Genomic DNA, 288,358 nt, shown 5'->3' with positions numbered 1-288,358 from the left:
CTACGCGAAATGATGTACTGGTACGTTGGGTTCATGCACTGACTTTTTGCGGGTGCGCCCCCGCTGCACAACACAGGCGCTCGCCCGTGGGTCCGGCGGCCTTGATCGTGGGACAGAGGCAGAATGGGGGGGGGGGGGGGGATCTGCCTTTGTAAACAAGGCAGATTCCCGTTCTGACAGATGAGACGAGAGATCAGCTGTTCCTAGTGATCAGGAACAGCGATCTCTCTACTCCCTGAGCCCACCCCCCTGAAACTTTGTAAAAACCTCCCTAGGGAACACTTAACCCTTTGATCACCACTAGTGTTAACCCTTTCCCTGCCAGTGCCATTTATACAGTGATTTTTTTTTTTCCTTTTAGCCCTGATCACTGTACTGGTGTCACTGGTCGCCAAAAATATGTAGTAGAAGTAGTATACCAAAAATATGTAGCAGAATACATATTGGCCTAAACTGATGAATAAAATTAGTTTTTTTTGGATATGTATTTATACAAGAAAGTAAAAAATACTGAGCCACCAGGGAACGGCCGAAAGCCGCAGAGAAGCTCACAATCGGCGGGGGATCGGCGTATAACACGCACTTACAATTTTCCCCTGATTTTAAGGGGAAAAAAGTGCACGTTATAAACCACCTACTCTGTGCAATGGGAACCTCCTCTTTCCAAATAACCCTGCCGCCGCTCCTGGCCCCTCCTCTCTGTCCAGCGCCCCCCCCCCCATTGGGAAGCCGCTCACGAGTGCTCACCGGCGTTTCTCTGCTGTGTCCATCGTCAAAGACAGTGGGACTCGGCTCCATCATCACTGGCTTTGATTGACAGCACTGGAAGCCAATGGCTCCCAGTTACCCCCAGCAAAGCCAGCGAGACCCGGAAGCGAGGGGAGAAATGATCTGCGGACGTGCACGGCGTTGGATCGAAAGGGGTCTCAGGTAAGTAAAGAGGGGCTGAGGAGGTGATGCAGACACCTAAACATTTTTTTACCTTAATGCAAGGAATGCATTAAGGTAAAAAAAAAAATGTTTAGATTTCACAATCCCTTCAACTATCAATTTTAAATGAGAACATACATTTAAAGGCTTTATAGTGGAACTGCACGTCATCTGAGCACCACAAACCCAAAACACATTTTAAAGCGGAGATCCACCCTAAAGTGGACCTTCCGCTCATTGGAATCCTCCCCCCCTCCGGCGCCATAATTGGCACCTTTCAGGGGGGAGGGGGGTGCAGGTACCTGTACAGTACAGGTATCTGCACCCACTTCCGGCATAGCTATCTGCGGAAAGGGGCGTAGATTACGCCCCTTTCCGAAAGTCCCCCGCTGCCTGCTGGGAAACACACAGATCCCAGAGGCAGCGGGACCATCCTTATTGCGCAGCGTGACTCGCGCATGCGCAGTAGGTAACCGGGAAATGAAGCCGAAAGGCTCCACTTCCTGATTCCCATACCCAAGATGGCGGCGGCAGCACCACAGAGACGATCGAGAGATCGGCTTCGGGTGCCGACATTTCTTCATCTTTCCATCTAATAAATCTTCTGTTCTTGTTGTTTTAACTTTGGATAGTAAAACATTTTTTTTGCCAGTAAATCCCTTATACAGCCCACTTCCTGTATTTTATCTGGTCACTAGTCTAGGCTTATAACCTTTCACAGCTTGCTCTGTCTCTTGTGAGAGTTTGCCAGGAAGGGGGGGGGGGGGGGAGTCTTAAGAGGGCCAATAAGAGCTGCAGAGCTGGAGGTGTGCGTCTGTAAATCCAGGAAGTGAACAAGCAGCAGCTTCAGCTGCCCACAGTTAAAATGGCTGCAGCCAGACTCAGTGGAGGGAGATTTCTGCAGCATATTTGGCAAGTACAGAATCACAGTATATATAAAATAATATGCAAAGTGGTTGGAGGGAAGCTTCAAAATGGCAAAGAAGTTTTTATTACAAATTATGTGAGCAGACTGCAGTTCCTCTTTAAAGGGGTTATGCCTCCGTGTGTCTGTGTAAATCCAGGAAGTAAACAGGCAGCAGCTTCAGCTGACTGCAGTTCCTCTTTAAAACACAAGTAAATATAATATACTTTTATAACCATTTCCTAATGCTAGCAGCATTATGATTACTAAGTCAGTGTTGATTGAGAGAGAGTGAAGTTCCACTTTAAAGCGGAGTTCCACCTGTTTTTTAGTTTATTAAAAGTCAGCAGCTACAAAAAAAAAAAAGCTGTTTTCCTAGGATATCTTCCAGGACGGCATAACCCAAGTAGGCCTGCTGTTCTGGAAGATTAGAGAAAATTGACAGTTACTTACCAATAACCGTTTTCCTAGGATATCTTCCAGGACGGCAGGCCTACTTAGGTTATGCTGTCCTGGAAGTAGACTAGAGAAAAAAAAAAAAAAAGTGTAGCTGCTGACTTTTAATAAACACACTCTCCAGTCCCACGGTCCAGCGATGTGGTCACACGGAGCCTCGCTACTATCTGCGGCGCCATCATAGCAACTGCGGCCACCCGACTGTGTCAGGGCTGGCTTAGCCCTTCCTCCTCTGGGCTGGCCGCTCAGCTGTTGGCCAATTGTCAGCTCTCTTCTCTTTCCACAGTTACCAGCTGTTCCCGATGATGCTCGTCTGACCTGCCTATTTAAAGCCTTCCATCTCACTTTTGCTTTGCCTTCACGTTGGTCACATCACAAGGAACCATCTCCTGCTGTTTGTTTCAAGACTGGCTTCTTATCCTGCTTGCAGTTGCTCTCCTTGGATCCCTGACTTCTGGCCTGGCTGATTTCCCGATCTGGTTAATGAACTTTAGACTGGCCGACTACCCGATCTGGCTACAGGACTCTGGCTATGCTTGACTATGCTTTTTTCTATTTACCTTTTTATTTTTATTAATAAATAAATGTGATTTGATTGTACTTCTGTCTCTGTCTGTTTCATGGTTTCTGACACCGTGACAGCTTAAGGCTTCATGACCGGGCGCACACTGCACTGCGCTCCGCTAGCGGCCAGGCAATTTTCTGGGACCTGTGACGTGTCTCAGAAGATTGCGGGGAGGGAGGGGTCGCCTAGGGGGAGAGGAGTCGCCGCCTAGAGAGGGAAGTGGGACAGGAAGTCCCTCTCAAAACAAGCCCCCCCCCAAACAAAAATTACATGCCAAATGTAGCATGTAAGGGGGCGAGGAGTGCTTAAAGCGGAAGTTCCACTTTTGGGTGGAAATACGCTTTAACTGTATTGTTATAATTAAAAAAAACAAAAAAAAACAAAAAACACATGACAATACCTTAGCTTCACCCAGGTTCCCCAGGCGGAAATGAAGAGCGCCCACATTGTTCAGAATTTCTGGAGGGACGTCGGCTTGCACCTTCTCCTGCAGAATCCTGGTAGCCGTCCCGTACGCAGACAAGGCATTCTACAAAAAACAAAAAATGGTTTCACATCCAAAAACTCCATACCGGAAGATCAAACAGGAACTTTAGAAAACCCATCTTCACCTGGATATCCGTCTGCTCCAAAATCTGTGCAAGCTCAATCCACGCCTCCACATCGTCTGGGTACTGCTCGGTGACCTTCTTCAGGTGGCTCTGTGACCACAAGAGAGAGGTCATTATTCATACAAAATTCTGCATTTCCCTCAATGTAGAGATTACAGAGCAAAGCTTTGCTCAGACAAACCTTTGCCGTGTCCCGTTTCTCCTGGTCATCGGAGCCGGCGTACAGGGAGCCCAGGATCTTCATGGTCTCGTAGTTATTGGGATAGGCCTTCAGGACTTTTTCAAAACATTGTGCCGCGTTCTCCTTATCCCCTCTGTAAATGTACATCTGTCCCAAGCCGAAGAACGGCAGCACAAAAGAGGCTGCTGCAAACTGCGTGGCCTGATAGTAGTACTGGAAGGCCTGGTCGTAGTCCTCCTAAATAAGAGAGACAACACAAGTGCTATTAGAAGAGATGAGGGCCGGAGCACAGGTGAAAAACGGGCGCTTCGATAGCAAGCTAAAATCTGCTGCTTTTTTAAATTATTTTCAACAAGCTTTATTGCAAGCAGTGCAAACTCACAAAGCCAGACTGATACAATGCTCACTGCCATGCCCTCTCCTACTCTTTTCCCTTAGGTCCGGTTCACACTGAGGCAGCGCGACTGCCTCAGGCGACCTGGACATGACCGCTGCGTACAGGAACCTTTTTCTAAGTCGGAGCTCGATCCGATTAGGGCCTGACAAGTCGTCCCAGTGTGAACCGACCCTTAGTCAAAAAGCCCTTATTGGGGAGAAATGTACATGTACGTTGGTCCGTGCATGTGGTATGTGGTCAGGCGGACTCAATGTCTGCCGGCCACCTGCGGTACAGAGAGGCAGAACAGGGATCTCTGTAAACAAGGCGGATCCCCGTTCTGACAAGGGCCAACTCAGCGATCTGCTGTCCCTAGTGATCAGGAACAGCGATCTCTATGTTGTCCCAGCAAGTTCACCCCCCCCACACAGAACACACCCAAGGAACAGTTAACCCCTTGATCGCCCCCTAGTGTTAACTCCTTGTGTTAACCCCTTCCCTGCCAGTGACATTTATACATTGATAGTTTACATAGCTAGTAAGCCAGTTCAACCCGAGTGAGTGTCTACAATTGTCCCTATCCATTGCACACTCACATCGGTCCCTACCCTCAAGGAGCCCACAATCCCCATTCATATACTAGGGTCAATTTTGGACAGAAGCCAATTAACCTACCTGCATGTCTTTGGAGCATGGGAGGAAACCGGAGTACCTGGAGGAAACCCACGCAGGCACAGGGAGAACATGCAAACTCCAGGCAGGTAGATGTTGTGGTTGGGATTCGAACCAGCAACCCTTTTTACTGCTAGGTGAGAGTGCTACCCACTACACCACTGTGCTACCCCAAAAAGTGTCACTTGGGGGTCAGATTTGTCCGCTGCAATGTTTCAGTTCAACACAAAAAAAAAAAAAAAAAAAAAAAATAGATCGCCGCCATTACTAGTAAAAGCAATTAAAAAAAAAATTGTTTTAAAAGTCTCGAAAATCTATCCACCTTTTTGTAGATGCTATAACTTTTGCGCAAACCAATCATATGCTTATTGCGATTTATTTTTTGTAGCAGAATACATATTGGCCTAAACTGATCAATAAATTTGTTTAGATTTTTTGGATATGTATTATAACAGAAAGTAAAAAATGTTTTTCTTTCAAAATTGTCAGTTTTTGTTTATACTTTATAGCGCAAAAAATAAAAAACTGCAGAGGCGATTAAATACCACCAGAAGAAAGCTCTATTTGTGGGGGGGGGGGGGGGGACATCAATTTCATTTGGGTACAGCGTCGCACGACTGTGCAATTGTCAGTTAAAATGATGCAGTGCCGTATCACAAAATTGGCCTGGTCATTAACCACTTGCCTACCAGGCTCTTTCACCCCCTTCCCGCCCAGGCCATTTTTCAGCTTTCAGCGCTGTCACACTTTGAATGACAATTGCGCGGTCATGCTATACTGTATCCACACAAAATTTTTTATCATTTTCTTCACACAAATAGAGCTTTCTTTTGGGGGTATTTAATCACTGCTGGGTTTTTTTATTTATTTTTTTCCCAAAAAAAAAAAAAGACCAAAAATTTTGAAAAAAAAATAAAAATGTTTTTTCACTTTTTTTCTGTCAGTAAATTTTGTAACTAAGTAATTTTTCGCCTTCACTGATGTGCACTGATGAGGCGGCACAGATAGGCTGAACTGGTGGGCATTGATGAGGTGGCACTTATGGGCACCAATATGCCGCATGCTGATAGGTGCCACTTGTGGGCATTAATAGGCGGTACTGATGGACACTGATGGGCGACACTGACGGGCATTGATTGACTGCAGTAATGGGCATTGATGGGCAGCACTGATAGGCGGCATTGATTGCCAGCATTGACTGGCATCGCTAAAAGGCACTTATTGGTGGAACTTTTGGGCAGTAGTGAACACCGATCTTTGGCATTGGTGGGCCTTTTTTTTTATTTTTTACTATTGTAATCAGGGCACTGATGATCAGTTCCCCTGATTACATTCCTAAATGGTCCCTTGTGAGGAGATGCCGCTGATTGGCTCTCCTCGCCACACACTCTGTCAGTGTGAGGCGAGGAGAGCAGATTACCAGCACTTCCTTGTTGACATGTGACCGACTGCGATTGGACACAGCCTATCACATGTTTAAAGAGCAGAGAACTCGGCTCTTTCCACAGATGGGGGGGGGGGGGGGAGGGAAGCGCACCGTGTCTTAGCAACATAGCGTGGCCACGATGCGCGCCCTCGCGGGAGCAGCCCTTCTGGGCTGCCATCATGTGGCGGTGGCCCAGAACAAGAGCTGCACCGCTCTGCCGTCATATGACGGTGGACGGGCGGCAAGTAGTTAAAGGGGTTGTAAATCATCTGCGTTTTTCACCTTAATGCATTCTATGCATCCAAGGTGTAAAAAAAACCTTCTGTACTGCAGCAGCAAAACCCCCCACAGCCCCATAATTTCCACGACGGGAATGAGCACATCAGCCCCGGTTGGTGTCTCGTGTCCTGATTGGATAGATTGATAGCAGTGCAGCCATTGGCTCCCGCTGCTGTCAATCAAATCCAATGACGCGGGCAAAAAAAATAAAATAAAGTAAAATTTTGAATACAAAAGCAATTTTTTACTTTCTGCTATAAAACATTCCCAAAGTTATATAGAGTCTACAACTATGGGATAGATTTAGGGACTTTTTAATTTTTTTCACTAGTATTGGGGTGATCATCCATTGTTTTGCGGGACTGCGGCAGACGAGTTGGACACCAAGTGACACTTTTTGGGGACCAGTGACACCAATACAGTGATCAGTGCAAAAAAAGTACTGTCGCAGTATAAATGACACATGGCAGGGAAGAGGTTAATACCAGGGGGTGATCAAGGGGTTAAGTGCGTCTTTGGGAGGATGGATACACTGGAGCAAAAAAATAAAAATAAAAAAACTGAACGATCGGCGGGTCGCGACAACCATCACGGCCACTGGAGCTGCCGATTAGCTCCTGCTGTGTCCAATCACAGCAGGAGTGGTGCTCCGGTGGCATGTGTCCGTGCATCCCCCTACACCGCATGCAGAAAAAAAATCACATACTGGTAAGTGATTTTGCACAGACGGGCCGCCCTGCCGCAGTAGATATGCAGAGGGCGGTCCGGAAGGTTAAAGGACATCCAAAAAAGGATTTCTCCCCTTCTCTACATTCATTCACTGGGGGGGGGGGGGGGTCAGGGGGGTCAGGACAGCAGAACTCTGTCTGGAGTCCAATGAGTTTCCAATAATATCCTAGTGCACACAATCTAAAACATTCTTCACACCATCTTACCTGTACATGGAATGACCTGGCCAGCTGGTAGCAGCTCTCAGCTTGCATAGCTTCAACTTCTGTGTTGTGAAACGCATGGAGGGCCAAGTGCTGCACTTTGCTGTAATCCTGCATGAAGAAACCAATTAGTAATGTGCCAACTCAACCAGTTCTCATAATTCAAGCTTAAAAGTGAGATATATATATATATATATATATATATATATATATATATATATATATATATTTTTTTTTTTTTTTTTTTTAACAAACACATCATACCTACCTTCTCCTTGTAATGGTTTTGCACAGAGCAGTCCAGATCCTCCTCTTCTCAGGTCCCAAGCCTCAAGCCGGCTCTCTTGGCCCCTCCGTCCTGTCGAGTATCACCACCACAGCAGCTTGCCATGGGGGGCACCCAAGCCGAGCCACAGCTCTGTGTGTCCATTCATGCCCCCACTCTCTCTCCTGATAAGCTAACTAACTTTGAGAGAAGCAGGGGCCAATGGCACTGCTGCTGTGTCTCGGGGGGGGGGGGCTGCACAGTTTTTTTTTTTATCTTAACGCATAAAATGCATTCTGCCTTTAGAATCACTTTAAAGCACCTTTCCTTCCCTGCTCAAACATGCACTGGTTACCCCCATACTCAAAAAAACCCTCACTAGACCCCACCTGTTTGAACAACTTAAGAGCCATCTCCCTGCTCCCGTTTGCCTCCAAGCTCATCGAACGCCTTGTCCATGACCAAATGAGTAGCTACCTTATGGACAACAACCTTCTCGACCCCCTACAATCTGGCTTCCGCCCACAACATTCTACTCAAAGTGCTCCAGTGAGCGAGGAGGGAGAAGAGTAGAGAGCTGGTGACTGACAGCCTGCATCTCTCTGCTCGCTGAAAAGTCAGAACTGAATGATCTGCGGTGTTCCATCGCTCGGTTCTCAGTGTGGAGGTGCCAGGAGACAGAAGCAGCATCCACCTAGGCAATTATGGTCGGGGAAAAAATTTTTTTTAAAAAACCTTTACTCCTCTTTTAATCTATCACACCTCTGAACAACGTAGGCAACCATAATCAGCCCACCCATTCAGGAAGAAGCTAAATGTCATCTATTGGGGTCCAAATGATTAATAACGTTCTCCAAAGCCTACCGATTGGTGACAGCTCACAGATAAAGAAAATACAACTTTTTAAAGAGATTGTAGTCTTTTTTTTTTTTTTTCCTTTCTTAAAAATAAAGGTTATATTTACCCGTGTTGTTGCAATGGTCTTGCACAGAGCAGCCCCAATCCTCCTCTTCTCGGGTCCCTCTTCTGCTCTCCTGGCCCCTCCCTCCTGACTAGTGCCCCCACAGCAAGCAGCTTGCTATGCTGAGTCCATTCAGACACACAGCCGTGGCTAGGCCCTGCCCCCATCTCTCTCTCTCCTCATTCGCTCACTGACTTTGATTGACAGGAGGGGCAGCCAATGGCTGTCTCAGCCAATGAGGAGGGCGACATCACTGGATAGAAATGGACTCAGGTGAGCATTAGGGAGGCTGCCGCACACAGGTTTTTTTTATCCGAATGCATCAAGATAAAAAAAAAAAAAAACCTTCAGCCTTTACAACCACATTAGGGCTGTTAGTAGGATTTTTGAGCAACATGATTTACCTGTAAAGATTAAGCAGCTCTAAACGTCTCACCTTTTTGAAGAAGAAATGGTTGGCAAGGTGGTTGAGCACCATAGGGTTACTTGGGTCGATGGTGTACGCTTTGGACAGTAATTGTACACCATTTTTAATAGAATCGGCCTGCGGGAACATAGAAGGTAAATAAACCACAAATTTTAGCACATAGAGTAACAACAGAAACATAAAAACACGGACTAGACAAGATGAGTTTGCTTTCTTACTGCCTCGTTATGTGCTCCTAATTAGATTAACCCTTTTGCTGCCAAAGCCATTGCTGCGTTTTTTTTGCACACGTTTAAAAAAAAAAAAAAATTTTTTTTTAGGCCTGCAGATTACACAAAACCCCCGAACATTATTTTCCGAAAGCAGACACCCTAGAAAATATAATAACGGTAGTTCCAATTTTCTGTGTCATACGTTATTAATGCAAAGCACACTAAAGTACCAAAAATAAAATGTAATAAACTACCCACATTTTCGCAAAATATAAAAGATGAGGTTCAACCGAGTAAATAGATACCCAATATGTCATAACTTAAAATTTGGGTGCGTCCGTGAAATGATGACAAACTTCAGTACCCTATATTTTCTATAGACGGAGGAGGTTTTGTGTTAGAATTATTTCTCTCATTCTGGCGTGCACAGCGATATGCAACATGTGTATCGCAATCTACGCTTTCGCGCGTAGGCACCCCGGCGCATGTGCTTACTTTCAAACGTGTGTATATGTTGGGGGGGGGGCCTTAAAGAAAATGTTTTGATGCGCTTGGGTGTAACTTTAAAGCGGGGTTGCACCCTAAAGTGGAACTTCCGCTCATCGGAACCCTCACCCCCTCCGGTGTCACAGTTAGCACCTTTCAGGGGGGAGGGGGGGTGCAGATACCTGTCTAAGACAGGTATTTGCACCCACTTCCAGGCAGACTCCCACGGAAGTCTATGCCGTTTCCTGTCTCAATGGGAATGGTCCGCGCTGTCTCTGGGACACAGGTCCCAGAGACAGCGCGGACCATTCCCATTGCGTTGCGCGACTCGTGCATGCGCAGTAGGGAATCGGGAAGTGAAGCCGCATCGCTTCACTTCCTGATTCCCTCACCGAGAATGGTGGCGGCAGCAGCCGAGAGATCGATTGGCCTCGGATGCCGACATCGCTGGACCCTGGGACAGGTGCGTGTCCATTTATTAAAAAAAGAGTTAGCAGCTGTAGTATTTATAGCTGCTGGCTTTTAATCATTTTTCTTCCGGTGGAATCCCTCTTTAAGTTACACCCAAGCACATTAATTTTTATTTTTTTTTATTTTTAGGCCCCCCACCCCAACATATACATACATTTGAACGTAAGCGCATGTGTCGGGGCACTTACATGTGAAAGCGTAGATTGCGACACACGTTACAAAGTGCATATAATTTTTAGGCGACAGGTTCTTTTTAGTCCCCTTTCCCACTTGTGTGACTTGTTCTGCGACTTGTCGTCCAGTCGCATGACAAGGGTCTACAGGACCCTCAATGTCTCCTCTAGGCTCCATTGAATGTTTTGCAATGCAGATCGCACTGCATAACACTACTTCCCGGCTGAGCTAGCCGGGGATACGGTGAGACTGACCCCGGAAGTGACGTCATAGATGTCGGTTTCCGTGTCATGACAAGAAGGGGAGGAGAGCGGACATGTGGGTTCTGCTCCTTCCCCTCCAGCCGTCGGCACCCGCAATGTAGCTCCTGGGCACCCAGATGGGTTAGCGGAGCCCGGAAAGCATGGCGGGGCATCAGTACCCGGGGCATGTGTGAGCAATCTGGCGGTAGCTTTTCCAGCCTGAATGCTTTCACCTGACAGGAAGGAGTCTGCCTGTCAGTTTCACACACAATCCCAATGGTGGCTGCCACCAGATTGTGTGTAATACCCCCCACTGTACGGACCTGGCAACAAAAGTGTTAAATATGGCACATATAAGGATTCTTATACTTTCGAAAAATAAACAAAGAAAGAAAGAAAAAAAACACAAAACAAAAACACCGAACATCCCCGCTTACCTCCTTGTTGTTCAGCTCAAGGACAGCTAAGCCCACGAGGGCTCCAACGCATTTCGGGTTGAGATCTAGAGCTCTGCCAAAGGCGAGACGAGCCTTGTCAAGCTTGTTCAGTTTTACAAAACAGTGGCCCATTCCTAAGCGGACTCCGGCTGCAGGACACAAAACGCCATATTCATATCAGACAAATACACTTTACACAAGGATGGGGAAAATCTGTAAAAAGATTTTAATTTTCAGTCTAAAACCTGAGAAACTACAAACCAATAACAAAAGATTGGCTGGGGGCCCTCAAAGCAAGCATGCAGCGGAAAGGGGCTGGAGGGGTCAGGGAGAGTACTCGGGCATTAAGCAGATACTGGAAGGTCAGAGGTGACACAGAAGGTAGATATTGGGGGGGGGCTCAGAGGCCACACAGTGCAGAGAGGTTGGTGTTGCGATGAATATTTTTCACCCATAGCACATTGTTATATAAAATGATACAATTGGAACAAAAAATGGTGGACAATAGAGAGAAAAGAGAAGCTAGAAGCTGTCAGCAGCAGGTAACATATAATACTCCTCTCACCTGGACACCCAGGGTTGGTGCGTAGGGCTTTCTTATAGTAGGCAAGGGCCCCTCGATAGTCTTTCTTGTTGAACGAAATACAAGCTTTTCCTGCAAGAATTTATACATTTTTTTTAATGAAGAACAACGAATTGCAGAACACACCGTCATGTACAAATACAACAGTCACCCTGATTACTTACCAAGCAAGGCCGGGATGTTGTTTGGAGATTGGTTAAGCACAAAGTGAAACTGGGCATCGGCCTGGTCCATCTTATCTCCCTCCAGGAGACAGAAGCAGGCTCTTCCCAGCAAGTGGTTCTGAGGGGAAAACAGATTCATAATAATGGGAAGAGGAGAACATTCCTAGTGTTACCGCTGCAGCTTCCTTCTTAAGTGACCAATGGAACAAGCTACTTCTCCATGTAGATAAATATACTGTCCACCCAATACATGGATTAACTACAGCCAAACCCCAATATAGATCTACCCAACGGGTTTTATTCAACCTTCTTTTATATCAAAACTGTGGGAGTTAAATTGAATATGTCACTTGGACAACTCAGGATAGAGAGAGAGAGGTCCTGGGGGGGGGGTTGGGGTTGAATTAGAGCGCAAGCTTCTCTGGTACAGAGACTGATGTGACTAGCTCAGTATTCTCTGTTCAGCACTGCGGTATATGTCAGCTATATAAACACGTATAATAGTTTTGACTGTGGGGGGGGGGGGGGGGGGGTACATTAGAGTGTAAGGCTCCTCCAACACTGATGTGACTGTCTTGATGATGTTTAGCATGCATGACTGTAGTATACATGTCAGAGCTATATAAATGTATGATAATACTAATGTGACTGTGGGTGGACATTAGAGTGTAAGCTCCTCTGGTACAGAGACTGATGTGAATGGCTCAGTGGTCTGGTGGGGTGTGTGTATAATATATATATATATACATACATATACATACACACACATATACACTTGCCTTCGCTATGGTGCCTTGCCAGTCTAATTGCCTGCAGAAACACCAAGCCCCAGCCCTGTGAAAACACTATGTCAGAGCTTACACAGGGATAATGACATCCCTTTCTTCCACTGTGACCATAAAACCCGCTGACTCTCCCCCCAACCACCACCTCTGAACCCCCCTGGGATAAATAATCATACAAATCTGAAAAGATATCGGAGACAAAGCCACTCACCTGGTCGTACATGATGATCTTGTCGGCCATCGTATATAGCAAGGTGGCCTGTGTGATCAGCTCCTTCTTGCCATCTTTGTTCTTCTCCTTGCGGGCCTGTTGGACATAGTAGGCCGCCAAAGTGTCCAGACAAGTCATCTGGTCTTTCTCGTGGTCCCTGTAGTCTAAGTTGCCATCTATGCGAGCCGCTTCCAGCAGCTTCACAAAGTCCTCCGTCTTTCCTTGCTTGTAATATTCCAACTGGAGGGAAAGAGAACCATTATTACAGAATACACTTAAACCAGTGGTGGGGTCATTAGAGTGCAAGCTTCTCTGGGACAGACACCGATATGACTGGCTCAGTGCTCTCTGTAAAGCACTGCGGTATACGTCAGAGCTATCTAAATGTATAACATTAGTGTGTGTGACGACGTTGGAGTGTAAGCTCCTCTGGTACAGAGACTGATGTGACTGGCTCAGTGATCTCTGTACAGCACCGTGGTATATATCAGAGCTATATAAATGTAAAACAAGTGTTTGACTGTATGTGGGGGGGGGGGGGGGGGCATTGGAGCATAAGCTCTGACATTAGTTTCAATGTGACTGGCTCGATTTTATTATACAGCACTGCAGTATAAGTCAGAGCTATATAAATGTATCATAATAATTGTGTGTGACTTTGGGGGGGGGGGTTGAATTAGAGTGCAAGCTTCTTTGGTACAGAGACTGATGTGACTAGCTCAGTAGTCTCTGTTCAGACCCTGTGGTATATGTCAGAGCTATATAACATGTATAATAGTTTTGCCTGTGGGGGGGGGGGGGATTAGAGTGTAAGCTCCTCTGACACTGATGTGACTGTCTTGATGTTTAGCATGCATGACTGAGGTATACATCAGAGCTATATATATGTATAAATAATAATAAATATAATAATGTGACTGTGGGGGGACATTAGAGTGTAAGCTCCTCTGGTACAGAGACTTATGTGAATAGCTCAGTGGTCTCTGTACGGCACTGCGTTATAAAAATCAGAGCTATATAAATGTATATCAATAACAGAGTGCGGTGGTGGTGGGCACATTAACCACTTCCTGACCGACTCATGTACATTTACAGCGGCAGGTTGGCTCCCCTGCACGAATCGCCATACCTGTACGTGGGCTCCTTTTAGAGGCATAGAGAAGGCGCATGCGTGTGCCCGCTGCGCATGGCCCATTGGCGCAATGACTGCTGGCCACCCACAGTCGTGGGCAGAAGAGCCAGAAAACACACAAATCCCTGTTCTGAGGGGAGAGACAGATCGTCTGTTCCAACTAATTAGGAGCAGTGATATGTCTCCTCCAGTCAGTCCCACCCCCCAAGTTAGAAACACACGAGGGAACACCTTTAACCCCTTGTTCCCCCCTAGTGTTAACCTCTTCCCTGCCAGTGACATTTACACAGTAATCGGTGCATTTTTATAGCACTGATCGCTGTATAAATGACAATGGTCCCAGAAAAGTGTCAAAGGTGTCTGGTCTTTCCGCTGCAGACCCACTAAAAATAGCAGATCAGAGAAAGGAGGAAGAAAGAGAAGAAGAAGAAGGAGAGAAGAAAGAGAAGGAGAGAAGAAAGAGAAGAAAGAGAAGAAAGAGAAGGAGAGAAGAAAAAGAAGGAGAGAAGAAAAAGAAGGAGAGAAGAAGAAGAAGAAGAAGGAGAGAAGAAGAAGAAGAAGAAGGAGAGAAGAAGAAGGAGAAGGAGAGAAGAAGAAGGAGAAGGAGAGAAGAAGAAGGAGAAGGAGAGAAGAAGAAGGAGAAGGAGAGAAGAAGAAGGAGAAGGAGAGAAGAAGAAGGAGAAGGAGAGAAGAAGAAGGAGAAGGAGAAGGAGAAGGAGAAGGAGAAGGAGAAAAGAAAGAAAGAGGGAGAGAAGAAAGAGGGAGAGAAGAAAGAGGGAGAGAAGAAAGAGGGAGAGAAGAAAGAGGGAGAGAAGAAAGAGGGAGAGAAGAAAGAGGGAGAGAAGAAAGAGGGAGAGAAGAAAGAGGGAGAGAAGAAAGAGGGAGAGAAGAAAGAGGGAGAGAAGAAAGAGGGAGAGAAGAAAGAGGGAGAGAAGAAAGAGGGAGAGAAGAAAGAGGGAGAGAAGAAAGAGGGAGAGAAGAAAGAGGGAGAGAAGAAAGAGAAGAAAGAGGGAGAGAAGAAAGAGAAGAAAGAGGGAGAGAAGAAAGAAAGAGAAGAAAGAGGGAGAGAAGAAAGAAAGAGAAGAAAGAGGGAGAGAAGAAAGAAAGAGAAGAAAGAGGGAGAGAAGAAAGAAAGAGAAGAAAGAGGGAGAGAAGAAAGAAAGAGAAGAAAGAGGGAGAGAAGAAAGAAAGAGAAGAAAGAGGGAGAGAAGAAAGAAAGAGAAGAAAGAGGGAGAGAAGAAAGAAAGAGAAGAAAGAGGGAGAGAAGAAAGAAAGAGAAGAAAGAGGGAGAGAAGAAAGAAAGAGAAGAAAGAGGGAGAGAAGAAAGAAAGAAGAGGAAGAAGAAAGAAAGAAGAGGAAGAAGAAAGAAAGAAGAGGAAGAAGAAAGAAAGAAGAGGAAGAAGAAAGAAAGAAGAGGAAGAAGAAAGAAAGAAGAGGAAGAAGAAAGAAGAGGAAGAAGAAAGAAGAGGAAGAAGAAAGAAGAAGAGGAAGAAAAAGAAGAAAGAAAAAAAGAGGAAGAAAGAAAGAAGAGGAAGAAGAAAGAAAGAAGAGGAAGAAGAAAGAAGGAGAGGAAGAAAAAGAAGAAAGAAAAAAGAGGAAGAAAAAGAAGAAAGAAAAAAGAGGAAGAAAAAGAAGAAAGAAAAAAGAGGAAGAAAAAGAAAGAAGAAGAGGAAGAGAAAGAAGAAGAGGAAGAAAAAGAAGAAAGAAGAAGAGGAAGAAAAAGAAGAAAGAAGAAGAGGAAGAAAAAGAAGAAAGAAGAAGAGGAAGAAAAAGAAGAAAGAAGAAGAGGAAGAAAAAAGAAAGAAGAAGAGGAAGAAAAAAGAAAGAAGAGGAAGAAAAAAGAAAGAAGAGGAAGAAAAAAGAAAGAAGAGGAAGAAAAAGAAAGAAGAGGAAGAAAAAGAAAGAAAGAAGAGGAAGAAAAAGAAGAAAGAAGAGGAAGAAAAAGAAGAAAGAAGAGGAAGAAAGAAATAGAAAGAAGAAATAGAAAGAAGAAAGAGTAGCAAGTGCCATAAATCCCTTATTTTGTAGACGCTATAATATTCGCTTGTTGTGATTTTTTTTTTTTACCAAATATATGTACAAGGATATATCGGCCTAAACTGATGAAGAATTTTTTTTTTAAATCTGGGGATATATATTATTGTAAAAAGTAAAAAAGAGGGTTTTTGTTTTTTTTCAATATTGTCAGTTTTTTTTGTTTAATAACGCAAAAAAAAAAACCCCCCAAAAAAACGCAGAGGTAATCAAATACCACCAAAAGAAAACTCCATTTGCGGGAAAGAAATGACAATTTTAATTGGGTACAATGTCGCACGACCATGCAATTGTCAGTTAAAGGGGGACGCAGTGCCGTATTGCAAAAAAATAAAAAATGGCCTGGTCATTGAGGGGGCAAATCCTTCCGGGTACTGAAGTGGTTAAAGTGTAAGCTCCTCGGGTGCAGAACAGAAGAGTGTCTGAAAATACTGACCGCCAAGGCAATCCATATGTGCAGCTGAGTGTGCTCCTGTTTCAGGATACTGATAACTTCATCTCCTTCTGGAAGCTGATCGAAGTCGAGCTCGATGACCTGGGAGAAAGACACAGAGAGAGACAAATGAAGGTCCAGCTTGCTGCCACCGCGGGTGGTCAGGGAAGGTCGGGTCGGCTTTGATGTGTAATGTTAGTGGCACATTTTAGTGTTGGGTTTAGAAGGATCTGAGGTCACACAGTGATGGTGATAAGACTCAAAGCCATGCAGTGAATAGGTACTGGGGTCAGAGGTTAAGCAGTGGGGAGGTATATGAAATCAGGATTTAGGCGAGGGGTAGGTATTGATCAGGGAGGTTGGTCAGTACATGGGTATTGGGGGGGTCAGACATCAGCAATGATTAAGGATGGGGGGGGGCAGTGATCTGACACCGGGTAGATAATGGAGGTACAGATCACCTAGTGGACGGGTATTAGGGGGGGGTCACTGGTCAGGCGGTGGTTATATGGGATCAGTGATATCACACTGAATGGAAAATGGAGGTCAGAGGTTAAGTGGATATCAGAGTGGATTGGTATTGGGGGGGGGGGGTCACCAATAAGATAGTCTGTAGAAGGCATCAGAGTTAAGGGAGTGAATGTGAATTTGTGGGTCATGTCACACAGGGGGTGGATACTGGAGGTCAAGGCAAAGAGAAAAAAAAAATCAGGGGTCAAAGGTTACACGGTGGAAAAGTATTGGGTCAGAGGTCACAGGCAGGGAGATACTGGGGGGGCAGAAGTCACACAGTGGATAGATATGGGGTGGTTGGGAGGGGGGTCCCCAATATGGCCAGGCACAGGAAGGGGGTCAGAGGTCACACAGTGGATAGATATGGGGGGTCAGAGGTCACACAGTGGATAGATATGGGGGGTCAGAGGTCACACAGTGGATAGATACGGGGGGTCAGAGGTCTCACAGTTGATAGATATGGGGGGGGTCAGAGGTCTCACAGTGGATAGATATGGGGGGTTGGGCGGGAGTCAGAGGTCACACAGTTGATAGACATAGGGGGGTCAGAGGTCACACAGTGGATAGATATGCGGGGGGTCCCCCGTATGGAGGGGTACAGGAAGGGGGTCAGGCAGTGGATGGCGCTCACCTCGTCCGTATCCCGCAGAGGGATCTCTATGGAGCCGCGCGACATCCTGCAGCCGACCGGAGCTCCGAGCACCCCGAAGACACTATCCGCTGGACCTGGAAGCCGACTGCTGTGAAGACCGGAAGTGATGTCAGGGAAGCGATGGGGACAGCACACTGGAGAAGACAATCCTCTTCCTGGATAAGCGCGTGACGTCATCCGGCGGGGCCAGAGCGGCGTGGGCGGAGAGTGTCGCCGCTTGCGGGAAGGGAGCCGCCATCTTCTTGGTTGAGGAGACCGCGGTGTTTGTCGTTTATAACGTTAATGTTTAATTAAAATAAACATTCATTAAGCAACTTTATGTAAAATGGACCTAAAACACCGCCTGTCCTCACAGGGGAGCTAAAACCCAGTCAGGGGAGAGAAACCATGCGAGGCCTGGTCTATTGGGGGGGGGGAACATTCTTCTTCAAGCCAAAAATGAACACTTTAGTGCAAACAATTAATATTTGCTACAACACAACTGGGTGGGCACAGGGGGCACTACTCTGCACCCCGAGACCACCCTTATTTGAAACCAATTAGAGCCTCAGTCCAGTGGTGTCTGGTACTCAAATTTTTTTTTGGGGTGGGCCCAAATTTAAAAATAAAATAAATGCTGCCACTGTGCCATTAATTGCAGCCACTGTGCCCAGTGATGCCAGTGTGCCCCATCAAATGATGCCAGTGTGCCCATCATATTATGCCAGTGTGCCCATCAAATGCTGCCAGTGTAAGGTGACCAGATGTCCTCGGTTTCAGGGGACAGTCCCCAGACTGAGGACACTGTCCCCGGACCAATTCTGTCCCCGGATTTGACTTGTGAACAGGAGCTGGGGTAATTTTCAAAGACAGTGCAGAATAAAAAAAATAAAATCTGAATTACACCCCCCCACCCTCCCCTCCTACTAGCTTAGGCGGGTGTATTTTTTCCATTATCTGTGTCCCTTTCTGATGATGATGTGCTGGTCGGAGCGGATGGACTATTTCTTCAGTTTCCGGCACATGCCCGTTCAGCTCCGCTCACATGTTCTTCTGCCTTGGCTCAAATTCCGGCAAACCGCCTGCCTGATTATCTCCTTTCCTTCCCCGGCAGAGTAATTTTCCTCCGCTCCCCACTCAGTAGTAGCCGGGGCCCGGAGAGTGAGACCTGAGAGGCTGTGAGGCCAGTGGCGGAGGCGACGGGCAGAGAGAGGCAGCTGAGCTCAGCGGAGGATGTCCAGCAGCAGCAATAGAGGGGAAGCAGATCCAATTGTGGGGCTGCCAGTGCCTTCAACACAGGTAAGCTTTGGGGGTGTCTGTGAATAGACTACATTGCACTGTGTCTGTCTCTGGATGGTATCAGAACTCACAGGCAGCGAGGGGCACTTATCGGTCAGAAGTTAAAGCGGAGGTCCACCCTAAAGTGGAGCTTCCGCTCATTGGAACCCTCCCCCCCTCCGGCGCCACAATTGGCACCTTTCAGCCCCTGTACACACGGTCGGAGAATCCGTTGGAATGTGTCCTATCGGACCGTGTCGTCGGATAATCCGACTGTGTGTGGTATGCATCGGACTGATTCCGTCTGAATATCCGTCCGACCCAATTTTCCAACATGTTGGAAATATTTCCCGACCAACTGGGCCGGTCGGACATACTCCGATCATGTGTAGCGAATTTTGATTGGACAAAGTGCCACGCATGCTCAGATCAAATTCCTACATCAAAGCTATTGGCTACTAGCCTGAATGTAGTCCCATCGTAACAAAATTACATCATCGCGTTCTGAAAGATCGGATTTTTCGCCAACTTTGTTCGACCGTGTGTATGCAACAGTTTCGGACAAGATCCGACGGACAAAATCTGACGGGCAAAATCCAACGGATTTGGTTGTGGAAATCTCCGACCGTGTGTACAGGGGGGAGGGGGGGAGGGGGGTGCAGGTACCTGTACAGTACAGGTATCTGCACCCACTTCTGGCGTAGATTTTGCAGAAGCTACGCCCCTTTCCGCAGAATCTACGCCCCTTTCCGAAGGTCCCCCGCTGCCTGCTGGGAAACACGGATCCCAGAGCAGGGCTCGAGTGCTGCGGGAACGCATGGGAACGGCGTTCCCGTACTATTTCCACAGCGGGAACGCCGTTCCCATTAGCTGTCTGAGCAGGGCCGGCTGAGGCTATGCAGCATGTAGTCCGCGCCGCTCCTCAGCCGCCGAGTGACTGGTTGCTAGGCAGAGGCCGCTCCGCATCTAGCAACCGGTCACATGACTTCGGCGTGGGCACGCACTGGCACGAGCCCGTCAGTGTGACACACGCTGCGCGCCGGACTGTCCTCCCGCTCCCCTCTACCCAGTGCCTCCTGGGGAAACAGCCGCTGCAGTGCACTTTGAGTTTACTTCTCCCCCCAGAACAGAAGGGAAGAAGAGAATACCAGGAGGTCAGTCACTAGTAGTGTCATGTGTAAGTAAGTTGCATTCTGCAATACCCTGCCAAATTGCCAATACTCATCCATACTCTGCAATACCCTGTCAATACTCATCAATACTCTGCAATACCCTGCCAATACTCATCAATACTCTGCAATACCCTGCCAATACTCATCAATACTCTGCAATACCCCGCCAATACTCTGCAATACCCCGCCAATACTCTGCAATACCCCGCCAATACTCTGCAATACATACCCTGCCAATACTCTGCAGTACCCTATCAATACTCTGCAATACCCCGCCAATACTCTGCAATACCCCGCCAATACTCTGCAATACCCCGCCAATACTCTGCAATACCCGCCAATACTCTGCAATACATACTCTGCAGTACCCTATCAATACTCTGCAATACCCTGCCAATACTCTGCAATACCCTATCAATACTCTGCAATACCCTGCCAATACTCTGCAATACCCTATCAATACTCTGCAATACCCTATCAGTATCAATACTCTGCAATACCCTGCCAATACTCTGCAATACCCTATTAATACTCTGCACTACCCTATCAATACTCTGCACTACCCCGCCAATACTCTGCAATACCCTGCCAATACTCTGCAGTACCCTATCAATACTCTGCAATACTCTGTCAATACTCTGCAATACCCTGCCAATACTCTGCAATACTCTGTCAATACATACCCTGCCAATACTCTGCAATACCCTGCCAATACTCTGCAATACCCTGCCAATACTCTTCAATACTCTGCCAATACTCTTCAATATCCTGCCAATACTCTGCAATACATACCCTGCCAATACTCTGCAACACCCTGCCAATACTCTGCAACACCCTGCCAATACTCTGCAATACCCTATCAATACTCTGCAATACTGTGCCAATACTCTGCAATACCCTGCCAATACTCTGCCAATAAATACCCTGCCAATACTCTGCAATACCCTATCAATACTCTGCAATACTGTGCCAATACTCTGCAATACCCTGCCAATACTCTGCCAATAAATACCCTGCCAATACTCTGCAATACCCTGTCAATACTCTTCAATACTCTGCCAATACTCTGCCAATACTCTTCAATACCCTGCCAATACTCTGCAATACCCTGCCAATACTCTGCAATACCCCATCAATACTCTGCAATACTGTGCCAATACTCTGCAATATCCTGCCAATACTCTGCCAATACACACCCTGCAATACCCTATCAATACTCTGCAATACCCTGCCAATACTCTGCCAATAAATACCCTGCCAATACTCTGCCAATAAATACCCTGCCAATACTCTGCAATACCCTGTCAATACTCCGCAATACTCTGCCAATACTCTGCCAATACATACCCTGCCAATACTCTTCAATACTCTGCCAATACTCTGCCAATACTCTTCAATACTCTGCCAATACTCTTCAATACTCTGCAATACCCTGCCAATACTCTGCAATACCCTGCCAATACTCTGCAAAACCCTGCCAATACTCTGCAATACCCTGCCAATACTCTGCAATACCCCATCAATACTCTGCAATACTGTGCCAATACTCTGCAATACCCTGCCAATACTCTGCCAATACTCTTCAATACCCTGCCAATACTCTTCAATACTCTGCCAATACTCTTCAATACCCTGCCAATACTCTTCAATACCCTGCCAATACTCTGCAATACCCCATCAATACTCTGCAATACTGTGCCAATACTCTGCAATACCCTGCCAATACTCTGCCAATACACACCCTGCAATACCCTATCAATACTCTTCAATATCCTGCCAATACTCTTCAATATCCTGCCAATACTCTGCAATACATACCCTGCCAATACTCTGCAACACCCTGCCAATACTCTGCAATACCCTATCAATACTCTGCAATACTGTGCCAATACTCTGCAATACTCTGCAATACCCTGCCAATACTCTGCCAATAAATACCCTGCCAATACTCTGCAATACTCTGCAATACTCTGCAATACATACCCTGCCAATACTCTGCAATACCCTGCCAATACTCTGCCAATACACACCCTGCAATACCCTATCAATGCTCTTCAATATTCTTCCAATACTCTTCAATATCCTGCCAATACTCTGCAATACATACCCCGCCAATACTCTGCAATACCCTGTCAATACTCAGCAATACATACCCTATCAATACTCTGCAATACCCTGCCAATACTCTGCAATTCATACCCTATCAATACTCTGCAATACCCTGCCAATACTCTGCAATAAATACCCTATCAATACTCTGCAATACCCTGCCAATACTCTGCAATACATACCCTGCCAATACTCTGCAATACCCTGCCAATACATACCCTGCCAATACTCTACAATACTCTGCCAATACTCTACAATACATACCCTGCCAATACTCTGCAATAACCTGCCAATACTCTGCAATAACCTGCCAATACTCTGCAATAACCTATCAATACTCTGCAATACCCTGCCAATACTCTGCAATACCCTATCAATACTCTGCAATACCCTGCCAATACATACCCTGCCAATACTCTGCAATACCCTGCCAATACTCTGCGATACCCTGCCAATACTCTGCAATACCCTATCAATACTCTACAATACATACCCTATCAATACTCTGCAATACCCTGCCAATACTCTGCAATACCCTATCAATACTCTGCAATACCCTGCCAATACATACCCTGCCGATGCTCTGCAATACTCTGCCAATACTCTTCAATACATACCCTGCCAATACTCTGCAATACCCTATCAATTCTCTGCAATACCCTGCCAATACTCTTCAATACTCTGCCAATACTTATTCCTGTTTGTGGGATATTTTCTAATGGGCTGTGTAACAGAATTTGGAACAGGGTGTATTTGTGGTAGAAATTCCCTGCGAGGGAAAGATCATCACCCATTGTGTTGATTGTTTTGTTTGACACGTTATTTTGTTTTTGTAAACTCGCACTTTACAATAAATGTTGTACTGTATTTTCTGTGCAGTATATATGCATATGAGCGTACCTTTTTTTTTTTTTTGGTGGGGGAATGGATCTTGGGTGGGAGTTCCCACACTTTTTTTTCCCAGGACTTGACCCCTGTCCCAGAGACAGCGGGGACCATCCTTATTGCGCAGCACGACTCGCGCATGCACAGTAGGGAACCGGGAAATGAAGCCGCAAGGCTCCACTTCCTGATTCCCATACCCAAGATGGTGGCGGCAGCACCCGAGAGACGATCGAGAGATCGGTTTCGGGTGCCGACATCGTGGGCGCGCTGGGCGGGTAAGTGTCATTATTTTAAAAGTCAGCAGCTGCAGTATTTGTAGTTGCTGGCTTTTAAAAAAAAAAAACGGCGGACTCCCGCTTTAACAAAATCAGCACCCAGCAGCCATGGTATGTGACACACTGTGACAGAGCCAGCCGGAGCCATGATAGAGCGCCCCCTGCCTGTGAGTTATCATAATGCTGATGATCTTAACCAGTTTCCAATCACCTGATAGCAGATTTACTGATATAGGGTGGTTACGCTGCGCAGGATCACTTATATGCATGTTCCTGCATTTCTGGGTATCAGAGCCAATCAGCGGATCCGGCGGACTCGCCTAGTGCTCTGCCTATGTAAACAAGGCAGTTTGCCATTCTGTCAGTGTGGAAGACATTGATCCTGTGTTCCTGGGATCTATGTCTTCCCTTAAAGGGATTGTAAAGTTAATTTTTTATTTATTTTTTAAATAACAAACATGTCACACTTACCTCCACTGTGCGGCTCGTTTTGCACAGAGTGGCCCCGATCCTGCTCTTCTGGGCTCCCTCGGCGGCTGTCTCGGCTTCCTCCCGCAGGTACTTCTCATGTTCATGCAAGCTCCCTCGCATGGTGAGAAGCACCTGCGGGCGCGCTCCTGTGATACAGCCGGCGGCTATAGCCGCTCGCTGTATCACACGGCCCTGCCCCCCGCATCAGTGGATGTGATTGACAGCAGCGCGGGTCAATGGCTGCGCTGCTTTCCATCCATCCACTCCAGCCAATCAGCGGCCAGGCTGAGTGGTGAAGAAGGACGGCGGGGGCGAGCACGGGATTTTCGAGGGGTGAGGTAAGTAAAACGGAGGGGGGGGGGGCGCCGGCACTGTCAGATGTTTTTTCACCTTAATGCATAGAATGTATTAAGGTGAAAAAACATTTACCTTTACAACCCCTTTAATAAAAGCACCTCCCCCACTGTGAGGAAACACTTGTTAGGCACACATTTAACCCATTGATTGCCCTAGATGTTATCCCCTTCCCAGCCAGTGTCATTAGTACAGTGACAGTGCATATTTTTAGCACTGATCACTGTATTAGTTTTACTGGTTCCCACAAAGTGTCAAAAGTGTCACTAATGCCGCGTACACACGAGCGGAATGTCCTACAGAAAAAGTATTTTTATCGGATATTCTGATCTATGTGGGCCTCACCGGACGTTTTTTTTTGGAAAATTTTGACGGACCTAGAAATAGAACATGTTTTAAATATTTCCGATGGAATCAATTTCTATCGGGAAAACCGCTCGTCTGTATGCTGTTCTGATGGACCAAAAACGGCGCATGCTCTGAAGTAAGTACGAGACGGAAGCTATTGGCTACTGAACTTCCTTTTTCTAGTCCCGTCATATGTGTTGTATGTCGCTGCGTTCTAGACGGTCAGACTTTGGTGTGATCGTGTGTAGGCAAGACAGTTTCAGCGGAACTCCGTCGGAAAAAACATAGATTAGAAGCACTTTGAGGGAAGGGACCTATGTGAACGAATGGGGTAGAGCTGTGTAAAAATTGCACGCACTACACTATATACAGACCTGTAATAAATAAAAATGAAATAAGGCAAATAAAAGCAATTCCTTATTTTAACTCTAGAGGGCAGTGTAACCTAACTGTTTAAAACTCAGGGAAAGAGAAATCTGATTTTGTCCTATGGATGATTGCACTCCGCACACAACTCCTCCTTTCTATTGATATTATTAGAATTATCCTGTATGTGCCCCGATAATTACCGTTTCTTTATTTTGTGTAGCAGTTGTCGCTGTAAAAATAAATAAATAAATATATATATATATATATATATATATATATATCTACCGTATATCTGTATACGTGCATGGAGTTTATAACAACCTCTTTGGTCGTAGATTTGTATTTCAGTCTAAACCAGCGGTTATCAACTTTTTTTTATATTGAGGAACCCTTAAAATAATTTTCAGGTCTAGGGGAACTCCTTCTAAGACCAATTCATTGGAAGTCAGTGAGAAGAATGTTCCTTACATTGGTGATCAGTGGGAAGAATGTTCCTTACATTGGTGATCAGTGGGAAGAATGTCCCTTACATTGGTGATCAGTGAGAAGAATGTCCCTTACATTGGTGATCAGTGGGAAGAATGTTCCTTACATTGGTGATCAGTGAGAAGAATGTCCCTTATATTGGTGATCAGTGGGAAGAATGTCCCTTACATTGGTGATCAGTGAGAAGAATGTTCCTTACATTGGTGATCAGTGAGAAGAATGTCCCTTACATTGGTGATCAGTGAGAAGAATGTTCCTTACATTGGTGATCAGTGGGAAGAATGTTCCTTACATTGGTGATCAGTGGGAAGAATGTTCCTTACATTGGTGATCAGTGGGAAGAATGTTCCTTACATTGGTGATCAGTGGGAAGAATGTTCCTTACATTGGTGATCAGTGGGAAGAATGTTCCTTACATTGGTGATCAGTGAGAAGAATGTTCCTTACATTGGTGATCAGTGGGAAGAATGTTCCTTACATTGGTGATCAGTGGGAAGAATGTTCCTTACATTGGTGATCAGTGGGAAGAATGTTCCTTACATTGGTGATCAGTGAGAAGAATGTTCCTTACATTGGTGATCAGTGAGAAGAATGTTCCTTACATTGGTGATCAGTGGGAAGAATGTTCCTTACATTGGTGATCAGTGGGAAGAATGTAGCAACAAAAATGGAAGAAAATGCACAGACACCAAACCATTTTATTTTTTATTTTTTTTATAATTCAAACTTTATTAAACATTTTCTCAATTATTACAATTTACATTTACATGATGTATTCACATTAAAAGGAGAGACAAAAGATAATATCAATTCTCCTTCCCCATATATCGGTTCTAGAGGTTGGCTCCTCCGAGGCTCCCTAACTGCCCTTTCCGGGAGTTATCAAAGATGGAAATTGGGAAGAGGGGAAAGGCGAGAGAGAGAAGAAAACAAAAAACAAAAAAAAAACCTTTTTTTTAATTATGTTATCTGTGCTTGTGTCTTACTTATAGTAAATATTCAAAAAAAAAAAATCCAGTTGGCGCAATTTCTAATAATAATTATTATATTATTTAATCTTTTATTACAAATCTATAACAAGAACAGTGTCAAAACAAAAACCAGTGCCACCACTGACCCCCCCCCCCCCCCAGAAACCACAATGGTGATCCAAAGATCAGGAAGTGGCCTGATCTTGAATCAGACTTAGGGTTGCCACCTGTCCAGGATTCACCCGGAACAGTTCGGGTTTGGAACCATGCGTCCAGGTTTCAGACTGCCTGAAACCCGGACACATTATTCAGACTGGACCATGGCTTCCCAGCAAGGTTACTGGCTGCAGTTATCCAAGCTGAGAGTGTCTGTTACACCCTCTTTCACACTGCCTAAAGCCAGCACTTCCCCACCCCCCCAAACACACAGGCAGGAAAGGAGAGAGGGCTTGATCTGTATCTCTTACTCTCTTAATTAGAAGTCCAGCAGCCTCAGATACATCTGGATGAGAGGTGCTGATGCCAAGGTGTGAGTGAGCTCACCATCCATCCCTGTCTGTGACTGAAGTCTCCCCCCTTCTCTCTCCTTCCTCTGAGAGAGTACACTTATGTAAATCAGGGTTCTCAGAGCACCCCTTACATCAGAGTTCCCCTTTCTACCAAAGGGCACACTGTTCCTTCTTACATCAAAGTCCTCTCCGTAAATCAGAGTTCTTAGTGTTCCCCCTTAACTCAGGGTTCCCAGAGAATCCCTTATGTTAGAGTCCCCAGAGTTCTCCCTTACATCAGAGTCTGCAGATTTTTTTTCCTGCTCTGAAGAAGAGCACCATGCCTCTTGAAACGTGGGGGTTTCTACGCAATGCTTTTCTTCCTTGGCTTTTGTGAGTATGCACTCAATAAATTTACCAAATGATTTTTCAAGGGTTGGGCTTGGCCTCCTAGTTCCAGTGAAGGGAACATTTAAGGCGTCAGCATACCAAGACATTTTGGACAATTTTATGCTCCCAACTTTGTGGGAACAGTTTGGGGACGGCCCCTTCCTGTTCCAACGTGACTGTGCACCAATGCAAAAAGCAAGGTCCATAAAGACATGGATGAGCAAGTTTGGGGTGGAGGAACTTGACTGGCCTGCACAGAGTCCTGACCTCACCCCCGATATTACACCTTTGGGATGAATTAGAGTGGATACTGCGAGCCAGGCCTTCTCATCCAACAACATACCGTCATATATTATGACGGTAATGCATTGGCCTTTGTGCCCTTTGTTTGTTCATTTACCTTCCTATGCAGACCACCATATGGACCACATCAGTAGACTTGCAACCATTTTTGTTTTCTGTAGTTTGAAAGTTTTTTTTTTCAGAACTACTTGGCAATAATGATTCAGGTGTAACGCCCGCCAGTCCAATGACACTTATTGCAATTATTATAAAATGAAATAATAGTATAATGCCGCGTACACACGACCGGACCTTTCAACAGCAAAGGTCGGAGGGAACGAATCCGTCGGACAATTCGATCATGTGTGGGCTCCATCGGACCTTTGCTGTCCAAAAATCTGACGGACTTTAGAAATAGAACCTGTTTCAAAATGTTTTCGCCGGAACTCCGCTGGACCCAGTTCCTATCGAGAAATCCGTTCGTCTGTATGCTAGTCCGACGGACAAAAACCGACGCTAGGACAGCTATTGGTTATGAACTTCCTTATTCTAGTCCGGTTGTACGTGATCGCGTTCGAATCTGTCGGACTTTGGTGTGATTGTGTGTGGCCAAGTCCGTTCATTTGGAAAGTCCGTCGGGAAGACCGCCGGACCTAGTCCGTCAGAAAGTCCGGTCGTGTGTACGCGGCATTAGAGTCACAGCTATAATGATATCACTGCCTGTACACACAGCGGCGGATACACAGAGCAGGCCTCACACTGATGCAGCACTTATCGGAAGAAGGACGCCATTCTGTCCTATGCAGCCCCGGCTTCTGACATACCAGACAGTAAAGAGCTGTGTTATGTATACAGCAGAAAACAAATGACATTTTCCAGGTCACTCCGGTCATATTCACAAATTTCATGAACATTTAGAAGACCTCTCAAGGTAAGAAGTCCGTGGACGCCATGATGATGGGCTCAGAACTCCCTTTACAATTTAAGGCCTCATTCAAACAAAAGTACAGTATATTGCCAAAAGTATTGGGACTTCTGCCTTTACACGCACATGAATGGCATCCCAGTCTTAGTCCATAGGGGTCAATATTGAGTTGGCCCACCCTTTGCAGCTATAACAGCTTCAACTCTTCTGGGAAGGCCGTCCACAAGGTTTAGGAGTGTGTCTATGGGAATGTTTGACCATTCTTCCAGAAGCGCATTTGTGAGGTCAGGCACTGATGCTGGACGAGAAGGCCTGGCTCGCAGTCTCCGCTGTAATTCATCCCAAAGGTGTTCTATTGGGTTGAGGTCAGGAGTTCCCTTCACTGGAACTAAGGGGCCAAACCCAACCCCTGAAAAACAACCCCCACACCATAATCTCCCCTCCACCAAATGATTTTTTAGGGGTTGGGCTTGGCCACCCCTGGGGAGGAGAAACTAGACTGGCCTGTACAGAGTCCTGACCTCAACCCGATAGCAAACCCGATAGCTCATCCATGTCTTTATGGATCTTGCTTTGTGCACTGGTCCAAATCATTTGGTGGAGGGTGGATTATGGTGTGGGGGTTGTTTTTCAGAGGTTGGGCTTGGCAACTTAGTTCCAGTGAAGGGAACTTTTAAAGCGTCAGCATACCAAGACATATTGGACAATTTCATGCTCCCAACTTTGTGGGAACAGTTTGGGGATGCCCCCTTCCTATTCCAACATGAGCTCTAACAGACCATCGCTGACTGACACCAGTGGCGGAACTACCAGGGTCGCAAAGGTAGGCACGTGACACTGGGCTCTGGTATTCCGCCACCATGGGAGGACCCCAAGACGGCAGGAAGGCATACCAATACAAACAAAAGAAATAAACAATCTCCCGGGGGGAAGTGGTGCATTATTTGACAGAAATGCAGGGGTGCCAATATTTTTGCCCATGACTGTATGCTTTGTTCACATTTCATGTCTGAGGTTTACAACCACTTGCTGACCACGCTATAGCTGAATGACGGCTAGAGCATGGACGGCTAGTTATGGCAGGCCGTTATATGATGGCCTTCCATGATTGTGCCCCCGCGGCGCGCTCTGTGATCACAGTGTCCAGAAAACCCTGCTGATCACAAAATTGAGGTAAAGAGCCAATCAGTGGCTCTTTAGCACTCGATCAGTGTCCAATCACAGCTGATCACGAATGTAAATATAAGCTGGTTATCAGCACTGCTGACAGCATAAGGAGAGGAGAAGAGAGCCAATAACCGCCTTCTCTAAAAAGGACATGTACACTGGAGTGTCCTGTTTATCAGTGCAGGCCAAACAGTGCCCATCAGTGCTGCCAATGTGTGCCCACCAGTGCCTCCTTATCACTGCCACCTATCAGTGATGCCTATCAGTGCTGCCAATCAGTGTCCACCAGTGATACCAATCATTGCCCACCAATGCTGCCAATCAGTGCCCATCAGTAACGCCTCTTCACTGCCACCTAATAGTGCCGCCTACCAGTGCTCACCAGTGCCTCCTCATCAGTGCCCACCAGTTCTGCCAATTTCAATCTATGCCCACCAGTGCTGCCAATCAGTGTTCATCAGTGCCTCCTCATCACTGTCACCCATCAGTGCCAGCTATCAGTGCAGCCTTATCAGTGCCCACCAGTGCCTCCTCATCAGTGCCCATCAGCGCAGCCCATCAGTGCCACCTCATCAGTGGCCACCAGTGTCTTCTCACCAGTGCTCACCGATGCCACCTCATCAGTGCCCATCCGCACAGCCCATCAGTGCCACCTCATCAGTATCCACCAGTGCCTCCTCATCGGTGCTCACCAGTGCCACCTCATCAGTGCCCATCAGCGCAGCCCATCAGTGCAGCCTCCTCAGCGCACATCAGTGAAGGAGAAAAATTACCTGTTTCCAAAATTTTATAACAAACTATGAAAAAGTTTTAGTTTTGTTTTAAAAAATGTGGGTCTTTTTTCATTTATTTAGCAAAAAATAAAAACCCCAGTGGTGATTAAACGGCACCAAAAGAAAGCTCTAGTTGTGTGAAAAAATTATAAGAAATGTCATATGAGTACAGTGTTGCAGGCCTTAGTAATTGTCATTCAAAGTGTGACAGCGCTGAAAGTTGGCCTGGGCAGGAAGGGGGTAAAAGTGCCCGGTATGGTTAAAGTGGTTGTAAACCCTTACAAACTATTCTGACCTACAGGTAAGTTGCCTAGATTAAGGCTTACCTGTAGGTCCAAGAAATATCTCCAAAAAATTCACGGTTTAGGAGATATTTACAAAAAGACAGGCACCGCTGTCTACGGCGCATGCGCTGCAGACAGCGGCGCTAGGGTTGCCACCTTTTCTTCAAGTCAAACCCGAACACTTGATCGGCGCATTTTTTTTTATAGTATAAACTATACATATATTTTGCTATTAAATAACATTTCTAATCATATGACATTAATAACAAGAGTTCGCCTTTACATCAGAGTCCACAGAGTTCTCCTTTTACATCTGAACTTGCAGAGTTCCCTTTCACTGTAAGGGGAGACTCTGCAGGCTTCGATGTAAGGGAGAACTCTGGGGACTCTGGAAACCCTGATTCAAGGGGGAACACTAAGAACTCTGATGTACGGAGAGGACTTTGATGTAAGAGGGAACACTGTGCCCTTTGGTGTAAAGGGGAACTCTGATTTACCTAAGTGTACTCTCTCAGAGGCAGGAGAGAGAAGGGGGGAGACTTCAGTCGCAGACAGGGATGGATGGTGAGTTCACTCACCCCTTGGCAGTCAGCACCTCTCATCCAGATGTATCTGAGGCTGCTGGACTTCTAATTAAGAGAATAAGAGGTACAGATCAAGCCCTCTCTCCTCCCCTGTCTGTGTGTGTGTTTGGGGGGGGGGGGGGGGGGTGCTGGCTTCAGGCAGTGTGAAAGAGGGTGTAAAGGACACTCTCAGCTTAGATAACTGCAGCCAGTAACCCTGCTGGGAAGCCATGGTCCAGTCTGAATAATGTGTCCGGGTTTCAGGCAGTCTGAAACCTGGACGCTTGGTTCCAAACCCGAACTGTCCGGGTGAATCCTGGACAGGTGGCAACCCTAAGCGGCGCGCAAGGCGCACTGGGCATGCCGCTGCTAATGGCAATGTGCCGTTAGTGGCGGCTCCCGTGCGCATGCGCGGGAGTGACGTTATTGCTGCTCCGGCGCTGTGAGTGGCCAGAGCAGTGATACCCGGAAGAAGATGGACGCTCCGTGCTACAGGGGACAGCGGTGACAGGTAAGTGACACATAATGGGCTACGATGCGATGCGATACGATGCAATGCTATGTGATGCGATGCTATGTGATGCGATGCGATGCATAGTAGCCCATTATGCTTTACCTTTGCAGGGAGACAAAGAGGAAGTAAACCCATCAGGGTTTACTTCCTCTTTAAGCTTCGGTCACTCTGCCCTCTCCTGCCCTCTACAAGCCTAAGACTCAAGCTTTGTCCTTATTGTATCTATTACTCTCTTGTCTGCATTTTTCACTTTATTTTTTCCTTTTTCAACAAGCGCTGCAACCGAGTCCTATGCCTGCGATGTGATTTGTGAGGATGTTGCAATGTGACTTTCCACTTCTCATTGCTGATGCATTGGAGAAAACACAAGTAGAATGTGAGGCCGTGCCGTATTTACATTAGCGCTGAGCCTGTACCCTCTCTCCGGATTCCAGGCTTATTCCCAGTGCCGGCTCTTTACCGTCAGCCAGATAAACAATCCCAGAGAAGAACCTTCCAAACCGTCTCTTCAGATTCCCGACTTCCCGACATCAACAGGACTCTCAACCCACCACCTCACTCAGGATAGACAAAGGGGGCGAGAATACAGATCATGGGGGGTCCCGTAGAATTATTTTTTTTTTTATTTTTTTTGATGGGGGGCCCCTTGGCTACCTCTACTGTTATTTATCTTAACCACTTCATCCCCGGAAGGATTTACCCCCCTTTCCTGACAAGAGCACCTTTTGTGATTCGGCACTGCGTCCCATTTAACTGACAATTGCGCGGTCGTGCGTCGTTGCAATCGAACAAAATTGACGTATTTTTTCCCCCCACAAATAGAGCTTTCTTTTGGTGGTATTTGATCACCCCTGCGGTTTTTATTTTTTGCGCTATAAACAAAAATAGAGCGACAATTTTGAAAATAACGCATTATTTTTTATTTTGCTATAATAAATATCCCCCAAAAATATATAAAAAAAATTTTTTCCCTCAGTTTAGGCCGATACGTATTCTTCTACATATTTTTTGGTAAAAAAAATCGCAATAAGCGATAATTGATTGGTTTGCGCAAAAGTTATAGCGTTTACAAAATAGGGGATAGTTTTATGGCATTTTTATTAATATTTTTTTTTTTACTAGTAATGGTGGCGATCAGCAATTTTTATTGTGACTGCGACATTACGGCGGACACATCGGACATTTTTGACACATTTTTGGGACCATTGTCATTTATACAGCAATCACTGCTATATAAATGCACTGATTCCTGTGTAAATGACACTGGCAGTGAAGGGGTTAACCAGGAAGTGGCAGTGTAGGGGTTAAGTGTTCCTAGGGGTGTGTAGCATCACTAGTTGCTAGGCAGAATGGGTAAATGCTGTTTACAACGGCATTTCTCCATTCAGCCGCCCCGTAAGACGATCGCGGGTATACCCGCGACGATCGAGTCCACAGGACCCGCGACCGGACTCACGGGGGTCCTGACAGGCACCGGCGGCGTGCTCGCGATGGCAGGGCAGCAAATTTAAAGGGACGTACAGGTACGCCCATTTGCCTGCGGTACCATTCTGCCGACAATTTTGAAAAAAAAAAAGCGATATTTTTTACTTTTTGCTATAATAAATATCCCCAAAAATATATTTTTAAAAAAAACAGCGTATATTGATTATAGCGTCTGCAAAATAGGGGATACATTTATGGCATTTTTATCATTAATTTATTAATAATGGCGGCGATCTGCGATTTTTTTTTTATTATCGTGACTGCGACATTACGGTGGACACATTGGACACTTTTGACACCATTTTGGGTCCATTGTCATTTATACAGCGATCAGTGTTATAAAAATGCACTGATTACAGTGTAAATGACCCTGGCAGGGAAGGGGTTAAACACTAGGGGGCAATTAAGGGGTTAAAGAGGGATTCCGCCAAAAAAAAAAATATTAAAAGCCAGCAGCTATAAATACTACAGCTGCTGACTTTTAATAAATGGACACTCACCTGTCCCGGGGTCCAGCGATTCCGGCAGCCGAGGCCGATCGACCGCTCGGGCCTCGGCTGCTGCCGCCACCATTCTAGGTGAGGGAATCAGGAAGTGAAGTGAATCGGCTTCACTTCCCGGTTCCCTACTGCGCATGCGCGAGCCGCGCCGCGCAATAGGAAATCTCCGCGCTGTCACTGGGACCCGTGTGTGTCCCAGCAGACAGCACGGCAGGGCAGGAAATGGGGGGGGGGTTCCGATCAGCGGAGGTTCCACTTTAGGGTGGAATCCCGCTTTAAGTGTGTCCTAGGGAGTGAATCTAACAGTGGGGACAGGGGCTACCACTGACATGACAGCGATTACTGCTCCCAATGACAGGAAGCAGTAGATCCCTGTCATGTCACTATGCCTCTTCACACCGCAATCGTGGGCTGCCGGCGGCAAACATCGAGTTCCCAGGACCCGAGGGCACGCTCCCGTGGCGTGCGGCATCATAGGATGCATTAAGGTGAAAAAACACGAGCGTTTACAACCCCTTTTAAATGATTCAGACATGAAATATGAACAAAGCATATCTCTCTATAGTGTGTACTTGTCTCAATCAACAAAGGGGGATTATGTTGTGGGGGGTTTTCAGGAGTTGGACTTGGCCCCTTAGTTCCAGTGAAGGGAACTCTTAAGGCGTCAGCATACCAAGACATTTTGGACAATTTCATTCTCCCAACTTTGTGAGAACAGTCGATGGCCCCTTCCTGTTCCAACATGACTGCCCCACCAATGCACAAAGCAAGGTCCATAAAGACATGGATGAGTGAGTTTGGGGTGGAGGAACAAGACTGGCCTGCACAGAGTCCTGACCTCATCCCAATAGAACACCTTTGGAATGAATTAGTTGAGACTGCGAGCCAGGCTTTCTCATCCAACATCAGTGGCTGACCTCAGAAATGCGCTTCTGGAAGAATGGTCACACTTCTAAACCTTGTGGATGGCCTTCCCAGAAGACTTGAAGCTGTTATAGCTGCAAAGGGCGGAGCCAACTCAATATTGAACCCTACGGACTAAGACTGGGATGCCATTAAAGTTCATGTGCGTGTAAAGGCAACTGCAGCTGTCCCAATACTTTTGACAATATCGGGGGTTGATTTACGAAAACGCAAATCCACTCTGCACTACAAGTGCAGATCATAGATCCGAGGGGTAGATCTAAAATGAGGGGAAGCTCTGCTGATTTTATCATCCAATCATGTGCAAGATAAAATGCTGTTTTTTATTTTCCTTGTATATCCGCCTCGGATCTACAGCGACTTTACACTTGCACTTGTAGTGCAAAGTGGATTTGCCTTTAGTAAATAACCCCCTGTAGTGTATAGATGGGTGCTTACTCACCCTTGACATCACTCACACCACCCAATGATATGAGATGGGAATGAGGGGCACCTACTAGCAAACGTATGTAGGTTTAAGACACGCCCCCTGCCACACCCCCTTAAAGGAGAATAAACCTCAAAAAGAGGTTAAATAAATCCACAAGTGCTTTTTTTTTACCACTACTATTCCTTTATATTGGCTTTTAAAATGTACAAATGCAGCAATTTAGAAATCAAAATCTAGAAATCAAAATCTTTTACCAAAGATATGTAGCAGTATAAATTGTGGCCAAAATTTATGAAGAAAAATTAATAATTTGCATAATTCTGTCACAGAAACAAAGAAATATGCGTTTTTTTTTCAAAATTTTCGGTCTTTTTTCATTTATAGCGCAAAAAAAATAAAAACCCCAGAGGTGATCAAATACCACCAAAAGAAAGCTCTATTTGTGGGAAAAAAAGGACAAAAAATTCATTTGGGTACAGTGTTGCATGACTGAGTAATTGTCATTCAAAGTGTGAGAGCACCGAAAGCTGAAAATTGGTCTGGGCAGGAAGGGGGTTTAACCACTTTCAGACCGGACCAATTTGCTGGTCAAAGACCTGACCCCTTTTTGCGATTCGGCACTGTGTCGGTTTAACTGACAATTGCGCGGTCGTGTGACGTGGCTCCCAAACAAAATCCTTTATTTCCCACAAATAGAGCTTTCTTTTGGTGGTATTTGATCACCTCTGCGGTTTTTATTTTTTGCGCTATAAACAAAAATAGAGCGACAATTTTGAAAAAAACGCATTATTTTTTACTTTTTGTTATAATAAATATCCCCCAAAAATATATAAAAAAACGTTTTTTTTCCTCAGTTTAGGCCGATATGTATTCTTCTACATATTTTTGGTAAAAAAAAATCGCAATAAGTCGCTCCGGGATCCATGGCAGCGGCGAAGAGGAAGACGGAGGACCGCTTCGGGGGCTTCGTTCTCAGGTAAGTTATTCATAATGAGCTAGTATGCTATGCATACTAGCTCGTTATGCCTTTGCCTTACAGGGTGTGTGTTTTTTTTATTTATTTATTTTATATTGCCTTTACTTCTTCTTTAACACTGCCTAGCACCTGATGACACTGTCTGCTGCAACCACCCACTATGCTGGTACAGAGCCACCTAGTGGCCAAGTAGCAAACTGCTATTATTATAATGCTTATTCCCAGTTCAGGCCTATAGAGATATGACATGGAGGAGGAGAGAATAGGAAGAGGAGTGGTGGCCACACACAGCACATAACAATGTCTGTTGACAACTTGGGGGCCCCCACTTCCCCTCCCCCCCTCCTTAAACATTATTTTATTTTAGGAAATCGCATTTACTGTATGTTGTCACATTGGATGCCAGTTTTAAAGATTGTTTAGATCTCCTGCTGTGCAGCGCCAAGAAATGTTCAAAAAAAAAAAAAGTACAAAAGCCAAAAAACATAACTCATCTTTTGCCTTTCAAGACATAAAAGAAAAAAAATGTTTGTATCCCGGCGCAGTGAATCATCTCTTCTCCGCGGATTCCTCCGATAACCTTCCACATGATTGATTTTCATTTAACACGATTTTAAGCATTTTCAAGTATCAAACTGGAATTTGTGCAAATACTTGTTTGTCCGGAACGGTTGGCAGATTCCGATCGTCACAGCCAAGATTCTCGTCCAATGGCAGAAGCCGCCATCTGCAGACAGACTTGTGGACGGGCTGGACTGGTAAACATCAGTAGCGCCACCCCCTGAAGGAGCCGCTTGATAAGTTTAGGTTCTCTGTTCTGTGTCCCTGACTCCCTCTGACACATCTGGTCGAATATTCACTCACCGGCCACTTTATTAGGTACACCTTGATAGTCCCGGGTTGGACCCCCTTTTGCCTTCACTCTTCATGGCATAGATACAACAAGGTGTTGGAAACGTTCCTCTGAGATTTTGCTCCATAGTGACATGATGGCATCACGGAGTTGCTGCAGATTTGTCGGCTGCACATCCATGGTGCCAATCTTCCGTTCCACTACATCCCAAAGGTCCTCTATTGGATGATACGTGGTGAGTGTGGAGGCCATTGGAGGACAGGGACCTCATTGTCCAGTGGTGAGATCTGGTGAGTGTGGAGGCCATTGGAGGACAGGGACCTCATTGTGCAGTGGTGAGATGTGGTGAGTGTGGAGGCCATTGGAGGACAGGGACCTCATTGTCCAGTGGTGAGATGATTGGAGCTTTGTGACATGGGGCATTATCCTGCTGGAAGGAGCCATCAGAAGATGTCAGTACCAATACTCGGGTAGGCCGTGGTGATTAACCACTTGCCTACTGGGCACCTAACCCCCCCCCCCCCCCTTCCTGCCCAGACCAATTTTCAGCTTTTCAGTGCTGATGCACTTTGAAGGAAAATTGGGTGGTTTTACAACGCTCTACCCAAATGACATTTTTATCATCCCCCCCCCCCCCCCCCCCCCACAAATAGAGCTTTATTTTGGTGGTATTTGATTACCTCTGGGTTTTTATTTTTTGTTAAAAAAAGTAAAAAAAGACCGAAATAAACATTTTTTTTAATATTTTGTTAATAAATTTTGCAAACAGGTAATTTTTCTCCTTCATTGATGTACACTGATGAGGCTACACTGATGGGCACCGATAGGCTGCATTGGTGTCATTGGGCCCTATTGTTAGTGTCATTGTTAGTGTCATTGGGAGGAATTGGACCCCAATCATTGTTGTCATTGGGCCCCATTGTTGGTGTAATTGGGAGGAATTATGCCCTATTGTTGGTTTCAACGGGAGGAATAGTACCCCATCATTGGTGTCAGTGGGCGGAATAGTGCCCCATCATTGGTGTCATTGGGCCCCATTGTTAGTGTCATTGGGAGGAACTGGACCGCAATCATTGGTGTCATTGGGCCCCATTGTTGGTGCCTTTCTGAGAAATAGTGCCCCAACATTGGTGTCATTGGGAGGAACTGTACCCCATCATTGGTGTCAGTGGGAGGAATAGTGCCCCATTGTTGGTGTCATTGGGTCCCATTGTTGTCGTCAGTGGGAGGAATTATTCCCTATTGTTGGTTTCAACGGGAGGAATAGTGCCCCATCATTGGTGTCATTTGGAGGAATCGTTTCCCTTCATTGGTGTCAGTGGGGGGGGGGGGGGGGGGGAATTATGCCTCATTGTTGGTATCAATGGATGAAACATTGGCCCAAGAGCCAGATAAAAAACAAGCAAAGGGCCGCAGTTTGGAGACCTCTGCTCTAGCTTATAGAAGAACCATTTCCGCTGCAAGCCCTGATTCGCACTCTTATTTGGAGTGTGGAAATACTCTATTGAGATGGATCTCAGGCAGATGATCTGAAAATAATTTCCTGGCTTTTGAAGGAAGACTCGTAAATGAACCAAAGGCTATTTTTACGATTTTTTTTTTATTTGAGTTGACATTCATGTTCCTCCTTCTATATAAAGCGGCAGTGTAAGCAATTGAGCAAATAAAAGCAGTCACAGGCTTTGGAAGGAAAAACAAAGAGAAGGGAGGCGCAGGAGGAGCGGGAAAAGGTACGCGGGCAACGGGGAGTGAAATGACGAGTCAAGAACCACCAATCAGAACTTTCGGTTGTCATTGTATATTTAGAACTGGCTGTCCCTTCGAAGGTAATGCATGAGAACCAACTTGTCATCAAGACAGATTGTCTCCTATATTTAGGTTTTGGCCAATGTGTTCCGAATACTCATTTATTTTATTTTTATTTTTTTATAATTTCATTTATCATCTTATCGCTAGAATCTTCTGTTTAGACAGTGGGATATTTAAATTCCTGCACAGTGGTAATCATATGCAAATGGTCTGCTAAACATCAAACCCTCTGAAAGTTTAACAGCTTCAGCCCCGGAAAATTTTACCCCCCCCACCCCCTTCCTGACCAGAGCACTTTTTCGCTGTTCGACACTGCGTCGCTTTAACTGACAACTGCGCGGTCGTGCGACCCAAACAAAATCTACGTTTTTTCCCCACAAATAGAGCTTTCTTTTGCTGGTATTTGATCACCTGTGCTGTTTTTATTTTTTTGCGCTATAAACAAAAAAAAGAGCGACAATTTCGAAAAAAAAATGTTTTTTTACTTGTTTGCTATAATAAATATCCCCAAAAATATATAAAAAAACAATTTTTTTCCTCAATTTAGGCCGATACGTCTTCTTCTTCGTATTTTTGGTAACAAAAATCGCAATGGGTGTGGTTTGCACAAAAGTTATAGCGTCTATAAAATAGGGGATCGTTTATGGAATTTTTATTATTATCAGTAATGGCGGCGAACTGCGATTTTTATCATGACTGCGATTTTTAATGGCGGAGACACATCGGACACTTTTGACACTATTTTGGGACCTTTGTCATTTATACAGCAATCAGTGCTATAAAAATGCACTGAATACTGTGTAAGTGACACTGGCAGCGAAGGGGGTTAAACTCTAGGGGGCGAGCAAGGGGTTAAGTGTGTCCTAGGGAGTGATGGCGCTCGCAGGTCACCCAGCTGTGTTAGAACAGCGATTGAATATACGCTTTCCTAACACTGAACCACTTCTCTGCCAATCAGGCGCTTGGGTCTGTCACCCGTCACCCGGCTGAAACGACAAGCAGTGTGATTGGATGCCTATCAGGAGGAAAGGACGATCACTGCTCCAGATGACCAGGAGCAGTGATCTCTGTCATGACACTAGGCAGAACGGGGAAATGCCTTGTTTACATGGGCATCTACCCGTTCTGCGTCTCCGTGACGCGACAGCCGGAACACTGGAAAACATTGAGTCCGCGGGTGCCACGGGCACGGTCACACTGTACGCGGCGGGCGCACGCCTGCTAGCCCCACCAATTAAAGGGGAGGTACAGGTACGCCCATTTGCCCACCGCTGCCATTGTGCCAACGTATATCGGCGTGCAGCGGTTGGCAACTAAAGTAGACCTCACCTAAAAATGTGAAGATATGCTATGCTCTTAAAGCGGTAGTAAACCCGCTGACACTTTTTGTTTTTTATACCCCTGTAAGGCAAAAGGCATGTACTGCGCTGATTTTTTCTGTTTTTACAAAAGGCATAATGAGCTAGTATGCACTGCATACTAGCTCATTATGAAATACTTAGCTTAGAAGGAGGCATCAGTAACTCACCTGGTGCACCCCGAGGGAGCTAAACATGTTGCCTCGGCGTGTCTTCCGGGTATCGCTGCTCCAGCGCTGTGAGTGGCTGGAGCCGTGATGTTGTCACTTCCACGGGCGGGAGACTCCTTTCCGGCAAGGCCCGGCGTCTGCCGGGCTTTCAGCCAAGAATCCCCAGAGCGCATGCGCCGCTGCAGTCAGTGGCTCATTGCAAGTGGAATATCTCCTAAACCATATTATAGGCTTACCTTTTCCCTTGAATTCCCCCTAAAAACTAGCAGCATACTTCATGTGCCTAGGCACTCCTAGGCCATCAGCCTCACTGAGGCACTGCTGCCTCTGACTTCTGGTCTCACCAGATTTGGAGTGAGATTTGATGATGTCACTACCTCGCTGCTTTGCTCGCTGTTCTCCTTGCTGGAGGCTCTGATATGAGGAAGCAAAGCCCTGCCTCCACCAAGATGGCCGTCTCCACACAGAGACAAAGCTTAGAACAAGGCATTCTAATCCCTAGTCCTATACCCTCTGCCCACCTATTTTTTTGGGCACAGCTTCCAGATTTAAATTTATTTTTATGGCGAAACTGTGCTTTACCCAGGCTGAGAGATACAACATGTTCTCTTTAAAGAGGTTCTTCAGGCTGTATGAAAAAGATTCAAAAAGATTCACAGTCAGCAGCTACAGTGACTTTAAATAAAAGGACTGCTGACTTTTAATAAAAGGACACTTACCTGTCTAAGGTTCCAACGTTTTCACCAACCAGGCCGGATCTTCACCAGTCTTCGGTTCCCTGGCATTTTTACTAAGGGAAGCCAACTGTAACCCCCTTGCAGCTTCACAGCCACTGCGCATTTGCGAGTCGCTCTGTGCTTTGTGAAGTGTCCCACAGCCTTCTGTGACCTGAGATGTGGCCCAGGAGGCTGCGGGCAAAGAGAGGGGGGACCAAACTTCCAACTCGGATTGCCTAGGCCACCTGTGCCAATCCAGCCCACTAGGCCATCTCATGCGAACCTTGCACCTCTCCTGCAGCTGTGGCACCCCTCTCTCGTCTCTGCCCCACCTTGTCTCTAATGCCCTGTACACACGATCGGAAATTCAGACGGAAAAGGTCCGATCAGATTATGTTGTCGGAAAATCCGATTGTGTGTGGGCTCTATCGGGGGCTCTATGTGGGCTCTATCAGACTTTTTTCCGTTGGAAATTCAGACGGAAAAAATTTGAGAGCAGGATCTAAAATTTTCCTGAAAAAAAAACAATCGGACTTTTTCCGATCATTTGTAAAGAATTCAGACGGACAAAGTGCCACGCATGCTCAGATCAAATTACGAGACCAAAGCTATTGGCTACTAGCCTCTACGTAGGTCCCGTCGTACGCAACGTACGTCATCACATTCTGAACGATCGGATTTCCCGACAACTTTGTCCAACCGTGTGTATGCAACACCAGTTTCGGACAAAATCCATCGGGAAAAAAGCCGATGGATTTTGTGGTCGGAATGTCTGACCGTGTGTACAGGGCATAACACTTTTTGGTTAAGTTCTATTGGCAGATAGCATGTCTAATTTTATTTGTTTTCTTTTTTTTAATGCAAAATAAAAAGAATAATATTTGGCTCTGTGTTTTACTTCAAATGACAGTTTGGGAGTAGGCAGTTACATTTAACCACTTGCTTACTGGGCACTTAAACCCCCCTCCTGCCCAGACCAATTTTTAGCTTTCAGCGCTGATGCACTTTGAATGACAATTGCGCTTCCATACAACACTGTACCCAAATGAAATTTTTATCATTTTTTTCCCACAAATATAAATTTCTTTTGGTGGTATTTAATTACAGCTCGGAGTTTTATTTTTTGCTAAACAAACAAAAAAAGATGCAAAAATTGTTTGTTATAAAATTTTGCAAACAGGTCATTTTTCTCCTTCATTGAAATGCGCTGATGAGGCGGCACTGGTGGGCACTGATAGGCTGCACTGGTGGGCACTGATAGGCTGCACTGGTGGGCACTGATAGGCATGGTTAAGGTGGCACCGATAGGCACAGATAAGGCAGTACTGATGGGCACAGATAAGGCGGCACGGATGGGTGGCACGGATAGGTACCACTGATAGATGGGACTGATGGGCACTGATAGGTGGCACTGATAAGTGGCTCTGATAGGTGGCACTGCTGGGCACTGATGGGCGGCACTGATGGGCACTGGTAGATGACACTGATGGGCACGGATATGTGGCATATGAGGTGCTGCACTGTTGTTGAGGCAGATTGTGGGCACTGATAGGTGGCACTGTGGGCACTGATGGGTGGCACTTTTACTATAATTAGGTGGCACTGGCAGGGGGCAGGTGGGCACTGATGACTTGGCCCCAGCTCGCCGTGATCGGGACTGAAGCTGCTCTCACTGCCGCCGGTGATCGGCTTTTTTTTTTCTCCTCGCACTATCAATGCGAGGAGGAAAAATAGCCGATCACCGGCTCTGTTGTGATCACATGATCAGCTGTCATTGGCTGACAGCTGATCACGTGGTAAGGGGTCGGGATCGACCCCGTGCTCCGATCTGTGATCAGACGAGTCTCATAGATTCGCCGATCACAGAGCGGGGCGCGTAGGCCGCTCGTGCACGGGACAACATCAATAGACGTTGTCCCGGCAAAGCAGATCCGCGCTGTAGCTGTCATTCGGCTATAGCGCGGATCTCAAGCGGTTAAAAAAAATACAATGTATTGTATATGGTGACAAGGGACACCAACATAGTTGTATTTTTGATCTTAAAAAACTTTGGGATAATTGTGTTGAGGTAACTTGCCCAAAAAAAAAAGAAAAAGAAAAAAGGCATAATAATATTATTCTTGATATCACTAGAAAAAAAAAGCCTTTGAAAATTAATTTGCAATAACTCCATCAGTATCACCAGCAAAGCAGCTTCATTATTATCCCATTAAAGAAGAAGAGAATTGTGCGCTGCATTACCAGATTTCATAATACGCCGCGTCACCAATGTTAATTCTCCATTACGAACGCTGGTTTAAAAGGCTCGTCCTTGCTTCCGAGCATGCGTGTTTGTACTTTGGACTTTTGTCCGACGGACTTGTGTACCCACGTTAGGAAAATCCGACAACGCACATTTGTTCCGCAGAAAATTTTAAAGCCTGCCATCCAACATTTGTCCGCGGAAAATCCGACAACAATTGTCCGATGGAGCGTACAAATGGTGGATGTACTCGGGGTGGTACTCGGGGCTCTTAATCTGCACCAATGCAGAGCACTGCGAAATCGCTCTGGGCGGCCATCTCCTGAATCCCGGATCTTCCTGTACTCACCCCCCCCGCGCCCGGCGAATACAATCACTTCTCCTCTCGGACAATCACGCTCCTCCCGCTTCCTGATTGTCTGGGAGGAGAAGCAGGAAGACAATAGCGAATATTAATTCGCTATTGTCACACAACTGGATGGACTCGGGGCGCAGTACTTTGCGCTCCAAACCCATCCCTTTTTTAAGCCAATTAAAGCCTAAGGCTCTAATCACATGCTTAAAAACAAAAACACCCCCATTGGAATCCAATGCGCCTGGTAGATTAGGGACCAGGCGCATGGATTAGGGGGGTGGCGCCCCTGCTCCCCGTATAGACAGGCCGCCACTGATCATCCATCTCTTAATGTGGCATAACCCCTTTAAAGAGGAACTGCAGTCTGCTCACATAATTTGTAATAAAAAACATCTTTGCCATTCTGAAGCTTCCCTCCCAACCACTCTGTGATTCTGTACTTGGAAAATATGCTGCACAAATCTCCCTCCCACTGAGTCTGGCTGCAGCCATTATAACTATGGGCAGCTGAAGCTGCCCTGTACACTTCCTGCATTTACACAGACTCACAGAGGCACACCTCCAGCTCTGAAGCTCTGATTGGCCCTCTTATGACTCATCCCCCCCCCCTCCTGGCAAACTTATAAGAGAGTGAGAGAGAGCTGTGCATAATGTCATAAACCTAGGCTAAAGACCAGACAAGAAACAGGAAGTGGGCTGTATAAGGGATTTGCTAGCAGAAAAAATGTGTTTTATTATCCAAAGTTAAAACAAAAATAAGGGCAGAAGATTTAATAGATGGAAAGATGAAAAAAATGACTGAAGTTTCACTTTAAGGTTTATTTTTGCCGTCTGTGTCCTGTTGAGGAGATTTTCCTTCACTTCCTGCCCCATAGCTAAAACAGGAAGTGGGAGGAAATTCCTGCTAATTAAGGGAATCTCTTGGGGGTCACCAGAACCAGTGTCCCCATTGGAAACATTTCCCCTCTATTACTTTTATGGTGACAACCCAACATTTGGGATTTTCTTTTTACTTTCAATGATAATGGCAAGCAGGGCAAATAGAGAGGGGGGAATCTATATATAAAATAATATGCAAAGTGGTTGGAGGGAAGCTTCAGAAACGGCAAAGATGTTTTTTTATTACAGATGATGCGAGTAGACTGCAGCTCCTCTTTAACCAGTTCCTGACCAGCGCACGCCAATGTACGTCGGCAGAATGGTACGGCAGGCAAATGGGCGTACCTGTACGTCCCTTTAAATTTGCTTCCCTGCCACCGCGATCGCACCGCCGGCCGGTCGGGACCCCCGTGAGTCCGGTGGCGGGTCCCGCAGACTCGATCGCCGCGGGCATACCCGCGATCGTCTTACGGGGTGGCTGAATGGAGAAATGCCGTTGTAAACAACATTTCCCCATTCTGCCTAGCAACTAGTGATGCTGATCTCTGCTCCATGTGATTGGAGCAGAGATCAGTGTTCACTAAATGAAAGCCCGACCCCCCCACAGTTAGTAACACACCCCTAGGAACACTTAACCCCTACACTGCCACCCACTGGTTAACCCCTTCACTGCCAGTGTCATTTACACAGGAATCAGTGCATTTATATAGCAGTGATTGCTGTATAAATGACAATTAGTGATGGCCGAACGGTTCGCCCGGCGGTCGTTTCGCGGCGAATTTCCGACTTTCGCCGTCCGCGGGTTCGAACGCCTTTTTCCGTCGTTCGCCCCGGCGGACTTACGTGTTTAATGTATACAAGAACTTTAACCTTTCGTGACACGTTTATCATGTGTTACAGGACAACCAATTGAGACATGACAGCTCATGGACACTTGGACATTCCCCCTAACCTATAAATACACCCGATCCGGTGGCCATTTTACATTCTTTCTTCTGTCACTGTAGGGAAAGGATCCTGTGTGGAGTAGGGACAGAGAAAACGCTAGCTATTTGGTACACAAAAGTTCTTTTCAGGACTGGTATAGGTGTTAGGTCAGCAGCCTGAGTTTCTTTTGTCAGTTTAGATAAAGGGACAGAGCGCTGTATGCTGCTATTTTAGGGACAGCTCAGCCAGATTAGTCTTTCTTCATCATCATCATCATCATCATCATTAGCTGTTACTATCAGGTCCACAAAAGAGCTGTTCCAGCTAATCGTTCCAGCCTACTCTTTTTTGCCAATTTGTATAGGGACAGGCAGGAAGCAGTGTGTCAGGCAGTGAGGATAATTTTAAAGACTTGCTGTTACTATTAGTTCCACAAAGGTTCTTTTCAGGACTGGTATCAGTGGTACGGTAATAGGCTTGTACACGTATAATATTCTTTCTTCCAAATATAGAAAGAATATTATACTTGACTGCTGCCCTTCTGCTGCAGTCTGCTAATCATTCACAACTCACTTGTTCCACAAAGCTCTTTATCAGGACTGGTAACTTGGTCTGTCTAGGGTGCTACGGTACATAGGCTTGGGTGCGGTACAGTCTGCTGTTCTGTAAGGACCGCTATCGGTCCACAATACATAGGGTTGCCGTGCACTACTGCTGACCGCTGCCCTATACTGCAGCAGTCCTTCAGCGGTATAGGGACTGACGCACAGTCTGCTAAACACTAATACACAACCTGCTTGGTCCACAAAAGTTCTTATAAGGACTGGTAACTTGGTATAGGGTGCTACGGTACATAGGCCTGAGTGCAGTACAGTCTGCTGTTCTGTAAGGACCGCTATCGGTCCACAATACATAGGGTTGCCGTGCACTACTGCTGACCGCTGCCCTATACTGCAGCAGTCCTTCATTGGTATAGGGACTGACGTACAGTCTGCTAATCACTAACACACAACCTGCTTGGTCCACAAAAGTTCTTATAAGGACTGGTAACTTGGTATAGGGTGCTACGGTACATAGGCCTGAGTGCAGTACAGTCTGCTGTTCTGTAAGGACCGCTATCGGTCCACAATACATAGGGTTGCCGTGCACTACTGCTGACCGCTGCCCTATACTGCAGCAGTCCTTCATTGGTATAGGGACTGACGTACAGTCTGCTAATCACTAACACACAACCTGCTTGGTCCACAAAAGTTCTTATAAGGACTGGTAACTTGGTATAGGGTGCTACGGTACATAGGCCTGAGTGCGTTACAGTCTGCTGTTCTGTAAGGACCGCTATCGGTCCACAATACATAGGGTTGCCGTGCACTACTGCTGACCGCTGCCCTATACTGCAGCAGTCCTTCAGCGGTATAGGGACTGACGCACAGTCTGCTAAACACTAACACACAACCTGCTTGGTCCACAAAAGTTTTTATAAGGACTGGTAACTTGGTATAGGGTGCTACGGTACATAGGCCTGAGTGCAGTACAGTCTGCTGTTCTGTAAGGACCGCTATCGGTCCACAATACATAGGGTTGCCGTGCACTACTGCTGACCGCTGCCCTATACTGCAGCAGTCCTTCATTGGTATAGGGACTGACGTACAGTCTGCTAATCACTAACACACAACCTGCTTGGTCCACAAAAGTTCTTATAAGGACTGGTAACTTGGTATAGGGTGCTACGGTACATAGGCCTGAGTGCGTTACAGTCTGCTGTTCTGTAAGGACCGCTATCGGTCCACAATACATAGGGTTGCCGTGCACTACTGCTGACCGCTGCCCTATACTGCAGCAGTCCTTCATTGGTATAGGGACTGACGCACAGTCTGCTAAACACTAACACACAACCTGCTTGTTCCACAAAAGTTCTTATAAGGACTGGTAACTTGGTATAGGGTGCTACGGTACATAGGCTTGAGTGCGGTACAGTCTGCTGTTCTGTAAGGACCGCTATCGGTCCACAATAGATAGGGTTGACGTGCACCACTGCTGACCGCTGCCCTATACTGCAGCAGTCCTTCAGCGGTATAGGGACTGACGTACAGTCTGCTAAACACTAATACACAACCTGCTTGGTCCACAAAAGTTCTTATAAGGACTGGTAACTTGGTATAGGGTGCTACGGTACATAGGCTTGAGTGCGGTACAGTCTGCTGTTCTGTAAGGACCGCTATCGGTCCACAATAGATAGGGTTGACGTGCACCACTGCTGACCGCTGCCCTATACTGCAGCAGTCCTTCAGCGGTATAGGGACTGACGTACAGTCTGCTAAACACTAATACACAACCTGCTTGGTCCACAAAAGTTCTTATAAGGACTGGTAACTTGGTATAGGGTGCTACGGTACATAGGCTTGAGTGCGGTACAGTCTGCTGTTCTGTAAGGACCGCTATCGGTCCACAATAGATAGGGTTGACGTGCACCACTGCTGACCGCTCACCTATACTGCAGCAGTCCTTCAGCGGTATAGGGACTAAGAGTTTTGTCACAGGGTCATTTAAAAAATGACATGCAGAGGAAGAGGCAGGCCCTTCCGCAGGGGTGGTAGGGGTAGGGCAGGAGCAACAGGCTTGAGCCAAAGTGGGAAGTTGCAGAAGGTGCGTTCAATTACTTTAAAGGATGCACCAGACTTGGTTGAGTGGCTCGCTCAGCCTTACTCTTCTGCACCCTCCTCATCCTCTCGATCTGCACCCTCTTCTTCACTCTCTGCTATGTGCACCCCCAAAGACACTACCACCAACAACACGACCACCACCACCACCACCACATACCTTCCGCTTGAGTCACTGGAATTATTTTCCGATCCATATCAAGAGGACATTTCTGATGCGCAGCCACTCTTGGTATTGGATCAGGAAGAGGAGGTAGCAACAAGCGCTACTCAGCAGTCTGACGCCAGTACCCAGATCAGCCCAAGGAGGAGGTTGGTCCCCGGTGTTGCTGCCTACTCTACTTATAGCGGTGGGGAAGGTGACGTTGATGATGACGTGTCTAGTGATGTCACGTGGGTGCCCACAAGAGAGGAAGAGGAGGGGAGTTCAGAGGGAGATATGGACCAGCAGATAGGGAGGAGAAGCAGCAATGACTTACATTGCACAGCAGGGACAAAGCAGACTGCAAATGTATCAGGAGCGAGTCATCGACCATGTACGGTCACATCTGGCGCTCCCAGGACACCGGCACATGGCTCCGCAGTGTGGGCTTTTTTTAACGTGTCCGCTGCTGACAATAGCGTTGCCATCTGCAATCTTTGCAGTCAACGCGTTAGTCGCGGTAAGCCCAATACTCACCTAGGGACGACCGCCTTAAGAAGGCACATGAGCAGCCATCACCGAGCCCAGTGGGAGCAACGGAACACACAAAGCCACACTGCAGGCTCTCACCGTCCAGCCTCGTCTTCTACTTCTCCTTCTCCTCTCTCCTCACAATTGTCCTCCACTCCACCTTCCATCACGCCAAGCTCACATTTTTCTGCAAAAAGGCAGGCTTCCGTGGGCCTAATGTTTGAGCGTAAAAAAATGATGACGCCGGATAACCCTCTTGCCCAACGGTTGGCGGCTGGCTTGTCAGAACTCATAGCCCGCCAACTACTGCCATATAAACTGGTGGACTCGGAGGCCTTTCGCAAATTTGTGGCCATTGGAACACCACAATGGAAGGTCCCAGGAAGGAAGTATTTCTCAGAGAAGGGCATCCCAGAGCTATATGGCCATGTTCAGCGGCAAGTGAATGTATCTCTGGCACACAGTGTCGGTGCCAAGATACATCTGACCACAGACACGTGGTCTAGCAAACACGGGCAGGGAAGGTATATCAGTTTTACTGCCCACTGGGTGAACCTTCTGACGGCCGTCAAGCATGTAACCCGTGGCACCCGTGTAGATTTGGTTTTACCGCCACGGATTGCATGCAGGCCTGACTCTTCTTCTCCTCCTCCTACTCCATCCTCCTCCCTCTCCTCCTCAGCTGCCTCCTCCTTTTCCGCTGCTAGCGTCTCTTCCACTGCACCGCCCAAGCTCCCCAGAACCTATTCCACATGCCAGGTGAGACGTTGCCATGCCGTGCTGCGTCTGTTGTGCCTGGAAGCAAAGAGCCACACTGGCCCGGCACTCCTTTCAGCTTTGCGTTCACAGGCAGATGAGTGGCTAACACCGCTCAATTTGACAGTTGGTAAAGTGGTGTGTGACAACGGTGCCAATCTGCTTAGCGCATTGAAACAGGGCAAAATCACGCACGTGCCGTGCATGGCACACGTCTTAAACTTGGTCGTGCAGCGATTCCTTGTCAAATACCCTGGGGTCCAGGACATCTTGCGGCAGGCAAGGAAAATCTCGGCCCATTTCAGAAGATCTTACACGGCCATGGCTCGCCTTGCTGACATTCAGCGGCGACACCATCTGCCGGTCAGACGTCTTATTTGCGATTGCCCGACGCGATGGAACTCAACCTTCTATATGCTTGATAGGCTGCTCCAGCAGAAACGTGCAGTTAACGTCTACCTGTATGAACTCTGCGAAAGAAACGGTTCTGGGGAGCTGGGTTTTTTTTCACCGCGCCAGTGGCTGCTCATGCGCGACACATGCAGACTTCTGCGGCCATTTGAGGAGATCACCAAACTGGTCAGTCGCAGCCATGGCGCCATCAGTGACATGGTACCTTATGCCTTCTTTCTGGAGCGTGCATTGCGTCGTGTCATTGATCAGGCTGTGGAGGAGCAGGAGCGGGAAGATGAGGAAGTCGCAATGCTGGATGAATTCCCAGGGGGGGCTACTCTATCTGAGACAAGTCAACAACAGGAGTCTGATGAGGAGTCAGAGGAGGATGGTGCCGGGGCGGATGAGCAGGAGCAAGAAGAGCATGCTTTAAACCTTTCTGGGATCCCTGTTGTGCGAGGATGGGGAGAGGAGAATGAAGAGGACGACATTATCCTGGATGATGAGCAGGAGCCAGGCCACCACACCGCTTCCACTTTAGTGCAAATGGGGGCCTTCATGCTCCAGTGTTTTAATAGGGACCCCCGTATAAAAAGCATGAGGGTCAAGGACCAGTACTGGGTGGCAACGTACTTAGACCCCCGGTACAAACACAAAATGGCGGAAATGTTACCGCCGTCGCAGAGGGCTGTCAGAATGCAGCACTTCCAGGCCTTGCTTCGAGAAATGCTGCATTCTGCTTTTGCGTGCGCTGGCAGAGGAGCAATTCCCACTCCCAGAGAAGGATTTGCGGGTACCAATCCAACAGCGCCTGCAAGAAGAGGCCGGTTTGAAGATGTGTTGGTGACTTCGGATATGAGGTCATTCTTTCAGCCGACCCATCGACAGGTGTCATCCGGATCCAGCATCAGGGAACGCCTAGACCGTCAGGTGTCCGACTACATTGGGTTAACGGCCGATGTGGACGCTCTGAGGAGTGATGAACCCCTAGACTACTGGGTGGGCAGGCTTGACCTCTGGCCAGAGCTTGCCCAATTTGCAATCGAACTGTTGGCTTGCCCCTCATCCAGTGTCCTGTCCGAAAGGACGTTCAGCGCAGCAGGGGGGATTGTGACCGATAAGCGTACTCGCCTAGCTCACCACAGTGTTAACTACCTCACATTTCTAAAAATGAATGAGGCATGGATCTCGGAGGAATTCAACACATGTGATCAGTAGACCATGTATATGTCTATAAACAATTTTTGGAATCAAGCACACAGACCTTCTTAATTCATTTGGCTCACTTCCCTGACCCAAAAAAGCACACCGTACTATATGCCCCTACCCTCCTCTTTGAAGAGGTTGAGCGGTGTCATATTTCTACTGGGGCTGCTTATTATGAGGGGTTCCCACCATCCCTGTGCTGTGCTGACTTCCTCCTGGGTGTTCTTATTATGAGGGGCTCCCACCATCCCTGTGCTGTGCTGACTTCCTCCTGGGGGTTCTTATTATGAGGGGATCACACCATCCCTGTGCTGTGCTGACTTCCTCCTGGGGCTGCTTACGGTGCTGCTGTCAGCGCTGTATGTCACGGAGCTGCTGTCAGCGCTGTATGTCACGGAGCTGCTGTCAGCGCTGTATGTCACGGAGCTGCTGTCAGCGCTGTATGTCACGGAGCTGCTGTCAGCGCTGTATGTCACGGAGCTGCTGTCAGCGCTGTATGTCACGGAGCTGCTGTCAGCGCTGTATGTCACGGAGCTGCTGTCAGCGCTGTATGTCACGGAGCTGCTGTCAGCGCTGTATGTCACGGAGCTGCTGTCAGCGCTGTATGTCACGGAGCTGCTGTCAGCGCTGTATGTCACGGTGCTGCTGTCAGCGCTGTATGTCACGGAGCTGCTGTCAGCGCTGTATGTCACGGAGCTGCTGTCAGTGCTGTATGTCACGGAGCTGCTGTCAGCGCTGTATGTCACGGAGCTGCTGTCAGCGCTGTATGTCACGGAGCTGCTGTCAGCGCTGTATGTCACGGTGCTGCTGTCAGCGCTGTATGTCACGGAGCTGCTGTCAGCGCTGTATGTCACGGAGCTGCTGTCAGCGCTGTATGTCACGGAGCTGCTGTCAGCGCTGTATGTCACGGAGCTGCTGTCAGCGCTGTATGTCACGGAGCTGCTGTCAGCGCTGTATGTCACGGTGCTGATGTCAGTGCTCTGTATTACGGTGCTGCTGTCAGTGCTCTGTATCTCCTGCACCCTCTTGTTTGCCTACCCTGGTCCCTGACCTTCCCTCTCCTCCATTGCCTTCATTAGCTCCATAGTCCTGAATTGTCAGAACAATTTCCCAAATAAAAAAAAAATGCTTGTAGTTATCGATCCCAAATTCACCTCATACATGTATTATGCTATTGTCCAGGTGGTGGGACTACGTGCTACCCCCTAATAATTACCCCGTGGCCGCAAATTCGACCTAAAGGTTTGCGAAATTCGCCTCCCATTGAAGTCAATGGAGCCCGCGGCGAACGGTCGTTTTCGCGAACGTTTGTGTCCGTTCGCGTTTCGCGTTCGCGAAACGTCCCGTCGGAAGTTCGTCCATCACTAATGACAATGGTCCCAAAAATGTGTCGAAAATGTCCGATGTGTCCACCATAATGTCGCAGTCACAATAAAAATCGCTGATCGCCGCCATTACTAGTAAAAAAAAAAAAATATTAATAAAAATGCCATAAAACTATCCCCTATTTTGTAAACGCTATACATTTTGCGCAAACAAATCAATTATCGCTTATTGCGATTTTTTTACAAAAAATATGTAGAAGAATACGTATCGGCCTAAACTGAGGGAAAAAAATGTTGTTTTATATATTTTTGGGGGATATTTATTATAACAAAATAAAAAATATTGCGTTTTTTTCAAAATTGTCACTCTATTTTTGTTTATAGCGCAAAAAATTAAAACCGCAGGGGTGATCAAATACCACCAAAAGAAAGCTCTATTTGTGGGGAAAAAAAGACGTCAATTTTGTTTGGGAGCCGCGTCGCACGACCGCGCAATTGTCAGTTAAAGCGTCGCAGTTGCGAATCGCAAAAAGTGGTCTGGTCATTGACCAGCAAAATGGTCCGAGGCTTAAGTGGTTAAGCTCCCAGGAAGTGACAAGGCTACAAAATGTTCTCAGCCTGAAATATGAAAAAAAAAAAATCTTTATAGATATATATATATACTGTATTTATGCTGATCCATTTCCCTGAAGAAGAGTTGAAATACTCAAAAATATATTACCTGCATTTTGCTCTCTGTGTTCATTGTTTACTGCATCCTTGTTTGTCTCTGTATTTATACCCTTTTATTAGGCTGGGCTGCCTTTTGCCCTACCACCGTTTTTTACACATAAGTAAATAAAACTTTTTTCAAGTAATATATTTGACCACTAAGTATTTGTCCTTTCCCTTAAAAGTCCCGCTGAGGCACCCCCAGCCTGAAAAATGAAAACCAATGCAGGCGATAAAAATCTGCAATATATATTACATTTTTTATTTCTTGTTTTTTTTTTAATACACTTTTTAAGATTTTTTTTTTATTATTATTATTTTTTTTTTCCATGGTTCTCTCTGAAACGACATCCAGAATGTCAGGCCACTTCGGGGCTTTTTTAAAACAAATTTAATTATGCTTCTCTAAATATGCATTCGCTGCCGAAGGATTAATTACAGGACAGATACAAGGTCGTTATCTCTTTGAACATGGAGATAGATTGTAACAACAAAACTCATTTCCAGGGGACTCGAGTTTCAGCACAATTCAAGGTTGTCACATGAATCTCGGCTCCTTCTGGGCACTAAACTCTTATAGTTGAATCCTTCCAGTATAAATAAAAAGAGTCATTTATTTTCTGCCGTTCACACAGAGGAATCCTATTTTGCAACATTTTTGAAATTTAAGCTGACATTTGATCACGTTTTTTTTTTTTTTTGTCTTTCCTGGTCCCTCACTTCCTCCCCCATTTATATGCTTATGATTAAAAAATAAATAAAATCAGTTTTCATTACATATCTTATCTCAGACCCAGAGTAAATATCACGGGGTCGCTGTAGGGCTGCCACCTTTTCTTCAAGTCAAACCCAAATGCTTTGGCGTCGCACAGCAATTTGTTGTCACAGTATGCATAGATAAACAATGCATAGAGGTTTCTATTAAATAACATTTCTGATCATATGAAGTTAAAGAGGAAGTAAACCCTGATGAGTTTGCTTCCTCTTTCATTCCCTGCAAAGGTAAAGCATAATGGACTACTATGCATCGCATCGCATCGTAGTCCATTATGTGTCACTTATCTGACACATGAGCCAGCGAAGTCACCGCTGTCCCCTGTAGTCCGCCGCATCCATCTTCTCGGTGGGTCTCGCCGCTCCGCCGCTGTCATTCGGCAAAGCCGCGATGACGTCACTCCCGTGCATGCGCACAGGAGCCGCCACTCGCGGCACATTGCCGTTGACGGTGCCGCGCTCAGTGCGCCTGTGTGCCGCTGTCTACGGCGCATGCGCCGTAGACAGCGGTGCCTGTCTTTCGGCAAATATCTCCTAAACCGTGTAGGTTTAGGAGATATTTCTTGGACCTACAGGTAAGCCTTAATCTAGACTTACCTGTAGGTCAAAGTGATTGACAGGTCTTGTCAATCACAAGAGTCCCCCTTTACATCAGAGTCCACAGAGTTCCCCTTTTACATCTGAATCTGCAGAGCTTCCCTTTTACATCTGAATCTGCAGAGCTTCTCTTTTACATCTGAATCTGCAGTGCTCCCCTTTTACATCTGAATCTTCAGAGCTTCCCTTTTACATCTGAATCTGCAGAGTTCCCCTTTTACATCTGAATCTGCAGAGCTCCCCTTTTACATCTGAATCTGCAGCGCTTCCCTTTTACATCTGAATCTGCAGAGTTCCCCTTTTACATCTGAATCTGCAGAGTTCCCCTTTTACATCTGAACTCGCAGAGTTCCCCTTTTACATCTGAATCTGCAGCGCTTCCCTTTTACATCTGAATCTGCAGTGCTCCCCTTTTACATCTGAATCTGCAGCGCTTCCCTTTTACATCTGAATCTGCAGAGCTCCCCTTTTACATCTGAATCTGCAGAGCTTCTCTTTTACATCTGAATCTGCAGTGCTCCCCTTTTACATCTGAATCTGCAGAGCTCCCCTTTTACATCTGAATCTTCAGAGCTTCCCTTTTACATCTGAATCTGCAGAGTTCCCCTTTTACATCTGAATCTGCAGAGCTCCCCTTTTACATCTGAATCTGCAGCGCTTCCCTTTTACATCTGAATCTGCAGAGTTCCCCTTTTACATCTGAACTCGCAGAGTTCCCCTTTTACATCTGAATCTGCAGCGCTTCCCTTTTACATCTGAATCTGCAGCGCTTCCCTTTTACATCTGAATCTGCAGAGCTCCCCTTTTACATCTGAATCTGCAGAGCTTCTCTTTTACATCTGAATCTGCAGCGCTTCCCTTTTACATCTGAATCTGCAGCGCTTCCCTTTTACATCTGAATCTGCAGTGCTCCCCTTTTACATCTGAATCTTCAGAGCTCCCCTTTTACATCTGAATCTGCAGCGCTTCCCTTTTACATCTGAATCTGCAGCGCTTCCCTTTTACATCTGAATCTGCAGCGCTTCCCTTTTACATCTGAATCTGCAGCGCTTCCCTTTTACATCTGAATCTGCAGCGCTTCCCTTTTACATCTGAATCTGCAGCGCTTCCCTTTTACATCTGAATCTTCAGAGCTTCCCTTTTACATCTGAATCTGCAGAGCTCCCCTTTTACATCTGAATCTTCAGAGCTCCCCTTTTACATCTGAATCTGCAGAGCTCCCCTTTTACATCTGAATCTGCAGAGTTCCCCTTTTATATCTGAATCTTCAGCGCTCCCCTTTTACATCTAAATCTTCAGCGCTTCCCTTTTACATCTGAATCTGCAGAGTTCCCCTTTTACATCTGAATCTGCAGAGCTCCCCTTTTATATCTGAATCTTCAGAGCTCCCCTTTTACATCTGAATCTGCAGCGCTCCCCTTTTACATCTAAATCTTCAGAGCTTCCCTTTTACATCTGAATCTGCAGAGCTCCCCTTTTACATCTGAATCTGGAGAGCTCCCCTTTTATATCTGAATCTTTCAGCGCTCCCCTTTTACATCTGAATCTGCAGCGCTCCCCTTTTACATCTGAATCTTCAGAGTTCCCCTTTTACATCTGAACTCGCAGAGTTCCTTTTCACTGTAAGGGGGGACTCTGCAGGCTCTGATGTAAGGGAGAACTCTGGAGACTCTTAACATAAGGGATGCTCTGGTGTACGAAAAGGACTCTGATGTAAAGGGGAGCTCTGATGTAATGAATGCTCTGAGATTCCTGATTTACCTTAGCGTACTCACTTAGAGGCAGGAGAGAGAAGGGGGAGTCCGATCTGAATAACGTGTTCAGGTCTCAGACAGTCCGAAACCCAGGCGCATGATTCCAAACCCAAACTGTCCAGGTGACTCCCGGACAGGTGGCAACCTTAGGCTCCACCCCTCCTATCCATGCATTTGGGCTCTTGCAGGACACCCAGCACATGGATTCCAATGGGGGGGGGGGTTCAAAATGCGCCTGATTAGAGTCAGAGGCTCTAATAGGCTTTAAAATAGGGTGGTCTTGGGCCGCAGGGGCACTGCAAACCAAGCCCACCCAGGTGTGTTACAATAGCGAATGAATGTTTGCTAATGTAACCAGGACCGTCTATAATATTGATTGGACCCTGTGCAAACATTTTCTTGGGCCCCTTCCAAATCGACTTATCAGCTATTTGCGGGCAGTGTGGGCTGAAAGCTGTCAGCGCAGGGCTCGGCCCTTCCTTCTCTGAGCCGACTGTCAGCTTATTGCCAGCTCCCATCTCTCTCCACAGTTACTCAGCTGTTGAAGATATCCTGCTTGTCAGTCCTGCCTGCTTAAGCCATCCAGTCCAGAAGATCTCTTCCTTCGCCTTGGTCAACATCACAGAGACTATCTCCTGTTTAAAGAATTGCTTTGCTGATATGCCTTCTGGCTCCAGATCCTGCTTGCTTTTTTGCCACGTTGATCCCTGACATCTGGCTTGGCTGACTATCTGTTCCGGTTAATGAACTTTGGTTATGTTTTTACTACGTTTGTTCTTTTTACTTTTATTATTAAACAAGTATGATTTAACTGTACTTCTGTCTCGGTCTGATTTCATGGTTTCTGACAAAAGGGGAGCTGCTTTGGCCCCACAACAATGACTGGGCCCAGGGCAGCTGCCCCATTTCGACCTGGCATAAAAACGACTCTGTTTGTAACACTGATCCTCCTCCCGGGCCGATCATAGCTACGACTAATAAGCACTACATTGAAGTGTGAAACGCGTTAGCTCATGTCTGTTCCTGCTGTGGCTTGTATTTTTGTTCACAAGAATTTTTGAATAAAAGACAAAAAAAATGTTTTTTGGGTGCGGCTGTCCAGATCTTCTTCCTGTTTTTGATTGCTATATGCATTGCCGCCACCTGGGCTTCCAAGCTGGATGAGAAGGTTTTCCACTGTCGCTTGACCTACCTGGAGTGGTGATATCTCTCTCTCCACCTAGATGGGGGTAAGTGCCCAACTGACCTGCAGACAGCGGAGCTGGCGGGGCCGGGGGAGTTGCCGCTGGCTGATCGGGGGGTAGGGGTGGTTGTTTGCCACCCCCCCAAAAAAAACACCAGCCTCTACTGGTCTACAGGGTGCAGATACAAACTGGGCCCCCCCTTTCTTAGGTTCTATTCACACCAATGCGTTTTTTCATGCTTTTTGCACAAACACAGGACTTTTTTTTTGCATTTTTGGTTCAATGGAGAAGCTGCAGAAAAGCATTAAAGGGGTTGTAAAGGCAGAAGGTACATTCTATGCATTGAGATAAAAAGCCTTCTGTGTGCGGCAGCCCCCCTCACCCCGCTAATACTTACCTGAGCCCCCCTCTCTATCCAGCGATGGGCCATCCGGCAATCTCCCTCCTGACTGGCTGAGACACAGCAGCTGCGCCATTGGCTCCTGCTGCTGTCAAAGTCAGTTAGTCAATCAGGAGAGAAAGGGGATGGGGCCAAACCGCAGCTCCGTTTTCCAAATGGACACAGGGAAATGCGGCTCGGCTCGGGTGCCCCCATAAGCAGGCTGCTTGCTGTGGGGGGCACTGAACAGGAGGGAGGGGCCAGGAGCACCGAAGAGGGACCCGAGAAGAGGAGGATCGGGGAGGTAAGTATAACATGATTGTTTTTTTTAAACAAGAAAAAAATTGATTTTAGTATCACTTTAAGTGCGTTTTTACCGTGTTTTTTGCCGCGATTTGAGTTTTGCATTTTTTTATCTGCCCAACAACAAATTTGCCCCCCAAAAAATAAAAATAAAGCATAAAAAACGCAAACCGCGGCACAATCGCGGTAAAATTGTGGCAAAATCATGGTAAAAAAAAAAAGCACTGCAGAAATTGTCAAAATTGAACTGCTTTAGGCTTGATTCACACCTGAGCGTTCGCGCCGCAATCGCGGCAAATCGCAACGCGCGACAGTTGTCGCTCAAAAAAGAACAGGAGCTTCTTTTGAGTGACAGCATCACGTGTTTTGCAATTTGACACAATTGCAGTGTGATTTATCGCGTGACAGTTGCGGCAAAATCGTGCCGTGATTGGGGTGCCATTAAGAAGCAATAGAATCACACATGCGTCCCGCGATTAGCTGCGATTTCAAATCGTGAGCAGATTCGTGGCGATTTAGCCCGCGATTCGGATCGCTGAGTTGTGAATGGTGCCTTAGGGTTAGCAGTGATGTTGCTGTCACTACTTCTGTCAGCCTTGTAACACATCACACCTGACACAGGGCGCCCCCGTCCCTGCAATAAACCATTGCACCCAGGGCAGTTGTCCCTCCTGCCCACCCCTTGTCCCGCCCATGGTTCATAGGCATACTGTATTTGCATCCACAGCCAAAAGCCCCTACAATGGGCACGTGAGCATCAAAACCGGACCACGGAGCAATGGGAGAAACTGGCCTGGTCTGATGAAGTCAAGAATGGTCTGAGTAACGCAGTGAGTTTGAGGTGCTGACTTGGCCTCCAAATTCTCTACATCTCTATCCAATCCAGCATCTCTGGAATGTGCTTGAAAAACAAGTCTGATCTAGACATGTGCACTGCCGAAAAATTTGTTAGTTTTCGTTTCATTCGTTTCTTTTATTTTTTCGGGTCATGATCGAAATTAGAAAATTCGTAAATTAGTAAATGCGAAAATCCTAAATTCCGTCAATTAGAAAATCCGAAAATTGGGAAATTTGAATATTCGAAAAAAGAGGAAAATTAAAAAATTTGAAAATTCGTAAAATTGGTAAATTTAAATATTCGGAAATTCGGAAATTTGAAAATCCGAAAAACAAATGGAACAAAAGGAATTAATAATAAATATTTTTTATTATTATTAATTTGGTACGTTTAATTCGTTTAGACGCGGCATTCGTTATTTCGGATAATTCGTAACTTTGCATAAATTAGTATTCGTTATGTTCACTAACAGCCAAATTTGAAAGGAAATTCCAATACCTATAAATTTAATAGTAATGGTTAAGTTATTATTAGTTAGTTATTATTTCAGATTTTAGAATTTTCAGGTTTTCAAGTTTTCGGATTTTCGTTTTTATTTTTCGGATTTTCGTTCTTTTGCATTTTCATTCTTATTTGCAAATTTTCGGATTTCCGATTTTCTGGATTTTCGATTGAAGAATATTTTCAAATTTACACATTTGAAAATTTTCGAATTTACAAATTTTAAAAATTTTCGAATTTACGAATTTTTGAATATTCAAATTTAGGAATATTCGGGGGAAAAAAAACAGGTTTTTGTTTAATTCGGATATTTCCGAATTAACAAATTTGGCGAAATTAGTTAAAAAACAAATTTGTAAAAAAACAAATGGTACATGTCTACCGGTAGTCTGATCCATGGAGGCTCAAACACGCAACTTACAGGACTTAGAGGATCTGCGACGCATGGCTTGGGGCCAGACACCACGACCTACCTTCAGAGGTCTCGTGTCCTCCATGCCTTTACAGGTCAGGGAAAAAGGGGGGAATCTAGTAAATTTTGGGTGGGTGGTCGCATTATGGTGGGTGGTCATAGTTATATACATACATAGAGTATGACATGAAAAGTTGGAGGTTGCGGAGCGGAGATCACCTTCTGTAGACCTCATTATCTCGGCTCATAAACCAGTTTTTAGCCCCTCCCCCTCAGCATATACAGACTATACATAACTCATCATTAAAGCTTCACATTGATCTGATTGGACTCAGGGATTTTATACCGATAGCTATCTGTAAAGAAGTACAAGAGGGGGCTTACTGTATCTGGGTTGAAATCTCTGGAGTTTTACTCTATGTATACAGACCACCCAGGTTCTGTGCCAACACAGGAGAGCAGAAGACAGACGACCACTAAGATTTACTGCACTTATCTTCTGCATTTAACCTGCTCAATGCCGGGGACAGCAGAGTCCAATCAAGGTGACGATTGTCAGTTAATGTGTATACACTATATTACCAAAAGTATTGGGACACCTGCCTTTACACGCACATGAAATTTAATGGCATCCCAGTCTTAGTCCGTAGGGTTCAATATTGAGTTGGCTCCACCCTTTGCAGCTATAACAGCTTCAACTCTTCTGGGGAGGCCGTCCACAAGGTTTAGGAGCGTGTCTTTGGGAATGTTTGACCATTCTTCCAGAACACCATTCGTGAGGTCAGGCACTGATGTTGGACGAGAAGGCCTTAACTCGCAGTCCCTGCTCTAATTCGTCCCAAAGGTGTTCTTTCGGGTTGAGGCCAGTCAAGTTCCTCCACCCCCAAACTCGTTCATCCATGTCTTTATGGACCTTGCTTTGTGCACTGGTGGGGCAGTCATGTTGGAACAGGAAGGGGCCGTTCCCCAAACTGTTCCCACAAAGTTGGGAGCATGAAATGGTCCAAAATGTCTTGTAATGCCACGTACACACGACCGGACTTTTCGAGGGACTAGGTCCGACAGACTTTCGACGGAGTTCTGACGGATTTTCCGAATGAACGGACTTGGCCACACACAATCACACCAAAGTCCGACGGATTCGAACGTGATGACGTACGACTGGACTAGAATAAGGAAGTTCATAGCCAGTAGCCAATAGCTGCCCTAGCGTCGGTTTTTGTCCGTCGGACTGGCACACACACGAGCGGATTTCTCCATAGGAAGGAACTGGGTCCAGCGGAGTTCCGGCGGAAAAATTTGAAACATGTTCCATTTCTAAAGTCTGTCAGACTTTTGCAAATCAAAAGTCCGCTGCAGCCCCCACACACGATCGAATAGTCTGCCGGAATCATTCCGTCAGACTTTTGAGAAGTCCGGTCGTGTGTACGCGGCATAAGGGTTGTAACCTTTGGGATGACTAATTACCGCGTACACACGATCAAACAATCCGGTGGAAAAGTCTGGCGGACTCAAGTCCGCGGGACAATCCCCCCCCCCCCCCGTGTGTGTGTGTGCTCCACTTTACCCAAAAGTCCGGCGGACTAAGAAAGTAGTTTTGCACCAAAATATGTCCGCCGGACTCGCATTCCGGCGGACAATACGGCTGTGTGCGTGCTAGTCCGCCATACTTTTGAAATGAAGGGACTTTTCCCGCACCAAATTACAGAAGTTTATTGTTATTTTTTAAAAAAAAATGCAATTAACAAAACCGCAAAGCTGTCACAATTTCCCGAGAGACCAGGAAGGGGTTAAAGAATAAAGAGAATCGTTTTATTCTGCACATATTTTTAGCAGCGCTGGAGCTATGGGAATAACGCATGGCTCTATATATAACCCCCTGCATTTCCTCCGAGAAGGCTTTTGCAATGAGCGTTTGATTTTTTTTTTTTTTTTGGGAAATACACAAGCGGGATTTTTTTTTTGATAGAAACCAGATTGCCTTTGCTAGGTGTCTTCCTTTAGCCTCGCTGTCTTGGAGGAGACGCGTATTATTTTTTTTTTTCTTTTTCGTTTTAAGAAGTACAAAAAAAAAACGAGACGCAGTTTTTCTCTCTCCTCTTCCCCTTTTTGAAGAGTTTATTTATCCTGCAGGCTGCAGACTTTGGTGGAAGACAAGTCTTGTGTGAGATTTGGAAGTTTGGAAAAAAGTCTTCGGCTTGGGTCTTGTTCAGCCAAATGAAGCTTTGACCTTAAATGGTAAAAGATCCCCAGTTGTGATTGAGAGGCCGGACTTGGGGGGAGAAGTGGCTTTTTTGGTTGGTGATCGGCATCGCTAAGAATAAACTGCAATTTCAGGCACCAGCCGGGACCAGAGGATCTCATGTAATCCCCGAGGAAAGATGCGGAGAGGCGGCAGCGCGGCGGATGGGAGACTTCGCTGTATCCTTCGGTGTTGATGCTTCGGGGATAGAGAGGTTCATCTGCAGCATTCAGCAAGCCTGGAGGATCTCAATGGGCCATGGCACACAAAACAGGTCAGAAAACTCTTTTGTATATATATTTATATATTTATTGTCACTATGGGGGGGGGGGGGGGGATTTATATTAAAATTGGAGAATGCAAAATCTGGTGCAGCTCTGCATAGTAACCAATCGGCTTTCAGTTTCTTTTTTTTTTTGGCAGGGCTTAATTGAACAAGCTGAAGTTAAAAGCTGATTGGCTACCACCAGATTTTGCAGTCTCCTGTTTAAAGCGGAGGTCCACCCTAAAATGGACCTCCGCTCATCGGAATCCCCCCCCCCCTCCGGCGCCACAATCGGCACCTTTCAGGGGGGAGGGGGGTGCAGTTACCTGGATAATCCAGGTAACTGCACCCACTTCCGGGCTAGCTCTCTGCGGAACGAGCGTAGGTTACGCCCCCGTTCCGCAAGCGCCCGCCCCCTTCAGCAAGTGCCCCGCTGCCTGCTGGGAAACACACAGCTCCCAGAGGCAGCGGGGACCGTCCGGATTGCGCCGCGCGGCTCGCGCATGCGCAGTAGGGAACCGGGAAATGAAGCCGAAAGGCTCCATTTCCTGATTCCCATACCCAAGATGGCGGCGGGACCCGGCAGCCGAGCGAGCGATCGGCTTCGGGTGCCGACATCGCGGGCGCGCTGGACAGGTAAGTGTCACTATTTAAAAGTCAGCAGCTGCAGTATTTGTAGCTGCTGGCTTTTAAAAAAAAAAAAAAAAAAAACGCGGAGTCCCGGTGGACTCCCGCTTTAAGTAAATCAATCCCCCCCCCCCCTCCCCATGGATATATTCACTCTTCTATTTATTGAAGGCTTCCTAGCTAATCACACATGATGCAAACTGATTGTACAATCTCCTTTAAATTTACCAGCAAGTGGGAGGGCCTAACTTTTCGCATGTTAATTAAAAGGCTTGGTAAAGAAGAAACACCGCTCCACACCTCTGGACCCCTTTACATTGCACAGCCCCTGCACCTTTGTACCCCTTTACATTACACAGCCCCGCACCTCTGGACCCCTTTACAATACAAAGCCCCCGCACCTCTGGACCCGTTTACATTACACAGCCCCCGCACCTCTGGACACCTTTACATTACACAGCCCCCGCACCTCTGGACCCCTTTACATTGAACATCCCCGCACCTCTGGACCCCTTTACATTGCACAGCCCCCGCACCTCTGGACCCCTTTACATTGCACAGCCCCTGCACCTTTGTACCCCTTTACATTACACAGCCCCGCACCTCTGGACCCCTTTACAATACAAAGCCCCCGCACCTCTGGACCCGTTTACATTACACAGCCCCCGCACCTCTGGACACCTTTACATTACACAGCCCCCGCACCTCTGGACCCCTTTACATTGAACATCCCCGCACCTCTGGACCCCTTTACATTGCACAGCCCCCGCACCTCTGGACCCCTTTACATTACACAGCCCCCGCACCTCTGGACCCCTTTACATTGAACATCCCCCGCACCTCTGGACCCCTTTACATTACACAGCCCCCGCACCTCTGGACCCCTTTACATTGAACATCCCCCGCACCTCTGGACCCCTTTACATTGCACAGCCCCCGCACCTCTGGACCCCTTTATATTACACAGCCCCTGCACCTCTGGATCCCTTTACATTGCACAGCCCCCGCACCTCTGGATCCCTTTACATTGCACAGCCCCCGCACCTCTGGACCCCTTTACATTGCACAGCCCCCGCACCTCTGGACCCCTTTACATTACACAGCCCCCGCACCTCTGGACCCCTTTACATTACACAGCGCCCGCACCTCTGGACCCCTTTACATTGCACAGCCCCCGCACCTCTGGACCCCTTTACATTACACAGCCCCCGCACCTCTGGACCCCTTTACATTACACAGCCCCCGCACCTCTGGACCCCTTTACAGTACACAGCCCCAACACCCCTGAACCCCTTTACATTACGCAGCCCCTGCACCTCTGGACCCCTTTACATTGCACAGCCCTGCACCTCTGGAGCTATTTACATTACACAGCCCCCGCACCTCTGGACCCCTTTACATTGCACAACCCTGCACCTCTGGACCCCTTTACATTACACAGCCCCCGCACCTCTGGACCCCTTTACATTACACAGCCCCCGCACCTCTGGACCCCTTTACATTACACAGCCCCCGCACCTCTGGACCCCTTTACATTGCACAGCCCCCGCACCTCTAGACCCCTTTACATTGCACAGCCCTGCACCTCTGGAGCCATTTACATTACACAGCCCCCGCACCTCTGGACCCCTTTACATTGCACAACCCTGCACCTCTGGACCCCTTTACATTACACAGCCCCCGCACCTCTGGACCCCTTTACATTACACAGCCCCCGCACCTCTGGACCCCTTTACAGTACACAGCCCCACCACCCCTGAACCCCTTTACATTACGCAGCCCCTGCACCTCTGGACCCCTTTACATTACACAGCCCCTGCACCTCTCGAGCCCTTTACATTACACAGCCCCCGCACCTCTGGACCCCTTTACATTACACAGCCCCTGCACCTCTGGCCCCTTTACATTGCACAGCCCTGCACCTCTGGACCCTTTTACATTACACAGCCCCTGCACCTCTGGACCCCTTAACATTGCACAGCCCTGCACCTCTGGACCCCTTTACATTACACAACCCCTGCACCTCTTGAGCCCTTTACATTACACAGCCCCCGCACCTCTGGACCCCTTTACATTACACAGCCCCCGCACCTCTGGACCCTTTTACATTACACAGCCCCCCTGAATATTAAGCTGAAGTAAGAAGCTGATTGGCTACCACCAGATTTTGCAGTCCCCTGTATTAGTAAATCAACCCCCCCCCCATGGATGTATTCACTCTTCTATTTTTTTTAAAGGCTTCCTAGCTAATCACACATGATGCAAACTGATTGTACAATCTCCTTTAAATTTACCAGCAAGTGGGAGGGCCTAACTTTTCGCATGTTAATTAAAAGGCTTGTTAAAGAAGAAACACCGCTCCACACCTCTGGACCCCTTTACATTGCACAGCCCTGCACCTCTGGAGCCATTTACATTACACAGCCCTCGCACCTCTGGACCCCTTTCCATTGCACAACCCCGCACCTCTGGACCCCTTTACATTACACAGCCCCCGCACCTCTGGACCCCTTTACATTACACAGCCCCCGCACCTCTGGACCCCTTTACATCACACAGCCCCCGCACCTCTGGACCCCTTTACATTGCACAGCCCCCGCACCTCTGGACCCCTTTACATTGCACAGCCCTGCACCTCTGGAGCCATTTACATTACACAGCCCCCGCACCTCTGGACCCCTTTACATTGCACAACCCTGCACCTCTGGACCCCTTTACATTACACAGCCCCCGCACCTCTGGACCCCTTTACATTACACAGCCCCCGCACCTCTGGACCCCTTTACATTACAAAGCCCCGCACCTCTGGACCCCTTTACATTACACAGCCCCCGCACCTCTGGACCCCTTTACATTACACAGCCCCTGCACCTCTGGACCTCTTTACATTACACAGCCCCCGCACCTCTGGACCCCTTTACATTACACAGCCCCTGCACCTCTGGACCCCTTTACATTGCACAGCCCTGCACCTCTGGACCCTTTTACATTACACAGCCCCCGCACCTCTGGACCCCTTTACATTACACAGCCCCCGCACCTCTGGACCCTTTTACATTACACCTCCCCCGCACCTCTGGACCCCTTTACAATACACAGCCCCCCTGAATATTAAGCTGAAGTAAGAAGCTGATTGGCTACCACCAGATTTTGCAGTCCCCTGCATTAGTAAATCAACCCCCCCCCCCATTGGATATATTCACTCTTCTATTTATTGAAGGCTTCCTAGCTAATCACACATGATGCAAACTGATTGTACAATCTCCTTTAAATTTACCAGCAAGTGGGAGGGCCTAACTTTTTGCATGTTAATTAAAAGGCTTGGTAAAGAAGAAACACCGCTCCACACCTCTGGACCCCTTTACATTGCACAGCCCTGCACCTCTGGACCCCTTTACATTACACAGCCCCCGCACCTCTGGACCCCTTTACATTGCACAGCCCCCGCACCTCTGGACCCCTTTACATTACACAGCCCCCGCACCTCTGGACCCCTTTACATTACACAGCCCCCGCACCTTTGGACCCCTTTACATTGCACAGCCCCCGCACCTCTGGACCCCTTTACATTACACAGCCCTGCACTTCTGGACCCCTTTACATTACGCAGCCCCCACACCTCTGGACCCCTTTAAATTACACGGCCCCCGCATTTCTGGTTACCCTTTATATTACACAGCCCCACACATCTGTACCCCTTTACATTACACAGCCCTGCACTTCTGGACCCCTTTACTTTACACAGCCTTGCACTTCTGGACCCCTTTACATTCCGAGCCCCCACACCTCTGGACCCCTTTAAATTACACAGCCCCCGCATTTCTGGTTACCCTTTATATTACACAGCCCTGCACTTCTGGACCCCTTTACATTACACAGCCCCTGCACCTCTGGACCCCTTTACATTACAAAGCCCCAGCACCTCTGGATCCCTTTACATTACACAGTCCTGCTCCTCTGGACCCCTTTACATTACACAACCCCGCACCTCTGGACCCCTTTACATTACACAGCCCCTGCACTTCTGGACCCCTTTACATTATGCAGCCCCCACACCTCTGGACCCCTTTAAATTATACAGCCCCGCATTTCTGGTTACCCTTTATATTACACAGCCCCCACACCTCTGGACCCCTTTACATTACACAGCCCCACACCTCTGGAATCCTTTACATTACACAGCCCCTGCCCCCATGTTACGCTTTAAAATTACCCACACTCGTGGAATAGCGACAAGCTATGATATTCAAAAATCTCCATAGGCGACGCTTTAGAAATTTGTACAGGTTACCAGTTTAGAGTTACAGAGCCGATCTAGTGCTAGGACTATTGCTCTCCCTCAAACTATTGTGGCAATACCTCACATTTGTGGTTTGAACGCTGTTTACATTTGCGGCCGTGACTTACGCGAGCACAGTGAGATGGGGCCCTTAAAAATATTTTTTTTTATTTTTATTTTTATTTTTTTTACACTGTCCCTTTAAAAAAAGAAATAAAAAATTCTGATCACATTATTGCTGTCAGAGAAGGAATGTAAACATCCCTTGTGACAGTAATAGGCAGTGACAGGTACTCTTTATGGAGAGATCGAGGGTCTATAAGACCCCAAATCCCTCCTTTGTACTTAAAGTTTGGTGGTTAAATCTTCTGTGAACCGGTCGTGATGTCATGACATCGCTTCCGGGTTACTAGATCCGAGACCCGATTGAAGCCGTTGGGAGAGGAGAGCCTGGGCGAGCCGCGGATAACAGCCGAGTGGCTTCTTAGCCAACCGGGGTTAAAATGTCCGCGGGGTTGAAATGCTGCACTCCATAAATAAAACATAACCCTGTTTAGCAACTAAGGTCCCTCAATCACAAACCCCCCTGAGCAGGGCCGGGACAAACGGGGGGGGCAGGAGGGGGCGGCTGCCCCTGGCGCAATGGTTTTTTGCAAGGGTAGGGGGCAGCCTGACCCCAACCCCAAGGGAAAGGGGGAGCAGCACCCTGACCCCAACCCCAAGGGAAAGGGGGGCGCAGCACCCTGACCCCAACCCCAAGGGAAAGGGGGGCGCAGCTTGGCATCTTTGCCCTGGGCACTGGATGACCTTGTCCCAGCACTGCCCCTGGGATGGGGGTACAACTTGATGAAGTCATATGAGGCGAGCTGTCTAAATGTGTCAGGGATCCTCTCTATGCATGTAACCCAAAGCCCCTTACTGTTGTTTTCTTTTATTCATTGTAACAGTTACATTGCACTCTGTTTTTCTGCTGACAAAAATAAAATAAGAAAGAGAAAAGATTACATTAAAAAAAAATGGCCGCGGTTCTGGTGCACGTGAATTCATCACGTGCACTGACGGGCTTAGGGTTGCCACTTTCTCTTCAAGCCAAACCCGAACACTTTAACAGCGCATGGCAAACACTTTTGTTAAGGGGTAATGCTGTGTACTCTGGTGTAGAGGGCAACTTAGATGTAAAGGGGTTTCTGCTCACCAAACCTCCCACTTACAGAGTTCCCAGCATCCCTCCTTAAATTAGGGTTCCTACATCAGAGTCCACAGGGCGCCCCTTACATCTGAGTCGCCCTTACCTTATTGTACTCACTTTCTTAGAAGCAGGAGAGAGAAGGGAGGGAAGGGGGAGACTTCAGACGCAGACATTGGATGGTGAACTCACTCACCAGAGGATGGAGGCTCAGGCATGGACACCTTTCATCCGCGATTTATCTGCCGGTTGCTGAGCTTCAAAATTCCAGCTTACCCATCCCTTCCCTGAGGCACAGACTGCCGGGGATCGAAGTGTGAATGGGCAGACAGAGGGGTAGGGGCGGGAGGAGGAGGGGCAGATCAAGCCCTCTCTCCTCTCCTGTCCGTGCATAGGGGTGGGGTACCTGTGCACACCTACAGTATGCACTCTGCAGTTGTTGTACTTGGTTACTTGGGGAGCCACAATCCATTCTGAATATTGTGCCTGGGTTCCAGGTGGTCTGAAAACCAGACACATGATTCAAAACCCAGACTGTCCGGGTGAGTCCCGGACGGGTGGCAGCCCTGGACGGGCCGGACATTAAGCGGCGGCGGGCCGTGTGCGGGCCGCAGGCTGTAGGTTGCCGACCCTGATTTAGGAGATATTTACTTTAGCAGCACTGGTGATGTCATGGGGCGCATGTGCACTGCACGGCGTGCAGCCCGTGAACCCGAAAGTAAGACCGGGTGAAGATGGAAGCCCTGTCATGGGCTTCTTTTTCTGGTAAGTCTTTCAGGGAGGTTTATTTACTAAAAGCAAATCCACTTTGCACTGCAAGTGCACTTGGAAGTGCAGTCTCTGTAGATCTGAGAGGGACGCGCAAGGAAAATAAAAAAAACAGCATTTTTGCTTGCACATGATTGGATGATAAATTCAGCAACTCAGATCTTCCCCTCAGATCTAAAGCGACTGCACTTCCAAGTAGACTTGTAGTGGAAAGCGGATTTGCCTTCAGTAAATCAACCCCCATTGTGTCTTATGTCCTGAAGAGCTCAGTCTATTTAATTCTAAGGCCCCTTTCACACTGGGGCGGTGCGGGTGTCGGCGGTAAAGCGGCCGCTAGCAGGGCAGTTTTAACCCCCTCTAGCGGCCGAAAAAGGGTTAAAACTGCCCGCAAAGTGGCCGCATACCGCCGCTAAAACAATGGTAAAGCAGTGCTAAAAATAGCGCTGCTTTACCGTCGACACCCGCACCGCAGCAGCAGAGAGAATTATTTGCATAGAAAGAATTGTGAAACACTTTAGTCAAGATCGCGATAACAATTCTTGACGATTAGTTGTGCAGTTCGATAACAATTCTTGACGATTAATTGTGCAGTTCGATAACAATTCTTGACGATTAATTGTGCAGCTCTACCTCTAGACTGGTTAATAAGTCTGAAGATTGAATTGTTTACCTGGCTGCAGGGCAATTACTGTAAAAAGGCCTTGGCATCTATATGTTTGTTTTTAGGCTATGGGATACACAGAGGAACCTTCACAAACCCGGCAAAACCATACAAACTCTGCAGAGGTTGTGGGAATTGAGCCTAGAATAGCTGCCATGGAAAGTACCAGTGCTATATCCACATCCACACGTATTTATAGGCATTTAAAGCAGAACCTCAACTGAACTCCTCTGCAGTGTTACAACATCCACAAGTTTCCTCGCCGATGCCAACATCTTCCCCCTAGCTTCTTCCTGGTTTGGGGTCTTCTGCCATCTTTATTGACCAGGTTGACAAAGCCTTCTTGCACGAGCAGCTCCGTGTACATTATAAAGCTGCCATTCTCAACCAGGGGGTTGAGGTTGGTAGGGGTTCCTTGAGTTGTAGGTGTTTTGACCTATGTATTGATGGTGCTTGCAGGGTTTTTCGGGGCCAATGCCACTTGGCAGATTCGGCAGCACAACACTGATGAGCTTTTTATTTGTTTTTAATGGTGGTATTCTAACCAATAATGTAAGGGGCATTTTCCACTGACCCCCAATTAATTAAATTTACCAGGGGGTTAACGCAAAGGGTTTCTCTTTTGTAAAAGGGCTGAGCAAGGCTGTTCTAAAGCATCTTGCAAGGAGGAAAATAAGAAGCCTAATTATATCTCTTTTGCAATAAAGATCCTTCCTACTGGCAAATGTCTAACTTCAATTTCAAGTTCTGTTAAAGAAGAGAAATGTATGCAAAAAATTAACCATTTGGTCCACCCAAATATGTTATTTCAGTTAGAAACACTCACTAGGACACACATTTAACATCGGGGGAATCTGTTGCTTAAGGTTCCTACTGGCTATTTATACTTCATGAAGACTCACACATAGGTGTGAAACCTCCAAGCTCTGTTCCCACACCTCACAATTTTAGGGTTTCCACTCACGTTGTTTTTTTTTTTTTTTTTGCATTTCCCATCAGGGAAAGTGGGGTCCTATCATAAAGGTAGGGGCAAGCGTGCATAAAGTACATGCAAAGAAATCCCACTAATGAGATCTCCCTGAGAGATATTATATGCCACCAGGTGGTGTCCTTTCTCAGGCATCAAAAAATAAGTGAATTGTTTTTTGTGAGGACCGTTACATTTTTTCAGCTGCTCCTAGGGGCGTCTAGGCTTTTTTTTTTCTGCCTCTAAATGTACCTGTATGTTTGACTATGTGCCATGTGCATATAGAGGAGTACCTAGAGAATTTGGCACCATATTTGGATCCTATACCCCCCCCCCCCAACCCATCTGGCATCACCACTTGGGAAGTGTGTGACCATACCTGGCAATACCCCTCCTGGGAAGAGTGTGACTATAGCAGGTATCACCACCTGAAAAGAATGTGCCCGTGCCAAGTACTCCCCTTCCTGGGAGTAGTGTGACAATAGCAGGTATCACCACCATGGCAAAAGTGTGCCAATGCCAGGTATCCCCGTTAATGGGAAGAGTGTGACCATAGCAGTTGTCACCCCTCCCCCTGAGAAGAATGTGCCCATGCCAGGTACCCCCCTTCCTGAGAAGAGTGTGACCATAGCAAGTGTCACTCCTCCCCCTGAGAAGAATGTGCCCATGCCAGGTACCCTCCTTCCTGGGAAGAGTGTGACCATAGCAGGTATCACCCCTCTCCCTGAGAAGAATGTGCCCATGCCAGGTATCCTCCTTCCTGGGAAGAGTGTGACCATAGCAGGTGTCACCCCTCCCCCTGTAAAGAATGTGCCCATGCCTGGTATCCTCCTTCCTGGGAAGAGTGTGGCCATAGCAGGTGTCACCCCCCCCCCCCGAGAAGAATGTGCCCATGCCAGGTATCCCCCTTCCTGAGAAGAGTGTGACCATAGCAGGTGTCACCCCTCTCCCTGAGAAGAATGTGCCCATGCCAGGTATCCTCCTTCCTGGGAAGAGTGTGACCATAGCAGGTGTCACCCCTCCCCCTGTAAAGAATGAGCCCATGCCTGGTATCCTCCTTCCTGGGAAGAGTGTGGCCATAGCAGGTGTCACCCCCCCCCCCCCGAGAAGAATGTGCCCATGCCAGGTATCCCCCTTCCTGAGAAGAGTGTGACCATAGCAGGTGTCACCCCTCTCCCTGAGAAGAATGTGCCCATGCCAGGTATCCTCCTTCCTGGGAAGAGTGTGACCATAGCAGGTATCACCCCTCTCCCTGAGAAGAATGTGCCCATGCCAGGTATCCCCCTTCCTGAGAAGAGTGTGACCATAGCAGGTGTCACCCCTCTCCCTGAGAAGAATGTGCCCATGCCAGGTATCCCCCTTCCTGAGAAGAGTGTGACCATAGCAGGTATCACCCCTCTCCCTGAGAAGAATGTGCCCATGCCAGGTATCCTCCTTCCTGGGAAGAGTGTGACCATAGCAGGTGTCACCCCTCCCCCTGTAAAGAATGTGCCCATGCCTGGTATCCTCCTTCCTGGGAAGAGTGTGGCCATAGCAGGTGTCACCCCCCCCCCGAGAAGAATGTGCCCATGCCAGGTATCCCCCTTCCTGAGAAGAGTGTGACCATAGCAGGTGTCACCCCTCCCCCTGAGAAGAATGTGCCCATGCCAGGTATCCTCCTTCCTGGGAAGAGTGTGACCATAGCAGGTGTCACCACTCCCCCTGAGAAGAATGTGCCCATGCCAGGTATCCCCCTTCCTGAGAAGAGTGTGACCATAACAGGTATCACCCCTCCCCCTGAGAAGAATGTGCCCATGCCAGGTATTGCCCTTCCTGAGAAGAGTGTGACCATAGCAGGTATCACCCCTCCCCCTGAGAAGAATGTGCCCATGCCAGGTATTGCCCTTCCTGAGAAGAGTGTGACCATAACAGATATCACCCCTCCCCCTGAGAAGAATGTGCCCATGCCAGGTATCCTCCTTCCTGGGAAGAGTGTGACCATAGCAGGTATCACCCCTCCCTCCTGAGAAGAATGTGCCCATGCCAGGTATTGCCCTTCCTGAGAAGAGTGTGACCATAGCAGGTATCACCCCTCCCCCTGAGAAGAATGTGCACATGCCAGGTATGCCCCTTCCTGGGAAGAGTATGACCATAGCAGGTATCACCCCTCCCTCCTGAGAAGAATGTGCCCATGCCAGGTATCACCCTTCCTGGGAAGACTGTGACCATAGCAGCTATCACCCCTCCCCCTGAGAAGAATGGGCCCATGCCATGACCCCCTTCCTGCTCAGTACTAGACAGATGCCAGGCTGGGTGAACCTGTCAGTGTAGAGATGTTTCTGCAAATCCTGCAGCCACTGAAACACAGAACAGACCAGAACACAGTGAGCCAGAACTAAATGCTAAAAAGTTGTTGTTTTTTTTTGGGGGGGGGGGGGGGCGCAAACAACCTGAAAAATATTGAAAACCATCAATTGCAGCCACTGTGCCCATCAAATGCTGCCACTGTGCCCATCAAATGCAGCCTCTGTGCCCATCAATTGCTGCCACTGTGCTCATTAAATGCAATCACTGTGCCCATCAAATGCAGCCACCGTGCCCATCAAACACTGCCACTGTGCCCATCAAATGCAGCCTCTGTGCCCATCAAATGTTGCCACTGTGCCCATTAAATGCAGCCACTGTGCCCATTAAATGCAGCCACTGTGCCCATCATATGCTGCCACAGTGCCCATCAAATGCAGCCACAGTGCCCATCAAATGCAGCCACTGTGCCCATCAAATGCAGCCACTGTGCCCATCAAATGCAGCCACTGTGCTCATAAAATGCTTCCACTGTGCCATCAAATGTAGCCACAGTGCCCATCAAATGCAGCCACTGTGCTCATAAAATGCAGCCACTGTGCCCATCAAATGCCACCACTGTGCCCATAAAATGCAGCCACTGTGACCCCCCACCCGCCCGCTGTCTGACCGACACTTACCGCAACTTGGTGGCGGGTCAGGCAGCGGTGAGCTGTGTCCTCAGTGTGTCTCTTCTTGCTTCCTGCTAGGCATCCAATCCCTGTCCTTTCAGCCAATCAGGTGATAGGTATCAGACCCATGCTACCTGATTGGCGGAGAGGCGGTTCAGTGTTAGAAAAGCATATATTCATTTGCTTTTCTAACACATCTGGGTGGGCTCCGAGCACTCTATGCTCTACGCCCTGAGTCCACCTTTTTTGAAGCGTATTCAGGTGCTTAAAAAAAAAAACCCACCGCTGCTGTAATTCAGGCGCTCGGAGTCCTAAAAGGGGCCGGATGCCTGAATAGGGGGTGGTGGTGGTGGCCATGGATAGATTCATGCAATGCATGAATCTATCCATTCTACATAGAGGGGTGGCTGGAGAGAGGGGGCGGCACCCTTAATGGACGGGCCTCCGCTGTGCAACGTTGTACCCAAATTAAATAAATTTTTTTTTTTCACCCAAATAGAGCTTTCTTTTGGTGGTATTTGATCACCACTGGGTTTTTTTTATTTTTATTATATAAACGAAAAAAGATTGAACATTCTGAAAAAATATATATATTTTTTACTTTCTGCTATAAAACATATCCAATAAAAACAAAAAAATCGAATTTTCTCCTAAATTTAAGCCAAAATGTGTACTGCTACATGGCTTTGGTAAAATAAAGTTTACATAGCTATGATTAAGCACCAGCGAGAGTGGTGTGAAATGCGTCAGCTGATTGCATTTTATTTTGATTTTGTATGGATTAAGTTTCAATAAAGGAATTTCTTTGGCGTGCGGCCATCCGGATCCTTTTTCTACCTACACGTGTCTTGCATTCTGAGCCAGAAGATTGAGTATTATATTTAATCTCCCAATAATTCTGATAATACTGAGCCAGAACCCTCGTTTGGCGGGGGATGTGATATTTTGGAACAGACACCTGGAGCGGGTTTTCTTGTGTAGCACCCTGATGTTTAGGCAGGGCTGCTAGTACATTTACCTGCCAGGTATAGTTGCCTTGGCCAACTGATATGGGGATCACTTGATTCCACCCTAATTCTGGAGTTGCTGCACTTCTCCCTTCTGTCACTAGATGGCCGGGTATCTGGTGACATTCGATAAGACAAGGGCGATGCAAGGACAGACTAGGAATAGATGGGGTGCCAATGGGCAGGGATCTTCTTGGGTTCTTTGGCCTGCTGGGAGAGCCTATTTATTTGGGTAAGGTCAAGTGATCGGGGGTTCTGTGCCACCTGGAAGGCTGTCTGAGTGGAAGTGTGTTGTGCTGTCCTAGGCTGTTAGGCCAAAGCCTGAGGACTATCCCGGTGGGGGGGGGGGACATCTGGCTGCTAGGCTGTCTGAGGGCCTATCCAGAAGCAAGAGAGCAGTGTAGGGTTGGGATTGCGGCTTGCAGTCCAACCAGACATGACGGTTCTGCCGTGGTCGGAAGTAGAGGGGAAGCTGTTGCCACTAAGGGACCATCCACCTTGTTACCGGGACCGCAGTGAGTAGCTGAAGCAAGTACCGGAGCAGTGTTCTCACCAACCGGGGACAGTGAAGAATTCGGAACGTTCAGAAGGTGTCAAGCCAGGGACCCAGCCAGCATAGGTGAGGCTTGCAGAGCAGCCTTGTGTGTCAAGCCAGGGACCCAGCCAGCATAGGTGAGGCTTGCAGAGCAGCCTTGTGTGTCAAGCCAGGGACCCAGCCAGCATAGGTGAGGCTTGCAGAGCAGCCTTGTGTGTCAAGCCAGGGACCGAGCAGGTCTGACGATTGAGATGTGTCTTGGATACCAAGCTAGGGACCCAGTGGGGATGTGAGGGTGATGCTTGAGGAAGATACTGAGTGAGAAGGTTGGAAGAGCTCAGGAGATCCAGTGGTGAGTGGATCAGCAAGTCTAGTGAGAGAGACTGGGAGCTCAGTTGAGTGAAGATCTACAAAAGGAGATTGTAGAGGAAGTGAGAGCCCTTGTACACACGGTCGGAGATTCCGACCACCAAATCCGTCGGAGTAATTCCGACGGATTAATTCCGGAAGAGGTCCGGAAGTGATGTTGCATACACACGGTCGGACTAAGTTGTCCGAAAATACGATTGTACATAACGTGATGACGTTATTTTGTTACGACGGGACTACGTTCAGGCTAGTAGCCAATAGCTTTGGTCTAGGAATTTGATCTGAGCATGCATGGCACTTTGTCCGTCGGAGTAGGCTACACATGATCGGAGTATGTCCGATCAAAGCATTTTGTCGGAAAATTTTACCGGCAAGTTGGAAAACTTGGTCCGTTGGATATTCCAACGGAAACAGTCCGATGGAGACCACAAACAGTCAGAATATCTGACAAAACGGTCCGATAGGACACATTCCGTCGGAATCTCCGACCGTGTGTACAAGGGCTTAGAGTTCATTGTGACCTTTGGTAGGAACTGTTCAAGATTGTTGCCATAGAAGACAGCACCCCTACACATGAAGATGTGGTGTCTGTCTGGGTGCCTTTCCCTGCATGACTGTCTACCTATAAAAGTCTCAGAAAGAAAGTCTGCCAATTAAAATTGCAACTACTAAAGGGTGTCCGGGTCCTAAACCTCTCTCCCACAGTTCTGTTTAAGAGAGAATAAATCTCTGCATTCAAGAAGTGTCTGGCACCCATCAATCTACCTTGCATCACACCCACCATGTCTCGTAACCCCACTCTACACAGAAGGATGTCAGCTGTCCCTAACTCTGGAGGTTCTCATTAGACCAAAGGGGACCCGGGACTTGGCTACACTTGCTTACTTGTCTACCAAGGTACGTTTATAAATGACATGGTAGACAAGCGGTTAAATCAAGCTCACGGCTGGTCCTGAGCTTGATACCGACTTTAAAGAGGAAGTAAACCCTGATGGGTTTTACTTCCTCTTTGTCTCCCTGCAAAGGTAAAGCATAATGGGCTACTGTGCATCGCATAATAGCCCATTATGTGTCACTTACCTGACACAGGAGCCAGCAATATCACTGATGTCTCCTGTAGCACGGAGCGTCCATCTTCTTCTGGGTATCGCTGCTCCATCGCTGTGAGTGGCCGGAGCAGTGATAACGTCATTCCAGCGAATGCCCACGGGAGCTGTAAGCGACGGCATGTTTGCCTTCACTTGTGGCGCAGCCAGTGCGCCTACGCCGTAGACAGCGGTGCCCTATTTTTATAAAATATCTCCTTAACCGTGTAGGTTTAGGAGATATTTCTTGGACCTACAGGTAAGCCTTAATCTAGGCTTACCTGTAAGTCAAAGTGGTTTGTAAGGGTTTAAGGCTGGGTTCACACCATTGCGAATTGGTTGAGGGTTCCCCCGCATCCAATTCACAATAGCAGGAGATTTTGAGCGGCTCTCTATGGAGCCGCTCCACATATCCCCGCCGCAGGTCCGTGCGTCTTTTAGTCCGTTTCAGGTCTGAATTCAGCCCGGGCTAAATTCGGACCTCAAACGGTGAACCAGGATGCACCAGACCCCTGCTGTGAGCCACATGTGGCTCATATGTGAACCCAGCCTAAGAGCCAGTGAAGGGCTTTACGATATAAGTGATCTGGTGGGCGCTCGAGCCACCTGATAACTTTTACAGGGCTCTCAAAGAGGCGTCCCCCTTACCGGAAACTGCTTCCCCAAGTTAAAGCAGGTGGAAGTCGGGGAAGTTACGTCCCCCCCCCCGATCCCTCCAGCAACAAATTACCCTGGAATTCCATCACTTTTCGGATCACGGCCGTCATTCCTCAGCTACTGTAGCGGGGAAAGCAGATATTCCAGCGCGACCTGTGCTAGAATAATTGCAGTGGTGGGCAGGGGAGACATTGAGGGACCAATAGACCCCCAATGTCTCTATTAAAATGCACCTGTCAACTGCCCATGCTATCACATACTGTAGAGGGCAAATAAGCCCCCTATGTTATGGCAATAGAGTGGAAGAGAAAAAAAAATAAAGTGTAAAAAGTAAGAAAGAAAGAATTGTATAGAATAAGGGAGCCGTCTGATCACTTAGACGGGGTTCTCAAAGGAGCGCCCCCCCCCCCTTCCATGGGAAACTGCTTCTCTCGTTAGTGCAGGAGGAACTCGGGGAACATCCGTTTCCCCGATCCCTCCTGCAGCTAATTACCTTGGAAGCGATGTATATGACATAACCTCCAGGGTCACAGCTGTCATTCTTCAGCTACTGTAGCAAAGAATGCACTTATTCCAGCGCGCTCTGTGCATCAGAGGACAGGGGAGACGTTGGCGTTCTAAAAGATCTCCATTGTCTTTAGTAAAATGGACCTATCACCTTCCCATGCTATCACAGATGGGGGCTAATAATACCTCTATATAGCAATAAAGAAAAAAGTGTAAAAAAAAAAAAATTTAAGTACCCTTCACTGCCCCCCCGACCCCCCCCCACACACCCCATAAAAAAATTGCAGCGTAGGTTGAGCATGTGTACTTAACATCAAGGTTAGGTAAAGTATTGTCATTAGATATATTAGACATGTGCACTGCCGAAAAAATGTGTTAGTTTTCATTTCATTCGTTTATTTTTTTTAGTTTTTCGGGTCATTCGTAAATTCAGAAAATCGGAAAATTCAAAAATCTGAAAAAAAGAAGGAAAATCCAAAAATTTTAAATGATAACGAACTATTAGCCACTTAACAATACCGGGCACTTACACCCCCTTCCTGCCCAGGACACTTTTCCGTTTTCAGCGCTGTCACTTTTTAAATGACAATTGCGCGGTCATGCTACACCGTACCCAAACAACATTTTTATCTTTTTGTTCCCACAAATTGAGCTTTCTTTTGGTGGTATTTGATCACCTCTGCGGCTTTTCTTTTTTGTTAAATGAATAAAAAAAGACCGAAAATTTTGAAAAAAAATAAAATAATGTTTTTCTTTGTTTCTGTTATAAACTTTTGTAAATAAGTACATTTCCTCCTTCACCATGGGCACTGATAAGCTGCACTGATGAGGTGGCACCAATGAGATGTCACTGATGGGAACTGATGGTGGACACTGATGGGCACTGGTGGGTGGCACTAGCATGCAGCACTAATGGTCATTGATAGGCGATATTGATGGGCACTCATAGGTGGTACTGATAGGCGACCCTGGTGGGCACTGAAAGGCTGCACAGATGGGTACTTATGGGTGGCACTGATAGACAGCACTGAGGGGCACTAATAGGCGGCACTGATGGGCACTGAAAGGCGGCACTGATAGGCATCACTGGTGGCACTTGGACTGACAGGCATTTTTAATTGTCACTGATTGCCAGCTGCCTGGGCAATGATTGGCATATCCCTGGTGGTCCAGGGTGGCATACCTAGTGGTCCAGTGTGGTGGCCATCCCTGGTGGTCCTGGGTGGGCATCTGAGGGAGGGGCTGCACTGATAAACAATCAGCGCAGACCCCCCCATCAGAAGAGCAGCCGATTGGCTCTCCTCTACTCACTTCTGTCAGATGCGAGTGAGGAAAAGCCGATCGATGGCTCTTCCTGTTTACATTGTGATCAGCATTGTGATTGGACACGGCTGATCACGTGGTAAAGAGCCTCTGTCAGAGGCTCTTTACCGAGATCGGTGTACATTAGGGATGAGCTTCGTGTTCGAGTTGAACATACGTTCGACTCGAACATCGGCTGGTCGCCCGTTCGGCGAATTCCGAACATTATGGGCCGTTCGCGCCAAATTTGTGTGGCGCTCACGGCCCACAATGCACTGCGTTATCGCAGTGCATTGCTGGCTCATGATTGGCCAAGCATGCACCGTGACCCCGCATGCTTGGCCAATCACAGCGCCAGCAGCGAGGAGAGCCATGATTGGCCACAGGCAGGATGCCTGTGGCCAATCATAGCTCAGGCTGTGTAGTACACGCCCCACACTATATAAGGCCGCCAGCGCGGCGGCCTTGTGTAGTGTGTTGGCGTCTGAAGCAGTTAGTGGGTGTTCTGTGTACCTTCAACACAGTACACACCGATTGTTAAGGCCGATTTTCGATCTTGCTCTTCTGTAGTGGTTGTTGTCTGCTTGCCCTGACCGCAGTATACACCGCTATATTCACCTCACCTATATAGCTAGTGATCTATCTTTTATAATAGAGCTTGCAGTCAGTAGTGTTAGGAGCTTGTGCGTGCTGTCTGCGTGCTCTGTACCCAGTACACACCGCTATATCCACCTACATAGCTGTTCTCTATTTGAGCCCACTTGCCATCTGCAGGAGTTATTGGAAGTTGTGTGTGCCTCCAGCACAGCACAGTATACATCTGTATATACCCCTTTATCTCTGGTGTTCTATAATAAAGGCATCTGCAGGAGTTAGTGGGTTTTTTGTGCCTCCAGCATAATATACACCTGTATCTACCCTTTATTGCTGTTCTCTAATAGAGCCATCTGCAGGGCTTAGTGGGTGTTGTGTGACTCAATTACAGTATACCCCTTTATCTCTGGTGTTCTATAATAAAGGCATCTGCAGGAGTTAGTGGGTGTTGTGTGCCTCCAGCACAATATACACTACCCAACTGCTGTTTTACCCAACTCCCTTCAGGCCATTACCATGTCTGGAAGGCCAGCAAGGAGAGGCAGACAGGCGCGAGCCGATAAAAGAGGGCAAGCAGGCTCTGTGTCTAGAGACAACAGTGCTGGTCGTGGACGCGGTGCATTGTCATCAGCACGTGGCCATGGGACACGCTTGTCCTTCTTTTCAGCAGCTGGACATGTTGAACCGCAACATGCCAACGACTTGGTAGAGTGGATGACCAAGCCCTCTTCATCCTCCTCATCCTCTCTCACCCAGTTAGCAAAGCAGCTGCCAACGCATCGTCTTCCCTCCTTTCAATGTCATCATCAGTGACTCCTTCCCTAGACCCACCACGTCCTCCTGAGGAGTCTCCTGAACTCTTTGAGCACAGTGTTGGGTACATGCTCCAGGAGGATGCCCAGTGTTTTGTAGGCTCTGATGATGACACTCAGCTAGAGGAAGGCAGTAGCGTGAGCGCAGAGAGAGGGGATGCTTAAGAAGGACAGCAAGCTGCAGCATACTGCCAGGTTTGCTACAGCGATGAAGAGGGAGGGGATGATGAGGGCACTGACTCCACGTGGGTGCCTGGTAGGAGAGAGGAGGAGGAGGAGGAGGCACATGTCCAACGAGGCAGGATGGCCAGCTTAGGGGCAGCACACTGACTGAATCAAACCGCAGAGCTCCGCCTGTGCAGGGTGCTGCCTCTGCGCGTTATTCTAAAAGTTCTTTGGTGTGGGCCTTTTTTAAGACGAGTGCATCAGATCGCACCGCTGCTATTTGCAACATATGTCTCAAGCGTATCTCGCGTGGCCAAAACATCAGCCGCTTGGGCACCACATGCTTGACCAGACATATGTTGACCTGCCATGCAGCTCGTTGGCAAGCGTACCTCAAAGACCCACACCAAAGAACAAAGCGGACCTCTCCTTGCTCCTCATCAGCTGGCATCTCCAACCCCACTAGACCTTCAGTCCTCTCTGAAACCTGCTCTGAGAGGAATGAAAGTGTAGAATTAGGTGTGTCACAGCCAAGTGCTTCCGGGAACTCTGCTAGCAGTACACCCACGTCCGATTATAGCAGGCAAATGTCCCTGCCTCAGCTGCTGGAACGGCGAAAGAAGTTCACTCCCAGCCATCCACATGCCCAGCGGTTGAATGCTAGCTTGGCTAAATTGCTAGTACTTCAACTGCTGCCTTCTCAGTTGGTAGACTCGGCCCCCTTCCGTGAGTTTGTACAATGTGCGGTTCCTCAGTGGCAGGTCCCCAAACGCCACTTTTTCTCACGGAAGGCAATTACGGCTCTCTACCGGCATGTGGAAGGCAATGCCCTTGCCTCGTTGGACAGGGCGGTCAGCAGTAAGGTGCATATTACCGCTGACTCATGGTCCAGCAGGCATGGACAGAGACGTTACCTGTCTTTCACGGCCCATTGGGTCACTCTTCTGGCAGCTGGGAAGGATGCAGGACAAGGTGCAGTAGTGTTGGAGGTTGTTCCGCCACCACGCCTCCAAAATGCTACTATTGGTTGTGACACACCTCTCTCCTCCACCCCCTCCTCTTCATCTTCCTCCATGGCCTCTTCCAGTGCTCTGTCCTCAGAACCAGCGGTGCTCCGTAGGCGTTCCAGGGGCTACGCAAGTACGCAGGCAAAACGATGCCATGCCGTGCTTGCGCTGGTTTGTTTGGGGGACAGGAGCCACACTGGGGCGGATGTTTTGTCAGCTCTGCAGGGGCAGGCCGAGAGGTGGTTGACGCCACGCCAGCTTAAGCCAGGAATGGTGGTTTGTGACAATGGCACCAACCTCCTCTCCGCCCTCCGACAGGAACAACTGACCCATGTGCCCTGTGTAGCTCACGTCCTTAACCTGGTGGTGCAGCGGTTCTTGGGCAGGTACCCCGGCTTACAGGATGTCCTGAAGCAGGCCAGGATAGTCTGTGTGCATTTCCACCAATCATTTAATGCCTGTGCTCGGCTGGCTGAGCTCCAAAAGGAGTTGAACCTGCCCAAGAACTGCTTTATATGTCAAATGCCCACCAGGTGGAACTCAACGTTGGCCATGCTGCAGCGGCTGCACACGCAGCAGAGGGCCATCAATGAGTACCTGTGCGACTACGGCACCAGGACAGGGTCAGGGGAGCTCGGTTTTTTCTCACCACGCCAGTGGGGCATGATCAGGGATGCAAACACTGTCCTGTCACCGTTTGAGGAGGCCACAAGGATGGTGAGCAGTGACAGTGCATGCATCAGTGACACTGTACCTCTTGTCCACCTCTTGGAGCATACGCTGCGTGGAATAATGGACAGGGCACTTGAGGCAGAACAGAGGCAGGAAGAGGAGGACTTCCTTGCCTCTCAAGGCCCCCTTTATCCAGACAGTGTTCCTGCTGTGCCACCCATCACACAGGAAGAGGATGAGGAGGAGGAAGAGGAGGAGGAGGATGATTGTGTCAGCATGGAGGTGGAGGCTGGCACTCAGCATCAGCAGCAGCAGTCTTGTAGGGATGATTTACAGTCCCAAGAAACACGTGGACTTGTACATGGCTGGGAGGAGGTAGCTGCGGATCATGTAGTCCTTAGTGACCCAGAGGACTCCGGACCGAATGCCTCAGCTAACCTACGCTGCATGGCCTCCCTGATCCTGCAAAGCCTGCGGAAGGATCCTCGTATTCTTCGGATCAAGGAGAGGGACCATTACTGGCTGGCCACTCTCCTTGATCCACAGTACAAGGGTAAGGTTGTCGACCTTATCTTGCCATCGCAGAGGGAGCAGAGGATGAGACATCTCCGGGAGGCCTTGCAGAAAGGTATGTGCAACGCGTTCCCAGAGACTGGGAGGTTACAAACTCCTGGTCCTGGACAACGTGTTGCTGAGGCATCGGTCAGAAGGAGCGGTGGAGAAGGTGGCCGTCTGACTGATGCTTTCAGACAATTTTTTAGTCCTCAGCCCCAAGGTATGATCGGTTCCAGCAACCATCGCCAGCGTCTGATTTACATGGTGCAGGAATACCTAGGGGCAAGGTCAGACTTGGACACCTTTCCCACCGAAAATCCTCTGGCTTACTAGGTCTGGAGGATGGATCACTGGCCAGAGCTTGCACAGTATGCAATTGAGCTACTGGCCTGTCCTGCATCAAGCGTTCTTTTGGAACGCACCTTCAGTGCTGCTGGTGGCTTTGTTACCGATCACAGGGTGCGCCTGTCCACCGAATCAGTTGATCGACTGACCTTCATCAAGATGAATCAGTTTTGGATCACCCACAGCTACCAAGCACCTGAAGCTGATGTAACCGAATAATTTTTTTTGAAATATCACATCCCTTCAAGACTGCCTATGCTGATGCTGAGTGACTGTCCTGTTATGTTGATTGTCTATCCTCTTCCTCCTCCGCTGATATGTTGGAAGAACATTTCTGGTTCTGGGTGATGCCATCAGCCCAATTTTTCTGCCCCTCTTTAACAGGGGCGTTTAATTATAATTTTTGATGCAATGCTTTGCAGCAGGGCTAATTCCTGCAATAAAACTAGAGTATATGGGAGAGGTTGCAGTGTGGTGGCACCAGCACCAATGCCTAAAGCCCAATTTTTCTGCCCCTGTTTAACAGGGGCGTTTAATTACAATTTTTGATGCAATGCTTTGCAGCAGGGTTAATTCCTGCAATAAAACTAGAATATATGGGAGAGGTTGCAGTGTGGTGGCACCAGCACCAGTGCCTAAAGCCCAATTTTTCTACCCCTGTTTAACAGGGGCATTTAATTACAATTTTTGATGCAATGCTTTGCAGCAGGGTTAATTCCTGCAATAAAACTAGAGTATATGGGAGAGGTTGCAGTGTCGTGGCACCAACACCAGTGCCTAAGGCCCAATTTTTCTGCCCCTGTTTAACAGGGACATGTAATTACAATTCTTGATATAATATTTCACAGGAGGGCCCGTTCCTGTGCCCACCCAGAGTAACTGTGAGGACTTATAGTGTTGTGGCACCAGCACCACAACCACCAAAGGTCAATTTTTCTACCACTGTTCAACAATGGCATGTAATTACAATTCTTGATATAATCGTTCACAGCAGGGCGCTCCAGCGCCCACCAAGAGTCACTTTGAGGGCTTACAATGTTGTGGCAAAACCAACACCTTGTTCCGCCATTTCTGCAGAGCATATAGGGTAGGCCCCTACTTTCAAACATCCAACTTACAAACATCTCCTACTTGCAAACGGAAGGAGACAGCAGCAAGTGAGATGAAAAAGGATGGACGACAAAACAAATTATACAGGGGTGATAACCCTTCCCTATGTTTTCCAAAAAGCTTAAAAATAGTTTTTTTGACTGGAGCTACACTTTAAAAATGTACCAGTTGAAAATTACAAACAGATTCAACTTAACACAACAAACCTACACAGTCCCTGTCTTGTTTGCACCGCCTATATACTGCTGTTGTGAGTATATAGGGCCTGGGGGCCCCAAGTCTTTACTTTTTTTAATATGGGTAAGGGGTTCCCTTTAATATCTGTACAAGACCCAAAGGGGCTGGTAATGGGCCCGGGGGGCTACCCATGCCATTTTTCTCAATGATTTTCATCCATATTGTCAGAACCAGATATTACATTAAAAACGCAAGCAGTTTTAAATGATGTTATTTCCGTTTAATGTCATTTTGTGCAGGGACTGTTCTAAACACGGGAAACACGTGGCACTTCACAGGCATACTACAGACACCCCCAGGCACCATATTTAAAGGAATATTTCACTTTTTTTTTTCACTTTAATCGTCATTAAAATCAGTGCTCCCGCCAAAACGGCCATTTTTTAAATCATTTTAGGCATTGACCCATGTCCCCTGGGGCAGGAGCCAGGTCTCCAAACCATTTTTAGGACAGTATCTTGCATATTAGCCGTTAAAATTAGCACGTTTCATTTCGAACGTTCGAGTCCCATAGACTTCAATGGGGTTCTAACGTTCATTCGAATTTGGGGTCCGTTCGAAAGTTCTGGTGCGAACCGAACCGGGGGGTGTTCGGCTCATCCCTAGTGTACATCATATGACACCCAGTCAGGATAACTGAACCACCGCCCGACTGTCATTCTGTTATAGGCCAGGCGGGAAGTGGTTCAATTATAGGTATTGGAATTTCCTTTCAAATTTGGCTGTTAGTAAACGTAGCGAATACGAATTTATCCAAAGTTACAAATTATCCGAAATAACGAATGCCGCATCTAAACAAATGGAACAAAACAAATTAATAATAAATAATATTAATAAAAAGTTTTTATTATTATTATTTATTATTTTTAATTTGTTACGTTCCATTAGTTTAGATGCGGCATTCGTTATTTCGGATAATTCATAACTTTGGATAAATTCATATTCGTTACGTTTACCAACAGCCAAATATGAAAGGAGATTCCAATACCTACAATTTGACAGTTAGTTATCATTTTAGATTTTTGAATTTAGGAATTTACGAAATTTCAAATTTACTAATTTTCAGATTTACTAACTTTCAAATTTACGAATATTTGGAAAAATTTGTTAAATGAGTGAAAAATCAAAATTAACGAATTTTTCAAAATTCGTTTAAAAACTAATTCTGAATGAAACGAAGTGCACATGTCTAATTGTCATGAACGCCGAAGGGAGAGCAATAATTCATAACCATAATTCACAGTTAACTCTAAACTGATAACCTGTAAAGGCTTTTAAAGCATCACCTATAGGTACCATCGTTTTTTTGCAATTCCATGGGCGTGCGCAATTTTAAGAGTTTTAAGAGTTGGCTTGTTTGGTATCTATTTACTGTATGCAACCCAATCTTTTATATCTTATCAAAAAATATAATTTCAAAATAACAAAAATATCAAAAATAATATTGTGTTTGTTTGCACTAAAAGAAATTTTAGTTTATTTTTTTCCTGAAAATATGCAATTGATCAATAACTGCACAAATATCATGTGATAAAAAAAAATTGCAATTGACACAAATAGATAGATGTGTAACTACAATGTACCGTTATATTTTTGTTATTTCTGATAATTCATTAAAATTTTTTACTTGCCGCTCGCGCTATAGCCGAAAGACGGCTGCAGCGTGGGTGTAACGACATATTCGGCGACCCATCGCAGTTTGCTACAGAGGTGACGTTCCGTCGCCACCATCTTGCTACACCCCGCACTCGTCCACAGTAAGGATACACTTAGCCCTTGTACACACGGTCGGAGATTTCCACAACCAAATCCGTCGGATTTTGCCTGGCGGATTTTGTCCGTCGGATCTTGTCCGAAACTGTTGCATACACACACGGTCGGACAAAGTTGGCGAAAAATCCGATCTTTCAGAACGTGATGACGTAATTTCGTTACGACGGGACTACATTCAGGCTAGTAGCCAATAGCTTTGATGTAGGAATTTGATCTGAGCATGCGTGGCACTTGGTCCGATCAAAATTCTCTACACATGATTGGAGTATGTCCGATCGAACCAGTTGGTCGGAAAATATTTCCAACAAGTTGGAAAATTGGGTCCGACGGATATTCCGACGGAAACAGTCCGATGCAGACCACACACAGTCGGATTATCCGACAACACAGTCCGATAGGACACATTCCGACGGATTCTCCGACCGTGTGTACAAGGGCTAAGAAGGGGTAAAGCGGACATGTTGTTACACCCACCGGAGTTTTGCATTTTACACGTATTTATAACAGTAAAGTGGGTTTATATAGTGAAATACAGGACTTACAACTCCGTATGACTACTTAGATCTTGAATTTTAAAAGCAGCGGCGTTCCTGCTCATCTCACAGGTTTGCTAATCTGACAAAAGTTTGCTGCTTTTAAAATTCAACATCTAAGGCCGCGTACACACGAGAGGATTGTCCGTCCAACTAAGTCCGTCAGACAATCCGACAGACAGTCCGTCCTACTTTTGAATGAACGGACTTGACCACACACGATGAACAGACAGTCCGCTGAAAGCTTGCGCGATGACGTGTACAGCACGTACGACGGGACTAGAAATACGACGTCCAATACACTGCAATGCAACTTTCGGCCGTGTAAATCCTTTCTGAGCATGCGCCATACTTAGTCCGTCCAACTAGCCTACTCACGAGCGGACTGTCCGCTGAAACCAAAGTTGGACGGACAATATTACGGAAATTCCGAAAGACTTAGTCCGCCAGACTGTCCGCTGAAAAAGTCAGCTGAAGCCCACACACGAGCGGACTGTCCGCTGAAACACGTTTCAGCGGACTAAGTTGGACGGACAATCCTCTCGTGTGTACGCGGCCTAAGTAGTCATACGGAGTTGTAAGTCCTGTATTTCACTATAGAAACTCACTTTACTGTTATAAATACGTGTAAAATGCAAAACATGTCCGCTTTCCCCCTTCTTAGTGTATCCTTACTGTGAGTGTGGGGTGTAGCAAGATGGTGGCGACGGAACGTCACTTCCGTAGCAAACTGCGATAGGTCGCCAAATATGTCGTTACCCCGGCCTTAATTGCCGGGAGGGCGTCCAGTCTACTCGGGTGATCACAGATCCGAGTAAGGGATCGATCCCAGCCCCTCAGCCAATGACAGCTGGTCACATGATGTACACAGAAGCTCGGTAATTAGAATTTCTTTTTACTCACGCTGTCAGCGCGGGGGGGGGGGGGGGGGGGGTGGGGAAAAAGCCGATCACGGCCTCTGTCATCGGTCCCTCACTCAGAAAGCTGTGGCTGTGCCCACCAGTGTCACCTGCCAGTGCCCACTGTGCCACCTACCAGTGCCCACCATGCCACTCATCAATGCCCACCAGTGCTGCCAATCAATGCCCACCAGTGTCTAATAATCAGTGCCACAGATCAGTGCTGCCTATCAGTGTCACCTACCAGTGCCCATCAGTGCCACCCATCAGTGATCATCAGTGCCACTTATCAGTGACACCTGTCAGTGCTCTTCAGTGCCACCTATCAGTGCCGCCTCATCACTGCTTATCAGTGCCACCTATCAGTACCCTTCAGTGCCACCCATTAGTGCCAACCATTGGTGCCAACCATCAGTGCCACTTCTCAGTGCCGCCTCATCACTGCTTATCAGTGCCCATTAGTAGTGCCTATCAGTTCCCATCAGTGCAGCCTCTTCAGTGCACATCAGTGAAGGAGAAAAATTACCTGTTTTCAAAAATTTTATAACAAACTATGAAACCGTTTTTTTTTGTGGTCCTTTTTGTTTTATTTAGCAAAAAACAAAAACAAACAGCAGCAATTAAATATAATATAATATTAATATTAATAATTAATAATATTAATTAATATTAAATCTGAAAGAAATGATAAAACTTTCAGTGCTGTATGACCATGCAATTGTAAATCAAAGAGTGACAGCGCTGAAAGCTGAAAATTGGTCTGGGCAGGAGGGGGTTTAAGTGCCCGGTAGGCAAGTGGTTAAAGATTTAAAAAAAGAAAAAACTACTACCATTTTATTCTCCATGGTCTCTGCTTGTCTGAAATCCAGGGGCGGACTGACAACTCATGGGGCCCCCGGGCAATAGGAGATTATGGAGCCCCCCCGGCAATAGGAGATTATGGGGCCACACAGTATACACAAACACAGTATACAATCACACAGTATACACATACATGTACACACAGTATACACAGACATGTTTCTATTGGCTGAGAAGGTACTGGAGAGGTGGGGCAGCTATAATCTCAGGATTTTTAGACCAAAAGGATGTTGGTAAGGGACATTTCAGAGACAGATGTAAAAAAAACCCCACAGATTTTTACATACTGTCCCTGGTTTTACTGAGGCTGGCAACCCTGATGGGGCCCCCTAGTGGCCCGGGGGCCCTTGGGCAGTGCCCGAGTAGCCAAATGGTCAGTCCGCCCCCTGCTGAAAACATATACCTTTTTGGAGGGGATTAAAGTAATTTCTAGGAAAACGTGTGCAAAAGGACAAGCTCTACATTTGAGCGAAACCCTCGCACTCTACATGAAAATGTTTATCATCTAATCAGGAAAAAAATAAAGGAAGTAAACACAACTTTGATACATCCTATAAAACACAAAGAAGAACAAGACGCCTCTATTGATGTATCCTGGATCCACGGCTTCCCGCTCTGCTATTGTTTCGGCCGATCCGGGATCGTTCGGCGTTCTCATGGTCTATATACAAAGCTGACTGATAATCATAACAGACGCTGAATTATAGGACTTTGGAGGAAATTTACACTTGAATTTTTCAGTATTTCCCCTCCTGGAACCCCTCCAGACATCACATTCTAGAAAGATAAATTGTTAAAAAAAAAATAAAAGTTACATTTCCAGCTGTGTCCCACGCTGAGCCGGCTATAGAAAAGTGCAAGTTTTCATAAAATGATGAATGAGCCGTCTGATGATGTTATCTGTTGTCAAATCTTCCAGCTCCATGCATTGTGGCAGCCAAGCGATGGGAAGCCGGCAAACCATTACACTGATTCCACATAGCTCACCCCTACGAAGGCTTAACCACTTCAACACCGGGCACTTTCACCCCTTCCTGCCAAGGCCAATTTTCAGCTTTCAGCGCTCTCACATTTTGAAATTTTACATCTTTATAATTTTTTTTTCACACAAATATAGCTTTATTTTGGTGGTATTTAATCCACTAGGGTTTTTTTTTTTTTTTGCTAAATAAACAAAAAAAGAGCAAAAATGTAAAGAAAAAAAAACGCGTTTCTTTCTTTCTGTTATAAATGTTTTTGCTAAATAAATGAAAATAAAAAATAAATTAAAAAACAAAACGCGTTTCTTTCTGTTATAAATTTTTTTGCTGAATAAATGAAAATAAAAAATAAATTCAAAAACAAAGCGCATTTCTTACTTTCTGTTATAAATAGTTTCCTAAGATATAATTGTTCTTCATAAATTCAGGCTAAACTGTATTCTGCTACATTTTTTGTTTATTATTTAGTCTGTAGGAAAGTTATAGAGTCTGCAAACGATGGTATATATATATCTTAAAATTGATCAATCCTGATGTACTGATGACCAATCTCATTTCTTGAGGCCTGAAAATGCCAGGAAAGGTCAAATACCCCCCAAATGACCTATTTTTGGAAAGTGGACAGTCCAACAGTGGTTTTTTTCTTGGGGGGGGGGGGGCGGCAAACAACCACACCCCCCTGGTTGATCAGTGGGCAGCACACCCCCCTGGCTCCCATGGGCGGTGGGTTGCTGACTCCTATTGGCGGGTTGCAGGCTCCTACGGGTGGCAGGTTGCGGGCTCCTATGGGCAGGTTGCAGGCTCCTACTAGTGGCAGGTTGAAGGCTCCTATGGGTGGCTTGCATGCTCCTATGGGTAGTGGGTTGCGTGCTCCTATGTGTGGTTTGCAGGCTTCTATGGGCGGTGGGTTGCAGGCTCCTATGGGCGGGGTGCAGGCTCCTATGAGCAGGTTGCAGGCTCCTATGGGTTGCGGGCTCCTTTGTGCGGGTTGCAGGCTCCTACGGTCGGTGGGTTGCCACCTCCTATGGGTGGTTTGCGGGCTCCTATGGGCGGCAGACATCGACTCCTGTGTCCTGCTTGCATCATGGCAGCTTCCGCTGTGTGGCTCCTCCCCTACTCCTACTAGGCGTCCAATACGATCGCCTGTCCTTACAGCCAGTCGGATGACTGGTGTCATAATCTACTTCCTGATTGGCCGGGAAGGAGGATCAGTGTTACAACGGCGAATATTGATTTGCTGTTGTGACACACCAGGGTGGGCTCAGAGCGCACTCTCTGCGACCCGATCCCACCCTATATTGAAGCCTCCGGCTCTAATGGGTGCTTAAAAAAAAACAGCCTCTCCGCATCGGAATCCATGCGCCGTGAAAGGGGCTGGATGCATGCATAGGGGAGGTGACAATGGACAGGAGGAGGGGGCAGGATCACTGGTTGGGTTCTTCTAATATCCACCAGGCTCTCCTCAGTGTGGGAGATGTGGGCTCACACCACCATAGGACAGCTGGACACTTTTCCCTACAACTTGCTCCTGTTTCTCTCCAGTGAGCTTTTTCAGACCCAACTTTTGATTCCAGGACTTAAGCTTGTGAATAGCACCCCCCCTCCTCCCCTGAGCTAAGGTTCACCTGGGACCTCGATGTCTTCTTAGTGGCGCCTCTAGCACACCTGCCCCAGGGGTCTCCTCCAGTAGAAGTGGACCTAGGAACTTTTCATGCTCCTGTCTCAGGCTTCAGACTATTTATGGGCTCTCCCCCACCTTCTGGGCACACCTCCCCAAAGATCGGCCAAAGTCCCACAGATATTAAGGCTGCCTAGTATTTTCTTCCTCCCACTATAATTCTAGAAAACTCTAGAATACAGGGGGAAGCAACCATAGCAATCAGAGCAGCAGCCTGTGAGACACTGAGCAGGCCTAAACAATCAACTCCTGCTCTACTCATTACAAAGGAGCCAACTAAACTGACCTAACAGCCCACATTAATCTAGGAGGGTGCTACACATGTGACTGGTCCAGAGCTGCCATCCCTCTAAGGTGCTCTCAGGTGCGGTCGCATACCCACATTGGGTTAATCACCCTGACTTTTCATCTCCTCCTAGACTTAACAAGCATTTATACCTTGCAGTCTGATGGTAACTGCAAGGGTATTTTTTTTTCCTGCACTGCTTCCCAGCTCTGCCCTCAGCTTCTTCCTGGTAAGGGGGGTGCACTGCGATGTAAGGGAGTGTGGTTGACTCATGACTTCTGATGGTGGGGGGGCACTTGACATTTGATGTAAGGGGGGTGGGGTGCTCTGGAAATCTAGTCTTACAGACAGTGTTAATTTAGTTGACTAAAATGACTAAAACATTTTAGTCGACTAAATTAATACTATTTTAATCGACTACAATACGACTAAAACTAAAAGCCATTTTAGCCAAAAGACTATGACTACAACTAAATTGCAATTACTGAAATGGACTGGAGATTTTAGTCGACTAAATATGACTAAAACAAAAACAATTGCAGAAGACTAAAATGGGACTAAAATTAAAATGCCATTTTAGTCCTAAGACTAAAATTAACACTGCTTACAGATACAACCGGCCCTTTGAGGGCAACCATAATGCTGATGTGGCCCACGATGAAGCTGAGTTTGACACCCCCGATGTACTGTGTTTTGTGGTGTACTGCATTATGAAAAATTGTTATGCCACTTTTTTTTGGTGTAATTTGCTACGCTAGGCCACCAATTCAAATGAATGGGCTGCCCTAATGCAATGCACATTAATGCATGGCATAATAGTAAGGCACCACCGTAATGTGAACGCAGCCTTAAGGGAAAGTAATTGACAAAAAGCACTTGTCTGTTTGAAAAAAATTATTTCTTGCTTGTTAGGGCCCATTCACCTGAGCAATGTGGCCTGTACTGCATGAATGAGTGGTTTGTGTAAGCGCCCCGAGCTTCGTACAGTCTATGTTTCTCTATGGAGCCGCAGTGGTTATACGAACACAGCCGCAGGTCCTAATTTGACAGGCGTGCGACCCTGAACACATACAGTGTCCGTTTGGGGCTGCGTACCCACAACACGCCTGTCAAATTAGGACCTGTGGCCGTGTCTTTATAGCTGCTGTGACTCCGTAGAGTTCATATTTCAGTGTATTATTAATCGCCCGTCCCCTGGCCACCCCCTCTATCACACCACCCTATATGAGTAATAGATAGATTCATGCATAGCGTGAATCTATCCATGGACGCCGCAGCCACCCTCTATTCCTGTGTCAGGCCCCTTTTAGGACGCTGGATGCCTGAATTACAGCGGCGGGGGTGTTTTTTTTTTTTTTGAAGGACCTGATTAGAGCCGGAGGCTCTAATAAGCTTCAAAATAGGTTGAACTCGGAGCGCAGAGTTTATTGCGCTCGGAAGCCCACCCAGGAGTGTTAGCAGAGCAAATGAATATTCGCTTTTCTAACACTGAACCGCCTCTCCCCCAATCAGGAAGAGCGGGTCTGACACCCATCACCTGATTGGCTGAAAGGACAGGCGATCTTATTGGATGCATATCAGGAGGAAAGAAGAGCACAGCGGAAGCATGGAGGACACAGGAGCCGCCGCCTCACCCACAGCTCGCTGCTGCCTGACCCGCTGCCCGTCGCACAGCCTGCCGCTGTCACCCACTGTCTGACCTGCCACCAAGAAGGGGTGAGTGCCGGTCAGACAATGAGCGAGCGACGGGGGGGGGGGGGGTTGTGCTGGTTAAATCCCGCTGGGGGGGGTCACAGTGGCTGCATTTGATGGCCACAGTGGCTGCATTTGTTGGGCACAGTGGCTGAAATTGATTGGCACAGCGGCTGCAATTGATGGGCGCAATGGCTGCATTTGATGGGCACAGTGGCTGCATTTGATGGGCAGAGTGACTGCAATTGATGGGCAGAGTGACTGCAATTGATGGGCAGAGTGACTGCAATTGCTGGGCACAGAGGCTGCAATTGATGAGCACAGTGAGGCTGTGGTTGATGGGCAGGGTGAGGCTGCAGTTGATGGGCACAGTGAGGCTGCAGTTGATGTTTTTTTCCAGTATTATTCTTAATTTTTCTGTTTGTTTGTAAGCCCCCCCCCCCCCCCCCCAAAAAAAAAATCCAGCACCAGCTGCCACACTGCCTGTCCTGCCTGTCCTTCTGATGTTTCATTTCTTCTATCCTATCCAACCCTGAAGAAGGGGGACCTTGCTTTGGATTTCCTTTCTAATTGCAAATAAAATCAAATCCACCCTGGGGTGCAGGGAGCTCTGAGATACCCCAGTAACACAGGGCAGTAACAATAGGACACTCTTCACATTGCCAAAGCTCCTTAGGACAGTCTGTCCAGTAGTAACTAAGGGAATGAGCAACACTGGGACACCATAGGAAAAGTGCCAATACAACAGTATTGCATTCCCTAAGGAGCCACAAGTTGGAAGGGATCCCCCACCCTACACAGCCAGGCACACTGAATTTCCACAGTCTCCCAGAGTCAAAAAACAGTCCAGTACTTTGCTTTTGTTGTTTATTGGAGGGATTAGAACTAGACCGAAGTAGTGGGGAGGCCTCCCTTGCACCTTGGGTCCTTAAAGCCTCTGAAGATGGAGACAGAGACTTGGTGGACACCTTAGTGGAAGGGGTGTCAGGGGTGTGGAGCACTGTGCAAGCCTTAGTCCGAGATACGAGCCAAGGTCAAGTCCAGTTGGACAACAAAGCATAAAAGGGTTAATTCGAAGAAGAATGGTCGAGATCCAAGTCGGGGTTAGTTCCAATCTGGCAGCTGAGTACAAAAGGGGCAAAGAGGTAGAATGGTTAAGATACAAATCTGGGGGCAATGGCAAGCAGCAATCAAGAGTAGTCAAATTGGTTTCCAGGTCGCAACAGGTTCAGACAAATCACACACTAGCACAGGAACAAGGGGGGACTGAAGTTAATCCAGCAATTTGGCAATGTCTGGTCTGGGCTTATATAGCGAAGTTTAAAGTCACTTCCTGTGCGCCTCCTGGGGATTTTCCCGCCTTTTTCCATCAGGATGATGTCATTTCCTGTGCGCCTCCTGGGTATTTTCCCACCTCTTTCCATCAGGTTGAGGTCACTTCCTGTGCACGTCCTGGGCATTTTCCTGCCCTTTTCCATCAAGTCTTCTGCTCAAGTGTGGGTTGACTCCCTGAGGGGTCTTTGGCGCATGCTCAGTTGGCACGGATTTCCTCTTGCAGCAAAGCGCCATTGGTGCATGCGTAGTAAGCCCTGGACTCTTAAACAGACTATTCATGCACTCCCCAGCCACTTACTGGGCATCCTTCCCCAGGGATTGGCTGAGACCACATAAATCTTCAGGCTGAAAGATCTGCCTCTTCCAGCCCACTACATTCTAGAATCCTCCAGAAGGCAGGGGGAACCTTTCGAAAACCTGCAGCCACGGAAGCCCAGAACAGTCCAAAGCAATCACAAACTGCACCACTGATTACAGGGGAGCCAAAAAGAACTAAATCTACCTAGCCTATTGAGGAGGTGCTACATCTATATAAAAATGTGAGTAATCCAATGCTTCTCAATAAGCAATAAAAACCTGGAAAAGGTTTTAACCTCTCACCACTAAAGTAAAAAAAGTTTTGGCTTTAGATACAAAATAACAAAAATAAATGTTTTTCCCTTTAAAGCAGATGTTCCACCTTTCGTACTGGACATGTAGTCTCCATGCAGATAATAAATGACGCGTTTCTCTTTTTTTCCAACACTTATTTCAGAGGATTCGCTCGGCTGTGTAAACAGTTATCATCCTGATTCCTGAATGTCAGATCGTTTTCCTGCTCCGGCATAGCGCCGGTGGATGCTTGCACCGTGAGTCACCTCCAGGAGGGTCCTGTTTAGATGGAGGACTGAGAGCCTCACGTTGTGCAGTCCAACCTCTACCAAATTAACCCCTTAGGCCTCCTTCACACAGGCCCAAAAACCGATGCCCCAAATATGCTGGATTTTCTTTTCGGACAGAACTTTGCAGAAAATATTGCGTACGTACGCACGTTTACGCACTTATGGCATTGAGCGTAAATGCATTCTACAGGCCAGAATATTCATTTATTCAGGCTATTGGAATACATGAATGCCTCATAGTCACGCATCTATGTGCGCACACGTGTACGTTATGCTCATAAGCTCCTCTAGGGTAACCCATAGTATGTGCCCTTGTACACATAAGCATTTACAGGGGTAGAAAAAACCCCATCAAAGTCAGGTTCAGGAGAGGAACTTTTCAACATAAAAAACGTTCAAAGGCCCCTAAATGCACGTGAATACTGGGTACATTTATGCGTGTTCTCGCATTTGCACGTTAATACATTCTAATGGGCAGAATAAGTTAATATTCTAGCCAACAGAATGCATTGACGTCAGATGTGTGAACATGCATAAATCTCCTGTAGCATGTCTGCAGTCCCTGACCATTTCCTGTAGTATGTCTGCAGTCTCTGACCATCTCTTGTATCATGTCTGCAGTTTCTGACCATCTCTTATAATATGTCTGCAGTCTCTGACCATCTCTTATAATATGTCTGCAGTCTCTGACCATCTCTTATAATATGTCTGCAGTCTCTTGACCATCTCTTATAATATGTCTGCAGTCTCTGACCATCTCTTATAATATGTCTGCAGTCTCTGACCATCTCTTGTATCATGTCTGCAGTCTCTGACCATCTCCTGTAGTATGTTAGCAGTCTACAACCATCTTTTGTAGTATGTCTGCCATCTCTGACCATCTCCTTTAATATATCTGCAGCCTCTGACCATCTCCTGCAGTATGTCTACAGTCTACAACCATCTTCTGTAGTATATCTGTAGTCTCTGACCATCTCCTGTATCAGGTCTGCAGTCTCTGACCATCTCCTGTAACATGTCTGCAGCCTCTGACCATCTCCTGTAACATGTCTGCAGTCTCTGACCATCTCTTGTATCAGGTCTGCAGTCTTTTACCATCTCCTGTAACATATCTGCAGTCTCTGACCATCTCCTGTATCAGGTCTGCAGTCTCTGACCATCTCCTGTAACATGTCTGCAGTCTCTGACCATCTCTTGTATCAGGTCTGCAGTCTCTGACCATCTCCTGTAACATGTCTGCAGTCTCTGACCATCTACTGTAGCATGTCTGCAGTCTCTGACCATCTCTTGTATCAGGTCTGCAGTCTCTGAACATGTCTGCAGTCTCTGACCATCTCCTGTATCAGGTCTGCAGTCTCTGACCATCTCCTGTAACATGTCTGTAGTCTCTGACCATATCCTGTATCATGTCTGCAGTCTCTGACCATCTCTTGTATCGTGTTTGTAGTCTCTGACCATCTCTTGTAGCATGTCTACAGTCTCTGACCATCTCTTGTATCATGTCTGCAGTCTCTGACCATCTCTTGTATCATGTCTGCAGTCTCTGACTATCTCCTGTAGTATGTTTGCAGTCTCTGACCATCTCTTGTATCATTTTTGCGGTCTCTGATCATCTCCTGTATCATGTCTGCAGTCTCTGACCATCTCTTGTATCATGTCTGTAGTCTCTCACTATCTCCTGTAGTATGTTTGCAGTCTCTGACCATCTCTTGTATCATGTCTGCAGTCTCTGATCATCTCCTGTAGCATGTCTGTAGTCTCTGACTATCTGTTATTACAAGAACAAGTACTGTCCGTGATACTTTTTTATTTTATTTGCACAAACATCAACATTTTCAGGACAAGCTCTCGGGGTACTGCTTGAACCTTGAAAAAAAACACACCGCAAAAGCTTGTCCAGGAAAATATGGATGTGCAAATAAAAAAGGATCACGGACAGGGCTCAATTGTTCTTGTTGCAAATGCACTAATAAGGCTTCAATCACCTCAACCAACTCTTGTTGTATGTTTGCCCTCTGACAGTTTTCCTTAACATTACATTCATGAAATATTTGCTGATGTCAGGGGCCACACTTGAAGCCCCCTATTTTATGTAAGTTGACCTCCACTGTCCTCCACTTCCTGCCTACCCGGCACTGAGACACTAGAATGCCTCCGCCATTTATTCTTGATGTCACTTTGGACAGGAAAAGAATACGGATGTTCACTGACTGACCCTAATTGTACATTATAGACCATGAGAGAATTTGGGACAATTGGCTGGGTTCACACGGACGTTAAGAATAAAAGACCTCTGATATCCCTTTAGGGTTAATATGTGTGTTCAGACATGTTTTAGACGCGTTTCAGAGGTGAGCATTTGTGGTGCTCTTCTGTTGACTTAAGTAGAGGCATTTGGAAAGCTCTGAAAGTTTTAATGGCCGCCCTCAACGCCACAGGCCAGAGCCAGTTTATAGTCTAGAACGTCAAACACAAGGCCCGCCAGGCCATTTCATGTGGCCCTCACACCTCTCCTACAGCTGCAGCCCGTGTCTCTGCCCTCACCTTGTCTCAGCAGTCATCAGAGAGGAGGACAGAACTCCTCCGCCAGATCCTGCACTTCTGCGTGCAACCGTGAAGAGGCTTAGGCATCCTTCCCCCCTGTCTCTGCGGGTGGCAGCAGAGAGGAAAACAATGTGACTCCTACAGATCCTGCACCTCTCTGTGCAGTGGTCTCAGCCTCCCCTGGTCTTAGCATTCAGCCTTCCTCTGGCCCTGATCCGGATCCTGCACTTTCTGCCTCCCAGCTCCTTTGCGGCAACAGCACAAAGTAAGGGGGGGTTGTACTGTAATGTATGGGAGGATGGGGGACTATTGACTTCTGATGAAGGGAGGGTGGGGGACTATTGACTTCTGATGAAGGGAGGGTGGGGGACTATTGACTTCTGATGAAGGGAGGGTGGGGGGCTATTGACTTCTTATGAAGGGAAGGTGGGGGACTATTGACTTCTGATGAAGGGAGGGTGGGGGACTATTGACCTCTGATGAAGGGAGGGTGGGGGACTATTGATTTCTGACAAAGGGAGGGTGGGAGGCTATTGACTTCTGATGAAGGGAGGGTGGGGGGCTATTGACTTCTTATGAAGGGAAGGTGGGGGACTATTGACTTCTGATGAAGGGAGGGTGGGGGACTATTGACCTCTGATGAAGGGAGGGTGGGGGACTATTGACTTCTGATGAAGGGAGGGTGGGAGGCTATTGACTTCTGATGAAGGGAGGGTGGGGGGCTATTGACTTCTTATGAAGGGAGGGTGGGGGAGTATTGACTTCTGATGAAGGGAGGGTGGGGGACTATTGACTTCTGATGAAGGGAGGGTGGGGGGCTATTGACTTCTGATGAAGGGAGGGTGGGGGGCTATTGACTTCTTATGAAGGGTAGGTGGGGGACTATTGACTTCTGACGAAGGGAGGGTGGGGGCTATAGACTTCTTATGAAGGGAGGGTGGGGGAGTATTGACTTCTGATGAAGGGAGGGTGGGGGGCTATTGACTTCTTATGAAGGGAGGGTGGGGGACTATTGACTTCTGATGAAGGGGGGACCAGAGGAGCATGGGGGGGGGAATAGAGGAGCACAGGGGGGGGGGAGAGACAGACAACTGACTCAACAGCCATGGCCTGGGATTTTCCCACTTTTCTGCCTAATCCCTCTGTCTATTGTATCAGCTGCCCTTCTCTTTCACAGAGAAGGGCAGCTGATCCACCTGCTCAGCATGGAATCTCTCCGCTGATCCCAGGTGACAGGTCTGTGTCCACTCCACCCATGCAGAGCGGACACAGCCCACTTTCCTCTATGGGCAGTCAGATGTAAACCGACTGTCTGTCTATTTACATCCAACTGTCATCCGATCCACCAGACAGAGAGGGGACAGATCCCCTATCTGTCTATTTTTAGCGGCTAGGATCGGTTTGGATGTTGGCGGGTATCAACGGACACCTGTCCATTTACATGCGCCACTCCATAGAGGGCAGTGGAAAAAAGTAAAAACTGACAGCGATTGGTCCACCTGTGTGAAAGGGGCCTTACACTGCCAAATTGCTGAATGCAGGAGAAGCCACTATCCATGGGTGTAGCATCAGGGGTCGCAAAGGCAACCCCTTTTATGCCACCCCCCCGGCAGCTGCCTGTTTAGACATTTTTGGCAGTTTGGCATCTTCATCCAGGGCACTGACTGACTTTGTCCTGGTAATGGGGGGGGGCAAACTGATTCTTTGCCCCGGGTAAAAGAACGTCTAACTTTGCCACTGTCATGTGCCACTCCATAGAGGGCAGTGGAGAGTCCGCCTAAAAAAAACAAAAAACAAATGGCAGGCAGACCCGATTGGCCCACCTGTGTGGGAGGGGCCTTAAACTGCCAAATTGCTGAATGCTGGAAAAGCCACTATCCATGGACGTAGCATCAGGGGTCGCAATGACCTCTGCCTTTGGTAGTCGAGCTGGTAACTGTCAGCGGGTTGCAATGCCTCATGGGACTTGTAGTTTCACAACATTACATAGTTACATAGTAGGTGAGGTTGAAAAAAGACACAAGTCCATCAAGTCCAACCCATGTGTGTGATTATATGTCAGTATTACATTGTGTAGCACTGACCCCCGAAGGAGCTGCTGGTTTTATTGGGCTTACCGTTACCTTCTTGACTCTTTCTCGGTCTAGGGGTTCCTGTGGTAGATGGCCCAAAGAAATGTGGAAACTGACACTGAATCTTCTTTTGGTTTATTTATTTGAAGTATAAACAGAGTCTCTCAGTTTAGGGTAGAGGGTTAGGATTAAGTTCAGGTACTTTGAACTGCAAAAAACGGTGACGTCGTCCCGTGTACGAGCAGTCTGCGCGCCCCCTGAGGGGCACGCATGGCACGCTCTGTGATCAGCGAATCTACGAGACTCGCCTGATCACAGATCGGAGTAAGGGGTCGATCCCGACCCCTTACCACGTGATCAGCTGCCAGCCAATGACAGCTGATCATGTGACACAACAGAGCCGGTAATCGGCTATTTTTCCTCCTCACGCTGACAGCAAAAAGAAGAAAAAAGCCGATCACCAGCGGCCGTGAAAGGGACTTTAGTCCTGATCACTGCCCCCTGCCAGTGCCACCTAAGTATAGGCAAAAGTGCCACCCATCAGTGCCACCTATCAGTGCCAACAATCTGCCTCAACAACAGTGCTGCACCTTAGTGCCACATATCCGTGCCCATCAGTGTAATCTACCAGTGCCCATCAGTGCCGCCCATCAGTGCCACCTATCAGAGCCACCTATCAGTGCCCATCAATCCCATCTATCAGTGGTACCTATCAGTGCCCATCCGTGGTACCTATCAGTGCCCATCCGTGCCTCCCATCCGTGCCATCTTATCTGCGCCCATCTTTGCCCCCCAGTGCCGCCTTATCTGTGCCCATCAGTACTGCCTTATCTGTACCTATCGGTGCCACCTTATCTGTGCCTATTAGTGCCGCCTTAACTGTGCCTATCAGTGCCCACCAGTGCCGCCTCATCAGCGCATTTCAATGAAGGAGAAAAATTACCTGTTTCCAAAATTTTATAACAAACTATTAAACATGATTTTTTTTTTTTTTTTGCATTTTTTTGTTTGTTTAGCAAAAAATAAAACTCCCAACTGTAATTAAATACCACCAAAAGAAAGCTCTATCTGTGGGGAAAAAAATGATAAAAATGTCATTTGGGTACAGTGTTGTATGACCGCGCAATTGTCATTCAAAGTGCATCAGCGCTGAAAGCTGAAAATTGGTCTAGGCAGGAAGGGGGGTTTAAGTGCCCGGTAAGCAAGGGGTTTAAGGATTCATATCACAGGTGCTCACCAGTTACCCCCAAGGGTCTGATTGCCAAATATGAATGCGGATCCTGGGGCTCTGTGCAGTGTGGGAATCTGCAATTCATTGACGTTTTACAGTGACATGTTCTTCCCGTAGAGCAGACAGCCCCAGGATCCTTCTACATACAGGCCAGAACCTTGTCCCTGATTACCCACAGTGCCTTGCTGCATATCTTCTCTTTGTCAGCTGTGTGTGAAATTTTCATCTGGGAGCATGTGAACAGCCTCTTCCCCGTCCTCGTCCCCCCCGGGAGATCGCTTGTGTGTTTAATGATGTTTAGGCCATTGTATAGCTGTTGTTTAGTTTCGTCTCCATGTAAGATTGTGTTTATCCGATCCGTGACTCCGCGCGGCTCCTGGAAATATACATCTGCAGCCTCCGCTCTTGTGCAACTGGTGGTACGTGTCCATTTCCTCTGGGATCTAAGCCGTGCGTCGTCTGGGAGAGCGAGAACTAATCCGCACTGTAGCCACGTCTTCACGTGGAAAGCTCTGCTCTGTGGTCTGTCTGTGGGATCAAATGATGAACACGTACAATGGTGCTACAAGCTGGCCTTCTTCCAACAGCTACATAATGTTAACGGTGGCTAAGAACCTCTGAGATTAAAAATGAACAAAGCATATTCTTCTATGGTGTGTACTTGCCTCAATTCAAAGCACCTAGGTTGCATTCACACCTGAGCGTAGCGTCTAATGCCCCCTACGCGCGGTCGGAAATTCCGCCAGCAAAAGTCCGATGAGAGCTTTTGTTCGGAAAATGCGATCGTGTGTAAGCTCCATCTGGCGGAATTTCGGCCAGCAAAAGATTGAGAGCAGGTTCTCAATTTTTTCGGTCGGAAAAAGTTCAGATCGGAAATTCCGATCGCCTGTACAGATACCGACGCGCAAGATTCCTACGCATGCTCGGAAACAATTTGACGCATGCTCGGAAGCATTAAACTTCCCTTTTTAGGCTTCATGCACACCGAAGCTCAAAAAAAAGCTTTTTCTGGACGCCAGATTGCTGGCGGAAAACGCTGGTTGAAAAACCTGCTTTTAACAGCGTTTTGTACTAGCGTTTATTAGCGTTTATGAGTGTTAGCGTTCATGGGCGTTTTTAATAAAAATACAAGCTTCATCTGGCGGAATTTCGGCGTTAACTCCACTCTATGATAGCCTATGTGTCCATGCACACATGGACGTTTTTCAGCTTTAATGAGCAGTGGAGTTGATGGGCTTTTTTCTGAACGCCAGAAATTCGCGTTCAAAGTGCATTTTTTGCACCGCCAAAAAACGACAAACGCTCATAAACGCTTATAAACGCTCATAAACGCGCGTTAATTAGTGTTCGGCATTCTATTTTTTCAATGCATTGTGGGAGTTCGGAATGTACTGTGGGATTTTTGGAGTGTCCTCTGTGTATTTTTATTGAAAACGCCCATAAACGCTACCGCTAATAAACGCTCATAAACGCTAGTACAAAACGCTGTTAAAAGCAAGTTTTTCAACCAGCGTTTTCTGCCAGCAATCTGGCGTCCAGAAAAAGCTTTTTTGAGCTTCAGTGTGCATGGAGCCTTATTGACCGTCGGAATTTGGTGTGACCGTGTGTAGGCATTCGACGCATGCTCGGAAGCATTGAACTTCATTTTCTCGGCTCGTCGTAGCGTTGTACGTCACCGCGTTCTTGGCGGTCGAAATTTCAGAGAACTTTTGTGTGAGCGTGTGTAGGCAAGCCAAGCTTGAGCGGAATTCTGTCGGAAAAACCATCAAAGTTTTTTCCGACGGAAAATCCGCTCATGTGTACGGGGCATTAGAATTTTTTTCCATCTTTTTTTTCCATGCATTTTATGTGCAATTTTGCCACGTTTTTATGCGTGAGTTACACGTTTTGTTTTTTATTTTTTACAACTTTTTTAGCTTTGGCGTTTTTTTTTATTAGACAATAGAGAAAACTATCACCTGTTGCATCATTTGTTGCTAGGTATTTCAGATTTTTTAGCTACGTATAGTTACATAGTTAGTCAGGTTGAAAATATACACAAGTCCATCTAGTTCAACCATAAAAAATAAATAAAAATGATCATACAATCCCATATACACGATCCTATATCCAGAGTTGATCCAGAGGAAGGCAAAAAAAAAAAACACAAGAGCATGATCCAATTTGCTACAGCAGGGGAAAAAATTCCTTCCTGATCCCCCCAGATATTCCCCAGATCAACCTTACCTATAAATGTCAGTTCCCAGTTATATTATGTACATTTAGGAAAGAATCCAGACCTTTCTTATGCCCTGTACACACGGTCGGAAATTCCGATGGAAAAAGTCCAATCGGATTAAGTTGTCAGAAACTCCGATCGTGTGTGGGCCCTATCAGACTTTTTCTGCCGGAATTTCCGACGCACAAAGTTTGAGAACAGGATCTAAAATTTTCCGACAACAAAATCCGATCGCATAAATTCCGATCGTGTATAGACAATTCCGATGGACAAAGTGCCACGCATGCTCAGAATAAAACAATAGGAGACGAAAGCTATTGGCTACTGACCCGTTTATAGTGCCGTCGTATGTGTTTTACATCTCTGCGTTCCGAACGATCGGATTTTCGGACAACTTTGTGCGACCGTGTGTATGCAAGACAAGTTTGGCACAAAATCCATCTGAAAAAATCTGATAGATTTTGTTGTCGGAATGTCCTGACCGTGTGTACAGGGCATATAAGCAATCCACTGAGTTGGCCAGAACCACCTCTGGAGGGAGTCTATTCCACATTTTCACAGCTCTAATGCCGCATACACACAGTCAGATTTTCCGACGGAAAATGTTCAATGGGAGCTTTTAGTTGGAAATTCCGACTGTGTGTAGGCTCCATTGGACATTTTCCATCGAAATTTCCGACACACAAAATTTGAGATCTGGATCTCGAATTTTCCGACAACAAAAACCGTTGTCGGAAATATTCCGATGTGTGTGTACACAATTCTGACGCACAAAGTTCTACCCATGCTCGGAATCAAGCAGAAGAGCCGCACTGGCTACTGAACTTCAATTTTCTCTGCTCGTCGTACGTCACCGCGTTCTTGACCTTCAGAATTTCCAATAACATTGTGTGACCGTGTGCATGCAAGGTAAGTTTGAGCCAACCTCCATTGGAAAAAATCCCATAAAAATGCACTGATTACTGTGTAAATGACAATGACAAGGAAGGGGTTAAACACTAGGGGGGCGATCAATGGGTTAAGTGTGTACTAGGGAGGTTTTCTAACTGTGGGGGGTATGGGCTTCCACTGGCATGACAGCGATCACTGCTCCCGATAACAGGGAGCAGTAGATCCCTGTTATGTCACTAGGCAGAATGGGGAAATTCCTTGTTTACAAAGGCATCTCCTCGTTCTTCTGCTTAGTGACACGATCGCGGGCCCCCCCCCCCCGATGGACATCGAGTCCGTGGGACCCGTGGGACGGTCACGGAGCACGCAGTGGGCGCGTAACCCACAATCCCGCGATTTAAATGGGATGTACCTGTATGGCCATTTGCCCAGCCATACCATTGTGCCGTCGTACATCGTCATGCGTTGGTCGGCTAGTGGTTAACAATTGTGTCAACCACCCTGTTCTAGTTGGATATTAGCCCCACCCTAGTTGTCAGGAAGTCTACATAATCATGGGACTTGTTAAAGGCTGGGTTCACACTGATGCGAATTGGATGTGTGGTTTTCCTCGCATCCAATTCGCATGACAGGAGATTGTGACCAGCTCGCACAGCTCCGGGGCGGCCGCGGTCCGCATTGGAAAGGGGTCCTGTGCTTCTTTGGCTCAGTTTCAGATGTGAATTCAGGTCAAGAAATGCTGCACCACCATATTCAGAACGTGTGTCAAGCATGTGCCAAGTGTCTCTGTCGCAGAGCAGAGAGTAGGTTGGTGCCATTGTCGCATACAACCATTCCTGGTTCAAGCTGCCCCAGCGCAACCAGCTCTGAGCCTGCCCCCGCAGAGTTGACAGAATCTCTGCCCCAGTGTGGTTCCTGCCCCCTAGACAGATGCACAACTGAAGCACCGCATGGCATCTTTTAGACTGACAGCTTGCGTAGCCCCTTGAACACTTAGGGAGCAATGTTGGTTCAGAGGACAAATCTGCAGAAGAAGCCATAGAGGAAGAAGAAGAAGAGGGGGTGGAGCAGGCAGATGTGGCACAATCACCACCAGATTTTTGGATGGCATGGTGGCGGAACAAGCTCCAACACTGAACCCTGTCCTGCATCCTTCCCAGCTGCCAGCAGAGATACCCAGTGCGCTGCAAAGGAAAGGTAACGTCCCTGACCATGCCTGCTAGACCAGGAGTCAGTGGTAATATTAACCTTGCTGCTGACCGCCCCTCTCCAACGAGGCCAAAACATTGCCTTCCACATGACGGTAGAGAGATGGCATGGCCTTACATGAAAATACATTTATTTTTGGAACTTGCCACTGTGGTACAGCACATTCCACAAATTTACGGCAGAGTCTACCAGCTGAAAAGGCAGCAGTTGTATTGCTAGAAATTTGACCGAATTTTTTTTTTATGGTTCAGTAACTGGCGTAGGGAAATTTGCCTGCTGAAATCAACTGGTGGTGTACTGCTAGCAGATTGGCTGCAAGTAATTGTGGCACCCATTGCTATACTTCATTCAGTGCAGGCTTTTGAGAGGACTGGAGGTATAGTAGGGGTTCGAGATCACAGACGAGGAGCAAGGAGAAGTCTGCCTTGTTGTATGATGTGGGTCTTTCAGGTGCTGTTGCCAAAGGACTGCATGGCAGGTCATCATATGTCTGGTATATAAATAATATTATTAATAATTCTGGTGACTCCTCCTTGCATGATGGTGGGGCTACGGAAGGAGTAACTGTGAACAAGGAGCCGGTGGAATAGGCCACTTTGGCAGCTGCGTTGGAAGGCAAACTAGTATAAGCCTGGGTGACAGAGGATGAGGAGGATGAGGATGGCTTAGTTATCCACTCCACCAACTCTTCTGCATGTTGTGGCTCAATAACACGGCCAGCAGCAGAAAAAAAGGACAATCGTGACCCACCTGTAGAGGATGCACCATGTCTGCTACCACCACTTTTCCCTGTAGACAGAGGCTGCTTGCCCTCTTTTAGTGGCCTGTGAGCGTCTGCCTCTCCTTGGTGGCCTTCCGGACATGATGGGGATTTTTTTTTAACACTGCCTGAAATGTATTATATACTGTGCACCACCGAATGCACTGTATATATAGTCTTCACTGAATGCAGAGCATGTGTGGGTATATATATATATATATATATATATATATATATATATATATAATTTATATATATATATACACACCTGAAGTGTATTATATACCATACACTGCTGAATGCACTGTCTATATAGTCTATACTGAATGCAGAGTATATATATATATATATATATATATATATATATATATATATATATATATATATATATATATATATATATTATACACTACACTGTACACTGACTTAGCCCCCTGAGCCATGAAAAAAATAATGCAGAGAGTTCAGAAATCAGTTCAGTGGTCAGGATTTAGTAAAGCAGAGAGTTCAGGGGTCAGGATTTAGTAAAGCAGTGAGTTCAGGGGTCAGGATTAAGTGAAGCACAGAGTTCAGGGGTCAGAATTAAGTGAAGCACAGAGTTCAGGGGTCAGGATTAAGTGAAGCACAGAGTTCAGGGGTCAGAATTAAGTGAAGCACAGAGTTCAGGGGTCAGGATTAAGTGAAGCACAGAGTTCAGGGGTCAGGATTAAGTGAAGCAGAGAGTTCAGGGGTCAGGATTAAGTGAAGCACAGAGTTCAGGGGTCAGGATTAAGTGAAGCAGAGAGTTCAGGGGTCAGGATTAAGTGAAGCAGAGAGTTTAGGGGTCAGGATTAAGTAAAGCAGAGAGTTCAGGGGTCAGGATTTAGTAAAGCAGAGAGTTCAGGGGTCAGGATTTAGTAAAGCAGAGAGTTCAGGGGTCAGGATTTAGTAAAGCAGAGAGTTCAGGGGTCAGGATTGAGAATTCAGGCAAGATCAGCAGCAAGTTACTCACAGATTGTGGATTGTCTGAGTCTGTTGGGACCCAGCATCATCCCTGGGAGCCAGGTGATGTACAGTTTGCAGTGTACAGGCTCCAATTCATTACACTGCAAGTGGTCAAAATGGCACAGCCGGAGCGGCCTGGGCGTGCATTGGAACACGAATCGCTGCAAACATGCAGGGTGCTCTCCTGTCACCATTTTTGCCACTTAAAGGGGTTGTAAAGGTTTGTTTTTTATTTTCTAAATAGGTTCATTTAAGATAGTGCATTGTTGGTTGACTTACCTTTTCCTTCGATTTTCCTTCTAAATGTTTTTTTTCTTTGTTTTCTTTGTCTGAATTTCTCACTTCCTGTTCCTCCTCAGTAAGCTGTTCTGGCTGATTAAACACCGCTCGGATGATGGTGTGAAGTTTACCGAGGAGAAACAGGAAGTGAGAAATTCAGACAAAGAAATAAAACATTTAGAAGGGAAATCGTAGGAAAAGGTAAGTGAACCAACAATGCACTAGCTTAAAGGAACCTATGTAGAAAATAAAAAACAAACCTTTACAACCCCTTTAAGTAGTTTAACAAGTTGGAGCCTATGAACTGCAAACGTTATGGTGCTCAGCGCCCGGTACAAATATGGGGACTGTCTCCGGGAAACGGGGATGAATGGCAATTTAACATACAGATTACAGTGAGAAGGAACTAAAGGAATAAAAAAATAAACCCTCAAATTGAAACCGTGCTTAGCACAGTAAATTCTTCCTAAAAAGAAGGTACTCACATGTCTCATTCCATCACATAATCCAAATGAAGAGGATTATTCTTTATTTGAGGGCAGTGAGCAGAGCCATGCGGATCATTCCTTTACGCCCCAACAGATGCCTGTCCAGAACCGCAGATGTACAGTGCAAATATAGCCTAATATTATGGAGGCCATTCCAAACCCAGTACAACTGTTTCAGGCATTTTGGCATCATCAGTGCAGTGTATTGAAGCCATAGCTTCTATGGAGTAGGGTTTGGGGCCCAACAAGTATTTTTAACCACTTGTCTACCGAGCACTTTCACCCCCTCCCTGCCCAGACCAATTTTCAGCGGTCATGCTACACTGTACCCATATGAGATTTTTTTATCATTTTTTTTTCCAACAAATGAGCTTTCTTTTGGTGGTATTTAATCACTGCTGGGTTTTTTATTTTTTTGATAATTTTTTTTTAAAATAACAATTAAAAAAAAAAAAATGTTTTTCTTAGTTTGAAAATTTTGTAAATAAGTAATTTTTCTCCTTCACTGATGGGCACTGATGAGGTGGTACTGATGGGGACTGATGAGGGGGCACTGATAGGCTGCACTGATGGGCACTGATGAGGTGGCACTGATGGGCACTGATGAGGCAGCACTGATGAGGTGCAACTAATGGGGACTGATAAGGCGCAACTGAGAAGGCAGCACTGATGGGGACTGATGAGGTGGCACTGAAGGGCACTGATGAGGAGGCAATAACATGCAGCACTGATGGATGCTGATAGGTGGCACTGATGGATACTGATGGGCGGCACTGATAGGTACTGATAGAAGGCACTGATGAGGTGGTACTGATGGGCACTGATGAAGCGGCACTGATGGGGACTGATGAGGGAGCACTGATGGGGACTGATGAAGGGGCACTGATAGGTTGCACTGATAGGCAGCACTGATGGGCACTGATGAAGCGGCACTGATGAGGCGGCACTGATGGGGACTGATGAGGCGGCACTGATGGGCACTGATGAAGCGGCACTGATGAGGTGGCACTGATGGAGACTGATAAGGCGGCACTGATGGGCAGTAATGAGATGGCACTGATGGGGACTGATTAGGTGGCACTGATGAGGACTGATGAGGTGGCATTGAAGGGCACTGATGAGGAGGCAATAATATGCAGCACTGATGGGTGCCGATAGGTGGCACTGATGGGTACCGATAGGTGGCACTGATAGGCTGCACTGATAGGGACTGATGAGACGGCACTGATGGGCACTGATGAAGTGGCACTAATATGCAGCACTGATGGGCACTGATGAGTAATGATAGGTGGCACTGATGGGCAGCACTTATGGGCAATGATAGGCAGCACTGATGGGCGGCACTGATGAGCAGGCACTGATGGGCACTGATGAGGGGGCACTGATGGGGACTGATGAGGGGGCACTGATAGGCAGCACTGATGGGCACTGATGAAGCGGCACTGATGAGGTGGCACTGATGGGGACTGATAAGGCGGCACTGATGAAGCGGCACTGATGAGGTGGCACTAATGGGGACTGATAAGGCGGCACTGATGGGCAGTAATGAGATGGCACTGATGGGGACTGATTAGGCAGCACTGATGGGCACTGATGAGGTGGCATTGAGGGGCACTGATGAGGAGGCAATAATATGCAGCACTGATGGGTGCTGATAGGTGGCACTGATGGGCGGCACTGATGGGTACCGATAGGTGGCACTGATAGGCTGCACTGATAGGGACTGATGAGATGGCACTGATGGGCACTGATGAAGTGGCACTAATATGCAGCACTGATGGGCACTGATGGGTAATGATAGGTGGCACTGATGGGCAGCACTTATGGGCAATGATAGGCAGCACTGATGGGCAGCACTGACTTGCATCACTGATGGGCACAGAATGGCCCATGCGATCATATGACGTCGGCCCAGAACAAGAGGAGATCCCACCCGTCTATACGATGGGCTGGAGGTGGTTAATAAAAAAAAAATTGTCTTGAAATATGGAGCAACAAAAAAAAAAACATGGAAGAATTACAACAAAAAATGACTTCTAGGCGCACCATGCAATAATCATTTGAAATGTATAAAGATACGCCATGGTTTCCCTTTAAATGGGATATCGAGTTGGACCCTCTAAACTCTTTGCAGCGGGTCTGAGGGCTGACAGCTGCCCCCATTGCTATTGTAGGATGAATGCTAATGGAGATATATGGCTCTCTGTAATCCCCCTTGTTATTATAACAGGGAAAAGCATATACAGCGCTCACTATAATGTTTAATACATTTCACATCACACTCTTCATCATGTCACAGGCACACTGTCCAAGCATAACGTGGCTCTGAAGAGGACACAAAGTGCCTTTCAGACTCCAGCAATACCCTCAGACCTTCCAGAAAGTTTTCCTAAACTTCTCGTCAGCAAATATAACACATCACCCATTGCTGTGCTGTCTTCCTACATAGGATGTGACATTGTTCAATTCAGCCAAAATAATTACCTAAAATCTGTCTTTCTATTAGGTTCCTGCTGATCTTAGATTCCAGGATTGCAATGAGTGTGTTTGCTCTATAAGCTAATATATAAGAAGAGGGGAAAATGGTAAGAGCATTGATCGTATGGTGACATTTGCTAGGGATCAAGAGGCAGGAGGCAGGGCAGTGACACCGTTTGCAGCACTGTAAGCTCTGCAATTTACACTGTATGGACAAATGTTTTTGACACTTCAACATCACACCTACACTATATTACCAAAAGTATTGGGACGCCCGCCTTTACATACACACACATGAACTTTAATGGCATCCCAGCCTTAGTCCGTAGGGTTCAATATTGAGTTGGCCCTCCCTTTGCAGCTATAACGGCTTCAACTCTCCCGGGTAGGCCGTCCACAAGGTTTGGAAGTGTGTCTATGAGGAATGTTTGTCCATTCTTCCAGAAGAGCATTTGTGAAGTCAGGCACTGATGTTGGAGAGGCCTGGCTTCCAATCTGCACTCTAATTCATCCCAAAGGAGTTCTATTGGGTTGAGGTCAGTCAAGTTCCTCCACCCCAAACTCGCTCATCCATGTCTTTATGGACCTTGCTTTGTGTACTGGTGTGCAGTCATGTTGGAACAGGAAGGGGCCGTCCCCGAACTGTTCCTGTAAAGTTGGGAGCATGACATTGTCCAAAATGTGATGACGCCTTAAGAGTTCACTTCACTGGAACTAAGGTTGCCACCTCATCCCTTTAAACCCGAACACATATTAATTACACAGGTTCTGTAGCTGATTAAGGTGGTACTTAAATTCACTTGTTGCCTTATCTGCATTAAATTAGCCTCAGAACCTGTGTAATTCATATGTGTTCGGGTTAAAAGGGATGAGGTGGCAACTCTAAATAGAACTAAGGGGCCAAGCCCAACCCCTGAAAAACAACCCAACACCATAATCCCCCCTACACCAAATGATTTGGACCAGTGCACAAAGCAAGGTCCATAAAGACATGGACTAAACATTTTGGGGTGGAGAAACTTGACTGTCCTGACCTCAAGCCAATAGAACACCTTTGGGATGAATTTGAGCGGAGACTGAGAGCCAGGCCTTCTCGTCCAACATCAGCGCCTGACCTCGCAAATGCACTTCTGGAAGAATGGTCAAACATTCCCATGTTGGGGGTTCCCCTTTAAATCCATACCAGACCCGAAGGACCTGGTATAGATGGGGGGAGGACCCCAAGCTGTTTTGTTCTGCATTCTTTTGTTTACATTCATCTGTCAACGGTGAATCCCACTGACAGCTGGTGAGTCATCAGTTGTTAAGTATGTGGCCACCGGCTTCCCAGCCTGCTCCTTAGCAACCAGCTATTCTTCACACAGAATTCAATTTGGTTGATCTTTTTTCGACCTAATCCACATGGTTTGATGAGCTTGGTGTGGAGGAACTCACGTGTCCTACACAGAGCCCTGACCTCAACCCTACTGAACAACTTTAGGATGAATTGGAACAAGCCATATGTTCTCATCCAACGTCTCCATAAAGACGTGGTTTGATGAGTTTGGTGTGGAGGAACTCAAGTGTCCTACACAGAGCCCTGACCTCAACCCTACTGAACACCTTTATGATGAATTGGAACAAGCCATGTGAGGTATTGCCGAGAACGTTAGAGCGAGAGCAATAATTCTAGTCCTAGACCTCCTCTGCAACTCAAAACATGTAACCAGTAAAAAAAAATTTATGAAGAAAAAATTACTAATCTGCAAAATTTATTAACAGAAACAAAGAAAAATTCATTTTTTCGCAGAATTTCCGGTCTTTTTTCTTTTATAGCACAAAAAAAAAAAAAACTGAGAGGTGATTAAATACCACCAAAAGAAAGCTCTATTTGTGTGAAAAAAAGGACAAACATTTCATATAGGTCCAGTGTTGCATGACTGAGTAATTGTCATTCAAAATGTGAGAGCACCAAAAGCTGAAAATTGGTCTGGTTATTAAGGGTGTTTAAGTGCCCAGTGGTCAAGTGGTTAATAATAGAGCTTGCAGTCAGTAGTGTTAGGAGATAGTGCGTGCTGTCTGCGTGCTCTGTACCCAGTACATACCGCTATAATATAGGGCAGGCCCCTACTTTCAAACATCCAACTTACAAACATCTCCTACTTGCAAACGCAAGGAGACAGCAGCAAGTGAGATGAAAAAAGATGGACGACAAAACAAATTATACAGGGGTGATAACCCTTCCCTATGTTTTCCAAAAAGCTTAAAGATAGTTTTTTTGACTGGAGCTACACTTTAAAAATGTACCGGTTGAAAATGACAAACAGATTCAACTTAACACAACAAACCTACACAGTCCCTGTCTTGTTTGCACCGCCTGTATACTGCTGTTCTGAGTATATAGGGCCTGGGGGCCACACGCATTTCCTTTTTTTAATATGGGTACGGGGTTCCCCTTAATATGCGTACAAGACCCAAATAGGCTGGTAATGGGCAGGGAGGGCTACCCATGCCATTTTTCTGAATGATTTTCAACCATATTGCAGGAACCAGATATAACATTAAAACCGCAAGCAGTTTTAAATGGTGTTATTTCCGTTTAATGTCATTTTGTGCAGGGACTGTTCTAAAAACGGGAAACACGTGGCACTTCACAGGCATCCTACAGACACCCCCCAGGCACCATATTTAAAGGAATATTTCACTTTTTTTTTTTCACTTTAATCGTCATTAAAATCAGTGCTCCCGCCAAAACGGCCGTTTTTAAAACTTTTTTTTGCAGTGACCCATGTCCCCTGAGGCAGGTCCCCAAACCCTTTTTAGGACAGTATCTTGCATATTAGCCGTTAAAATTAGCACTTTCCATTTCGAACGTTCGAGTCCCATAGACTTCAATGGGGTTCTAACGTTCGTAACGAACGCGGGGGGCGTTCGCAAGTTCTGGTGCGAACCGAACCGGGGGGTGTTCGGCTCATCCCTAGTTGTGTGTTCAAAGATGGTATTCTGCATACCTCGGTTGTAACGAGGGGTTATTTGAGTTACTGTTGCCTTTCTATCATCTGGAACCAGTCTGCCCATTCTCCTCTGACCTCTGACATCAACAAGACATTTTCATCCACGCAACTGCCACTCACTGGATATTTTCTCTTTTTCTGACAATTCTCTATAAACCCGAGAGATGGTTGTGCGTGAAAAACCCAGTAGATCAGCAGTTTTTTTTTAAATACTCAGACCAGCCCATCTGTCACCAACAACCATGCCACGTTCAAAGTCACTTAACTCCCCTTTCTGATGCGCCGTTTGAACTTCAGCAAGTCGTCTTCACCACGTCTAGATGCCTGATTGCATCGAGTTGCTGCCATGTGATTGGCTGATTAGCAATCTATGACACGAAGATATTGAACAGGTGTACCTAATAAAGTGGCTGGTGAGTGTAATTGTTTTAGCAAAACACTTTCACTGCAGATGTAATTGCTTCCCCCTGTGTTATGAAGATTTCCAGAATCTAATGGATGGGAAAGTCAAACAGATATACTGAATGTTTATGCAGCTCCAGCCAATCCCTGGAGAGGTGTGCCCAGATGGTGGTTGGAGGATGCATAAATAGTTTGGAACCACAGAGAGAGTGGTTCCTTTCCCTAGAGGAGAGGTTCCCAGCCAGATGGGCTTCCTGGCCATCCTGCTGAGGGTCCAGGCTGTCCATCCAGGTCACAGCTGTGCACATCTAGGGGGGGGGCGGGGTGCTATCCAGACACAAGCCCTTTAGGATAGTGGTCATCAACCCTGTCCTCAGGGCCCACTAACAGGCCAGGTTTGCAAGATAACTGAAATACATCACAGGTGATATCATTTGTTGCTCAGTGATTGCAGTATTCTAGTCTTCATCTCCCCCAAGGTAATACTTAAAACCTGGCCTGTTAGTGGGCCCTGAGGACAGGGTTGATGACCACTGCTTTAGGAGCTAAAGAGTGGCGCCACTGACGATCTGCCTTGGGAGTTTCACCAAGGAGCCTACCTGTTGGAGTCTGGAGCAGACACTCCAAGCCTTGGGGGGACACGGTGAAAACAGACCTAAAAGGAAAGAATCTGAGTTACTGTTGCTCTTGTTAACCCCTGCTGCACTCAGTAAAAGGCTTGCCTGGCCTGGGACATTGCTACAGGTGCCCCAATACTGCCCACTTCATGTTCTACTAGTAAGGGAACTGGGTCAAGAAGCTGCTACAAGGGAGCGTGTCCTTTATGTTCCTGTAAAGCCCCGTACACACGAGAGGACTTATGTCCGACAGACTTTCCGAAGGAGTTCTGCCGGAGTTCCGACAGAGTTCTGACAGACTTTTCGACTGAGCGGACTTGGCCACACACAATCACACCAAACTCCGACGGATTCGTACGACTGGACTCGAATAAGGAAGTTCATAGCCAGTAGCCAATAGCTGCCCTAGCGTCGGTTTTAGTCCGTCGGAATAGCACACACACGAGCGAATTTTTCGGAGGAACTGGGTCCGGCGGAGTTCCGTCGGAAAAATTTGAAGCATGTTCCATTTTCTAAAGTCCGTCAGACTTTTGCGAATCAAAAGTCCGTTGCAGCCCACACACGATCGAATAGTCTGACGGAATCATTCCGTCGGACTTTGGATGTTGAAAAGTCCGCTCGTGTGTACGGGGCTTTAGTGTTTTGGAGTATCCCACAGCTCCTTAAATCCCACCCAAGTTATCTTGCAATAATAGTGCCAGAAGTGTGAACCTTAGATACCTGAGACACAAAGCAGTGGACTTTACGTCAGAGGTAGCGCTACCTCGTTGCCCCCTTTCCTCACTTCAGATCGCAAAAATTCATGGGAAAACCCTGACCACTCACATGGTGCCCATCAATCACAACCCAAGCTCAGGTGGGTCTTACACTTGAAGAGGAGCTCAACTTGCTTGGGACGTTCTTTAGCACAATGTATGTAGGCAATGGACATATTCCCTGACAACCCCCCAACCCCACCAACATACGTGGTTTATGAAGAATTATCAAGTAAAAAATAATTGGCTTAACCCACAAGTACTTCTCCATGGTTATGTTTCTTTTATACTGGCCTTTTAAAATAAGTGACAGGAGAGCAGATGTATTCGTGTGAAATATTAGCAGCCCCAAAGAAACAATAACCAAAAAGTGTACAAGGAAAAGGGCGTATTAGCACACTTAGCAGAAGGTCCACCAGTAGTCCTGAGCCCTTGTACACACGGTCGGAGATTCCGACAACCAAATTCGTCGGAGTAATTCTGACGGATTAATTCCGGAAGAGGTCCGGAAGTGGTGTTGCATACACACGGTCGGACTAAGTTGTCGGAAAATCCGATTGTACATAACGTGATGACGTTATTTCGTTACGACGGGACTACGTTCAGGCTAGTAGCCAATAGCTTTGGTCTAGGAATTCGATCTGAGCATGCGTGGCACTTTGTCCGTCGGAGTAGGCTACACATGATCGGAGTATGTCCGATAGGAGCATTTTGTCGGAAAATTTTACCGGCAAGTTGGAAAACTTGGTCCGTCGGATATTCCGACGGAAACAGTCCGATGGAGACCACACACAGTCGGAATATCCGACAAAACGGTCCGATAGGACACATTCCGTCGGAATCTCCGACCGTGTGTACAAGGGCTAATGCAGACAAACGTGGTCCTGCCCCCTCCACGAATGGTTGAGAAAACCTAAAATTGCCACAAATGAGGGAGGGAATCGTCCGTTGGGAGCTCAAGCACTCCCCAAACATTGGACACCTCCTACCTATGAGTGGTTTATTTTTTTTCCCACTTTCTTTATTTATACCACACAGGACATAGAGGGAAAGGTGATCACGAGAAACAAAATAGATTAGCATGTCTTACAGAATTCTATCTTATATCCAATGCAACATGTTCTATTCTTTTCTTAATAATTTTGCAGATTGAACATAATTATTCTCCCTTCAATATATTTCTTATCCACTCTGCTTATCTATCTCTTTCCATCCAAACCTGTTTTAATTCTTATCTTTCCCTACTAGAGGTCCAGATATATCTTAGCCCTTGTACACACGGTCGGAGAATCTGTCGGAATGAGTCTTATCGGACCGTGTCGTCAGATAGTCCGACTGTGTGTGGTATGCATCGGACTGATTCCGTCCGAATCTCCGTCCGACCCAATTTTCCAACATGCTGGAAATATTTCCCGACCAACTGGGCCGGACGGACCTAATCCGATCATGTGTAGAGCATTTTCATCGGACCAAGTGCCACGCATGCTCAGATCAAATTCCTACATCAAAGCTATTGGCTACTAGCCTGAATGTAGTCCCATTGTAACGAAATTACGTCATCACGTTCTGAAAGATCGGATTTTTCGCCAACTTGGCCCGACCGTGTGTATGCAAGAGTTTCGGACACAATCCGTCGGACTAAATCCGACGGGCAAAATCCGACGGGTTTGGTTGGCAAAATCTCCGACCGTGTGTACGTGGGCTTAGGCCTCCCTTCCGTTTTATCTTTTTATACCCATTAATCCAACTCATACTCTATACCCGTAAATGTAAAAAAAATATAAAAATAAATAAATAAATAAAAACCCTCCCTCCCCCCCCCCCTCCCTTCTCCTCTTCCTATTCCCTCACCCCCATATGGGAGGAAGGTCTTTCCCAACACTATTCCCAGAACTCTTCACAGGGCTCAGTATTTTCTGCGAAATTCGTAGGAATTCAAACACATTCAAAGACGTGCGGACTCGCTCCTCCGCTATGTTCCCTAACAGATTCCTCCCTTCCTCTGAGTGCACAAATGAGTTCCATGTTGTCCATGTTTCATCATATTGATCCTTTCTATCTTGGGCTGAGAGAACTAAGTCCTCTATAGCACCAACATTTCTCACTCTATTGAGCCACATTGCAATTGAAGGTGGCCTAGGGTCTTTCCATCTGAGTGCGATTCCTGCCTTAGCTGCACTGACTACTAAATGGCATAAGACCGATTTCCTATATATCTGTAAAGGTATTTCTGTGCAGTGAAGCAGGAAAAAGCAGGCAGGGTCATCTGGTATCTAAAATGTTGTAAATTTTTGGGAGATCTTTTGTACTTCTAGCCAATATTGTCTGATCTTGGGACATAACCAAAATATATGCATCAGGGTCCCCCGTTCCTTATTGCACCGCCAACAGCGGTCAGAGACCTCTGGAAAGAACTTACAAAGTTTTGATGGGGTATAATACCACTGTGTCAGTACCTTATAATTAGATTCCTGAGTCCGCGAGCAGATCGATGAGTTCAATGCCAGATATATTATTTTCTGCCTATGAGTGGTTTAACCAGTAGGTCCTCTGCATGCTCCTAATTGGACAGAAGAAGATTGCTGAAAGCTAGTTATCACTTATTTCTTGGTGGAGTTTAGCAAGTTTGGTTGACCGTCTATATCAGGGGTCTCAAAGTGGTGGCCCTCCAGAAGTTGCGAAACTACAAGTCCCATCATGCCATTGCCTTTGGGAGTCTTGCTCTTAACTGTCAGTCTTGCAATGCCTCATGGGACTTGTAGTTTTTCAACAGCTGGAGGGCCACCAGTTTGAGACCTCTGGTCTATATCATCCTTTTTCAACACACAGGAACCCTTGAAATAGTTCTCCGGTCTTGGGGAACCCCTTCTAAAAATTAGAAATCTACAACTCATGATACATTAGTGTGATGGTCAGTGGGAAGAATGCTCCTTACACTTGTGGTCATTGGGAAGAATTACCACCTTACAGATAGCTAAAAAGATCAATGGTGTCAGTGGGAACTTATCTGAGAGGCAGAAATTGCTCAATGCTGAAGGAACCCCTAGCAACCTCTGGAGGAACCCTAGTTGAGAATCACTGGTCTATATTTCTCAGTCAATTAGAAGAGTGTTCTAAAGGAACTTATGCCGCGTACACACAATCGGACCAGAGTCCGTTGGACAATTTGATCGTGTGTGGGCTCCAGCAGACTTTTTCTTCCCAAAAGTCCGGCGGGCCTAGAAATAAAACTGGCTTCAAATTTGTCCGCCGGACTCGGCTTTTAGTGGACAATCCGTTCGCCTGTGTGCTAGTCCGACAGACTAAAACCGACGCTAGGGCAGCTATTGGCTACTGGCTATGAACTTCCTTATTTTACGTCATCATGTTCAAATCCGTCTGACTTTTGGAGTGATCGTGTGTGGCCAAGTCCGTTTCGTTTGAAGGTCCGGCGGACCTCAGCTGCAAAGTCCGTTGGATTGTCTGCCGGACCAAGTCCGTCGAAAAGTCCGGTCTTGTATACGCGGCATTAGAGGCCCACTAATCCTGCAGTCTGTTGACTGTTTTAGAGTTGCATGGAAAGCTGTGATGTATGAACTCATTAATAAAGGTCCCTCTACCCCTTAGAAGCTCAGTAGGGGGGTCTGTTATTATACCATTGGACACATTAACCCCTGACCTCCTTGGCTCAATATTAATCCTGTCTACGTATGAAGAAATGACAATATGACAGATGATATGCTTTATATAACACTGGCAGCTTGCATAAAATGTTGATTAAGCAAAGAAAATCATTTTACAGTGCAGGCAGGGGCATGTAATAATATAAAATTAAAATAATATTATGTATATATATATATATATATATATATATTTTTTTTTTACTGACCACTGAACCACAGCGTTCAGCACTTTCTAGCTACAGGTAGACACGTGCACTGCCGAAAAATTTGTTCGTTTTCGTTTCATTTGGGTTTTTTTTTCTGTTTTTCGGGTCATTTGTTATGATCGCAATTCGAAAATTCGAAAATAAGAGAAAATACGAAAATTCGTAAAAATAACTAACTAACTATTAAATTATAGGTATTGGAATTTCAAGTAAAAAATAATTGGCTTAACCCACAAGTACTTCTCCATGGTTATGTTTCTTTTATACTGGCCTTTTAGAATAAGTGACAGGAGAGCAGATGTATTCGTGTGAAATATTAGCAGCCCCAAAGAAACAATAACCAAAAAGTGTACAAGGAAAAGGGCGTATTAGCACACTTAGCAGAAGGTCCACTAGTAGTCCTAAGCCCTTGTACACACGGTCGGAGATTAATTCCGGAAGAGGTCCGGAAGTGATGTTGCATACACACGGTCGGACTAAGTTGCAGGAAAATCCGATTGTACATAACGTGATGACGTTATTTCGTTACGACGGGACTACGTTCAGGCTAGTAGCCAATAGCTTTGGTCTAGGAATTCGATCTGAGCATGCGTGGCACTTTGTCCGTCGGAGTAGGCTACACATGATTGGAGTATGTCCGATCGGAGCATTTTGTCGTAAAATTTTACCGGCAAGTTGGAAAAGTTGGTCCGTCGGATATTCCGACGCAAACAGTCCGATGGAGACCACACACAGCCGGAATATCCGACAAAACGGTCCGATAGGACAAATTCCGACGGAATCTCCGACCGTGTGTACAAGGGCTTATATACCTTCATCCTAACGTTGGAGTATACTTTGAATGTTATTATAATGCTGGAGTAAACTATAAGTCCAATTTGAAGAATACTTCAAGTCCCCAGTATTTTCACAGAAAGACCTGAAAAGTTTAAATATTGTTTTAGTGCCGAGTTTAAAAAGTTGAGGATCTAAATTTAGCTGCAAGTACAAACACAAGGACATTAGGTAAGAAATATATATATATATATATATATATATATATATATATAACGAGGACAGCCCAGATAATGAATTAAAATACACCACAAATGAAAACCAGATGTCACATGGCAGAATTTGGGATTGACGTGGTAGAAGGGAATACCTCCCGGCAGAATCACCTTTTTTGGAGATGTACCGCTCTCTTCGGGGCGGTTTTCACCCACCGACCCTTCAAATCCTCTCCATCACATAATCCAATTGAGGGACAATTGTTCATATTCCAGGACTTTTATCCGAGAGAAGTGCTGTGGCTTCGTTAGGATGTAAAAATAGCAAATACAATTATATAATCTGTGTCTATTCTGCGCTCCCTTGGCAAAAAAAAAAAAAAAAAGATGAACTTTTAGATCTGAGACTTCTCCCACAAGCCAACTTTAGATTCTATTAATACTTTTGTTTGGGGAACACACCGATAAACTGGAAATGAGTATACAGTATATGTAGATAAGGATCTTAAAGCGTATCTAAAGCCAAAAAAATGTTTTCTTATACTTTTGAATGGAGTAGGGAAGGATTGGAACCATGGTCAGGTTTTTATTGTGGTTTGTGTCCCTGCTCAAGGGATTCACTCTCTGTATTTCATAGTTTCATAGTAGTTAGTTTCATAGTTAGTAAGGTTGAATAAAGACACCAGTCCATCCAGTTCAACCTGAGTGAGTGTCTACGATTGTCCCTATCCCTGTACATTGTACACTCATACCAGGCCCTACCCTCAAGGAGCCCACAATCCAAGGTCCCCACTCATATACTAGGGCCAATTTTGGACAGAAGCCAGTTAACCTACCTGCATGTCTTTGGAGTGTGGGAGGAAACGGGAGTACCCGGAGGAAACCCACGCAGGCACAGGGAGAACATGCAAACTCCAGGCAGGGGGTGTCATGGTTGGGATTTGAACCAGCGACCCTTTTTACTGCTAGGTGAGAGTGCTACCCACTACACCACTGTGCCACCCATTTGTCCAGATGGCCATTGTCACCAAGACTAGGCTCTTGGCTCTGTGCTGCCTATGGTGGCTGGACTCCTTGCCCTTGTGAACCCCTTTCTATCCTCCCTAGTTCTCCCCCTCTCCTCTTCTCTATCTCTCTTCCTTCTCTTTGTCCTCCATTTTTTTTCTTTAACTTACTGGTTCACACACCTAACCAATGAAGTTCTAGGTGGAGTTTCTCAATATTGGACTGCACCCCCATCTAGCCCAGATACTTGTTGGAGGGCCCTCTAGCATTCAGGTTGTTAAGCGTGTTCCTGAGCCTTAATGCGGCCTCACATTCTTCACAGTTTTTCATCCATGCCAGCCTTACCAGTTCTACTGTTCAGTAGATTCACGTTTCTACTTCTCAGGCTCTTGGCCTAGAAAGGAGTATTCCATACTTCAGAGGTCTTTGCTGTTATGTGGTTTACAGGCCCAGTTTACACTTGGTCACTTCTCACTCCTGGGAACCTATGTTGCACAGATGCACAGGTACTTTATATGACCAATGCACCAGAGGAACAAACCCAGGCATCATTGGCAACTGACCCATCACCGCTCCTATCTTCAGCCATCTAGGGTAGTGGTCTCCAAACTGCAGCCCAGTGACCAGATGCGGCCCTTTGCTTGCATTTATCTGGGCCCTTGGGGCACTATTTCTTCTACTGAGATGAGGCAATATTCCTTGCATTGATACTAACTATTTCTCCCACTGACACCAATGGTGGGGCACTATTCCTCCCCCTAATACCAATCATGGGGCACTATTCCTCCCCCTAATACCAAAGATGGGGCAGTATTCCTCCCATAGGTGTGTGCAGCCCATTGCATTAGGGTGTGCACCCGAAAACTCAAACACACATGCCTTTCTCTGCAGCCCCAGCTGCATTGGACAGTAAATTAATAGGAAGTGCTCTGTGCTAAGCAGCTTCATTAATAAACTGAAGCATAGTAAACACACTTTACTATTCTACGGTTATGATTGGACACAGTGAGTGAGTGTGTTTACTGTGTTCACTGCAGTGAGGGGGGCCAACACAGGGGTACGCCTGGGCAGCAGGGGGAATCAGCACCGCACAGAGTGATTAGGGTGTCCTGGGCATGCCATTTCCTCCCCCTAATACCAAAGATGGGGCACTCTTTGCTTCCAGTGACCTCAGGACATTTTCTACTTCCACCCCCCGCAGTTCGGTCCCCCTAAAGTCTAAAGGACAATAAGGACCCTTGAAGTAGGGGATACTGGTTGAGCGACACTGTATCACTAAACACACTTTTATTCAGCATTTTGTACGGCTTACTGCTGTCGCCCATCTGCCTGCAGCCATTTAGTAGCAGTTATACCAAATTCACACGCCACTGCATAATTAATGGAGGCAAGGTCTTTTGTTTCTTTCAACTTTTTACTGAACAGTTTTCAACGTAACAGGCCAGGTACAAAATTAGAACTGAATCACCAAAACAATTGGTGTTTTTACACTCCAGCCTTGTCGTAATATACTGTATTCCAGACTTAAGATGGAAACTCATTTTACAATTGTTCCCAGAGACAGGTGCCAAGAGAGGATGTTCTATATCACCACCATGCCATAAATGCTTCCATGCTAAAAATGTTACCATGCCCATAAATGCTTCCATGCTGCCAATGTTATCATGCCATGAATGCCCACTTCACACGCCACTGTTTTGAATGCCTAATTTATGGAGGCAAGGTCTTCAGTCTCTTTCAACTCTCTAACAAATAATTTTCAATGTAACAGGCCACTTGCAAAATTACGTTAGAACTTAACCGAATCAGCCCAAGCAACTGGTGTTTTTATGCTCCAGCCTTGTAGTAATGTAACATTTCAAGACCGCATTACAGTCCAGATGGAAACTCATTTTACAATTGTTCCCAGGGACAGATACCAAGAGAGGGTGCTCCATATCACTACCATGCCATAAACTAGGGATATGCAATTAGCGGACCTCCAGCTGTTGCAGACCTACAAGTCCCATCAGGCATAGCAAGGCTCTGACAGCCACAAGCATGACACCCAGAGGCATGATGGGACTGGTAGTTTTGCAACAGCTGGAGGTCCGCTAATTGCATATCCCTGCCATAAACCCTTCCTTGCTCCAAAGGCCTTGGGTCCTTCCATGTGCATTCATTCCAAGATGAAACACCTTCTGCACAACATACTACTCCATTCTAGATTTTTCTGGTGTCTACAGAACACAAAAGTGGCTCCTTCCCTCCCATTTACTGTATAGGGGCAGAATTTAAATGCCAACTGGCTTGAACAAACCCAAGAGGACAGTAAACTCTTGTTACATACTATCGTTGATTGTTCTTTTCTGCAGGCATCTCCATAAATCATCTAATGTACGGATCTCCAAGCTTTATTCAACATTAACAAAGGGCCAGTTTACTGACCTTCAGACTTTGAGAGGCCGGACTGTGGTCAGTGGGAGTAGAAAATTCCCCAGCATATGTGGGAGGAGGAAGAATAGTGCGCCATCATTGGAATTAGTGGGAAAAATATGGGCCCCATCATTGGTATTAGTGGGAGGAATAGTGCCTCATCATTGGTATTAGTGAGAGGAATAATGCTCCATCATTGGTGTCAGTGGAAGAATGAATGGAATGGCGTCGGTGGCGTCGGTGGAAGGAATTGGTATTAGTGAGAGGAATAATGCTCCATCATTGGTGTCAGTGGAAGAATGAATGGAATGGCATCATTGGCGTCGGTGGAAGGAATAGTGCCCCATCGTGTTGGTGCCATTGGCAGGAATTATGCCCCACAGTTTTTGTAAGTGGGAGGAATAGTGCCTCATATAAGTGGGAGGAATAATGCCTCATTGTTTTTGTTAGTAGGTGTAATAGTGCCTCACATCAGTGCTGAGAATAGTCACGCAAAGGAGGGATAAAAGGCCTAATTTGTTCCACAGGTCACAAATTTACTTGCCAGGAATAGTTATACTGGTTGATTTCTAGAGCTCTATTGATTTCTCCCTAAGTTTGGCCTTGTTGCGCTTTTCTCTTCTACCACTAGGTGGCTGGGTACTTGGTGGTACTAGATAAGAGAAGGGCAATGCAAGGTCAAGTTATGAGCATGTGGGGTATCTCAGCCAATGGGAAGGGGTTTTCTTGTATTCCTTGGACTGCTGAGAGAACCTATATATTGGGGTGGAGTCAGGTGATCGGAGTTCTTTGCCACCTGGACGGCTGTCTGGATGGACGTGTGTCATATTGCCCGGGCTGCTAGGCCAGAGTTTGGGCTTATCCCGGGCACATCTGACTGCTAGGAGCAGGGTTGGGATTGCGGCTTGCAGCCCAACCAGAAGTGACGGTTCTCCTGGCTGGAGAACCTGTCGTGGTCGAAGCTTGAGAGGTATCTAGAGTGCAAAGCTAGGGACCCAGCAGAGAAGCGTGGATGACGCTTGAGGAAGATACCACCGTGAAGATTGGAGGAGCTGAAGGGATTCAGTGGCAGTGAATCAGTGGGTCTAGAGAGAGACCGAGAGCTCGGTGTATGGAAGAACTACAAGAAGAAGTTGTAGTGAAGCTGAAAGAACTGTTGCTCTTTGTGTTAGGAACTGTTAAAGACTGTTGCCATAGGAGATGGCATTCCTGCACATGCAAATGTGGCTACTTGCTGGAGGCCTCTACCTGCATGGCTGTCCATCTATTGAAGTCTCTGAGTCTTCTAATTGAATTTGCAACTACCTATGGGTATCCTAGCCCTAACCCTCTCTCTCCCCCAAAATCCAAGGACTGTTAAGAGAAATAAAACCTCTTTTACATCCAAGAAGTGTCTGGCGCCCAATGACTTTCACCATCTTTGCGCCCACTATGCCTCACAACCCACCACATACGGAAGGATGCCAGCTATCTCTGGCCCTGGAGGTTCTCATTAGACCGAAGGAGGCCTGAGACATTGCTACAATACCACACTGTATTTCTAATGCTCCTTGCTCAATATTTCTCTTTGCAAATGTTTTGAATAAAAATGATTGAAACAAGTGATGGAAAATTTAAACATTTGATTGGGAAAAAATGATTGAAACAAGTGATGGAAAATTTAAACATTTGAGTTGTGACCAGAACAGGAACAGATAGATATATAGTCCTGGGTGAGCGTTCATCACATTAATTCCGTCCAGTCTTCTCTGATTGGTCGATGAGCCCCAGTTCATAGAAAGCCCTCGTCTGTTATGTAGAAAAATGTTATTTGGACAAGGCATAGTTCAGCTATCGCTGTGTTATGGTTACAGAATGTCTTTTTATATACTAAAATTTCTATTTAAACCCATATTTGCATTGCTGATATTTTACGTTTAGAGTGCGCGCCTAAACAAACCTGACCGAGTTATTTTTTTTTACAGAGAAAGATTAAAAAGAAATCACAAATTGTAAAACTCAGCAGTTGCTGTAATCCCTGAAATAGAACAAAAGTTTTTTTTTTTAGTTTTTTTAACTGTCTTTACCAAAAGCAGCTCCGGCTCTCCTGCTCTGCACCAAAGACGGCGCAGAAAACGGAGCAGATCGCTCTTACTCAAAGTTATATTCAACCCTCAATCGCTTAGTGGCTATGCAGCTTCTTTATCTTTTAATCCTTGCCCATATTCCATTTTAAGCGGGCGCCATGATGTTTCCTCAGGTTTCCTGTTTCAGGGTGGCTCCTTTCTCTTGCAGCATCCTATGGAGCCACCCTTAGGTGCAGGGACTGGAGCCGTGCCTCCCTGCACTGTGTGCATTAATAGAAACGCACAGCCCCATACCCTAAAATGCAGTGAGGGCTGCAAACAACCACCCCCCCCAGTCGCCAGCAGCACTCCCCCCCCCCCCCACGATGTCAGTCGGTTCGGTAACCCGGGACGGTTGGTTGGTCGGTGGGTGTGGCGGCTTCCATCGCGCCTGCTTTGTGGCTGCTTCCGCTGTGCGTCTCCTCCTGCCTCCTCCTTGGCGTCCAATAGGATTTGTGCAAAAGTTATAGTGCATAAAACTGTGGGATATATATACTGGATTTTTTTTTTCATTTTTTTTTAATACTAGTAATGGCGATCAGCGACTTATAGCAGGACTGCGATATTGCGGTGGACAGTCTGACACTAACTGACACTTTTGACGCTGCAGGAACCAGTGACACCATGTCAGAAACCATGAAATCAGGCCGAGACAGAAGTACAGTTCAATCACACTTGTTTAATAATAAAAGTAAATAGAACAAAAGGTAGTCAAAACATAGCCAGAGTTCAGGAAGAGGAACAGATAGTCAGACAAGTCAAACGTCAGGGAGCTGGAGATGAGCGTAGTAAAACAGCAAGCAGGATCTGGAGCCAGAAGGGATGTCAGACAAGCAAGTCTTTAACAGGAAAGCAGGAGATAGTCTCTGTGATGTTGACCAAGGTGAAGGCATAGAACCTCTGAACTGGGCGGCTTAAGGAGGCAGGACTGTCGAGCAGGATATCATCAACAGCTGAATAATTGTGGAGAGATAGGAGCTGGCAATTAGCCGACAGCTGAGCGTCCAGCTCAGAGAAGGAAGGGTGAGCCCAGCCCTGACACACCAATACAGTGATCAGTGCTAAAATTATGCACTGTACTAATGACACTGGCTGGGAAGGGGCTAAACAGCAATCAAAGGGTCAAATGTGTGCCTAGCCAGTGTTTGTGTGTACTGTGTGTGCTGCTTTCACTTAGGCAAAGTGACAAATTTTCTTTCGCTGCTTTGCAGGAAAAGAAAATCCATCACTTACCCCCTGGCAATACAGATGTCTGCCTTGATTGCATAGGCAGAGCTCCGTTCTGTGTGTTTTCCCGATGATCGGCAGGTGCCGGTGGACATCCATTGGGCGACACCTGCTAATTGGTTTCTGCTGTGACAATTCACAGCAGAAGCGGCCTCGCCGTGCCCTACCCGACTGTAATCAGCACTAAACTGTCACCTGTCTGGGCAAAGCACAAATTCACTTTCAGGCTGGGTTCACACTACAGCGATGCGGGAACGCCGCGAATCCGCGGCGGGTTCCCGCATCGCATGCCTCCCGGCGGCAGTTCACACTGCCCTATGCGAACTGCTGGGAGTGTCAGTGAAATGTTAATGACACCCCCAGATCAGTTCGCATATCGCAGTGCGATCTGCAAACTCGGACAGGAATCGGATCGCATGGTGTGAACACCCATGCAATCCGATTCTGCTGCGGACCAAAAAAAGGGTCCTGTACGAGTTTGGAGCGGTTGCGATGCGAATTCAGCCATACTATCTGTATGGCTGAACTCGCATCGCACAGAGATCGGATGTGATTTGCACTGCAGTGCGGTGCGAATCACATCCGGTTCTCGTAGCCGCAGCAGTGTGAACCCAGCCTAAGGCAGACAGAACCTGAAATTCCTATATCCTAAAGCAGAGCCACAGTTACAATACAAAAAAAAACTCTATACACACTATATGTACACATGTGGGTATGTAGGCAGATGCAGTCTATTTTCTCCACTGCAGGTGGCGCTCATTCATAGCAGCAATGCAGGTAGAGGAGGAAGTCAAAAGGAACCTAGTTCCTCTATGATCTCCTCGGTCACAGAGAGGCAGCATTCAATTGAATGCTGGCATCCCATGTGACTTTGGTGGCCATCTTGGGTCTGGCAGAGCCTACCTAAGACCCTGGCTCCCGGGTTGGCATGCATTGTGCGTGTGGCTATAGTAGGGACAGGTCACCAGCCTGTCAGGGACATTGTCATGGAGAGGTTCCAGACAAGTAGGTAAATTGTAGTGTAGTATTACCAGTACTCTATCCTTTTAAAAAAGTGGTCTCCAAACTGTGGCCCTTTACTAGCCTTTATGCGGCCCTTGGGGCACTACTCCTCCCACTGACACCAACAATGGGGAACTATTTCTTCCACCAATATCGGTGATGGAATACTATTCCTCTTACTCATAGGGACACTACTCCTACTCCTATTGACCACCAACCCTAAGGCCATATTTATTCTCACTCATGCAGGGGGCATGTCATTTTCTGACCCTATTGGCCACAATCCGGCCCTCCTCAAGTCTGAAGCTCAATAAACTGGCCATTTGTTTGAAAAGTTTGGAGACCCCCTGCTTTAAAACACCTAAACTCAATCATTTGGAAGGCGGTCCATATACCATTGGGCATATAATGTAGCTCTGAGCACTAAAGTCACTAAGCTATACCGATGGATAGTTTGCTACAAGGGTCATTATTTTCAGCTACATGTCCATTATTTTTAGCTGTCATGGCTTAGCCTGTAGCTTTTTTTTTTCTGAGTTTGATTGCTTTTTGTCTCAGGACAGGATGTTGGGACAGCGGCTGTCCAGCTATCCCCATCTGCCTGCCGCTCAGAACCCGGGCCGTGGGGGATCTTTAGTATACTAATTCAAGCCGAGTTTATAATAACAAACCACAACACAGAAAAACAAAGCTTATCCATGTGCCCATCAGCCATCGTGGGAAAAAAAATAAGACCTTGCATCTGTCCCCGGCGGCTGCAAACGTGTATAAATGGACCTCATTATTATCCTTATTATAATTATTATTATTGCATTCTCACAGAGCAGGCCGACTGCAAATCTCCAGTGCTTTCCGGGTGACTGGGCAAGAATGAAATATTTGCACAAGGTTTTATTTTTATTTTTTTAAGAGCTTGTACAAATCCTCTCCCTCCATGGATGTCATTTGTAAAATCTATATAAGGCAGAGATTTTGGCAGTGCCATGACTATTAGGGCTTGTGTAGATGGTATTGTTGTCAAATGCTGCTTTTCGCTTGCAAACACAGTGCTGCTCAGCAGTGGCGGCTGGTGCTCAGAATTTTTGGGGGGCGCAAACAAGCTGAAAAAAACCCCCATCAATTGCAGCCACTGTGCCCATCAAATGCAGCCACTGTGCCCATCAAATGCAGCTACTGTGCCCATCAAACCCAGCTACTGTACCCATCAATTGCTGCCACTGTGCCCATCAATTGCCGCTACTGTGCCCCATCAATTGCAGCCATTGTGCCCATCAAACGCAGCCACTGTGCCAGTCAAACACAGCCACTGTGCCCATCAAACACAGCCACTGTGCCCATCAAACGCAGCTACTGTGCCCATCAAATGCAGCCACCGTGCCCATCAATTGCTGCCACTGTGCCATCAAACACAGCCACTGTGCCCATCAAACGCAGCTACTGTGCCCATCAAATGCAGCCACAGTGCCCATCAAATGCAGCCACAGTGCCATCAAACACAGCTACTGTACCCATCAATTGCTGCCAGTGTGCCCATCAATTGCTGCTACTGTGCCCATCAATTGCTGCCACTGTGCCATCAAACATAGCTACTGTACCCATCAATTGCTGCCAGTGTGCCCATCAATTGCTGCCACTGTGCCCCATCAATTGCTGCCAGTTTGCCCATCAAACGCAGCCACTGTGCCCATCAAACGCAGCCACTGTGCCCATCAAACGCAGCCACTGTGCCCATCAATTGCTGCCACTGTGCCCCATCAATTGCTGTCAGTTTGCCCATCAAACGCAGCCACTGTGCCCATCAAATGCAGCCACTGTGTCCATCAAACGCAGCTACTATACCCATCAATTGCTGCCACTGTGCCCATCAATTGCCACTACTGTGCCCCATCAAATGCTGCCAGTGTGCATCGCACGGGACTTACCTGTCTTGCAGCGGGTCACAGTTGCGTCCACGCTTCTCTCTCTCAGGCGTCCAATCATAGCGCCTGTTGTTTCAGCCAATCAGGTGACAGGTAGCCAGACCTGATTGGCTGAGAGGTGGGTCAGTGTTCCTAACTCAACACTGAGTAAACAGCGAACGCACAGCATTGCGCCCGCTGTTTACCACTTTGAAAGCCAATTAGAGCCTGTGGCTCTAATCAGGACACCTATTAGAGCCCACGGCTCTAATCAGGCCCTTCCAAAAAAAAAACCCCACCACTGTAATTCAGGTGTCCGGCACCCGACAAGGGGCCGGACACCTAAATAGGGGGCGGCAGCGGCGACCATAGATAGATTCATGCAATGCATGAATCTAACTATGGTGAGAGAGAAGTGACAGGATAGAGGGGGTGGCGCTCCTGCGACCTTTATGGACGCACCGCCACTGCTGCTCAGACACATTCGGTGCATTCGGAAAGTATTCACAGCGCTTCACTTTTTCCACATTTTGTTCTGTTACAGCCTTATTCCAAAATGGGTTAAATTCATAATTTTCCTCAAAATTCTACAAACAATCCCCCATAATGACAAGGGGAACGAAGTCTGTTTGAAATCTTTTCAAATTTATAAAAAAAAAAAAAATAATGAAAAACTCCCATGTACAGATGTATTCACAGCCTTTGCCATGACACTCAGAATTGAGCTCAGGTGCCTCCTGTTTCCACTGATCATCCTTGAGATGTTTCTACAACTTGGAGTCACCTGTGGTAACCTCAGTTGATTGGACATGATTTGGAAAGGCACACACCTGTCTATATAAAGGTCCCACAGGTAACAGTGCATGTCAGAGCACAAACCAAGCCATGAAGTCCAAGGAAATGTCTGTAGACCTCTGAGACAGGATTGTATGGAGGTACAGATCGGGGGAAGGGTACAGAAACATTTCTGCAACATTGAAGGTCCCAATGAGGACAGTGGCCTCAATCATCTGTAAATGGAAGATGTTTGGAACCACCAGGACTCTTCCTAGAGCGGGCCGCCCGGCCAAACTGAGCAATCGGGGAGAAGGGCCTTAGTCCAGCAGGTGACCAAGAACCCCGATGGTCACTCTGACAGATCTCAGTGTTTCTCTGCGGAGAGAGGAGAACCTTCCAGAAGAACAATCATCTCTGCAGCACTCCACCAATCAGGCCTGTATGGTAGAGTGGTCTGATGAAACAAAGATTGAACTCTTTGGCCTGAATGGTAAGCGTCATGTCTGGAGGGAGCCAGGCACCGTTCATCACCTGGCCAACACAATCCCTACCGTGAAGCATGGTGGTGACAGCATCATGCTGTGGGGATGTTTTCCAGTGCCAGGAACTGGGAGACTAGTCAGGATCAAGGGAAAAATTAATGCAGCAATGTACAGAGACATCCTTGAGCGCTCTGGACCTCAAACTGGGGCGAAGGTTCATCTTCCAACAGGATAACGACCCTAAGCACACAGCCAAGATAACAAAGGAGTGGCTACGGGACAACTCTGTGAATGTCCTTGAGTGGCTCAGCCAGAGCCCAGACTTGAACCCAAGTGAACATCTCTGGAGTGATCTGAAAATGGCACTTGTAATAGAAAAAAAGCATGACAGGACCTCTTAAATATGAGACGTCAAAAAGACCTCAGATCTCACATTTACACTTAAATGCAATAAAAAAAAAAAATAATAATAATTTCCCCTTTAAGGCCATTGGGCGGAAGTGACGTTTGATGTCGTTTTCCGTCATCCAACGTCATTGTGTCGAGTGGGGACCATCATTCCCTCACTCGCATCACAGCCTCTAAAGGGGAAAGAATCGGATCGCCTCCGCCTCTATTGGCGGCTCAGGTAAGCTTTGGAGAAGACCGGGACGCAGCGGAAGAGGGTGGGCACCGAATCCGCCACGGAGACCACTTGTATCCTAAAGAGGCCCGCCCCGCTGTTTCAGAAAATGCCGGGGTTATGGCAGCTATCTGCTACCATAAACCCCAGTATTCTACATCAAAGTACCGACGGAGAGCGGTCCGTAAGTGGTTAATTAGCGCTATTGAAGTCACTACGTTAGAAAAGGTCCCTGTATTACTTCAAAGCGACTTTATCTGACTTGTGCCCAAAGACTTTAATCAATCTACAGAAAAACCCTCTAGTGGGACTTTTAAGGGCGTAAACTCCAAAAAAAGTAGGATTTGAATTTAAAAAAATAAGTCCAAAATGTATTTATTTGTAAATATTGAAAAACAAAATATTGTAGAGCAGAATTAAAACAATACAATTGATGCAGTTACAGTAAATACATGATTACAAAATGAATAACCACAGTTCTCTGTCAATGGTAAAACCAAGATCAGAGTAGTACCCAACGCGTTTCGAGAGATTACGTAGTTTCTCTTCTTCAGGGGTAGGTGGTTATAATTACACAATATCATCATATGGATCTAGATATTCATATCCTAAATAGCCGCATTATTTAAAAACAAGGAAATTTTCCTCCACGAGACACCAGAAGTCCAAGAGTATGGGGAGCAGTGGGCTCAACTCAATCTCCCCACAAGGGGCAATGGGCCCCAACCCCAAGATGATACTTCACACCATATGCCAGGGACCATCTGGGCCTTTAAGATATGGTAGGCTAATTAGCTCGACTCCAGAGCACCGAAAAATCTGGGCAGTAATTTCATTTATATACCTTATCCACAATGGTGTATCAAAAGGTCTGGATGCTCTGGAGGGCGGCTCCAAGTCGGATCCTCATCTATATTGATGTGAATTGGACCCGACATTACAGGAAGATTACCCAGGTATTCCTTGAAAGTCACTTATAAGTTGCTTCAAATTCGTACTCAAGTCGCAAGCAAATCACCAGAAACTCGCCTGGCAAAGTCGCACTGTAGGTCGCAGCAGTGTGAACCGAGCCTTATAAATACATGTAAACATACATTTTAAAAAGGAATTAAACTAAGGCCGCGTACACACGCGCGGACTGTTCGCCCAACTTTGTCCGTCCAACAGTTTCGGCAAACAGTCCGCTCAAACCTAGCATGGACGGACATGGCCACACACGACGAACTAACAGTTTGCTGAAACCGTGCGCGATGACGTGAACGGCATGTACGACGGGACGAAAAATACGACGTCCTATACACTGCATTATAGCTTTCGGCGTGAAAATCCTTTCTGAGCATGCGCGCAACTTTGTTTGACGAACAAGCCTACACACGAAACAACAAGGTTTCAGCGGACAGTTTTTCGGAATTTCCGAAAAACCTTGTCCGTCCAACTGTCCGCTGAAACTGTCCGCTGAAAGCCCACACACGAGCGGACTGTCCGCCCAAACACTGTTCAGCGGACAAAGTTGGGCGAACAGTCCGCCCGTGTGTACGCGGCCTTACAGTGTCAGTAGAGCAGTGGACGGCTTCAGTAGGGCAGCATCAGCTATTTTTCTTTATAGCTTTATTACAAAATTATTATTTTTCACAATTTTTTGGAGCCCTGTTGGGGGGCTTTGGAGAAATGTCAGGGGGGGGGGGCTAAACAGATCCCCAATGTCTCACTTTTGAGAAAGAGAAAAGAATTGAGGACAGAGATTCCTCAGTTCCTTACTCTTCAGCCTCAGCTGCACTAATCAGTGAACGAATGGGAAGTACTGTCAGGAGTCTGTGGTAGTGAGCTCTTGTAGAGCGCCAACGCAGGGTTCCCCAGGGTGCAACATCCCTGCCTGCTTCTTCACCAGAGCCCCTGACAGTGGGGATGGACTTGCAGCAAGCTGGAACCAGGTCGCAGCCCCCAGGTACACACAGCTGAGAACGCAGAGACCACTAGTGTGTTGAGTAGCAGCAGACAAAACTGAATCCAGAAAACAAGCTGAGGTCAGAGTGAGGGAGGGAGGGAGGGAACGACAGCAGACAGCAGACAGCAGACAGCAGACAGCAGACAGCAGACAGCAGACAGCAGACAGCAGACAGCAGACAGCAGACAGACCACTGTGGGTTCTGGCTGAGCATGTCTTATATAGACAAGCAAACTAGGAGGCGGGCCAGGAAGTGATGGAAGGGAAGGAAATAAAAGTCCAAGGATTAGCAGACGACGCCCATAGGTGAGCACAGCCAACCACACATGTGAAAGGCATCTGGTAGAGAAACACTGCAGCAAGGAGGTAAGAACACACAAGCAGGAACTGTTTGGGTGTCACGTTGCACGACCGCGCAATTGTCAGTTAAATCGACACGCAGTGCCGTATCACAAAAAAATGGCATGGTCAGGAAGGGGGCAAATCCTTCCGGGGCTGAAGTGGTTAATTAACACCTACTTTATATTTTTTGTACAGTTTGCAATGCTTCAGTTCTGAAAGGACACAGGAGCAAACGGTGCCGATCACTCACTGTGTTCATTCAGAAAAGGAAGGGGCTGGTAAATTACATCATCCTCTGCAGCAGCTGGCGAGGAAGGAGGGAAGCTGATGGCACTGAGGGGGCACAGGGTGGGTGCAGGCAGCGGGAGGGGGAATCTGCGCCACATAGGATGATTGGGGTTTGCACAGGCACACCCACCACACCCTGTGCACACACCTATGGTTGTCAGGATAATATGAATGTCAAACTAAAGATATACTGTAGGAGTCCCAACGGAAATATTTCATCACATAAATCTAAAGATTGGAAAGACAAAAAGCCAGGATTGACATTTTATTCAGTGGTGTTTGTGGAACTCGAAAAGTACGTGTTTCTTTTTGGTAGAATGTCAATATTCCCATTGCACACAATCCTGATTTCGGGCCCCTACCTTGACCCCACCCTGTCCGTTATTAAGATATTTATCAGGCAGCTACAGAATTCACAGCAAAGTTTTAAAATGAGGCTTCTCTACTTAAAATGTAGATGTATAATATACTGTACTTATTAAAAACTTTATAACTTACTATAATGTGCTAAACTTATTACACGTAATATAAAGTGGCAGAGGTGTCTTATTTTAGAACTTTCTACAATAACTAATTTGCAGGAATGATCTCAGGCGAGTTCGGACCCTGGGTTTCCTGCATAACTCCCAACTGTCCCGGGAATTTGGAGGGACTGTCCCGGGAATTTGGAGGGACTGTCCCGGGAATTTGGAGGGACTGTCCCGGGAATTTGGAGGGACTGTCCCGGGAATTTGGAGGGACTGTCCCGGGAATTTGGAGGGACTGTCCCGGGAATTTGGAGGAACTGTCCCGGGAATTTGGAGGGACTGTCCCGGGAATTTGGAGGGACTGTCCCTCTTTCCCCCCTCATTTGTTCCTCATTTTGGTCTGATCTTTATAGATGTATATAAAGATGTATATAAAATGCACTTTTTTCTATCAAAACATGTTTCCCAGCGCTAAACTTTTCATCTGATTTCTAAATTGCTGCATTTGTAAATTCCAAAAGCCAATATAAAGGAATAGTAGTGGTAAAAAAATGTCTTGTGGGTTTAACGAATTCTTATTTTATTTTTTTGTACAATTCTCCTTTAACCGCTTCAGCCCTGCGTCGCTTTAACTGACAGTTGCGCAGTCGTGCAACGTGGCACCCAAAAATTTACGTCCTTTTTCTCCCACAAATAGAGCTTTCTTTTGGTGGTATTTGATCATCCCTGCGGTTATTTTTTGCACTATAAACAAAAAAGAGCAACAATTTTGAAAAAAACGCAATATTTTTTACTTTTTGCTATATCTCCCAAAAATGTTTAAAAAAAAATATATATATATTTTTTCCTCAGTTTAAAGTGGTGCCACCAAAAAAAAAAAAAATTGCTTAAAATTCATTAAAAAAAAATTGGAAAAATTTTTTTTTGTTTACTCACCTCTAAATGCCTGTTCCTAGGGGGTCCCTCGTAGTCTGCCTTCTTCAATGCCCGGGCTGGTGACATCACTTCCTCTCGTGCCGCACAGTCACCTGGGACCTGTCCCAGATGACTGTGCGGCGTATCATGGCGCCCGGCGCCGCGCGCATGCTTCTTAGCTGGGTGCTCACAGTAAGAATGCTGGCGCCGCGAGTGGAGCGGGGAACGAGGGGGGGGGCTTCATTCCACCGCATCGCTGGACCCTGGAATGGGTAAGTGTCCGATTAAGTCAGCAGCTGCAGTATTTGTAGCTGCTAACTTAAATTTTTTTTTTTTTTTTTAGGGGGCACCCCACTTTAAGCCAATATGTATTCTACATATTTTTGGTAAAAAAATCAAAAAAAATCGCAATAAGCGTATATTTGGTTTGCGCAAAAGTTATAGCGTCTACAAAATAGGGGATAGTTTTATGACATTATAATTTTTTTATAAGTAATGGGCGGCGATCTGCGATTTTTATTGGGTCTGCGACATTGCGGACACTTTTGACACCATTTTGGGACCATCGTCATTTATACAGCGATCAGTGCTATAAAAATGCAGCGATTACTGTGTAAATGGCAGTGAAGGTGTTAACCACTAGGGGGCGATGAAGGGGTTAAGTGTGTCCTAGGGAGTGATTCTAACTGGGGGGGTGGGCTACCTAGGACATGACAGCGATCACCACTCCCGATGACAGGGAGCAGTGATCTGTCATGTCACAAGGCAGAGCGGGGATATGCCTTGTTTACACAGGCACTTCCCCGTTCTGAGGCTCTGTGACACAATCGCCGGGAGACTAGTGGACATCGAGTCCGCCGGTCCCATGGGCACGGTCGCGCTGTACATGGCGGCGCGCGCCTGCTATCCCCGCCTCTTAAAGGGGACGTACAGGTACGCCCCTTTTGCACACCGCTGCCATTGTGCCGACGTATATTGGAGTGCGGTGGTCGGCAAGTGGTTAAGGGGGTGTGGCAGTGGGGTGTGTCCTATGCCTGCATACTTTTGCTGATAGGTGTCCCTCATTCCCATCTCAGAAAGTTGGGAGGTGTGTTCCTGCCAGGAAGCTGTCACAGTGCCTCACCATTCAAAAGTAGAGCTGACTGGGACTCCACACAGTGGACAGGGGTGGGCTTGTGAATGGGCTCTGAGTGGCCAGATGTAAATGGACTTTGTGTCCCCTTACATCAGGCCACCTCTGATCTGTCACATTTAGGTCTGAAAAATAGAAAAAAATGTCCTTTTTCTAATTTTTTTTCTTTTTGTACCTGAATGGACACGGAGGAGGTAGATAAAAGGGTAAACGGGTAATGGTAAACGGGCACAAGTCCATTTACATGCAGGACTCCAGTAGACCTACATGGAGCTATCGGATCCGCATGAAAAACTGAGGCGGCCCTAATTGGAAAGCTTGGGTGAAAGGTTCTTAACCACTTCAATACCGGGCATTTTCACCCCCCTTCCTGGCCAAGTTTCTGTTTTCAGCGCTGTCACATTGACAATTGCGTGGTCATGCAACACTGTGTGTATGTGAATCAATCTGCGCTCACCCAACCACTCATGAAATACCTAAAATAAAAAGGTGAAAAATAGTGTGTATATGACCAAACACTAAGTGCTCATGCACACGGACGTTTTAAAAACCTGGCTGCAAAGCTAGCTCCGACGCCTGGAAAAATCTTCGTTAAAAAACTGGATTTTTACCGCGTTTTGCATTGGCGTTTTTGCACGTTTTTTAGCGTTAGTGTTAAGTAGCGTTTTTTAAGAAACACATCTCTTGGCTATAGCACTCAGAAAACAAAGAAAATATGTTGTGCGTTTATACGCGTTTTTGCGCGTTTGTGCACGTTTTTGCGCATTTTCCCGCGATTCGCGTTTTTACAGCTCTAGCTCCACGCCGTGGAACGCACTGGTCCTGGGTTTTTTTTACAGCTTAAAAACGCCTAGGTGGGCATGAAGCCATAGACTAACATGGACAGCCGTTTTTAAGCTGCAAAAAAAGCTCAAAAAAGCGACTGTAAAAACGTCCGTGTGCATGAGGCCTAATTCATAAATGCTGCTATCGGCAAACAACTGAACCACCAATAGTGATGGCCGAACGGTTCGCCCGGCGGTCGTTTCGCGGCGAATTTCCGACTTTCGCCGTCCGCGGGTTCGAACGCCTTTTTCCGTCGTTCGCCCCGGCGGACTTACGTGTTTAATGTATACAAGAACTTTAACCTTTCGTGACACGTTTATCATGTGTTACAGGACAACCAATTGAGACATGACAGCTCATGGACACTTGGACATTCCCCCTAACCTATAAATACACCCGATCCGGTGGCCATTTTACATTCTTTCTTCTGTCACTGTAGGGAAAGGATCCTGTGTGGAGTAGGGACAGAGAAAACGCTAGCTATTTGGTACACAAAAGTTCTTTTCAGGACTGGTATAGGTGTTAGGTCAGCAGCCTGAGTTTCTTTTGTCAGTTTAGATAAAGGGACAGAGCGCTGTATGCTGCTATTTTAGGGACAGCTCAGCCAGATTAGTCTTTCTTCATCATCATCATCATCATCATCATTAGCTGTTACTATCAGGTCCACAAAAGAGCTGTTCCAGCTAATCGTTCCAGCCTACTCTTTTTTGCCAATTTGTATAGGGACAGGCAGGAAGCAGTGTGTCAGGCAGTGAGGATAATTTTAAAGACTTGCTGTTACTATTAGTTCCACAAAGGTTCTTTTCAGGACTGGTATCAGTGGTACGGTAATAGGCTTGTACACGTATAATATTCTTTCTTCCAAATATAGAAAGAATATTATACTTGACTGCTGCCCTTCTGCTGCAGTCTGCTAATCATTCACAACTCACTTGTTCCACAAAGCTCTTTATCAGGACTGGTAACTTGGTCTGTCTAGGGTGCTACGGTACATAGGCTTGGGTGCGGTACAGTCTGCTGTTCTGTAAGGACCGCTATCGGTCCACAATACATAGGGTTGCCGTGCACTACTGCTGACCGCTGCCCTATACTGCAGCAGTCCTTCATTGGTATAGGGACTGACGTACAGTCTGCTAATCACTAACACACAACCTGCTTGGTCCACAAAAGTTCTTATAAGGACTGGTAACTTGGTATAGGGTGCTACGGTACATAGGCCTGAGTGCGTTACAGTCTGCTGTTCTGTAAGGACCGCTATCGGTCCACAATACATAGGGTTGCCGTGCACTACTGCTGACCGCTGCCCTATACTGCAGCAGTCCTTCAGCGGTATAGGGACTGACGCACAGTCTGCTAAACACTAACACACAACCTGCTTGGTCCACAAAAGTTTTTATAAGGACTGGTAACTTGGTATAGGGTGCTACGGTACATAGGCCTGAGTGCAGTACAGTCTGCTGTTCTGTAAGGACCGCTATCGGTCCACAATACATAGGGTTGCCGTGCACTACTGCTGACCGCTGCCCTATACTGCAGCAGTCCTTCATTGGTATAGGGACTGACGTACAGTCTGCTAATCACTAACACACAACCTGCTTGGTCCACAAAAGTTCTTATAAGGACTGGTAACTTGGTATAGGGTGCTACGGTACATAGGCCTGAGTGCGTTACAGTCTGCTGTTCTGTAAGGACCGCTATCGGTCCACAATACATAGGGTTGCCGTGCACTACTGCTGACCGCTGCCCTATACTGCAGCAGTCCTTCATTGGTATAGGGACTGACGTACAGTCTGCTAATCACTAACACACAACCTGCTTGTTCCACAAAAGTTCTTATAAGGACTGGTAACTTGGTATAGGGTGCTACGGTACATAGGCTTGAGTGCGGTACAGTCTGCTGTTCTGTAAGGACCGCTATCGGTCCACAATAGATAGGGTTGACGTGCACCACTGCTGACCGCTGCCCTATACTGCAGCAGTCCTTCAGCGGTATAGGGACTGACGTACAGTCTGCTAAACACTAATACACAACCTGCTTGGTCCACAAAAGTTCTTATAAGGACTGGTAACTTGGTATAGGGTGCTACGGTACATAGGCTTGAGTGCGGTACAGTCTGCTGTTCTGTAAGGACCGCTATCGGTCCACAATAGATAGGGTTGACGTGCACCACTGCTGACCGCTGCCCTATACTGCAGCAGTCCTTCAGCGGTATAGGGACTGACGCACAGTCTGCTAAACACTAACACACAACCTGCTTGGTCCACAAAAGTTTTTATAAGGACTGGTAACTTGGTATAGGGTGCTACGGTACATAGGCTTGAGTGCGGTACAGTCTGCTGTTCTGTAAGGACCGCTATCGGTCCACAATAGATAGGGTTGACGTGCACCACTGCTGACCGCTGCCCTATACTGCAGCAGTCCTTCAGCGGTATAGGGACTGACGCACAGTCTGCTAAACACTAACACACAACCTGCTTGGTCCACAAAAGTTTTTATAAGGACTGGTAACTTGGTATAGGGTGCTACGGTACATAGGCCTGAGTGCGTTACAGTCTGCTGTTCTGTAAGGACCGCTATCGGTCCACAATACATAGGGTTGCCGTGCACTACTGCTGACCGCTGCCCTATACTGCAGCAGTCCTTCATTGGTATAGGGACTGACGTACAGTCTGCTAATCACTAACACACAACCTGCTTGGTCCACAAAAGTTCTTATAAGGACTGGTAACTTGGTATAGGGTGCTACGGTACATAGGCCTGAGTGCGTTACAGTCTGCTGTTCTGTAAGGACCGCTATCGGTCCACAATACATAGGGTTGCCGTGCACTACTGCTGACCGCTGCCCTATACTGCAGCAGTCCTTCAGCGGTATAGGGACTGACGCACAGTCTGCTAAACACTAACACACAACCTGCTTGGTCCACAAAAGTTCTTATAAGGACTGGTAACTTGGTATAGGGTGCTACGGTACATAGGCCTGAGTGCAGTACAGTCTGCTGTTCTGTAAGGACCGCTATCGGTCCACAATACATAGGGTTGCCGTGCACTACTGCTGACCGCTGCCCTATACTGCAGCAGTCCTTCATTGGTATAGGGACTGACGTACAGTCTGCTAATCACTAACACACAACCTGCTTGTTCCACAAAAGTTCTTATAAGGACTGGTAACTTGGTATAGGGTGCTACGGTACATAGGCTTGAGTGCGGTACAGTCTGCTGTTCTGTAAGGACCGCTATCGGTCCACAATAGATAGGGTTGACGTGCACCACTGCTGACCGCTGCCCTATACTGCAGCAGTCCTTCAGCGGTATAGGGACTGACGTACAGTCTGCTAAACACTAATACACAACCTGCTTGGTCCACAAAAGTTCTTATAAGGACTGGTAACTTGGTATAGGGTGCTACGGTACATAGGCTTGAGTGCGGTACAGTCTGCTGTTCTGTAAGGACCGCTATCGGTCCACAATAGATAGGGTTGACGTGCACCACTGCTGACCGCTGCCCTATACTGCAGCAGTCCTTCAGCGGTATAGGGACTGACGCACAGTCTGCTAAACACTAACACACAACCTGCTTGGTCCACAAAAGTTTTTATAAGGACTGGTAACTTGGTATAGGGTGCTACGGTACATAGGCCTGAGTGCGTTACAGTCTGCTGTTCTGTAAGGACCGCTATCGGTCCACAATACATAGGGTTGCCGTGCACTACTGCTGACCGCTGCCCTATACTGCAGCAGTCCTTCATTGGTATAGGGACTGACGTACAGTCTGCTAATCACTAACACACAACCTGCTTGGTCCACAAAAGTTCTTATAAGGACTGGTAACTTGGTATAGGGTGCTACGGTACATAGGCCTGAGTGCGTTACAGTCTGCTGTTCTGTAAGGACCGCTATCGGTCCACAATACATAGGGTTGCCGTGCACTACTGCTGACCGCTGCCCTATACTGCAGCAGTCCTTCAGCGGTATAGGGACTGACGCACAGTCTGCTAAACACTAACACACAACCTGCTTGGTCCACAAAAGTTCTTATAAGGACTGGTAACTTGGTATAGGGTGCTACGGTACATAGGCTTGAGTGCGGTACAGTCTGCTGTTCTGTAAGGACCGCTATCGGTCCACAATAGATAGGGTTGACGTGCACCACTGCTGACCGCTGCCCTATACTGCAGCAGTCCTTCAGCGGTATAGGGACTGACGTACAGTCTGCTAAACACTAATACACAACCTGCTTGGTCCACAAAAGTTCTTATAAGGACTGGTAACTTGGTATAGGGTGCTACGGTACATAGGCTTGAGTGCGGTACAGTCTGCTGTTCTGTAAGGACCGCTATAGGTCCACAATAGATAGGGTTGACGTGCACCACTGCTGACCGCTCACCTATACTGCAGCAGTCCTTCAGCGGTATAGGGACTAAGAGTTTTGTCACAGGGTCATTTAAAAAATGACATGCAGAGGAAGAGGCAGGCCCTTCCGCAGGGGTGGTAGGGGTAGGGCAGGAGCAACAGGCTTGAGCCAAAGTGGGAAGTTGCAGAAGGTGCGTTCAATTACTTTAAAGGATGCACCAGACTTGGTTGAGTGGCTCGCTCAGCCTTACTCTTCTGCACCCTCCTCATCCTCTCGATCTGCACCCTCTTCTTCACTCTCTGCTATGTGCACCCCCAAAGACACTACCACCAACAACACGACCACCACCACCACCACCACATACCTTCCGCTTGAGTCACTGGAATTATTTTCCGATCCATATCAAGAGGACATTTCTGATGCGCAGCCACTCTTGGTATTGGATCAGGAAGAGGAGGTAGCAACAAGCGCTACTCAGCAGTCTGACGCCAGTACCCAGATCAGCCCAAGGAGGAGGTTGGTCCCCGGTGTTGCTGCCTACTCTACTTATAGCGGTGGGGAAGGTGACGTTGATGATGACGTGTCTAGTGATGTCACGTGGGTGCCCACAAGAGAGGAAGAGGAGGGGAGTTCAGAGGGAGATATGGACCAGCAGATAGGGAGGAGAAGCAGCAATGACTTACATTGCACAGCAGGGACAAAGCAGACTGCAAATGTATCAGGAGCGAGTCATCGACCATGTACGGTCACATCTGGCGCTCCCAGGACACCGGCACATGGCTCCGCAGTGTGGGCTTTTTTTAACGTGTCCGCTGCTGACAATAGCGTTGCCATCTGCAATCTTTGCAGTCAACGCGTTAGTCGCGGTAAGCCCAATACTCACCTAGGGACGACCGCCTTAAGAAGGCACATGAGCAGCCATCACCGAGCCCAGTGGGAGCAACGGAACACACAAAGCCACACTGCAGGCTCTCACCGTCCAGCCTCGTCTTCTACTTCTCCTTCTCCTCTCTCCTCACAATTGTCCTCCACTCCACCTTCCATCACGCCAAGCTCACATTTTTCTGCAAAAAGGCAGGCTTCCGTGGGCCTAATGTTTGAGCGTAAAAAAATGATGACGCCGGATAACCCTCTTGCCCAACGGTTGGCGGCTGGCTTGTCAGAACTCATAGCCCGCCAACTACTGCCATATAAACTGGTGGACTCGGAGGCCTTTCGCAAATTTGTGGCCATTGGAACACCACAATGGAAGGTCCCAGGAAGGAAGTATTTCTCAGAGAAGGGCATCCCAGAGCTATATGGCCATGTTCAGCGGCAAGTGAATGTATCTCTGGCACACAGTGTCGGTGCCAAGATACATCTGACCACAGACACGTGGTCTAGCAAACACGGGCAGGGAAGGTATATCAGTTTTACTGCCCACTGGGTGAACCTTCTGACGGCCGTCAAGCATGTAACCCGTGGCACCCGTGTAGATTTGGTTTTACCGCCACGGATTGCATGCAGGCCTGACTCTTCTTCTCCTCCTCCTACTCCATCCTCCTCCCTCTCCTCCTCAGCTGCCTCCTCCTTTTCCGCTGCTAGCGTCTCTTCCACTGCACCGCCCAAGCTCCCCAGAACCTATTCCACATGCCAGGTGAGACGTTGCCATGCCGTGCTGCGTCTGTTGTGCCTGGAAGCAAAGAGCCACACTGGCCCGGCACTCCTTTCAGCTTTGCGTTCACAGGCAGATGAGTGGCTAACACCGCTCAATTTGACAGTTGGTAAAGTGGTGTGTGACAACGGTGCCAATCTGCTTAGCGCATTGAAACAGGGCAAAATCACGCACGTGCCGTGCATGGCACACGTCTTAAACTTGGTCGTGCAGCGATTCCTTGTCAAATACCCTGGGGTCCAGGACATCTTGCGGCAGGCAAGGAAAATCTCGGCCCATTTCAGAAGATCTTACACGGCCATGGCTCGCCTTGCTGACATTCAGCGGCGACACCATCTGCCGGTCAGACGTCTTATTTGCGATTGCCCGACGCGATGGAACTCAACCTTCTATATGCTTGATAGGCTGCTCCAGCAGAAACGTGCAGTTAACGTCTACCTGTATGAACTCTGCGAAAGAAACGGTTCTGGGGAGCTGGGTTTTTTTTCACCGCGCCAGTGGCTGCTCATGCGCGACACATGCAGACTTCTGCGGCCATTTGAGGAGATCACCAAACTGGTCAGTCGCAGCCATGGCGCCATCAGTGACATGGTACCTTATGCCTTCTTTCTGGAGCGTGCATTGCGTCGTGTCATTGATCAGGCTGTGGAGGAGCAGGAGCGGGAAGATGAGGAAGTCGCAATGCTGGATGAATTCCCAGGGGGGGCTACTCTATCTGAGACAAGTCAACAACAGGAGTCTGATGAGGAGTCAGAGGAGGATGGTGCCGGGGCGGATGAGCAGGAGCAAGAAGAGCATGCTTTAAACCTTTCTGGGATCCCTGTTGTGCGAGGATGGGGAGAGGAGAATGAAGAGGACGACATTATCCTGGATGATGAGCAGGAGCCAGGCCACCACACCGCTTCCACTTTAGTGCAAATGGGGGCCTTCATGCTCCAGTGTTTTAATAGGGACCCCCGTATAAAAAGCATGAGGGTCAAGGACCAGTACTGGGTGGCAACGTACTTAGACCCCCGGTACAAACACAAAATGGCGGAAATGTTACCGCCGTCGCAGAGGGCTGTCAGAATGCAGCACTTCCAGGCCTTGCTTCGAGAAATGCTGCATTCTGCTTTTGCGTGCGCTGGCAGAGGAGCAATTCCCACTCCCAGAGAAGGATTTGCGGGTACCAATCCAACAGCGCCTGCAAGAAGAGGCCGGTTTGAAGATGTGTTGGTGACTTCGGATATGAGGTCATTCTTTCAGCCGACCCATCGACAGGTGTCATCCGGATCCAGCATCAGGGAACGCCTAGACCGTCAGGTGTCCGACTACATTGGGTTAACGGCCGATGTGGACGCTCTGAGGAGTGATGAACCCCTAGACTACTGGGTGGGCAGGCTTGACCTCTGGCCAGAGCTTGCCCAATTTGCAATCGAACTGTTGGCTTGCCCCTCATCCAGTGTCCTGTCCGAAAGGACGTTCAGCGCAGCAGGGGGGATTGTGACCGATAAGCGTACTCGCCTAGCTCACCACAGTGTTAACTACCTCACATTTCTAAAAATGAATGAGGCATGGATCTCGGAGGAATTCAACACATGTGATCAGTAGACCATGTATATGTCTATAAACAATTTTTGGAATCAAGCACACAGACCTTCTTAATTCATTTGGCTCACTTCCCTGACCCAAAAAAGCACACCGTACTATATGCCCCTACCCTCCTCTTTGAAGAGGTTGAGCGGTGTCATATTTCTACTGGGGCTGCTTATTATGAGGGGTTCCCACCATCCCTGTGCTGTGCTGACTTCCTCCTGGGTGTTCTTATTATGAGGGGCTCCCACCATCCCTGTGCTGTGCTGACTTCCTCCTGGGGGTTCTTATTATGAGGGGATCACACCATCCCTGTGCTGTGCTGACTTCCTCCTGGGGCTGCTTACGGTGCTGCTGTCAGCGCTGTATGTCACGGAGCTGCTGTCAGCGCTGTATGTCACGGAGCTGCTGTCAGCGCTGTATGTCACGGAGCTGCTGTCAGCGCTGTATGTCACGGAGCTGCTGTCAGCGCTGTATGTCACGGAGCTGCTGTCAGCGCTGTATGTCACGGAGCTGCTGTCAGCGCTGTATGTCACGGAGCTGCTGTCAGCGCTGTATGTCACGGAGCTGCTGTCAGCGCTGTATGTCACGGAGCTGCTGTCAGCGCTGTATGTCACGGAGCTGCTGTCAGCGCTGTATGTCACGGTGCTGCTGTCAGCGCTGTATGTCACGGAGCTGCTGTCAGCGCTGTATGTCACGGAGCTGCTGTCAGTGCTGTATGTCACGGAGCTGCTGTCAGCGCTGTATGTCACGGAGCTGCTGTCAGCGCTGTATGTCACGGAGCTGCTGTCAGCGCTGTATGTCACGGTGCTGCTGTCAGCGCTGTATGTCACGGAGCTGCTGTCAGCGCTGTATGTCACGGAGCTGCTGTCAGCGCTGTATGTCACGGAGCTGCTGTCAGCGCTGTATGTCACGGAGCTGCTGTCAGCGCTGTATGTCACGGAGCTGCTGTCAGCGCTGTATGTCACGGTGCTGATGTCAGTGCTCTGTATTACGGTGCTGCTGTCAGTGCTCTGTATCTCCTGCACCCTCTTGTTTGCCTACCCTGGTCCCTGACCTTCCCTCTCCTCCATTGCCTTCATTAGCTCCATAGTCCTGAATTGTCAGAACAATTTCCCAAATAAAAAAAAAATGCTTGTAGTTATCGATCCCAAATTCACCTCATACATGTATTATGCTATTGTCCAGGTGGTGGGACTACGTGCTACCCCCTAATAATTACCCCGTGGCCGCAAATTCGACCTAAAGGTTTGCGAAATTCGCCTCCCATTGAAGTCAATGGAGCCCGCGGCGAACGGTCGTTTTCGCGAACGTTTGTGTCCGTTCGCGTTTCGCGTTCGCGAAACGTCCCGTCGGAAGTTCGTCCATCACTAACCACCAACTCCCGGCTGTCTCCCGGTCAGTCCACCGGTACTTACCCCATCTAGTTGGTGGGCATCAGAGGAGTGGCGGCGGGGACCGGGCATCCAGGCATCGGCGGGGACCGGGCATCCAGGCATCGGCGGGGACCGGGCATCCAGGCATCGGCGGGGACCGGGCATCCAGGCATCGGCGGGGACCGGGCATCCAGGCAAACCTGGACTCTGTAATTAATGCGCCCAGGGCCCTGAAAGGGGTCGGATAAATAGGGGAACGCTGTGGCGGCCATGGAAGGATTCATGCTATGCATGAATGTATCCATTGCATTTAGAGGGTGGCCTGGAGAGAGAGGGCAGAGCCCAGGTACCCCCAATGGACGGGCCGCCCCTGGCACATCGGCTGCTAGATGGAGATGACATCACTGCTGTACATTACACGGATGTAGGATGCACCAAACTTTTTTTTTTTTTAAAACTGACAGCCAAAGGAAGATGAGCTTTTAAGAGACAAACTGTAATGTTTCTGATGTCTGTGGTTTATGGACTTATTGGGTATTCTACATTAATGCAGGATTTTCTCTATAGAGCCTTTAATGTAATGTTTTCGCTTCTTTGAGTTTATGCGTTTTTCTATATCTTTCGTATTTCTTTAGAATAACAAACATACTTACCTGCTCTGTACAACGGTTTTGCACAGAGCAGCCCCGGTCCTTCTCTTCTTGGGTCCCCCACCAGAGCTCCTGGCCCCCCCTCCTTGCTGAGTGCCCCCATAGCAAGCTGCTTGTTCAGGGGGCACTCATACATGCTCGCTCTCGAGCTGCCTCTGTGTGTCTAAGGGACACAGTATGGCTCAGTCCTTCCCCCTTGTCTCTCCTCACAGGCTGATTGACAGCAGCGAGAGCCAATGGCTCCCATTGCTGTTTCTCAGCCAGTGAGGAGAGCGCCCCGGGAGTCTGCTTTTGTGCACATCGTTTGTTTGGGATCGTGCTCAGTTAAGCATTAGGAGAGTCTGCAGTGGGGGGGGAACCTGCATACTGAAGGTTTCTTACCTTCATGCATAGAATGCGTAAAAAAACCTTCAGCCTTTAGATCTACTTTAATAAACCTTCATCGTAATTTTCTTTCAAGATCAAATCAATATTTGATCCAATGTCACGGGACCTTTATATGGAGAGGAGCCCATAGGCTGATCCCTAGATCTCCCATTTGGAGATTAAGTAAATACTGAACAGTGAGTGTTTGTCTTCTATTGGCCTCATGGGTGGCATGGTCATAATTGGATATACGGAGTACAGTGGAACCTTGGTTAACGCGTAGCGTGGTTAACGAGCATTTTGAAAGACGAGCAACTTTAAAAAAAAAAATCCTGACTCAGTTTGCGAGCGTCTCACAAAACGAGCAGAATTCAAGGGATGTGCAGTACCGCATTTGGCCAGAGGTACTGGGGACACACAGAACGGTTCGGAGCCATTTGGAAATGCTCTGAATCACTTGGAAATACTCCATTCCCGAGTGTTTCCGAGCGTTTCAAAGTTCAGCTGAAATGTCCCAAGTATTACTGAGGCTCTCAGGCGCCCCCCCCCCCACCTCTGGCCACATGTGGTATTGCATGCAATAGAAGTCAATGTGGCACGAATTATCTTAGTTTCCATTGACTTCTATGGGGAAACTCGCTTTGATATGCAAATGCTTTAGATTAAAAGCATTCTGGAACGGATTATGCTCGTAATCCAAGGTTCTACTGTATCTCGGTTCTCTGTCAACAGACCTTTTCCTGGAAATGATGATTGACTGTAGAAAAATGTGATTGGACTGTTGCTGGCCTCGTATGACCCACTGTATTTGTAATTATGATGTTAAGCAGAAAAATTAAGAAGATTGCTTACATTATTATTTTACTTTTTTTTATATATATATTTTATATAATAAAAAGGTCAGAAGATCTGCGTGTTTTTCTTAATATCGCTGTCCTGAGCTGTTTGTTATTATAGCCCATCCTTAATATTATAAGGTAGATTTTTATCTTTGCTCTGTGTTTTTTGGCAGCACGTAGCAGATGAGTATCCTGGAACTCTTCTCATGTTCATCTAGCTGGACAGGGTCAGAGTTCAGTCTGGAACCGGGGGCCCTTCTACCCTGCCCTTCAGGATGCCCACCGTCCCTGGAAACCAAGAACTGGCGGCAGATAGCCAGCACCCGCCTACCCCTACACCAGCAAGGGTAAGTGGTCATTTACTCTTCTAAACTTACCTCTTCACCTCCCAGATTAGAATAGGAAATTCAAGATGCAACTTGGGCAAAGAGCTGAACAGAAAGCCGAGAATTCACCACTTCACCTCTTGCACACGTACGGATCGTTTTCTCTGACACTAAATCCTCAAAAGAGAAAAGATGTAAAGGTGCTTCACCCAAAATCAAAACCTGTATACCCCCTAGGCTCAAGTCATATGGGTGACTCTGTTGGTGGGAGAGTCTTCCAGTTACCCCCAGGAAAGCACTCCCTCGTGTGCCTTGAATGCTACTGTAGCCAAGTCCTGTGGAGCCCTTGGGGCCTGCTGGTGACCTCCAGGGTTATGAGGCATAGTTTGTGTAATGTAAGGTAGATTGATGGACGCCAGACACTTCTCGAGTGCAAACAGATTTATTGTCTCAAACAGAACTGTGGGAGAGAGAGTTAGGGCCAGGACACCCTTTAGTAGATGCAATGTTAATTGGCAGACTCCGTGACTTCTATAGGCAGACAGCCATGCAGGGAAGGCATCCAGCTAGATACGTCTTCATGAGTAGGACGCCGTCTCCTATGGCAACAATCTTGTAACAGTTTCTAACAATGGTTGCAATGAACTCCTCCACTTCTACAATCTCCTATTGTAGAACTTCACTCAGCTGAGCTCCCAGTCTTTCACTAGACTAACAAATCCACTCGCCACTGGATCTCCTGAGCTCCTCCAATCTTCCCACTCAGTATCTTCCTTAAGGCTCACCCCCACATCCCTGTTGGGTTCCTTAGCTTGGCACTCAGATACACAAGTGTCACCGTACTGGCCTGCTCGGTCCCTGACTTGGCACACAATAATGCTCCGCAAGCATCACCTCCACTGGCTGGGTCCCCGACTTGGCACACAATAATGCTCCGCAAGCGTCGCCTCCACTGGCTGGGTCCTTGGCTTGGCACACAATGCTCTGCAAGCGTCACCGCCACTGGCTGGGTCCCTGGCTTGGACCACAATGCTCTGCAAGCGTCACCTCCACTGGCTGGGCACCTATTGAAGTTTTCCCAACTCTTCACTGTCCCACGGCCGGTGAGAATCCTGCTCCGGTACTTGCTTCAGCTACTCACAGTGGTCTCCGGTAGCAAGGTGGATGGGCCCTTAGTGGCAACAGCTTCCCCTCCACCTCCAACCACAGCTGGTTCTCCTTCCCGCAGAACCGCCTATTCTGGTTGAACTGCAAGCTGCAATCCCAACCCTGCACTGCTCTCTTGCTTCTGGATAGTCCCTCAGACAGCCTAGCAGCCAGATGTTCCTGGGATAGGCCCAAGGCTTATGGCTTAGCAACCTGGGACATTACAACACACATCCACCCAGACAGCCGTCCAAGTGGCACAGAACTCCGGTCACCTGACCCCACCCAAATAAATAGGTTCTCCCAGCAGGCCAAGGGACCCAAGAAAATCCCTGCCCATTGGCTGAGACACCCCATTCATTCTTAGTCTGTCCTTGCAATGCCCTTGTCTTGTCTAATGCCACCAGGTACTCGGCCACCTAGCGACAGAAGAGAGAAATGCAGCAATTTCAGAGATAGGATGAAATCAATTGACCTGAAACTAGCCAAGGCAACTCTCACTTGGCAGGTAAATTTAATAGCAACCCTGCCTAAACGCCAGGGTGCTACACTACCAAATCTCCCTGGCTAGCAAGGGGGCATGGAGGGAGTGTCATTTCACTGGCTCGGGTACGAGAGAGAGACTCCATAGAGACTAATTAGTGGTCTCTTGTTGCCAATATCAGGCTCATCCATGTTACCAGAGCACACAGAATCATCCAGTTTGTTCAGTCTTTCACTAGCACTACCATAGCATCCATCCAAAATGGCACCAATTAATCCAGAACTGCCTTTACAACTATTGGAGTTCTTTTGCATATTCACTTCCCCAGACACCTATTCTATAGCTATCCTCCAGGCAGAAGCCACCAAGTTTCACCAACACTGCACCACTGAAAGGACCCCAGCCACCAAGTTTCACAAACTTTCACCAACTGTGCACCACTGCAAGGGCCCCAGCAAAGCCGGCAGAAACAATTATTTTGGGATTACCCCATTCTGTCTCACAAAAATGTGCATAGACCTTACCATCCAGGTCCTTACCCTTCCTCTTGAGGATTGCTTCTTTTCTTACACAGTAAGACCTGCAGGCAGACTTGTAACTAACCGGGCCACTCTGGGAGTCTAACTGCCTCAGTTGCCCCCCCAGTTCTATGGGTTCATACTATCCTTTTGCCAAGCTAATTTAGTGGCCCCTTCGGGGGTGCTCTACAAGAGAGCCTAAAAATGAAAACGAATGCAGCCACCGCATCTAAGAATTGGAAAGCTGCAATATGTTTGATTTTGGGCTTAATACCGCCTGAAGGGTTGCAGATCTCAGAACCCTTTTACAGTCACATTTGAAGGCTCTTTCCTTTAATTTCCTTTGGAATGACTTCTTGAAGCTATTCTTACCGTCTGAATGGTTTTAATTTACTGTTATGTTGAGCTGAATCTAAATACAGCAACATTCTTCCGCATTTCCACATTAATAAAATTATTGGGATTCACTTTTTGGCTGCGTTTCCATTATCTGCGCAGGCGGAGTTCCACTTCATAGTTAAAAACATCCGCAACTTTCCTCTTTTCTTTTATACGACTGGAGGAGCATGAAGATGGGCTGGCACGCAATTCCCACACTTATAATGTCTCTATGGTGATCTGGGCAATACGCTGACCTTACAGAAAATGTATGATTTTTATTGATAGATTTTTATATATCTTTATTTCTCTCTCTCATATATATATGAGATATATATATATATAGAGAGAGAGAGTATATTGTTTTCCACAAAAGTTATAACGTCTACAAAATAGGGGATAGATTTATGCCATTTTTATTTTATAGGATATATAAACACACACATATATGTATATATATATATATAATCTCCTATAAAATAATAAAAATGGCATAAATCTATCCCCTATTTTGTAGACTTTATAACTTTTGTGGAAAACAATCAATATACGCTAGCTATAGATATAGATATAGATATTCTCTTTATCTCTAGCTATATCTATATCTAGCGTATATTGATTGTTTTCCACAAAATTTATAACGTCTATAAAATAGGGGATAGATTTGTGCAATTTTTATTATTTTATATATATATATATAAAAAATATATATATATATATATATATATATATATATATATATATATATATATATATATATTTTTTATATATATTTTTTTATATATAAAATAATAAAAATTGCATAAATCTATCCCCTATTTTGTAGACATTAGAACTTTTGTGGAAAATATATGCTCTCGCTCTAGATATAGATATATACACACAGATATATAGATATATATCTATATAGGCAAGCCTTAAAATTGAATAATTAAATGCAATCTAAATAAATAACAATTCTCAAGTTAAAAAAGTGTGTGTGTATATATATATATATATATACACATTTTTATTGATCAGACATCCACAGTGGTAATGAGGAGCTTAGGTGGTCTGATGGAAAAGCAGGACGAAAAACAATTTAAATGACTTTAACCTTGCCTAAAGCGGTATTAAACCCAAAAGAAAGCATTTACTGTATTGCAGTCTACCAATTTTTAGATGCGATGGCTGCATTCGTTTTTCTTTTTTTTAGACTTACACTCGTCTTTTTGTTTGGTGATCCAGCCAGTAAGTCTTTTGTTTAACAGAACAAGTTGTCCTGCAGATGTATTAGTTGGAGGATTGAGATTTTACTATTTACAAATGACGGGGGGTGCGTACAATGATCAGCTTTTATTCGTGTAAAAACTTTATCCCAAAAGAAAAGAAAAACTGCTGTAACTGCTTAACCACTTCAGCCCCGGAAGGATTTACCCTGTCCCTGACCAGAGCACTTTTTGCGATTCGGCACTGCGTCAGTTTAACTGACAATTGCACGGACATGTGACGTTGCACCCAAACAAAATTGACGTTTTTTTTTCCACAAATAGAGCTTTCTTTTGGTGGTATTTGATCATCTCTGCGGTTTTTATTTTTTGCACTATAAACAAAAAGACAATTTTGAAAAAAACACAATGTTTTGTACTTCTTGCTATAATATCCCCCATTTTTTTAAAAAAGCTAATTTTTTTTCCAGTTTAGGCCGATATGTATTCTTCGTATTTTTGGTAATAAAAACCGCAAAAAGCATATATATTGATTGGTTTCCACAAAAGTTATAACATCTACAAAATAGGGAATAGGTTTATATATATATATAAAATAAATAAAAAAAATTAATAAAAATTGCAAAAAGCATATATTGATTTGCGCAAAAGTTATAGCATCTACAAAATAGGGAATAGATATATGGCATTTTTTTATTATTTTTTACTAGTAATGTCGGCGATCTGCGTTTTAAAAAAAAAATTTTTTTTTATCAAGAATGTGGCAGATACATTGGACACTTTTCCCAAATTTTTGGATTGGGATAGGCCCAAGGCATTTTTTTCGATTGACAATTATACAGCGATCGTGCTATAAAAATGCACTGATTATTGTATAAATGTCACTGGTAGGGAAGGGTTAAACACTAGGGGGTGATCAAGGAGTTAACTGTGTTCCCTAGTGTGTTCTAACTGTAGGGGGAGGGGACTGACTATAGAAGATGACAGATCGTGGTTCCTAGCTAATAGAAACTTGCGATCTGTCACTCCTCACAGAACAGGGATGTGTGTGTTACACAAGTCTGTTCTGCATCCTGTGCCCGTGATCGCTTGTGGCAGGCAGTCTTAGCGGCCGCGAGCATGGGCACCCCTGCGCGCACCTGCTATCTTGCTTAAAGGAGCCGGCGTATAGCTTTGACAGCTCGCGGGATCGTGCCGACCTGCTGCAGTATGACGGCGGCTCTTCGGCAAGTGGTTAAAGTTAGCTGGAGTTTGGCATCAATTTGTAACTGTATCTCAATCTGCTAGTACATCTCATACGCCCCTCTCCCCAGACTGACAATGCAGCTGTCCAAAGGCGCCCCCTCTGCTCCTTCATCCAGAGTGGAGAAGCTCCAATACAGGAGGTGTATTACTGGCCAGATCACCAGGTGAAAACAGAGGGGGGGGGGGAAAAGCCCCCCCAAAAAAACGAATACCACATCTAATTAGAGATGTACAATTCGTTTTCTTACCCACAAAATTTTTGTTATTTGAACATTCAGATGTATCCAAATTTCCACCATATTTTAACAAATCTGAAATAAAATTAAATAACTTGACAAAATAACGAATCGTCTAAATATGATTTTGAATTGGAAAATGTATTTGAATTAAAGGAAACATATTGCAATTATAGTAAAGAATAGAAAAAATAGAGTAAAATAAAATGAATATAACCATGTTCCGAAATTCGAATCGATTCGAAAATAACGAATACGCTGACCGAATCCAAATATATGAAACTAATTCCAAAAACAAATCATGCTAACATAACGAATGTGACAAAACTGAGTTATTAACTTAACAAACGAATCCGAAATTAACCAGATTTTTCTGCCGCGCACATGTGTACATCGAATGATTGGTAAGATGCAGTATATAAAATTTTGGGTTCAATAGCGCGTTAACCCCTTCCCGACCAGCCACTGCAGTTATACTGTGGCAGATTGGCTCCCCTGCGTGAGCCATCATAGCTGTACGTTGGCCGTTTAAGACGCTATAGCAGGCACGCGCCGCCCGTAGCGTGTCGCCCAGAGCCGACACGCGCGCACCTGATGGGCGCAGTGTCCGCCAGACACCCGCGATCGCTCGTGACAGAGCAAAAATCGGTATCTTTGTGTGTAAACACCCAAATCCCGGGTTATGCCAGGGGAGAGAAGAAAGATCGTGTGTTCCTACTAGGTAGAAACAACGATCTCTCTCCTCCCCTAGTCAGCCACATTCCCCCCCCCACAGTTAGAACACACCAAGGGAACACATTTAACCCCTTGGCCGTCCCCTAGTGTTAACCCCTTCCCTGCCAGTGTCTGGCACTGTTGTGCAGGTGACTCTCCTGGACTGAAATTGTTGAAATCGACTGAAATTTAGGTTGACTTCAAAGACAAGGGTATGTTAGTGAAGCATAATGAAAAACAAAAGTTTAAAGCATACCATGGTTTCTTTCAGGAGGTAGAGATGGGGGGAAGAGCCTGTATCCCTCCCGCTATAATTCTCCCCGAACCCACCGATTTCTATGAGGGAAACTGCCTGGAAAGAAACCGGTAAGTGATTATCTTCTGCATTTAGTGCAGCTATTGCTATTTGTTTCACTTTGCATCTCATTGGGGAAATTTTCTCACTTCCTGTTAGAGGGACACAAACAGGGATGAAAGAAAATCTTTCCAATGTGTAGAGGAATCCCTTGTTTAGATTTCTGCCACTGGAACACATTGGAAGATTTTATTTAAAGTACAGCCAGAGTGCAGTTCATTCTGCACCCCTGTGACCCGTTTTCATCAGACAGTGGGCTGAAGTCCGCTGTCAGCTGACATCACAAAGCCGGTCCAGGCTGGGGAAAGATCACAACCATATGGTCGGGATCCACCCAGATGTCAGGACCGGCACCTGACCGAGCCCAATGCTCACAAAGCAATGTGAACAGAGCGATCAGCGGTGTTTGATCGCTCGGTTCTCAGCCTTAGAGCCAGCAGGGGGCAGATGGAGCATCCACCTAGGTAACTATAATGCAAAAAAAAGTTCTTATTTCCCATAATCCAGCACCAAGTCCCTGTCTCTTTCAGAAGTATAGGCAGGTGCAGTCTGTTCTGCACGGCAGGTGGCGCTGGACCACAGCGGCAATGCAGAGGTGAGAGAAAGTGGAGGGAAACTGGGTTTCTCTATGATTGTGGCCATCTTGGGTCAGGCCGAATCTATTTAGGACTCTAACCCCAGGTTTTGGCACGCTTTACGCTTTATGCAAGTGGCTAGCGTAGGAACAGGTCCCCCGTTTGTCAGAGACAGTACTAGCAATAGGTTCCGTTGAGGTAGGGAGAGAGCAGGGGACTATGTCTATCCTTTCATGGAAGCTTCCACTTTGGGTTCGTACCGGCCTGGTCACACTCCACTCCTCGTAGAAAATACTGTTAGTGAAACGGAGTCTACATACTGCTATCTCTTCACTGCACTGCTGTAAGTGATCCCAGTCGGGTGGGACTCCGTCAGGCCCCGATTGTATGGTTGAAGGTTGAACTACAACAAGAGGAAAGACACATACAAGAGAGGTACAACAGCTGCACACCCCGATATGTCTCTTTATAGCAAACCAACCCCCTGAAGAAGACCATATGGGTCGAAACGCACCGGGGCATTGTCACAACAGACCAATGATATGTGATGCTGTAACTTTGTGTTTACTTTCTGTAAATGTGAAATGTTTTATCCCCTAACCAGATTATACTGTTTGATACGGCAACATGCTATTGACCCCACATGTCTCCAATAAAATATTTTTATATAATTCCTTTCTGAATTTCAGTTTTAAAGCCCCCCCTGGGGGAACCTCATGTTACACGTATGGTTGAACTATTTCTATAATACATCTTTTTTGGGGAAATCAGGACTCTGTGCTTACTGCTCGCCACACCACGCTGCACCTACCCAACATATGGAGCGTTGGGGTCACAATCAATAAAGGAGACAACTCCCCTGATCAGTGCCATGGCCAATCAGGACACAGCTCTCCTGATTGGTACCGCCTTAAATTGCAATGTAACTTGAGATAGAAAACAAGGTACAGGGACTAGAACATAACTGCTCTTTTAATTATATTTTTTCCAGTATGATTACCTGCAAAGGTCTTCTCAGCAGTTTTTGGACAGCTGAGACGCGTTGAATACTCTTTCAATTGCCCCCCCTGATCCTTTCTTAAATAAAGTTGTGTCTAGACGCAGGAGTCTCAAACTGGCGGCCCTCCAGCTGTTGCGGAACTACAAGTCCCATCATGCCTCTGGCCATGGGAGTCTTGCTTGTAACGATCAGCCTTGCAATGGCTCTTGGGAATTGTAGTTCTGCAACAGCTTGGGGGGCCACCAGTTTGAGATCCCTGGTCTAGAGCAAGAGCCTGACATTGCAGCCACATCCACTGATCTCAAGTGCAATACTTTGCACGCTCCTGTGCAAAAAAAAAAAAAAAAAATGCAAATACATGTGCATTTTTTCTTTTAAAGAGGGTAAAAGAAGAAATAAAAACCTAACAAACTTCTATACAATACTAAGAAAAGTTCTGCTTTAACATGCCTTATTGATCAATGGTTCAGCAGACCAAAAAGAAAATGATGCGTCCTGTCTATACTTCTTCTTCTCTCAGACCACACAGTCCCTCCTTCAGGTCCGGCCGCCAGTCCCGCTCATCTTCCTCCTCCGCAGGTTCCCTGATCTCTGTTGGTGAGTAGCTTTTGCTTCCTTTCAATATTAAAGGGGTTTTCCAAGTTTGGATCCATTTTATTAACCTAAACCAATCTTCCTACAGTTTGTACTTGTAAAAAAAAGGTATAAAATAGCTGTATAAAAATATGAAGTTAAAAAAACTAAAAACTGACCAAAGCAATTTTCCTTTAAATTACTTTCTAGTTTCAGCTCTATCCAGGGGCGTTGCTAGGTCTACAAAAGGTCTGGGGCTAGAGCCCATAGCAACATATTAAACATATTGGGCAGCCATACACTTGTATATAATATACGTGTGTGCGTATATATCCCCAGAGAGCCTCCCCCTTGCATCGGGGTCCCCAAAGAGCCTCCCCCTTGCATCGGGGTCCCCAAAGAGCCTCCCCCTTGCATCGGGGTCCCCAGAGAGCCTCCCCCTTGCATCGGGGTCCCCAGAGAGCCTCCCCCTTGCATCGGGGTCCCCAGAGAGCCTCCCCCTTGCATCGGGGTCCCCAGAGAGCCTCCCCCTTGCATCGGGGTCCCCAGAGAGCCTCCCCCTTGCATCGGGGTCCCCAGAGAGCCTCCCCCTTGCATCGGGGTCCCCAGAGAGCCTCCCCCTTGCATCGGGGTCCCCAGAGAGCCTCCCCCTTGCATCGGGGTCCCCAGAGAGCCTCCCCCTTGCATCGGGGTCCCCAGAGAACGCCTCCCCCTTGCATCGGGGTCCCCAGAGAACGCCTCCCCCTTGCATCGGGGTTCCCGAGAGCGCCTCCCCCTTGCATCGGGGTTCCCGAGAGCGCCTCCCCCTTGCATCGGGGTTCCCGAGAGCGCCTCCCCCTTGCATCGGGGTTCCCGAGAGCGCCTCCCCTTGCATCGGGGTTCCCGAGAGCGCCTCCCCCTTGCATCGGGGTTCCCGAGAGCGCCTCCCCCTTGCATCGGGGTTCCCGAGAGCGCCTCCCCCTTGCATCGGGGTTCCCGAGAGCGCCTCCCCCTTGCATCGGGGTTCCCGAGAGCGCCTCCCCCTTGCATCGGGGTTCCCGAGAGCGCCTCCCCCTTGCATCGGGGTTCCCAGAGCGCCTCCCCCTTGCATCGGGGTTCCCAGAGCGCCTCCCCCTTGCATCGGGGTTCCCAGAGCGCCTCCCCCTTGCATCGGGGTTCCCAGAGCGCCTCCCCCTTGCATCGGGGTTCCCAGAGCGCCTCCCCCTTGCATCGGGGTCCCCAGAGCGCCTCCCCCTTGCATCGGGGTCCCCAGAGCGCCTCCCCCTTGCATCGGGGTCCCAAGAGAGCATCCCCTCCCTTTGGGGACCCCTACAGAGACTCTGGGCTATGGGCCCCAGATTCGGGGCTATAGCCCCAAAAGCCACCCCCTAGCGATGCCACTGGCTCTATCCTCTCTTAAAAAACGTAATAATTAAAAATATATATAATTGACAGGAGCCCCAGCAGAGTCTTTAGCAGTGGTCTCCAAACTGCGGCCCAGGGGGCACATGTGGCCCTTTGCTTGCCTTTATCCTGACCTCAACTCTCGGGTTGAGGTCAGGACTCCAAATCATTTGGAGGGGGGATTATGATGTGGGGGTTGTTTATCTGGGGTTGGGCTTTGCCCAGTAGTTCCCATGAAGAGAACTCTAATGCCACGTACACACGACCAGACTTTCCGGCAGATTAGGTCCGACGGTCTTCCGGACGGACTTTCAATGGAATTGGCGACACACGAACGGACTAAGTCATGATGTAAGATGGGACTAAACAAGGTAGTTCAATAGCCAGTAGCCAATAGCTTCCTTTGCATTTAGTCCGTCGGACCAGCATACAGACGAACGGTTTTCCCGATAGGAATTGAGTCCGTTGGACAGATTTGAAACATGTTCTATTTCTAGGTCCATCGGATTTTTTTTTTAGGAAAAACTAACGGATTAGCCCACACACGATCTGATTGTCTGATGGACTGATTCCGTCGGACCTAGTCTGCCGGAAAGTCTGGTCGCGTGTACGCAGCATTATGCCGCGTACGCACGATCGGACATTCCGACAACAAAATCCATGGATTTTTTCAGACGGATGTTGGCTCAAAATTGTCTTGCATACACACGATCACACAATGTTGTTGGAAATTCCGACCGTCAAGAACGCGGTGACGTACAACACATACGACGAGCCGAAAAAATTGAAGTTCTATAGCCAGTGCGGCTCTTCTGCTTGATTCCAAGCATGTGTGGCACTTTTTGCTTCGTAATTGTGTACACACGATCAGAATTTCAGACAACGAATTTTGTTGTGGGAAAATTGAGATCCAGATCTCAAATCTTGTGTGTTGGAACACGATCAGAATTTCCGACAAAAATCCAACCGTGTGTACGCGGCATTAAAGCGTCAGCATACCAAGACATTTTGAACAATTTCATGTTCCCAACTTTGTGGGAACAGTTTGGGGATGGCCCCTTCCTGTTCCAACATGACTGAGCACCAGTGCATAAAGCAAGGTCCATAAAGACATGGATGAGTGAGTTTGGGGTGGAGGAACTTGACTGGCCTGCACAGACTCCTGAGCTCAACCCGACAGAACACCTTTGGGATAAATTAGAATGAGAGGCAGGCCTTCTCGTTCAACATTGGTGCCTGACCTCACAAATGCACTTCTGTTAGAGCTGCAAAGGGTGGACCAACTCAATATTGAACCCTATGGACCAAGTCTGGGATGCCATTAAAGTTCACGTGTGTAAAGGCAGGTGTCCCAATGACAATATAGGGTTTATGCCACAGGTTTGGATTATGAATGTGAATAAGTGCTCAGTTGCTCAGGGAACCCCTAGAAACCTCTGAAGGAACCCTGGTTCAGAAACCCTGATATAGTGTATTAAACAGTTCCCAAGGATTTTTGTGGTCTCTTAGATAGGAGGGGGGGTATGTTTGAGTGGTATTGTATTAGCACCATGAGTTTCCACTCGTGGCCCAATTAAGTTTTTTGAGCTTTATAGTAGGGATGAGCCGAACACCCCCCGGTTCGGTTCGCACCAGAACTTTCGAACGGACCCCAAATTCGTACGAACGTTAGAACCCCATTGAAGTCTATGGGACTCGAACGTTTGAAATGAAAAGTGTTAATTTTAAAGGCTAATATGCAAGATAGTGTCCTAAAAAGGGTTTGGGGACCTGACTCCTGCCTCAGGGGACATGGGTCAATGCAAAAAAAACTTTTAAAAATGGCCGTTTTGGTGGGAGCACTGATTTTAGTGACGATTAAAGTGAAAAAAAAGTGAAATATTCCTTTAAATATCATGCCTGGGGGGTGTCTGTAGTATGCCTGTGAAGTGCCACGTGTTTCCCGTGTTTAGAACAGTCCCTGCACAAAATGACATTAAACGGAAATAACGTCATTTAAAGCTGCTTGCGGTTTTAATGTTATATCTGGTTCCTGCAATATGGTTGAAAATCATTGAGAAAAATGGCATGGGTAGCCCTCCCTGCCCATTACCAGCCCCTTTGGGTCTTGTACGCATATTAAGGGGAACCCCGTACCCATATTAAAAAAAGGAAATGCGAGTGGCCCCCAGGCCCTATATACTCAGAACAGCAGTATACAGGCGGTGCAAACAAGACAGGGACTGTGTAGGTTTGTTGTGTTAAGTTGAATCTGTTTGTAATTTTCAACCGGTACATTTTTAAAGTGTAGCTCCAGTCAAAAAAACTATTTTTAAGCTTTTTGGAAAACATAGGGAAGGGTTATCACCCCTGTATAATTTGTTTTGCCGTCCGTCTTTTTCAGAGCACGCAGACAGCACGCACAATCTCCGAACACTGACTGAAAGCTCTATTTAAAACAAGCAAGATATTTAGCTAGATAGGTGGATATAGCGGTGTATACTGGGTTCAGAGCACGCAGACAGCACGCACAATCTCCTAACACTGACTGACAGCTCTATTATAAAAGATATATCGCTAGATATATAGGTGAATATAGCGGTGTATACTGCGGTCAGGGCACGCAGACAACAACCACTACAGAAGAGCAAGAACGAAAAATCGGCCGATAACGATCGGTGTGTACTGTGTTGAAGGTACACAGAACACCCACTAACTGCTACAGATGCCAACACACTACACAAGGCCGCCGCGCTGGCGGCCTTGTATAGTGTGGGGTGTGTACTACACAGCCTGAGCTATGATTGGCCACAGGCATCCTGCCTGTGGCCAATCATGGCTCTCCTCGCTGCCGGCGCTGTGATTGGCCAAGCATGTGGGGTCACAGCGCATGCTTGGCCAATCATGAGCCAGCAATGCACTGCGCCATCGCAGTGCATTGTGGGCCGTGAGCGCCACACAAATTTGGTGCGAACGGCCCATAACGTTCGGAATTTGCCGAACGGGCGAACAGCCGATGTTCGAGTCGAACGTATGTTCGACTCGAACACGAAGCTCATCCCTACTTTATAGCAAAATGGATCCCTGAGTTTAGCATCTACTGTATATTTGTCCAGATTGTTCCCTGCCCACCCAATGAAATCAATGCAAGGGAGCTCCACTCTTGATTTCCACTTGTTTTGCATTACGAAGGACACAAAAGGAGTAAGTCTCTAAACATACAAGAAGCCTGAAGCTACAAACAATTGTATACAGTCAGGCTTTCTCAACCTTTGCAATGCAGAGGAATCCTTGAAATGGTTCTTTCGGTCCCCTGCTAAAAATTAGAGATCTGCAACTCATGATACATTAGTGTGATGGTCAGTGGGAAGAATGGTCCTTACACTTGTGGTCATTGGGAAGAATTATCTCCTTACAGATAGCTAAAAAGATCAATGGTGTGAGTGGGAACTTATCTGAGAGGCAGAAATTGCCCAATGCTGAAGGAGCTCTTAGCAACCTTTGGAGGAACCCTGGGGTTTCCACGGAACCCTGGTTGAGAATCACTGCTATAAGTGAACGATCCATTTTTGGATAGAATGACACCATAAATCCCCAAGCACAGTCTGGGTGGTCAAGACGCACGCGTGGCCATCACAGTTTGGATAGCAGCGCTGGCATGATTTTTTTCCTCTTTGATGGTAAATACCCCAAAAAATGTGCATCTCCTGCCAGGACATACCACAGGCAGCGGAGAAAGTATTTGGCTGCGGAAGCAAAACACTCAACACTGTTTACAGGAACACGCTCTAGTCTCCAAAACGTCTGCGTTTTAACGACAGCGATTCCCTGTACATGGAATAGTGAGGAGCGGGACAGGAGCCAAGGTGGAAGAGAGGGGCCATTAAAGGTGGAGGACTTTAAGGAATAGCAGTTTTAAACAATTTTTAGGCAGATGGAGGACCATAAATGTTTTACACTTGTTTATCTCCTGTTCACCATTTTAGACGCCTGCAGGAAATTATCCACCCTAATCATTAGAAACAAAGCCAGTTATCAGCACTAAAGTGGAACTGAACTCAAAAACAGAAGATTTGTTATAGGGAACATCTAGAAATGGTAGTTGTATGGCCAGCTTCTGGTTACTGCTTTGGCACATGAATCGAAATTTGGCAGGTACCTGCTGACAGGGCTGGACTGGGACAGAAATTTGGCCCTGGACTTCATCCAGACCGGCCCACTTACATCAGAGTGTCCCATCACCAGCCCCCTTACAACAGTGTCCCATCACCACCCCTTACATCAGAGGGTCCCATTACCAGCCCCCTTACATCAGTGTCCCATCAGCACCCCTTACATCAGAGTGTCCCATCACCAGCCCCCTTACAACAGTGTCCCATCACCACCCCTTACATCAGAGGGTACCATTACCAGCCCCCTTACATCAGTGTCCCATCAGCACCCCCTTACATCAGAGTGGCCCACTGAGCCATTGGCCCACCGGGAAACTCCCGGTAGTCCCAATGGCCAGTACATGCCTGCCTGCTAAACTGGACAAATTTCGATCTATTTATGGGTTATACAGACTTCTCTACAACCACCCTGTCTATTGTTGCTACAGGTCTACTATTCCTGAGGGGGGGGGGGGACTATTATTGCTGTGGGGGTCTATTGTTTCTGGCTACAGGAGATCTATTTTAATGTTTTTACTGTTATCCCTAACAAATTCTATACTAATTACTGAGCACCACAAATGATACTTGGTACTGTACTCTCTAAAAGGGGCAGTACCGGGAGGTGGGTGGAAGGGGTGGTGCTCAAAGGTGGGTACGGGGTGGAGACAAGGGGTGAGTTGGAAGGGGGGGGGGGGTACCTGCACCTATTCTCTGAAAAAAAAAGGGCCTGCTCAAGGCAGATTTTGATTGATAAAAAGCAGGGCAGGTTTGTGACGGTTTGTAAAAGCAATCCTCATTTCCATAACCCAATCACCATGGTGCTGTGAAGTCTGGGGTGGGTGTTGATAGTTTAGGTTACATGGCTGAATTGGAAGAGAACTTAGAAGAGAATTTTTGTTCAAACAACATTCACACCTCTAGCCTTGAAGCCGCTTGGATGAGTGAAACCAGACAAGTCCATCTGAGTGACTAACTACCACCAGCTATAGTATAACCTAGATCAGGGATCTCCAAACTACGGCCCTCCAAATGTTGCGGAACTACACATCCCACGAGGCACTGAAACACCGACATTCAGACAGGACAAGGCATGATAGGAATTGTAGTTCCTAAACAACTGGAGGGCCATAGTTTGGAGACCCCTGATCTAGATCAATGAGAACCTTCACAGAGAAATCGGTGTAATAGTAAATTCGGAAAAACGAGAGGAAGAATTCCCTCCCATAAAGGGTAGGATTTTTAAGGATATGAAGTTGTCACTGAGGTGAGCACAGAAGCACAAATTTAAAATATTTCATTTTACAAACCTGAGTAAAACCCTCATAAAATCATGTAGATATGTAAACAGCCTATGGCAACATAACCAATAATGCTTGTTCCCAGTGGCAATGATGCCATCTAGGTGGACCACATGTAGCAAGCCACCTAGATGACATCCCTGCCACAAACTCTACACTCCACCTAGAGCAGTGATGGTGAACCTTGGCACCCAAGAGGTTTTGGAACTACATTTCCCATGATGCTCAACTATACTGCAGAGTGCATGAGCATCATGGGAAATGTAGTTCCAAAACATCTGGGGTGCCAAGGTTCGCCATCACTGACCTAGAGAAATAAAGTAATTGGATGTTTTACTTAAGGAGACGACTCGTGCTGTACAGTAGCCTTTGAAGAATCACTTTGGGCGCCTCTGCCAATCTGGGCTTTTTTTACGCAAGGGCTTTTTGGGCTAGATGGGCTTTTTTTACGCTAGGCTTTTATGTCTTACCACAACAACTTGTAAGCTGTTTCATTGGTTTCAGCTCATTAAAGCTCTCTTTCAGACAACAAAGGGCACGTGATTGACCTAGTACACGACAGCTTACCCGATATCAGGATAACTGAGGAGGACAAAAAGAAGAACTTGGAGATACTGGAGGAGGCCAAAAAAGTTAGCGAGAAATTCTTGACACGGCGAGGGAGGCGATCGCGATGCAGCCTCTCAGACTCTCCTACAGGTATTTGCTATCAGATCTTTAAGCAGAACTGTATAGATCAGTTTCTTCACCTTTTTTTTTATATATATATATATATATATATATATATATACACAAGGCACCCTTTAAAAAAAAAAAAATGGACAATCTCGAGGCACCCCCCCAAAATTATGGACTCGAAGCATCCTTTAAAAATATGGACAGTCTTGAGGAACCCCATTCTAAAATGTCAAAAGGAGACAGGAACAGGATGTACTTTCTAGAGCAGGCCTGTTCATTTTACGGCCCTTCAGACCACATCTGGCCCTTTGGCTGTCACTGTCCGGTCCGCGTTAGGTCAGTCAGAAATTAGACTTCAAATGTAAATAAGTGTACCCAGGAATCTTGTAAACTTGGGGTGCCGCTACAAGCAATCGTCCCATAATACTGCAGTGATTCACATTGAGGGCAAGTGCTGGTGTCAAGAGAGCCCATACTTTCTCTGTGTATACACAGAAAAGAAAAAAGAGGGGACACAAGTGCCCAGCCCAGAAGTAAGCGAGGGAAAGCGGCTTCAGCTTGACTCCTTCCAGGTCACACCCCTGATGTTTTTTGTCCAGCCCACAAGGGCTTAGTCATAGGAGACTCCCTATAAGCCCCGACGAATAAGCTGTTTGGGTGGGGCGAAACATGTCAGGGGCATTGCCTGGAAGGAGTCGGGTTGAAGCTGCTTTACCCTTATTTTTTGGCTGTTCTTTTGGAGTGCAGCGTTCCATTCACCCTTCTATGTGTAACAAATACACTGTGACACTGCTCCATGGCTCTGGGGAAAGCGTATGGGTTCCCTGAATCCAAGCCGGCCAATCAACAAGCCGGCAGCAGCTGTGCTTCCGCCCTCATTGCTCCACCAGTCACCAAGATGGTGGTTGCACTTCCACCCTTTCCAAACGGCTTCGGCCATGTAAGAGGGGTGTTACCGCTCCTTGAGCAACTGGGGTAAAACCATGGAAAGTGGATAACAAGGATATGATGTGGGTAAGGGCATGTGGGTAGGTGAGGCAACATCTATTTTTTTTTACCTGTATCAGCTAATCAAAACCCAAAATGTACTTCTTTTTACTTTATTTTTTATTTTTTTAAAACCATATTAATATTGAGCAGAATTAAAATATATGTAAACCCTCACTTTGTAAAACAACCCATTCAGTTTAAAATAGAAACGCAAGGCAAAACATCTGTGTATAGATGGGGGAAAAAAATATATATAAACACATTATTTTCCCTATTTCTGATACGCTAAATGTAATCTCTTTACAGCAAACTTAACCTCTGAAGAAGACCCCAATTCTATGGGTTGAAACGCGTCAAGAATTTATATATTTTAGACATTTTGTAATGTTTATAATTTTGTGTTTGCAATTTTTGTACTTGGAACAGGTTTGTCCCCACCAGAGCTCATATTTTAACTATCATGAATATATTTTATGCTAATTTTCTAATAAAGAACTAAATTTCTTCCCAAAACTCATTTAACCTGCTGCTTAAAAAAAAACCCCAGGGGAATTTTCCCATATTGTACTACTCGGTGTGTGCAGCACCACCATCTCTCCCTATGTGTCTTTCCCATGCTACACATTTTGTCCTTTTTATTTGTTTTATAAGTGATCACATGCCCTCTGTTCTCAGCTGCATAAAAGCTGGCGGAGGAGAAACAGCAGTACACTGATCTTCCCAGTGAATGGCTGTACAGGAAGAGGGGGGGGGAGTGGGGGGGGCGTAGGAATCAGGACGCATTTGATCATGAGGAGAGTAGGTTGAGTTTCCAGCACAGCTAAAAATAAAAAACTGGCAATGGTGTAGAGCTGCACAATTAATCGTTAAATCGTGATCTCGATTCAATCCCCCTGAAGATCTCTATTGCAGAGTCTGCCAATTCTTTCATATAACAAGTGGAGAGATTTCTCTGCTCACTCAGCTGTCAAAAGAAAACACTGGGGCAGTCTGCCAAGTTTTTAAAATGAAACATTGTAAACTCTTAGATCAAAGGGATAAACTTCTGTGTGTAAAGAAAAAACTTGGCAGACTGCCTGGATTTGTAATCTTTTTCTGACACTTGTTTCTTAAGTTAAAATCAATATTTTTTTGCTAAAAAATGACTTGGAACCCCCAAACATTATATATATTTTAGCAGAGACCCTAGGGAATAAAATGTCAATTACTGCAATATTTAATGTCACACTGTATTTGCCCAGCGGTCTTTCAAATGCAATTTTTTGGGGGAAAAAAATACACTTCAATGAATAAAAAACTAAAACAGTAAAGTTAGCCCAATTATTTTTTTTGTTTTAATGTGAAAGATGATATTGCGCCGTGAGAATCGTGATCTATCTTCTAAGCAAAAAAATCATGATTCTCATTTTTAGCCAGAATCGGGCAGCTCTACCATGGTGTGTTCTCCTACCCTGTTTCCCCTAAAATAAGACCTAGTGTGATTGTCGGTGATAGCTGCAATAAAAGCCCTACCCCCCAAATAAGCCCTAGTTAACCACTTCAATACAGGGCACTTAAACACCTTCCTGCCCAGACCAATTTTCAGCTTTCAGCACTGTCGCACTTTGAATGACAATTGCGCGGTCATACTACACTGTACCCAAATGACATTTTTATCATTTTTTTCCCACAAATAGAGCTTTCTTTTGGTGGTATTTGATCACCTCTACGGTTTTTATTTTTTGCGCTACAAATAAAAAAATACCGAAAATTTTTGTTTCAGTTTCAAAACTTTGTAAATAAGTACGTTTTCTCCTTCACTGATGGGCACTGATGGGGCTACACTGATGGGCACTGATAAGGCGGCACTGATGGGCACCAATGAAGTGGCACTGATGAGGTGGCATTGATGGGCACGGATGGGCGGCACGGATGGGCGGCACGGATGGGCGGCACGGATGGGCACTGATAGCTGGCACGGGTGGGCGGCAGAGATGGGCACGGGTGGGCGGCAGAGATGGGCACGGGTGGGCGGCAGAGATGGGCACGGGTGGGCGGCAGAGATGGGCACGGGTGGGCGGCAGAGATGGGCACGGGTGGGCGGCAGAGATGGGCACGGGTGGGCACTCATAGGCGGCACGGGTGGGCACTCATAGGCGGCACGGGTGGGCACTCATAGGCGGCACGGGTGGGCACTCATAGGCGGCACGGGTGGGCACTCATAGGCGGCACGGGTGGGCACTCATAGGCGGCACGGGTGGGCACTCATAGGCGGCACTGGTGTTATACTGTACTAATGGATGCCAATCAGTGCCAAACAATAATGCATGCCAATCAGTGATGCCCATTGTGGGCACTGATTGGCATCCATTATGGGCACTGATTGGCATCCATTGTGCTGACCATTGGCATCCCTGGTGGTCTAGGGAGGATTACCTTTTCCCTGGTGGTCTGGTGGCGTCCCTGGTGGTCCAGTGTGGGCATCCTCGGGGGGGCTGTGCTGATAATCGATCAGCACAGACCCCCCCTGTTAGAGGAGCAGCCGATCGGCTCTCCTCTACTCGCGTCTGACAGACGCGAGTGAGGAAAAGCCGATCACCGGCTCTTCCCATTTACACTGTGATCAGCCGTGATTGGACACGGCTGATCACGTGGTAAAGACTCTTTACCGAGATCGTAGTTGCCGGGTGTCAGACTGACACCCCGTAACGACGATCACCGCGATGCGCGCCCCCGGGGGCGCGCAGCGGCTCATAATCCTGAGGACGTCATATGACGTCCGGTCAGGATTATCAAACCACTTTGCCGCCGTCTTTTTGTAATAGGGTGGGCGGCAAGTGGTTAAAGCCCTTGTAGGTCTTCTTTTCAGGGTAGGGCTTATTTTTGAGGAAACAGAGTAGGGCTTATTTGGGTGGTAGGGCTTATATTGCAGCCAACACCGACAATCACGCTAGGTCTTATTTTAGGGGAAACAGGGTAGTTAGTATGGTCAGTTTTTAATAGTAAATCAGAGGCAATGGCAGGATCACCAGGGATTTCAGATAAAGGAAGCAATACAAGAATGCTGCTTTTGTGCAAAGTACACGTTCTTCTGACACAGCAAACCAGAATTCTTCAGCAGCCTCTATTTCTAAAAACAAAAAACAAAAAAAAAACAAAAAAAACGTAAATGTAATAATTTATCGCACTAATACTTTTAGTGCTCTGCCTTGGCAAATTCACATAAAGCCTCAAGTATTGTCAGGCTGCATAACAAGTAAAGCATATGGCATATATATCTTTTTTTAATCATTTTTACAATGTGTGTGTGCTTTGTACTGTAAAAGCTGGCCACTGCCTGCAGCACACTGGAGTGCCAGACCGCTACAGATCTGAACCACTGGATATCCAGTTCTCTGACACCATCTGTGCAGTCGGGGATTCAATCAACACCACTCAGGCCCCCTGAGCAGCATTGTTGAATAGCGCACTGTGCAGGTGGAGTGCCGAACTGCTGGACATCCAGACCAGTGCACTCTGGGTGAAAGCAGCAGTCAGGCTCTTCAGCGTGCTACAAAAGCCAGCTTTTAGTGTGAGCTGGAGATCTGCTTTACTGTAAAAAAAAAAGAAAGTTTGCTATTGTATTTCTTTCTTTTTATTAGCAGTTTCTTCTCCGTCCCTGAGCCCCAAAGTGTCACCCGTCTCATCGCGGAGTAATTCTTTCACCTTCCCTCCAGCTCCAGGTACGTCTGCTTGCATACAGTTTGCACTGCCATAGAGTGAGGCATCTTAATCCATCGTGTATGGGGTCTATATAAATATTCTCAGTGCATGTGCGTTTCATTGTGTGTTTAGCTCTGAGTTGCTTCGCGCCTGGTGCCCATTGCCAATGGATTTTTTCATATTTCTACAATTCAAAAGAAGAAAATGCTCTTTAAGATTTTGGGGTTGATTTACTAAAGGCAAATAGACTTTGCAATTGCACTTGCGTTCTGCAAGTTCAGTTGCTCTAGAGCAAGGGTCTCCAAACTTTCCAAAGAACGGTCCAGTTCACTGTCCTTCAGGCTTTAGGGGGGGCGGACCGTGCCCAGTGGGAGCAAATAATGTCAGATCTTAGGGGGAGGAATAATGCCCCATCGGCATCAGTGGAAGGATTAGTGCCCCATTGTTAGTGGCAGGAATTATGCCCCATTGTTCCTGTTGGTGGCAGGAATAATGCCACAAGGGCCAGAAAATGGCAAAGGGCCACATCCGGCCACCACTTCTCTAGAGCAGTGGTCTCCAAAGTGCGGCCCGGGGGCCGAATGTGGCCCTTTGCTTGCCTTTATGCAGCCCTTGAGGCATTATTCTCACTGACACCAAAGATGAAGCATTATTCCTCCCAGTGACACCAACAATGGGGCCCTATTCCTCCCAGTGACACCAACAATGGGGCCCTATTCCTCCCAGTGACACCAACAATGGGGCCCTATTCCTCCCAGTGACACCAACAATGGGGCCCTATTCCTCCCAGTGACACCAACAATGGGGCCCTATTCCTCCCACTGACACCAACAATGGGGCCCTATTCCTCCCACTGACACCAACAATGGGGCCCTATTCCTCCCACTGACACCAACAATGGGGCCCTATTCCTCCCAGTGACACCAACAATGGGGCCCTATTCCTCCCAGTGACACCAACTATTTCTCCTCCTAATATAAAAGATTGGACAGTTTACTACCACTGGGCACAGTCCGGCCCCCCCTAAATTCCGAAGGACAGAAAACTGGCCCCTTGTTTAAAAAGTTTGGAGACCCCTGCATTAGATTGTCAGCTTTTCAAACAAGGACCACTTCAATGTTTCAAGATCCTCGCACAACTGTTAATCATGAGCAGACATGGTCCACTTTACTGGTCTGGAGGGCTGAGGATTGACGATGCGAATAAATCCCAGTCTGCGATCTTTGGTCGCTCCCCCGCCGCGCTCAATATTTATGTGGTTGCCAAGTGAATTATGAGACGTTTTAGAGGTAATTTCACCCTGGCTTAATGTGCAGAAATTGAAGACTAATAATAGTCGGAATAATTGAGATGCAGCATATTTGTCAGAATTCCTCTCTCCTCCAATCACTGCCAGGCACACAGGGGTTATTTTTTTTTTTCTTCTTTTTTTCCATTCCTTTTGGCATTCCGGCAGCCAGGGAAACTGCAACTTGCTTGTGACTATATTAGGTATATTAGCTGTCCGGACAAATTGCTCAGTTATTTGGGAGAAAAAAAGAACAATGGCGCCATAATTACCAGGTTAAAGCCGACTTTGCATCAAAGTGGTTGTAAAGGCTAAAGGTTTTTTGGTACCTTAAAGTGTTACTAAACCCACAACAGTAAAATCAGTCTGTATATGCAGTAAAGCATGCTTGTTATACTCACCGTGGAACCTAAGGGGTTAATCCTCCGCATTGCGTAAAAAAGGCTGTTTGATCCTGTCTTCTCTGATCCTCCCCTCCTTCCACGGTCCCCAATCCATTTCCTAGACAGGGCCCTAAGAGACACTCTGCACATGCTCAGTTTGGTGTGTATTGCTAGAGAGTTTTTTTTTTTCTTGGGAGAGTGCATGTGATCAACACAGGGCCAATCTCCAGACAGAGGGTCAGGGGTCCTGCAGCCTCATAGGACAGTCAGAGTTGAATGAAAACTCTTCCTACAAGCTTTAACCAGACACTGATAGAAGTCACAAGGCTGCTATATACTGCTGATAAGAAAAAGGTATTTAGCAGTTTATATTTACTAAAATAATTCCATTTCCATGTTCTGTGTACTGTGGGAGACCAGATATAGTGACTGCAGGTTCCTGGGTTTAGTAACACTTTAACCACTTACAGACCGGAAGATTTTCCCTCTTAATGACCAGGCCATTTTTTTGCGATTCGGCACTGCTTTGCCTTAACTGACAATTGGCGGTCGTGCAAAAAGAGCGAGAATTTTGAAAAAAAAACAATTTATTCATCAGTTTAGGCCAATATGTTTTCTTTTACATATTTTTGGTAAAAAAAAAAAAGTGAAAGTAAAGGGGGACTCTGTGGACTGTGACGTAAAGGGGGACTCTGTGGACTGTGACGTAAAGGGGGACTCTGTGGACTGTGACGTAAAGGGGGACTCTGTGGACTGTGACGTAAAGGGGGACTCTGTGGACTGTGACGTAAAGGGGGACTCTGTGGACTGTGACGTAAAGGGGGACTCTGTGGACTGTGACGTAAAGGGGGACTCTGTGGACTGTGACGTAAAGGGGGACTCTGTGGACTGTGACGTAAAAGGGGGACTCTGTGGACTGTGACGTAAAAGGGGGACTCTGTGGACTGTGACGTAAAAGGGGGACTCTGTGGACTGTGACGTAAAAGGGGGACTCTGTGGACTGTGACGTAAAAGGGGGACTCTGTGGACTGTGACGTAAAAGGGGGACTCTGTGGACTGTGACGTAAAAGGGGGACTCTGTGGACTGTGACGTAAAAGGGGGACTCTGTGGACTCTGACGTAAAGGTGGCAACCCTATCCCATAGGCTACTGTGATGGAATCTTGCCACTGGTTACTCAAGCCATTAGGTGAATAAAACTCCCACCCACCCGCAACCTGTGTGCCCAGTACGGTGGATTTGATCTTTAATGTATTTGTAAATCCGTAAAATCTTCTATTATCCTATTACAGCTCTGCTTTTGTTTACACAGGACCTGATCCTTATCCAGGCGTGTTCCCTTCAGCTGCTGCCATATTGCAGGTGAGAAATCCTATAGGGTATATAGAAGAAATGGAAGGGATTGAATGTGTGTATATATATTTATATTATATATTAAGTTTTGAAAATGTTACCATTTTTCTAGGTAAATTTCTATAGGTGTGATTGATACAAAATGCTCACCACATGTCTGTATCAGCCCATGCCCATCCGTACATACAAAGACACCAAAACAAATACGTTCAGAAATTAAGTTCTGTATAATAAAATGGAATGACGTAGGGAACTCAGGAAGAAAGGGAGGTGCAAAAAAAAAAGCCAAGACACCTGAAATCTATCAGTAATTAGAAAGCAATCCCGCCGCTTGTCAGTGCAAATTAATATCGGCTGGTTCAGTCTCAAATGATGGCCTATAAAAAGGTGTCTCATTACCGAGGTGTTACACAAGAAACATCTCATGATGGGTAAAAGCAAAGAGCTCTCTCAAGAGCTTTGCAACCTTATTGTTGCAAAACATACTAACGGCATTGATTACAGAAAAATTTATGAATGTTCCAGTGAGCACTGTTGGGGCTATAATCTGGTGAAAGACCATCATTTCACCATTAACCGGGCCACGACCAAGTGCTCCTCGCAAGATTTCTGACAGAGGAGTGAAAAGAATAATCAGAAGAGTTGTCCAAGAGCCACTTGTGGAGAGCTTCAGAAAGACCTGGAATTATCGGGTACAATTGTTTCAAAGAAAACAATAAGTAATGCACTCACCCGCCGTGGCCTGTTATGCACGCTCAACACGCAAGACTCCATTGCTGGAGAAAAAGCATGTTGAAGCTCGTTTAAAGTTTTCTGCACAATAGAAAAGCCTGTGAAATACGGGGAGGATATAGTCTGGTCAGATGAGACCACAATTGGAACTCTTTGGATGCCGTAACACACACCATGTTTGGATGTCATATGGCAGATCCCCCAAAAAACACCCCCCATACCAACAGTGAGGTTTGGAGGTGGGAACATCATGGTGGGGGTGGGGCTGTTTTTCATTATACGGTACTGGCAAACTTCATATCATTGAAGGAAGGATGATAAAAAAATCTGCTGCCATCTACCAGGATGATGAAGATGAAACGAAGGAGGACATTTCAGCAAATCAATGATCCCAAAGCCAAGGAAACTCTCAATTGGTTTCAAAGAAAGAAAATAGAGGATAGAATGGCCCAGCCAATCACCTGACTTGAATCCAACAAAAAATCTATGGAATGAACTTAAGATCAGAGTTTATAGAAGAGGCCCACAGAACCTTCAAGATTTGAAGACTGAAAGAACGGGCCAAAATCACACCTGAGCAACACAGGCGACTCGTTTCTCCATACAGGAGGCGTCTTGAAACCGTCATTACCAACAAAGGGTTTTGTACCAAGTATTAAATACATTTCAGAACTACTTTATTTCTGAATGTATTTGTTTTGGTGTCTTTGTATGTTTGTATTGCATGGGTTGTTACCGATGCGTGGTGAAAATTGACATTTTAGCAGCTTTTCAAATATATTTACCTAGAAAAATGGTGACGCGTTCAATACTTTTTTTGCCAGCTTTGTGTGTGTGTATGTATATAATATTATATATGTGTGTGTGTGTGTGTGTGTGTGTGTGTGTATATATATATATATATATATATATATATATATATATATATATACAGTGCCTTGCGAAAGTATTCGGCCCCCTTGAACTTTTCAACCTTTTGCCACATTTCAGGCTTCAAACATAGATATAAAATTTTTATTTTTTGTGAAGAATCACCAACAAGTGGGACACAATTGTGAAGTAGAACGAAATCTATTGGATAATTTAAACTTTTTTAGCAAATAAAAAACTGAAAAGTGGTGCGTGCAAAATTATTCGGCCCCTTTACTTTCAGTGCAGCAAACTCACTCCAGAAGTTCAGCGAGGATCTCTGAATGATCCAATGTTGTCCTAAATGACTGATGATGATAAATAGAATCCACCTGTGTGTAATCAAGTCTCTGTATAAAGGCACCTGCTCTGTGATAGTCTCAGGGTTCTGTTGAAAGCGCAGAGAGCATCATGAAGACCAAGGAACACACCAGGCAGGTCCGTAATACTGTTTTGGAGAAGTTTAAAGCCGGATTTGGATACTAAAAGATTTCTCAAGCTTTAAACATCCCAAGGAGCACTGTGCAAGCGATCATTTTGAAATGGAAGGAGTATCAGACCACTGCAAATCTACCAAGACCTGGCCGTCCCTCTAAACTTTCAGCTCAGACAAGGAGAAGACTGATCAGAGATGCAGCCAAGAGGCCCATGATCACTCTGGATGAACTGCAGAGAACTACAGCTGAGGTGGGAGAGTCTGTCCATAGGACAACAATCAGTCGTACACTGCACAAATCTGGCCTTTATGGAAGAGTGCCAAGAAGAAAGCCATTTCTCAAAGATATCCATAAAAAGTCTCGTCTAACGTTTGCCACAAGCCACCCGGGAGACACACCAAACATGTGGAAGAAGGTGCTCTGGTCAGATGAAACCAAAATCCAACTTTTTGCCCACAATGCAAAATGATATGTTTGGCATAAAAGCAACACAGCTCATCACCCTCAACACACCATCCCCACTGTCACACATGGTGGTGGCAGCATCATGGTTTGGGCCTGCTTTTCTTCAGCAGGGACAGGGAAGATGGTTAAAATTGAGGGGAAGATGGATGCAACCAAATACAGGACCATTCTGGATGAAAACCTGTTGGAGTCTGCAAAATACCTGAAACTGGGACGGAGATTTATCTTCCAACAAGACAATGATCCCAAACATACAGCAAAATCTACAAAGGAATGGTTCACAAATAAACGTATCCAGGTGTTAGAATGGCCAAGTCAAAGTCCAGACCTGAATCCAATCGAGAATCTGTGGAAAGAGCTGAAAACTGCTGTTCACAAACACTCTCCATCCAACCTCACTGAGCTCGAGCTGTTTTGCAAGGAAGAATGGGCAAGAATTTCAGTCTCTCGATGTGCAAAACTGATAGAGACATACCCCAAGCGACTTGCAGCTGTAATCGCAGCAAAAGGTGGCTCTACAAAGTATTAACGCAAGGGGGCCGAATAATTTTGCACGCCCCATTTTTCATTTTTTTATTAAAAAAAGTTTCAAAAATCCAATAGATTTCATTCCACTTCACAATTGTGTCCCACTTGTTGGTGATTCTTCACAAAAAATAAAATTTTTATATCTTTATGTTTGAAGCCTGAAATGTGGCAAAAGGTTGAAAAGTTCAAGGGGGCCGAATACTTTCGCAAGGCACTGTGTATATATATATATATATATATATATATATATACACACATACACACACACACACACACATATGTAACACTAACAAAGGAGCTGCTGGTTTGATTGGGCTTACCATTACCTTCACCTCGATTTGTGTCTAGGGGTTTCCCATGGTAGATGGCCCAGTAACTTTAGAGACTGACAGATCCGTTTAAACTGATTTTTATTTGCAAAAAACGCAGTTAATGAACAGTCTCTTAAAACAGGATCAGAGGGTTAGGAGGACAAGTTCAAGTACTCTTATGCTGCGTACACATGATCGAATTGTCTGGCGTACCTAGTCCGACATACAATCCGACGGATAATCCGGCGGACTTTCTACCGAACGGACTTGGCCACACACGGAAACACAGAAAGTCCCGGCGTTTGCTAGCGCAATGACGTACAGCACGTATGACAGGCTTAGAAAAAGGAAGTTCAATAGCTTCCTTTCTCGTACTTGCTTCTGAGCATGCATCATTCTTAGTCCGCCGGACTAGCATACTGACAAACGTATTGTCCACTGAAACCCAAGTCCGACGGGAAGATTGGAGTGCAAAAATACTTTTAGTCCGCCGGACTTCACGCTGGAAAAGTCTGCTGAAGCCCACACACGATCGAATTGTCCGCTGAAATGCGTTTCGGCGGACTAAGTACGCCGGACAATCTGATCGTGTGTACGCGGCATTAGTGTCAGTCAATAATGTAAGACTTGCTTACTTTGACTAAATCCAGAGAATAGTTATTCACAACTGGATGTTCACACAAGTTGGATAGTCCCTCTCACAAGGCCTAGCAGCCGTACATGGCCTTCTTCTGAAGAGTCCTCCCCTGGATAGCTACGAAGTTACTGGGCTTCTCCACGACCGGAGACGGCACCGGACCACCTCAGAATCCTTTCTTTAGTTTCCTTGCCTCGGGCTAGCCAGCCCCGAGACATAGTTGGGAGGATCCGCACCCCAGGCCATAGCCTTCCTGGGGGCTGGTCAGGAGGACCAGGACCATGTAGTCAGAACATACTTCTGGACCGGAACCCCGAACCACGTGACATCTGCATTTTAAGTACCCTCTCCCGGAAAGCACAACAAGAGTGACCCTCCCACTGGGCGGGCTCCGAGAGAAAGCAACCTCAAAGCATCCAACCAGACTGCGGCTCCATGCCCGCCAGAAGAGTCAGTGCCCCCCACGGCCAGGCCGAACATCCCACAGTCCAGCCAGACCGATGCCGAGGTCCAAACCTGGAATAACTGCATCCAAACTAAACTGCAGTTCAGGTGCAACATCAACCTTCGAAACACACAGTGCGTGCTCTTCAGGAGCCGATGCTATATATATATATAATTTTTTTGTGTGTGTGTATATGTATTGATTCCAGCGCCATGTCCATTTATATTAGATATATATATATATTTATATATATATATATATATATATATATATATATATATATATATATATATATATATATATGGACATGGCGCTGGATTCAATCTTATGCTATTTCTTTAATCCACATGTAGCGCTGGCTCCTGACGAGCAGGCACTATGGTTTTTTCAAAGTTAACTTTCCTGAAACCACAGTTGGGTTTTGGGGCTAATTTTCTACATTTCTGGGTTCAGCTGGATTGCACTGGGTTCTCCTTGACCGCAGGTGTCGCTGTCACCACTGGCAAGGTTGAGAACGCAGTCTAGCTGGGTGTATTGAATGCTACTGTTCAGAACCAGCCCAGTGGTTCTCCTGCTGTGCATTCTGGGAGGTGGTATTTAAAGTACTGACATCACGTGCTTCAGGGGGTTCTGTTCTGTACCAAAGAATATTTTCTGTCTGGTTCTGGTCCTCCTGACCAGCCCCGTGGCCCTCCTGGCCTGGGGTGCGGAACCATGCATTTCAAGTCTCGGGGCTGGCTAGCCCAAGGCAATGTAACTGCAGGGACAGGCCTGAATGGATTTCGGGGCCTATTGATCCAAAGGTGGTCCAGTGCAGTCTCATCCAAGGGAGAGGCCCAGCAACTGGAGAAACCCCAGGGGAGGACTCTTCATGAGAAGGCCGTGCGCAAGGCTGGCTTCTCTGAAGGAGCCTGGAGGCTTAGTTGAAGGACACTACATGGATCTACACTCATACGGTATCGCTGGACCGGCTGAGAGAAACTGGTACCGTATGATAGCTCTTTAAATTTGTCTATGTCCCTCAGTAACGCTCAAGTCTGTGGCAGAGACTTTTCTCGAATATTCTACGCTCAAGTCTGTGGTAGAGGCTGCTAGGCCTAGTGAGAGGTCTATCCGGGGGTTGTAAAATCCAGCTGTGAAATGGTCGCTGTTCTCTGGATTTTTCTTATAAGAGACTTTTCATTTTTGCAGTCTAAAGTACCTACCTGAGCTTAATCCTAACCCTCTACCCTTATCTAAAGACTGTTTCTGGCTCAAATAAATAACCCAAAAGAAGATTCAGTGTGCACATTTCTTTGGGCCATCTACCACAGGAAACCTTAGACGGAGAAGAGGTCAAGAAGGTAACGATAAGCCCAATAAAACCAGCAGCTCCTTCGGGGGTCAGTGCTACACACATGAAAAGTGTGATACTGTGTGAACTTAAAGGGTAGAAATGCTTGATTTGAGCTTTTGCAGGCCATCCCACTGAAATCAATAGGGCCAAAAAACACCCAAATCTGCCTCGAAAGTAGCTAATATAGCTTTTGGAGCATCAGGCTTTGAGCTACAAGCTTCATATGTGAACAGCCAACATTAAATAACATGGGATTTAGGATGTTGAGAGTTTTGAACCTTCGGGCATCGAGCTACATAACACTCAGATGTGAATAGGGCCTCATTGTCAGTCTGTGTGCAGCATTAATGGCAAACTTCCACCAGAGGGCGCACTTTGCTGGCGCTGAGTGGCACGCTAAGACAGCTGCAGCTGTTTAGTTCCTATTGACCCTTGTCTTCGAAAATTCACAGCAATATTTTTCTTTTTTTAGATTTACAAACAACAAAAGTGACCCCTATGTCATTGCTATGTACTGAAAGCAGCTACATGCCTCATAGACACAAAGGGAGAGATTTACTAAAATGGGAATCGAATGCAGATGTGCATGATAGCCAATTGGCTTCTAACTTCAGCTTCTTCAGTTAACCACATGCCGCCCTCCATATAGCAAAATGGCGGCGGCAAAGTGGTTTCAATATCCTGACTGGACGTCGTATGACGTCCAGCAGGATATCAAGCCGCTGCGCATGCATTGCAGTGATCATTGTTGCGGTGTGTCAGTCTGACACACCGATCTAGGTAAAGAGTCTCTGATGGACACTCTTTACCACATGATCAGCTGTGTCCAATCACGAAGTAAACAGGAAGAGCCGTTGATCGGCTTTTCCTCACTCGCGTCTGACAGACGCGAGTAGAGAGCCGATCAGCACAGACCCCCCCATCAGAGGAGCAGCCGATTATCAGCGGAGGCCCCCCTGGGATGCCCACACTGGACCACCAGGGACGCGACCCTAGACCACCAGGGATGCCAATCGGAGCCCACAATGGACATCACTGGTTGGCAGGCATTGTTTGGCACTGATTGGCATCCATCCGTACCATCAATAAGTGTACATCAGTGCCCACCTGTGCCGCCCATCAGTGCCCACCTGTGCCGCCCATCAGTGCCCACCTGTGCCGCCCATCAGTGCCCGCCTTAGTGCCCATCAGTGCCCGCCTTAGTGCCCATCAGTGCCCGCCTTAGTGCCCATCAGTGCCGCCTTAGTGCCCATCAGTGCCGCCTTAGTGCCCATCAGTGCCGCCTTAGTGCCCATCAGTGCCGCCTTAGTGCCCATCAGTGCCTCCTTATCAGGAAGGTGTATAAGTGCGCCCCCCCGGTATTGAAGTGGTTAAGCTTTGACAATAAAACCTGGAAGCTGATTGGTTTCTATGCAGAGCTGCACCAGATGTTACACTCTCCTGTTTTGGATAATCAACCCCAAAAGGATGTTCTTGCATAAGTTGACTCTGATATTCAGATGTGTTCATTTTTTTAAATTTTTTAATGAATTTTTTTTTTTATGCAACAGATGGTTTTTACTACTTTCTAGATATAAATTATTACAAAATTCCCTAGAAGAAAAATTACTAATTAGCAAAATTGTATGACAGAGGCATTTTTTCCACAACATTTACAGTCTTTTTTTTATTTATAGCACAAAAAAATAAAAACCCACTAGTGATTAAATACCACCAAAAGAAAGCCATTATGTACAGTGTTGCGTGACTGAGTAATTGTCATTCAAGTATGAGAGCGCTGAAAGCTGAAAATTGGTCTGGGCAGGAAGGGGGAGTAAGTGCCCTGTATTGAGGTGGTTAAGGGGGCATGGCAAGGGGTCCCTGGTTCCCATCTCAAAGTTTGGAGGTATGATAATATGAAATCACTGATTTTCAGATATAACATACAGTGCTTTACATAAGTGATAAATATATTTTGAAAATTAGATCATTGGTCTTCCATTGGAATGCAGATTTACTGTTGTAGGCAATAAAGTTTCATAAATTGCCTTGTCTTGATTCTTGAAGAATAATTTCATTTTCTCTGTTTCAGAATGCCACGAAAGAGCCAAGGAAGATCTCGCAGGGCAGACTGACCCCTCGCCCCCATACCTTAGCAGCCTCCAAGGAGACCCTGTCCGAACAGAAGGAAAACTTTGACCCCCTTAAACATGTGACGAACACATACAAAGCTGGACCTTCGGATGTTAGTAAACCTTCACCATGCAAACCCCTAAACAGCCCCGAGCGTGACTCTGCCAAGCCAATCCTTAAAAAGCCCAATGATTCACCCCAAGGGAGCCAGGCACAGCCTCCAGGGGTCTCCGATGGGGTGTTCCTGGTTCCAGGGCAAAACACGGTTCCAGCATATTCCCGACTAGAGCATGCGTCAGCTGGGTCCCGACCTCCGCTCTTGAGGGCCCTTTCTTGGGACAGCTTGGATCCGGAGCAGAAAAAGAAATCCAGTTTGGATTTGCCAGACAAAGAAACATTTTTCCATGATAAAAGCAACAACAAACTGTCTAAATTTACGGGGCTCAAAGATTTTCACATCCAACCCGTCCGACTGCAGAAACTGACCAAGCTGAGAGAGGTAGGTTCTACTATGGATTTTCTCTACTGGTTATGCTCATGTGATCATTGGTTACCATAGCCGTGATGTCATATTGGACCTTCTAAATCAGCCTTTATAGAACTTTTCAACATGGAGGAACCCTTGAAGTAACTTTTCAGGCTCAGGGAACCCCTTCTGATAATTACTATATCTACAGCCTACAAGGTACTAGTGTGATGACCACTGAGAAGAATGCTCCTTACATTTGTGGTCATTTGGATGAGTTCTACACCCCCCCCCCCCCCCCCCCTACATATAGCTAAACGTGCATTGCAGTCATTAGTTACTCATCTTAAAGGAAGAAATTGCTCAAAGAACCCTGAGCAACCTCTGGAGGTACCCTAGGGTTCCACAGAACCCTGGTTGAGAAAGGCTGTTCTAAATAGTCTCTGGAATATATTTTTGCAGACGGAAATATATCTAATCTAGCACTTCCCTGTCTGTTGTCCTAGACAACGGTCTGTATCCACTGAGAGGAGAGGCAAGGTGTCGTCAGAAGACACAGGATGCTCAGGGGGTCATTAGTCAAGGGGTGCACAGGGGCGTACTGGGGGCACTGGATGATGCAGGATGCTCAGAGGTTGCTGGAGTCACAGGGTGCACTGTGGTCATCAGATGACACAGGATGCTGAGGGGTCACTAAAGTCACTGGGTACCCTGAAGCTGGAAGGCTGGCATGAAGGACAGAGACATCACAAGGTTTCAGGTAAGTACTGTAGCAGGAGGTGGCTCGGCAGAAGCATAGCAATGCGTTTTTCAAAAACCAAGCCACGCATTTGTGGCGAGATACGTGGAACAGAAGTCTGGTTGCAGGAACAGTACTTGTATTAGGCAATAGATGATAATGAATGGACCTTTCCCCTTCTCAAAAATGGACCCAATTGAAAATTCACACTGTGCACTACACTCTGCGGAAACAACACTCTTGGGGGAGGGCAGTATCTCCAAATTGCCCCAGATATACTATGGCCACAGGGACTCTTATTCATATGGTATGGCGTTGACCCAAACTTCATTGATATTGGATGTCTATTTTCACAACGCTTAACATGGTTTGTTCAACCCATGTGTCCTTAGATCCAGAATTTGCTCTCCTATGAATAATCCCGGAAAAAAACCCTCCTTGCGGAAATGCATTTAATGGGGATGAGATCCTTGTTCCTGACCAAACTTTTTTTTGCAAAAAAATGGATTTCAGACACCCCCAACATTTTTACAATGGTGTGAAGCGCTACATTTACATCTACGGAGAGAAGAGCTCACATATAAACATAGGAGATGTCCTAAGAAATGTAAAAAACACTTGGTCCCTGTGGTTATCCTCTAACAACCAATCCCCCCCCCCCCCTCCACGGTTGGCCAGTGGCGCCCCCCTCGTGGTCAGTTGGTCGGTCATCCAGCACTTACCCCATCTAGGTTCTAGGCAGGGCTGCATCGGGCAGTGCTCTGCGCCCCAAGCCCACTCTTTTTGAAGCCCAATAGAGCCTCTGGTTCTAATCACATACTTCAAACCTCCCCCCCCCCATTGGAATCCATGCATCCAGGCCGCCACTGGAAATATCGCGTAGGACATTACAGCTGTGGCTGAAAATTTTGAGACTGACATAAATGTTAATTTTCACAAAGTCTGCTGCTTTAGTTTTAGATATTTTTGTCAGATGTTACTATGATAAACTGAAGTATAATTACAAGCATTTAATGAGGCTGGGTTGTATGTGGCTCGCAGCAGGGGTCCAGTGCTTTCCTGTTCTCCATTTCAGGGGCGGATTTTTGCCTGAATTAGGCTCTGAAAAGCAACCAAAGATGCACAGGACTCCAATGCAAGCAGCTCCGCAGCCGCACCCGGAGATATGTTAACCGGCTCCATAGAGAGCCGGTTTCAATCTCCTTTCATGCGAATTGGATGCTGCGAAACCCTGTATCCAATTCACACTAGTGTGAACCCAGCCTAAGTGTCAAAGGCTTTTATTGACAATGACATCACATTTATGTAAAGAGTCAATATTTGCAGTGTTGACCCTTCTTTTTCAAGACCTCTACAATTCTCCCCGGCATCTTGTCGCTCAACTTCTGGGCCACATTCTGACTGATGGTCGCTCCCCATTCTTGCATAATCAATACTTGGACTTTGTCAAAATTTGTGGGGGGGGGGGGGGGGGGGGTGGGCCTCTTGAGGATTTACCACAAGTTCTTAATGGGATTAAAGTCTGGGGAGTATTTTGGCCATGGACCCAAAATGTAAATGTTTTATTCCCCAAGCCACTTGGTTATCACTTTTCCCGTATGGTGAGGAGCTCCATCATGCTGGAAAAGGCATTGTTCCTCACCGAACTGTTCTTGAATGGTTGGAAGAAGTTGCTTTTTGAGGATGTTTTTGTACCATTCTTTAGTCATGGTTGTGTTCTTAGGCAAAATTGTGAGTGAGACCACTATCTTGGCTGAGAAGCAACCCCACATGTGAATGGCCTCAGGATGCTTTACTGTTGGCATGACACAGGACTGATGGTAGTGCTCACCTTTTCTCTGGACAAGCGTTTTTCCAGAAGACTTAGGGCCGGTTCACACTGCAGGCGAGGCGACTCCGACTTGCCTCGCCGCGACCTGCAGCGGCCACGGCGGCGACTTGCAAATGACTTCTGTATAGAAGTCAATGCAAGTCGCCCCGAGGTCGCCCAAAAGTAGTACAGGAACCTTTTTTCTGAGTCGGAGCGACTCGAGTCGCTCCTCTCAGAACGGTTCCATTGTACAGAACGGGGGCGACTTGCGAGAGCGAGGCGAGTCGTGTCGCCTCGCATCGCCCGCTGTGTGAACCGGCTCTTAACCTCAGTCCTCAGCAGTCCGATCCCTGTACCTTTTGCAGAATATCAGTTTGTCCCTGATGTATTTCCTGGAGAGAAGTGGCTTCTTTGCTGTCCTTCCTGACACCAGGCCAATCCTCAAAGTCTTCTCCTGACTGTGCGTGTAGATATCTTCACACCTGCCTGCTGCCATTCCTGAGCAAGCTCTGCACTGGTGGTGCCCCGATCCCGCAGCTGAATCAACTGTAGGAGACGGTCCTGGCGCTTGTTGGACTTTCTTGGGTGCCCTGAAGCCTTCTTCACAAATGCAGTGGAAATGTTTATTATGGGATTAAGTTTATTTTCATGGCAAAGAGGGACTTTGCAATTGCAATTCATCTGATCACTCTTCATAACATTCTGGAGTAGCGGTATATGCAAATTGGCAGAAGAAACCCTGAGGCAGCAGATTTTGTGCAAAATAATTATTTGGGTCATTCTCAAAACTTTTGGCCACAGCTGTACATTTATCTGTTGAAGGTCCTGGGTATGCCTCTCGCTATTCACTATAGCTAGTATATGCACGGTCAATGTACTGTATAGCTTTTATACTGTGTTGTACTCAGTGTTGTGTTTCTCTTTTGAACTGAAACTCTCGTATTGTTTTCTCATTGTAATTGTTAAAAGAAAATGTACAATAAAAATGACATGATAAAAAAAAAGTTAAGGTTTGCCAAATTCACAACAGGCCCACTGGCAGTGGCAGCTGGTGCTCAATTTGTTGGGGGGGGGGGGGGGGGTGGCCCGCAGCTCCCACCCAGCCATCCTTTCGACCACCAAACCTTCCTCCAGCCCCTCCCATATCGATCGCCACTTCACTCGCTCGTCGCCTGCCAGCCCCGCAGTACTTTTATCCCTGTGTCTGTCTCCCCGAGTCCCGGCCGATTGGGAGTCCTGGAATCCAGGCAATGGGGTCTTAGGACTCCCGGCAAATTGGGTCTCAGAATCCGCTGATTGACCAGGAGGAAAAACAGGATGACGTTGGCGAATATTCATTTTCTAATACCACACCCTTTTTGAAGCCAATTAGAGCCTCAGGCTCTAATCATGTGCATCCCAAAAAAAAAATCAATTGAAATCCAGGCATCCAGCACCCTGCATGTAGTTTAGGGGGTCAAATGCTTAGATTAGGGGGGTGGTGCCTGTGCGCCCTGCATGAGTGGCCACTGCTGCCCGCTGGGAATGCACCCCACCCACAATACTCATAGGATGTAACAGCGATGTGTAGCAGAGCACGTCTCCGGTGTGCCAACAGCATCTGTCCTGAGGGGGCTGAAGGCGGCCTTGCCAGTCCGTGCCCACATGGGGAGGCCTCCAGGCAGGATGGCGTGCCCCTATCCTTTCCATACTTGTCTGGAACCTCTCCCTGCCACTAATCACTGTCCCTGTCAGATGGGTTACCCGACCCTACACTACCCACACAAAATGTGTGCCAAGCCTGGAAGCCAGGGCACAAAATAGGCTCTGCCTGACCCAAGATGGCTGCCAGTCACATGGCAACACATAATCTTATATCTTCCCCATTGACCCAGGAATTCATAGAAGAAACGTGTTCCTCTTGACTTCCCCTCCAACTGCAGTGCTGGATGAATGGGATGTATGGATGTCGGACTGGAAGAGTGGACAATCCTGGGCAGACTGCAAATGCATGTAGACGACTCGGTGTACGGCCACATGATTCTAAGCCTTAATGACTGAAAGAACTAAAATTGAATGAGTAAAAGGGGCAGGCCAGGGACAATCAGGCTGGGGAAGAAAGAGTTTGAAAGCCAGGAAGACAAGACAACTAAAAAAATAGTACAAAATAGTTGTAGAAACACACAAGCAAAATACGAATGATGTAGGATTTTGTGGTTCTCTAACCATTCTTGTACCGTTTTCATATTTGTCTTGTAGCCCTGAAGAAGAGATCTTTGAGTCTCCAAAACGCGTCAGTTATTGTAGATTTACTTGTTTTGAACAAACATTAATATTAAAGAACTATTTCCATCTAAATATACTTCTGATTCTATTTTGTGCTTTTTGTTTAATAAATTGGGTACGTTTGCAGAACCTTCATAGTTATTTTTGGCTCATTTTAAGCCAGGGTTGGTTTTCTTTTAGAAACTATATTGGATGACGTTGCTAAGCACAGAAGCCTTGTGTAGCTCATGGCTGGGACTCCTTTTATTAACCACAGGATACTTTTATGATGGCATTGAATGCCTTTATAAAGCCATGTCTCTGGCGGTTGTCTTAGTGGATAATGATGGTCGCCATCTCCAGACATAACAATATATCTGGCATTAGAGGCTGCCGCTAGTGGAGTGGGGCTCGGAGTCCTACATTTCAAAGTGTTCCTGAACCTGCTCAGCCCCATATAATGCCAGAGCGTAAACAGGAAGGAGCTGATGAATTGTCATGTCAGATTAGAGGGGAATACACAGGAACTGGACTGGTGGAATAAATCACACAAGAGGATCCTCTTTCCAACAGGCTTTTCCTTCCTGAATTGATATCAACAACCTGCAAAGATCACATTACGAAATATTCAGCAGCGTAATTCACATGCAGAAAGGAAAAAGGTCTTGCATTGTGAGTGTCTCTCCAGCTGAAACCTTTCCATGGTTTGCAATACCCAAAGATTTGAAACAGAACTCGAAACAGGCAAACTATATACACATATAAATATATATATATGAAGGCTGTACCACAAGTAATGCAGAAGTGGGCATAACATTTTATATACATAGGTTGTTCAATTTTTTTTTAATAACTTACATAGTTTGTTTAAATTTAACTCTACTTCTCCTCCGTCTCCTTCTTTCTCCTCCTTTCTTTCTCCTTTCTTTCTCCTTTCTTTCTTCTTTCTCCTTTCTTTCTCCTTTCTTTCTCCTTTCTTTCTCCTTTCTTTCTCCTTTCTTTCTCCTTTCTTTCTCCGTCTCCTCCTTCTTTCTCCTTTTCCCTTCTCCCTCTTTTCCTCCTCCTTCTCCTTCTGCTTCTGCTCCTCCTTCTGCTTCTTCTCCTTCTTCTGCTCCTTCTCCTTCTTCTGCTCCTTCTCCTTCTTCTGCTCCTTCTCCTTCTCATCCTGCTCCTTCTCATTCTCATCCTGCTCCTTCTCATTCTCATCCTGCTCCTTCTCCTTTTCATCCTGCTCCTTCTCCTTCTCATCCTGCTCCTTCTCCTGCTCCTTCTCCTGCTCCTTCTCCTGCTCCTTCTCCTCCTCCTCCTTCTCCTCCTCCTCCTTCTGCTCCTTCTCCTCCTTCTTCTTCTGCTCCTTCTCCTCCTTCTTCTTCTGCTCCTTCTCCTCCTTCTTCTTCTGCTCCTTCTCCTCCTTCTTCTTCTGCTCCTTCTCCTCCTTCTTCTTCTGCTCCTTCTCCTCCTGCTCCTTCTTCTCCTCCTCCTTCTGCTCCTTCTTCTCCTCCTTCTTCTGCTCCTTCTTCTCCTCCCCCTCCTCCTTCTGCTCCTTCTTCTTCTCCTCCTCCTTCTTCTGCTCCTTCTTCTCCTCCTCCTCCTTCTTCTGCTCCTTCTTTCTCCTCCTCCTCCTTCTTCTGCTCCTTCTTTCTCCTCCTCCTCCTTCTTCTGCTCCTTCTTCTCCTCCTCCTTCTTCTGCTCCTTCTTCTCCTCCTCCTTCTTCTGCTCCTTCTTCTCCTCCTCCTTCTTCTGCTCCTTCTTCTTCTTCTCCTCCTCCTCCTCCTTCTTCTGCTCCTTCTTCTTCTTCTCCTCCTCCTCCTCCTCCTTCTGCTCCTTCTTCTTCTTCTCCTCCTCCTCCTCCTCCTCCTTCTGCTCCTTCTTCTTCTTCTTCTCCTCCTCCTCCTCCTCCTCCTCCTCCTCCTCCTCCTTCTGCTCCTCCTCCTCCTCCTTCTGCTCCTCCTTCTTCTGCTTCTTCTCCTCCTGCTCCTTCTTCTGCTCCTTCTCCTCCTCCTCCTCCTGCTTCTTCTCCTCCTGCTCCTTCTTCTGCTTCTTCTCCTCCTGCTCCTTCTTCTGCTCCTTCTCCTCCTTCTCCTCCTCCTCCTCCTCCTCCTTCTGCTTCTTCTCCTCCTCCTCCTTCTTCTTCTCCTCCTGCTCCTTTCTCCTCCTCCTTCTCCCGCCTCTCTCTCTCCTCCTCCTCCGCCTTCTCCTTCTCTGTCGCCTTCTCCTTTCCCTTGTTCTCCTTCCCCTTTTGCTTCTTCTTAATTTCTTGATGAAGAAATAACAAAGGAGTAGCCCACACCTGGCCATGAAACGGATTCAACTGTCCAATTTCTTTTGGGCCCTTGAAAAAAGGGGGGTGGCTATTCTTAAGAGCTATAATTCCTGAACCCTTCCATGATTTGGATGTACATACCTTAAAATGTAACCTGAGAGCTTGCACTTTCAGCCCATATTCATTATATAACTATAGCTTGAATATTTAACAGTACAGAGAAGAGGATAGGGATTTTCACGGTGCCTACAAAGACAACTTTTGGATTATAATACATAGACAATATCGTATTTATTAGAATTTTATTAAAATACAAAAAAAGATTTCACAAGCTTATCTACTAACAGTGGGGTCCAAAGAAGCCATGGTAGAAATGATCAATACACACTATCCCGACATGTTTCGTCAGGTGGCTTCCTCAGGGGATGGGCAAGCTAATAAAATATCAGACAGAGAAATATAATGAATACAATACCAAATAATACCAAGAAATAGCAGTTCAATACATGAAATGGTATTAAAAAAAAACGCTTTAAAATCAGCTTTAAAAACGGCTTTAAAAAAGAGATATACTTACATAATAAAAATAAATACGTTTATTGCGGATCAGACAACCATCATATATTGCACAACACAGGGCAAATAAGACGCAGCCAGCCTAGAGGGTATAAACCAAACACTATAACACTTGGGAAAGGAAAGGCAAGCAGTCCTATGTATTTACACATAGGACCTGGAGAGATGAAACGTCCCACCAGGTCCACTCTAAATTGCCGAAAAATTAGACCATAGTTCAAGTAGAAAAATCAAGGATGATACTAAAATGATTAATATGTATAAAGTGCAGGTAATCCGATGGTTAGCTTACCAATATTAGATGAGAAACCACGCACAGATAACCCTCTGGTTAGTCTGTAGGTAAGGAATGGTGACAGCTTGCCTTAAATATCCTCCCTCCATCGAGCCGGCGTCTGACGTCACCGTCTCGATGCGGACATCACAGGCGGCAATGCGCATTTGCCCGGGGATAGGGAGGAAAGAATCAACTACAGTTCCCGTAAGGCCAGAGTGAGAAAGGAGAAGTCCGGCCAGCGACGTACAATCGCTGCCGACTCGATAAAATCCCTTAACTATGGCAACAGGAGGGACACAAACAGTAAGAGTGGCTAAACGTAACTGGATGGTATTGGTTGTAGGAAGATGGTCCCCAACCCATAGATGGAAAAACCTAACCGGGGGAAGGCGCAAAGACAACCATAACGGGCATCGAGGTATATAGATATACCTAACCGGTGCCCCGGGTGTCCGTATGACCCCTTAAATGATTAGGCGAGCTGGCCGAGGGGGGAAAAGAAAAGGGAGGTGGCTGAGGATAAATCGACGGGGGTCAGGTCGAGAGAGAGCGCCACACCAGATCGCTCCTAGGAGGCCAAACCGTGGACCCCAACCTAGTGGCCATACCGAGCAGCAATCTAGAGCTGGGTAATCAATGCCATACGTAATGATAATGTACAGTATAAATTTAACAATTGTAGAATAATCAAGAGGAACAAAAGAAAAAAACGTTGAAACTAAATGTTATAGAAATATGATATATGAAAAAATTAAATAAAAATATATGCAAGAATATATATAGCTTGAATATGTTTTGGTAAATACCTGAAAAATCAAAATTTGTGTGGATATGTGTATGTGTGTGTATATATATATATATATATATATATATATATATATATATATATATATATATATATATAGTAACAAATAGTGTAGCGCTGGATGTGTGTGAAGGAACCGTACATAAATAATGTGGTTACAAAAAACAAAATGTGAATATACTGAAAATTCAACATAAAAACTGTGGATACTAAAAAGTGTTAATAACTAGTGAGTCCCAGTGAAAAAAGTCCACATATATTAAGTGGTGCACAAATGTTGTGATAGATCTTCCTCACAAGGAAATCAGGGAGTCCACAGATCAAGTGAAACCTAGGATAACGGCTTGTCTGAAGTAGTTTCAAAGAATAGATAAAATACTCTTACCAGAGAGGATGGACTCATCTGTCATACGACGGTTGAGTCAACAGCGCTTGGGGTCCAAACATGGAACCAATAGTGGATTGATAGTCCGAATGGATACTGGGGAGGCTTCCGATGTTGTAAGACTATGATGAACGTCTCTCAAAGTGTCGGGATCGGATGAGTCGCATTTGGGGTGCCGGCCCCAAATGTGGGAGGTGGTCCACAAAAAATATAAGGGAAAAAGAAAGCTCCAAATGGTGCAGGTCAAAGGGTAACCATTGGGTTTTATTTAAAAGGTCATAAAAATAAACAAAATTATGACATGTGATCACAGAAAATAAATATTAAAGAGGAAAAAGCAATGTGGGGTGCCAGATGCAAGGCCGACGCGTTTCGACATGTCTTCAACAGGGGCATTATATATATATATATATATATATATATATATATAATGTGTGTTGTTGACTGGGATACCGGGGTCCACTGGAGAGAGAGGTGAGCCCACTGCTTTATAGCTCTGACCAATTTTTGCCAGGGCATGCTTTATTGCAGATTTTGTGATATTGCATATTTGTGGTATTAATTACCTACCTTTGACACTGTCCATTTACCCACAAAATATGCTGTAATTGCATACAGACACAATGATCAGGTCTGCCTAAATACCACATCCCAGCATTACCAGTCCAGAAATTAGTGACTGCCCCCCCCCCACCACCAATAAATGATATAATTCTTAAGGATATAATGTTAATTGTTTGACAGTCATTTAATGAGTTTACTTTAGTCTTATTTGAAACACTTAGACAAGATGGCTACCCACTGCCACGCCATGTGTCTCTTCCTTCCAGGATGCTTGCCCCACACAGCCAGTCAGGTCAGCAGCATGGTCTTCCGCAGCTCCCAGGGCCGCTTTTTATTGAAGGTGTGGAGGGAGCTTATTGGAAGAGAAGGTCGGGTGCCCTGATTTCGGTGACACTGGAACGTTGCTGCCTATCAACGCCGGTGTAGGTTAAGAAAGCGGATAGTTCACAGCCAGCCATCAATCATAGCACCTTGCTAATGTTGCTCTGCACTGAGAACTAACTGTAAAAATGTGACTGGGGGCCCTGGGGTGGAATGATCCACGCAGAAAAGGCAGGCATGGCAACAGTCTTGAAGGTTCTGTGGACCTCTTCTATGAACTCTTATCTTTAGTTCTTTCCATAGATTTTCTATTGGATTCAAGTCAGTTGACTGGCTGGGCCATTTCGAGCAGCTTTTTTTTTCTTTATCTTTGAACCCAATTGAGAGTTTCCTTGGCTTTGTGTTTTGGGATCATTGCCATGCTGAATTGCCCACCATTGTTTGATTTTAATCATCCTGGTAGATGGCGGCAGATTTTTATCAAGAATGTCTTGGTACATTTTCCCATTCATCCTTCTGTCAACCATATGAAGTTTGCCAGTACGGTATGCTGAAAAACAACCCCGCCCCCACCATGATGATCCCACCTCCAAACCTCACTGTTGGTATGGGGGGGTGTTTTTTGGGTGATGTGCCATTTGAGCTCCAAGCATGGTGTGTATTATGGCATCCAAAGAGCTTGATTTTGGTCTCATCTGACCAGACTATATTCTCCCCGTATTTCACAAGCGCGTCTAAATGTTGTGCAGTGAACTTTAAACGAGCTTCAACATGCTTTTACATCAGCAATGGAGTCTTGGGTGGTGAGCGTGCATACAGGCCATGGCGGGTGAGTGTATTAGTTACTGTATTGCTTTCTTTAAAACAATTGTACCTGCTAATTCCAGGTCCTTCTGAAGCTCTCCACAAGTAGTCCTTGGCTCTTGAAAAACTCTTCTGATAATTCTTCTCACTCCTCTGTCAGAAATCTTGCGAGGAGCACCTGGTCATGGCCAGTTTATGGTGAAATTATGATCTTTCCACTTCCGGGTTATGGCCCCAACAGTGCTCACTGGAAAGTTTATAAATCCTTATGTAGCCAATGCCATCAGTGTGTTTTCCAACAAGGTTGCAAAAGTCTTGAGAGAGCTCTTTGCTTTTACCCATCATGACATGTTTCTTGTGACACCTTGGTAATGAGACACCTTTTTAAAGGCCGGAGGGGCAGGATTGCTTTCTAATTACTGATAATTTCAGCTGGTGTCTTGGCATTTCATGCCTTTTTGCACCTCCTTCCCTTTCATGTATTCAATACTTTTTCTCTGTGTCATTACATTTTATTACACATAACTTCATTTCTGAACTTATTTGTTTTGATGTCTTTGTATGGATTGCATGGGTAGTTACCGATACGCAGTGAAAATATAGACATTTTAGCACCTTTAGAAATATATTTACCTAGAAAAAATGTTGACGTGTTCAATACTTATTTTACCCGCTGTATATTAGCTGACCTTGGTGAGAATGGAATTATGAAACTGGCATTAGAGTGTAAGCTCCCCTGGAGCAGGGGCTGCTGGTGGGACTGGCTTGGTGTTCTCTGTAAGACACTACAGTACATAAAGTGTAATAAATACATGCCTTTGTATCCAGTGTTGCTAATTAATCTTTTTTCCTCTTAGGAGCACAAAATGATGAGAAGTCAGAACCTCTTGTGCCAGAAGCTTCCGGAACTCAGCGAGGCAGCTGAGCAGGAAAGAGGTACGAGGTTGGAGGTACCCAGTGCTATGTTGCCCAGTGGTTTTTCTTAACTATCTGCCACTGATTGTTGAAAATACAGAGGGGAGGTGGGAAATTCACTCACCAAGACCTTGGAGCAGGCGCCATCCCAGCCCTTTAAAGGGTTTAGGATGCCGGGAGGCGGGGCATGTGATCATATGACTGCTTTGATTGGCTATCCTGGCGATCACATGATCGGAAAGCTCCCGATCGCAAGTAGCCGTTGGGAGCTTTCCATTAACCGCCAGTAACTGTGCCGGAAGCGTGCAAGGTGCACGCTCTCGGCACAGCTGTGTACTCGCCATTTCATGCAAATATGCCGTCGCTCTGCGCCAAGGCCCACCCGCCGGAAGGCCACATATTTGCATGCGGCCGGCGGCAAAGGGTTAAAGTAGAGGTATTGACCACATAGTAGATTGTTTCTGAAATGCAACCAGGAATCTGGTTCTCACAAACATCAACTCCAGTTTAAAATCAGTCTTAAAGCGATATTAACCACTTCCCATCCAGGCCGATTGTGCCACTTCGCTCCTACATGTAAAAATCAACTTTTTTTGCTAGAAAATTACTTGGAACACCCAAACATATATCTATATAGATAGATATATACAGTTGTGCTCATAAGTTTGCATACCCTGGCAGAATTTATTAATTCTTGGCCGTTTTTCAGAGAATATGAATAAAACAAAAACTTTTTTCACTTATGGTTAGTGTTTGGATGAAGCCATTTATTATCAATCAACTGTTTTACTCTTTTTAAATCATAATGACAACGGAAACGACCCAAATGACCCTGATCAAAAGTTGACATACCCTGGTGATTTTGGCCTGATAACATGCACACAAGTTGACACAAAGGGGTTTGAATGGCTATTAAAGGTCACCATCCTCACCTGTGATCTGTTTGCTTGTAATTAGTGTGTGTATAAAAGGTCAATGAGTTTCTGGACTCCTGGCAGACCCTTGCATCTTTCATCCAGTGCTGCAAATAAAAAAGAAACTGACGTTTCTGGATTCTGAGTCATGGGGGAAAGCAAAAGAATTGTCAAAGGATCTGCAGGAAAAGGTAGTTGAACTGTATAAAGCAGGAAAGGGATATAAACAGATATCCAAGGAATTGAGAATGCCAATCAGCAGTGTTCAAACTCTAATCAAGAAGTGGAAAAAGAGATGTTCTGTTGAAACCAAACCACGGTCAGGTAGACCAACTAAAATTTCAGCCACAACTGCCAGGAAAATTGTTGGGGATGCAAAGAAAACCCCCACAAATAACTAAAGGGGAAATACAGGACTCTCTGAAAACATGTGGTGTGGTTGTTTCACGATGCACAATAAGGAGGAACTTGAAGAAAGATGGGCTGCATGGTCGAGTCAGCAAAAGAAAGCCATTACTACGCAAATGCCACAAAGTATACCCCTTACAATACGCCAAACAGCACAGAAACCAGCCTCAAACCTTCTGGCACAGTAATTTTGAGTGAGGAGACCAAAACTGAGATTTGTGGCCACAACCATAAGCACTTCATTTGCAGAGGAGTCAACAAGGCCTATGATGAAAGGTACACCAGTCCTACTGTGAAACACGGAGGTGGATCGCTGATGTTTTGGAGATGTGTGAGCTACAAAGGCACAGGAATGTGGTCAAAATTGATGGCAAGATGAATGCAGTATGTTATCAAAAAATACTGGAGGAACATTTGCATTCATCAGCCAGGAAGCTGCACATGGGACGTACTTGGACATTCCAACATGACTGATCCAAAACACAAGGCCAAGTTGACCTGTCATTGGCTACAGCAGAATAAAGGGAAGGTTCTGGAGTGGCCATCTCAGTCTCCTGACCTCAATATCTTTGAGCCACTCTGGGGAGATCTCAAACGTGCCGTCCATGCAAGACGGCCCAAGAATTTACAGGAACTGGAGGCTTTTTGCCAAGAGGAATGGGCAGCTTTACCATCTGAGAAGATAAAGAGCCTCGACCACAAATACCACAAAAGACTTCAACCTGTCATTGATGTTAAAGGGGGCAATACACGGTATTAAGAACTGGGGTATGTAAACTTTTGATCAGGGTCATTTGGGTAGTTTCTGTTGTCATTATGATTTAAAAAGAGTAAACACGGTTGATAATAAAGGGCTTTAGCCAAACACTAACCATGAGTGAGAAGTTTTGTGTTATTCATATTCTCTGAAAAATGGCCAAGAAATCAAATTCTGCCAGGGTATGTAAACTTATGAGCACAACTGTGTGTGTGTGTAATTATATATATATATATATATATATATATATATATATATATATATATATATATATATATACACACAGATTTTTTTTTTTTTGCAGAGGCCCTATAGGATAAAATGGTGGGTGTTGCAATTTTTTGTCAAACGTTATTTGCAGCGGTTTTTCAAACGCAATTATTTTTGGGAAAAACATTTTCATGAATTAAAAAAAAGAAATGGTAAAGTTAGCACATTTTTTTTTTTTTTTAGAATGTGAAAGATGTTGCACCGAGTAAATAGATACCTAACATGCCACGCATTAAAATTGCATCTGCCCATGGAATGGCGACAAACTACAGTGCTTAAAAATCTTAATAGGCGACGCTATAAATGCCTTTACGGGTTACCTGTTTAGAGTAGCGCAGGAGGTTTGGTGCTCAAATTTTTGCTCTCGACCTGATGTTCGCGTCAATACCTCACATGTGTGGTGCGATCACTGTTTACATATGTGTGTGGGAATAATATATGCACGTAAGTAATTTTTGCTATTTATTTTATACAAATTTTTTTTTTTTTTGGATGAACTTTTTTGCTATGACAAGGGATGAACAACATCCCTTGTGACAGCATGGGCCATGACAGGTCCTCTTTATGGAGAGATCTGGGGTCTATTAGACCCCAGATCTCTCCTCTAGCTTCTCATGCAGCCGATCAGACACAGATCAAGCCGATTGGCTGCTTTTCTGGCCACTGGTAAACAAAGAGCCGAAACCAAATGTGACGACTTAACTCGCCAGGGTTACAGAGAAGGGAGCGCCAGGCTCCGAAATGGAACCCCCCTCCCCCTTCTATCCACCTGCAGAGGTGAGAGAGGGGCTAATTAGCCACTCAAATCACTTCTGCAGGAAAGAGAATCGCCGGCTGCAAATTTACATACCGGAATGACGCCTGTAGGTGCTGGCATCATACTGGTACAACCAGTGGCAACTGGTGCTCAAAATTTTTGGTGGGGGGCTCAAACAAACTGAAAAATACTGAAACCCCCCCTCCAATTGCAGCCTCACTGCGCCCCGTCGTATGCCGCCTCACTGCGCCCCGTCGTATGCCGCCTCACTGCGCCCCGTCGTATGCCGCCTCACTGCGCCCCGTCGTATGCCGCCTCACTGCGCCCCGTCGTATGCCGCCTCACTGCGCCCCGTCGTATGCCGCCTCACTGCGCCCCGTCGTATGCCGCCTCACTGCGCCCCGTCGTATGGAGCCTCACTGCGCCCCGTCAAGCGCATGGATGGGGGGCGGCGCCCTTGCGTCCACAGTGCACGGGCTGCCACTGGGTATAACCACTGAAACCGGGAGATGTCCATGGACGGCCTCCTTGGGGGAAGTGGTTAAACCCCAAACCAAAAATGTAATCTATTGCAGGTTACCAATTTCTAGATGTGGCGGCTGCATTAATTTTCTTTTCTTTTGTCTGTTTTCACCTGGTGATCTGACCAGCAACATACCTCCTGTACTAGAGCGCCCCTCCACTCTGTACGAAAGGAGTAGCACTGAGATGTCACCGCCCTGCCTCCACACTTAATCCAATCAGAGGACACTTCGCATTCATTGAGAAAATTCGGTATTCTCTGAATGGTGCCCATGCTGAGCGAGTGAACTCCTGTGTTCACTAAGCGGCAGGGCAGCTGTTCAGCACAGGATCCGGAAGCTAGGCACACACATACATTGATCCAAGCTGGACCTCTGTAACCATGTAAAAACTGACATACTAAAGCTTAAGCTTTAATTGTGGGCATCAGAGCTGCTAGTGGGTGGTTTTCAGGGGCGTAACTATAGGGGGTGCAGCAGTTGCAACCGCAACCGGGCCCTGTGATGCAGGGGGCCCATGCAGCCCCCTCTACATATGGCCGGCAGCAGCATAGGCGGCTAGGGGTACCAGTGCACCATGCACACGGGTGGCTGGAGGTGGAAGGTGACTAGCAGAGCTCCATGCTCGACTATCGCACTGGCTGCTCTTTAGTTGTGCATTCCCCGCATGACCTGTGTCCTCAGCCGGCTCCTCAGAGTACCCCTCTCCTGCTCCATGCATTGCCGCTCAGTCCGATGTCTGTTCTCCCCAGCCAGAGTCCCGCCCCCCCCAAGTCCGGCCCACACTGCACTGCATACTTCTCCCGGGTAAACAAACTTTAAGCACACAAATGCAGTGCAGCCCTATGAGAGCCCCCCGGAGGACACTGCAGGCTTGTCTGCCAGCCCCCCTCCTCCCCCGTCATACCCAAATGATGAAAGGTCTTTCTGGGAGATATGCTGATCACCCATCCAGCACACTGGATGGAGCCCAGGCCAACATGGATGAGTGCGCGGCCTACAGCTTGGTCATGGTGAGTGAGAGGACTACCTTCCCCCACACACCATTACATACCCCCTCCATCTCCCCCTGGGGACAGGGACCCCTTCTCACCTGGGGGCAGTAACTTCATCTGCCCTGGAGAAAAGGACCTAATCTCTTCTGGGGACAGGGACCCCATCCTGCCTAGGGACAGTCCCCAATGGGGCACCTAAAAATTAAAAAAATTTAAATAAAAAAAACTACCGATACCAGTGGTGGAACTACAGGGCTCACAAAGGTCATACCTGTGACCACGCCCTGGAGTTCCACCGCCGGACTCGGAGGGAAGGGCCCTGGCTGGGGTTCAGGGGGGCCCTTCATGGTTTCTTGCACTGGGGCCCTGAAGGTTCTAGTTACGCCACTGGTGGTTCTGCTTATTCGGAGGCAGGGTCTGGGCAGTACCAACAAGTAAACTGGGTGGGGGTGGGCAAACCCCTACAATATTCAGAGGCAGGGTCTGGGCAGGACCAGCCTATAAAGTAGTTTAGCCACGGCCATTGAGCAGATAAAGTGTGAACCATGGGTGGGCCCGGGATCTGGGACCATAATGTTAGTATGCATGTAAGGACTGGAAAGCTGCAGTATAATATATAGTATATTTTCAAAAGTATTGGGACACCTGCCTTCACACGCACATGAACTTTAATGGCATCCCTGTCTTGGTCTGTAGGGTTTAATATTGAGTTGGCCTGACCCTTTGTAGCTATAACAGCTTCAACTCTTCTGGGAAGGCCATCCACAAGGTTTAGGAGGGTGTCTATGGGAATGTTTTACCATTCTTCCAGAAGGGCATCTGTGAGGTCAGACACTGATGTTGGATGAGAAGGCCTGGCTCGCAGTCTCCGCTCTAATTCATCCCAAAGGTGTTCTATCGGGTTGAGGTCAGGACTCTGTGCAGGTCAGTCAAGTTCCTCCACACCAAACTCGCTCATCCATGTCTTTATGGACCTTGCTTTGTGCACTGGTGCACAGCCATGTTGGGAAGGGACCGTCCCCAAACTGTTCCAACAAAGTTGGGAGCATGAAATTGTCCAAAATGTCTTGGTATGCTGACACCTTAAGAGTTCCCTTCACCGGAACTAAGGGGCCAAGCCCAACCCCTGAAAACAACCCCCACACCATAATCCCCCCCTCCACCAAATGATTTGGGCCAGTGCACAAAGCAAGGTCCATAAAGACATGGATGAGCGAGTTTGGGGTGGAGGAACTTGTCTGGCCTGCACAGAGTCCTGACCTCATCCCGATAGAACACCTTTGGGATGAATTGGAGCAGAGACTGGGAAGCCAGGCCTTCTCGTCCAACATCAGTGCCTGACCTCACAAACTATAGAAGTGTGGAGAATAGGGCGCTCTGGATAACAAGGAGACTTTAACGGTACATGACTGGCTCTTGAAATGTGATTAATGCACCACAGCAGCACTTCAGAAGAGGGAAGCACACTCTATAGGAAAAACAAAAAAAAATCACAGAAGGCACTTCTAAGTGCAGAAGAAAAAAACACTTTAATGACAAGGAAGGGTTAAAAACACTTACAAGATGGAAGTAAAAAACAGGCTTATTAATGAATCCATAATGTCCAGCGGGATGTCTCCTGGGAGTGAAGACAGCTGCAAGTGGAAGTTCCAGCAGAGCCATAGTGTCAGGACCAGCATGGAAACCGGGCAACTGGAAGTGATGTCAGAGTGGGCGGGACATCTTTTGGAGCATGCCCAGTCGCTCCTTGAAACCAATTTGCTTTCGTTTACATGCGTTTGCGCTCATTTTTGCACATTTGCAGTACAGAAAAATGCAGCCTGCTGTACTTTTTTTTTTTTTCCTCACTGCAATGGTGTGAACTATGCCCATAGGATATCCTGTATTTTGGACTGTCTATGTAGTTGGAATGCAGTCAAAATGCATCTGGTGCGAATGGTCCCTTAAAGCAGTATAAAAACCCAAAAACAAACATTTATTATATTGCAGCTTCACTGATTCTTAGATGTGATGGCTGCGTTTGTTTCCTTTTTTTTTTTTTTTAGGGTTTCTTTCTTCTATTTTCATCTGGTGATCCAGCCAGTAGACATTTTTCGCAAACTTGAAAATTCGGAAATCCGAAAATTTGGATTTTCAAATATCCGAATTTCGACTTTTTGGATTTCCGAGCCTCGAGTTTCCGAATTTCTGAATTTCCGAATTCTGGGAATTTGGAAATTCAAAAATTCGAAAAATCTGAAAAAAAAAAAGAAAAATCTGTAATACCCAACTATTAAATTATAGGTATTGGAATACAAATTTATCTGAAGTTACGAATTATCCGAAATAACATATGCCGCATCAAAACAAATGGAATGGAAAAAATGAATAATAATCATAAAAAGGTTTTATTATTATTACTAGATCATTACGTTCCATTCGTTTAGATACGCCATTCGTTATTTCAGATAATTCGTAACTTCGGATAAATTTATACTCGCTACGTTCACAAACAGCCAAATTTGAAAGGAAATTCCAATACCTATAATTTAATAATTATTATTTCGAATTTTACTGATTTTTCTTTTTTTTCGGATTTTTGAATTTTTGAATTCTGAAAATTTGGAAATTCGGAATTACAAAATTCGGAAATGTGGAAATTCGGAAATTCGTATTTCGGAAATTCTAAATTCAGAATTTAGAAAATTCGGAATTTCGGAAATTCTAAATTCGGAATTTAGAAAATTCGGAATTTCGGAAATTTTAAAAATTCGGAAATTTCTGAATGAACAAATTTGTCAAAATTCGTTAAACGAATTCAGAACTAAAAGAATTGCACATGTCTACTAGCCAGTAAGTACAATCAGTATTTTTTGCTAGAAAATGACTTGGAGCCCCCAAACGTTATAATGGAAAATTGAATGAGGGATCCTTACAGTAATTTTCCTTACCCAACGCGCTCTATGGCGGCACAGTTGTGTATAGGCCCCGTCCCACCCCCCATGCTTCCAGGACCTTAACTTATAAAGTTGAGAAAATGAAAAAGAATTGGAGATACGGGATGTTAATGATACCAACATATAAAAGATATAAGGTACAAAAAATGAATAAAATAACAATGAAATATTTGAGACAAAATTAAAAGAACATATGTAATGCCTGAGAGCATATCTGTTATTATAGGCCTATACATATAGCCCCATTGCAAACATGACAGAGACTACAATGTTCAAATAGCTAAATCATTCTGTTCCCATTTTCGACATGTTTCGCCCATAGGGCTTCCTCAGGAAAAGGACACAAAATGCTTTAGCTGAGTATATAAGGATAAATCCTCAAGATTTATATAACTAGAAAACACCACAACAATTAGTACATCCAGATATTTGAACATATATTTATATAAACACAAGTTTGCAGGTGCGTAGCTTCAAAACCCCATAGCCCCAACAAAATTTCAGAGAGTATATGTTCCAATACATAAAGTTGAGCCCACCTGCAGGCTCTGTAACTAGCCCTGCCAAGCTGGGTGGGATCTGTGCTACCCTGGAGCTAGTCAGGGAAGGAAAATTACGGTAGGTATCTGTCATTCAATTTTCCGTTTTCTTGATGGCTCCATGTCGGCACAGCTGGGAACTAGACACACAAGGGAGGAAAAATCCTACACACTCCTCAATTCTGGCTAAAAACAGAAGCCAGGATGCCTCTGCCAAATTCAGCAGTAGTCCAGACCATTCATTGTCATCCAGAATTCTGGACAAAAAGTTTGCCAGAAGATTTTTCTGACCGGGCACATAGGCCCGATGATAGCTGCACAAGATTGACTTGGGCAGGTTCTAGAATCGGAGAAACCTCCTCCAGTCATTGCGCTGCCTAACTTCACCAGGACAGGTTCACCCCGGATGAGGTGACTGAAGTCTAGGAGCTTGAAATGCTGCTCTTAACTCCAGGATGTTGGACACCATCTTGGACCTCTGGAAAAGGCCATTGGCCCTAAGCCCATTGCTCTTGAAATAGGGCTACCCCTACTATGCTGGTGTCTGATTGCACCACCAGCCACTAGGTCGTCAGAAGAGAACAACATTGCCGAAGATTTAGTTTCTCCGACCACAAGTGCTACTGTTCCAGAAACCCGTCTTGAATGGGGGTGAGAGTTCAACTGAGCCTACCTGAGCTGCTGGAGCGAGGTGATTTCTGGGGCTCAATCTGGGACATGAAGGATGAAAGATCTTCAAATATGGCCTGAAACACTTGCCTTAAGGGACCACATGTCCATCACCAAAGCTGTACTTATGTCCACAGAAGACCCACAAAGTGAGCATAAGGCATGTATGGGTGGCACAATCCCAAAATACCACAAAGCTTCCTGACATGGAGCTCTTCGCTGACTTCTTGGATTATGTGTTGGTTTACCAGTTTTTCCTGGACAGCCAGAAATGCAGAAGCTAACCTCTGGAGTGAGGGTGGAAACTGACTGTTGCGCTTCGGTCTCCTTTAACTCAACAGACATTCATCTTGAGGAAGGAAGCCAAACTGACCACTAGGGATGAGCTTCGTGTTCGAGTCGAACGTACGTTCGACTCGAACATTGGCTGTTCGTCCGTTCGAAGTCCGAACATTTTGGTCCGTTTGCGTCAAATTCGTGTGGCGCTCACGGCCCACAATGCACTGCGATGGCGCAGTGCATTGCTGGCTCATGATTGGCCAAGCATGCACTGTGACCCCGCATGCTTGGCCAATCGCAGCGCCAGCCGCGAGGAGAGCCATGATTGGCCACAGGCAGGATGCCTGTGGCCAATCATAGCTCAGGCTGTGTAGTGCACGCCCCACACTATATAAGGCCGCCAGCGCGGCGGCCTCGTGTAGTGTGTTGGCGTCTGAAGCAGTGGGTGTTCTGTGTACCTTCAACACAGTACACACCGATCGTTTTCGGCCGATTTTCGATCTTGCTGTTGTGTAGTGGTTATTGTCTGCGTGCCCTGACCGCAGTATACACCGCTATATTCACCTCACCTATATAGCTAGTGATCTATCTTTTATAATAGAGCTTGCAGTCAGTAGTGTTAGGAGATAGTGCGTGCTGTCTGCGTGCTCTGTACCCAGTACATACCGCTATATCCACCTACATAGCTGTTCTCTATTTGAGACCACTTGCCATCTGCAGGAGTTATTGGAAGTTGTGTGTGCCTCCAGCACAGCACAGTATACATCTGTATATACCCCTTTATCTCTGGTGTTCTATAATAAAGGCATCTGCAGGAGTTAGTGGGTGTTGTGTGCCTCTAGCACAATATACACTACCCAACTGCTTTTTTACCCAACTCCCTTCAGGCCATTACCATGTCTGGAAGGCCAGCAAGGAGAGGCAGACAGGCGCGAGCCGATAAAAGAGGGCAAGCAGGCTCTGTGTCTAGAGACAACAGTGCTGGTCGTGGACGCGGTGCATTGTCATCAGCACGTGGCCATGGGACACGCTTGTCCTTGTTTTCGGCAGCTGGACATGTTGAACCGCAACATGCCAACGACTTGGTAGAGTGGATGACCAAGCCCTCTTCATCCTCCTCATCCTCTCTCACCCAGTCTCAGGGTAGTAGCAAAGCAGCTGCCAACGCATCGTCTTCCCTCCTCTCAATGTCATCATCAGTGACTCCTTCCCTAGACCCACCACGTCCTCCTGAGGAGTCTCCTGAACTCTTTGAGCACAGTGTTGGGTACATGCTCCAGGAGGATGCCCAGTGTTTTGTGGGCTCTGATGATGACACTCAGCTAGAGGAAGGCAGTAGCGTGAGCGCAGAGAGAGAGGGGGTGCTCAAGAAGCACAGCAATCTGGCAGTCATGTTCCACAAGCTGCAGCTTACTGCCAGGTTTGCTACAGCGATGAAGAGGGAGGGGATGATGAGGGCACTGACTCCACGTGGGTGCCTGGAAGGAGGGAGGAGGAGGAGGAGGCACATGTCCAACGAGGCAGGATGCCCCCTGGGGGCCAGCTTAGGGGCAGCACACCGACTGAATCACACCGCAGAGCTCCGCCTGTGCAGAGCGCTGCCTCTGCACGTTATTCTAAAAGTTCTTTGGTGTGGGCCTTTTTTGAGACGAGTGCATCAGATCGCACCGCTGCTATTTGCAACATATGTCTCAAGCGTATCTCACGTGGCCAAAACATCAGCCGCTTGGGCACCACATGCTTGACCAGACATATGTTGACCTGCCATGCAGCTCGTTGGCAAGCGTACCTCAAAGACCCACACCAAAGAACAAAGCGGACCTCTCCTTGCTCCTCATCAGCTGGGATCTCCAACCCCACTAGACCTTCAGTCCTCTCTGAAACCTGCTCTGAGAGGAATGAAGGTGTAGAGTTAGGTGTGTCACAGCCAAGTGCTTCCGGGCACTCTGCTAGCAGTATACCCACGTCCGATTATAGCAGGAAAATGTCCCTGCCCCAGCTGCTGGACCGGCGAAAGAAGTTCACTCCCAGCCATCCACATGCCCAGCGGTTGAATGCTAGCTTGGCTAAATTGCTAGCACTTCAACTGCTGCCTTTTCAGTTGGTAGACTCTGCCCCCTTCCGTGAGTTTGTACAATGTGCGGTTCCTCAGTGGCAGGTCCCCAAACGCCACTTTTTCTCACGGAAGGCGATTCCGGCTCTCTACCGGCATGTGGAAGGCAATGTCCTTGCCTCGCTGGACAGGGCGGTCAGCGGTAAGGTGCATATTACCGCTGACTCATGTTCCAGCAGGCATGGACAGGGACGTTACCTGTCTTTCACGGCCCATTGGGTCACTCTTCTGGCTGCTGGGAAGGATGCAGGACAAGGTGCAGTAGTGTTGGAGGTTGTTCCGCCACCACGCCTCCAAAATGCTACTATTGGTTGTGACACACCTCTCTCCTCCACCCCCTCCTCTTCTTCTTCCTCCATGGCCTCTTCCAGTGCTCTGTCCTCAGAACCAGCGGTGCTCCGTAGGCGTTCCAGGGGCTACGCAAGTACGCAGGCAAAACGATGCCATGCCGTGCTTGCGCTGGTTTGTTTGGGGGACAGGAGCCACACTGGGGCAGATGTTTTGTCAGCTCTGCAGGGGCAGGCCGAGAGGTGGTTGACGCCACGTCAGCTTAAGCCAGGAACGGTGGTTTGCGACAATGGCACCAACCTCCTCTCCGCCCTCCGTCAGGGACAACTGGCCCATGTGCCCTGTGTAGCTCACGTCCTTAACCTGGTGGTGCAGCGGTTCTTGGGCAGGTACCCCGGCTTACAGGATGTCCTGAAGCAGGCCAGGAAAGTCTGTGTGCATTTCCGCCGATCATTTAATGCCTGTGCTCGGCTGGCTGAGCTCCAAAAGGAGTTGAACCTGCCCAAGAACCGCCTTATATGTGACATGCCCACCAGGTGGAACTCAACGTTGGCCATGCTGCAGCGGCTGCATACGCAGCAGAGGGCCATCAATGAGTACCTGTGCGACTACGGCACCAGGACAGGGTCAGGGGAGCTCGGTTTTTTCTCACCACGCCAGTGGGGCATGATCAGGGATGCATGCACTGTCCTGTCACCGTTTGAGGAGGCCACAAGGATGGTGAGCAGTGACAGTGCATGCATCAGTGACACTGTACCTCTTGTCCACCTCTTGGAGCATACGCTGTGTGGAATAATGGACAGGGCACTTGAGGCAGAACAGAGGCAGGAAGAGGAGGACTTCCTTGCCTCTCAAGGCCCCCTTTATCCAGACAGTGTTCCTGCTGTGCCACCCATCACACAGGAAGAGGATGAGGAGGAGGAAGAGGAGGAGGAGGATGATTGTGTCAGCATGGTGGTGGAGGCTGGCACTCAGCATCAGCAGCAGCAGCAGCAGTCTTGTAGGGATGATTTACAGTCCCAAGAAACACGTGGACTTGTACGTGGCTGGGAGGAGGTAGCTGCGGATCATGTTGTCCTTAGTGACCCAGAGGACTCCGGACCGAATGCCTCAGCTAACCTACGCTGCATGGCCTCCCTGATCCTGCAAAGCCTGCGGAAGGATCCTCGTATTCTTCGGATCAAGGAGAGGGACCATTACTGGCTGGCCACTCTCCTTGATCCACGGTACAAGGGTAAGGTTGCCGACCTCATCTTGCCATCGCAGAGGGAGCAGAGGATGAGACATCTCCGGGAGGCCTTGCAGAAAGGTCTGTGCAACGCGTTCCCAGAGACTGGGAGGTTACAAACTCCTGGTCCTGGACAACGTGTTGCTGAGGCATCGGTCAGAAGGAGCGGTGGAGAAGGTGGCCGTCTGACTGATGCTTTCAGACAATTTTTTAGTCCGCAGCCCCAAGGTATGATCGGTTCCAGCAACCATCGCCAGCGTCTGATTTACATGGTGCAGGAATACCTAGGGGCAAGGTCAGACTTGGACACCTTTCCCACCGAAAATCCTCTGGCTTACTGGGTCTTGAGGATGGATCACTGGCCAGAGCTTGCACAGTATGCAATTGAGCTACTGGCCTGTCCTGCATCCAGCGTCCACCTTCAGTGCTGCTGGTGGCTTTGTTACCGATCACAGGGTGCGCCTGTCCACCGAATCAGTTGATCGACTGACCTTCATCAAGATGAATCAGTCTTGGATCGCCCACAGCTACCAAGCACCTGAAGCTGATGTAACAGAATAAGTTTTTTTTAAATACCACATCCCTTCAAGACTGCCTATGCTGATGCTGAGTGACTGTCCTGTTATGTTGATTGTCTATCCTCTTCCTCCTCCGCTGATATGTTGGAAGAACATTTCTGGTTCTAGTTGATGCCATCAGCCCAATTTTTCTGCCCCTGTTTAACAGGGGCGTTTAAGTACAATTTTTGATGCAATGCTTTGCAGCAGGGCTAATTCCTGCAATAAAACTAGAGTATATGGAAGAGGTTGCAGTGTGGTGGCACCAGCAGCAGTGCCTAAGGCCAAATTTTTCTGCCCCTGTTTAACAGGGACATGTAATTACAATTCTTGATATAATATTTCACAGGAGGGCCCCTTCCTGTGCCCACCCAGAGTAACGGTGAGGACTTAGTGTTGTGGCACCAGCACCACAACCACCAAAGGTCAATTTTTCTACCACTGTTCAACAATGGCATGTAATTACAATTCTTGATATAATCGTTCACAGCAGGGCGCTCCAGCGCCCACCAAGAGTCACTTTGAGGGCTTACAATGTTGTGGCAAAACCAACACCTTGTTCCGCCATTTCTGCAGAGCATATAGGGCAGGCCCCTACTTTCAAACATCCAATTTACAAACATCTCCTACTTGCAAACGGAAGGAGACAACAGCAAGTGAGATGAAAAAAGATGGACGACAAAACAAATTATACAGGGGTGATAACCCTTCCCTATGTTTTCCAAAAAGCTTAAAAATTGTTTTTTTGACTGGAGCTACACTTTAAAAATGTACCAGTTGAAAATTACAAACAGATTCAACTTAACACAACAAACCTACACAGTCCCTGTCTTGTTTGCACCGCCTGTATACTGCTGTTCTGAGTATATAGGGCCTGGGGGCCACACGCATTTCCTTTTTTTAATATGGGTACAGGGTTCCCCTTAATATGCGTACAAGACCCAAATAGGCTGGTGATGGGCAGGGAGGGCTACCCATGCCATTTTTCTCAATGATTTTCAACCATATTGCAGGAACCAGATATAACATTAAAACCGCAAGCAGTTTTAAATGGTGTTATTTCCGTTAAATGTCATTTTGTGCAGGGACTGTTCTAAACACGGGAAACACGTGGCACTTCACAGGCATACTACAGACACCCCCCAGGCACCATATTTAAAGGAATATTTCACTTTTTTTTTTCACTTTAATCGTCATTAAAATCAGTGCTCCCACCAAAACAGCCATTTTTAAAAACATTTTAGGCATTGACCCATGTCCCCTGAGACAGGAGGCAGGTCCCCAAACCCTTTTTAGGACACTATCTTGCATATTAGCCGTTAAAATTAGCACTTTTCATTTCGAACGTTTGAGTCCCATAGACTTCAATGGGGTTCTAACGTTCGTACGAATTTGGGGTCCGTTCGAAAGTTCTGGTGCGAACCGAACCGGGGGGTGTTCGGCTCATCCCTACTGACCACTATTAATTTAGGCTTCACCATCTAAGATCAAGAACAATGCAGTGATTGAGTACGTCCTTGAAGGCCACAGCATCTTCTGAGGGTAAGGTCATGTATCTTGCCAATCCCACAAGGGGCACGGTCATGTCCATCCACGTCTTCCTCTTTATAGAGTCTGAAGAGAGCTGTTTTGCTTGGGAAAGCTGGGAAAGTTATGAGAATGCTCAGGCTTTATAACCCCTTCACAGGGTAAGTGGAAATAACTCCTTTTGAGTGTATTGGCCATTTGTTTAATGAATGTGACAACCTGTTCTGTATCATCATCCTCGTATCTGGTTGCTTGAACAAAGCAAGATTCATATAGTCATGTTCATCCGCCTCTTCTTTTTTGAAGAGCCTGAAGAGGGCTGTTTTGCTTGGGAAAGCTCTGAGACTGCTCATTACCAGAATAGATCCAAACCAACCCTACAGCATTTTCTGTGCCACTTAAAGCAGCCCACAAAAATATTTCAATGCAGTAGAAAATAGTTTACTTAGTAACCAGTGGCGGCCCGTGCATTGTGTGGGCACAGGGGGCAGCCCTTCCTACCACCACCGCTGCCGGGGGGGTTGAAAGCACATGATTAGAGCCAGAAGCTCTAATAGGCTTCAAAAAAGTGTGGGCTTGGGGTGCAGAGCACTGCGTCCCGATCCCACCCTGGAGCCTGCCGCCCGGACCCTGCCAGGCCGGACCCTGCCAGGCTGGAGCCTGCCACCCGGAGCCTGCCAGGCTGGAGCCTGCCGCCCGGAGCCTGCCAGGCTGGAGCCTGCCGCCCGGAGCCTGCCAGGCTGGAGCCTGCCGCCCGGAGCCTGCCAGGCTGGAGCCTGCCGCCCGGAGCCTGCCAGGCTGGAGCCTGCCGCCCGGAGCCTGCCAGGCTGGAGCCTGCCGCCCGGAGCCTGCCAGGCTGGAGCCTGCCGCCCGGAGCCTGCCGCCCGGAGCCTGCCGCCCGGAGCCTGCCAGGCTGGAGCCTGCCGCCCGGAGCCTGCAAGGCTGGAGCCTGCCGCCGGGAGCCTGCCGCCCGGAGCCTGCCGCCCGGAGCCTGCCAGGCTGGAGCCTGCCGCCCGGAGCCTGCCGCCCGGAGCCTGCCAGGCTGGAGCCTGCCAGGCTGGAGCCTGCCGCCCAGAGCCTGCCAGGCTGGAGCATATATGAACTACACAGGTTTAATTACCACCTTAATCAGCCACAGAACCTATGTAACTCATGTGTTCAGTTTTAAAGGGATGAGGTGGCAACCCTACGCTGCACTGGAACACCCCCCCCCCCCCCAATCTATCTGGATCTACCAACCGGCAGACGCATGGGGGGGGGGTTGTTGGTGCAGCACCGCTGCGCCACGGTTAGTAAACCCTAAAGGGTTAACCACTGCTAGAGGGAGACTGAATCCTTCTACAGCCCAGATTCAGCCGGTGGTTAATGAAGGTAGGGGAGGGGGTGGGGAGATGCTGTATTGGTTTGCTAGCGTTGGAGGGTTTTGTGTAATTTTGCATCCTTGTGCATTAAGCAGACATCTTCGGTGTCCATTTGGGGTATTTATGGTGCTTTCTGTAGAGTTGAAGGCTGCTGCCGGTGATAAGCCACCACAAGGCCTGATGGGAGGCTTATTCATGTCCTGTTGGGCTTATCATCGCTGCTGTGGAGCGGAGCGGGGCTCATTCCTGGGAACCCAGCGGCACTCTCCATGGACACAGCAGGTTTTACCTTTCTTTTTATCCCATTTTATATTTGACTTTTATTATTTGTACCATATGGTGTGTGTTCCAGACAGAAGTGTGAGCGGCAGGTGCAGCCATTTGCTTCGAGCGGTATGAAATGATGATATATTGCAGCTTACCAATCCTTAGATGTGGTGGCTGCATTCGTTTTCTTTTCTAATATTTTTTTTTTCCTTTATTTTCACCTGGTGATCCAGCCAGCAAGTCTGTTCTTCAAAAGAACAGGCTGCTGGAGTTCGGCTTCAATTTGTGTTAGCCTAGGTTCTCATTACAGCGCTATAGCATGCGATTTAACATGTCAAATCGCATGCCACATCGGCGGCTATTGCTGGCAATGACACCGTCCAAAATGGTGGAGGATGTATGCTAGGAGGGAGAAATTTTTTTTTTGGGAGGGAGATTTGTGCTAGTAGGGACGATTGGGGGGCATTTGTGCTCGGAGGGGGGGTTTGTGTGAGGATTTGGGATGGGGGGAGGGGAATTAGTGCCAGGAGGGGGGATTTGGAGCGAGGGGGAGGATGTGTACTAAGAGAATATTTCATTTGGGGGGGGGGATTTGTGAGGATTTGGGATTGGGGGAGGTGAATTAGTACTGGGAGGGGGAATTTGGAGCGGGGGGAGGATGTGTGCTAGAAGGGAAAATTTGGGAGGGTTGGGAATTGTGCGAGTAAGGGGGGGAGTGTTTGTGCAAGGATTGGGGGAAGGGAATTTGTGTAGGGGGGGTGAATTAGAGCAAGGGGGAGGATTTGTGGTCGGAGGGGGAATTTGAGCGATAGGATTTGTGCAAGTAACTCTTTTTTTGGGGGGGATTTATGGCAGTAGGGATGATTTGTGCTGGGAGGGGGTATTTGTGTGAGGATTTGGGATTGGGGGAGGGGAAATAGTGCCAGGAGAGGGGATTTAGAGCGAGGGGGAGGATGTGTACTAGGAGGGAAAATTTGAGGGGGGGATTTTGTGCCAGGATTGGGGAGGGGAATTAGTACCGGGAGGGGGAATTTGGAGCGGGGGGAGGATGTGTGCTAGAAGGGGAAATTTGGGAGGGTGGTGAATTGTGTGAGGAAGAGAGCCCCCCCCCCTTTATTTTTATTTTTTAGGGGGATTTGTGCTAGGAGGGGAAATGGAGGGGGGGGGGGGAATTGTGCAAGGTTGGGGGAAGGGAATTAGTGCTGGGAGGACTTTTTTTGGGGGGGCGGGGGAAATTGTGCTGGGAGCATATTTGGAATGAAAGGGTTTGAGCTAAGCATGCCGATTAATGGTTTGTTCCTTTTTTTTTGGGGGGGGGGGGGATATTTGCTGAGACATAATGCTCATACATCTTCAGGGTAGCACAGTTTGGCGTGTACGCTCCGGGCTCTAGATGACGTGTCTCGGCACTGCTGCTAGTCCATCTAACACTTCCCTCCCCCAGACTGACAATGCTGCTGTCTGCTGTGCCCCCTGTGCTCCTTCATCCAGAGTGGGGGGGGGGGGGGGCGCTCTGTTACAGGAGGTGTATTACTGGCCAGATCACCAGGTGAAAACAGAGGGAAAAGCCTAAGAAAATAAAACGAATGCAGCCACCACATCTAATGATTGGTAATTTGCAATAAATTACATTTTAGATTGTAAGCTTCCTGCAACTGCCATGGTGCTGCACATGCAGGGGCCAACTGACAACTCATGGGGCCCCCGGGCAATAAGATTATGGGGCCCCCAGGCAATCCGAGATTATGGTCCCACACAGTATACACACAGTATACAATCACACAATATACACATACATGTACACACAGTATACACAGACGTGTTTCTATTGGCTGAGAAGGTACTGGAGAGGTGGGGCAGCTATAATCTCAGTATTTTTAGACCAAAGGGATGTCGGTAAGGGACATTTCAGAGACAGATGTAAAAAAAAAAAAAGATTTTTACCTACTGTCCCTGGTTTTACTGAGGCTGGCAACCCTGATGGGGTGCCCCCTAGTGGCTCGGGCCCTCGGGCAGTGCCTGAGTGGCCCAATGGTCAGTCTGCCCCTGTGCACATGTGATCCGTTAGGGCACCAGTCATTTGATGGGCTGACAGTTTGGTTGAGTACACAAGCAAATGTGACAGTTGGCAATCCCAACATTCCAGGGATGTAACTGTTTGTTTTTTTTTGAAACCATAAAATCTGATGGCTTTAGATCTGCTTTATGATTTAAAGGGGTTGTAAAGGTAAATGTTTTTTCACCTTAATGCATTCTATGCATTAAGGTGAAAAAACATCTCGCACTGCCGGCGCCCCCAGTCCCCCCGTTTTACTTACCTGACCCCTCGAAAATCCCGCGCTCGCCCCCGCCGTCCTCTTCGCCGCTCAGCCTGGCCGCTGATTGGCTGGAGTGGATGGATTGAAAGCAGCGCAGCCATTGGCTCGCGCTGCTGTCAATCACATCCAATGACGCAGCGCGCCGGGGGGCGGGGCCTTGTGATACAGCGAGCGGCTATAGCCGCCGGCTGTATCACGGGAGCGCGCCCGCAGTGCTTCTCACCAATGCGAGGGAGCTCGCATTAACGTGAGAAGCACCTGCGGGAGGAAGCAGAGACAGCCGCCGAGGGACCCCAGAAGAGCAGGTTCGGGGCCACTCTGTGCAAAACGAGCTGCACAGTGGAGGTAAGTATAACATGTTTGTTATTTTAAAAAAATAAAAAATTTTACTTTACAACCCCTTTAAAGTTTCTCAGGGGCTCTGGGCTCCAGAAAAATGGCGGCCTCCAGCAAGAAGAAACGGGAGCGATGCTGGAGGCAATTTACAGCACGCGCTAATTCTGGTAGCCTAATTTATTATGTGGAATGCATGTTCCTTGGCAAAGGAAAAAAAAGATATAAAAAAGATATCAAAATTATATTTATATATATATATATACACACATATATATATACACACACATATATACACATATACATATACACATATATATATACATATATATACATACATACATTTTTTTATCAAGTTGTTATGGGTAAAGTTCAGCTTTAAAGAGGAAGTAAACCCTGATGAGTTTACTTCCTCTTTCATTCCCTGCAAAGGTAAAGCATAATGGACTACTATCGTTGCATAGTAGCCCATTATGTGTCACTTACCTGACGCAGGAGCCAGCGAAGTCGCCGCTGTCCCCTGTAGTTCCGAGCATCCATCTTCTTGGTGGGTCTCCGTGGGTCTCGCTGCTCCGGCGCTGTGATTGGCCGGAGCAGCGATGACGTCACTCTCCCGCATGCGCACGGGAGCCGAGACCCGCGGCATTGCCGTCATCGACGATACCCCGCTCAGTGAGCCTGCGCGCCGCTGTCTACGGCGCATGCGCCGTAGATAGCGGTGCCTGTCTTCGGGCAAATATCTCCTAAACCGTATAGGTTTGGGAGATATTTCTTGGACCTACAGGTAAGCCTTAATCTAGGCTTACCTGTAAGTCAAAGTGTTTTGTAAGGGTTTACAACCACTTTAAGGCCATTTTTGGAAAGCCTCCACCAGAACTGAGCATAAGTTTCAGCCTTGAAGAGAGAGTTGAACCTCAAAATGCATTGGAGGTATTTGTAGACAGGTTATACAAGTAAACCCAAGACCGTATAAAGATCGCATGTCTTTGAGACCTTTTTTTTTTTTTTTTACAATGTTCTTAAAAGAGGTTCTAACTCAACTAAAACTTTTTTTTATTTTCCTCCAAGTGAAGACTTAGGCCGCGTGTACACGGGCGGACAGTCTGGCGGACTAAGTCTTTCGGAATTTCCGTAATATTGTCCGTCCAAACTTGGTTTCAGCGGACAGTCCGCTCGTGAGTAGGCAAGTTGGACGGACTAAGTATGGCGCATGCTCAGAAAGGATTTACACGGCCGAAGGTTGCATTGCAGTGTATTGGACGTCGTATTTCTAGTCCCGTCGTACGTGCCGTACACGTCATCGCGCAAGCTTTCAGCGGACTGTCTGTTCATCGTGTGTGGTCAAGTCCGTTCATTCAAAATTAGGACGGACTGTCTGTCGGATTGTCTGAAGGACTTAGTTGGCCAGACAATCCTCTCGTGTGTACGCGGCCTAAGATTGTTGCCCCACTAACACATGGTTTTGTATTTCTATGTGTGTGAAAAATGTGCATGTTCCGCTGGCAGAGAGCTGGTCATGGACAATCCAAGTCAGTCCCGGGCCGCCTCGATCATTGTGGTTTATGTTCTGATTGGGCAAGCCTTATTGTACTTCTATGCTTTACTTTCAGGGTCCTCGCCGGTCCACGAGAATGGTGAGGAGGATGGAGAAGTGAAGGAAGCATCGGACGTCATGCCGCATATTTCTGATATATTATTACGCAAATTGCGCATTCACAAGAGTCTTCCCACCAGGTAGATACCCTTTTTTTTTGAGTTGGCAACCTTAATCACTTGCTTACTGAGTGCTTAAACCCCCCCCCCCCCCACCCTCCCTCCTGCCCAGACCAATTTTCAGAGCTGACGCACTGACAATTGCGCGGTCATACAACACTGTACCCAAATACATTTTTTATCTTTTTACTAATTTATTTTCACGCAAATACAGCTTTTTGGTGGTATTTAATCACAGCCGGGGTTTCAATTTTTTGCTAAACCCAAAAAAATCATGTTTCAGTTTGTTATAAAATTTTTCAAACAGGTCATTTGTCTCCTTCATTGAGGCGGCACTGATTGTCTGCACAGATAAGGCGGCACGAGGAGAAAAAATAGCCAATGGCTCTCTTTACATCACATGATCAGCTGTCATTGGCTGACAGCTGATCACGTGGTAGACATGTGCGCCGTCAATAAATTAGTTTCGTATTAGAATTCGTGTCCGAAATTTTGTACGCAATACGAATTTTCGTTCTTTAACTCTTCGTAACCATTACGAATGTTCGTTATGATGAATTTATAATTGAGGGGCTCCCACCATCCCTGTGCTGTGCTGACTTCCTGGGTTTTCACCTTTTTTTTTTTTTTTTTAGGTTCATTAACTTTTTTCGTAACAATTACGAATGTTCGTTAAGAATTTGGATCCGAAATTCATAAACGAAATTTTCGTACAGAATTCGGAAGCATAGCAATTCGTATTTCGGATCCTCCCGAATGTACAAATTTACGGAAATTTGTATGAAACTAATTGCATATGTCTATCGTGTGGTAAGGGGTTGGGATCGACCCCCTTACCCCAATCTGTGATCCAGAGAGTCTCATAGCGTGCCCCAGTTGATCACAGAGCGTGCCCTGCAGTGGGCTCGGAGGCCGCTCGGGCACGGGAGGACGTCAATAGACATCCTCCCGGCAGAACAATAAAAATATAGTGTGTATCTAACACAGGGTGGTTCTGTGGATACACTGCAAAATAAAAATTCCAAATGCCACGTCCTTTCAATAATTTGAAATAAAACAAGGGAAAAAGAAGATGAAGGGGAAAACACAAAAAGCCTCAAAAAAAATTGTTGGTTGTGTTGGACTTTTTAGGCATACTACTGTGATTGAATATATAGCATAAAAAATAATAAAGAAAAAATATATGTATTAAGCGTAAAAAAATATATTTATTTAAAAAAATAATAATTATAAAACGCATTGAGTACTGTTTTTATATAACCTGTCTATCTTCATACAATTTTACATCATATCCATATCTATTTCCATCAGATATATATACCCAGAGGGTAAACAAATGTACATTAATACTTAATATACAGAAAAGAAGAGGGGACAGGGTATTAATTACAGAACCGATCTTAGATTTACTCTGGCGCTCTACATGTTTTGCGTTATTACAAACGCTTCCTCAGGAGCAGTTCCATTTCCCGACTGGAGGAAGACACTTGAGGGGCTAGATGGTCCCCCTCCCTTAAACCATCGAGATAAGTTGATCTACTCCCCGTTCTATTGGAAAGGCTAAAGGAATTGAGAAATTGGCCACTCTAAGCTAAGAGATTATGGTGCAAAATCATCGTCCGCTGCTATTTTATACTATAAATATTTGAAGCCTCTATGCTAATCGCGGGCTCCTATATATATATAAAAGTGTGATGTCGATGTGAAAATCGCCCTATCTGCATAGAGAAATCCTTCCTTACATGTTATTTCTGTCCCCTTGCACAACTGTTTTTGGGTTTTCTTTTTCCCATTAAGAAAAAAAAATTGATAAAGCTCCTGAGGAAGCGTTGGTAATAACGTGAAACATGTAGAGCGCCAGAGTATATCTAAGATAGGTTCTGTAATTAATACCCTGTCCACTGTACCCCCTTCTTTTCTGTATATTAAATATTAATGTACATTTGTTTACCCTCTGGGTATATATATCTGATGGAAATAGATATGGATATGATGTAAAATTGTATGAAGATAGACAGGTTATATAAAAACAGTACTCGATGTGTTTTTTATAATTTTTTATTTTTTTAAATATATTTTTTTACGCTTAATACATATATAATTTTTTCTTTATTATTTTTTTATGCTATATATTCAATCGCAGTAGTATGCCTAAAAAGTCCAACACAACCAACAATTTTTTTTGAGTTTTTTTTGTGTTTTCCCCTTCTTCGTCTTCTTTTTCCCTTGTTTTACTCCCAGCAGAACAGGTCTGCACTGTAGCCGTCATTCGGCTATAGCGCAGATATAAACCAATGTTATAAACCAATGTTATAAATAAAAATACAATTTTTTTAGCTTATGGTAAAACATTTAATGACGCAATTCACATCGTGTACTGTAAGCCACATTGTTTTGTTCTCTACTTGCTGGGGTTTTTTTTTTTTTCACTTTCTTGTAAAGCAAACTGTGGAAAAACTCAAAACATTTCCTTCTTTTCCAAAAAAAAATACCTGATACAAAAAAGTGATCACAGCCCCCCCAGGATGATCTGCTACCCCTGCTCTCTCATTCACTATCCTGTCACCACCTCCTTGACATCCACATACGTTCTGCTAAATTGATATAAAATATTATCTGTTTCCATTGCAGTGCTCCGCCGCTGACTGAGAAGGAAGTCGAGGTGAGTCGCATGATAAAGATTTTCTGAAAAATTTACAATTCTGCATTATTGCATGTCTAGAACTTGAAGCACAGATAAGAAAAACACCCTTTAGTCCTATATGCTATCAGAAATAACGAATCTATTTTTCAGTGATGTCTGTACATTTTACATTAAAATCTATCATAACTTTGTTGGCCCAATAGCAAATCTCTCGGGTTTCACCCGATTATTTGATTTCCACAGGTCCTTCCCGCGGTAGCTTCTTTGGGTGAATCACTCAGAGTACATCATGCCCTTGTTGTAATTCTATTTGTGTGGAGCGATTATGAAATATAAATGGAAAAATTGGTATATACTGTGCAATGACCACAAAAAAAACCTGAAAAGTGATGCGAAATTCACACCCAAACTAAAGTCCATGTGCCATCATTTAAAGGTGTTTATTGTTAAATAAAAAAAATAAATATAAAATATAACAGTCCTTGGATAAACGGTGAAACAGATTATGTAGCCAGAAGTGGAATTCCACGTGACCTCAGTGTTGAAGTGAAGACACGGACAATAGAACCACCACCGGTTAGTGAGGAGGCTTACCGGAGTAAGAGGACTCAAATGGGCATAAGCTCAGTCAACAAGGCATATGGTGTAAACACCAAAGTATGGGACCTCCACGTCTGGACTTCAGATCAAGATGGAAGATAGTCCAATAGGTCAAGAGATGTCAGAGAAGCAGTCCTCAGAAGCGGCCATCTTGTTAGACCAAATCCTCTCAAATGTTCACAGTAGCATGACCTGGCTTCCTGCGCTGTGATTCTAATAGTGGAAGGCCATACAGCTGGCTGAAGATCCCTTGCCAAAGTGAGTTCTGCCTCATCATAATCAACATATGTTTTCACGGTTTATCCATGGACTGTTATATTGTTTAAAATACTTTACAGGATGGCACATGGACTTTAGTTTGTTAGTGTGGAGCAATTACACTATCATTAATTGCCCTGTGGGCACCCCCATTTTGAGGGACTTGGGTGTGGTTGCTTGTCCAGTGAAGAAGACTGTCTACGTGGTTTTGCGATAGATGGTAGTATGTATTGCCCTGTCTACATCGCTACCTTTTTTCAGGTCTAGAAAGTTGATGGTCTCCCAATGCACAGTATCGCACTAGTGAAATGTATCCCGATAGTATTGTCATTGAGGCATTCCACAAATTGTTGGAAGGATTCTTTAGTGTCCTTCCATAGTTCAAACAAGTTGTCAATGAACCTTGTCGGAAGCATATCCACTGTGAACACAATTGTCTTAAAATAGGTTGGCTTAGGTGGGGCGGCAAGCTGTCCCCATGCATTGTATGTGTGTGTGTGTGTGTGTGTGTGTATATATATATAATATATTTACACAATTTGCATTGAATAGGAAATAATTGTTACAGTATAAACCGTATGAGTATAAAGGACTTCTAATCTGGAGGAAACTTTCACACACATTTAAACCCAAAGGCTACCCATTATAAAGGGCTTCCACATCCAAGCTGGCGATAAAAGGTATCCTCTGAAACCACTATATCTGACAGCTTGTTTACAAAAGCTCTTGTTTCTTCGATATAAGAGGGCCATGCCTGTACATAAGGTCTTACAATGTAATTACTATACCTGCCCCCCCCCCCCCATGAGATTTTAATTCCCTAACACAATAGGTTGGCCAGGAGGTCTTTCAAGATGTTTATGCACATAGGGAAGTGCATTAAAGGTGGCTATAGTGGGATGGTAATTGACGATGTACTTAAAGCGGGGTTCCAGGTATTTGCACCCACTTCCGGGCATAGACTTCCATGGGAGTCTGTCTCTTCTTGTCCCGGAGCGCTGTCTAGGACACACACGGGTCCCAGAGACAGCGCGGACCATTCCTATTGCGCTGCGCGACTCGCGCATGTGCAGTAGGGAACCGGGAAGTGAAGCCGCAAGACTTTACTTCCTGATTCCTTCACCTAGAATGGCTGCGGCAGCAGCTGAGAGCCGATCGATCGGTCTCGGCTTCCGACATCAGTGGATCCTGGGACAGGTCAGTGTCCATTTATTAAGTCAGCAGCTGCAGTATTTGTAGCTGCTGGCTTTTAATATATATATATATATATATATATATATATATATATATATATATATATATATATATATATATTTTTTTTTTTTTTATTATTATTATATATATATATATATATTTTTTTTTACAAACCTATCATACTTACCTCCACTGTGCAGCAGGTTTTGCACAGAGGCCCTGATCGCGGCTACTCCCAGCATCTGATAACCCCCTACGAGAAGCGATCTCCGGGGGGGGGGGGGGGGGTACCTTGCGGGCACGCTTCCAAGTCCAGCATCTGCGTCCAAAGATCTGAATGCCAGACTTGCACCCCCCCCCCCCCCCCCCCCGACGCCCTCATCATTGGATTTGTTTGACAGCAACGGAAGCCAATGCTGCTATCAAAATCTATACAATCAAGAGCTGGGACCCCGTGGAGAGGGACAAAGCGTCCCTGCCAAGGGAAATGCGGGGCTCAGGCACGTAAAACGGGGGGGGGGGGGGTCACTGCCAGCTGCTGTTTTTATCACCTGAATGCATTCAAAAAACACAAGCGAGGGTTTACAACCCCTTTGGAGCGGTGTTCCACCCACTTTTGAGAGGTCCGCCACCTCTCTACCCCTCGTTTTTGGATATTGAATTTTTTCTTTTTCCCAATAGTACTTTTTTGGACGTACAAGTGTACTTCTGATTCAGCTGGGTCCTCCTCAGCGAGCACCCCGTTGTCTTCTGGCACCTGTGTGTGTCCCAGAAGACCAGCTGGCCATTCACAAAGTGCAGCGGGACTCGCGCATGTGCAGTCGGAAGCCGGCAGTAAAGCTGCACTCCACTGCCAGTTTCCCTTAGCTGGAATGGCGGCACCTGCACCCGATCCGGTTTGTAGCTGCTGGAACAGCATGTTGCAGGAAAGAAATTCGCTCCATCTATGACCAGCCTTAGTCATAGGGTTATGTGCAAACTCATTTATGTCTTTTACTCATTCAAATAACAAAAAATCCATTGTGGGAACAAATGACAAGCCTATTTCCAGGACTCTTACTTGGCCCTCGTTCAAAATAGCCTGTGACAGATTGGCAACTCTCAATCTGTCATGACTATGCTGGGGATATCTGGGGCCCCACACCCAGGAGTCAGTTTACTATATTACCCTTTTTGGCCCCAGATTTTCACTACTGTTGAGGGGACGGGCATAAAAAAATCTATGCACTTCTATTGCCCCTTTCTAGCGCTCTATAACCTCTACCTCTGTTCTGCTGTTTCCACAGGGTTATTGGGTTTCTCCCCATTTGCTCCCTGTTCATGTGCGGTCACTGTGGCCTATGTGTCTGATCAAATCTGTGATTTATTTTTTTTCGCCTTCCCCTCGCCTTCCCCTCGCCTTCCCCTCGCCTTCCCCTCGCCTTCCCCTCGCCTTCCCCTCGTCCTCCACTCACCCTCCCCTCACGCCTTATGCCCACGACTCAAGCCTTATGCCCTCCACTCAAGCCTTATGCCCTCCACTCAAGCCTTATGCCCTCCACTCAAGCCTTATGCCCTCCACTCAAGCCTTATGCCCTCCACTCAAGCCTTATGCCCTCCACTCAAGCCTTATGCCCTCCACTCAAGCCTTATGCCCTCCACTCAAGCCTTATGCCCTCCACTCAAGCCTTATGCCCTCCACTCAAGCCTTATGCCCTCCACTCAAGCCTTATGTGTTTACAAGGACACCTTTCCTCTGTGACTTCCCCAGATCCCTGCCTGCCCTGCACTCATGGCCAGGATAAGGGAGATGCAGATGCAATGTGGTCATAGGTGGGATGGGGCATCTTGTGGTAAGCTGCACTGCGATTTACCATCATGTTGCCGGGTGCTCAGATGCCAACCAACGATCTCCCTGCAAGTGAGAGAGAAGAGGAGCCACTTACACTTCAGGGAGGTACTAAAAAAAGTTGTGTATTTTTGGAAAAGGCGAGATGTTAGGAGCTTTGGGGGAGGGGAGATGTGGGCTCTGGAGGGAGGTTATGGTTGCCACCTCATCCCTTTAAACCCAAAAGCATATTACACAGGTTCTGTGGCTGATTAAGGTGGTAATTAAACTCGCTTGGCGGCTTATCTACATTTAATTAGCCTCAGAACCTGTGTAACTCATATGTGTTCGGGTTTAAAGGGATGCGGTGGCAACTCTAAGGGAGGTGCATGCAGAGATGGGGGAGAGTGGTGCAGACAGTTGCGCCCTGTCCATTAGGGGCACCCGGGCACTGCCCCCTTTCTCCAGGCTACCCCTTATATGCTTAATGGATAGACGCATGCTTTGCATGTATCTATATGTGGCCGGCCCCTTTTCAGAAGCCGGTTGCCTGAATTACAGCGGGGGGGGGGGGGGGTTATTTTTATTAAATTTTTTTGAAGCACCTGATTAGAGCAATCTGCTCTAATGGGCTTCAAAATGGGATGGACCCTGATCGAAGCCCACCCAGATGTTAGAAAAGCGAATATTTGTTTGCTTTTCTAACACTGAACCGCCACTCCGCCAATCAGGAAGCGCGGGTCAAATACCAGTCACCTGATTGGCTGAAAGGACTGGCGCTCTTATTGGAAACCTAGTAGGAGGAAAAGCATGGAGGACACGGGAGCCGCCACCTAACCTGCTGCCTGTCCCACAATTGATGGGCACAGGGCTACAATTAATGACACAGTGAGGCTGCGTTTGACACGCGGAGGGGGGGGGGGGGGTTTCAGAAATTTATTTATTTTTGTTTTAGAAAGCTGAACCCGCACACTCCTGAACCCTGCACTCAGTACGTAGCGCACCCCTTATCTCTGCAGTATGTAATGCACAATGTACTTCTGCTATTTATTGCCACTTTAAGATCCTCCCACCATTTTATCAGGTTTGTTGGTTGGGGGGGGGGGGGGGGCGCGTCTGCGGGGGAGGGTGGTTGAGCTCACGCACCTATTCTCTGGAGAAAAAAAAAGCCCTGGATGCGTTAGTCTTACAGATGCAACCTGCCCTTTGAGGTCAGTCATAATGCTGATGTGATTGAGTTGGACACCCCTGAACGAACGCAGCAATATTTGGTTCGGCGGGTGTAGTAGCAATTCTTAATGTATTCTCACGGTGCTCATCAGATAATTTAGTTCTAATTTTACCCTCCCATGTGTTTTATCCTTACTAAATAGTTGCTCACAAATAAAGGGGCTTCCGAAGACATAAGACGTGATTGTGAAGAGTGGGAGATTATTATTATTTTTTTTATTTACTGTATTTAATTTTTTTTAGGACGATAACATTTTATAAAAATATGGTAAAGACACTGTAAAATTTTGTCTTTGCCCGCATGTGTTCACTAAGCGTAAATGCATTTTTAGAGAATCCCCCCCCCCCAAAAAAATCAACATTTTTAGATAAGTTTACAATTGTCGGGCTGCAGGTTGGACAACCCTGATTTACATAAAATCTGTTCTTCAACATCTTAAATTTCATGATAGTCTGTTCTTCAGTTTTTTTTTTTTTTGATTTAACTACTCTTAGCCCTTGTACACACGGTCGGAGATTCCGACGGAATGTATCCGATCGGACCGTTTTGTCGGATATTCCGACTCTGTGGGGTCTGCGTCGGACTGTTTCCGTCTGAGTATCCGGCGGACCAAGTTTTCCAACTTGTTGGTAAAATTTTCTGACAAAATGCTCCGATCGGACATACTCCAATCATGTGTAGAGAATTCCGATCAAAGTGCCACGCATGCTCAGATCAAATTCCTACATCAAAGCTATTGGCTACTAGCCTGAACGTAGTCCCGTCGTAACTAAATAACGTCATCACGTTCTGAACGATCGGATTTTCCGACAACTTCGTGCGACCGTGTGTATGCAACAGTTTCGGACAAAATTCGTCAGACAAAATCCGGATTTGGTTGTCGGAATGTCCGACCGTGTGTACAAGGGCTTAGTCCAATAAATACTGCACGAACGGCCTGTAATTTATCCCAGCCTGCCAAAAATTCTGCATCATTATGTGAATGAGGTCTAGACAATATTCTCAAACCGCAAACTGATTTTTCTTTTAATATACATACTGCATCAAGGCTTCCCACCAAACTCTCTCTGGTATGTTTTCATATAGTTTAGACATGTGTCTAAAGGCCTCCACAATATTTCCATCCTTTTGTGTTTATAATAATTTCATTAGAAGACACCTGGCATGCCTCCTGGGATAGTGATTCGTAGTCATTTGTGTTACAAGAACCCTGCCATTTATAAAATTAGACCTCGGGCAAAAGCAACAATTCCACAGAATAGAGGGTGGCCTGCCAAACAACCAGCAGGGATGTGCGGAACCCACGTGTCAAACCACCATGGCCTAAAACATAACTTTTATTAAGTGTCTACAAAACACATAGTACAAGTCAAACACGTACTACAGTCAAGAGTACAAGTCAAAGAGATGCCAGGCATATAAACTTACGGTACTTATAAAGAGAAATGTCTGGTGCAGAGGCAGGATTTTCCAATCCTGGAGGTTGTACACAAATGTCACCATCCAGAAGGAGATACCATAGCATATCACCAACCAGCAAATGTTTTTTCTGTTGCGGTTGACAAATCCCGTTTGGATGGAGGGGTGTCTTGGGTTGGAGGTCAATGTATTGACCTATCCCCACTAACTACAAGCTTGGACTAGTCTTAAGGGTCACTGTGGCTACTGAGAGGCTTGACTGCCTACCTTAAGCCAAACACACCACGGCGCATGTTCCAGCCTGATGGCAATACTGCCCTAATCCACCACTAATTCCGCCACTAATTCAGTCAGCACATAAGTATCTCCTTTAAGCCTCCTGCAGCATGGCCCGGTTCTCCCCAATGGGGAAAAATGTGCTCATTCAAAGTGAAGAGTAAAATGCCTACAAAATCATGAGCTGGTATAGAACTCCTTCGGTTTTGCCCACTGCTGGCACTGTGCCCTGCATACAGCACCATCCTACATATCGTCTAGGAATGTCCCAAACTTTTCGACAACCAGTTCAACTCATACAAAAATTCGGACATTTCCCTGCATGATGGCTCAGCTGCAGTCTTAAGCCTCATACACATGATTGGACTTCCATCTGACTTTTCCGTGGATTTTTGTCCAAATGGGCGTTGGCCGTGAACTTGTTCTGCATACACACGGCAGAACATTTTCAGCCAACTTTCACTAAATCATGTGTGTGTGTTTTTTTTTAAGCTCTTTATCGCCATCCTTTGGGCAGCTTCTGCTATTGTTGGCTGATGTTTACCATTGGCTCTGAGCACACGTGTTTGTACTTTGGTCCGATGGACTTGTGTAGACTCGATCGGATTAGCCTCCATCGGGACACTTGTTGTCAAAGTTTGATAGCATGCACAGCAAATATTTGTACATTTGAAAAAGCAACTACAATTGTCCAATGGAGCATACAGACGGTCGGATTGTCTGATAAAACAAGTCAGTCGGACCATTGTCAAAGTCCGATCGTGTGTATGGGCCTTAACTCAACCTTAACCCTTTAACCGGGAAACAGTATCATAAGTCCCGTCTTAAACACCTCCTTAATGCAGCATGGGCATGTATTCCGTGCCAGTGGAAGCAACGGTAGCCCAATGGCTCACAAGAGTGGATGACATTGAACGGATGGAGGATCTGACCTCTGGCTGTCCGGCATAAGTCAGATCAGGTGGTTTTACTGGGATCTTTTCCGCTTCTCCAATGAATTCCTCCAATACACGATATGCAATTTCCACTGCCTGATTGGTATTGAGGCTTCCTGCTCCTTGGGGGCGATTCCCTTTAACCCACCCCCACCCTGCTCCCCCTTTTCCTGTATCTTTTTTTTCTTTTTTCTTTTTTACCCTTTCCCTCTCATTCATTCTTTGGTTGTTGTTCTAATATAACCAAAAATGGGGGTGCACTAACCCCAGTTGGACACCCCGCGGTGGATACCCAACAGCAGACCCCCCCCCCCCCCATGACTCGGTAGTTACCTCTGGTGGACAGAGACTCTCTATTAATGCGTGGTTAGCCCAAGTATGACCTGACCACAGATGGTTCTTTCAACTTATGTAACTTGTTGCGTTCTTATTGCTGCTACTTGTTTTCACCTTTCATTCCCCGGAAGGGTATAACCGCCTTTTGGTGGTTCCTTAAGCCATTTTCTATTTGCATATTCTGTGAAGTTACTCTCATTGTTTCTGTAGCACACTTCTATAAATAAAAAATAAGTCACAAAAAAATCCCTCAGCCCAACAGGTTTCGCCTCTGGACAAGGTTTTATAACATGGCAATTGGATGATTTCAGTAATTGGACCTAATCATTTAAGTTAATGGCATGGCTGTGTCATACCACATCTGTGATCTGTCATACCGCATCTATAATAATTCCCTTTGATTCATGAGATTTTTATTTTATTTGTGTATGAATAAACTTTATATTTATACTAATTTGATTCAATAATTAGAATCTGTCCATCCACTCCCAATGTATGGGGGGGTTACCCTTGATTCTCCTTCTCTAACTTTAAGAGATGTTGGCAACAAATTGGGCTTTTACTATGGTGGTTCAATGAATCTAATACCACATCTGTGGGTGACGTCAAAAGGACCCGCACATGCATCATGACATTGTGTCATGACGTGAATGTGTTTCGTCATGATGTCACATACATCCTGACGTAAATGTCATGAAGTCAGAATGCACCTGTATATTAAACAGATGTTCCATCTTCAACCCAACGCATTTTCTGTATAGGTATAATGCCCTCCAATTATCACCACTAGCTTCCCGCTCTAAAGGACTGCTCTCCTGCATTGTGAACATAGGAGGGCGACCACTCGGCACAGTACCCTTTCAGAGAATGTTTTTGATTTTTCTGAATGAATGCAAAGCGTTCCCTGATTGGGAAAGGTGGATAGCAAGACCTCACCACCCCAGCTCTCCACCACCTACCTTTGGGTAAGACGTTCCAATAGCTTATCCTATAGCTGTAAAATTGTAGTCCCAAATGTGTACAACTACAAAAATAGAGAAAAATTTGATTCCCAAGATTCATATACTAGCAGTACTCATCGATTAGGTATCGGGGGGAGGGGGGTGTGATCAATTGTACTCTATCGAAGAATAAAAAGTAGAGATCGATGCACGCCCTCAAGAGTTAACTACAATATAATTTATTGCTTAAAAGAGCAAAATGAAAAAATGCACAGCAAGCCAAAACTCCCGCCTATCCCCTGTATATAGGACAAAAGGGAACGGGAAACAAATTTCCTAGTGTTCTATACTTCCCTACGTCAAAAAGGGAAAAATTAAACCAGTGTAAAGATATAGCTATCTCCAGCAACGTGCAGGTAACTTCCCATAGACCATTGGTATAATGATGCAATTTTTGCAATCTGTAATGGTGGATGGATCCAGCTGGTAATGGTGGGTGGATCCAGCTGGTAATGGTGGGTGGATCCAGCTGGTAATGGTGGGTGGATCCAGCTGGTAATGGTGGGTGGATCCAGCTGGTAATGGTGGGTGGATCCAGCTGGTAATGGTGGATGGATCCAGCTGGTAATGGTGGATGGATCCAGCTGGTAATGGTGGATGGATCCAGCTGGTAATGGTGGATGGATCCAGCTGGTAAAGCAGAGATCTCAACTAATCTTATGTGGCGATCGATCTGTCAATGCATGTGCGATACAATTCCTCAGTAAGTGGTTCCTCATCCGATTTTTTTATTTTATTTATTTTTTATTTATTTTTTTCTGTGGATTCCCAGTTTTATGCAATGCTTCAAATGCCATTACAGCAAGCTGATGGTAGTCCAACGGACATTTTCATCAATGTCCAGAGGGTCTGGTATGCAGGATAAATCTCGAGTGAGACATTCAGATTTGTAGTTTCCACGGTGGTGGTTCATCATTTGCTGTCAAAACGATACCCCCTGAGGGGACAAGATATAGGCTGAGGTCGGTATAAAGCAGGGGTGCTGTCCCAGTGTAACAGTCTTGCATTTTTTGTTCCTCCTAAATGCCAGAACTTCCTCAGAACCTACTGGATATTGGTCAAAATGTCCGTTGGACTACCATTAGCTTGCTGTAACAGCATTTGAAACATTGCATAAAACTGGAAATCCACAGAAAAATCACAGGTGAGGAACCACTTGCTGAGGAATTGTATGTGTCACACACACATTGACAGATCGATCGCCACGTAAGATTAGTGGAGATCTCTGCTTTACCAGCTGGATCCGTGAGTAACTATTAGATTGCAAAAATCGTATCATTCTACCAATTGTCTATGGGAAGTTACCTGTACATTGCGGGAAAACCTAATGTGGTCACATTGAATATACCTGTAAATATATCTCTGGCTTTGAGACAGCATCACCTGGAGTTGCAGTGTCTAGGGCGGGAGTGCCCAAACTTTTGAGGAGTGAGGGCCACTTTATCGACTTTGGTAACTGGTCGCGGGCCACAATGAGCGTAAGGGGGGGGGTGTCAGGTCTGTGTCCACTCTGCATATGTAGAGCAGACACAGATGCAGCACGCTCTACCCTAAGGGCCCTCCGATCCGCCCAGACAGAAGGGGACAGATCCCCTTCTGTTTTTAGGAGATCGCATTGCAGATAGGCGGGTGTAAACGGACACAAGTCCATTTACATCTGCCTCTCTAAAGAGGTGAATGGAGAGTCCGTTTGAGTTCACCTGAAAAAAAGACCAGTGGTCCTGATTGGACCGATCGTGTGAAAGGGGCCTAAGGCTGCTTTCACACTGATGCAAAGCGGTTTACCTGCTCCTCAACTGACCTCAATCTTCACTTCTTCCTCAGGATTCCTGCAGCCAGCTGGTTTATATTGCTGATTGGTACTTATGACTGGTACTGTTGGTTGGTACTGGTGGCTGGTACTGATACTGGTGGCTGCTGTCCCAGATCGTGGGTTCCTGTGTCCCGACCCACCATCCCCAAGCATAATTGTGACAGAAGTAGGGATGAGCTTCGTGTTCGAGTCGAACGCATGTTCGACTCGAACATCGGTCGTTCGTGCGTTCGCCGAATTCCGAACGTTTGGGCCGTTCGCGGCAAAATTCGTGTGGCCCACAATGCACTGCGATGGCGCAATGCATTGCTGTCTCACGATTGGCCAAGCATGCACTGTGACCCCGCATGCTTGGCCAATCGCAGCGCCAGTAGCGGGAAGAGCAATGGTTGGCCACAGGCATCCTGCCTGTGGCCAATCATAGCTCAGACTGTGTAGTGCACGCCCCACACTATATAAAGCTGCCTTTCAGGCGGCCTCGTGTAGTGTTTGTTAGCATCTGAAGCAGTGGGTGTTCTGTGTACCTTCAACACAGTTACGCACCAATCGTTTTTGGCTGATTTACTATTTTGCTCTTGTGTAGTGGTTACTGTCTGTGCCCTGACCGCAGTATACACCACTATATTCACCTCACCTATATAGCTAGTGATCTAGCTTTAATAATAGAGCTTGCAGTCAGTAGTGTTAGTGCGTGCTGTCTGCGTGCTCTGTACCCAGTACATACCACTATATACACCTACATAGCTGTTCTCTATTTGAGCCCGATTGTCATTTGCTGGAGTTATTGGAAGTTGTGTGTGCCTCCAGCACAGCACAGTATACATCTGTATATACCCCTTTAACTCTGCTGTTTTCTTGTTATTGTCTGCGTGCCCTGACCGCAGTATACACCGTGATATTCACCTCACCTATATAGCTAGTGGTCCATCTTTAACAATAGAGCTTGCAGTCAGCAGTGTCACTCAGGAGATAGTGCGTGCTGTGTGCCTGCTCTGTACCCAGTGCATACCGCTATTATCCACCTACATAGCTGTTCTCTATTTGGGCCCGATTGGCATCTGCTGGAGTTATTGGAAGTTGTGTGTGCTTCCAGCACAGCACAGTATACATCTGTATATACCCCTTTAACTCTGCTGTTTTCTGGTTATTGTCTGCGTGCCCTGACCGCAGTATACACCGTGATATTCACCTCACCTATATAGCTAGTGGTCCATCTTTAACAATAGAGCTTGCAGTCAGCAGTGTCACTCAGGAGATAGTGCGTGCTGTGTGCCTGCTCTGTACCCAGTACATACCGCTATTATCCACCTACATAGCTGTTCTCTATTTGGGCCCGATTGACATCTGCTGGAGTTATTGGAAGTTGTGTGTGCTTCCAGCACAGCACAGTATACATCTGTATATACCCCTTTAACTCTGCTGTTCTATAAAAAAGGCATCTGCAGGAGTTAGTGGGTGTTGTGTGCCTCCAGCACAATATAAACTACCCAACTACTGTTTTACCCAACTCCCTTCAGGCCATTACCATGTCTGGAAGGCCAGCAAGGAGAGGCAGACAGGCGCGAGCCGATAAAAGAGGGCAAGCAGGCTCTGTGTCTAGAGACAACAGTGCTGGTCGGGGACGCGGTGCATTGTCATCAGCACGTGGCCATGGGACATGCTTGTCCTTCTTTTCTGCAGCTGGACATGTTGAACCGCAACATGCCAACGACTTGGTAGAGTGGATGACCAAGCCCTCTTCATCCTCCTCATCCTCCTCATCCTCTCTCACCCAGTCTCAGGGTAGTAGAAAAGCAGCTGCTAACACATCGTCGTCCCTCCTCTCAATGTCATCATCAGTGACTCCTTCCCTAGACCCACCACGTCCTCCTGAGGAGTCTCCTGAACTCTTTGAGCACAGTGTTGGGTACATGCTCCAGGAGGATGCCCAGTGTTTGGTGGGCTCTGATGATGACACTCAGCTAGAGGAAGGCAGTAGCGTGAGCACAGAGAGAGGGGATGCTCAAGAAGGACAGCAATCTGGCAGTCATGTTCCACAAGCTGCAGCATACTGCCAGGTTTGCTACAGCGATGAAGAGGGAGGGGATGATGAGGGCACTGACTCCACGTGGGTGCCTGGAAGGAGGGAGGAGGAGGAGGAGGAGGCACATGTCCAACGAGGCAGGATGCCCTCCGGGGGCCAGCTTAGGGGCAGCACACCGACTGAATCACACCGCAGAGCTCCGCCTGCGCAGAGCGCTTCCTCTGCGCGTTATTCTAAAAGTTCTTTGGTGTGGGCCTTTTTTGAGACGAGTGCATCAGATCGCACCGCTGCTATTTGCAACATATGTCTCAAGCGTATCTCACGTGGCCAAAACATCAGCCGCTTGGGCACCACATGCTTGACCAGACATATGTTGACCTGCCATGCAGCTCGTTGGCAAGCATACCTCAAAGACCCACACCAAAGAACAAAGCGGACCTCTCCTTGCTCCTCATCAGCTGGCATCTCCAACCCCACTAGACCTTCAGTCCTCTCTGAAACCTGCTCTGAGAGGAATGAAGGTGTAGAATTAGGTGTGTCACAGCCAAGTGCTTCCGGGAACTCTGCTAGTGGTACATCCACGTCCGATTATAGCAGACAAATGTCCCTGCCCCAGCTGCTGGACCGGCGGAAGAAATTTACTCCCAGCCATCCACATGCCCAGCGGTTGAATGCTAGCTTGGCTAAATTGCTAGCACTTCAACTGCTGCCTTTTCAGTTGGTAGACTCGGCCCCCTTCCGTGAGTTTGTACAATGTGCGGTTCCTCAGTGGCAGGTCCCCAAACGCCACTTTTTCTCACGGAAGGCAATTCCGGCTCTCTACCGGCATGTGGAAGGCAATGTCCTTGCCTCGCTGGACAGGGCGGTCAGCGGTAAGGTGCATATTACCGCTGACTCATGGTCCAGCAGGCATGGACAGGGACGTTACCTGTCTTTCACGGCCCATTGGGTCACTCTTCTGGCTGCTGGGAAGGATGCAGGACAAGGTGCAGTAGTATTGGAGGTTGTTCCGCCACCACGCCTCCAAAATGCTACTATTGGTTGTGACACACCTCTCTCCTCCACCCCCTCCTCTTCTTCTTCCTCCATGGCCTCTTCCAGTGCTCTGTCCTCAGAACCAGCGGTGCTCCGTAGGCGTTGCAGGGGCTACGCAAGTACGCAGGCAAAACGATGCCATGCCGTGCTTGCGCTGGTTTGTTTGGGGGACAGGAGCCACACTGGGGCGGATGTTTTGTCAGCTCTGCAGGGGCAGGCCGAGAGGTGGTTGACGCCATGCCAGCTTAAGCCAGGAATGGTGGTTTGCGACAATGGCACCAACCTCCTCTCCGCCCTCCGACAGGGACAACTGACCCATGTGCCCTGTGTAGCTCACGTCCTTAACCTGGTGGTGCAGCGGTTCTTGGGCAGGTACCCCGGCTTACAGGATGTCCTGAAACAGGCCAGGAGAGTCTGTGTGCATTTCCGCCGATCATTTAATGCCTTTGCTCGGCTGGCTGAGCTCCAAAAGGAGTTGAACCTGCCCAAGAACCGCCTTATATGTGACATGCCCACCAGATGGAACTCAACATTGGCCATGCTGCAGCGGCTGCACACGCAGCAGAGGGCCATCAATGAGTACCTGTGCGACTACGGCACCAGGACAGGGTCAGGAGAGCTTGGTTTTTTCTCACCACGCCAGTGGGGCATGATCAGGGATGCATGCACTGTCCTGTCACCGTTTGAGGAGGCCACAAGGATGGTGAGCAGTGACAGTGCATGCATCAGTGACACTATACCTCTTGTCCACCTCTTGGAGCATACGCTGCGTGGAATAATGGACAGGGCACTTGAGGCAGAACAGAGGCAGGAAGAGGAGGACTTCCTTGCCTCTCAAGGCCCCCTTTATCCAGACAGTGTTCCTGCTGTGCCACCCATCACACAGGAAGAGGGTGAGGAGGAGGAAGAGGAGGAGGAGGATGATTGTGTCAGCATGGAGGTGGAGGCTGGCACTCAGCATCAGCAGCAGCAGTCTTATAGGGATGATTTACAGTCCCAAGAAACACGTGGACTTGTACGTGGCTGGGAGGAGGTAGCTGCGGATCATGTTGTCCTTAGTGACCCAGAGGACTCCGGACCGAATGCCTCAGCTAACCTACGCTGCATGGCCTCCCTGATCCTGCAAAGCCTGCGGAAGGATACTCGTATTCTTCGGATCAAGGAGAGGGACCATTACTGGCTGGCCACTCTCCTTGATCCACGGTACAAGGGTAAGGTTGCCGACCTTATCTTGCCATCGCAGAGGGAGCAGAGGATGAGACATCTCCGGGAGGCCTTGCAGAAAGCTCTGTGCAACGCGTTCCCAGAGACTGGGAGGTCACAAACTCCTGGTCCTGGACAACGTGTTGCTGAGGCATCAGTCAGAAGGAGCGGTGGAGAAGGTGGCCGTCTGACTGATGCTTTCAGACAATTTTTTAGTCCGCAGCCCCAAGGTATGATTGGTTCCAGCACCCATCGCCAGCGTCTAATTTACATGGTGCAGGAATACCTAGGGGCAAGGTCAGACTTGGACACCTTTCCCACTGAAAATCCTCTGGCTTACTGGGTCTTGAGGATGGATCACTGGCCAGAGCTTGCACAGTATGCAATTGAGCTACTGGCCTGTCCTGCATCCAGCGTTCTTTCGGAACGCACCTTCAGTGCTGCTGGTGGCTTTGTTACCGATCACAGGGTGCGCCTGTCCACCGAATCAGTTGATCGACTGACCTTCATCAAGATGAATCAGTCTTGGATCACCCACAGCTACCAAGCACCTGAAGCTGATGTAACCGAATAATTTTTTTTGAAATACCACATCCCTTCAAGACTGCCTATGCTGATGCTGAGTGACTGTCCTGTTATGTTGATTGTCTATCCTCTTCCTCCTCCGCTGATATGTTGGAAGAACATTTTTGGTTCTGGGTGATGCCAGCAGCCCAATTTTTCTGCCCCTGTTTAACAGGGGCGTTTAAGTACAATTTTTGATGCAATGCTTTGCAGCAGGGCTAATTCCTGCAAAAAAACTAGAGTATATGGCAGAGGTTGCAGTGTGATGGCACCAGTGCCTAAGGCCCAATTTTTCTGCCCCTGTTTAACAGGGGCGTTTAAGTAAAATTTTTGATGCAATGCTTTGCAGCAGGGCTAATTCCTGCAAAAAAACTAGAGTGTATGGCAGAGGTTGCAGTGTGATGGCACCAGTGCCTAAGGCCCAATTTTTCTGCCCCTGTTTAACAGGGGCGTTTAAGTAAAATTTTTGATGCAATGCTTTGCAGCAGGGCTAATTCCTGCAAAAAAACTAGAGTGTATGGCAGAGGTTGCAGTGTGATGGCACCAGTGCCTAAGGCCCAATTTTTCTGCCCCTGTTTAACAGGGACATGTAATTACAATTCTTGATATAATATTTCACAGGAGGGCCCCTTCCTGTGCCCACCCAGAGTAACTGTGAGGACTTATAGTGTTGTGGCACCAGCACCACAACCACCAAAGGTCAATTTTTCTACCACTGTTCAACAATGGCATGTAATTACAATTCTTGATATAATCGTTCACAGCAGGGCGCTCCAGCGGCCACCAAGAGTCACTTTGAGGGCTTACAATGTTGTTGCAAAACCAACACCTTGTTCCGCCATTTCTGCAGAGCATATAGGGCAGGCCCCTACTTTCAAACATCCAATTTACAAACATCTCCTACTTGCAAACGGAAGGAGACAACAGCAAGTGAGATGAAAAAAGATGGACGACAAAACAAATTATACAGGGGTGATAACCCTTCCCTATGTTTTCCAAAAAGCTTAAAGATATTTTTTTTGACTGGAGCTACACTTTAAAAATGTACCGGTTGAAAATGACAAACAGATTCAACTTAACACAACAAACCTACACAGTCCCTGTCTTGTTTGCACCGCCTGTATACTGCTGTTCTGAGTATATAGGGCCTGGGGGCCACACGCATTTCCTTTTTTTTAATATGGGTACAGGGTTCCCCTTAATGTGCGTACAAGACCCAAATAGGCTGGTAATGGGCAGGGAGGGCTACCCATGCCATTTTTCTGAATGATTTTCAACCATATTGCAGGAACCAGATATAACATTAAAACCGCAAGCAGTTTTAAATGGTGTTATTTCCGTTTAATGTCATTTTGTGCAGGGACTGTTCTAAACACGGGAAACACGTGGCACTTCACAGGCATACTATATAGACACCCCCCAGGCACCATATTTAAAGGAATATTTCCCTTTTTTTTTTCACTTTAATCGTCATTAAAATCAGTGCTCCCGCCAAAACGGTAGTTTTTAAAACTTTTTTTTGCAGTGACCCATGTCCCCTGAGGCAGAAGGCAGATCGCCAAACCCTTTTTAGCATACTATCTTGCATATTAGCCGTTAAAATTAGCACTTTCCAATTCGAACGTTCGAGTCCCATAGACTTCAATGGGGTTCTAACGTTCGTGCCGAACGCGGGGGTCGTTCGCAAGTTCTGGTGCGAACCGAACCGGGGGGTGTTCGGCTCATCCCTAGACAGAAGCATGTAGCCACAGTAGAGAGCAGAGTCGATGCTTCCCGTCACAGGCAGAGTATATTTGGTATCACTCCGCCTGTGAAGGAGCCGGCGATATACAGGAAGCATTGGCTCTGCTTCCTCTAGCGGCTCCATTCTTCGCACTAATGCTCAGAGATGGTGGGTCGGGAACCCTCAATCTGGGCTTGCTGCCCCGCCATCTCAGAGCAAGACAATGGAGGGCCACATCGGAGGGTGCCATGGACCACATGGCCAGTGTTGGGCACCCCCTGGTCTAGGGACTTATACTATGTAGCACTAACCCCCAAAGGAGCTGCTGGTTATTTTTGGGCTTACCGTTACCCTTGTTGCACGTCTAGGGGTGTCCCGTGGTAGATGGCCCAGTAACTTGAGACTGACAATAGAGCCACTTGAATGGATTTTATTTGCAAAACTCAATCAATTGAACAGTCTTTCAACTTGGGATCAGAGAGTTGGAAAAGGAAGTTCAGGTACTCTTTAGTGTCAAAGTCCAAAAACGTTAAAGAACTTGTTTACTTTGCATCCAGACAACAGCCATTCGCAACTGGATGATCACTCAAGTTGGACAGTCCCTCTCTCACAAGGCCTAGCAGCCAACTTGGTGCTTACTCAGGGACAAAGTCTTTGCCACTGATGTTGTTGTAGAACATGTAGGGAAACTAAACTTGAAACACTTGTAGGATACCTGGATCTTTCAGCCCGCTTGGCGATATCCACAAGACCGGATTCTCTCGGTTACTTCAGCCCTTCCAGGCTCTTGTTAAGAAAACCAACCCGTACGTGTTGTTCTTCTAAAGAGTCCTCCCCTGGAATGCTCGAAGTACACTGGGTCTACATTGGGTTTCTCCTGAACTGGAGACGGCACCCAACCACCTCAGAATCCTCCTTTAGTTTCCTTGCCTTGGGCTAGCCAGCTCCAAGACATTAAAGTCAGGTGGATCCACACCCCAGGCCATAGCCTTCCTGGGGGCTGGTCAGGAGGACCAGGACCCTGTAATCAGTACATCATTCTGGCCCGGAACCCCCGAACCGCGTGATGTCGGCATCTTATGTACCCTCTCCCAGAAGCACAGTGAGAGCGCCACTCCCACTGGGCGTGCTCCGAGAGAGATTAACTTAAGCGCCTGACTAAACCACAGTTCTATGCCTGCCAGAAGAGACAGTGCCCCCTGTGGCCAGGCTGAAGATCTTGCAGTCCAGTCAGACCCAATTTAGATAATTACTCCCAAACCAAACTGCAGTTTAGGCAACTTTAATTTTAGAAAAAAAAAAAAAAACGCATAGTGTGTGCTCTTCAGGAGCTGCCGCTACACTTCTGGTATGTGGATATTTATCTGTCTCCACTATTGCACTTTAAATATCAGGATGAGAATAACAGAAATTTATCAACATTGGAGAATAAATAAACCTGTCAGCGAGGAAGTCTCTTTACCATACCTTGGATAACTTTTACTGTGACTAATCAACTTATTTTTTATATAGCACCGTTGATTGACAGGTGACATGAGCAATATGGGCGCATCAGATTGGTGTGTAATGTGCATCATTCCATCTTGGAACAGTGCGATTATTTTCTGTGTTTCAGAGACACACTGGTCCTCTTCGGAATGACATGCTGGCCGCTCGATTAGAGGTGGCTTGAGGGATTTTTACAGGTATTATAGGGGGTGCTTTTTTTTTGGGGGGGGGGGGGTGTCTGTGGATTGCTGCATTTATCAGTTGCTCTCCCTAGTGGGAGTCAGCTATATCTTTACACTGGTTTAATTGTTCCCTTTTTGATGTAGGGAAGTATAGAACACTAGCGAATTTGTTTCCAGTTCCCTTTTTGTCCTATATACAGAGGATAGGTGGGAGTTTTGGCTTGCTGTGCATTTTTGTATTTTTTGCACTTTTCAGCAATAAATTATATTGTAGTTAACTCTTGAGGGTGTGCATGGATCTCTTTATTTTATTTTTTTTATTCTTCGATAAAATGTGTACAACTGCAATTCTCAACAGACTAGGGAGAAGAGAATTTACTTCTTTGGTGAGGGTAACAAGAAAAGAGGAGAAAAAGGAGTGGGGCTGCAAGAATAGTAAAGACCACGTATACCCGCCCCTTGTATGCAATCTGTATCATTTGCAGTGTGTATGTGTGTGTATATATATATATATATATATATATATATATATATATATAATGTGATATATAAAAAGATATATTGTCTTAAACTAAAGAATATTGCATAAGGTATACTGTAGGCTGCACAAGTGGGGATTCGGGGACTCCCCAATATGCCCTAAATGCTGCAGACACAATGGTGACCTATTACACATGATGTGGAAATGTCCAAAACTTTTCCGATGCTGGCATTATGTGCCTTCTACTATTTCTCAAGTATTTCAAACATCCAGTTCCTTAAAATCCAGTTGTCTGTCTGCTCTGGGCTTTGGAGATGCTCTCGCCGAATGGCCACACGGCAATTCCTGCGGCTATTGTATATGGCACACAAGGCCATAGCGGGGCTCTGGATAACTCAGAGGGTGCCGACGGGCAAGAAATGGGTCGAACTGGTGAATAAAATGCTAATATGAGAGAATATCACCAACACAGAAATGTCCTTAAATGTTGTTCAATGTGGTAACCCTGGCTAGATACACCAGGACTAGGTCCAACCCAGTTGGTCAAAGACAGACTGTTACAAATGTAATTTGGCAGATTAGAGGACAGAGTCCGACTGTAGGTAATAATGTCTAATTTTTACGATAATTACTCATGAGGGAACCATGGTGAATACTAATGTTACTAACAATATCTATGGAGGGCAATGTTTTATTCGTGCCCTATGTGCCTTAAAACAGATGATGTACTTAAGGTTACAAGTTTAATTACAAGTTACAAGTTTTTTCAATAGTTCCCATATTACAAAGGCACAATCTAAGTGCAATGGTAAATGTTGTGGTAAATTTATGCAGCACCATTGAAATCAATAATATATTTGTACACAGAGTTTGTAGAACTGCTTGCACCTAGAAGCTGTATAAGGACAATACTAATGATTGGAATGACTACTGTACATGGTTATACTGCTGCAAAGGTTTTTGCCCTTGACTGTATTTTTTTTTTTTTTGTACAATTAAACTTTTACTTGATTTAAAAACAAAAAACTAAATGATATTGATATGTGGAGAAAACTTGTTAAAGGAGTGATCCTTTTTAGTCACTTCCTCCTTGACCACGCCAGGGAAGTTTCCATATTTGTGTCCACCCTGTCCCAAATGTGCCAGAAGTTCCACCAAAAATATTTTGCAATTTAATTCCCTGTATCTGTCGTTCTACAGAACGTGTTTGTCCAGCTCTCTCTGGCCTTTCGGAATGACAGTTACACTCTGGAGTCCCGGCTGAATCAAGCTGAAAGGGAACGCAACCTGACCGAGGACAACAACGAGAAGGAGATTGAGGCCTTCAGAACAGCCGTCATGGTAAGAAGATGGATGAGGCCAGAAAAAGAATTGCATATTATTTTTTTTATTTTTTTATTAAAGGAATCGCCCGCAAACACATTTAAAAAAGGTTACACCCTTAAAAAACACATTTAACCATTACTTTCAATGAATGTTACTAAACTAGTGAAGTTCGCCAAAATTTTGGCAAAGTGAAATCTTTCAATTTCTTCCCTCGTACCTGTATTCTCATTTCTGGAAGCACTGCTGGATGGACAAATATCTGCTCTACCTTTTTAGTTTTGAGCTTTATCACCCGACAGTAGCCGAGAATTGGGATCTCCGGTGTCAGTGCCCTGCCCACATGCCAGTTTAATTTATATAGGGCACTCACCTACATAATGGGGTTTATTTACTAAAGGCAAATAGACTGTGCAGTTGCACTAGAGCAGTGATCAAACTGTGGCCCAGGGCCCGGATGCAGACCTTTGCTTGCCTTTATCCAGCCCTTGGGGGCACTATTCCTCCCACTGATCCGAGACACTAATCTATCAACTGACACCAACAATGGATCACCATTTCTCCCACTGAGAGCAATAATTGGGCACTATTCCTCCCTATGATGCCAAATGTGACGATGTTTACTCCCACCGATACTGGGAATAACTCCACTCCCGCCCTCCACAATTCCCCCCCCCCCTAAAGTCTGAAGGACAATGAACTGGCTTTGTTTAGAAAGTTTGGAGACCCTTGCTCTAGAATAGAGCTTGACAAATGAGGTAAAGCTCTGTAGATTTCCATCCAATCATGTGCAAGCAAAAATGCTTGCATGAGATTAAGCATTCTTTGCAAAGTGATGCTTTATATTGTTTACTAAGGTCTGGAGCATCTACACTTTGCTAAGTGCAGAGTCTATTTGCCTGTATTAAATCCACCCCAATGTTTTAATCTGCACAGATGCTGGATTTTTAACTGTAAGCAGGGGAGGGCTGGCAGCCTTAGGCCTGGGGGGCAAGTCCAGTCAAGTGGCCCATTGAACCCCAGAATCAGCTCACCACCCATCTACACCACATTTCCCGTACAGAGAGGGAGGGAGACTGCTCCACATTGCCCCAGAGAGAGAGAGAGAGAGACTGCTTGACACTGCCGGTCACTCTCTGTGCAGGCAGTGTGAAGCTGTCCCTCTCTGTGCAGGCAGTGTGAAGCTGTCCCTCTCTGTGCAGGCAGTGTGAAGCGGTCACTCTCTCTGTGCAGGCAGTGTGAAGCGGTCACTCGCTCTGTGCAGGCAGTGTGAAGCGGTCACTCGCTCTGTGCAGGCAGTGTGAAGCGGTCACTCGCTCTGTGCAGGCAGTGTGAAGCGGTCACTCGCTCTGTGCAGGCAGTGTGAAGCGGTCACTCGCTCTGTGCAGGCAGTGTGAAGTGGTCACTCTGTGCAGGCAGTGTGAAGTGGTCACTCTGTACAGGCAGTGTGAAGCGGTCACTCTTTCTATGCAGGCAGTGTGAAGCGGTCACTCTCTCTGTGCAGGCAGTGTGAAGCGGTCACTCTCTCTGTGCAGGCAGTGTGAAGCGGTCACTCTCTGTGCAGGCAGTGTGAAGCGGTCACTCTCTGTGCAGGCAGTGTGAAGCGGTCACTCTCTGTGCAGGCAGTGTGAAGCGGTCACTCTCTGTGCAGGCAGTGTGAAGCGGTCACTCTCTGTGCAGGCAGTGTGAAGCGGTCACACTCTGTGCAGGCAGTGTGAAGCGGTCACTCTCTGTGTGGGCAGGGTGAAGCAGTTACTCTCTCTGTGCAGGCAGTGTGAATCAGTCACTCTCTCTGTGCAGGCAGTGTGAAGCAGTCACTCTCTGTGTGGGCAGTGTGAAGCAGTTACTCTCTCTGTGCAGGCAGTGTGAAGCGGTCACTCTCTGTGCAGGCAGTGTGAAGCAGTCACTCTCTGTGCGGGCAGTGTGAAGCGGTCACTTTCTGTGCAGGCAGTGTGAAGCGGTCACTCTCTCTGTGCAGGCAGTGTGAAGCGGTCACTCTCTCTGTGCAGGCAGTGTAAAGCGGTCTCATTCTGTGTGGGCAGTGTGAAGCGGTCACTCTCTGTGTAGGCAGTATGAAGCAGTCACTTTCTGTGTGCAGGCAGTGTGGAGCAGTCACTCTCTATGCGGGCAGTGTAAAGCGGTCACTCTCTGTGTAGGCAGTGTGAAGCAGTCACTCTCTCTGTGCAGGCAGTGTGAAGCGGTCACTCTCTGTGCAGGCAGTGTGAAGCGGTCACTCTCTGTGCGGGCAGTGTGAAGCGGTCACTCTCTGTGCAGGCAGTGTGAAGCGGTCACTTTCTGTGCAGGCAGTGTGAAGCGGTCACTCTCTGTGCAGGCAGTGTGAAGTGGTCACTCTCTGTGCAGGCAGTGTGAAGCGGTCACTCTCTGTGCAGGCAGTGTGAAGCGGTCACTCTCTGTGCAGGCAGTGTGAAGCGGTCACTTTCTGTGCAGGCAGTGTGAAGCGGTCACTTTCTGTGCAGGCAGTGTGAAGCGGTCACTTTCTGTGCAGGCAGTGTGAAGCGGTCACTCTCTGTGCGGGCAGTGTGAAGCGGTCACTCTCTGTGTGGGCAGTGTGAAGCGGTCACTCTCTGTGCAGGCAGTGTGAAGCGGTCACTCTCTGTGCAGGCAGTGTGAAGCGGTCACTTTCTGTGCGGGCAGTGTGAAGCGGTCACTCTCTGTGCAGGCAGTGTGAAGCGGTCACTCTCTGTGCAGGCAGTGTGAAGCGGTCACTCTCTGTGCAGGCAGTGTGAAGCGGTCACTCTCTGTGCAGGCAGTGTGAAGCGGTCACTTTCTGTGCGGGCAGTGTGAAGCGGTCCCTCTCTCTGTGCAGGCATTGTGAAGCGGTCCCTCTCTCTGTGCAGGCAGTGTGAAGCGGTCCCTCTCTCTGTGCAGGCAGTGTGAAGCATTCACTCTCTCTGTGCAGGCAGTGTGAAGCGGTCCCTCTCTCTGTGCAGGCAGTGTGAAGCGGTCCCTCTCTCTGTGCAGGCAGTGTGAAGCATTCACTCTCTCTGTGCAGGCAGTGTGAAGCATTCACTCTCTCTGTGCAGGCAGTGTGAAGCATTCACTCTCTCTGTGCAGGCAGTGTGAAGCATTCACTCTCTCTGTGCAGGCAGTGTGAAGCGGTCACTCTCTGTGCAGGCAGCGTGGAGCAGTCACTCCCTGTGGGGGCAATAATTTTGGAGCAGTCTCCCAGAGAGAGACTGCATGATTGCCCCAGAGAGACTGAGAAAAAGAGCTTGCCCCTTCCCCACACCCAGTACAAAGACCAATAAGACTGCAGGAAGGTGAAGACTAAAGACTGTTCTGTCACTGCCGCCACACTAAGCACTACCTGTGGAGTCTGGAGCTTCTCTGGTGAGTGAGCACCACACCACTGGGCAAGCCAAGCCAGCAGAGTAGCCGAGAGTCACAGCGAGTTCAGCAGGCTAAACATGCAAGTCCTGCTTTCTCCCTGGCATGACCACCATATTCACCAGGGTGCAGTTGCGTGTAGTCAATTGTGGGTAGTGAGAAAAGCACATGCAGGTGCACACCCTGGGGCACCAGCCAGATTAAGGGCATTGTGGGCCTGGTGCTGCAGTGGAGCAGGTTCAGGAGTGGCAGGAATATGAGGCAAGTAATGTCATTTCCCAGCTCTCCTCTTACTGGCGACCCTTCCCATGTTTCCAGGAGGAGCCTGTGCTAGCTTGTGCCCAGACTTGGTCGCAGTCACACAGCTGTAATGCTAGTGAAGCCTGGCACTTGATTTACTAAGCATCCATAAGAGCCGTGTGTGGGTGTGTGCTCTGAGGTGAAAGTTTTCAAGCCATCAGAATACAGTGATCGCTGCTGGCAGCTTAGCAGCCAGCAGTGATCACAAAAAAAAGAAATAAAGACAAGCTGGTTGTATTGCCAGTTGATCGAATTCTGTGCAGCCAGTCTGCACATAGATTGATTGAAACTTCTGCTGAACCGGCAGAATTTCGATCTGTCTATGGTGGCCTAAGTCCACCAGTCTCTGTTTAATAATATCCTCAAATATTCTGAAAGGAGCACTCCACTTAGGTGTAGAAATTCACTTTGAACTCCACCTTATTTCCAGAACTCTTTTTAGGGTCTTTTCACACTGAAGGCGCTTTACAGGCGTTTTAGTGCTAAAAATAGCGCCTGTAAACTGCCTCTCATGCCACGCCAGTGTGAAAGCCCCGAGTGCCCTCACAATGGGGCGGTGCGCTTGTAGGACATTCTGAAAAGTCCTGCAAGCAGCATTATTGGGGCAGTTTGGGAGAGGTGCCCTGCCCACTGAAATGAGCAACACAGGCGGTTTTAACTCTTTCTTGAGCTGCTAGTGGGTTTTAAAAGTGCCCCGCTAGCGCTGCTAAAACGAGCAATGCTTTACCACTACCGCCCACACCGCCCCAGTGTGAAAGTACCCTTGGATGTTAGATGTGCGAACAATAAGGTGAGAGCACATCTAATACCTACAGAGAGTAATGGAAATGAGGTGGAGTTCAAAGTGAACCGTATAATTACCTGCAGGGATTGGCATTTAGAGGGTTAAAACAGGCAGGGATGAAATGTAATATCAACTCCTCACTGTCTGTCAAATGCCTCTGGAAAGTGACCTGAGCATGGATCACTTTTTAGAGGAGTGGCTGCTGCAAGTGAATACAAGCCTTTAGGCTGGGTTCACACTGCTGCGGGGGGAGATCCGGATGTGATTCGCACCGCAAATCACATCCGATCTCCGTAGCGATGCGAGTTCAGCCATACAGATAGTATACAGATAGTATGGCTGAATTCGCATCGCTCCCGCAGCAAACTCGCACGGGACCCTTTTTTTGGTCCGCAACAGAATCGGATCGCATGGGTGTTCACACCATGCGATCCAATTCCTGTGCGAGTGTGCAGATCGCACTGCGATATGCGGACGGATCTGGGGGTGTCATTAACATATCATTGACACTCCCAGCCGTCCGCATAGGGCAGTGTGAACTGCCGGCGGGAGTAATGCGATGCGGGAAAACGCCGCGGATTTGCGGCGTTCCCGCATCGCAGTGGTGTGAACCCGGCCTTAGTGTGCTGCAGTGCGAGTGTACTGGCGGCTTTCACAGTCCCCCAGACTTCTTTTAGGTTGCACATTTTTGCTGCATTTTCTGGAATTGCACAAAGATGCAGCATGCAGGACGTTTTGTGCACTTTCAGAACATGCAGTAAAAATGTGCAACCTCTATGGGACCAGGGACAACATGCAGGAAGACTGCCAGGACACCAGCACTGCAGCCAAACCGCATTCCAGTGTGAGCCCACATCATACCATCTAGAAGGTATTGCTCAGGCTGCTAGAAAAAAAAAAAACTCTTTGGCTGCAGAGTGGGGGAGGGAGGAGGAGTTCACTTACTTGGATGGTCTCAGCCTCCCAGGAGCCTCACTGGATTCCAGCCGACTGCTCAGATTGAACTTTCCCGCCCACACATCCTCCTCACAGACAGCACACGGGCTGCCCCGGAGTGTGGGCGGGGAAAGAAGCAGGTCCTGCCTCTGCCAGCCAATGGTGTGGAGGAGGGAGGGGCTGGGCGGGGCTGTGCTGTGTAACACAGACTGTCAGCCCTGAAATGAAGACATCGCTGGATCACAGTACTGGACTCGGCCAGCTCAAGATCTGTGCATGTGTGCTCTTGAGCTGATGGCACAGCAGCCTTTGCCACAGCATATCAGAGCAGCCCAGGGGGCAATTGCATCCCTGCCCCCCAGCCCAGCCCTCCCCTGACTGTAAGGCCCCTTTCACACTACCAATCCGTTCAGTTTTTCAGGCGGACCTGAACGGATGCTCCATAGAGCTCTATGGAGCGTCGGAAGTCAGCGGCGACATGTCCGCTGACATCCGACCCGCTCCGATCCGAAAAAGTGTGACGGAGGAAAAAGCTATTTTTCCATCCGTCATCGTCACCCGATCTCCCATAGGGGAGAGCGGCGCTGTGACAGGTCCGTCCCTGCGCAGTGTGCAGAGACGGACCTGTCATCTTCCTACTCAGCGGAGATCGCTCCAGCGATCCCCGCTGAGCAAGCGGATATCCACGGGGGCGGATCTTCACTGATCAAGGACCCTTAGTCAAAGTAACTGAGTTTTCTAAAGGTATCCATAGACTTTAGGTGATGGGCACATGGTTAGGATGTATGCAGTTGGATCAAAAGAGCAAAAATCCACGTTTTAAAAATCTTTCATTTGATTTGTGTGCATTTATGGAGACGATCATCATATTCTAGTTTAGCAATTCCAATGTAAATTTACTAAAGTACTGTTCACTTTGGAAACAAAATGTTCTCAGTTTTTAGAAAAAAAAAAGGAATAAAAGGTCCTCTCAATTCAGAGAGAACGCATTTCGCCTCGCCCCCAGGGCTTAGTCAGAGCCACACTATCGGCACTTGGAGCGACACTCAATTATGCATATACAAGGTCTTGAAGGAGGTATGAGTTTGTACATAAGTTTATTCATCTAATGTATGGCATCCTGATTTAGTGTGATCAAGTTGTTGAGACCCATGATTGATGTACGGATGAGTATTCTGTGGTATGTTTATGTGATTACCCCTGAAGTGGCAGAGTGTAGCTGAAGGCCAACCAAGTAACAGAATCTGGGCTGCACGATACAGGGCTCTGGCTTTTTCTTTACGGTACCTTCAAGGACCATCAACTCATCATTCTTGTTTGCGGTAAATATTGTGTAGGTTTTTTTGTTTTTGTAATAAAGGGCTGCTGTACCATTAAACACCATTTGTGTGTGGCTTAGGTTTGTTTTTGGTGAATACAAGTGGAAAAGGGTGACTTAGTGGTAGTAGTGGCAGGCTCCCTCTAAAAACCTTGTGTTTTCAGAGAACAAAAGATTGGACTAGATGGTGAAATCTTGGCCCAGATTGCCTTGGATGTCTAGATCTACAGTACCTTGAAAAAGTATTCATACCCTTTTGAAATTTTGTCATGTTACAACCAAAAACGTAAATGTCTTTTATTGGCGATTTTATGTGATAGACCAACACAAAGTGGCACATAATTGTGAAATGGAAGGAAAATGATGTTTTTTTTTTTTACAAATATGTGAAGTGTGTGGGGGGGGGGGGGGGGGGTACATTTGTATTCAGCTACTGAGTCAATATTTTGTAGAATCACATTTCTCTGCACTTACAGCTGCAAGTCTTTTTGGGGATGCCTCTAGCACCTTTGCACATCTAGAAAGTGACGTTCTGCCCATTCTTCTCTGAAAAATAGCTCAATTTCTGTCAAATTGGATTGAGAACATCTGTGAAAAGCATTTTTCAAGTCTTGCCACAGATTCTCAATTGGATTTAGGTCTGCACTTTGAGTAGGCCATTCTAACACATAAATATGCTTTGCTCTAAACCATTCCATTGTAGCTCTGGCTGGATGTTTTAGGGTTGTTGTCCTGATGGAAGGTGAACCTCCGCCCCGGTCTCAAGTCTTTTGCAGACTCTAACATTTTCTTCTAAGATTGCCCTGTATTTTACTCCATCCATCTTCCCATCAACTCTGACCCTTTCCCTACTGAAGAAAAGATGGTGTGTTCAGGGTGATGTGCAGTCGTTTTCCGTCACACAGAGCGTTTTGCTTTTAGGCCAAAAAGTTTAATTTTTGTCTCATCTGACCAGATCACCTTCTTCCACATGTTTGCTGTGTCCCCCACATGGCTTCTCGCAAACTGGATACGGGACTTCTTATGACTTTCTTTCACCAATGTCTGTCTTCTTGTCACTCTTCCATAAAGGTCAGATCTGTGGAGAGCACGACTAATAGTTGTCCTGTGGACAGATTCTCCCCCCTGAGCTGTGGATCTCTGCAGCTCCTCCAGAGTTACCATGGACCTCTTGGCTCTTCTCTGATGAATGCTCTCCTTGCCCGGCCGGTCAGTTTAGGTGGACGGCCATGTCTTGGTAGGTTTGCAGTTGTGCCATACTCTTTCCATTTTCAGATGGATTGACCAGAGCTCTGTGAGATGTTCAAAGCTTGGGATATTTTTTTTATAACCTAACCCTGCTTTATACTTCTCCGCAACTTTAACTCTGACCTGTCTGGTGTGTTCCTTGGTCTTCATGATGCGGTTTGTTCACTAAGGTTCTCTAACAAACCTCTGAGGGCTTCACAGACCCAGCTGTATTTATACTAAGATTAAATTACACACAGGCGAACTCTATTTGCGAATCACGGGAATTCTGAAGGCAATTGGTTCCATTAGATTTCAGTTAGGGGTTTGAGTAAAGGGGGCTGGATACAAATGCACGCCACACAAATTTGAAAAACGCTTATCATTTTCCTTCCACTTCACAATTATGTGCCACTTTGTTGGTCTATCACATAAAATCCCAAGAAAAAAAATTAGTTTTTTGGAAAACTTCAAGCGGTAGGAATACTTTTCAAAGGCGCTGTAGATCTAGACATCCAAGCTATAGCAATCGGGGCTAAGATTTCACCATCTATTCCAATCTTTTGGTCTCTGATAACATGACAGGGTTTTTAGAGGGAGCCTGCCACTACTACCACTAAAACCCCTTTCACGCGGACGATCCGTTCAGGTCCGCCTGTCAGTTTTTCAGGCGGACCTGAACGGATGCTCCATAGAGGTCTATGGAGCGCCGGATGTCAGCGGTGATAAGTCCGCTGACATCCGACCCGCTCCGATCCGAAAAAAGTGTGACGGAGGAAAAAGCGATTTTTTTTTTTTTTCCATCCGTCATCGGATCGGGTGACGACGGACACTGCGGTCTGTCATCACCCATAGGGGAGAGCGGTGCTGTGACAGGTCCGTCCCTGCGCAGTGTGCAGAGATGGACCTGTCATCCTCCGGCGATCCCCGCTGAGCAAGTGGATATCCACGGGGTGGATCAGCACTGATCCGCCCCGTGTGAAAGGACCCTAAGTCACCCTTTTCCACACAAATGGGGTTTAATGGTACAGCAGCCCTTTATCACAAAATCCAGTCCAATTAAAAAAAAAAAATAAAAATAAAATATAATATATATATATATATAATTTACTGCAAATAACAAGAATGATGGGTTGACGGTCCTTGAAGGTACCATAAAGAAACCGAAAAACTGTATCTGAAGCACAAATTCTGATACTTTGTTTTGGTCTATCGCATAAAATTTACGTTTTTTTTGGTTGGAATGTGAGAAAATTTGGAAAATTTTCAAGGGGTATAAATACTTTTTCAAGGCACTGGAAATAATATTTCCGTATGTACAGTGTTTTGTTTTTATTTAAAAGGGATTGCAAATGTGGATTAGGTTGTATATTTAAAGTTTAAATCTGTATCGTTTGAAAAGTTTTTTTAGTTTTGTCATTAGCACATAATACGCCTGTTCCCTTGTTTAGTCTTCAGTGTCGATCTGGCAGAACAGTGAACACCGTGAAGCCTTTCAGAAGCTGCTAGAAGACATTGCTGTCCTTCACCGCCTCACCACTAGACTGTCTAGCCGGGCAGAGATGGTTGGCGCTGTGCGACAGGTAAAGGTACTAAAAAGCTGAACATCTGATGGCGCTGTAACTCTCAGCCTTCTAATATCTTCCTCCTGTGTCCAGGAAAAACGTATGTCAAAAGCCACAGAGGTGATGATGCAGTATGTAGAGAATTTGAAGAGGACCTATGAGAAGGACCATGCAGAGTTAATGGAATATAAAAAACTGGCCAATCAGAATTCCAGTCGGAATTACAACGGAAGTGGTAAATGGCGTTTATCACAGATGCAGTTGTTTGTTGTGCTGGTGTCTAGACATGTGCACTAACAAAAAATGTTAATTTTCGTTTCATTCATTTTTTTTTTTTTTTTTTGGAAATTCGGAAATCTGAAAAAAAGAAAATTGGTAAAATTCAAAATAACTCTTCAATTATAGGTATTGGAATTTTCCTTTCAAATTTGGCTGTTTGTGAACGTAAAAAATACAAATTTATCTGAAGTAACAAATTATCTGAAATGAATACTGCATCTAAATGAATAGAATGGAACAAATTAATAATAATAAAAAGGTTTTATTCTTATTTTTAACAGAAGGAATGTTTATTGAAGTTGTAAAACATTGTACATGGAGAGAGTATATTAGCATTACGGAGATTATTCTGTCAACCGAGTCGGTTTTGACATTCATGTTCCCCTAGAGTCATACTAGTCATTCACCTCTTTTAGTAAGTTCTCCACAATTTACAACAGCTCAGCCTCCCGTTACAATCCTCGATGGGAGACGCTTAACATTTGGGGCTGAAACAATGCTTCTAAACGCTATGCATCCACTTTCATGCTTGCATGCCCAGAAATAGGAAAGGAGGAGGAGAGAAGGGAAGTCAGGAGGGCGAAGGAGAGGGGGTTCTTTATTATTACTATTATTATTATTATAATGAAAAATATCGTTCCATTCATTGAGATACGGCATTCGTTATTTCAGATAATTCGTAACTTTGGAAAAATTTGTTATGTTCACGAACAGCCAAATTTGAAAGGCAATTCCAATACCTATAATTTAATTATTAGTTATTTCAGATTTTCGGGTTTTCAGATTTTCGTTCTTTTGAATTTTCAGATTTTAATTATTTTAGCATTTTCTAATTTTTGTGAAATTTTGAATTTTAGAGTTTGTAAACTTCGTTAATTCCGAAATTCGGAAATTTCGGGAAATTAACGAATTTGTCAAAAATGAACGAATTCGGAACTAAACGATATGCACATATCTACTGATGTCAGCTAAGCAGAGTCTTCCTTCCCCTCTACTAGAAAAGTGTAAAAGGGATGGGAGTGCCACAAATGTAGGTCCAGTAATTCTATATTGTACATAATAAGCGGTTAGAAAAGGCAGCCAGTGCGTTTTTCGGGAGCTCAAAACTCCTCTTACTAAAGTCATTTTAGACTTGTTGTTCTCTCATCCCTTGTATACTCTTAAAACTATTCCAGAAGCCCCCCCCCCCCCCCCCGTGATACTCTGGTTGACAGGGCTGCCTTTAAAATTTGGATTTCATGCCCCATCTTTTCTACATTGTGGTCCAGCAGTCCACCGTGTCCCATTTCCCCCCCCCTTTTTTTTTTTCCTAGAAAAGTTTAGAAAATTAAAGGAAGAATCCTATTGGCTGGGATAGAGAGAGAGATATAGATATATCTCTATCTTTATCTCTATTCTACATTTTTTTATTTTTTTGTTAGACTTGTTAATTAAGAAAAATGATGGGTTTTCCCAGAGTGTCCGAGACCCTACAGATTGCTACATTAGTGAGTTTGTTATATTTAGGTTTTGCATCTAAGCCCTTGTACACACGGTCGGAGATTCCGACGAAATGTTTCCTATCGGACCGTTTTGTCGGATATTCCGACTGTGTGTGGTCTGCATCGGACTGTTTCTGTCGGAATATCCGACAGACCAAGTTTTCCAACTTGCAGGTAAAATTTTCCCACAAAATGCTCCTATTGGACATACTCCGATCATGTGTAGCCTACTCCGACGGACAAAGTGCCACGCATGCTCAGATCAAATTCCTAGACCAAAGCTATTGGCTACTAGCCTGAACGTAGTCCCATCGTAACGAAATAACGTCATCACGTTATGTACAATCGGATTTTCCAACAACTTAGTCCAGTATGCAACATCACTTCCGGACCTCTTCCGGAATTAATCAGTCGGAATTACGCCGACGGATTTGGTTGTCGGAATCTCCGACCGTGTGTACAAGGGCTAATAGGGACCTGCACTATATTGCCAAAAACTGAACATGTAACTATGAGCTTGTTGGACATTCCATTTCAAAAGTCATGGGTACTGATATGGGCTCCCCTTTACTAAAGTTGTATTAGATTTGTCACTCCCCCCCCCCCCCCTCCTTCTACACTCTAAAAAATGTCTCTAGAGTCCCCCCAAGGATACCCCGGTTGAGAGAGCTGCCTCTGAAATTTGGATTTCAAGCCTCATCAATTCTACATTCTGGTCCAGCAGTCTACCAACATGTATTTTTAATTTTTTTTCCCTTCTAGAAAGGCGTAGACAATAAAAGGACAAATCCTATTGGCTGGGCAATATTTATTTGTAAGATTTGTCAATATAGAATGAGGATTATGTGTTTACCCACAATGTCCGAGACCCTACAGTTTGGTATATTTAGGTTTTCCATCTAATAGGGAACTTCACTATATTGTCAACATTTGACCATTTATCTACATGAGGTTGGACATCCCATTCCAAAGTCATGGCTATTATGGACTCCTCACCTCCTTGTATGGGAAGGCTTTCCACAAGATTGTCTTTGGGAAATTGTGCCCATACAGCAAAAAGAATGTTTCTAAAGTCAGGCACTGATGTTGGATAAGAAGACCTGATTTACAAGGCTAATCTGTGCAAGACGCATCAAACTGGTAAAACCATTTGGGTTATTTACTAAAATTGGAGAGTGCAAAATCTGGTGCAACTCTGCATAGAAACCAATCGGCTTCCGGGTTTTATTGCTGAAGTTAGAAGCTGATTGGCTACCATGCACATCTGCATAAGATTGAGTGCTCCAGTTTTAGTAAATACCCCCCTCCCCTTCAATGTCTTTTTGGCGCTTGCTTAGCGCAAAGGGGCACAATCATGTTGGTACAGAAAAGTACCTTCTCCAAACTGTTTCCTCAAGGTTGGAAGCACACATTTGTCTACAATGTCTTTGCACACTGTAGTGTTAACAGTACTCTTCACTGTAAACACCTGAACCTTATAATTTGGAGATGTCTACATACTTTTAGCCAGGGGAGGACTGACCATTTGGCCACTCTGGCACTGCCCGAGGGCCCCGGGTCACTAGGGGGCCCCATCACTGTTGCCAGCCTCAGTAAAACCAGGGACAGTATGTAAAAATCAGTTTTTTTTTTGTTTTTTTTTACATCTTTCTCTGAAATGTCCCTTACCGACATCCTTTTGGTCTAAAAATCCTGAGATTATAGCTGCCCCACCTCTCCAGTACCTTCTCAGCCAATAGAAACATGTCTGTGTATACTGTGTGTATACTGTGTGGGCCCCATAATCTCTGATTGCTTGGGGCCCCATAATCTCCTATTGCCCGGGGGACCCATGAGTTGTCAGTCTGCCCCTGCTTTTAGCTAAGTAGTAGGTTTGGTGGTCAGATGTCCACAAACTTTTGACCATATACTGTACGATCCCCAGGATACTTTACCTGGCCAATGCAAGGAATCCTGGAGTTTTAAACAAAACTTAAGGATAAGGGTCAGTCCAGCCAGAAATACTATTTCAGTGTTTGGTAGATGATAGAGTTCTACCCCTGGCAGTCTCTTCTGTTCCTTGGGGACTCTATTGAAATCTTTGCACTTTGTTCCTGCCTCTACACCCCCGTTGTACCCATTATGAGAGACTCCCACCATCCCTGTTGAATTTTTAAAATGTATTTTATATTGTGAAAATTTGTAATGGGAGGAGCTGGAGCACACAAAGGTGGATGGAACACCCACCATTTCCAGGTGGACAGGATCAAAGCCAAAATTTATGGCCCAGGAGATCCTCCCATTCTGTCATTGAAGGGCACATCAAGGGGCTGATCTAGATCACCAAGACACACCTATAAATTAAATATCACTTTTGGGTTGGCTGCCCTTAAATGAAAATGACCTTTTTTTTCCTCTTTCACTTACAGAAGATGGTGTTCCACGCTCTTCTCGTTCGATGTCATTGACTATTGGCAAGGTAGGATATTAAAATTAAGTGAACAGCAAAGAAGACATTACAAAAAAAATGAGGTATAAAAAGTCAAATGAGAGCGCCAGACCAAGGAACTAGGTGTCCAAAAAGCTTTTAAAAATAATGTTAATTCATAGACAAAAATAGTCAACATGTTTCAGGAGCTCATAGAAGATCTCCCTTTTTTCAGGGCCACAGAACAAAGATACAAAACAATATGCTTATCAAATCACAACAGAAATAATACACACAAAATGATATTTACTAGGGCTGTTACTGATTAAAATTTTCGTGTTTGATTAATCGTGTTTTTTTTTTTTTTTTTTTTTTATCAACTAATTTTGATTATAACGCACATACTGATCCAATTACTTTTAGCTGATCTCCTTGCATTGCAACTCTGCATTAGTCAGTGGTAAATATGGTATACACTATATACAATCACCCGACACTAGTTTCCACAATCCATGACTCAACTTCCCAGTTCACACAAATACGTTTTAAATTCAAACTGTAGCACTGACTTAAGTCATTATTTTTTCCACAGTAGTGTGACAATCCCTCCACCTCCAGGCTAACTAATCACTCTCACCTTATGGCATGGACCCCTGTGCAAACAGGTGGTCATGCAAGCGGGTATCAAAAGGGTTAACACGGACCATAAACTTCTCTCACGTCTCCTTAGATCTCAGCAAGGACGCCGGGTCATGGGTAGAAAAAGATCAAAGTGCTCACCGCTTAAGTATAAGATTTAATTTTTGTGTTCAAACACAAACTACTCACATAAAGATGATAAAAACACAGCATGTAAAGCCGACAATCATGTTAGTTCCGTAGGGCAGCAGTGAGTGACGTCATGCATAGCTCCTCCTCCATACGCGTTGCGTTCAATCAGAACTTCAACGTCACCGGACTCCTCCCCCCTTCCCTTCGTTAGCAGACAGAGGCACTTGGGGAAGGGGGAGGAGTCCAGTGACGTTGATGTCCGTGACGTTGATGTCCGTGACGTCACCGGATCGCCGACGGAACTCCCCGAAGACCCGGAAGCCGGCGGAGAGGTGAGTACCGATCAAAAGAATTTTGATTGATGAATCTTTCATTTCCACAGCTCTAGTATTTACAAAAACGTATGAAGACCATTAAATTGCCGCTGATTCCAAAATCTTTTATTGTTAAGGTTCATAAAATTAGAAAAAAAGAAAAAGCTATGAATAGACAACTGGTATGAACTAACACTCCATCAGATTAAAAAAAACATGAGCAAAGTTAAAATCCATCCTATGACATATAGTACTGTTACAGTACATGGACCTGAACCCAAAGCCTCTACTGTGTCCAGCCAAGATGCTGGACAGCTTATTGTCTGATATCTATCTTAAAACAATCTTGCCTGGTTTCTACTGAACTTTGAACTCTTTGCTCATCCCATGAACTTCCTGATTTAAACCATTAAGCCAACGTTCACTTTTAGTTCTATAGAAGCCCATAGAACAAGAATTATGAAACCAATGTCTTTTTAATAAGGACGAAAACATGTATGGATATAGAATAAAGGGGCTATTATTGGCTGTGGTTTTATTAGCCATAATGAATGAATATGTGGAAGTTTCTGGAACCGAAGCTTCAATATCTGGCCCACGTTCCATAGTTTGGAGACCCCTGCCGTAAAGTATTAAAATATAGCTTTTGAACCTCCCTATAGTCTAAAATGGCAAATATAGATTATAGTACCAAAAGTATTGGGACGCTTGACAGCCTTAGTCCGTAAGGTTCAATATTGAGTTGGCCTGCCCTTTGCAGCTATAACAGCTTCTTATGGGAAGCCCGTCCACAAGGTTTAGGAGTGTGTCTATGGGAATGTTTGAGCACTCTTCCAGAAGCGCATTTCTGAAGTCAGGCACTGATGTGGCCAAAGAAGGCCTGGCTCGCAGTCTCTTCTCTAATTTATCCCAAAGGTGTTCTATCGGGGGTGAGGTCAGGACTCTGTGCAGGCCAGTAAAGTTCCTCCACCTCAAATTCACTCATCCATGTCTTTATGGACCTTGCTTTGTGCACTGGTGCGCAACCATGTTGGAACAGGAAGAGGCCATCCCAAACTGTTTCCCCAAACTGTTTCCCCAAACTGTTTCCCCAAACTGTTTCCCCAAACTGTTTCCCCAAACTGTTTCCCCAAACTGTTTCCCCAAACTGTTTCCCCAAACTGTTTCCCCAAACTGTTTCCCCAAACTGTTTCCCCAAACTGTTTCCCCAAACTGTTTCCCCAAACTGTTTCCCCAAACTGTTTCCCCAAACTGTTTCCCCAAACTGTTTCCCCAAACTGTTTCCCCAAACTGTTTCCCCAAACTGTTTCCCCAAACTGTTTCCCCAAACTGTTTCCCCAAACTGTTTCCCCAAACTGTTTCCCCAAACTGTTTCCCCAAACTGTTTCCCCAAACTGTTTCCCCAAACTGTTTCCCCAAACTGTTTCCCCAAACTGTTTCCCCAAACTGTTTCCCCAAACTGTTTCCCCAAACTGTTTCCCCAAACTGTTTCCCCAAACTGTTTCCCCAAACTTGGGAGCATGAAATTGTCCAAAATGTGTTGAAGCTGTTATAGCTGCTCTGCAAATAACATTTACTGCATGCTGATGCGATTCATCTAATTTAAAATCTAAATGTCTTCTAATGGAGGATTGGCAGCAGTCAACGCCTAGCCCTTAAAAGATGTCCGGTTGACCTCTTCTCTTAAGCTTTCTGATTGCTGTAAATCTTATCTTGCCCTCAGCAGTTCCATTGTGTCATGTCATACGTGTAAAGGCATGCGTCCTAAACTGATGCAAGTGAAAGTTGGTAGATACTCAGAACACAAAAACACCCGATTTGTGCTCAGAGCAGCCTCACCGGAGCCAATGCCTCCAGTATAAATGCATGACCTTCATCTATCAATCATCTGAGTCAAATTGGGTGCCTCAATCATACATTTTCCAGACTAAATTGATCAACACCATTATGACATAGAAAATGTGATAAATACCCACTCACTGAAAGTTTCCTTTAGAAAGATTTTCCAAAACTCCTCCATGCAGTTCTATATCCTCAGAATAGTACATACCAGAGTTCTCCCTATTGTAAATGCTACACATCCTCCCATTACAGTTGCAGCTATTATTGGGGGTCCTCTTCACAAAAACCACTGGCCCTTCATCTCCCTCCATCCTGCTACTTGTAGGACGGGTTGAACATTTCAATGATGCACCCCCTAGCTGCAACTAAAGGCCATTCTGACTGCGCTTGTGCACCCTCCCCACTCTATCTGTACTCCATTAGATGGAGCTCAGCTACAGAAAGAGACCACGCACTGGGCATGTGCAGCATTTTAATGGCCCAGAGAAGCCACTACAGAAAACATTATTTCTCAGGGACTCTGTTGGTGAACTTCCTTCATTACTGGGTCTGCACAGCTGCTGTGCCCATTATGAGGGATTCCTACCATCCCTGTGCTCAGTTCCCGGGTCTACACAGCTGTTGTGCCCATTATGAAGGGTTCCCACCATCCATATGCTGAGTTTCCAGGTCTGTACACTCACTGTGCCCATTATGAGAGGTTCCCACCATGTGCTGAGTTCCCGGTCTGTACACTCTGTGCCCATTATGAGGGGTTCCCACCATGTGCTGAGTTCCTGGGTCTGTACACTCACTGTGCCCATTATGAGGGGTTCCCACCATGTGCTGAGTTCCTGGGCCTGTACACTCACTGTGCCCATTATGAGGGGTTCCCACCATGTGCTGAGTTCCCGGGTCTTTACACTCACTGTGCCCATTATGAGGGGTTCCCACCATGTGCTGAGTTCCCGGGCCTGTACACTCACTGTGCCCATTATGAGGGGTTCCCACCATGTGCTGAGTTCCCGGGTCTTTACACTCACTGTGCCCATTATGAGGGGTTCCCACCATGTGCTGAGTTCCCGGGTCTTTACACTCACTGTGCCCATTATCAGGGGTTCCCACCATCCATGTGCTAAGTTCCTGGGTCTGTACACTTGCAGTGCCCATTATGTGGGTTTCCCACCATCTCTGCACCAAGTTCCTGAGGTGTGTGCACACTTGCTGAGCCCAAAGTAAGGAAAAGGAGGCCTGAAATCCATGGTAAACATCTGTCAATATGTTTAACCTTGTGTGTCTTGACAGTATTCTGAACAATGCAAAGGATGACCAGTACAAGGTCAAAAAAGAGCCAACACAATATGAGGGGTTCCCACCATCACTGCTGGAATTCTATTTGTTTTATATTGGGTAATAATAGATTTAGGCAACAGGAAGAGCTGGAACCCACAAAAGTGGTCAGGAACAATTAGGTGGACAGGAAAAGAACTGGGACACGTGGCAGGGAAATCTCATTGTTGCCATGCCCAAAACTTATAAGAAGCCATACTCATCCTAATGACAACTTGTCCCATTTATTTACATCAACTAATGTCTTCTACATTTACACGCGCCTAAAATATAACTGAAAAGGGAGTGTATTGTTGCATACACTGACATGGAGGAGCACTGATGGAAAGATGTCCTGAACAGGAGAAGAGAACATTTTTCAGGAAGTTGCCCGCTTTAATCACCGCCTGAAAAGAGTTCAAAATGAAGTATCGCAATTCTTCACTCACACTGCTGTTTGCTTCTTCCCTCCAGAATATGCCGCGAAGACGAGTGAGTGTTGCTGTAGTTCCGAAATTTAATTTGCTGAACATCCCTGGACAGTCCCCGAACTCATCCCCTATCTCAGCACTGTCTTCTCTAGTAAGTGCTGCCTGAATTCAGTTGGCCGTGTGTGATATCTGTAGTCTTGATAATCCATCTTTGAATTCAATTTCTGATATTCTTACCATTCTCTGTTCCGTCTAGGCAGAATCACCCAACAACAGGAACAGTCTACCCACCACCCCAACACTTTCTCCCCTATCGGAAAAGTAAGTTCTTCATTTTACCTCAGTTAAGATGTACACATGGCAGGGGAAGACTGGGCTGGGGGGGCCATCTGTCCTATAAACCAGTGCTATGTTGGGCTGCAGGGCCTTTGTGTAATAGTTAACTATTTGGATATTGATCAACTGACACCCACAGGGGCATTCTATGACTGCTCCTTGTTGAGACCTGCAATCTCCATGTCTGGCAATGGAAAGCCTTCCAGTACCAGCTTTCTTTGTAGCTCTGAGGTTCCATTCACCAGAACTGCAAAGTAAGCGGATGCTGGACGTTATGAAGAGGTGTGTCCCAATAAAATATGGTCATTGGGAGCTCCCACCTTTCAACATGCCCCACAATCCATGATGAACTGTCATGCTTGTTTACAAAGGAATCTCCCTGTTCTTCCGTGCCGTGATGCGACCGCGGACATCAAGTCCCGCGGGACTTGGGGTCACGGAGCAGCGTCCGCACGCCCACAATGCCGCATCTTAAAGAGGAAGTAAATCCCAGACGATATTTTTTTTTTCAATTGATATATACTGCTAAGTATTGCAAATGAAAACCCTTTTATAAATCGGCCAAAAAACATGGTTAGGAAATACCTTTTTATCTTATTTAGATTATCTTCTCTTCCGGGTATTGGCCGCGCCATTTCTACTGCTGTTTCTTGAATCAATTCGTGAACGTCATTTCTGCCCTTACTATGATTGCAGTTACAAATCTCATGCATGCGCCATATCGCCGAAACCAAGCCTCTATTTCCATAGGCTTTACTACGGCAAAACCCCAAACCCATAGCTGAAGGCAAATCGAAGGGGGAGAAGCAGGAAGGCTATGATTGCTGCATCGCGAGACTTCCCTCTGTGCCGTTCTGAGAGGAAGATAGTGAATGCTAATGACCCGGCGTGCAGAGCAGACAGAAACGGCACACATAGTGCGCCGCTACACAATGTGCCTAGTGCGCAATCGCGGCTGATGTCGCTGAACATTGCCGGACGATTACTATGGAAACCAAAACAGTGCACTTTCACAGGCAGCGATCATCTGCCTGTGCTATATAGCTTTTAAAGACATTAAGTTGTAATGGAGGGTTTACAACCACTTTTAAAGGGGACGTACCTGTACGCCCTTTTGCCCACCCGTGACATTCTGCCGACGTATATCGGCATGTGCCAGTCTAGAAGGGGGTTAAAAAGAAACACGGCCATTCCCTAAAATTGGAATGAACGCGGTTTAACCTTAAATTGCGTAGAGGGTTCTTTACTGTCAAAGGGATAAGGATGTGGAAATCTCTTCCACAAGCGGTGGTTTCAGCAGATAGTGCTGATAGTTTAAAAAAAGCTATTGTATGGGCATCTTAACGACCACAACATACAGGGATGAATGATGTACTATTGACCTAAACATACATCATGGGTTGAACTGGATTGACTGCTGTTTCTTTTTAACCTGACCACCTATATAACTATGTAACACGGTGGTCCAGTGCCGAGCGCTGCCAGAAGAGCTGAGGTTCTCGGCTCAACGCTGGATCCCCTGGATGGGTGAGCATCTCAAATGTGAAGAACTCGCCACCAGAATACCTCCCAACCTTTTGAGATGGGAATGAGGGACACCTACTAGCAAATGTATGTAGTCATGGGACACGCCTCCTGCCACACCCCCTTAAAGGAGAATTAACCCCAAAAAAATCCAAAAGGGCTTTTTTTTACCACTACTTTTTTCTTTTTATATTGGCTTTAAAAATTTACAAATGTGGCGATTTACAATTTGGATAAAAGGTTTAGCGCCTTGGAAACACTTTTTGAAAGATAAAGTGCCTTTTATATGCAACTATAAGGATCATACCAAAATGAGGGACAAATGAGGGGGAAAGTGGGAAAGATGGACATTGCTCCAATTCAGGGACAGACTTTTGAAATCGGGAACAGTTGGGAGCTATGCACCAGGTAAGGAGGGGTTTAAAAAAATGGAAAGGGGGGAGGGTGAAAAGCCCACTTTAATGGGGTTAACGTGTATGTCTGGGCACAATAAAAACAAACTGCTGGGATACCAGTGTGCTAATGAAATATTTGAAGAAAACCTTTTGTTTTCATTACATTCCTTATTTTAGACCCACTGATGTCATCTGTCATCACTGGGTCTGTGTGTTTCTCAGTGCAGGCAGATGATAGCTGGTGGGAGGGTCCGACGGGGTGCTTTACATCCGGACAGAGCTCTCTGACAACATCCCAGCCTAGGAGCCCTCAGCAGTGCCCTGGCTCCCTCCTATAATTTGCTGGGAGGGCGTCCATAGACATTCTCCTATGCTCGAACGTCCTGTGCTCCTCCTGCAGGGCGCGAGCGGCACTCTGTGATCAGCGAGTCTGAGACTCAGCTGATCACAGATGGGAGTAAGGGTTCAATCAGTGGCGGCCCGTCCATAGAGGGCGCCCATTTTTTAAAGCACACAGCTGCCACGTGTATCTCTGCTAAATTGAATACAGCTAACCATATGGTTTTTTATATTTTTGTAAGACATGTGGCGATTGAAGGATAGACTACAGTCAACATAAAAGTAATAAAAAAAGTTATTTAAACATGCCCCTTTAAGAACATTTTTTTTTTTTTTAAAAAAGGTCCTCATTTGCACTGTGTCCCGGCACCGGGCGCAGTGCAATATTGGAAGTGCCACGTCTATACAATCACAAGATTGCGGACGAGGATCTTCATTTGCCTCAAAAAAACGCAATCGCAATCTTGTGATTACATAGCCATGGCGCTTCCAATATTGCACTGCGCACGGTGTCCGGCGTCGGGACACAGTGCACATAAGGACCTTTTTAAAAAAAAAAAAAATTCTTAAAGGGACATGTGGCGCAGTCGTGAATGCAGATATGTATGATTTACAGGTTGCAGAATGCAGATATGTGCGATTTACAGGTTGCTTTAGTAGAGCCCGGTGTATAATGTGCAGCCTGGTATATGATGTGCAGAGCCCTGTGTATAATGTGCAGCCTGGTATATGATGTGCAGAGCCCTGTGTATAATATACAGCCTGGTATATGATGTGCAGAGCCCTGTGTATAATGTGCAGTCTGGTATATGATGTGCAGAGCCCTGTGTATAATGTGCAGAGCCCTGTGTATAATGTACAGTCTGGTATATGATGTGCAGAGCCCTGTGTATAATGTACAGCCTGGTATATGATGTGCAGAGCCCTGTGTATAATGTGCAGTCTGGTATATGATGTGCAGAGCCCTGTGTATAATGTGCAGAGCCCTGTGTATAATGTACAGTCTGGTATATGATGTGCAGAGCCCTGTGTATAATGTGCAGTCTGGTATATGATGTGCAGAGCCCTGTGTATAATGTGCAGAGCCCTGTGTATAATTTACAGTCTGGTATATGATGTGCAGAGCCCTGTGTATGATGTGCAGTCTGGTATATGATGTGCAGAGCCCTGTGTATAATGTGCAGTCTGGTATATGATGTGCAGAGCCCTGTGTATAATGTACAGCCTGGTATATGATGTGCAGAGCCCTGTGTATGATGTGCAGTCTGGTATATGATGTGCAGAGCCCTGTGTATAATGTACAGCCTGGTCAGTTCCACTTAAGTGGCCCGGTAAGCAAGAGGTTAATGCACTCATTTGGATCTTTAATATCTGCCTGGAATTCAGCTTTAAACATTACCCTTTTATTGTGATTTGAAGCAATTCGAAATTCTTTGTCTGCATCCTTCTGATAAATGCTAAATACTTTCCCGTGAAGTAATGCATAAGTAGCCTGCGGCGATTAGCTGTAAATATAGCATTGGGTTTTCCATGAAAAGAGATAACGGGCTGATTGTAGCCAGCGTGGTACCCTTCTGATTCATGGCAGGATGGCGTTCTCCAACGTCCTGTGATCTCACCGTCACTTTCCAAAGTTTTAGATGAAAGTTCTCAATTGGAGAAAAAAAACACACACCCTGAGGGGAAAGCGGAGTCTGATGGTTGTTTCCACTGGGAACACAGGATGTCAGGCACTCTGGAAATAAGGAGGACCCACCCGGCCCTCCCATGAATGTGATGGGTCACCCTCGGATATCGGGGCAGGAAATTGTTGCTTGCCTGAAGGAATAGACTTGCTGACATGACACAATCAATGGAACTGCCGAGGGCGAGATAAGCTTCCCGATTGCTGTAAATCTTAAGAGAAGGGGTCAACCGGACTTCTTTCAAGGGCTAGGCGTTGACTGCTGCCATTCACCCATTATAAGACATTTGGGTTTTAAATAGACCAACGGCATCAGCATACACAGTAAATGTTGTTCGCAGTTTTCTCCAGTTCCCCCACTATGGGTTCATATATAATACACAGTAGAACTACATCATAAAAAAAAATAGATATAGATATAGATATAGATATAGATATAGATATAGATATAGATATAGATATAGATATAGATATAGATATAGATATAGATATAGATATAGATATAGATATAGATATAGATATAGATATAGATATAGATATATATAATGTGTGTGTGTGTATTTAGCACTACCCCGAAGGAGCTGCTGGCTAGATATGGGCTTACCGTTGCCTTCTGTTCCACTCGCTTCACGTCTAAGGGTGTCCCGTGGTAAATGCCCAGTAACTCGAGAGACTGACAACAGATCCACTTGAATGGATTTTATTTGCAAAACGTAGACAGTGAACAGTCTCTTAAATTGGGATCAGAGGGTTGGAAAGGAAATTCAGGTACTCTTAGTGTCAAAGTCAAAATGTTGAAGAACTTGCTTTGACTGCATCCAGAGAATAGCCATTCGCAGCTGGATGATCACTCAGGTTGGACAGTCCCTCTCTCACAAGGCCTAGCAGCCAACAAGGTGCTTTACTCAGGAACAAGTCTCTGCTACAGATGTTGTAGAACATACAAGATAATGTCTCTGCCACAGACATTGTAGAACACGTAGGGAAACTAAGCTTGAAGAACACTCGTAGGATACCTGGATCTTTCAGCCAGCTTGGCGATATCCACAAGACCGGATTCTCTTGGGTAGTGGTCTTCTGAAGAGTCCTCCCCTGGAATGCTTGAAGTTACTGGGTCTTTCCCAAACTGGAGACAGCACCCAACCACCTCAGAATCCTCCTTTAGTCTCCTTGCCTTGGGCTAGTCAGCCCCGAGACATCAAAATCGGATGGATCCGCACCCCAGGCCATAGCCTTCCTGGGGGCTGGTCAGGAGGACCAGGACCATGAAGTCAGTACATCATTATGGACCGGAACGCCGAACCACGTGACGTCCGCATCTTAAATACCCTCTCCCAGAAAGCACAGCGAGAGTGCCACTCCCATTGGGCGGGCTCCGACAGAGTAGCTTAAGCACCTAACCAGACCATAGTTCCATGCCTGCCAGAAGAGACAGTGCCCTCTGTGGCTTACAGTCCAGTCAGACTGATGCTGAAGTCTAAATTTAGACAATTGTAACCAAACTGAAGTTCAGGCATAACTTTAAAAAACGCATAGCGCGTGCTCTTCAGGAGCCGCATATATATATAGATATAGATGTAGATATAGATATATATGATTTTTTATTTATTTTTTGTCAAAAGTATTGGGATGCTAGCCTTTACACGTCATGAACTTCGGGGTGGTAACATATATCTCCTGAGGAAGCCTATTGTTGAAACATCTCGGGATTGTAATTATAGATTATGTCTGAATATCCAAAACAATGCAATGTTTTTAGTGAATCTTAAAAGTTTTCCTGATTTTCTATTTTTTTTTTTTTTTTTTTTTTTATATGAATTGATCAAATAAAATATATGAAGGTTGTGGTTTGGGTTATTGGTACCTTTAAAAACAACCAAGCACCAACCAAGACAAGGAGGAAGTGGACTCTGCTAGGGGGTGAAGAATGTGGGTAGTGTGCCTATTTTATCCATAATACATTCAAAGGGCCTAAAGAAAAGACATTTTACGTTTCACAAATACACGTGTACACATTTCGGTACTTGTGCGGAAATTAAGGTCTTGACATTGATGTAACACTGCTTTGCCACCTACTGGTTCTACACTAGATTACCAAAAGTATTGGGACTCCTGCCTTTACACGCACATCAACTTTAATGGCATCCCAGTCTTAGTCCGTAGGGTTCAATATTGAGTTGGCCCACTCTTTGCAGCTATAACAGCTTCAACTCTTCTGGGAAGGCCGCCCACAAGGTTTAGGAATGTGTCTATGGGAATGTTTGACCATTCTTCCAGAAGCGCATTTATGAGGATAGGCATTGATGCCAGGCGAGAAGGCCTGACTCTGTCTCCTCTCCCATTCATCCCAAGGGTGTTCTATCGGGTTGATGTCGGGACTCTGTGCAGGCCAGTCAAGTTCCTCCACCCCAAACTAGCTCATCCATGTCTTTATGGACCTTGCTTTGTGCACTGGTCTAAATAAATTGGTGGAGGGGGGATTATGGTGTGGGTTTTTTTTTTTCAAGGGTTGGGCTTGGCCCCTTAGTTCCAGTGAAGAGAACTCTTAAAGCGTCAGCATACCAAGGAAGTTTGGACAATTTCATGCTCCCAACTTTGTGGGAATGGTTTGGAGATGTCCCCTTCCTATTCCAACATGACTGCGCAACCAGTGCACAAAGCAAGGTCCATAAAGACATGGATGAGCGAGTTTGGGGTGGAGGAACTTGACTGGCCTGCACAGAGTCCTGGCCTCAACCCGATAGAACACCTTTGGGATGAATTGGAGCCAGGCCTTCTTGTCGAACATCTGTGCCTGACCTCACAACTACGCTTCTGGAAGAATGGTCCAACATTCCCATAGACACGTTCCTAAACCTTGTGGATGGCCTTCCCAGAAGAGTTGAAGCTGTTTAAAGATGCAAAGGGTGGGCCAACTCGATATTGAACCCTGTGGACTAAGACTGGGATGGCATTAAAGGTCATGTGCGTGTAAAGGCAGGCGTTCCAATACTTCTGACAATATGTCAATACATGACGCTCACTTGGCGGTATCCATCTGAATTGACAAAAAAAAAACACTTTTAATCTTTTTCTATGCTGACTATGAGCATTTCTTGCATTTATGTCAGGACACAAAATTCTCCTGATGAAGCCTTGGTGGCGAAATGTTTAGTGACCTCAAATGCTTCGACCCACCAATTATGTTATGGAGGAGGAGCAATTCTTATGATGCCTTATGATCCATTTTTGTCTAGTATTATGTCAAGGGGGGTAAAAGCTTGTCTGACATGAATTGTACTTTTTTTTTTTTTTTTCTCCAACCTGTTTGGGCCTCAATGAAGTGTGCCCCCCCCCCCCCCCCTCTACTTTTTATTTTTTATCTTTTGTAAATCAATAAAATCTTTTTTTTTTTTTTTTTTTTTTATCCTTTAAATATCTTTTTGCTCTGTTCCTGAGATATTGAGCCGTAAAGTCCCATTCTAATGCATGTGCAGGCTCTTAAAGTATCCACTGTAACAATTTGAGGAAAAGGTTCAAGCTTTAGTAGTATGTTGTAGCTAATACGTGGTCTTAATCTGTTGGTCCAGTGCAAAGTCCGGCGTGGAGCTGGAGGGATGTGAGGTCCGAACGCCATCGCTGATAGTGAACCCTCCTGAGGAGATCAGCGCTGTGATGAAGGCAAAGATTGAAGAAGATGCTTATAACAAAGGGTAGGTGATGTCATTAACGCTCATGAAGCTGAACGTGTTTCAAGCAGGCGGATGCCTTTTGTATTTCTCAGTCCCGGTCTGCAAACATCTTGCTGTCTGCACTACACAGCACAGACTGCAGACAGGCTACATTTAAACAAAGCAGGTTTCATGTTGCCCTGAGTCAGTGATAACAGCACTGTAATAAAAACACTGTAATGAAAGCCAAAGGCAAATGGGGATTACCTATAAGATTATACATTGTATATTCAATATTGTATCTACAGAGTACAGTGGTATTAAACTTAAGGGCAAATATTTATTATATTGCAGCTTACCAATTCTTAGATGTGGTGGCTGTGTTTGTTGTTCTTTTTTTAGGCTTTTTCTTCTATTTTAATCTGATGATCCAGCCAGCAAAGCAGTTGTTTTTCAAAAGCACAAGCTCTCCAGCAGAATGTATCAGTTTACATGGATGAGACAAACTGTTTGGCACTGGCAGGGGTGTATAAAACGATCAGCTTTTATTTGTGTAAAACCTTTATTCCAAAAGGGGGGGGGGGGGACCTGTTTGCTGTAACAGATTATAAAGTGTGAGCTGGAGTTTGGCTTCAAAGTGTGTTTAAATCTGTTAGTACATTTAATACTCCCCCCTCGACTGACAATGCTGCTGTCTGCTGTGCCTCCTGGGCTCATCCGTCTAGAGTTGTCTCATTAATACAGGTGTGCTCAAGGCTGCCGGTGGGGTTACCACTGGGCCCTCCTGTATGGGGCCCAGACAGCAGGGGGATCGGTGTGGTGGGATGGGAGCACAATTATACTGCCCAGGAACACAGAGGGAAATCGGATGTGGGAAGCTTACGGAGGGAGATGGGTGCAGCGGGGTGGGAGGACAATTGCAGAACAATGCACTGTCTGTGTCTCTCCCTCCAGCAGCTGAAAGACTGTTTTACCCCCTCTCCCTCCCGCCTGCTTTCAGCTGCTGGAGGGAGAGACAGACACAGTGCATCCTTCTGTAATTGTCCTCCTGTACCGCCACACCAATTTTTCAATCCAGCAGCTAATCAACTGCTAGGATGACTTTAAAAAAATAAAAAAAAGTCTGCCAGCTTCGAAAGATACCTGTAACTGCAGTACCATAGTGTGGCTCGCTCCCCGCTATTGCAGCCACGCTCCAGGACTCAGCTGCGCAGAATATCCAACCCCAAACATTGCTCCCCCGTGGCCTGAAGGAGCATGCATGCTCTGAAACGCGTGCCCCGCCCACCGCCAGTCATGTCTATCCATCCAGGACTCTTGGACCAGCTCCAGGAAATGTTGCTGTCTACCTGCACTGCCGAGGACTCCATCCATTTGTCTGTACTTCAGGGGAATTGGTTCTTGGATCTGCGCCCCCTTCCCCCTCAGAGCTGCCAGCTTCCCTTCTCTCCTGCCGGCAGCTGCTGCAGGCATACAGGTAAATCCGTTTCGGAATGGAGAGCAGGGAGGGGACTGGTAAATATACCACATTTACCAGCCCCTTCCTTTTCCTGCCATGTGGCCATTCAGCACTGAAGCATAGCATCGCAATCGTGGCATTTTAGCGAAAATATGACATTTTTCGGGTGGGGTCCTGTCAGGCTGTACAGGGCCCTGTGGTTTCTAACAGCAGCCCTGACCATAGACATTGGGTTCTCATTACAGTTTCTCTTAAAAGCTCATCTTCTTTCAGCTTTCCATTTGTAAAAAGTTTTGGTGCATCCTAGGTACGTGTAATGGTCATCTCCATCTAGCGGTTGGCGTGCACACTACTTGGTTCAATGGTATCCCACTAGAGCTTACAGGAGAAACCTCCAGAAACCTGTGGGGGGGGGGCCTCAAGGTTTCAACTGCCTAGCGGCCTCCCACGGACTTTAATCCCGGCACTGCCTATAAAAACCATCTTAGGTTCCATTCTGACTTTCTCTAATACCACTGGTAGAGATATGTCTGTACTTTTGGTTCCTCAACAACTGGCAGGATGTAGCGTGCATTGATCGCGTTATGGTAATGATGTTCTTTCTCTAAGGTTTCAAGAAGGTCTGAAGAAGGTTCAGGGTCTTCAGGAATTTAAGGAGGAGGAAGAGGATAAGGTAACTGAAAGTCCAATTGAGTATGAGGAAGAAGAGGAAGAATTCACAAAACTGAAGAGCAGGTGAGACCACGGGGAACGAGGATAAATAGTGGTCAGGAAAGATGAGGGGTTGTGTGGCCATCAGTTTAGGCTTCATTATTCTCTAGCCTTAAACTTGTTTGTTAAAAGAAACTCTGCAAAGGGGTCGAAAGTTGATCACTTGGCATAAAAGAAAAATATTGTCTAATTTGGGCACTCCCATGCGGCGGGAGTCAAGTCTGTGGCATGGTTCTTCTATGGATGGCACTCCATCCATTAAGAGCACATGTGCCAATGACACCACCGGCACTGCTAAAATTAATGTAGCGGTACCCCCATAGGGGCTGCTGAATGATGTGGCCCACCTGTCACCCTGCCCAGCCCGGCAGTCACTTCCGGTCACTTCAAGACAATGAACAAGTCCATCAGCTTTGTTTTTTGTTTTGTTTTTTTGTATTTTGTTGAGGGATTAGAACTTGGATGGGGTTAAGGAATTTATGGGATGCCCAGAAAAGATTCTTGCATGGCTTGGGACAAATTAGAAACTCTACTCAAGCACTACTTTTCAGGTACAGCTAGCATATGGTTAGGCCTAACTCTGGTTCAGCCAGGCCTTAGCAGAATGCCTTATTACAGGCGGGGACCGTGGGTCCCTATGGTGTAGCAAAAGAAAGTTCTGGTGCTAGCTTCCCTCTTTGGTGAACTACTGATCCCAGTCAACCCTTTGTAGACCCTGACAGCCCTCCTGGCTGCAGCTGCCCGACTTCACTGGTAGTGATGGACGAACTTCCGACGGGACGTTTCGCGAACGCGAAACGCGAACGGACACAAACGTTCGCGAAAACGACCGTTCGCCGCGGGCTCCATTGACTTCAATGGGAGGCGAATTTCGCAAACCTTTAGGTCGAATTTGCGGCCACGGGGTAATTATTAGGGGGTAGCACGTAGTCCCACCACCTGGACAATAGCATAATACATGTATGAGGTGAATTTGGGATCGATAACTACAAGCATTTTTTTTTTATTTGGGAAATTGTTCTGACAATTCAGGACTATGGAGCTAATGAAGGCAATGGAGGAGAGGGAAGGTCAGGGACCAGGGTAGGCAAACAAGAGGGTGCAGGAGATACAGAGCACTGACAGCAGCACCGTAATACAGAGCACTGACATCAGCACCGTGACATACAGCGCTGACAGCAGCTCCGTGACATACAGCGCTGACAGCAGCTCCGTGACATACAGCGCTGACAGCATCTCCGTGACATACAGCGCTGACAGCAGCTCCGTGACATACAGCGCTGACAGCAGCTCCGTGACATACAGCGCTGACAGCAGCACCGTGACATACAGCGCTGACAGCAGCTCCGTGACATACAGCGCTGACAGCAGCTCCGTGACATACAGCGCTGACAGCAGCTCCGTGACATACAGCACTGACAGCAGCTCCGTGACATACAGCGCTGACAGCAGCTCCGTGACATACAGCGCTGACAGCAGCACCGTGACATACAGCGCTGACAGCAGCTCCGTGACATACAGCGCTGACAGCAGCTCCGTGACATACAGCACTGACAGCAGCTCCGTGACATACAGCGCTGACAGCAGCTCCGTGACATACAGCGCTGACAGCAGCACCGTGACATACAGCGCTGACAGCAGCTCCGTGACATACAGCGCTGACAGCAGCTCCGTGACATACAGCGCTGACAGCAGCTCCGTGACATACAGCGCTGACAGCAGCTCCGTGACATACAGCGCTGACAGCAGCTCCGTGACATACAGCGCTGACAGCAGCTCCGTGACATACAGCGCTGACAGCAGCTCCGTGACATACAGCGCTGACAGCAGCACCGTGACATACAGCGCTGACAGCAGCTCCGTGACATACAGCGCTGACAGCAGCTCCGTGACATACAGCGCTGACAGCAGCACCGTGACATACAGCGCTGACAGCAGCTCCGTGACATACAGCGCTGACAGCAGCTCCGTGACATACAGCGCTGACAGCAGCTCCGTGACATACAGCGCTGACAGCAGCTCCGTGACATACAGCGCTGACAGCAGCTCCGTGACATACAGCGCTGACAGCAGCTCCGTGACATACAGCGCTGACAGCAGCTCCGTGACATACAGCGCTGACAGCAGCTCCGTGACATACAGCGCTGACAGCAGCTCCGTGACATACAGCGCTGACAGCAGCTCCGTGACATACAGCGCTGACAGCAGCTCCGTGACATACAGCGCTGACAGCAGCTCCGTGACATACAGCGCTGACAGCAGCTCCGTGACATACAGCGCTGACAGCAGCTCCGTGACATACAGCGCTGACAGCAGCACCGTAAGCAGCCCCAGGAGGAAGTCAGCACAGCACAGGGATGGTGTGATCCCCTCATAATAAGAACCCCCAGGAGGAAGTCAGCACAGCACAGGGATGGTGGGAGCCCCTCATAATAAGAACACCCAGGAGGAAGTCAGCACAGCACAGGGATGGTGGGAACCCCTCATAATAAGCAGCCCCAGTAGAAATATGACACCGCTCAACCTCTTCAAAGAGGAGGGTAGGGGCATATAGTACGGTGTGCTTTTTTGGGTCAGGGAAGTGAGCCAAATGAATTAAGAAGGTCTGTGTGCTTGATTCCAAAAATTGTTTATAGACATATACATGGTCTACTGATCACATGTGTTGAATTCCTCCGAGATCCATGCCTCATTCATTTTTAGAAATGTGAGGTAGTTAACACTGTGGTGAGCTAGGCGAGTACGCTTATCGGTCACAATCCCCCCTGCTGCGCTGAACGTCCTTTCGGACAGGACACTGGATGAGGGGCAAGCCAACAGTTCGATTGCAAATTGGGCAAGCTCTGGCCAGAGGTCAAGCCTGCCCACCCAGTAGTCTAGGGGTTCATCACTCCTCAGAGCGTCCACATCGGCCGTTAACCCAATGTAGTCGGACACCTGACGGTCTAGGCGTTCCCTGATGCTGGATCCGGATGACACCTGTCGATGGGTCGGCTGAAAGAATGACCTCATATCCGAAGTCACCAACACATCTTCAAACCGGCCTCTTCTTGCAGGCGCTGTTGGATTGGTACCCGCAAATCCTTCTCTGGGAGTGGGAATTGCTCCTCTGCCAGCGCACGCAAAAGCAGAATGCAGCATTTCTCGAAGCAAGGCCTGGAAGTGCTGCATTCTGACAGCCCTCTGCGACGGCGGTAACATTTCCGCCATTTTGTGTTTGTACCGGGGGTCTAAGTACGTTGCCACCCAGTACTGGTCCTTGACCCTCATGCTTTTTATACGGGGGTCCCTATTAAAACACTGGAGCATGAAGGCCCCCATTTGCACTAAAGTGGAAGCGGTGTGGTGGCCTGGCTCCTGCTCATCATCCAGGATAATGTCGTCCTCTTCATTCTCCTCTCCCCATCCTCGCACAACAGGGATCCCAGAAAGGTTTAAAGCATGCTCTTCTTGCTCCTGCTCATCCGCCCCGGCACCATCCTCCTCTGACTCCTCATCAGACTCCTGTTGTTGACTTGTCTCAGATAGAGTAGCCCCCCCTGGGAATTCATCCAGCATTGCGACTTCCTCATCTTCCCGCTCCTGCTCCTCCACAGCCTGATCAATGACACGACGCAATGCACGCTCCAGAAAGAAGGCATAAGGTACCATGTCACTGATGGCGCCATGGCTGCGACTGACCAGTTTGGTGATCTCCTCAAATGGCCGCAGAAGTCTGCATGTGTCGCGCATGAGCAGCCACTGGCGCGGTGAAAAAAAACCCAGCTCCCCAGAACCGTTTCTTTCGCAGAGTTCATACAGGTAGACGTTAACTGCACGTTTCTGCTGGAGCAGCCTATCAAGCATATAGAAGGTTGAGTTCCATCGCGTCGGGCAATCGCAAATAAGACGTCTGACCGGCAGATGGTGTCGCCGCTGAATGTCAGCAAGGCGAGCCATGGCCGTGTAAGATCTTCTGAAATGGGCCGAGATTTTCCTTGCCTGCCGCAAGATGTCCTGGACCCCAGGGTATTTGACAAGGAATCGCTGCACGACCAAGTTTAAGACGTGTGCCATGCACGGCACGTGCGTGATTTTGCCCTGTTTCAATGCGCTAAGCAGATTGGCACCGTTGTCACACACCACTTTACCAACTGTCAAATTGAGCGGTGTTAGCCACTCATCTGCCTGTGAACGCAAAGCTGAAAGGAGTGCCGGGCCAGTGTGGCTCTTTGCTTCCAGGCACAACAGACGCAGCACGGCATGGCAACGTCTCACCTGGCATGTGGAATAGGTTCTGGGGAGCTTGGGCGGTGCAGTGGAAGAGACGCTAGCAGCGGAAAAGGAGGAGGCAGCTGAGGAGGAGAGGGAGGAGGATGGAGTAGGAGGAGGAGAAGAAGAGTCAGGCCTGCATGCAATCCGTGGCGGTAAAACCAAATCTACACGGGTGCCACGGGTTACATGCTTGACGGCCGTCAGAAGGTTCACCCAGTGGGCAGTAAAACTGATATACCTTCCCTGCCCGTGTTTGCTAGACCACGTGTCTGTGGTCAGATGTATCTTGGCACCGACACTGTGTGCCAGAGATACATTCACTTGCCGCTGAACATGGCCATATAGCTCTGGGATGCCCTTCTCTGAGAAATACTTCCTTCCTGGGACCTTCCATTGTGGTGTTCCAATGGCCACAAATTTGCGAAAGGCCTCCGAGTCCACCAGTTTATATGGCAGTAGTTGGCGGGCTATGAGTTCTGACAAGCCAGCCGCCAACCGTTGGGCAAGAGGGTTATCCGGCGTCATCATTTTTTTACGCTCAAACATTAGGCCCACGGAAGCCTGCCTTTTTGCAGAAAAATGTGAGCTTGGCGTGATGGAAGGTGGAGTGGAGGACAATTGTGAGGAGAGAGGAGAAGGAGAAGTAGAAGACGAGGCTGGACGGTGAGAGCCTGCAGTGTGGCTTTGTGTGTTCCGTTGCTCCCACTGGGCTCGGTGATGGCTGCTCATGTGCCTTCTTAAGGCGGTCGTCCCTAGGTGAGTATTGGGCTTACCGCGACTAACGCGTTGACTGCAAAGATTGCAGATGGCAACGCTATTGTCAGCAGCGGACACGTTAAAAAAAGCCCACACTGCGGAGCCATGTGCCGGTGTCCTGGGAGCGCCAGATGTGACCGTACATGGTCGATGACTCGCTCCTGATACATTTGCAGTCTGCTTTGTCCCTGCTGTGCAATGTAAGTCATTGCTGCTTCTCCTCCCTATCTGCTGGTCCATATCTCCCTCTGAACTCCCCTCCTCTTCCTCTCTTGTGGGCACCCACGTGACATCACTAGACACGTCATCATCAACGTCACCTTCCCCACCGCTATAAGTAGAGTAGGCAGCAACACCGGGGACCAACCTCCTCCTTGGGCTGATCTGGGTACTGGCGTCAGACTGCTGAGTAGCGCTTGTTGCTACCTCCTCTTCCTGATCCAATACCAAGAGTGGCTGCGCATCAGAAATGTCCTCTTGATATGGATCGGAAAATAATTCCAGTGACTCAAGCGGAAGGTATGTGGTGGTGGTGGTGGTGGTCGTGTTGTTGGTGGTAGTGTCTTTGGGGGTGCACATAGCAGAGAGTGAAGAAGAGGGTGCAGATCGAGAGGATGAGGAGGGTGCAGAAGAGTAAGGCTGAGCGAGCCACTCAACCAAGTCTGGTGCATCCTTTAAAGTAATTGAACGCACCTTCTGCAACTTCCCACTTTGGCTCAAGCCTGTTGCTCCTGCCCTACCCCTACCACCCCTGCGGAAGGGCCTGCCTCTTCCTCTGCATGTCATTTTTTAAATGACCCTGTGACAAAACTCTTAGTCCCTATACCGCTGAAGGACTGCTGCAGTATAGGTGAGCGGTCAGCAGTGGTGCACGTCAACCCTATGTATTGTGGACCGATAGCGGTCCTTACAGAACAGCAGACTGTAACGCACTCAGGCCTATGTACCGTAGCACCCTATACCAAGTTACCAGTCCTTATAAGAACTTTTGTGGACCAAGCAGGTTGTGTGTTAGTGATTAGCAGACTGTACGTCAGTCCCTATACCAATGAAGGACTGCTGCAGTATAGGGCAGCGGTCAGCAGTAGTGCACGGCAACCCTATGTATTGTGGACCGATAGCGGTCCTTACAGAACAGCAGACTGTAACGCACTCAGGCCTATGTACCGTAGCACCCTATACCAAGTTACCAGTCCTTATAAAAACTTTTGTGGACCAAGCAGGTTGTGTGTTAGTGTTTAGCAGACTGTGCGTCAGTCCCTATACCGCTGAAGGACTGCTGCAGTATAGGGCAGCGGTCAGCAGTGGTGCACGTCAACCCTATCTATTGTGGACCGATAGCGGTCCTTACAGAACAGCAGACTGTACCGCACTCAAGCCTATGTACCGTAGCACCCTATACCAAGTTACCAGTCCTTATAAGAACTTTTGTGGACCAAGCAGGTTGTGTATTAGTGTTTAGCAGACTGTACGTCAGTCCCTATACCGCTGAAGGACTGCTGCAGTATAGGGCAGCGGTCAGCAGTGGTGCACGTCAACCCTATCTATTGTGGACCGATAGCGGTCCTTACAGAACAGCAGACTGTACCGCACTCAAGCCTATGTACCGTAGCACCCTATACCAAGTTACCAGTCCTTATAAGAACTTTTGTGGACCAAGCAGGTTGTGTATTAGTGTTTAGCAGACTGTACGTCAGTCCCTATACCGCTGAAGGACTGCTGCAGTATAGGGCAGCGGTCAGCAGTGGTGCACGTCAACCCTATCTATTGTGGACCGATAGCGGTCCTTACAGAACAGCAGACTGTACCGCACTCAAGCCTATGTACCGTAGCACCCTATACCAAGTTACCAGTCCTTATAAGAACTTTTGTGGAACAAGCAGGTTGTGTGTTAGTGATTAGCAGACTGTACGTCAGTCCCTATACCAATGAAGGACTGCTGCAGTATAGGGCAGCGGTCAGCAGTAGTGCACGGCAACCCTATGTATTGTGGACCGATAGCGGTCCTTACAGAACAGCAGACTGTACCGCACTCAAGCCTATGTACCGTAGCACCCTATACCAAGTTACCAGTCCTTATAAGAACTTTTGTGGACCAAGCAGGTTGTGTGTTAGTGATTAGCAGACTGTACGTCAGTCCCTATACCAATGAAGGACTGCTGCAGTATAGGGCAGCGGTCAGCAGTAGTGCACGGCAACCCTATGTATTGTGGACCGATAGCGGTCCTTACAGAACAGCAGACTGTACCGCACTCAAGCCTATGTACCGTAGCACCCTATACCAAGTTACCAGTCCTTATAAGAACTTTTGTGGACCAAGCAGGTTGTGTGTTAGTGATTAGCAGACTGTACGTCAGTCCCTATACCAATGAAGGACTGCTGCAGTATAGGGCAGCGGTCAGCAGTAGTGCACGGCAACCCTATGTATTGTGGACCGATAGCGGTCCTTACAGAACAGCAGACTGTACCGCACCCAAGCCTATGTACCGTAGCACCCTAGACAGACCAAGTTACCAGTCCTGATAAAGAGCTTTGTGGAACAAGTGAGTTGTGAATGATTAGCAGACTGCAGCAGAAGGGCAGCAGTCAAGTATAATATTCTTTCTATATTTGGAAGAAAGAATATTATACGTGTACAAGCCTATTACCGTACCACTGATACCAGTCCTGAAAAGAACCTTTGTGGAACTAATAGTAACAGCAAGTCTTTAAAATTATCCTCACTGCCTGACACACTGCTTCCTGCCTGTCCCTATACAAATTGGCAAAAAAGAGTAGGCTGGAACGATTAGCTGGAACAGCTCTTTTGTGGACCTGATAGTAACAGCTAATGATGATGATGATGATGATGATGAAGAAAGACTAATCTGGCTGAGCTGTCCCTAAAATAGCAGCATACAGCGCTCTGTCCCTTTATCTAAACTGACAAAAGAAACTCAGGCTGCTGACCTAACACCTATACCAGTCCTGAAAAGAACTTTTGTGTACCAAATAGCTAGCGTTTTCTCTGTCCCTACTCCACACAGGATCCTTTCCCTACAGTGACAGAAGAAAGAATGTAAAATGGCCACCGGATCGGGTGTATTTATAGGTTAGGGGGAATGTCCAAGTGTCCATGAGCTGTCATGTCTCAATTGGTTGTCCTGTAACACATGATAAACGTGTCACGAAAGGTTAAAGTTCTTGTATACATTAAACACGTAAGTCCGCCGGGGCGAACGACGGAAAAAGGCGTTCGAACCCGCGGACGGCGAAAGTCGGAAATTCGCCGCGAAACGACCGCCGGGCGAACCGTTCGGCCATCACTATTCACTGGCAGTAACATCAGTCTCTGCCCCTGGCCCTACATCCAGACTGCCTCCCAATCCGCCATGGCATGCTTCTCCCAGCTCCCCGGCCATGCCTGTCACTCACCGACAACCTGGTGGATCCCTCCTGGAGACTTGCCCAGCAGTATTCCCCGCTGTGCTCTCCTGGCCCTGTTCAAGACACCCTTTGGGTTGTATGGGGTTCCTTCACAGCTCCGAGCCCCTGACCCAAGGTCACGCCCCACCAGACTTGGGGCGGGGGGGGGGGGGGCACTCCTTCAAAGGCCCCGACAGCCTAACACTCCATCTCTTTTTCTTCCTCCCGAACAACTCCTCCCCAGCTGAGCTGACCTTGGGTATTTCAAAGAGGCCTGCCCCTGCCAATCCTAGTTGGGGGGGAGAGAATTGGTCAGGGCTCCCTGAAACACCTCAGACAACTCCACCTCTCTTCCCCCTCCTCTGCTTCCAGAGTCTTCTGGAGGCCAGAGGGAGCTAACCAAGAAGTGGAATGCTGCCTGTGAGCCACCAGCCTACTCTAGGCCACTCCCATCCCACAGATCAAAACAAACAGGCCTAGCTTCCAGCTAGGCCTGCTTAAATTTTCCTGCTCTACAAAACAAACTGTATCTAGCACCTACCTAAAGTAAAGGGTGCTACATGAATATCTCCTAAACGGTGCACATTTAGGAGAGATATTTACTGTACCTACAGATAAGCCTTATTATAGACTTACCTGAAGGTATACATTTAAAGGCTTTACTACCACTTTGTGTTAAAGATTAGGTGTTTGGTTGGGGGGCAGGTAAGAGTTAAAGGCTTGTTTAGCGGGTTAAATTAAGGGTTCAGATATGGGGAAGGGATATTTGTTAAAGAGATTAAATGATTTTGATCTAGAGCCATAAGCGGTTCCCCTGCAGAGCGTAATATTTATCGATGTCTTCCAGTAAAATCGAGGAGTGCATTGACTACATCCACATGCTGTACCCCAAGCTACTGAACCACTGGAGCGCCCTCTCCATTGTAGCAGCTGCCATCGTATTTCTGGCTGTCCTGCTGAGCATTTACAACGCTGTTTCAACTTGCACTGAACTGCCAGACGGAGGACACAACAAAGCCACGTGTTCCTTGTCCCAGAAATACTCCTGGTGGACCTCGGGATCTCCACACAAGCAACGTCGACAATAGAGGGTCTTAATGACGGCGGTACACATTGGTCCTGTTTATCACGGGGCTGGCACATAACTGTGGCACCGTACGGCTATACAAGTGGCTTAATGGAAGGATACTATGTTGACGTTTTGGACAATTTCAGGACACAAGTGAGAAAAGTTTGACAATTCTCAAAACTTTTGGACTTGGGTCCACTGGATGGTATTGTGTGTCAGTACAAGGGCATTGAATAGAGGTGAGCAGCAGAGCGACCTGTAGGGCCAACCGGAGTATAGTGATCCCGAATGCAGTACATTGGGATATTTCTACTGGTTTTTTATTTTAGTTTTTTTTTTTGTTTTTTTACTTTTCTGGGGAGCATTGATCCCCCTTTTGCAGATTCTTTTGTGAATGTACCTTGGGAATCATTAAGCCGATTTTTCAAGTTCCTATAGGAGAAGCAAAAATGAAAATATGTATAGATATAGAATAAAGGGGCTATTATTGTTGGCTATAATAAAGTGGTTTTATTAGCCATGAATGAATATGTGGAAGTTTCTGGAACCGAAGTTTCAAGATCTGGCCCACGGGCCATAGTTTGGAGACCCCTGCAAAATTTTTTAAATATAGCTTTTAAGCCTCCTATAGTCTAAAATGGCAGATCAAGTACACTATATTACCAAAAGTATTGGGACACCTGCCTTTACATGATCTTAAGTGCTCATGCACACGGACGTTTTAAAAAACTGGCTGCAAAGCTAGCTCCGACGCCTGGAAAAATCGGCGTTAAAAACGCGATTTTTACCGCATTTTGCATTCACGTTTTTGCGCGTTTTTTAGCGTTAAGTAGCGTTTTTTTAAAGAAACACATCTCTTGGCTATAGCACTCAGAAAACAAAGAAAATATGTTACGCGTTTATGCGCGTTTTTGCTTGTTTTTGCGCGATTCGCGTTTTTACAGCTCTAGCTCCGCGCCACGGAACGCACTGGTCCTGGGTTTTTTTTTTTACAGCTTAAAAACGCCTATGCCATTTGCAGCTCAAAAACGCCTAGGTGGACATGAAGCCATAGACTAACATGGACAGGCGTTTTTAAGCTGCAAAAAACGCTCAAAAAAGCGTCTGTAAAAACGTCCGTGTGCATGAGGCCTTAATGGCAACTTGGTTCATAGGGGTCAATATAGAGTTAGCTCCGCCCTTTGCAGCTATAACAGCTTCAACTCTTCTGGGAAGGCCGTCCACAAGGTTTAGGAGTGTGTCTATGGGAATGTTTGACCATTCTTCCGGAAGCGCATTTTGTAAGGTCAGGCACTGATGTTGGATGAGAAGGCCTGGCTCGCAGTCTCCGCTCTAGTTCATCCCAAGGTATCAGGTTGAGGTTTGGACTCTCTGCAGACTAGTCAAGATCCTCCACCCCAAACTCGCTCATCCATGTCTTTATGGACCTCCAAATCATTTGGTGGAGGGGGGATTATGGTGTAGGGTTGGCTTTCAGGGGTAGGGCTTGGGCCCTTAGTTCCAGGGAACTCTTAAGGCATCAGCATACCAAGACTTTTTGGATAATTTCATGCTCCCAACTTTGTGGGAATAGTTTGGGGTTGGACCTTCCTGTTCCAAAATAACTGCACACCAGTGCACAAAGCAAGGTACATAAAGACATGGATGAGAGTTTGTGGTTGAGGAACTTGACTGGCCTGACCTCAACCCGATTAGAACACCTTTGGGATGAATTAGAGAGCAGACTGCGAACCAGGCCTTCTCGTCCAACATCCGTGCCTGACCTCACAAATGTGCTTCTAGAAGAATGGTCAAACATTTCCATAGACACATCTCCTAAACCTTGTGGACAGCCTTACCAGAAGAGTTGAATTTGTTATAGCTGCAAAAGGTGGGCCAACTCAATATTGAACCCTATGGACTAAGACTGGGATGCCATTAAATTTCATGTGCGTGTTAAGGCAGTTGTCCCAATACTTTTGGTAATCTAGTGTAGAACCAGTAGGTAGCAAAGCAGTGTTGCATCAATGTCAAAACCTTAATTTCCGCACAAGTACCGAAATGTGTACACGTGTATTTGTGAAACATAAAATGCATTTTCTTTAGGTTTACCGGCCCTTTAACTGTATTATGGATAAAATAGGCACACTATCCACGTGCTTCACCCCCTAGCAGAGTCCACTTCCTCCTTGTCTTGTTTGGTCACAGCATCAGATAAAATTCATATTAAGAAAAAAAATTGAAATCAGAAAAAATATGAAAAAACCTTTTAAGATTCATTAAAAACATTGCATCATTTTGTTTTGGATATTCAGACATAATCTATAAGAAGTAATGAGTTACAATCCCGACATGTTTCACCAATTAATAGGCTTCTTCAGGAGATATGTTACCACACCAATTTGATATAGCTGTAGAAACATTAATCTAAGAAATGTGCGACATCAAAGTCCATAGAATCCAATACAAGTTCAGCAAGGGGGATTGTGCATCCTTAGAGTTGTTACTGGCCCGAATTACTACTCCTGCTGCCAACATATCATTACCTCTCCCTCTCTGAGTGTCTCCCCCTTGTTGAACTCCCCCTTGTTGAACTTGTATTGATCTATGGACGTTGATGTTGCACATGTCTTAGATTATTGTTCATACACCTACATCAAATTGGTGTGGTAACACATACTGTTCTCCTGAAGAAGCCCATTAATCTGTGAAACATGTCTCTTGTTACTCCACGATCCCCACTTATTATAGATCCCATCTTCGAATATTCAAAATGAAATGATCCAATCTTTTTAATGAATCCAAAATGTTTTTTTTTTTTTCATATATTTCTCTGATCTGTAAATTGTTTCAATATTAATTAATCAAATACAATTTCCATAGATCCAATACAAGTTCAGCAACTGGGAGATGCACCCAAAAGAGGCTGAGGTAATATGTTGCCAGCAGGAGGAGTAATTCAGCCCAGTAACAACTCTAAAGGTGCACACTCCCCCATGCCTAACTTGTATTGGGTCTATGGACTTCTATCAAATTGGTGTGGTAACATAAAGCTCATGAAGAAGCCCATTAGCGAAACATGTCTGGATTGATCACCACTTATTATGTCTGTGAATATCCAAAATTAAATGATACAATGTTTTTATTGAATCTTAAAGGGTAAGTTCACCTTTACAGAAAACTCTGTAAGGTTAACTTACACAGGTGCCCCCTGGTCCCGCTGACCTGGACCGTGGCAATCTCTAGTACTAAGCCCTGGTATATCTGCACCACGAGTCCGGGGCTTAGAAATACCCTGAGCTGAATGTCCAAAACGTCCCTCGTCAGGAGGGATGTTTTAGAGCATTCTAATTGGTCAGCGCCGTCACAAGGGCGGTGCCGACCAATCAGCAGCCACATGGCCCGCCCTCTCTTCTATGGAGAAGACGAATGGCTACAGAGGATTTCTAAGCTTTGGACTCCTGGCCCGGATATACTGGGGCTTAGAACTAGAGATTAAGGCTGTCCAGGTCAGGGACAGCCTTAGGCTGTCCAGGTCAGGGACAGGGACAGTCCCTGTCCAGGACTGGGGGGAGGGGGAGGTGAGGAGGGGGACCTGTGTAAGTTCACCTTACAGATTTTTCTTTAAAGGTGAACTTACACTTTAAATGTTTTTTCATATTTGTTTCTGTTTCCTTTTCGTGTCTTGTCCAATATAGTTGGGATGTGGTGCCTGTGAGATCTCCTCTGACCAACATTTCTTGTGTAATGCAGTGGTTCTCAATCCTGTCCTCAAGTACCCCCAACAGGCCATGTTTTAGGAATTTCTCTTAGATGAAACAGCTGTCCAAAATACCAATCTATTGACTCGGATTTAATGCACCTGTGCAAGATAAAGGAAAACTGGCAAACCTGGCCTGTTGAGGATACTCAAGGACAGTGTTCAGAACCACTGATGTAATACACCCAATCATGTACAATACAAACAGTGGTCCTCAAGTACCTCCAACAGGCCATTCTTGGAGGTTCTCCTTTATCGTGCACAGGTGCTTTAAATCAAACATGGCCCGTTCAGGGGACTTGAGGACAAGGTTGAGAACCACTGCCCCATTGTCCATTATTGGGTGTATTACACCATTGGTTCTCAACCCTGTCCTTAAGTACCTCCAACAGGCCATTTTTGGAGGTTCTCCTTTATCTTGCACAGGTGCTTTAAATCAGAGTCAATGGCTTGGTATTTTGGACAGCTATATTATCTAAGAGAAGTTCCCAAAACATGGCCTGTTGGGGGGTACTTGAGGACAAGGTTGAGAACCACTGCCCCATTGTCCATTATTGGGTGTATTACACCATTGGTTCTCAACCCTGTCCTCAAGTACCTCCAACAGGCCATTTTTGGAGGTTCTCCTTTATCGTGCACAGGTGCTTTAAATCAAACATGGCCCGTTCAGGGGACTTGAGGACAAGGTTGAGAACCACTGCCCCATTATCCATTATTGGGTGTATTACACCATTGGTTCTCAACCCTGTCCTCAAGTACCTCCAACAGGCCATTTTTGGAGGTTCTCCTTTCTCTTGCACAGGTGCTTTAAATCATACTCAATGGCTTGGTATTTTGGACAGCTATTTTTATCTAAGAGAAATTCCGAAACATGGCCTGTTGGGGGATACTCAAGGACAGTGTTCAGAACGACTGATGTAATACACCCAATCATGTACAATAGGGCAGTGGTTCTCAAGCTTGTCCTCGAGTGCCCCCAACAGGCCATGTTTGCCGGTTTTCCTTTATCGTGCACAGGTGCTTTAAATCAAACATGGCCCTTTGGGGGGTACTTGAGGAAAAGGTTGAGAACCACTGCCCCATTGTCCATTATTGGGTGTATTACACCAGTGGTTCTCAACCCTGTCCTCAAGTACCTCCAAAAGGCCATTTTTGGAGGTTCTCCTTTATCTTGCACAGGTGCTTTAAATCATAGTCAATGGCTTGGTATTTTGGACAGCTATTTTATCTAAGAGAAGTTCCCGAAAAACATGGCCTGTTGGCGGTACATGACAGCGTTGAGAACCACTGCAATAGGGCATTGAGCAGATGGCACATAGAGTCCTTGAGTTTCCTGTGGTTTAGTAAGTAGACACCGAGGGGTAATGATATGGAACAGTTGGTTGTTTCCGAAAAAGCATTCTCCTCGTTGACCATCAATGGTCTAGCTTGCAAACTGTAAGTAAAACGCACTTTTATTTTTTATTTTTTTTTACTTGGAGAACTCTCCAACTCCCTAATCACTCTACAGGGGCTTGTTGGGTGTAGTCCAACCATACAAGTTTATGTATGTACATGTACAGACTGTAAATTGCCTAGGAGGAAGAGGAAGCTAGGACATAGCAGAGGATGTACAGTCCTAGATACGGGATGTTCTGTACATTAGGGGCACGCGGAGCTCACATGATCAGTCTGAGGGATAATGTTCCGTAGTGATCAAAACTTTACGTACATGAGCTGGACCCCCTATCCAATCACAATAAGGTCAGACACGGCTAGAACAATTCACAAGATCTTAAATTGGACTTTTCAGTAACTTTCCAAGCTGGCATCAATATATTTCTATGTCCCAATATACAATAACAATATCATTATACAAAAGAATACCATTTTGTCATTAAAAAAAAGCCACATTTAGGCGCAAACCCACAGCGCATCTCTGTGGTTTGCGGTAACGTGCGATAAAGTGTAGGTTGTGATGTGAACGAGCGCTCGGCATTGCACCGAGAGGAACGCTTTTGAATGTCCAGCATGTGTAAGACACGGGGGGGGTCATTTTACTAAAACTGGAGAGCGCAAAATCTGGCGCCGCTCTGATTAGAAACCAATCCGCTTCCAGGTAGTATATTCAAAGCTTATTTGAACAAACTGAAATTAGAAGCTGATTGGCCACCATGCACAGCTGTACCAGATTCTGAGTGCTCCAGTTTTAGTAAATCAACCCCCCCCCCGCTAGGGTTGATCTACTAAACGTTGAGAGTGCAAAATCTGATGCAGCTGTGCATGGTGGCCAATCGGCTTCTAATTTCAGCTTGTTCAATTAACCACTTCCGCCCCGGAAAGGCTTTACCCCCTTCCTGGCCAGGCCCTTTTTTTTTGCGATATGGCACTGCGTCGCTTCAACTGCGCAATCATGCGACATTGTGCCCAAACCAAATTTACTTTTTTTTTTTTTTTCCCACACAAATAGAGCTTTCTTTTGGTGGTATTTGATCACCTCTGTGGTTTTTTTTTTTTGTGCTAAAAAACCAAAAAGCGACATTTTTGAAAAAAGCAATATTTTTTTACTTTTTGCTATAATATCCCCCCACAAAAAAATTGTTTTAGGCCAAAATGTACTTTTCTACATATTTTTTGGTAAAGAAAATCGCAATAAGCGTATATTGATTGGTTGAAAAGTTATTGTGTCTACTAAATAGGGGATAGATTTATAGCATTTTTTTTTTATTATTAGCAAATACTGCGATCATTATTTTTTTTATTATATTGTGACTACGACTGACAGATCGGACACTTTTGACACTATTTTGGGACCTTTTGCATTTGCACTGATTACTGTGTAAATGTAACTGGCAGGGAAGGGGTTAAAAACTAGGGGGGGCGATCAAGGGGTTAAGTGGGCTCACTAGAACATGGCAGAGATCACTGGGAGCAGTAGATCCCTGTCATGTTGCCAGGCAGAACAGGGAAATTCCTTGTTTACATAATCATCTCCCCGTTTTGCCTCTCCGTGTCACGATCGTTGGCCACGGGTGGACATAGAGTCCGGGGCACCCGCCTTCTAGCCGCTGATGATGCAGCGGTGTATGGGTACATTGTTTTGCACGCCCGTGCCACTTTGCTGCCCATATGTCGGCGTGAGACAGTCAGCAAGTGGTTAAGCGTTGAAAAAAAAAAACCTGATTGCTTTCTGTGCACAAATGCAGCAGATTTTGCGTTCAACTTTTAGTAAATCAACCCCCTAAGTGTCATCCAGGAAGTGCATTAAATAAAGCCTGATTCTGGGCTTTAAATACCAATAAAGTGCAGTAAGTTGTTTGATTAGCAATGCATTGAGAAATAACACTCATATTTAGTTAACAGAGTAAGCAAAGATAAAAATAAACACATTTCATTAAGATTTAGCGGTGAAGGAGTCAATAAAAGGATTTGATTTCTAATTTGAGCATTGAGACATTTTTGTAATTTATGTCTAACAAAAGGACCTTCTACATCAGCCATTCTCATTCAGACTTCTATTGAATCCCAGGGTTCCCCTAGACCAGTGATGGCGAACCTTGGCACCCCTGATGTTTTGGAACTACATTTCCCATGATGCTGAAGGACTCTGCAGTGTGGTTGAGCATCATGGGAAATGTAGTTCCAAAACATCTGGAGTGCCAAGGTTCGCCATCACTGCCCTAGACTCTAGAGGTTGCTAAAGTTTCTTGAGCTGTGGCCGATTGACCGCCCATCTGAGGGCACCTTCATAAATATGGGTAACTTGGCAGAGCCAGCAACATAATAGCTGTGATTTTTCTCATGGTCTGTAGGAGTGGTGTTCTGACCGCCACTGTAAGTGGGCAAATTTTCCCATTTGACCACCAATGTAAGGGACATTCTCCTCACTGCTCACCAATGTAAGGAACATTCTTCTCACCGATCACCAATATAAAGAGCAGTCTTCCTACTGACGCCCAATGTAAGGGACATTCTTCCTACTGACGCCCAATGTAAGGGACATTCTTCCCACTGACGCCCAATGTAAGGGACATTCTTCCCACTGACGCCCAATGTAAGGGACATTCTTCCCACTGACGCCCAATGTAAGGAACATTCTTCCCACTGATCACCAATGTAAGGGACATCCTTCCCACTGACGCCCAATGTAAGGGACATCCTTCCCACTGACCCCCAATGTAAGGGACATCCTTCCCACTGACGCTCAATGTAAGGGACATCCTTCCCACTGACGCCCAATGTAAGGGACATCCTTCCCACTGACGCCCAATGTAAGGGACATCCTTCCCACTGACGCCCAATGTAAGGGACATCCTTCCCACTGACGCCCAATGTAAGGGACATCCTTCCCACTGACGCCCAATGTAAGGAACATTCTTCCCACTGACGCCCAATGTAAGGGACATCCTTCCCACTGACGCCCAATGTAAGGGACATCCTTCCCACTGACGCCCAATGTAAGGGACATCCTTCCCACTGACGCCCAATGTAAGGGACATCCTTCCCACTGACGCCCAATGTAAGGGACATCCTTCCCACTGACGCCCAATGTAAGGGACATCCTTCCCACTGACGCCCAATGTAAGGGACATCCTTCCCACTGACGCCCAATGTAAGGGACATCCTTCCCACTGACGCCCAATGTAAGGGACATCCTTCCCACTGACGCCCAATGTAAGGGACATCCTTCCCACTGACGCCCAATGTAAGGGACATCCTTCCCACTGACGCCCAATGTAAGGGACATCCTTCCCACTGACGCCCAATGTAAGGGACATCCTTCCCACTGACGCCCAATGTAAGGGACATTCTTCCCACTGATCACCAATAATAGAAAGGGGTAAAGACTGATCTATATTGTACTGCAATCAAATTAACACGCAGATATGAACTATCAAGAAGTGGAAGTTGAGAAGCCCATATCATACAAAGTAATAAGTGGACACGATCTCATATAAGTTCAGGAGAGAACTGTGTCCCTGAAACTTTAATTACTACACACCTGACATACATTTACCTCCCATTCCCAACCACACATTGCAGAGTACTTCTGTGCTTCTCCACACAGAGAATAGACGTGTCCATGACAAGGACAAAGCTGAAAGTGGCAGTTTTGTTTCTCATCTCAAGCTTCTTTTTTGGTAGATTCATTGTCAATGGCTGGGCAGTCTTTATTTTCCCCAACATTTTATTTCTTTAGACCCAGCTCCATTCAAATCTATAAGGTTTTTACCCTAAGAGTATAACGGGAGCACCAATCCAAAAGAGTCTAAAATACGTTAATTGCTCTGTGGCCACCTCACAAATAAAACGGCCAATGCGTTTCACGGGACAAAAGCTCCCCCCTTCATCAGTGCTTTAAGAGTTAAATCGGCTTACAAGGACTCCAAGAATACTCTTTTTAGCAAAATGGTCTGTATTCAAATGTATATTAAAGTTTTTATGCCCCTTGCTCCCAAACACTTACCTGTGGTCTCTTGTCACCACTGCTGGTGTCTACCCATCTGTGCCACCTCCCTGATCTTCTGGGTTCTGGAGGGGGGGGGGCATAGGCTCCTTCTACCATCAAAGTACTGGGAGGAGGGAGGCTTGTCCATGAATGGGCTGGGCCAATATTAAGTGGTATTGGCAATTAACTCCGCCCACCTCCAGCCTGCCATAAATTTTGACCTGGGCTCCCGGGAGGGACACACTGCAGCTCCCGAAAAGGGAGTTTAACAAGACGTGTGGCCACGAAGAAAACAAAGAAAAGAGGTTTAACCTTAAACTGCGTAAAGGGTTCTTTACTGTAAGAGCGGCAAGGATGTGGAATTCCCTTCCACAGGTGGTGGTCCCAGTAGGGGGACATCGATAGTTTCAAGAAACTATTAGATAAGCACCTGAACGACCGCAACATACAGGGATATACAATGTAATACTGACATATAATCTCACACATAGGTTGGACTTGTGTCTTTTTTTCGACCTACTATGTAGCTCAACAGCTCAGTGTGCAAGGGGCCCAGAAGGAAAAAAAATTCAAGGGTTTAATATTACTTTAAGAAATCCAAAATGATCTGACAGTGGTCGTGCCAAAATTTGCAGCAGTTTACTGAACTTTCTGTGGAGGTGGCAGGTTTTCCCGAGGACAGGAAGTGAGGAGATCTCTCTGGTAACAGAGATTGCAACAAAAGCACAATCCTTCATTGAAATGGGAAGCCTTAGAATGCCTTACAGTCCTGGTGACACACAAACCCTCTCATTTCTTGTCCTAATGGCACCCGGGAAAAGAAATGAGGAAAACCCTACCTAATGAGGAAAAAGAAAGCAAAAAAAAAAGTTCTCTGCTCTCTCCTGTTTTTTTATTTTTTATTTTTTTTGCGTGTTCCTTTTGAGAGCTCATATACACCGCACCACACTGAACTGGCTCCTTGTGCTGTCCATCCTTCTCCCCCGTCTGTGAGCAGTACCAATAATGTGCCTAATTTGATTTGTTTCCCTTGATCACCAGCTCCATCTAGTGGCCATAAAGCAGTATTTCCCTGATTGTGGTATTGTAAGGGAAAATACCACCTTATGGCCACTAGATGGAGCCGATGATCATAGGAAATAAAAGTGTTCGGCTAATTACAGGGATAATTTGTGATGGATGAATGCTTGAGACATTAACACTGCAATGTTTTAGACCCCTGTGTCCTTTAAAAATAAAATTTTTAAAAAAAATTTTGTTATTGAGCACACATTGATGTTTTTATACCTGTCTGGAGTTCAGCTTTAAATCTGAATGGAAATTTAATACTGTAAGTGGATGATGCTGGTACCGGATTTCTCTCATACCCAGCAGCAAGATAAGGTTCAAGAAGTAAGATGTGTCGGTTTTCTACAGGAAAGATGTGTGTGTTTTAGTACACGTTTTATCGATGTTCATTGCCGTCTCTGAAAGTGGTCGCTACATTTTAAAATGCAGATCGCAACAGTAAATGTGGAGGAACTCCAGGCTGAGCGTGGCTTTACTTTTTCCACTATTATTTATTTTTTATTTTTTTTGTTTATTGATTTTTTATTTTTATTTTATTTTTTTATTGATTTTTAATCCTGGCGTTCTTTAATAAGAGACTCTCAGAGGACTTTAACAAAGCAAAGAATAATATGCAACTGCGATATAACTCTTGGTAACCTCTGTCCTTGTTTTTAAGGTTGGTAAAAATCAAAGGTTACAAAAAAAAAAGGAAAAAGCTTTGAGATACACGGACCAAAAGCTGCTCAGGGTTTTTGGTTTTTCTTCCAGGAATTTCTGTAGAGCCCCTGTCCGCCGCTCTCCCTTTTTGTTGGTCGTGTCAGAAACCATGAAATCAGGCCGCGACAGAAGTGCAGTTAAATCGCAATTGTTTAATAAGAAAAGTAAAAAGAACAGAGTCAAAACACAGCCAAAGTTCGGTAACTTTTATTTTTTTTATTTTTTTTTTTTATTGTGGAAGTGGTACATACACTATTTAAATCCTTGATCGTTGTGTACTGTCGCTATAATTTTTTCATTTATGTGAAAAAAAAACATAGAATTTTGAAGCTAATAAGGGCCTCCTTTTTTTTTTCCTATTAAAAAAAAATAAAAAATTTTTTGACGCTACTAGGTAATTTTTTTATTGTTTTTTTTTTTTCATATAATGAAAAAATGTATAGCGACTACACAATGATCTGATCTGATTTAAATACCGTATGTACCACTTCCACCAAAAAAAAAAAAAAGACCTTATTAGCTTCAAAATTTTATATATTTTTTTTCACAAGAATTTTAAAAAAGAGAAATAAGTTAAACATTTTAAAGCAAACAAATAATAAAATTGAAAAAAAAAAGCACAGAACCCCCGACCAACTACCCGAAATATACCCCTCATCTTTGTAAAAAAAAAAAAGAGGGGTATATTTAGGGTTTGTTCTGTTTTTTGTTTTTTCATTTCTTCCTATTAGATTATTTGTTTGCTTTTGCTTTAAAATGTCTAACTTCACTGTTTTTAAAATTCTTGTGAAAATTCTATAAAATCTTGAAGCTAATAAGGGTTCTTTTTCAAACACAAAGGATGTGATTACGGTATTTAAGCATTTTTTTATTTGAACATTTATCTGCGTGCTTTTGCATACAATTTTTATTTTTAGCTGTCTTTTTTTTTTTTTTTTTTTTCTGGAATGAAAACAAGCTAAAAATTGTCCTTTTTATGTTAAAAGACAATCCAAGGAAGGTTTAAAAGGGCTCCCATGACCCTCAGGAGCCATTCAAAGCCCATTGCACCAAAACCACCTTCATTTAACCTACCCGTTTGACACCAATGCATTTCTCCAGTCATGAAATTTTCACCAAAATTTTAGTAAAAAGGAAGCTCTCGGTTTCGCTCATCTCTACTGGTGATATTTTCCACGGAGAGAGGAAGTTGCACAGCAGGGAATCCTGAAACACTCAGTTTACATGTGAGGAGCATTACTAAGTCTAATTTTAACCACTTGCCTACTGGGCACTTACACCCCCTTCATGCCCAGGCAATTTTTCAGCTTTTAGGGCTGTCACACTTTGACAATTGTGCGGTCATGCTACACTGTACCCAATCAAATGTATCATTTTCTTCACACAAATAGAGCTTTCTTTTGGTGGTATTTAATCACTCCTGGGTTTTTTAATTTTTTACAAAAAAATGACCAAAAATTTGGGAAAACTTTTTTTTTTTTCTTTTTTTCTGTCGAGTTTTGTAACAAATTTTTCGCCATTAACTGATGTACGCTGATGAGGCACCGATGGACGCTGATAGGCTGAACTGGTGGGCATTGAGGTGGCACTGATGAGGCGGCACCAATGGGCGCTGATAGGCTGAACTGTTGGGCATTGATGAGGTGGCACTGATGAGGAGGCACTAATATGCCACACTTATGGGCACTGATAGGTGGCACTGATGAGCAGGGTTGGGACAAGGGGTGGGCTGGAGGGGCAGCTGCCCTCGGCACTGTGGTATTATGTGGGCTGTGGAGGCACCACAAGGAGATTGAGGGGGGAGGGGATTTGTGTTGGGTGGGGGGATTCGGGGGGTGGTAGGGGTTAAGAACTGTTTTAGAAGGGCAGATTTGGGGAGGTGTGCTAGGAATGCTAATTTGTGCTGGAAGGGGGGAGGTTAGAGTAAGGGGGGGGGGTTATGTTTGGAAAGGAAAGTTAAGGGGTAGAGGATTTGTGCTAGGAGGGGGATTTATTGGGGGGGGGTGATTTGTATTGGGGGCATATGGGGAGAGAGGATTTGAGCTGGGTGGTTAGGGGGTGAGCACGCAGATTAGCAATCAATTTTTTTTTTTTGGGGGGGGGGGTTGCTGACACATAATGCTCATACATGATGGGGGGGGGGCACAATTTGGCATTTTTGCCCTGGGATCTAGGTGACCTTGTCCCAGCACTGCTGATGAACACTGTTAGGGGGCACTGGGCACTGATTGGCAGCACTGGTGGGCACGTATAGGCGGTACAGATGGGCACTGATGGGTGGCATTGGACAGCACTAATAAGCAGCACTGATTGCCAGCACTGACTGGCATGGCTAATGGACACTGATTTGTGGCACTTGTGGGAATTGGTGGGCACTGTATGCTGGCATTGGTGGGCATTTATTGTTACACTTTATTGTAATCAGGGCATTGATCATTCCCTCGATTACATCCGATGTCCCCCTGTGAGGAGATGCCGATTGACCAATTTTTTTGTTCATAGTGCCAAGTGTCTGATCTGTCCGCTGAAATGTCGCAGTCACAATAAAAATTAATAAAAAATTGCAGATCATCGCCATTACTAATAATAATAAAAAAAATAATAATAATGCCATAAATCTATTCCCTGTTTTGTAGACACTATAACTTTTGCGCAAACCAATCAATATACGCTTAT

General features: G+C 46.4%; 2 protein-coding genes across 4 annotated transcripts in view; one reads left to right on the top strand and one right to left on the bottom strand.

The window, feature by feature from the left end:
* CTR9 (CTR9 component of Paf1/RNA polymerase II complex) overlaps positions 1-17,633 on the bottom strand; it is a 34,064-nt gene extending 16,431 nt beyond the window's left edge. Inside the window, 11 exon segments of the mRNA XM_077453433.1 lie at positions 3,256-3,384; positions 3,467-3,556; positions 3,648-3,884; positions 7,336-7,443; positions 8,995-9,102; positions 11,008-11,156; positions 11,573-11,662; positions 11,755-11,872; positions 12,751-12,990; positions 16,353-16,451; positions 17,494-17,633. Coding sequence (XP_077309559.1) covers positions 3,256-3,384; positions 3,467-3,556; positions 3,648-3,884; positions 7,336-7,443; positions 8,995-9,102; positions 11,008-11,156; positions 11,573-11,662; positions 11,755-11,872; positions 12,751-12,990; positions 16,353-16,451; positions 17,494-17,538 — 1,413 coding nt within the window. The 5' untranslated portion in view covers positions 17,539-17,633.
* Positions 17,634-61,728: 44,095 nt separating this feature from the next.
* IRAG1 (inositol 1,4,5-triphosphate receptor associated 1) lies at positions 61,729-275,272 on the top strand. 3 transcript variants are annotated; one of them, XM_077453556.1, is made up of 20 exons: positions 61,729-62,200; positions 148,718-148,891; positions 155,071-155,165; positions 157,250-157,326; positions 164,642-164,815; positions 169,405-169,485; positions 172,448-172,497; positions 180,360-180,899; positions 192,512-192,590; positions 213,217-213,340; positions 215,951-215,981; positions 236,733-236,873; positions 246,220-246,351; positions 246,427-246,568; positions 250,502-250,551; positions 255,210-255,317; positions 255,423-255,487; positions 263,014-263,136; positions 265,163-265,288; positions 274,527-275,272. In XM_077453556.1, exons 2-20 carry the CDS (start codon positions 148,820-148,822, stop codon positions 274,765-274,767), a joined length of 2,451 nt encoding a protein of 816 aa, XP_077309682.1. In that variant the 5' UTR covers positions 61,729-62,200; positions 148,718-148,819; the 3' UTR covers positions 274,768-275,272. The 3 variants fall into 3 exon arrangements, with proteins under 3 accessions (XP_077309682.1, XP_077309683.1, XP_077309681.1); XM_077453557.1 differs by lacking the exon at positions 61,729-62,200 and adding an exon at positions 134,080-134,132 and having other exon boundaries at positions 169,408-169,485; XM_077453555.1 differs by lacking the exon at positions 61,729-62,200 and adding an exon at positions 134,080-134,132.
* Positions 275,273-288,358: the final 13,086 nt, after the last annotated feature.

This window comes from Lithobates pipiens, unplaced genomic scaffold (assembly GCF_037356315.1).
Source record: "Lithobates pipiens isolate NorthernLeopardFrog02 unplaced genomic scaffold, aLitPip1_a1.2 Scaffold_24, whole genome shotgun sequence".
In the NCBI taxonomy this organism is placed as follows: domain Eukaryota; kingdom Metazoa; phylum Chordata; class Amphibia; order Anura; family Ranidae; genus Lithobates; species Lithobates pipiens.
This window is presented reverse-complemented; position numbering and strand designations above follow the sequence as displayed.

Bases quoted from the DNA above. Each gene is read 5' to 3' on its own strand.
- IRAG1 (XM_077453556.1), top strand. From the start codon at position 148,820: ATGCCCACCGTCCCTGGAAACCAAGAACTGGCGGCAGATAGCCAGCAC. The intron at 213,341-215,950 runs GTAGATACCCTT...TTTCCATTGCAG, and splicing joins CACAAGAGTCTTCCCACCAG to TGCTCCGCCGCTGACTGAGA. The intron at 255,488-263,013 runs GTAAGTTCTTCA...CTGTTGGTCCAG, and splicing joins CTTTCTCCCCTATCGGAAAA to TGCAAAGTCCGGCGTGGAGC.